A 239,458-nucleotide genomic window follows, 5' to 3' on the forward strand; every position below is an offset into this window, starting at 1 on the left:
CGCCACCAGGGAAGCCCAGTCCTGTTCTTAAGTAATCTTCAAAAAGACAGAAGCAGTGAGATGAAGTTGTAAAGTGCTTCTTTTACAGACTTCTAGAATTAATAGGGCAAAAGTGGGGGGGTGGGTAGAATTACTTAGCATCTGAGTAGGTGAGTTTCAGAAATAAATCTCCGCAATATGCATTCAGTAAACATATACTTTGATATCTGCTTTTGACTTTTAAAGTTCCATAACGTGTTACAAATTATATTACTCTTAAAATATGTTTACCTGAGAGCAGAAGCTTATCTGCCTGTAACTCCACGATCATCCTGCACAATGAGGAATTTACCCTGCTGCTTTTTCAAGGTAGATTGGAAATCAACCAATGCAAATCAAACCTTCTCATTTCATCAAATATTATTCACCCCACTGACTAAATTGAGAAAACAAAGACAAATACACTATGGAATGGTCAATTCATAACAGCAAGGATGGGGTTCTTCTGCCTTCAGCACACTATCTAACATATTAGCAATAATTAACATATATTAAAATAAGCTATCTCATCAAGCATATGCCCCAAATTAAGATGCTTATTACATAACACCTTCACACAAAGACACATTTTTCAGGGTTTGGCAAGTTGTTCTTTTTAAGTCATATGTGTTTAATGTAGAAAATAAGAAAAAAGAAATAGCAAGCATGGGACTTCCCTGGTGGTGCAGTGCTTAAGAATATTCCTGCCGTTGCAGGGGACACAGGATTGAGCCCTGGTCCATGAAGATCCCACACGCTGCAGAGCAACTAAGCCCATGCACCACAACTACTGAGCCTGTGCTCTAGAGCCCGCGAGCCACAACTACTAAGCCCATGCACCACAACTACTGAAGTCCGCATGCCTAGAGCCCATGCTCCGCAACAGGAGAAGCCACTGCAAGGAGAAGCCTGCACACTGCAGAGTACCCCTGCTCGCCACAACTAGAGAAAGCCTGCAAACAGCAGCAAAGACCCGACACAGCCAAAAAAAAAAAAAAAAAAAACTTCACAAAATTATTTTTTAAAAAGAAAAAGAAATAGCAAGCATGATCTAATGTACCATGATTGATATGCATGTATCATTAATTTTGGGTAGTCTTTTTTCTATGCTTAGTCTTTTTTCTATGCTTTTTTAGTCTTAGTCTTTTTTCTATGCTTTTTTTCTTTGGGGCCTCACAGCGTGGCTTGTGGCATCTTAGTTCCCCGACCAGAGGTTGAACCCAGGCCCTCAGCCATGAAAGCCTGGAGTCCTAACCGCTGGACCACCAGGGAATTCCCCTTTCTGAGCTTTTTAAAGAGGCATGTTAAGATTAGAATGTGTGTGGGGGGGGGGGGAGGGGTGTGTGTGTGTGTGTGTGTGTGTGTGTGTGTGTGTGTATCATCCTGCTGTTTTATTTTGCTTATCATTACAAATATTTTCCCATTGTTAAAATCTGGAAGAGTTCCCTCATAACCCATATTGCTTTAAGAAGACAAGCTGAGAAATTAATCTGTATTAATTTAGAAGTGAATGGAGATTTCCAGTTTGCAGTCCAACATTTAAAAGCTTAGAAGTCATCACAAGAAAAAAGCTGAACAAACTGATAATCAACAACCCTTCCTAGATCCATAGAGAATTAAGGTCACAGGGCAAACCCCAGCCCCCAAATTGGAAAAACGAACAAATATAGAGAATCACTGCTTACCAGGAACAGAAGACCAGGAACAGAAAGCCCACTGCTAGAGCCAGTACCAGTAAGAACACGTAAACTATAATCGATGAATTGCTGGAGTCTCATTGTACACAAACGTGAAAGTTAAAAACTCTGAGGGGTCATGTCTTAGGAAAGCTCCCATACTTTCATGAGTTTTACCTCTAAGAGCCCCACTAGGTTCTCAGTATGAAGACTGGAGGAAAATTCCCAAGTGCTTCCAGCAGGGGGAGGGGAAATATAATTATTTTGAAATACACACAGAGAATTCTGCTCTCCTTAACTAAAGCCTGCCCTCAAGGGAAACTGTTTTACCTTAACCTAACAAATTTGGGGTTTACAAAAGCCTAACCAATCTGGGAAAAGGAAAATACCCAATTTCAACCCCCTCTAGACTACCTGTCTCACCTGGGGTGGGGAGGTGGAGGCAGGAAAGAAAGCTGAGAAGCACTTGTGGAGGCCACAGCCCCGGGGCGCAGGCAGACTAACTATAGGACTGTAGAATGCCTCCCATCCCCATATCCCCACCTTACAACCACAAAACAGGGCCCCTGTGTAATAACAAGGGATTACAGCTTGAAAGAACTGCCAGCCTCAGACCCTATTTGAGTAGGAGTCTTTTAGGAAACCAAAAGACAAGGGAGACAAAGGCAGGCCATTAGAGGAAATTCTAGGCTCTACCACAGCTACAGCAAAAGGTAAACACAGCCTAACTCCCAGCCAGATAAACATACAACCTCACATTAAAATCCTATTAACCTCATTTCCCTTAATCCAATACATCATGTCCAGTTCTGAACAAATAATTACAAAACATGATAGAAAGCAAAAAAAAAAAAAAACAAAAGAGTCAAAGTAAGCATCAGGACATATGACAGAAATTTTGTAATTATCTGACAAGAAATTTTAGATAACTATGATCATATGCTAAGTGCTCTAATGGAAAAAATGGACAATATGCAAGAACAGATGGATAATGTAATCAGAGAGATGAAAACTCTAAGAAGCTATAAATCAAACACACTGTAAGAGAAGTGAAGAATGCCTTTGATGGGCCTCATCAACAGACTGCGCGTGGCTGAGGAAAGAATCATTGAGCTTGAAGACATCAATAGAAACCTCCCATACTGAAAATCAAAGAGAAAAAGGAAAGAAAAGTGGAACAAATTACCTAAGGACTGTGAGAAAATTACAAAAGGTATAACATTACATGTAATGAGAATACCAGAAGAGAAGGTAAATGAAATATTTGAATTAATAATGGCTGAGATGTTTTTCAAAACTGATGACACCAAACCCCAGATGCAAGATGCTCAGAGAACAATAGGATAAATACCAAAAGTCCTACACCTAGGCACATCACATCCAGACTACAGAAAATAAAGGACAAAGAGAAAATCTTGAAAGAAGCCAGTGAAAAAGAGCATCTTACCTATAGAGAAAAATAAGAATTATATCAGATATCTCTTCAGAAACCATGCAAGCAAAAAGAGAATGGAATGAAATATTTAAATTGTTGAAAGGAATGGAATGGGGACGTGTTTGGGGTTCCCTAAGACCACCTTCATGTTCCATGACTCACTAGAGGGACTCACAGGATTCAGAAAAGCCAAATCATAACCATACTCATGGTTATGATTTATTACAATGAAAGTATACAGATTAAAATCAGCAAAGGAAAAAGCACATAGGGCACAGTCCAAGAGAAACAAGATACAAGCTTCCAGTTGTCCTCCCCAGTGGAGTCACATAGACAGTGCTTAATTCTCTCAGAAATGAAGTGTGACATGCGTGAAGTGTTGCCTAGCAGGGAAGGCTCACCCAAGAGTTGATATCCAGGGTTTTTATAGAGTGCCCACATGACTGATATTAGCTATTTAGCCTTCAGTCCTCTCCAGAGGTCAAGCTGATACAGTGTGGCCCAGGGCCCCAGGGAAACAAAATCAGATGCTCACCATAAATCACATTGTTAGTGTAAACTATCTGACGTAGTCCAAGACACCAGATATACAGATACACTCTTATCAGGCAGGAGATTCCAAGGGCTTAGAAGTTATCACTCAGGTGATGGTCAAGGACCAGTCCTAAAGACCTTTCTTTGGAATGTATGGGATTTGGACAACACAGGCCTGATGAGTTGATCATTTACTACACGAGAAGCCATTAAGGACACAGTTGCCTAGATATGAAAAAGCTCACCAGATAGTAATGGAATTGGATGCAGAGCTCCTTGGTTCTGTGTGCCCCTTTCCCACACAGGCGTAGTGCACTCAGTAGAACATATACTAAAATATGGCTGTCAAACAGGAAGGGCAACAGTGTTCCTATGATCCTTGCTGAAGGATCCGTCAGTGGGAAGAGGACTTTGCAGAAGCTTCTGTTCGATAGAACATAGGATTACTGCTGTAGGAAGGCAGTGTGATGGAGAGAAAGGAATTGCAGGCTCAGAATGAGGACACCTTATCTAATTATGACATTTGTCTAATGGCTTCAGGGTCTTCATCTGTAACATTTTTCCTATGTAGAGACAGAAGGCATTATTGCACAGTAGGTAGGAATGCCAGCCAGGGCAGGCTTAATGGGCAAGCAACGTGTGTGGGCACACACAGCCCTACACTCAAAAGAGCCAAGAACTTCGTTTCATGCTCTGCTATTACCATCTTGAAATTCCTAACAATTTTTAAACAAGAAGCCCCACATTTTTGTTTTTCACAGGACCACACAAATTATGCAGCCTGTCCTGGTGTCAGGACTGGAGTGGGCCTATGGGTTCAAATCCCCACCTACACTTTTTTAGGAACATGACCTAGGACATATTATCGAACCCATTTTAATATTTTTTAAAATTAAATTTAATTTTACTTTATTTTTACTTATTTTTGGTTGCCTTGGGTCTTCACTGCTGTGCGCAGGCTTTCTCTAGTTGTGGCGAGTGGGGGCTACTCTTCGTTTCGGTGCATGGCCTTCTCATTGTGGTGGCTTCTCTTGTTGCGGGGCATGGGCTCTATGCGCACGGGCTTCAGTAGTTGCGACACATGGGCTCGGTAGTTGTGGCTCGCGACTCTAGAGTGCAGGCTCAGTAGCTGTGGCGAATGGGCTTAGTTGCTTCGCGGCATGTGGGATCTTCCTGGACCAGGGATTGAACCCATGTCCCTTGCATTGTCAAGCAGATTCTTAAGCACTGTGCAACCAGAGAAGTCCCTTGAACCCATTTTAAACCTATTTTCTTTTCTGTAAACTGAGGATAAAAACAGGTTGTTGTGACAATGAAAGGAGATAATATATGGAAAGAAACAGCATTGTACTACACATAGTCTACAAGTGGTAACTATTATTTGTTCTCAACAATGACAAAATGAGAATATATTAGCTGACCTCATTTTATATAGAGTTTATAGAGAGTATGTCCATTGCTGTGTAACAAATTACTTCAAAACTCAGTGGCTTAAAAGAACATTTATTATCTCACAGTTTCTATGGGTCAGAAATCTAGGTGCAGCTTAACTGGGCCCTTGACTTGGTCTCTTACCCATCAGGTGTCACCTGAGACTGCAGTCACCTCAAGACTCAAGAGGAAAAGAATATGCTTCCAATCTCACTCATGTGGCTATTGGCAGGATTCAGTTCTTACTGGGCTGTTGGACAGAGGGCCTCAGTTCCTTGGGGCTGCTGGCTGTAAGACCCTCTGTTCCTTGCCAAGTGGGCCTCTCCATAGGGCAACTCCCAACTTGGCAACTCACTTCCATCAGAACAAGCAAGCAAGAAGAACCAGAGAGCGAGACTGAACAAGACAGAAGTCACAATCTTTTAAGCCTAATATCAAAAATAACCTATCATCATTTTTGCCATACTTGAATCATTAGAAGCAAGTCACTAGGTCCATCCCACACTCAAGGGGAAGGGACTACACAAAGGCATTGTTAAAGACTGAACCGAGTCACCATAAAATCCATATGCTGAAGTCCTAACCCCCCAGTATCCTAGCATATGACTGCATTAGGAGACAGGGCCTTTAAAGAGGTAATAAGATTAAATGAGGTCATATGGGTGTGGCCCTAATCCAATATGACTGGTATCATTATGAGAAGAGGAAGTGATACCCCGGACGTGCAGGCAGAGGAAAGGCCCTGTGAAGACACAGTAAGAAGACAGCCATCTACAGGGCATGGAGAAAGCCCTACGAGAGATACCAACCCTGTCAAGACCTTGATCTTGGGCTTCCAGCCTCTAGAACTGCGAAAAAATACATTTCTGTGTTTAAGTTGCCCAGTCTGTGGTATTTTGTTATGGCAGTGCTAGCAAACTAACACAGGCATGAATACCAGGAGGCTGGGAAACACTGAAAGCCATTTTAGAAGCTGCCACAGAAGACCCTGGCCTAGCTTACTGTCAAGGCCCTTTTGTGCAACAATCTTTTAAGACGAACTTCTGCTTTTGCAGAAAAGAATACAGTTGGCATTCTCCTCCATGGCAAAGTAGCCTGACAGCCATTAAGCAATCTTCAATAAATCTGTATCCAGGAAATTTTAAGCTCTGTGATTTACAGTCACCTGCAAAGATGTCAATTGCTAGAATTAACATTCCTAAACCTTCAAAATTTAAGTAATCTCAGATTACAGAACATTAAAGATTTTCAGAATCACCCCGATGTGTCCTAGTTTGCTGTATTTCAAAAACTTGTTTTGAGATTAGACCTATTTCATTTGCCATCATTTTTATATCTATGCATACCCTAGGCATTTTCTGATCTAATCAGAAAGGAAAGCCAATAATATACTTTTTTCCAACCAAGTTCTTTAAAAAGGATTGACATATGCTGAATTTCCTACAGCTGCAGCCTTTCAGACAGCAATCTTGCTCTTTAAGAAAAAGAAAGTAAACTAATAGTTTTATGAAGACCTTTTCAATGTAAAATAACTCGTGGGAGTTTTCTTCAAAGCATTTGAAAATTCTAATAATCTAGCTACCCGCCCACATCAGTACTCTTAATTAGAGCCTCTTTTTACTTAAAAGGAAGTGTAACAACAACAACAAAAAAAAAGGCAAGAAAAAATAAGATTAAGCCAAGCATATATGCCAACTCCACCTCTCATTAACACTGTGTCAATTAAAAAAATAGTCTGGGACTTGCAGTTCCAGCCATGACAAAATAGCTGATATTAGACTTAGCCTTACTGACATATTCTGGGCAAAATACATAAAATAACAATTTGCAGAACTGGACACCAATCAAAACAGAACTATCATACTTGAAAGAAGGAAAGCAAAATGAGCTTCACATTTCACCCAGCTTGGGAAGTTGAGTCCAAGAAGAAGTTGCATTTCAAAGGACAAAGGAAACAAACTGGAGTTGGAGGTTGCCATGGTGGCAGGCATTCAGAGGTCAGGGGCTTAAGAGGAGGGAACTGCACAGGAGAGAATTTCAGGGAAAAGATCTCATGAAATTTTACAGAAATTCTTCCCATATCCTTGGCCCCAACCTCTCTGAGTACAGGGTGAGACTCCCAGAATCCTAGCAGAGAATAACTGCTAGGATACTGGAGAGCTGGGAAGAAATTTCAGAGGCAGCACAGTGCTGGGAGGATGGTGGAGTTCTAGCCATCTAACCAGCCAGAATGGTTAGTTAGATGGATATTGGATCCTAGACTTATTCATATGAGTCACAAAAAAAGGTCATGCTCTAGGTATAAGGACTATACCCTGGGAGAAAGGTCAAAACTGAAATAAACCCACCATAACAGTCGAAATCCAATCCTCATCAGAATTAAGGTGATTTGCCAGTAAATTAACTGGCAGCTAGAACAAAATTCAACACTTTTTAGAGGAAGATAATGCTATCCGAACTTCTAAAAGTATCATCTATAATATCTAGCTTGTGTTGACCTTAAAAAAAAAAAGACAGCCAGTTATTTTACCAGGAAAATGAGTTTATTCGGAAATGGCAAAGGAATTGTTGTTCAGGACATGCAAACTACGGCACGCCACAGGCAAGTCTGAGGACACAAGGAGAAGGTGGGCTTTTATTAGGTTTTTAGGACGTAACTGGAGAGGGCTATGGTGGGTCTTCATTGGCTGCAGGCGATGGGCAGCCTGTTGTTGATGGGTCAGAAGGAAATCTTTCCTCCGACTGCGGTCTGTAAGCTGTGGTGAGTGACATATGGGTGAGAGCGCCCCCTTCAGGGCTTCCTGATTCCATTTTAAATGAAGTTTCCTTTATTTTCTCACATGAAACAAAAATTTACCATATGAGAAGAATCAAAGTAAAGAGACTAATAGCCAAGAGTTAGAATATTGAGATGATCCACATATTGGAGTTAGCAGAGATGACTTCAAAATAACTATAATTAATACATTAAGTAAAACAAGTTGATTGACAGTGAAGATAACAAGAGGGAGTTCATCAACAGAGAATTAGGATCTTTTTAAAAAAGAAATCAAGTAGATATACAATAATTGCAAAATTCAATATCAGAAATTAAGAATTTATCAGATGGGTTAACAGCACAACAGAAAACACAATGAATTTGAAGACTGGCCAAGTAAATATATCCACACTGAAGCAAGGAAAGAGAAAAAATAATACAAAAAACAAGTCACCTAAAATCCATTTTTGGAAAGATACTCTCTTATATACCTTTCTTTTTCTTCTCCTTTTCCCCAAACAGGTTACTTTTGAGAGAAGTAAGGTAAGATTGAGATTTAAAAGAATACATACCAGGTGAGAAATATCTACATGATAAAGACAGTCTCTGACTTAACAATGTTTCAACTTATCAATTTTTTGACTTTACAATGGTGTGAAAGCAAGATGCATTCGGTAGAAACCATGTTTAGAATTTTGATCTTTTCTTGGGCTAGTGAAATGTGGTACGATAATCTCTCGTGATGCTGGACAGAGGCAGGAAGCTGCAGCTCCCAGTCAGCCACTCCATCATGAAGATAAACAGCTAGTACACTTAAAACCATTCTATACCCAAACAACCACTCTGTCTATCACTTTCAATACCATATTTAACAAATTAAATGAAATATTCAACACTTTATTATAAAATAGGCTTTGTGTTAGATAATTTTGCCCAACTGTAGGCTAGGCTAAACTATGATGTTCGGTAGGTTAGGTGTATTAAATGCATTTTTTAATTATTGTCAACTTACGATGGGTTTATTAGGGTGTGGAAGACAGTCTGCAATTAAGAATTAGGCTTGGCCACAAAAATTAAGCAGAAAGAATGCCTGGGCAATTCAAATCTCCCCCTTTCAAAGCCCCCACCCTCTCTACATCCAGAGTCCAAAAGCCAAACCATTGCACTCCTCTTCAACAAGTTCAGAACCTCTACTGGACTGCCCACTCTTCCAAAATTAGGTCTCAGACCCTACATTTTTTTTAACCTTAATGATTTTTTTAATATCTTTATTGGAGCATAATTGTTTTACAATGGTATGTTAGATTCTGCTTTATAATAAAGTGAATCAGCTATACATATACATATATCCCCATATTTCCTCCCTCTTGTGTCTCCCTCCCACCCTCCCTATCCCACCCCTCTAGGTGGTCACAAAGCACCGAGCTGATCTCCCTGTGCTATGCGGCTGCTTCCCACTAGCTATCTGTTTTACATTTGGTAGTATATATATGTCCATGCCACTCTCTCACTTTGTCCCAGCTTATGCATCTCTCCCCCCAAGTCCTCAAGTCCATTCTCTACATCTGCATCTTTATTCCTGTCCTGCTCCTAGGTTCTTCAGAATCTTTTTTTTAGATTCCATATATATGTGTTAGCATATGGTATTTGTTTTTCTCTTTCTGACTTACTTCACTCTGTATGTCAGACTCTAGGTCCATCCACCTCACTAGAAATAACTCAATTTCGTTTCTTTTTATGGCTGAGTAATATTCCATTGTATATATGTGCCACGTATTCTTTATCCATTCATCTGTCGATAGACACTTAGGTTGCTTCCATGTCCTGGCTATTGTACACAGAGCTGCAGTGAACATTGTGGTACATGACTCTTTTTGAGTTATGGTTTTCTCAGGGTATATGCTCAGTAGTGGGATTGCTGGGTCATATGGGAGTTCTATTTTTAGTTTTTTAAGGAACCTCCATAGTGTTCTCCATAGTGGCTGTATCAATTTACATTCCCACCAACAGTGCAAGAGGGTTCCCTTTTCTCCACACCTTCCCCAGCATTTATTGTTTGTAGATTTTTTGATGATGGCCATTCTGACCGGTGTAAGGTGATACCTCATTGTAGTTTTGATTTGCATTTCTCTAATGACTAGTGATGTTGAGCACGCTTTCATGTGTTTCTTGGCAATCTGTATATCTTCTTTGGAGAAATGTCTAGTTAGGTCTTCTGCCCATTTTTGGATTGGGTTGTTTGGTTTTTTGATATTGAGCTGCGTGAGCTGCTTGTAAATTATGGAGATTAATCTTTTGTCAGTTGCTTCATTTGCAAATATTTTCTCCCATTCTGAAGGTTGTCTTTTCGTCTTGTTTATGGTTTCCTTTGCTGTGCAAAAGCTTTTAAGTTTCATTAGGTCCCATTTGTTTATTTTTGTTTTTATTTCCATTTCTCTAGGAGGTGGGTCAAAAAGGATCTTACTGTGATTTATGTCATAGAGGGCTCTGCCTATGTTTTCCTCTAAGAGTTTTATAGTGTCTGACCTTACATTTAGGTCTTTAATCCATTTGGAGTTTATTTTTGTGTATGGTGTTAGGGAGTGTTCTAATTTCATTCTTTTACATGTAGCTGTCCAGTTTTCCCAGCACCACTTATTGAAGAGGCTGTCTTTTCTCCATTGTATGTTCTTGCCTCCTCTGTCATAAATTAGGTGCCCATATGTGTGTGGGTTTATCTCTGGGCATTCTATCCTGTACCATTGATCTATATTTCTGTTTTTGTACCAGTACCATACTGTCTTGATTACTGTAGCTTTGTAGTATAGTCTGAAGTCTGGGAGCCTGATTCCTCCAGCTCTGTTTTTCTTTCTCAAGATTGCTTTTGCTATTCGGGGTCTTTTGTGTTTCCATACATATTGTAAAATTTTTTGTTCTAGTTCTGTGAAAAATGCCATTGGTAGTTTGATAGGGATTGTACTGAATCTGTAGATTGCTTTGGGTGGTATAGTCATTTGCACAATGTTGATTCTTCCAATCCAAGAACATGGTATATCTCTCCATCTGTTTGTATCACCTTTACAGACCCTACACTGAAAAGGTGCTCACCCTGTGTCTCATTCCCTCAAGCTCTGGATATTGAGCAAATTGATATGCTAATTAACATAATGCAATTCACTTGTTAGCCCTTATAGATTACCATTCAACATAATAATCCTGGAAATACAATACATAATGCAGAGAAGTAAATTACTGAGGTTGAAATTTGGTACTCTAAGACATGCAAGTTAAATATGGCAGTACTTTAGATAGAGACACTTTATTTTAAATAACAGTAATGAGGAGGAAGAGAAGGATGATAACAAAAATGACAATACCTCTACTATTTGTTCTAATTGCATATAAACTCTTGATCCACATGGCATTTAAACAACTCGTCAATATCAGAAATAATGTGAATGCATAATCTTAGGTATTTTACTTACCTTCCTTCAATCTATTACTTAGAAGACTCAAAAAGTAAAAGAAAAAAATTAAATTGTGGAGAATGATCCTGTTAAAAGATATTCAGCATTAAATATATCACAGAGGAGGGAGTTCTTCAAGACAGTAAATACATAATGTTACAGAACTTATATACTTGTTGAACAAAGCATTTCATAAACTGTTTTATTCTAGTTCTTAAAATGCACTTGTAGCTCTTCTATAAAGTTTAGTTTTCAACTAAATAATAATAGCTCTCCACTGTCTATCAGAAGACATCTGAGCTCTTTCTTCTAACATAATAGACCCCCTATTATCTGCTTCTATCAAACTTATCCACCACATCTCTCTAACTACAGTCCCCATATACAGTTCTCCTCACATCAGAGCAGTGCCTGTTTCTTGCATATACCTCTCATTAAAAATGCATCCAGTGATGAATCTTTACAGAAACTCTTCCCAAATCTTTGGTCCTGAGCTGTATGAACACAGGGTGAGTGAGACTCCAGGAAACACAGCAGAGAACAGTTACTGGGAGACCAGAGAACTGAGCTGAGCAGAAAGACAGAGGTTGCACAAAAATTTACTTTTGGTAGGCAACTAACATTCTATGCCATTTCTACTTCTTTGCTTACCAAATATTGAGACCCCACTATGTGCCATGTTCTATTCTAGGTGCTAGGGATATAGCAGCAAACAAATCAACTAGGTCCTTCCCCTTACGGTAAGAAAGCCAGGAAAATGGGGAGGGTTAAAAGAGGGAGCAGGAATAGTGAGGGAGAATTAATTGGCATTTGTTGAGGTCCAAAGGCAAGAGAGGGTATGACTCTAAGAAACTAATGTGATCCTTTTGGAATTTATTACTAAAACCTCTTCTCATTTCACTTCACCTTCTCTAGTTGATCCTATCTATTCTAGATAAGATCTATTTGATCTTATCTCCTCCCTGGAACCTGAAGTCAGGGTAGTAAATAAGATAATTAAGAGAAGTTGTGGTGAAGTAAAACGAGAAACTATATTAGTTATAAATTACAAATGGAACAAAATATAAAACTGTAAACCAAAGTATACCAAAAGATAAAGAAGATGTGGTATATATACATATAAACATACACATACACACACACACACACACACACACACACACACACACACACACACACACACACAGGAATACTACTTGGCCATAAAAAAGAATGAAATTTTGCCATGTGCAGCAACATGAATAGACTTGGAGGGCATTATTCTAAGTCAAATAAGTCAGACAGAAAAAGACAAATACTATACGATATCACTTACAGGTGGAATCTAAAAAATACAACAAAATAATGAATATAACAAAAAAGCAGCAGACTCACAGATATAGAGAACAAACTAGGGGTTGCCAGTTGAGGGGAGGGGTAACATAGGGATGGGGGAGTGGGAAGTACAAATTATTGAGTATAAGATAGTCTACAAGGATGTATTGTACAACACAGGGAATATAGCCAATATTTTATAATAACTAAATGCAGTGTAACCTTTAAAATTGTATAAAAAATAATTAATTTTTTAAATTAAAAAATAAAAACTATGTTTTCTAACAAACAAATAAATAAATAAGGATAAAAACATATACCAAAGGAAACCTTAGGAAAATATTTTTTTCCAATCTCAAGACAGAAAAAGACTTTGTTAAGTATGAAATAAAACTCAAAAGGCATTTTTAAAAGTCAATGATTTGATTAATAAAATTCAAAACTTCTGCATGGCAAGGATGGTCATAAGCAAAGTCAAAAGACAAATGAAAACTCAGGGGAAAATATCTACAACTATTATCACAGATAAAATTTCCCTAAAATATAAAGTGCCTATAAATCAATGTGGAAAAGATCAATACTCCAACAGAAAAATGGGCTAAAGGAAACACAAATGGTTATTTAAAATATGAAAAGATGCTTTACCGCACTCATAAGAAAAATGCTAATTTAAAGAACAATACACGATATTTAAAGGACAATACACCATTATCTGTTTGGAAAGACGGAAAATTTGATAACACACAAGGCAGTGAAGCTGGGAGCAAACTGAGGCTTAGTCTTCAGAGACCTACTAGACTCCTAACAGCACACCACTCAACCATTCCTAGGGCATGGCCTTTATCTTCATGGTCCAGAACAGTTGTGATCCAGTTATTTCAGATCCAAGAAACGTATCGATACTTCCCTTTTAGCGAGACTTCCCAGAAGTACCACACAACACTTCTGCTTACATCTCAAATATCAAATTATTAGTCATAGAGCCACACCTAACTGCCAAGGAGTCTGGGAGCCTTTTAGCTTGATTACAATAGGAGCAGCTAAATAGCACAATTTGGGAAACAGAAAATGGATTTTTGATAGGCAACTAACATTCTCTGACATGTCTACTTTTTGCTGACCAAATATTCATACACACTAATTCTCAAGTCTCATCTAGATATTGCATCCAGGTCATAGTTCCGGAATTCTGGGAAATGTGCACCTCCCATTTGGACTGGATGGCTCTCCAGGGTCCAGCAATCTAAGAACTTAAAGACAAGTTAACCGCTCCCAATTTACCCAATATACAAAGGTAAAACAGGAGCAAGATAACCACATTTAACACTGCCATTCAGAAAAGGGGAGAGAGGAAAACCTGCAGTGGTCACTGGTCTATAGCAATACATATTTACATGGGGCAGAAACAGAGACTTACTTTCCTGGCAGTATCCGGTGCTTTCAGTTCTGCTTTCATGGAAACTCCTTCTGGGCCCTCTAATTTTGCTCTCTAGGAGTTTCTTTCTTGCCCATGGCCTCATCCTCAGTAGGCATTAGGGAACATCAGGGAGCTAGTGACATCTCTTAGCTCACTTCCTGTTAGTGGCACAGTTTTCTTCAGGAAAAAAATGTATTTCTCCCTCTCTGTCTCCATGCCCTTTTCCTTACTTCCTCTTCTGGACTGTCCTTGACATAAGAGGAAAGAAAATGCTGCAGTACCTTTTTTTCATCATTCCAGTTATTATTATTTAACTTTTATTATCTTTGCTTCTTACAGGAAAGAGAACATCAACTCAAATTTCCCAGTACAGTTTCTGTCAACCTCAAAAGTTTTTTACATTTAATTCAAAAGCATTTGTTGAACACCTACCATGTATGATGCACTAAGGATCCCAAGTTGGAGATCCTGGTCCCTATCTTGGCATGGTGGTTACAAGGCATAAACAACTGGCAGCACTCATCAAACTGTCTGCTTAAGATCTGCTCATTTTACTTTATATAAAATATACCTCGATAGAAACGTAGGCTATTCAAGATAAAAAAAAATGTTTAGTTTACTGTAGCTGGCATAATAATTTCAAGCAAGTTAAATTTACAATGTGAATTTGACTACTCTATGTGCTATTGTGTATAGAGCCCTGGATACTGGATAAAGTAGTTGGGCCCTCTCTATGGAACTTGAAATGTTAATATTTTGTAGTGTTGCAAACATCCATTATACCATTTCATTCGTTGTATAAATTACTTTTAAATGTGGCATGTATCAGTAATAACATCATATGCTTTTAGTTAGCAGACATGGTTCAAATCCAAGTTTTCTCTGTGATCTGGGGAAAATGACCCAAGCCTCTGTTTTATCTGTAAAATGGAGATAATGTCCTACTTCACAGCATCGTCGTGGTAACTAAATGAAAAAAGTGCCAAGTCAGGGCAAACATTCCCTTTCCCACATTATCTCCTCCCAACATCTTCTGATGTCATCTTTCGGCCAGGATTCATTTACCAATTATGACTAACACAGAAAAATACTGGCCCTTTACAATGACTCATGTTATAAAAGTTTACAGTTCTCAAAGCATTTCACACTTAACACATATAATCGTATAACTCACCCATTCATTCTTATTGAACATCTACTATGTCAGTACCTGTGCTAGCCTCTAAAAATACAGTCCTGTGTTTATGGAGCTTGCATTCTAAAGGTGAGATAAAATTATTTATATACATATAGAAAACCAGGTGGGTGAAAGTTTTTTGAAGAAAAGTAAGACAAGGTTAAAGGAGAGAATGGGCTGAAGAAGACATACAGATGTCCAACAGGCCCCATGAAAAGATACTCAACATCACTAATCATCAGGAAATGCAAATCAAAACTACAATGAGGTATCACCTCACACCAGTCAGAATGGCTATCATCAAAAAGTCTATAAATAATAAATGCTGGAGAGGGTGTGACGAAAAGGGAAGCCTCCTATGCTGCTGATGGGAATGTAAATTGGTGCAGCTACTATGGAGAACAGTATGGAGATTCCTTAAAAAAATAAAACTAGAGCTACCATATGATCCAGCACTCTCACTCCTGAGCATGTATCTGGGAAAGATGAAAACTCTAATTCAAAAAAATACATGCACCCCAATGTTCACAGCAGCACTATTTACATTAGCCAAGACATGGAAGTAACCTAAATGTCCATTGACAGATGAATGGATGAAGCAGATGTGGTATATATATACAATGGAATATTACTCAGCCATAAAAAAGAATGAAATTTTGCCATTTGCAGCAACATGGATGGACCTAGAGATTATCATACTAAGTGAAGTATGTCAGACAGAGAAAGACAACTATCATATGATACCAGTAACATGGGGAGTCTAAAAAGATGATACAAATGAACTTATTTACAAAACAGAAAAAGACTTTAAAAACAAACTTACGGTTGCCAAAGGGGAAAGGTGGTGGGATGAGGGATAAATTAGGAGTTTGGGATTAACAGATACATGCTACTATATATAAAATAAACAAGGACCTACTGTATAGCACAGAGAAACTATATTCAATATCTTGTTATAACCTATAATGGAAAAGAATTCAAAAAATATATATATGTATACTGAACCACTTTGCTGTATACCTGAAACTAACACAATATTGTAAATCAACTATACTTCAATTTTAAAAAAATAAAATTAAAAAAGAATGGAGATAAGACTGGTGTAGGGTTTGCTGTTTTACATAAGGATCAGAGAAGCCATCTCTATCAAGATGGCATTTGGGCAGAGAATAGAATAAAGTCATGCATATGGCTATCTGGGAAAAAGAGTTCCAGGAGAGAAAACAGCTAACTCAGACTCAAAAGTGAGAACATGCCTGGCCTTTCTGAAGGACAAGAGATCAAAACAGCAAGAGTGCAAGTGAACATGGATGAAGAATCCTAGGTGAGGAAGAGATCAAAGGCACATAAACCAGATTACAGTTCTGTAGGTCATAGAAAGGATTTGGGCATTTACCCTCAGTGAAATAGGAAACCACTGGAAAGTTTTGATTAGGGTGTAAGGAGATCTTGCTTTTAAAAGGATGTGGAAAAGACTTTAATGCATATGGGAAAGCAAGAGGGCTACTGCAAGTCTAGGACAGTATTCTCAAATCTGAGTTGTATCCGCCACATACAGGACTTTCTAAAACAGATTGATCACACAAAAAGAAGTTCACAAATGTTCACATGAGCTTTATTCATAACAGCTAAAAACTGGGAACAACTCAAATGTCCTCTAAGTACATCCATACCATGGACTACTCAGCAATAAAAAGGAATAAACTGGATAAACACACAACCTCCCAAAAGGTTACTCCCTGTATGATTCCATTTATATAACTTTTTAAAAATTAATTTATTTTTGGCTGTGTTGGGTTTTTTTCTGCTGCGCACCGGCCCTCTCTAGTTGTGTTGAGCGGGGTCCACTCCTCGTTGCGGTGTGCGGGCCTCTCATTGCGGTGGCCTCTCCCGTTGCGGAGCATGGGCCCCAGGCACGCGGACTTCAGCAGTCGTGTCTCCTGGGCTCCAGAGCACAGGCTCAGCAGCTGTGGCACACGGGCCCAGCTTTTCCGTGGCATGCAGGATCCTCCCAGACAAGGGATCGAAACCGCGTCCCCTACATCGGCAGGCGGACTCTCAACCGCTGTGCCACGAGGGAAGCCCTATATAACTTTCTTGAAATGAGAAAATCATAGATGGACAACAGATTACTAGTTGCCAGGGGTTAGGGACAGGGATGGGGTGTGAGGGAGGAAGGTTGGCTATTAAAAGGGCAACCTGAGGGATCCTTGAGGTGATGGAAAAGTTCTGACTGTATCAAGGTCAATATCCTGATATTGTATACAGACTTACAAGATGTTACCATTGGAGGAGACTAGGTAAAGTTTACAGGGATCTTTCTGTATGGGTTCTTACACTGCATTCAACTCTACAACTAACTCAAAACAACAAGTTTAATTCGAAACAATGGTTGAAGTAATTAAATCACACACACAGACCATTGGGGCTCATCCCCAGTTTCTGATTCAAGAAGACCTCAACACATGCATTGTTAACAAGCTTCTAGGTGATGCTAGTCTGGGATCAGCTATGACAGCCACTGGTTTAGTGAATAACACATTGGGGCAAATATTATTCCTATTTTGTGGAAGAAACTCAAGTCTATAGAGTAAGTGACTTCTTTACCAAGGGTAGTAGGAACTAAGTGGCAGGGCCAGGATTCAAATCAGGTCCTATCAGCTCAGTGTTTGCCTAAGCAAAATCAAGGTCAGAAATAATCTTATTTGTAAGGACTCTCTAGTACCTAGCACAGAACAGAGACCAATGCTTGCTAAACTGGATTGCACTGCCCTGAAATCTAAAATTCAATACAATGTAGGAGCTTAGTTATAAACATTTCACAAACCTTCAGAGATACAGACATTAAAATGGTACTAGTCTCAGCTCTTATCCTATGCCTTGAACAAATGCTTAAACTCTGTTCCTCAGCTTCCTCAGATGTGAGAAAAAGGAACTGGTCCCTTTCCACTTAATTCTAGATTTCTTCCTTTAAAATGTTCTGGGGTTTTATAAACAGCTACAAGTTAGCTCCTGAAAGAAAAAAAAAGTTACATTTCCTATCCATGTTAGTATTTTATCAAAGTGGACACTTGCCATAGCTTTATTTCAATTTCTGGAAACCCTAAATGAAAAAGAAAAATGTGCACCAAAATACTAACTAAACAAAAATTCACTGACAACACGTTTAGTAGAAAGGATGAGGGCGTGGGGGAAAAAGGCCACGATCTTAAAACAATTCTACGGGGATTTAAAAGCTACTCAGAGCTTTTAGCAAAATCATACCTGTACCAATTCACGGAAATGTTAAAGCAATTACATTAAGTGCATACCAAAAATGGTTTCCCTGCAGTTAGCTCTCCAGAATTCCACTTTAAAACCCCCTTATGCAATAAGCCTCCACAATAGTCTTGTCTCCTTGTCTCCTAAGCAAAGGTAACAAAACTTGAGGAAATAGTCTTAAATAGCTAGGACGGTTTTACATTAGAAATAAGGTATTTCTGGAATGATAGCTCCAGTTACCAGAGATTACATTCATGATCATTCTCTAACACTGGATGTTAGAAACATTCAATCCAATGGGCACCTCCCAAACCGTGTCATACCTTGTTTCAGGCCTACCTTCCTATAATTAATTACAATTCCCAAAACTAACTAAATAGATCTATTTTGTTAGAATTACAAAAAAAACTAAGTTTAAAGGGGGGGGGCCTTCAAATACAGATAAAGGTCCCAGGAAACCAGGATGCGGAACTGAAAACTAGTTCCATTAAATGCCTTTTCTTCTATCAGAAAATAGGTAGGGTTACTATTCTGTGTAGCTCACTATGGGCTCTTGCCCAGCCACCTCTAGCTTCCTAACAGTACTGAGGGAAATCTTAGACTCACGTTTAACTCACAAATCATACACACAACTCGCCAATGCCACGCCCATTCCCTACCAACACAGCCAAAGAACTCTATTTCTTTTAATGAGACTGTTACTCCAGTGCAGTACAGGAAGTAAGGACTCAGTTTGTCACAGAGAGCTGTCTCTACTTTTACTACTTCAGAACATCTCAGAAGGAGTTATTAATTCACAGCAAAGGGAAACTGGAATCCATTTGTTAAGTGAATGGACAGGAATTAACTTGGAAATTTTCTTATTTTTTTAAAGTAGCATCTAGGCACATACATAGATTCCCTGTTTTGAAAAAGTACCAAAAGGCTAAATTTTTACCTAACAGTCCTATCATGTTCAATTCAAGAAGGACTCAAGGCATAACATTGTTAAAAAAACATTTATTTTAATACAGTCTATCATAAATAAGTCAGTAGAGGTTCCACTCTGCCACAGACGCATCTGAGAAGAGCCCTGTGCCATCCAACTGGTGAACGTCTGAACGATGTCCCATCTCTTATCCCAGCCAGAGTGCACACCTTCCATGTTGTTCCTCTGCATTGATTGCTTCCAAAACCAGATGACCAAATAGTCCTTTATCCCCAAAGTAAGCTAAAATGTTTGTGAAGAGGAAAAATAAATTAAACCCCAAAGTAAAAACTTCTTAAACATAGCTTAAGAATTAGAAGATTTTATACATTTATGTTTGTGTTTACTCATCTATCAAATTCAGTTAGCAGAAGGATCAATCTCATTGGGCAAAAAAAAACAAACATAGAGACCTATTTAAAGAAACATAGTTTTATTACTTTTTATTGTAGTTACCTATTATAAACAAAAAGGAAAACATAAATTGAGGTCAATCAAAATATTGATATGAAGGACTGATGAACCCAGAAAATAAAGCTGTATCATTATTAGATCCAGGAAAGAGACAAGAGGTGTTTTACTTCTAAGTCCTGTTGATTAAAAATGTAGTTTCTAGTAGTATGTCAACTTAAATAAAATTGCATTACAAAATGACAATCTGAGCATTGTTAATTTTTAGAAATTATTTTCCCTCTGCATATAAAACAAACCAACATGCATCTATTCCCAGTTTTCAAAAGTGTATTAAAATCTCACAATAAACCCCAAGTATTTTTGCATACAGTTAAGCTATGAAAACAAATTATTCATTTATCGAAGTCTCTTCCTCACTGGTAATGAGCATCTAATAAGATAAAGAGAAAAGAAAATCTTCCTTGGCTTTATAAAGATAATGGGAACAATCATTCTCTCAGTTACTTAGTATTCATATATTTTGCCTAAATAATGTTTTACTAAGATATTGTCCCTTATTCATTAAATTCTGCATTTTAAATAAGGCATTCATATCAACCAACCACATACAATGCACCATCCTGAGTGAAAGAGGAGGACACTAAGACAAATGGGGACCTAATCCCAAGGAATCTAACAACTTAACAAGGGAAACAGACCAGTAAATCATGAACCATATTATCTCCACAAGTGTGATATATGTAAATTTAGATATAAACAATAAACTTTATATTGCTAAATAAGTTTTATATTAATAAAACATTTACATTACTGAAAAGCCTGGCAGATACAAGTCTATTCCTTTCAGGGTACAGACCAGGTAACCCAGGAAGACCACTTAGTCAAGTCTCTCCAGTGCAAGCAGCATAGTATATGAAATTCTGTAACAGGATAACTCTTAACAGCATTCCTCAATCCCTTCCTAAATCACAAATATCCCTGGAAAGAAATCAGAAAATGTCCCTAATGACAGAAAAGAATGATCATCAGCACCAGCAATGACAAGAGCACTGAGATGACAGTAATGTGAAGAAACAAAAAGCAGGGGGGTGGCTGCTTCATCCAGTCTGCAACTTTCAAGGGTCAACTCTTGGTGGGATAACTGAAGCCAGTACAACAAAAGGGTACATCTAGCACCACCTCTGGATCCTGGATCACCTGGGGCTCAAAAAACACTATTTCTCAGGATGCAGGTCTAGTCTAAAAACTGTACAGGAGGAAATGCTGTATCAGTTCCTGTTCCAAGACCACCAAGAGGTTAGGATCATTTAATTAAGTTAATTCAACATTTAAAAAGTGTTGCCAAAGTAGTTGGCAGCTAATTTAGGTACTTGCAGGACAACATAGAATGCAAATAAGCAACAAGCATAATACAAAGCAAAGAATGACAGACACAAAAGAATACTATAGGAACACAAAAAATGGTGCAATTTCAGTTAGGAGAAGGGGGAAAAGATTTAGGGAAGAGGTGACATTTGAGATTGGGCTTTTCTAGACAAGTGAAAACTGAATGGAAGAAGCATTCCAGGCTGAGGGAGAATAAGCATACAAAGGCATGAAAAAATACAGTTTATTCTGGGATTAGCATGCAGTGTCATGTAGCTAGAGCATAGTTCTCACAGGAGAAAAAAGTGGGGTAAATGAGGTGACATCGAAAAGATTAAAAATTATTATTAACAGTTTACTGCTCAAACATTACTTGTCAAGCACCGTTAATACTTTACACACAATATTCTTATTCAATCCTCATCGCAATCTTATAAAGTAGATAGTATGCCCAACTTATAAAAGAGAAAACTTATCTTAAAAAGGTTAATGGCCTCTTGGGAAGAAGTATTTGATGGTAACTTTCAGGGCTTGGAAAATGTTCACACAGCTTGACCAGGTAGTTCCATCTCTGATAATGTTTCCTAAGGTACTGTTTCCCTAAGGAAATAACTGGTCTGAGGTCTATCGGCTACTCAGTAGCAGATACATTACCTGAAACCCCATTTCATAAAAAAGAAAACTGATAGTTCAAAGAGTAAAGGCCAAAAAAAGGAGCTTGGTGGGGACCTTTGAAAGCAGTTTTAAGAAGCTCTACCATAAAAGGTTAAAGAAAGAGAAAAGTGAAGAAAGGAAGCAGTGAGTGAAGACCATTTACTGAAGAACTGTATCAGGGAAAAGAGAGTAACAGCACAAATGGACACAAAGAGGGCACACATGGCAATAACCCTTAAGAAGGAAAAACCCTGGCTTTGAGAAAGGAGAGACCGGCAAGTCAGAGAAGATGGAGGAAATTCATATCAGATGGCACTGTGCTAAGTAACAGGTCATATTACCTAGGGAGGCCACATGACCCAGTGGAAAGTGCGTAAGCCTTGGAGACAGACATACTCTACCACCTACTGACTGTGTGATCGGCTCTGAAGGACTGAAGTGACAATTAGAGATACTGCACATAAAGCACTTAAAACAGTGGCTGACACACTGTAAATGACTGTTAGTAACATGACTATTATTATTTCTGCTCATTCTAGAAAAGAGTGGCTTAGATTAGAAGTCTGAAGAAGCTGAAGACCTAGAATAGCCAGTGAAAAGTCTGCTAGGACAATCAATAAATGTCTTAAGACAGAGGGTAAAGCTGAAATCCCACAGCACCTGTGCAGGGGTCCTAGTCATCAAAGTGCCAGTCCTTTCTACAGAGCAATCCTGCCTGTTCCAGATTCTGCCTTCACACATACACATATACACACACACACGCATACATATGGCTTTCACAAGTATATACATACACACACACATACGTCTGAGTATATGAATATATATACTCCGTATATCTGTGTGTGTTGTGTGTGTGGAAGTTTTCACAAGTGCTTATCCAACAACTACAAGGTTGTTTCAGAGAAAGGAATTTGACAATGCATTTTCAGAGTCACAAATGTTCATACACTTTGATAAGGAAATAAATCAAAACCTATGCACGTAAAAATGTTTGTTATATTGTTATTTGAAATACTAAAAAACTGAAAAACCTAAGTGATCAACAACTAGAAAATATATGGGCTATCAACTCTAACATTGGGTGAAAAAAGCAAAATTCTCTGTACTCTTGTTAGAATGACATAAAAGGCCGTATTTATCTGAGTAAGGATAAGACAGGAATACAGGTATTAAAAACAGTTCAGCTTTTAAAGTGGTAGGATAAGTTAGTTCTTTTCCTTTTAAAATATGCTTCATTATGGTTGTAACACCAACGCAGTATATACCGGGCTAGCCAAAAAGTTCATCTGGCTTTATCCATTCTTACAAAAAACTCGAACGAACTTTTTGGCCAACCCAATAAAAATTAGGAAGGGGAGAGAAAGCAGTTATCTGATAACATAAGTTAGACTGGTCTGCAAACTGCTGCAGTTTTCCAACAGCCCAAAACTACACCTGACTGATAAAGCTCTGCTACAATACGTACCACTATTTCTCTTTTGCTTGCCATGACTTAATACTAATGTATGAATATTTGCCCTGCAATGCTTATTTGTAAGAGCAGTACCTCAAAACAGTTGGTTCAGGCATTCCAGGATCTGCACCCCTCTTAAATCCTGAGGGAGATGGGGAGGGAAGAAAGAGAAAGAGAATAAAAACTAATTAAAACCCTAGCAGACAAAAAATTTACAATCAAGACTTTTTCTTTTTAAATCAATCTAGGGTAGCTAGAATGATATCCAGATCTACCAGAATTACCTAGATTTACCTGCGCAACAGAACAGTCTTGAATTTTCACTAGAGTATGTGATTATGTGCAGAACTAATCAGTAGGGAAGACAAACTACCTTATTCCTATAATACACACAATTAGCACAGCAACCCTTAGCACACACTCTTTCATTATTAGTCATTACCCACAAAAAAGATATCACAACAACCAAATCACAGTGGATGAACTACAAAGAGCACAGGGATTTTTTTTAAACTATACTTTTTTAAAGAAACAATTGAAGATATCTTATTTTATCCCCTATGAACCACTCTTTTCATAAAGCAGCCAAAGATTGGTGATAGAAAGAGGGGGAAAAAATTTCAAGTTATTTTTAATTAAATCAACACTCATTACAATTACGATTAAATAAAACTTTTACCTTTTAAAATATATCAATTAACTAGACAACATATATACTAATTTGCTGAAATAACTGATTAAAATTAGACTTGGCATTGAGAACTGTGGAGTATGAAATTTTACCCCATTTTCAAGACAACAAACTGGCCCACCAGTTTCACAGATGCTGGTAGAAGATACAAGATTCCAAGTCAGAAACGACAGGATTTCCCTGGTGGCGCAGTGGTTAGGAATCTGCCTGCCAACGCAGGGGACACGGTTTCGATCCCTGGTCCTGGAAGATGCGACATGCCGCGGAGCAACTAAGCCCGTGAGCCACAACAAGAGAAGCCACGGCAATGAGAAGCCTGTGCACCGCAACAAAGAGTGTAGCCCCCGCTTCCCACAACTAGAGAAAGCCCGCACGCAGCAACGAAGACTCAACACAGCCAAAAGTAAGTAAATAAAATTTTTTTAAAAAAATGTTAAGGGGGCTTCCCTGGTGGCGCAGTGGTTGGGAGTCCGCCTGCCGGTGCGGGGGACGCGGGTTCGTGCCCCGGTCCGGGAGGATCCCACATGCCGCGGAGCGGCTGGGCCCGTGAGCCATGGCCGCTGGGCCTGTGTGTCCGGAGCCTGTGCTCTGCGGCGGGAGAGGCCACAACAGTGAGAGGCCCGCGTACCGCAAAAAAAAAAAAAAAAAAAAAAAAAAAAAAATGTTAAGGGAGAAAGTTTAGTTATTAAGAAAAAAAAGAGGAAAGAAACAAGGACACTTCATTACTCCCAGCAACAGCTACAGTCAGAGTATTACCATTTAGGAGATGAACCCTGAGATTGGGGAACCAGAATCTTTCATAATGGGCAGTGAGTATGTCTCCCCTTTGCCCTGGAACTATTTTCCAAGGCTGTTCACCCTACCAACATCCTTAAAGATATGGAACAAAGGGTGGTCACTGCCTCTGCTCACCAGATTTGTAGAAATTCAAGATACTATGGAGAATTGTCTTCCAACAGGTAATTCATTAAAATCCTTTTGTTGGTAACTGTCCAAACACATTCTTTATCATCATGTCACTATCTGTCCGATTTTATAGCACTATATTCCCACTATACTCCCTGAAGCCCTAAAAGGTATGTTTGAACCTAAATTACACAAGAAATTCAACCTGCAGTTGCAGCTTTTAGTGAGAGCTAAGGTGGAGAAGTAAAGCATGGGAAGTAGGTTAGACATGAAATTAAGTTTAGATACAGTATAAGGAAAAAGACAATGATTAACAAGGAAGAAGCACAAAAAGATAGCCTTAACATCAATCTCCACCTGAGTTGGACACTAGGGTACCAAAAATCACCATAATGGTAGTCCTAGTAAAGAGAATATAGCTGGTGTGCACAGAAAAGAAAATGAGGTGGAAAAGGAAAGCATTACCTACTCTTCCAACCAAAACCCCTGATACACAGATTGTAACAACCAGCTACACAGATGTCAGAACAAGCTACAGCTTTCTGGCAGTAGAAAAGCAATTTCAAAAAGGGGAGGAGGGAAAGGTACACGAAGACTTACAGAGCGACAAAGAAACCACAGGGACAAAGAAAGCAAGAGCAGACTAAAACCGAACCCGATATACACAATGGAAAAAGGAGATGGCACAAAGACGGGGAAGCATCAAAGCCCCCATACCTTCCTTAGCTAAAAGAAGAGTTCCTCCCAGTGCTTGACTAGCCAAACTGGGCCGTTCTACCATTAAGTGAAAGCTGAGGTGGGGATGAGTCTGGAAGAAAGAGGGGAATAACAGCCTGTAAGAGCAGGGTGTCCCAATTACTTGCCCTAACCTTTGATACCTATACAAAGTCACTAAAATCTGGCAAAGTAATGCTTCTTTTAAAAATGCGTTCAAAATCAGGGAGGGACTCCCCCGGCAGTCCGCTGGTAAAGAATCCACCCTACAATGAAGAGGACGCGATTCAATCCCTGGTCAGGGAACTAAGATCCCACATGCCACAGGGCAACTAAGCCCGAGTGCCACAACTACTGAGCTGGCTGGCCTCAAATTACAGAGCCCACACACTCTGGAACCCACGCGCCTACAGAGCCCATGTGCCCTGGGAGCCTGCGCACCACAACTAGAGAAGAGAAAACCTGCACGCCACAACTAGAGAGAAGCCTGCGCACCGCAACAAAAGATCCCACAGGCCGCAACTATGACCCAACGCAGCCAAAAATAAATTAAATAAATAAATAATAAATCTTTTTTTAAAAAAGATTTATTAAAACTCTCCAATTGGAGAATATTAGAAAAAATATTTTAGAAATAAGGGCGGAAAAGGATCTGTTTAAGTCCTGCATACTGAAGTATCTCCAAGTTATCAGTTGCCTTGCAACTCATGGGGAAATGGGAGCCAAAGCTACCTAGAGAATGTCCAGCACAGTCAAACACTCTGTCAAGACTGAGTGAATGTACTTTATCTTACACCAAAAAAAAAAAAGCCAAGAAAAACAAGAAGCAGCACCTAGTTAAAATCACAGGATTCTGAAATATGAACCTGGGTTTTAGAAGATGTCAAACTGACAGAGCTGAGACTCTTTCCTTTCCACAATACTGCCTGAATAGGGCAGATTAAAATTAAAAGACTATCCAAGGCTAGAAACAGGATAAATTACCAATGTGCAGCCCTAGGTGAAAATATTTGCCTGAGCACTTACAAATCTTTGCACTACAGCATAGTGGTGAAGAGTATGGGCCTTGATGCCCCAATGCTTGAGTTCATAACTCCCCCACGTGACAGCTGTGTGGCCTTCAGCAAGGAACAGAACTTTTCTACGCCTCGGTTTCCTCACCAGTAAACCTGTTACTCCTGGTGAGAACGCAGAGGCAACCAACAACTATTGTCTTAATCATGCATCAAAGCAATGGCATACCCACGAGGTTCACCGGTCTCTTTCCACTTAGGCCCACCTGGAAAGGTGAGGATTAACGCCCTGAAAACCTACCCAGTGCCAAAGAGTGAATTCGTCGTTTTCACATACGTCAGGTCGTCCTAACTCTGTCAGAAAAGTAGGTCACCTCTAGTTTACAGATGTAAAAACAGGACGGGAGACATTACGTGACATGTTAAAGACCCCCCCCCCAAGAAAAAAAAAAAGTAAAGGGCAGAACAAGAACTCGAACTCAGACCGACCCCACTCGACAAGACAGCCTCAAACGGCACGCGCGGCGTGGTCGCGTTTCTCTCTCCCGCCCCAAACCAAAAATGGAGTCTCGGCCTCCGCACCCGCTTCCCTCCCGACTCCTCCCAGATTCTTCTCATACTGACCCAGGTAAATCACGAGAGGAATAAAGCCCCAACGGATGGCAAACTGGCCTCCCTTGAAAAGCTGCTGCAGCCTCTGCTTGGCCTCTTTGCTCAGCTTCACCATGGCGACGGCCCGGGCAACACACTTAGGGAAACTACAGCAACCGCAGCAACCGCGTCAGGAATCCGAAAAAGAAAGGAGACGCGCATGCGCCACACACACAGCCTTTACGGCAGGAGACGTGAACGTCGCCAGCGGAGGTCGTAATTCGTCACCTTTCCACCTGCCTCTCCGCGGCCCCGCCTGTGGAAGGCGCAGGCGTGGTTCATTCTCCTCGTTCAAAGGCCCAAGTTCGCTTTCGTCTATTTAGGAATCGCCCAGTTTCGCTGATTGCGGGATTCCTGCGGGCACTGGTCTTGGGATTCCTTCTGCCCGGAACGCCCTCTCTCTGCCCACAGTCTTACCCATTTTTTAAAGTGTATCTCCAAGTGTTCTTTACCTAACATAGAAGGAACATTAAATTCAAAAGGACCGGGTTTTAGTCCCAACTCAGTTATTCTGACTCGCCGTTTAATCTTGGCCAAGTTATTTAACTTATCTCTGTATCAGTTTGCTTCTTCAAGCTGAAGGTTGAACTGCAAGGAAGGTTACAAACCGACGCCCAACAGAGCCCCTATCCATGTTTTCTTTGACTCCCAGGGTGTTTGTTTTTTTTATTTATTTAGTTTTTACATTTTAAATTACTTGCCATTTTAAAGTTTGGGAAAGTTCCCATGCAAATCTGGACTTTTTCAGAGAAGTTGGCAAATCTCATTGCCCTCGTTGGTTTAGAATTGCAGTGGTTCTCACCCCTGGCTGCACAATAGAATCAGTGAGGCGTTGTAAAGGCTTACTCCTTGCTGGACCTACTGCTGCTGGGTACCAACTCCTACAAATTATCATTAGTTTGGGGGTGGGGCCTGGGCTTTGGTTTACCATTGAAGTTCCCAACTTCTGATTCAGTAACTGCCTGGCCGCAGTTGGTGTTTGAGTTTTTGACCCCAGGTCGAGGACTTCTTTTTTTTTTTTTTTGCGGTATGCGGGCCTCTCATTGTTGGGGCCTCTCCCGTTGCGGGGCGCAGGCTCAGCGGCCATAGCTCGCGGGCCCAGCCGCTCCACGGCATGCGGGATCCTCCCGGACCGGGGCACGAACCCATGTCCCCTGCATCGGCAGGCGGGCTCCCAACCACTGCGCCACCAGGGAAGCCCGCGAGGGCTTCTTGATTTCTAAGGCTGTAAGAGATTTCTAAGGCTTTGACCTTGATGCCTTTCCTGGTTCACCCTCAAGATACATCATATTTTCTTTTAAATTCTTTTTTTTTTTTTTTAGTTTATTTGAGCAAAAATTTGTTTAAATCGAGCAGTTCCAAACCAGAAGTGCTCCGTCTTTTAAATTCTTAAGGTGCCCAATGGCACATAAAAATTTCCCCTAGCTTTCTGGATATTCCTGTGCTTAGCTCATCATCATGATAATAACAACCTGTCTACTCGGCCTGTGTTAAGTGTTTCAATACAAAAGTTACTGTATATGTAACACTTGTGGAATTGTTGAATGAATGTCATCAGGAACTAACAGCCTTGGTTAATTATGCTACTTAATCAGCCACAGAACAGGTATCTAAAATGCTTATTTGTAAATTTATGATTAGAGATATTCTTGGCAAAAGAACTGACATTCTCCTTCCAAGAGGGCAACTACACTCAGACAACCAATTAGAAACAAGTAATACTTACTGGGTGCTTACTATATGCATGCACTGTGCTTGCTCACATGCCTTAACTCGTTGAATCCTCTCAACTCTGTGAGATGGGGACTGTATTAACAATCTCATTTTGAGAAAACTGAGGCACAGGGAAGTGAAGTAAATTTGTCCAAGTTCATAGAATTGGTAAGTGGTGGAAGTAGTGTCTAAACCCAGACGCTTTTACTCCAGAGCTTGAATGTTAACCATGACACTAGACTGCGTGATAGAAGAGAAGTAAACACAGGACCAGAAGAAAAGAAATTGTATATTCTCAAAAATATTTTCCTCATGCTGTGATAGATAAAAGAATTCTTTCCATTGTACTGAAGCAACACATACGACTAGACCAAATGCTGGCCAGTGACCCAAAGGGATGCTGACTGGCTGAACCAACCAGACTCTCCCTAAATGAGTTTTGAACTCAAGATAGAAATAACAATTTGACCAAAGCTGGTAAGATAGAGAGAATAGAAGGCATGAAGCGGCAGAAGGTACAAGTAGGCAGAAACAGTGAAGTCGAGAATATTGAGTTATAATGATATTAAAGCCCTCAGGTAAAGAATAACATGCTTTCTGAGGCTTTTTGTTTTGTTTTGTTTTTGTTTGTTTTTTGGCCTTGCCGTGGGGCTTCTGGGATCTTAGTTCCCCGATCAGGGATCAAACCCATGCCCCCTGCAGTGGAAGCGAGAAGTCCTAACCACTGAACCACCAGGGAAGTCACACATGCTTTCTGGTGACAGCGCAATAAGATAGTCCCACCTGGGGTTTGCTGTAGGCTGAACAGCCTTCCATTCCCCAGCCTTATTCCAGAGTTGGTAAGCCTGGCCTTGCCATGGTTCCTGTTCTGTAACATAGAAGAAAGTGGAATTAATCAATTACATTATAACCCCCATGGTCTCAGCTAATTATAAAATAACAGAAGAGAAGTGAAGGCATGAAGGTGAAAAACTCAGGGGAAAAAATCAACTGTCAGGATTTCACCAGCAACATCCAGAGAAAAGATAATACTAACTCTGTCTTCTTAGGGAAAAAACCTCTAGAGAGGGTTAGATGGTTGAACGCTTTAAGTTGCTAAGAGGAAAGAAACCTACAGAAATATGGGTGATAGACATTTCTGACAGCACAGCCAGGCTTCACAGTAAAACAGGAACCACTCCTTTAAATGTCTATTTCCACATCTGTAAAATGGAAAGGGAATAACTACTTGTTATGGACTGAATTCTGTCCCCCTCCCCCCAGTTCATATGTTGAAGCCTCAACCCCCTGTGGAGGGATTTGGAGAAAGGGCCTTTAAGGAGGTAATTAAGATCAAATGAAGTCTTAAGAATGGACCCTAATCTGATAGGGCCTGTTCTTATAAGAAAAGAAAGAGACACCCTCGTGCACACAGAGGCCATGTGAGGACACAGTGAGAAGAGAGCACCTTGATCTAGGACTTTGAGCCTCTAGAAGTGTGAGAAAACAAACTTTGGTTGTTTAAGCCACCCAGTCTGTGGTGTTGTGTTATGGCAGTCTGAGCAGACTAATATACTACCTAACAGGGTTGTGTGTAAGGAAAATTAGATCGTGTTAATGTATTAATAAAAGTACCATGTATTGGGCACATCCCTGTGCCAGGCCCTTCATGGACATCATCTCCAGTCCTCCAAAACTTCATGTTCTTTGCACCTCTCACACTGCTTGGTGTGTAGTTGGTTTGTTGAATTTTGAATCTGAACATCATGGTCTTATTAACACAACATTTATAAGCCATAATTGTTTTTATGCATTCACTCATTCTGGAGTATTGAGTACTGACAATGTCCAGCTCCTTGTGCTATGGATAATTATGTGTGGAGACCCATAAGAAAATGAGGTACAGTCTTCTACTTAGAGACTCTGTGATCTAGTTAGAGAGAGTAAGACAAGTATATTAATAAGTTACTTGTCCATGTGACTAATCTTTGGAAAAACAATAACATCACATCAAGGTTAAACACAGGGACCCAGGGGCAGAAGCTCTGCATTTGAATCCTGGCTTTGTCACTTAGCTGTGTGATCATGGTCAAGTTATTTAACCTCTCTGAGTCTCTTTTCTCATCTGCAAAAGAAGATAACAATAATATCCACCTCAGTCAATTACTGTAAAGTTGAAGAGATAATATGCTTGAAATATGGGGCCTAACTAAAAGACTTAGGCAAAGGTAAGCTATTTCTATTATTGTTTGTTGTTTGCATCTTCGTTCTTACTGGTTTCTGTTTCAAAGATCAACCTTTTTCAGAGGTTTTTTCTCTAGTTCTAAGGCTACCTATCAACAGCCTTCCAGGAACTGGCTGCACCTACTACATACAGAGCTACAGAGTGCACAAAGACTAATACAACCTGCGACAGAATGTAAGCTCCCCAAGGAAGAGAGTTTATACTTTGTGCCCATTAAATCTGAAAACAGTGCTGTGCCACGGAGGGAGCCTGACATATATCCATTGCTATAAAGAAAAGAACACAGGGCTTCCCTGGTGGCGCAGTGGTTGAGAGTCCGCCTGCCAATGCAGGGGGACACGGGGTCGTGCCGCGGTCCGGGAAGATCCCACGTGCCGCAGAGCGGCTGGGCCCGTGAGCCATGGCCACTGAGCCTGCGCATCCGGAGCCCGTGCTCCGCAACAGGAGAGGCCACACAGTGAGAGGCCCGCGTACCGCAGAAAAAAAGAACAGAGTTAGAAGTCACGTGGATCTGACAGCAGACTTGTCAACCTTTGAATCCAACTCTGCCATTTCCCCAAAACAAGAACTGCAAGAACTAATTGATAATATATCAGAAAAACTAGTTAATTCACCATGGTTACCAGGAAAACAGGGCCTATTTTCCAAAATGCAGCCAAATATATGCACCAAAATGAAAAAGAGGAAAAAAATTCAGCATGCATCTGGTTTTCCAGAAATGGTATATTAAAAATATATCAGTATTCAAACACCATGTGCTTTCTTGAGTTTTTAACTCTTACTTTGTCCTCTTTTTTTTCTGCTAGGGTGTTTGGGTGGATAGATAATTTCTTAGCGCCATGATACAGCTTGGGATTCTTAAGCATATCAAGCGAGCATATGCATGGAATAAATTTCTGCAAAGAAGAGATTAGCCAAAAAGCATCACTGGGACATCTACCAAGTGTAGGGTTCTGCCAGGAAAAGGGAGTTTCAGAAAACTGTCCTTCTCAGCTCCTGCCCACAAGGATTTGGGAATCTTATTTGGGGACAGAGTACACATACCCTTGAAAGACAAGAGAGTATGGGATAAGAGCCAAATGTGTAGGGCAGACAGTATACTGTTACAGAAATCTGGATGAGAGACAAGCCACAGAGGGCTGGAGATTGTTCGGGGGGGAACGTCACAGAACTGAGCCTGAGCTAGTTTCTGATGGCTGAGGAAGAAGGAGACAAGAATAAAGAAATGCCAGAAGGTGCAGGATTTGGAAAGAGAAAGTAATAAAACGATTTAGGTGGAACAGAAGCTCCAGGCAGGAAATAATGAGACCAAGTTATAAAAAGAACGTAAATGTCATGTTAAGAAATTTGGATTTTAGCCAGAGAGTAGCTAGAAAGCTACTGAATATTTTAGAGGAAAAAAAAAATTACAAGGTAAAAGCAATTTATTTTTAGGGTTTAATTTTTTCAGTTTTCTTAATTTTGTTGAAAAGGAAATAAATTCACATCGTGTAAATTTAAAAGGTACAAAAGGTACTCAGTGAAAGGTCTCCCTCTGCTTCTGTCCCCTGCTGCCCATTTTTATCCCTGGAAGCAAATCAATGTTACCAATTTCCTATATATTCTTCCAAAGATATCTATGCATATGTTTTGCAAATGGAATACAGTCAGATTTACTTACCTTAAAAATGTAATTTAAAGATTATTTTATATGAACACATAAAAAGATTTCTCATTACCTTTTTAAAAAATAGATGGATTGGTACAAAAGAGCATAATTCTATTTCTTTTACACTCTGCTGCTCAGATCTTCTCCTTGGAGGCAACCCAGTGTCTCTAGTTTCATATACATCCTTCCAGAGATATTCTACGCATATGGAAACAAATAAACACAAACTCACACATCCTCCTCACCCCTTTAAAAATATACAAATAGGATGCATAATATACACTATCTCACCTTCTTTCTTTATTTTAAAATATTTCTTAGAAACCCAAATAAAGTATTTACTTAAATTAATGGTATTGTACCCATCTCAACTTTCTGGTTTTAACAATGGATTATGGTTATGTATATCTTATCACTGGGGGAAGCTGGGGGAAGAGAGAGTTCCTGACCCACGGGAACTCTCTGTACAATTTTTGGAACTTCTTGGAAGTCTTAAAATATGTCAAAATAAAAAGTATTACGAATATTTCTTAGCAATTATTTCAGATTAGTACATCAATAGCTTCCTTCTTTATAGATGCATAGTCATACTTCTCATGAATAAAATATTTAACTTGTCCCCTATGAAGCCAAATATCTCAGATTTCCTTTAAATTCCTGAAAATTAATAACCGTGTCCAACCGTGTGTACTCAGACTTTGACTTGTTGGTTAAGAGTGGGCTAGGTACCAAACTATGTAACCATAAAGACTGTAGTGGGAAATCAGGGGCTGGGAAATCAGGAGCACGCAGTTCTCATCCTAGTCTTCTGCTCACTAATGTTTGACTTGGAGTAGGTCACTTAACCCTCCTGTTTTGGCTCTCTCATCTGCAACACTGGGATTACCTGCCTTGGTTACCTTTCAATTATCTTGAGGGTTAGACAAGCTGATAAATGGAACATGACTTACTTAAGTTGAATCCACTATAAAAATAAAAGTTTGGCAAGTATGACTGTCACCTATATCAGAATCCTCTACCTACAATCAGAAATAGGAGTTATCTCCACAGACATAAAGAACAGATTTGTGGTTGTCGAGGGGAAGGGGGGTGGAGAAGGGATGGAGTGGGGGTTTGGGGTTAGCACATGCAAACTATTATATATAGAATGGATAAACAACAATGTATAGCACAGAGAACTATACTCAATATTTTGTAATAACCTATATGGGAAAAGAATCTGAAAAAGAATATATATGTATATATATACACACACATATATATATTATATATATAATACATAATATATATATAAAGCTGAATCCCTTTACTGTACACCTGAAACTAACACATTGTAAGTCAACTATACTTCAATAAAAGAAAAAGAAATAGGAGTTATCTCGTGGCAGATTTAGTCTCTTTGAATGCCAAAGAAAGGTGCGTCTTACCCCGTATTATTTTTGATTTAAAATAAAATTATTTCCTGAGCGCTTCTGTTTTCTAATCCAGTCACTAATGACTGTCAGAAGGGGTGCCACACAGTAATAATGATAAACAAAACATTTGCATTTAATAGCCATTCTGCCTCACTTCAATGCACAGTTTAATAACCCATCTAACAGGTTGACTCCTTGGTATTAGTACATTTTGCAGGTAAATCATCCTGTTGGACACATCAAGAAGCAATTTTAGTTAACACTCAGACATTCTAAAGGGGTTTCACTCAAGGGTGATATTCAAAGTATTGGCTTCCACCAATCAGAATAGCACCAAAAGACACACCCACACTGGCTCACCTGGGCTGGAAAGCAGAGTGCAGGTTTTATTTTTGTTTCTTGTTTTCCCTGAAAGGGAACTTCATGTTGAATTTCTCCAAGAACCAGACAATGTAGCCAACACCTATGTTTAAATTTTTCAAGCTAAACATTTTCTCCTCAGTATTCTATGGAGCAGAACTGGGAAAGACTCAATGCCTTTTTACTGAGGAAATGTGTGGCTCCTTGTGCAGAGTTGCTTGCTGCCTACAGCCTGCTCACAGTGGGTGCCTATTATCCCAGTGGCAACACCAGCTTATTTAAATTTCCATGGCCTGCTGTTCACTGGGACTGAACTGATGATACTAACCAGGTAAATGGTTATGCCCTGGGATCCAGGAGTTCTACTTCTCAGAATTTACCCTAAGGAAAGGATGGACGCATTAAGGGAGGTATCAGCTCACTACGGATCATCCTAGCTGCACTCCTCACCTATAGGGATGGGTCCCCAGCAGCCAGCAGCTCTATCCAGTCTGACCCACCACTGGTCCAGCTGATTGGACAAAGCATAGATTCCCAACACAAAAAGAGCCAGTCGGAGTCTTTCTCCCAGAATTTGGAATTGGGACAAAGAGATTCCACTTCAGTGAAAAATAGACTCTTGTAAGATAGAGATATAATGTTGAAAGAGCAAAGGGACCCATCTTCTCCTACCATGGGGCTTGAATAACAGAAGAAGTTGGGCAATGGGAGAAAAATGAAGCCCACCCAGAGGGAAGCACCCAGAAGAGGCCCACCTGGCTACAGAGTCCATTCCTTTCCCTGGGCCCCTCGCCTTTCCTCCCTCTCTGTGACACTCCCTCTATCATCATCAAAAGTCCATCAATTGACTGACTGACGATAGGGAATTCCCTGGCAGTCCAGTGGTTAAGATTCCGTGCTTTCACTACTGAGGGCCCGGGTTCAATCCCTGGTCAGGGAATCCCACAAGACACACCGTGCAGCGCGGCCAAGGGGGGAAAAGAAAAAATGGCTGACGATAACGTGAATTGGTCTCTTGCAACTAAAGAATTTAACTGGAAAATAGCTCACCAAAATACTCATTGCAGCATGATTTGAGACTTGGAAGCAACCTCAATGTTCATCAGCAGAAGAATCATTGTCAGTGCTGCCATACACAGGTGTGCAGCCTTTTAAAACACAGATTACATAGACCGTGTAGCAACAGGCTTAAAGAGTTGTTAACTGATACAAGGATAAAGCAAAATTTTATGAGCACCTGGGTTACAGCTATATACAAAATATGTCTAAAGATGGACAAAGGCTGGAAGAGAAGAGAAAACAGAGCAGAAAAAGTAGATGTGGAAATAAGAGGTGATAAATACATAAAACTGAACATGGCACTGGGAATGGAAATGAAAGTAAGGTTGTGAATGGCCTATTGAACGAAACATTGACTGGAAAGGCGGCAATTCAAATCAGCTATGAGATTTCAAGTTTGAGTGATGGTATTTGGTGATAGTAACACAAATAGCAAAGAAAGGGGAAGGAAGGGAAGGGAGGGAAAAACAAAAGAAAGGAAAGAGGGAAAAGCGGAATATAACAGTCCTGGAACAAGGGCTCTGCTATTGTGGGAAAGTTAACATGCTTTGTTAGACACAGAATCATATCTGAACACAAACCTGAAGATCTTCTGGTTTTCATTCTACAAATGGAAAACGCGAGGTCCCCAGAGGTGAAGGCCATCTAGCAAGACTTAACAGATCCAGGCTCTTAAAATTCAAGGCCAGTGAACTTCATATATACACCATACTGTCCATTGTTTCATAAAAATATACAAAAACTGGATTAAAGCCAAGATATAATAGGTTTGATTTGCAGACCTTTCCTCATTGACCTATTGATAAATTAAGTTCTCATTTCATTGTCAGATTCTTCCCTGAGAAACACTGCTATTTAAAAATATTGATTTCATAAAGTGATTATGGAGGTTGACAAGTTGTTCAGGTAACTGACCAAAGAGCATTTTAAAACGATTTCCTTTCTTTCTTACATTTTGCTGCGCCAGGTCTTAGCTGCAGCACACAGGATCGTTGTTGCAGCATGCACATGGGGTCTTCGTTGCGGCATGTACATGGGGTCTAGTTCCCTGACCACAGATTGAACCCAGGGCCTCTGCATTTGGAACACGGAGTCTTAGCCACTGTGCCACCAGGGAAGTCCCAAAATGGTTTCCTTTCTAATAAAGATAGGTCAAGAGTTAGAAATGAGGGCAAGACATAGGAATGAAAGTTCCTCCCAGCAGGAGGCACTATAGCACATGGAATCAGACTGCTGGGGCAAACCTTAGCTTTGCAGCTCTCACTAGCTACAAACTCTTGGATGAGTCTCAGGTGGTACGTAGTAGGTGCTCTATAAATGTCAGCTCTTATTATTAGCCAACTGAAAGGCAGGACTACTTGCCGTGACTGCTAGTTCCAGGTCAAGGCATTAGAGATGACTTAGGGACCTTTGGGCAAGCGTGGAAGAGTCCAGTTAGGCAGCCTAAGCCACACCAGGGCCTGGACATGCAGGCAGACAAGTAAACAGATCAGATGAAATCTGGGCAACAGCTCACACTGGGTTTCCTAGAGAATGTTCAAAGTTGAGTTTAAGGGGCAGGATGCCAGGACAGGAAATAATTGGAGAATACTCAGCTTAACCCTAGAAGAGAACTGAAGCAGGCCAACAATGGTGGTAGTTGCGGGGTGCGGGGGTGGGGGGAAGGATATAGTAGAAAAAAAAAAAGTGCTCAGCACCATTCAGGACATAGGAAGAAACCTGGTTACCTGGTGACATCAAATGATAGGTTAGAGTTAGAAGCTTAGATAACACTTGTTAAAAACTGTGCGGGGTCTAAAGTTTTACCCCATTTCTAAGCTTGCAAGTTACTCTTTCATGGACACTGGTAAGAGGCATGAGCCTCTTGACCAGAGACTGAGGATTTTATTACATGTGGCAAAAGAAGTAGCCAGAGCTTTGTGTTGGTTTGCAGTGGTTCCCTATGTCCCCCGAATCCCACAATGATGACACAAAGGACCCATCCAGGATGCCTGCACATGCAGAGGGTTGCCATGGGAGAGGAACACTGACCTGGAGGGATTCACTGTTTTCATAGTGAGCAGTAGCAAACCTTTGTCTGGGAGGAGGCATTGCCTCTTCCCTGAAGGTCGCTTGCTGCACACATAACCCTGAATAATGGCCTGGACGAAGAGCCATCGGGGCCTTGCCTTCTTGGCGTACTCAGAAAGAACAGACGGGGAGGCCCAATGCCCATGGCACATTCTCTCTTCCAACAACCCTTTTAAACCAGGATGGAAACTTCAGTCAGGGTGAATTCAAAAATGAGGTGGAATTAAGTCAAAAGAAAGGAGACTGTAGAAGTGCAAAAGTGAGGTGCTGGAGAGAGCAGGTGAGTCAGAGGCTGGCTCTGGAGATAAGGAGAGACCCCAGACAGGTACATGGGCCTCATCCAGCATAGAAGTCAAAAGAAAAGGTAAGATCTGCAAGGGACAGAAGGCAGAGAGAGAAGGACTCACATTAAATGCCCAACTGAATTAGCAGATGCAAACTATTATATATAGGAGGGACAAACAACAAGGTCCTCCTGTATAGCACAGGGAACTATATTCAATATCCTGTGATAAACCATAATGGAAAAGACTATGAAAAAGAATGTGTATGTATATGTGTAACTGAATCACTTTGCCATAGACCAGAAACTAACACAACATTGTAAGTCAACTATACTTGAATAAAATAATTCTTTTCAATGCCCAGTTGAGAGGCTAGGACAATGAGACAGAGGCAGCCAGGTGGAGTAGGAAGTTCGGGCAGGGGGAGAACCGGGGCTGTGTGAAATCAGTCAGAGCGAGGGTCTAGGGGTCTCCCTAGACCTCCGCAGCCCAGCCCCCCAGCCGGGCAAGGGGCCCCTTCCATGCACTGCCTCAGCACCTCCTGTCGACTCCACTGCCCCATGGCTGGCTGTGACCGCCCTGGGATTATAAGTCCTCCTGGAACGGGGACCGTGTAATTCACCTCCATACCCAGGGTCTGCAGCAGCGCCTCTCATGGCTGGCGTTCAATGTACACACTGTGAATTAACAAGTCAACCAGTTAGTCGGTGAGGCACTTTCCGGAAGCCTTACAGTGTCAGATTCTGCACGTGAATCATATGAGGACTGAGAACAAAGCGGCTGCTCGTGGAAGTTGGAAAGTCACAGGTCCCAATTCCAGAAGACAGTTTTGTCAGCGTGAAGGTACACACACCAGCCCTTCAGGCACTAAGGGTGGAGAGTGGGGTGAAAAGCCAAGGTGGCAACTCTTATTCCTTTTTTTCTTTTTTTTTGCAATACGCGGGCCTCTCACTGTTGTGGCCCCTCCCGTTGCGGAGCACAGGCTCCGGACGCGCAGGCTCAAAGGCCATGGCTCACGGGCCCAGCCGCTCCGCGGCATGTGGGATCTTCCCGGACCGGGGCACGAACCCACGTCCCCGGCATCGGCAGGCGGACTCTCAACCACTGCGCCACCAGGGAAGCCCCAACTCTTATTCTTTATGTCCACCTCCCACCCCTTGCCTTGTGGGTGTAGAGAATCACATCGCTTCAAAGAGAAGCACGATTGTTACGGCTGAAGCGAAAAGAAATGCCAACAGTTGACTTCAGGTATTTAGAAAAAATTTCCACGAGTGCTTTAGTGAAATCAGGTGTGGGGAGAAGAGGGGGACCAGGGTACAGAGCTAATACCAAAGCAGTGGAGTCTGGGAGAGAGAAGAAGAGGAAGAGGCCCTGCTTCCAGGAGACCCGGGCGAGGTCTGATGGGTGGGGAAGGAAGTCAGAGATGGGGGCCAGGAACCCTGACTTAGTGGAAAGAGGGCCTGCTCCGGGGCACCGGGTTGCAGGGATCCTATCAGGAGATCACCGTGCTCCTACCTTCCCAGCTCGGGGCCTTCGCACTCCTGTGCCCTCTCCCTGGAATGCTCTTCCCGCGGCTCAGCCCCTCATTGCCTTCAGGTCTCTTCAGAATTACAGTCTCTCAGAAGGGCATGCCCTGACCATCTGTCTAACACAGAACCCCCCTCCTCTATCTCTCTCGAGTCCATTTCCCTGATTTTATTTACTTTCCTAACATACACAGTACACGTCAGGGGATACATGGCTACCAGAGTTCCTAAGATCCTGTTTTCTGTTTCTAATAAAACTAAGGGAGATGAACAAAAGTATAAAAGGTTCTTCAACATCACTAATACATTTCTCTCTCTTCTACTGCATGTCTGCCACAGAGTAACATTTCTACTGGAAGTTCCCCTTTCAGGACGCCAAATGAAGAAAGCAACATTGAAATTAGAAGGCAACACAGTCAGCAGTTTTGGTTTTTAAAAGACAAGGTTGGGTCACCTCATCTGATGGGAAGCAGTGGCCATGTCACATCCACAGAGCTCCACCACAGAAGACCCTCTGTTTGCCCCTCCTAAGACAGGGAGATGGAGGGGCAGGGATTCTCCACCACTCAGACTTTTGAAACATAAGTGACCTCAGCAGAGAGCTAAGAAGCTGGCATGAGTAACGTCTTATTAAATAACCATTACTCCGTCTTCTAATGGAAATCTCTCCCAGTAGCAAGTATGCGCAATCCCTCAGAAGAGAAAAATGTTCTTTTAATGGCAGAAAATTTTATATATCTTTCTCCCAGAGAACCCCTCTCTCAATGCCTTAAAAAGAACCAATTAATTAACAATATAAAACCCTGGCAACGAGAAGAGGGGGGCCTCTCCAGCTCAGGCTACATGAACCTAAACAGCAGGCCAACATCTGCAAACCAGCCTACGCCCTTGGGAGCACGATGATGTAATCATTCCTTTTTTGCTGTAGGGTGAGGGCCTCTGTCAGCAGGGGCTTGCATCATGCCCGTGGTTTTTCCAGCAGAAGAAAACCCACTCATGCACCAAGACTTTGCTGAGCCTTTCCAAACTGTCATGTGTGAGCTCACCTTTGGTGTCCCAGGACACCCCTTAACAGAATTGGCACCCTTAATGCCCAAGAAGGTAGAGCCCTAATGCTTCGCTAGGGTGGGACCAGATGGTGGTCAAACCCTCCCCAACTACACGTGGGGCTCACTTCTATGCCCTGTGGGCTGATTACAAACTCCTAGTTTAAAAATTAAAGAGCCAAGTCATCTTGAACCCAGTCCTGCAAAGGGGTGTGTCTTGCCAAGGCAGAGAGAGGAAAGCCAGCAGAAAAGAGTGGTGAGAGTAGAATTCATCACAATTCACATTCAGTTGAATTCTGAGCCTCTTAACCAAAAAGGAAGCTCATTTCCATCAGCGGCAACTCCCACCACTAATGGAGTGACCTGGGGCTTACTTGAAATGAAAGCCTCCAGCTACTAACGCAGGACCTAAGGCATCAGGAGAGCTAAGTGGTTAATGCCACAGGACTCTGGGGAGAACCGGCTCCAATTCTCTCTCAAGCCAGGCAAGGTAAGGCCAGAAACTAGAAAGATACCATCACAGGAGGAAGAAGGAAGGCAGGGTGGGAAAATGGCTGCTTTTAAGCTGTGAGAGCTGCTCATTATCCTCTGCCTTCCCTCACTAACACACACACACGCACACACACACGCGCGCACACGCACACATGCGCACACGCACACACATGCAAGATGTGATAACTCTAAGTACCCCCTACTCCACCTGGAGCAGGAAAGAATAGTGTTAGTATCAATGTGAGGAAGTAGCCAAAACTTTGTGAAGAAAGAGGAGGAACCTCTGAGGATCAAGAGGGGAGACTTTCCCCAGGACCAGGTTATCCAACAAGATCAGAGGCCCTGGGCTTCCCTGGTGGTGCAGTGGTTGAGAGTCCGCCTGCCAATGCAGGGGACACGGGTTCGTGCCCCGGTCCGGGAAGATCCCACATGCCGCGGAGCGGCTGGGCCCGTGAGCCATGGCCGCTGAGCCTGCGCGTCCGGAGCCTGTGCTCCGCAACGGGAGAGGCCGCAACAGTAAGAGGCCCGTGTACCGCAAAAAAAAAAAATCAGAGGCCCTGGGATAAGGTAGTTTGGTGATAGAAAGTTCCATTAAAGACCAAAACCAAGGGAATTCCCTCGTGGCCCAGTGGTTAGGACTCTGCACTCTCACTGCTAAGGGCCTGGGTTTGATCCCTCGTCGGGAGACTAAAATCCCATAATCCACGTGGTACAGCCAAAAAAAAAAAAAGCTAAAACCTAGTTCTCAGCTTCCCAGAGGACAGGAGAACCCTAAAGAGGAGGAAGTCACCTTTCGAGGGACATCAACTTTTGATAGAGGGAGTGTGAAAGGATGGTAACAGTTTTTGAAATAGATTGTGTTGTTCTTTTTTGTTTCTCCATACATTCATTTATTCATTCTTCCAACAAATAGTTACTAAGTACCTGCTGTGGGTCAGGCATTGCCGAAGGACAAAGAGACATAACAGTAAAGAAGACAAAGTTTCTGCCTTCATGGACTTTATATTCTGCTGGGGAGGCAATCAATAATTTTTAAAAAGCATCACATACTTAGGTGGTGCTTTCCACGTGTCAGATCCATTTCTAAACCCTTTCCATATAGTAATTCATTTTATTTTTATCACAACCTATAGGGTAGGTGCTATTATTATCCCCATTTTACAAATAAGGAAACCAAGGCATAGGCAGGCTAAGTAACTTGTCCAAGTACACACAGCTAATAAGTAACAGAACAAGGATTTGAACCCAGGAAGTTGAATTTTAGAGTCCATATTTTTAATCGACATAGATTGGTACAGGTATGGGTATGGGTTTAGGTTTGGGTGTGGAGATGGAGAGGGAGATACAGACAGAGATAGAGAAGAGGACAGGAGACCTCTACGTAAATCATCTTGAAAGGGACTTAGAAGCCAGCTGAGAGAAAGATAGATGGATAGATAAATAGATACATGTTATCTATTTCTATTATAGATATATCTATTTCTATTTTATAGAAAGCGGTGTTTTTTTAAAAGAAAAAAAATAGAAAGCAGTGGGGGGAGGGGGCTGGGCTTGGAACAGGGTGGCCAGGGCAGGTGCCATTGGAGTTGACCAGGGCAGATTCCCAAGGCCTGGCCAAGCCACAAGCAAGTATGATCATGAGTGACCAGGTCCCAGGTCTTCAACAGCAAACCCCGGAGAAGACCAGGGCTAGAAATAGTCCCATTACAGTGGTCACTGTCCAAGCAAAGGCCAGCTGCAATGCAGAAGATCCATCTGTGTCATCTGCCTCCCTTCCTGGGCCATAAGCACCTCCCCACATGCATTCGCCAGGAGCCATGGAGAGAAGGGAAGGGGAGCAGAAACCAGAAAGACGGGGCCTTTCTACAAAAATAGACTCAACATTCCCCCTAAAAGCCTGTTTAAATGATTGAATCTGAGTAAATTTACTTGACTCGACTAAAATGTAAAGCCCCCTTGGCACCTCGAGCCCTGTCTAGCAGAACACAGGCTCGTAAGGGAATGCAGATCAGCAATGGAAAAAAATCTAGACTGACTCTGCTCTCGACTGAGCATTTGTGATGCTGCTGCCCGCCACTCGAAGGCTACTTTGGGAAGGAGAGGAGAGAGGACACAGGATGAACAGCAAGAGAAGCTAAAAGGATCTGTTGCTTTCCTTTAAGATGGTACGGTCATGGTTGCACAGATGTTTAGTCACAGCAACGGGTAGGAAGGAAACACATGTTTAAGTACATCGCTGGAGAGACCAAGAGGATTATGCACTGTTCCATTACCATTTTTCTAAAGCTTAAAGCATGATTTAGGAGAAGCTGTCTGTGGCATTGCTGCATTCAGTTACCCAGCACAGATTTGGATGGGCCTGGCAGCAATCTCCAGGCTTCCAAATGTGGGTCATAAATATGTGTTAATCAGAAAGGACATTGCAGTCAAGTGGCTTCACATATTTATCATCATTCGTACGAAAGGCATGTATTAGCAACCTCCTACCTGAGGTTCAGGCAGCCTGGAATTTATATGCAGAAATTAAGCAGTCATAATTTCTACCTCTTGAAACTTAAACTTGGCAATGTTGATTTGAACAATCCCATAAGTATACAACTACACAAAGCTCATCTGCAATTATTCTCTGTCCCATACTGTCTTCCAAAGTGGCTGTACCATGTTGCATTCCCACCAGCAACGCCTGAGAGCTCCTATTGTTCTACATCCTCACTACCATTTGGTGTTGTCAGTATTTTGGAATTCAGCTATTCTAATAGATATATAATGGTACCTCATTGCTGTTTTAATTTGCAATTCCCTAGTGATATAAAACAGGGAGCATCTTTTCATATGTCATCCCGTCATTTTTGCTGTATTCTATTCATTGGAAGAAATTCAACAGGTCCAGTCCACACTCAAGGGGAGGCAATTATACAAGGGCATGAAGAGCAGGAGGATGCGGCCATTGGGGACGATCTCAGAGGCTGCCCAACATAATTTGATTCAGAAAAGAATGGAGGAGAGGAATTTGAGACAAATAAAGACAGTGCTTTTGAGGAGTCTTTTTCAAGAGAAAAAGAAATGAAGGGTTAGTTGCAGAAGAATATGGAGTTAAAGGATGTTTTTATGTATTTGTTTTACAACTAGATCATGCTTATCAATAAAGGTGATATATTTGATATATTGAACATAAATACGAAATAGAAATGTATTTTATACCTTTATTCCTATATTTCCTAGAAGTCTTGTGAACAACAAGGCTCAGGTCTGTAGGCAACACCCCTGAGAGGGCATTTTTTTTTTTAACTTTTTATTCTATATTGGAGTACAATTGATTAACAATGTTGTGTTGGTTTCAGGTGCACAGCAAAGTGATTCAGTTATACATATACATGTATCTATTCTTTTTCAAATTCTTTTCCCATTTAGGTTGTTATGTAATATTGAACAGAGTTCCCTGTGCTGTACAGTAGATCCTTGTTGGCTATTCATTTTAAATATGGCAGTGAGTACATGGCAATCGAGAGGGCATTGTTTTAATAGTCTGTTTTGTACCGATGTAAGGGGTCAGAAACAAGCACACCTGTATCCCAGTGCTTCCAGGATGCTTACCTGTACACCCTCTGATTGCTAAAATCAGCCACATTTCAGCCATCACCCACTTCTATTTAGGCAAATGAAACCAATAGGCCTCCGCAAGAGCAGACATTCTCTCTTGGCTTGAAAACAAGCCTACAGCTGCTTGGAAAAGGCAGGCTGCTGGGCAGAGACCTGCATGTGGCAAATGGCCCAACGACGCCAATTAAAATGTTACCCAACTGGAACTGCCGTTTAAATCATAAATGATGTCTGCAGTTGCTTTATCTCCTGACTCTACAATGACACAATAAAATGCGCACTAAACACAGAGACAAAAGAAAATGGATGGGCCCATTAATCTGTGAGAGTGAATGTCCCAGCTGTGTGTGTGATGTTAGTCCATTGAGAACAAATGAGTCTTAGGACCTCCTGGGAATAAGGGTTGGGGGAGGGTGACAAATAACGTGCTTTCTTCCCTTTCCACCTTCAGAACCAACTCAAGATAAGATACAGAAGGGAAATGAAGGTGTTAGCTTTACTACTGACAAGATAGTGACTTCAGAGCTGAGTCTGCTCTACTCCCTTTCCCCGTCTGGACCGTGGGTCACCACTACCTTATACTGATCCTGGGCAGCGAGGGAAGAAAAAGAACACGAATCTTTGCAGCTCACAGCCTTCTGATGGACTGGCTCTTCTTTGAGAAAGATGAGCCATTGGATATCACCTGACGTAACATACGTGCGGGCCAAAAATTTTAAATGAGTAAAATGCATGACCATGTTATTGCAGGGTTAGTAAGAAATACTATCTTTTATTCAGTTTGGACTATTGAAAAAGCACAAAGTTTAAGGGAGTGACACTTAATGTTCCCGAGTGACTATACGCTGAACCAAGAAAACCCTCAGTGGATTCCAAATGGTCACTTCTTACCCCCGTCTCCCCCTCCCATCAGAGAACATTAGAATCTTGAAAACAGGAAACAGGTGGAGGACAGATGCCAACAAGCCTACCCCGGTTTGCATGCTCTCCAAATTCATGTTAGAACAGGATTTTATTGAAATGCCTTCCTCTGCTGGAAGGGAATGAGGAAAGGGTGGACAGAAGCTCAGGGCATTATCCCACAGATGTTCCTCCACAAAGAGACATGGCATGGGGAGCCGGGGTCGGGGGTGAGGCCTCCCCTCTAGCAGCAGCAAAACTAGCCAGAGAAGTGCCCAACACCTCCCGGGGGCTCGGGATGCCTGTTCTACAAGTAGTTCATCGCGTGTGTGAAAGGCAGGCCAAATACACACCAAGAAAGGAAATACAGCAGGTTTTATCAATTACTGACAGTGCACCAAGCTCTAGGCCATGTACCGGGAATACAGGGATAAATTCATACTCAAGGTGACCCAAAAAAGCTACATTCTGGGATAAGACCCCACCACTATCATCACTATGAGCCTTGAAGAGTTTTATAGTATGAATATTCAACTACTGCAGGGGCTCAGTGGCAAATCTCTTTCCCTGGAGTCATTTCCCACTTACCTGAATATGTTCCAGGCACTATGCTGAATTCAGAGGACCCAGGAAACTGGGAAAGCAAGTCTGCATGGAGCTTACATTCCATGATCAAGACAAGTCTGCTTTTGGAGAACACCCTAAGGTGGGCTCTACTCCACCAGAAGCTCTGTATGATCTAAAAGTCCCTCTACTCTATGATCCTTCTTTAACTCTCTTGGCTTCTATATTGTGAAGCCAACTTCCTGCTAGTAATGCTAGACTCAGCCTAGGTATACCCCTCCTCCAGGAAGCCTTCCCTGATCCCCTTAGCAGGCTGGGCTTCGTGGCTTTGTGCTAGGCCCTTGGCACGTTGCATAGGCTTTTATCACTTTATGTTTCTTGAGGGCAGGGGCAGTTTCTCATTCAACTTCGCAGCACGGATCACAGTGCCTACCGCTGAGTGGGCACTCAGTAAATATTTGTTGCCCTATACAGTCCCTCCAACCAAAAGTGCTCTCAAGTGCTCCAGTACCTAGCAAGCCTCAAATCTCAAAATTCCAGGGAAGGATTAAGGATAAAACCAAATATAAAAGCAAGGCTTGGGGTTTCCCTGGTAGCACAGTGGTTAGGAATCTGCCTGCCAATGCAAGGGGCACAGGTTCGAGCCCTGGTCTGGGAAGATCCCACCTGCTGTGGAGCAACGAAGTCCATGCGCCACAACTACTAAGCCTGCCCTCTAGAGCCCACGAGTCACAATTACTGAAGCCCGCGCGCCTAGAGCCCGAGCTCTGCAACAAGAGAAGCCACCGCAGTGAGAAGACCGCGCAAGGCAACGAAGAGTAGCCCCCGCGCCCCGCAACTAGAGAAAGCCCACCCCACGTGCAACAACGAAGACCCGACGCAGCCAAAAATAAATAAATTCATTTAAAAAAATAGTTTTTTTAAAAACAGCAAGGCTGGGGACTTCTAATGGCTTGCAGACCCCCCTGGGGGAGAACATGGGATACTTGAGGTGGGGAAAGGGGAGACGGGCATAAATATCTAACATTATTAGGGTGCCAGGAGCTCCGTCGAACCTGCCGCGAGGTAAACGGACACCACACTTAGGAAGGGCTCTGAGGCGAAATTTCGGTCGGTCGGCCCGAGGCCCGAGCTAGGGGAGACCCGGGCGGCCGCCGCCGCCTGCCCCGCTTGCCCCAGGCCGCCGGCAGGGGACGCGCGAGGGCCTCCGCGAGCCGCTGGCGGGGCGGGTGCTGGGCCTGGTGCTGGGCCGGGTCCCGAGCCGGGCGGGGCGCTGGGGCAACTTTTTGGTTGGCTGCCGCTGGGTGCTGACCGCCCAGGCCCCTCTTAAACTGGGTCTCTCCCTTCCCCTCCCTTTTCGGCCTCGGCGCACGACTCGGTAAGTGGTTTCCAACCAGCTCGACGTTAGAGCCCGCCACGTGGCCTGGGGGTCTCTCCAGTGGCACTTACCGGGCGCGCGCGCCCCTCCTGTCCCCGGGCCCGCTCCGTCGGGGCGGAGCTCGGCACCCCCTCGGGAGAGGCCTCCCAGCCCCCAGGGGAGCTCCTATGAGGGCCCCTCTGGGGCGGGGACGTCCTCAGTGTGCCGGGGACCCTTCCTCCCCGGGAATGACCCTCCTGGCGCCTAAAGACCCCCTTTTCCTCCCAAGGACCGAGGCGCCCGGCACCTTACAGTCTGTACCTGTGACCCCGACGCCCAAGGGATCCAGGCCACAGGGAGCTTTAAGCTCCTTTGCAATGAAAAAAGAAAACAACAAACAAACAAAACTTCGAGAATGAAACTGACCCAGGACGGAGGCGCAGAGCCCGGGACGGTGTCCGTGTTCTAGGCGCACGCGGGGCCCCCGGTGGCTCTGACGACCCCGGAACGGCCAGTTTAGGAAGCGGGTTAAGATCACGCGCCTGAAACACTTTTAAGCTTCAGAGCGGAGCAGTGTTAATTCCGGTGTTGGCGAGAAACGGAGGGAATTTCGCCCACACAGACTCCCCTGCCACAAGTGCCTTCCAGTTGCCACTTCTCCCGGCGGTTGGGCTCTTTAAAAGGTCTGGCGTTGAGTCTTGCGGAAGCGGTTAACTACTGTGAGCCTTAATGAGGGAGCAATTTTCTCCCCCAACTTTTCAGGACTGACAGTGCGTTATGCAGCATGGGACCCTCTTCCAACATTTTCAGGCTGTGAGGCTCATCATGGTTGTCTGTCCTGGGAAAAAGTCGGCACCGTTGGGGTTTTGTGTCCGCCAAGATAAACAGGAAAGGTTGCCCTAGAGAAAGTTTGTCTGAAAAAAGAGTTTCTAAGTTTCGGTGTGGCTCTCTTCGGCATCAGTGGGCATTTTTACTGTGTTTTACTGCTATACGTTCCTATAGAAAGGATTACTCTCTAAATTCCATAAAATTTGTAGAGATCTAAATTTAGAGTTGAGTGAATGAAATGAAGGAATCGTTCTAGGTATCATTGGTACCGCTTAGTAATCTTCTCTTGAAACGTGAGGCTTGTGGGGTGTTTTACATATTTGCCTCAGTGGTGAAAGACCCTTTTACTGATCAGAAAATAACTAATTTTACTAATTAGGAAACCAAATGGGACATCAATTTTATCCTGCTTTTAAAGAGGAAACAAGGAGCAGCGTTGCAAACTGTCCTAGGCACCCCCTTTCCAGCCATATATATGGGGTGGGAGCACACAGTTTTCCCTGCCCCGACTACCTGGATCTCTGGTGAATGGCACTACCACAGAGAGAAATGCAGTGCTCGGGCTTTGTTTTACAATTGGTTTAGATGTTGGGGATTCCTGCTGAGCCAAATGGTTGCCTCTGGGAGAGGGACATGGGCTGAGAGAGCCAGGCAGCAGGTCAAGGAAGCAGCAGCCTGAGCCAGTGTCTGTTTAAGGACTGGAAACTGAGCAAGTGCTGAGGACTGTTGTACACTCCCTGGGCTCTGCCTCTGGGTAAGCAAGTCTCAGGCTTCCTTTGGTTTTTTTTAATGTTAAAGTTTATTTCCCTCTTTCCTAGGTAAATACTGTTGCTAGTAATGTTTATTTTTTCCAAATTGATAATGTTCCATGCAACTGTAACAGGGAGATTAGAAGGTTGGTGACTGCTGGCTTTCTGTAAAATGGATTCCCAGAGTATTGGCACTTAGTTCACTACTTAATTTTACTCCTGGCTGGAAATTACAGGAGATTCCCAGTGTCAGGAAGTTTGGAGAATGTAGCTGTTTTAAAGGAACTCTACTTAAAGGTAGCTTTTTATTCATCAAAGGTAGCTGGTAGGTAGCCCAATAAAAGACTCTTTACCAAACACACACATATACACACACACAAAACCATAAAAAGTTAGCATATGATATTCTTAACATTGTTTTTCTCAATTTCCTACCAGGCTCAGTCCAGTTCAAGACGCTGGCAAACAGGTATGGACCAAATGGAAAGAATTTGGCTTGAGTTAATAAATACGAATAGAATTCTTGGCCAAGGATGAGAACTCTAATCTGATTGGATATCCTGCTCTGATGGGTTAAAGGATTTACCTGAGGCCAACTTGATAGGTAGAAATTTATTAAGTACAATCACACCCCTCCCCACCTTTAAAAAGTATGTTTTAAATAAAATGGTGGGGGGGGGGGCTCTAGTAAATAGGTAATACTTTATTATGCCCAGAAAAATGTTGTTGTGGGGGGGGGGGATTTTTAAGTGATTGGCATCTAATCTTTCAAGATGTTTATCTTTGGCAATGGTGGCCATTTTGAGTTAGAATCTTCCAGAGGCAGAGGGTGAATTGCTAGCATTAGTAAAATAGGATTTTGAGTTGAAAAAAATTGTTTTTCATTTTTATGTCAGAACATTACTATACCTGTGTTGACAATGTGTAGTACATTGGGGAATTCATTTTCCTTAACCTGCACTGCTTTTGTGAACATAGTCTAGACACTGTATTTTCTTAATAGCATCTTATTTAGTAATTGCTGCTCTCATTACCTACTGTGATACTTCTCTTACAGGGCTGCTGCTTGAAAGCTTTTCAAGGAGACGAGGTGTATTTGAACATGTGACAATTGATATATACAGAGTACAGGTTTTCGCTTACTGTCCCTTTCATGGTGGTAGCAGGGGAGGACTTTTGAAAAGGTGCCAAATATCTGCAAGAACATATATCTGCCCCATAGAGAATTTCTGTAGAATTTAACTCCATTTAAACTATTTAAAATCATTTTTCTGCCAGCCAGCCCCAGCCTGCAGCTCAACCTAGTAACTAGACTAGCTATTCTATCAATACAGCTATCTTAAGAAAACTGTCAGCTGCTTGAATTTACAAAGGTTAGTTCTAAATCCCCCACTTTTGACTATTCAAAACATTGTATGTTTCAAAGTATCCTTTTAAAAACTTGTTTTTTAGTGCTTACAGTTTTTCCTATAATAGATTATTATAGATTATTTTGATGATTAAGTTTGACCCCTTTGACAGATCAGTGGATTCCTAAGGATCAGGGAGGAGTTTGTTGCATAGGGTTTGGTCGGGGGTGGGTGTTGAAGAACTCTGCGCTTTGATTATGGTGCTGTTTGCCTTTGTCAAATTTTGGAGTGAGTTTTACTGAATGTAAATTCAACTTCAATAAACATGGCTTTAAAAACTTACCCTTTCTGGCATCTTAATGACATTTCCAATGAAATCTGTGGGAAGACAGTCTTAGGTCAGTAACTGAATGATTTACTGAGATTAGAGTGGCAAAAACATCAAAATTACCTTGGGGTCATGTAAGTGACTCGTGCACAAGTAAATACTCAAGAAACAATCTGTATATCCTCACCTATCAAGGGTGTACAGGTTCTCTTTATGGATGGTTCAGGCAACAGCACATACTCATTGTCTTAACAGCTGCATCTTCAATCCCATTTGGCAGGGTGTGAGCGGTCTGGTACTTTTCTCTGCATCTCTTGACAATGTATACTAGTGGCGACATGGTAGCAGAAAATGAAGTGAGAAAATTGTTACCCAACAAAATTTAGAATGGCTTTGGCCGATACTGGCTAAAACAGGGAATTAAGTGAGAGAATTAGGGAGTAAGTGAGGTTCTGGGTGCTGAGTAATTGGGTTTGGGTTAATCTCAAAGCTTGAAGCATAAGTCACATGGATTACTTTTTCTCTGGGGATATTCAAGGGTGTTTTTGAAAAGGGATGGGGACTTCCCTGGTGGTCCAGTGGTTGAGGCTCTGAGCTTCCACTGCAGGGGACACTGGTTCGATCCCTGGTTGGGGAAGTTCCACATACTGCGCAGTGTGGCCAGAAAAAAAAAAATTAAAGCAATAAACAGTTAAATAAGATGTTATTTCCTTAAAAAAAAAAAAAAAAGAACGATGGGCCACCCTTGGGCCATCTTGCCTGTAGGATGAAGCAGTGCCTTCAGATGCCTCCTTGTGCTTCCAGGTGTGGTACCTAACCTGCTCCACCTCCCCCCAACTCCCTTCCCTGTACCGTGGCAATACAGAGTTATCTAGCACCTTGATTAAGTACAGCCCAGGGTCACCAAAGTGAGTTGCAGCCAGTTCCAGGGCTGCAGTCAACTTGCCCTCCTTGGCATAGCACATGCCTGCATGTTGAGAAGAGCTAAAGCAAGAGTGAAAAGATGGCCAGCATGACTATTAAAATTACCAGGCCATTCTTTTGTGCTGAGGTGCAAAAGAGGAGAAGTGAAGCAAATCTGGAGCTGAATGAAATGTTTTCAGAGGATTTATTAGTTCCAAGGGAGGAGTTATGGTCATGAAGAGAATCTTTATGACTATAAAAGAAAATGTGATTGGAATATAATTCTATTCAATGGTCATGGTTTCACTGAAAATGTCAAATCTTATGTAAGAGCTCTAGTCACTAACCTCCCCAGATGTGACTTGCCTGGTATTGGCAGTAGTGCCATCACTATGTCAGTTCAGGTAGATTGAGTCATATAATTAGATTCAAGAATGTGCATACTCCGTTTTTAAAGACAAGTAGTTTTTGTTTCTTTTTTTTTTTTTTTTTTTTTGCGCTATGCGGGCCTCTCACTGCTGTGGCCTCTCCCGTTGCGGAGCACAGGCTCCGGACGCGCAGGCTCAGCAGCCATGGGTCACGGGCCAGCCACTCCGCGGCATGTGGGATCTTCCCGGACTGGGGCACGAACCCGCGTCCCCTGCATCGGCAGGCGGACTCTCAACCACTGCGCCACCAGGGAAGCCCAGTTTTTGTTTCTTAAAAGCAAGCAGGTCTTGGGACTTCCCTGCTGGTGCAGGGACACCCAGGTTCGATCCCTGGTCAGGGAATTAGATCCCACATGCATACTGCAACTAAGAGTTCACATGCCACAACTAAGACCCTGTGCAATTAAATAAATAAATATTTTTTTTTAAAAAAAACAGGTCTTTATAGTTCAAGTGAATATTCCAAACTAAGGTATGTATTTTTTTTTTAGGTTCCACAAACAAATGTTTATATAATTTGGTAAATATCTACTATGTTTCCCTTGTGTGTTAAGTCCTGTGATGGATGATTCCTGCCTTTATGGAACTTACACGGTGTGGTTTATCTGTGACACTTTGTAAGATGAAGCTGGTTAGAATGTGCCTCCCTCAACTTCTCTTTTAAGGAATAACTTCACTCAGTATCTGAGTCAATATCTGAAAGATTCAATTGTTAGGACAAACTATAAAGAGACTATTATATCTATGTATACCCCCACCACATTCCCAGAATGATTTGGGGTGGCTTATAAACAAATGGCAAACAGTACAATAATTAGAGGAGGGAATAAAAGCGCAGCAAGAACAGAGCAGGGTATAAAACCAAACCATTAGACCTCATGCTTTAGGCTCCCGCCAGTTTGGCTCTGAGCTTCCTAGGAGCCAGAGGAAATCCGGTTGGCAAATTTGTCATTTGGCACTTGAATATAAATTTTAAATGGACAAGGTGGAGGGGGCAGGGTCATTTACATTCTAGGCTCCCTGGAACCCAAGTGAGAAGATGCTTTTTCTCCCTCATGATCTGAAGTACCTTGAAGGAAGAAGGTGTCCAGGTAACGAAACAGGGGGATCTAGAGATAGTAAAGACTGAGGCATTTGACCAGGGTAGTAAGGTCAGTCAACCAGTGACCCCTCTGAGCCAAGGTCAGAGATAACACCTCAAGAGGAAAGCCATGTTGAGAACAAATAAACAGCCAGAGATGTGTATGAAAGGCTTATTTTAATTTTGTACTCATAAGGATTGCCTTTCCAAAATTTACCTTGTGTTCATAAACTGAAAAGTTCTGATTCTGATATTTTGTTATAAAATTGTGACTTATCTGGGACTATGCAACCATGGCTAGAAAGCCCCCTGCTTGAGTTTGTCTGTACGGCAAGGGCCAATTATCTTGAGGTACCCTCCCCAGTTGCCATCTGCATTTCCAGAACAGCTGCACATCAATCTGTTTCAGAGGTAAACAGACAAAATCCAGTCAGTTCAGGTTGATGTATGTCACCATGATTTGTTTCTGGAAAACAGATCAGAATGTTGTAGTTGATGGAATGATTTTCCAGTTGGACAAATGCTCTGGCATGTTACCCCCACTACCCGGCAGAAGAGAGCCCATTGTATCATTTATAGGCTTCCTATAGTGGAGAAATATGTGGAACTTTGGGAATCATCACAGATGATTCCCAAACTGTACTCCAGTACAGTAGCCACTAGCCACATGTGGCTATTGAGCGCTTGAAATGTATCTAGCGCAAACTGACATGCTGAGGTGTAAGAAACAGCAGCTTTGGAAGAATTAATATTTTTTAAAGATGCATCTACAATCATTTGTATTATTTTTTAGATTCCACAGATATAGAAAACAAAACTTGTGGTTACCAAAGGGGAGAAGGAAGTGGGAAGGGACAAATTAAGGGTATGGGATTCACAGATACAAGTTGCTATATGTAAAATAGATAAGCAACAAAGATATACTGTATAGCACAGGAAATTATACCCATTATCTTATAGTAACCTAGAGTGGAATAAAATCTGCAAAAATACCGAGTCACTATGTTATACACCTGGACCTAACACAATACTATAAATCAACTATACTTCAATAAAAAAGAATGTAAAATCTCAGTTTTATATTGATTACAAGTTAAATGATAATATTTTAGAAATATTAAAATTATATAAATTGATTTGCATTATATTTCTGTTGGGTAGTACTGGTCTAAAACACGAAATATTCATGGAAACATGGAGATAGTCATTCCACGATCCAATATAAACATGTTGCTGTCCTACTATACAAGGCCTGGAGGAAAAGCAAGAGTAAAATTTGTGCTTAAAATGCAGAATTTACAGGTAAGCAGCTAATTTTTCAAGGGCAGGAGGTGCAGGTGTAGGGAGCCAGTGGTACTTAGAAGACTTGACATAAATTCTACATAGAAGACTTGACGTAAATTCTACACTCAAGCCGCTAGCACTTCTGGAGGTTTTAAATAAAAGACTTCGGGATGGATTTATTAAACACTTGTTCTGAGACTCGCCTGTGCAAGTACTTGTGTGTTCATTGGTATAATCAAGGGCCAGGAGACGTGATGTGCTACCTCCTCAAAATACAGCCTCCTTAGTGAAGAATTCATGTGAGGAACAGTTCTGGTTTCCTGACCTAGTTGGGTGTGTGTGTGTGTGTGTGTGTAGTAACGTAGCCTTTCAGATTTTTTCTTGGAAAAGGAAAGATTGGGGGAGGTGGCACCATAAGTAGTACCAGAACTTATATACAGCACAATTTTTTTCAAAGTACCTTATGTTAAGCAAAATGTTCACAAAATTCTCTCCTTCCCTTGTTTTCACTCAACTCAGCTCTAAGAAGCATGTCTGTGTAAAATTCCCTTTTGTAATTTCCTTACTATGAATGACTTTTGGTCATTTTTGTCTTTTAACAATAGGTGGATTTTTTCCTTTAGGTTTCACATTTCCTTTAAGCAGTGGTTCTTAAGAGGGGGTATGGGGGGAGGAGTATTTTACCCTCCCTGGGGACATTGGGTAATGTCTGAAGACACCTTTGATTCTCACAAGTGTGTGGTTGGGGGCTGCTCCCTCCATCTAGTGGGTAGAGACCAGAGATGCTGCAGAGTGTCCTACAATGCACAGGACAGCCTCGACACCAAAGGAGTATCTAATCCAAAATGTCAACAGCGCCGAGCTTGAGAAACCCTGTCTTAGAAAATCATTCCCAACAGCACCAACCTGCTACGGTGGTACTGAGTGTGCTACAGGCTATTCCCCAAATGTGACTCCCCCACGACCCCCAGAAAGGTTCTCTGTACTTTGAGGCCTGAGGAGCCTTCATTGCTAGCCTCATTGTTCTCACTGCTAAGTGAATTTCTATTCCCACAGCATTTACAAAGAAGCAATTCATTATTTAAAGCAAAGAGCTATATGGGTTTTCTAGGCTCCCCAGAAGATTGTTTTAGTGTTGATTGATTGCTTCTAAGCAGCCAGAAACTCAAATTTTACTCATCACAAACTAGTGGTTTTCTTAATCAGAGATGGTCAAACTGGATGTCTTGGCTTGATTGCTGAGACGAAGCCTGCCCAAGTCAGCTGAGGGATCCTCAGATCCATGGCCTGACGCTAGACCCCAGAAACCACCCAAAGGTTGTTACCATGATTGAATTCAACAGATAGCTTCAGTCCTCGTGAGGGGCACACAGCCCATCAAAAGGACGTTCACAAACCAGCTGTAGAACAAAAACCCAAGGAACTGAGACCAAACGTCACTGACCGTGATCTAACTCTAATTTTAATACTGACCAGAAGATCCTGCCTAATTTTAGAACCCAAAGAACAATAAAAACCTGAAAACGTTGAATTGTGTTGGCAAAATTAAAACAAGCCCCTTCAAGTTGTCTGGAGTGGAATCTGAGTTGTTAATGGGCACGCCACGAGTCAGACCCCAGTCAAACTCTGGCTAGTAGCCATCGCCCCAAAGATGCACTTAAAGCAGTTGATGCTATTGCCAAAGGTGATGGTGACATAATTGCTCTCAAATGTAGCAGTGGAACAAGATAAGCACCCAGTAGCAACTCGGGGAAATCACCGGAAACAGTGAGATGGGGCCAGTGTTAGTAAGGCTCTGAGTGGTCAGAGGCGCTGCCTACCTCTCAGGTTGAAGTGCTCTTCTTCACTGTCTTCTGAGCATGGGCATTTGTAACCTTACACTTCCTTGCGTTAAAAAAATACAGCACAAACAGGATGGAGGTGAAGACCAGCATACCGAACACGCTGCGGGGCCGGCGTGGCCAGGACGAAGTGGATGAGGTCCGTGAGGTAGTTCAGGGAACACTGCACACCGTTCACAGCCCCTCGCTCTGTTTCCAGAATGTTCTCCTGAAGAAGCTGGGTCACAGTGAGGTCAAAGGACCAAAGACCTACAGGGCAGCAGTGTGGGGGGAGAAGAAATGGAAAGAGATATCAGAGACCTCGGGGAGGATTCTGGCTCTTGCACTGACTGGCACGGTCACGCTGGGTAAATGAAGCTTTCGGTGGCTCAGTTTCTCAGCCGTGAAATGGGACTCTTTAGATCCCATCTCACTGGAGGATTACATCAGACGGTCCTGTGAAGTGGGCAGCATCATGCCTGGCACGGTCAATAAGTTGTGGTAGTATAAATTGTATTTTTGAATCACCATCGCCACCATTATCACTAGGTAGCGATATAACTTCATTTTAGATGTATCTATTTATGTCTCCATTCCACTCCAAAAATAGTTCGGACAGAGAGCAAAGTCTTGAGCTTCACATCCTGCTCCAGTTCCACGTGTTTCCTCTTCCCTCCTGATCTGGCAGAGGAGGAATGAGCTTCCTCTCCCCTCCCCCACCTTTAACCACATTAAGAGGCTACATTTGATTACACTTCAGAAGCAGCCTCAGGACCTGCCATACAGGCACCACATAAGTCAGAAACCAGGTGGCAATGCTGTCCTTGAGGGCCAGTCCCGGGCTCTTGTGCCTGCTCCCAGCTTCTGCCTATAGTTGGTTTCCTTCTGGACTCTCCCTGAGATCCAGCGCTGGCCCTGCAGAGGCCTCTCGTTTGCCTCTGTCCTGATCTCTGGACTGAGCTCTGAACTCAAGAATTATTTGGGTTGAATATGCCATGTCCTCCAGTGTCTGCCTTTGCAGAGCGTTGGCCAGGCCTTCTGTCCTCCTAGGCTGCCCTTGTCACCCTGCAGTAGCCCGCACCTGGGACCCTGGCCCAGGCTCCCCACTCTTCTCGGCCGTCCCAACCACCCGGCATGGCCTCGAAGCCTCAGGGTTTGGTCTGCCAAAGGACTCTGACCTGGAGCTCACCTATAAAACCCACACGCCTGGCCCCTAACAAGCAGTGCGGACGGGTCAGAGGTATTTATAAAACGCTGCAGCTATACAACATGCAGCTCTGGAAGTGAGGGCTGATTCTGCACTGACAGAATTATTGGTAAATTGAGGGCATACGGAGTCGCAGTTCTTAGATTTTCAAAAGCAAAGTGACTTGGTAATACGTCAAATCCTGCTGTAGCCAGAGTTCTGTAACTTCCTTTCCACTAAGAATGGAAACAAGTATATACTGAGCCAATGTCTCGGGTGAGCTCTGTGTCTGGGGATCCGTGGTAGACAGCAAGGTGGTCACAGGCCATTGGTCCTGGTGAGACACACGTCATCACGGCCACCAGGCCTGACCATGCTAACCACACTAACACAGGGACGACACTATATCTTTGGGGGCACTGGTACTTTTTATCGGGTGCAGTTTTGACCACACCACCAACCCTGGAGTGATTTGTAATTCTGCTGGGAATAAATGTGAATGGCATTTGCTGGCAGTGGGTGTGCGGGATTCAGTCAGCCTCCGTTTCACTCGGCATTGTGGTTCTCGATCTCACTGTCCACATCACACTCCACGCTCACACAACAACGCTCGTGAAAGCACCACAATCACAGCCAAGATATAAAAATGATGATGACTGAAGATGAGAGTTAATATTCATTTTTAACAAATAGCTCCAATACCTGTGCCTTTGATCCTCTCCTTCCACCACCCGCCACGACACTCTCTCTGATGGGTAGGTACTATCATTACTATCCCGTCTTACAGACAAGGAAACAGGGACACAGGGAGCTTAGGTAACGTGTGAACATCATGGGCAGCCTGGCTCCACATCCTGAGCTATCTCCCTTGTGAGTGTCAAAGGTGTTGTGGTGTGTCTGGCATCCTTATCAAGGGTCAGCAAAAAGAACTGCTATTGCCATAGAGAAAAGCCCGAAGTTTCTCTCGTACTGAATGTTTCTCCAGACTGTAGGCATTGCCAATGAGATTTCACGTTCTCTAAATGTGATGTTTCCTTTGTGTCAGGAAGAGCCAGTTGGACTTCTTTTTTTTTCCCCCCCCTTAGAACTAGTTTATTATCATAATACTATGTGAATTGTGTAAATCTTAAATGGCCAACCTGCTCTCTGTCGTTCATGCAATTAAAGGCTGGGAAGTACAAGCCAAATAGCCTAATAAAAGATAATTCACCTGTCAGGTCCTTCACTTAAAATATTTTAGAGGTTGGGTCATCTCCAGATGAAAGAACAGGTTTCTAAATCAGCTATTTGGAATTAGGAACAGTTCCTTTCTCATACATGCACATTACATCAGAGGAAAGAGGTTCCCAAGCTAGTCTGTTGTTTTATAACCGCTGGAATTAGACTGACAAAACTCTCATTTCTCCTCTCCCAATATTCTCAAGATTCTGTGGACCAAGGGCTTCTGGGTCTCCTTGATAGAAAGCAGAAAGGTATCCCCAAATCCCATGCCCCCACCCCGCTGTGGGCCCAAGGGTGAGAAGGGGAAGCTCTGAGCCCCAGGAGGGCAGGGACCTTGCAGGAGCCCAACACCTGGAGTTGGGGCTGAGGTTCACAGCAGAGACAGGCAGGGAGATGCTGAACGAAGGGGGAAGAAGACGGTTCAGCCTTTGATCCTCTCCTTCCACCACCCGCCACGACACTCTCAGCTCCCTCATTTTTGCTCTGGGGATGGGGGATCCCCTGGCTCTGAGCTGTGGCCTTGAGGTTGGACTGAGGGGAGGGAGCAGGGCTTGGGCAAAGAAATGATGCTCCTGGGTGGAAACCGGATCACAGGGAGTCCGTGTCTAAGAGCAAGGCCCAGACTCTTCCCAGACTGGGCATCTGCAGGTCGAATCACTCGGGGCCAACATGCTGTTAATCCCCATCAGTGTTGATACCCAATATGTTGCTGCTGAATTCATCAGGCATAAAATGACCAAAACAATTTTTTAAACACCCTAACCAAATCATATATGTCCTCACTGCCAGGTATGAATGACATTTGGTTGGTGGCAGAGTTCCAAGACCAAGTTCTCAGGGGAGACAAGCTTGCAGATGTTCAGAGTCAGGCACCCTGTCTCTGGGAAAGGATTTCCCTCCCCTTCCCCAGGCAGCTAAGGAAAGCTCTGGCGCCACCAAGCTGTCTTCTTTCCCCTCTCCCCATCCCACTTCCGCGGGGAAAGGACCCAGGTCAAAATACTCCTTCAATGTGGATGCCATTTGTAGCATTTACATGCTTGACTCCTGGAAATAACTATTTTCACTTCCCCAGATCTCCACATCTCCACATTTCGGCTTTTGCACAACTTCCCATCCCGCCTAGAGCACTCTTTCCTCTTCATGTCACCTGCCGAGCTTGCCCTTCAGGGATCTCTTAATTGTGCCTCCTCCTGGAAAGGCTTCCCGGGCTCCCAAGACCAGATTTGGTATCCCTCCTATGTGTCTCCAATCCTCTGTCCTTCTCTAACATAGCTCCTGTCACTTTGTGTTGTTGGCCATTGCTATTTGCTCACTCTTTGGTCTCCCATCCAAACTGTACACTCAGTGGGGCTAAGACCTTGTCTGATTAAACCACTCATGTATCCCCAGTGTCTAGGACAGTTCTTGTCACATAGTGGGTTCTTAGTGAATGAATGATGAAGACTGACAATGACACAGTGGTGAGACCATGAAATGCTTCTACGATTACTTAGCAATATCACAGGCTGCAGAATCCTGTGCCACACATGACCCACCGCTCACAATTCCTGCCAGGATCACACCCAAGAAGAGCAAGGTGATGGAGATGTAAGGGAAGTCCCAGAATTGCTCTTGCAAGAACCCAGACTAAGGCAAACAGTAAATTCAGGAAGGTGGATGTTGACAGGAGAGGGAAGACACGGGAGAGAGTGAAAGACAAAATTGCACATGCTTGAGATGTGGTAATGAACTCTTGGAAAGAGTGGTGGATATTTCCTCTGGTTATTTTTCTGAAGAAGCAGATATTCATGAAAAGGAAATGACAAATACCTTTCCATCTTCCAGGACAGAATAGGCAATGATTGCAAACAGATTTTTAAAGTACATAACAAGTTGTAAGAAGTATTTAGCACAAATTAAGACAAACTCCAAAAAGGACTAGAAGAGCCAAATAAGGCCATGAAGGAAGGAGAGAGGGTCAGGTAGGCTAAATCCACTCTGGCCCAAGAACTGTGGGAAGGGTGAATTTGGTTATAGAAAAGAATTTATTGCCATAGCAGGGTTTTTTTTGTAAAGATAACAATGACAATGAAAAAAACAGCCAACATTGCCTTAAGTTCTACTCTATGCAGAAGGAAATAGGGTTTTATGTAGACTATCTTATCTAATCGCTTCCCTGCCATCAGTTCTGTTATTTTTATCCTTACTTTACAGATAGCGAGACACAGCGAGTTTGAATAAATTAGCCACACATGGTCACACAACTAAAAGTGATAGATGGGAAGATATAGCTCGCCCTATCTATCTGTCTATTTACCTATCTATCCATCCATCCATCACTTAAATATGTATATCTGTTTACCTATCTCTATAAATACTTATATTTTATCCATACAGTGAGATCTGGTGAGCTTTAATTGCAAAACAACTTGAGAGAAAATATAATTATAAGAAGTCCAGGACCTGCACAGCAGGGGGAAAGGCATCACAGCCTGAGGGGGGCCTCGGAGTGTGGAGTTCCGGAGTCTGGACAGTCGGAAAAAGAAGCCTACCCATCTTTCCTCAAGAAACTATACCAAACTGAATTAGAATTTCCTCTTCTTAATTCCAACTATCCAAAGTGATAATCTCACTTGTCCAGTTTAAGTCAGGTGTCAATACCAGGCTTACTCAATCACGCCTGACAGGAGACCATCAAGAAGGAGGATTTTTCTTGTCACTTAAGAGCACAATTTGGGGACCATGGATCAAGAATGTGGGAATAATGGGAAGCTATCTAAACTGGCCAAATTGGAAAAATCAACCCTAGCTTTCAGTTCAGTATTAGACATCACAACTGCAAGACCCTCATCTCTATCTGTTTTTAGGATTCTTGAGTTTATTGATTGAGATAAAAATATGATTTCATTTTCATTTGTCTTAAACTTAGCTTTTGTTTGAAACTGACTTTACCAACTCAACTTCTGTGCTTACCTGAAATGTCTGTGATTTGCAACTTAGTTTCACATAATCAACAATAAAGCAAAATTGCTTAAAGATACAATTTTTGAAAAATTATTAGTCGACTGGCTGTATTTTTTCCATGACTGTTCTCCCATTTGGTACTGTATTACATTTCTCTTTAAAATTCTTATGCTTAAAATAAAGTAATAGGTAAAAATAACCATAAATAAAGTGATCATCCATTTTTAGAGATATACCAATCCAAAAAAAAAAGAATTCCAGAAAGAGAAACTGAGGTCAGAAGCAATGCCTGGGCTGTGTTGCCCAGGCAGATGGGCAACATTGTCCATAGGCAGGTATAGCTCTTATCTTGAGAGAATGGGGTCATATTTACTGGCAGGTTTACTTTTCTGTCATCCTCATCCTGATGATAAGCAATTTCTGATTTAAAAAACACCGCTGATAGCAGGGATGGCCAATTTATCTATTGTCTTGACCAAAAAAAGCCCATATTCCCTGACATAGTTGTCTCTCTAGCTTAGCGTCCTTAGGAAAGAGACTTATGATAAAATAGGAAGGAGTATGCCCTAAGGACCATGGAATAGGTTTTGCAGGCTGTAAACTGCACGGTCCCCAGGGAGTGCTGCTCAGAGTGGAAACTCACTTAATGGAGCCCCTGGAGTTGTGTAGTGTACAATCTGTGTAACTGTACACGGCAGACCCCCCTGCTTCCACCAATGACACCAACCATATGAACTGAATAATAAGTGGCACTATTGGAGCCTTCTCACTTCTCACTGTTTGAGGCACATTTGCAGACAGAATATTAAGATTATAGTTAGACACAAGCTCTGAAAAGAAGAAATGAAGCATTGACATAAAGGAGGGGAAAAAAAAAAAGCAGGAGCTGTCTCTGAGTTTGCATTGCCTTGAATGTTCACAGCCTCCTGTCGCCTTTCTAGGAAGTGCCCCCGTTTGTCGCTGGGGTTTTACAGCCAATTGGGGAACTAGTTGAAAAACCCTGAATAGAAATAGAAACTCTACAAGAAGTGAAACCAAGCTCCATCCAAGAATGAAACCACAACCGATCACATGAGATGCCCATGTCATCACCTGGCCCATGAACAGGGGAGCAGATATATTGATGATCTGGTCCAGCCGCCAGACAGCTGCATTCATCCCTGTAAGTGACAGGACGGAAACACTGCAACTCAGTGCATGAGTCTCTCCTCCTGGTGAATTTAATGTCGTGTATTTGCTAGATTTGTGAGCCCGCACTGGGTGAATGGCAGTGAAAACAGGAAAGATCCCTTTTAGTCTGACTCTAGATTAATCATAGGATTTTCAACCTGGAAAAGACCTCTGAGATCAGTTCTGTTGGAATTTGAACAATTAACCAATGAGTACACTGAGGGCTAGAGAGATTAGGTAACTTGGAGTTATTCCAACTCCTGTCTCAGCACTCTTTCTATCACATCCCACTGTCCGAACAACAACAGTATTAATAGCCATTATTATGACTAACACGTTGACAGGGCAGAGAGGGAAAAAACAGGGGACAAAGGATAGAAATAGTTGAATACTCTTTGCCACACGCATAGTTCTAAGCCTTCTACACATATTCATCTCACTCAATCCTCGCAACAACTCTAAGGGGTCCGTAGTATCTCCCTTTTACAAATTAAGAAACTGAGACATAAAGAAGTGAAATTAATTAAGGTCACAGGGAAGGTAAATGGTGGAGCTCAGATTCAAACCTAGGCAGTCTGACCCTAAAGCTTATTCTCTTAACTATTCCACCATCATTAAAGAACATATTTACAAGATGATTTTTAAAATTAGAATAAACCTCAGATCTGAATCTGTGCTTTATTTTAGATTTCTTTAAAATTAATTAACAGCAAGCAGGAAGATTTTCTTTTACCCAGAGACAGGACACTTTCAACACCATGTCACCTGGCTTGTACCCACATAGCTGTTTTATTTTGGGTGTTGTTATTTAAGCCACAGTACATCCAAATAAGTGTAGTTTAGAAGAAAACATGATTATAAGGGGCTTCTACACTTTGTAAGGAGTATATTTTAATAGACTCCTCTGTAATAGCTTCCTTTATCTTGGCTATCAACTCTCATGAACGTTTTCTAGCCAAGAGTACCAACTGCACAAATATAGGGTAAGACAAGATCTCCTGCTTTAGTTTGGCAATTTGAATATCTCACAGTGAAAATGATCCAAGTTTTATAAATGGAAGAAAAAATTAAAAGATGCCAGATTCTTCCATTTAGCTCCATTATTGAAAAAAATGATTCTACCTCTCATTACTAGTGATTAGGTGATAATCAAGTCACACTTGGGGATGAATTTTCTGGAGAAAGTAGAAGCTTATCACAGACAAAAATTAAGAAATCTTTTAATTCACTTATTTTTCAAATCTAAAATGACCAAAGAACCTCTGTAATATATTCAGAGGGATTTCTCTCCCGAAAGTATGGTCTATATATCCTTTTGATAATAACAGTCTCATCCATTTCTTACATGCTTCCCATGTGCAGACATAATCCTTCCCAAAAATGAGCTGGCGGCAAGGTGGGGGGTTGTCCTAATTTCTCTCATTCTACAGATGAGGAAAGTAAAGTCTAGAGAAGTTAAGTAACTTGCAGCTGGTAAGAGCCATGGCTGGTTTTAGCTGCATTCAAATGCAGGTCTCTTTGACTCCAAATACCTTCTATTAAAGGCTACTTTCCTGCCTTTCTCGGAGCGCTAATTGTCTCATCAACTCTGTTCACTAAATCAGGCCTACCTCTCAGCAGATTAGAGAACCTGTGATGCCCTGTTATATCCACAGCTCACCAGCCAGCTGGCCTCTGTTGTCACCTGTGAGGCTTACAATCCAGTCCTTCTGAATGGTGTTGGTCAGTGCTGTGCTGGCCAGGTTCGCCAGGGCTGCCAGGGTGATCACAGCTGTGAAGCAGACCACTGAAGGAAGGAGGGTAAACGGAGTTTGGAACCCAGGGATAGACTTTCTCAGCCCATTGTAATACATACAGTTACTTACCTGACAGTTTGAAGAGCATCTAAATGAACCCAAAGACTTTTGAGAGAAAGAGGTTCAATGCAGGTTTGAAGCCAAATGTTGTTGTATTTATTCTCAGCGTTTTCTTCCCACCCCAGTAGCACCAGATCCGGTGCTAATTTGTACCTTGCAGACAGAGACTGCTGTTCTATTGCCTTCATGACTGTGAGATTTAGACTCTGATTAACAAATTAGGGGTAAGGAGAGCACTGGTGAAAGATTAGCCAGATCCCAGATCAGTGAGCAGGGCCATCCAGAGATGACTCACTGAAGGGCATTCTGGTCTTGCCTGTGACATTCACTCTCACAGCACAGGGGGGAGATGGCAGACACTCACAGTGAACCAGCCTTGCCATACTTGCTCCAGGTCCCTTCTGTATGAGAACACAAGCATCAGGACCGCACAGCCGGTGGTGATAGAGGCATTCTGAGTGAAGAGCAAGACATGACCAACTGCAAAGGGAAACAATATTTATTCTTGGTTTTAAGAGACAGGTTACAATTACATCATCATTTAATGCAGAGTAACTGCAGTTGACCAAACCCCTGTGCCAACCAGGGTTATCATTCCCATCAGCAATCATAGGCTAAGTAGGAAGCAAAGAGCAGGCTTGTGTGCTCACTAAAGGCAAAGCCTTTACAACCAGAAGAAGAAGAAGAAAAAAAAGCTGGGTTTTGCAAGCAAATGAAAGCATGCTTTGAGAGTAAGACGATATGAAAAGCAGGATATTAGATAAATCAAAGCACTTACGTTTTTCTACTGATATATCACACTCTTCTTTAATTTGTGACTGAAGTTATCAATATGGCCTAAGGACCAACAGTCCAGATTTTAAATAAGTTAGCCTTTTCAGTGCTGTGCTTTCAGAGAATGCCTTGCCCAACCTCCTAGGTGAAATGAAAACAATCAGGCTGACTGGTAATCAAAAGACTTGGAAAAACTTAGGAAATCCTACATTCTTCTTGGGTAAAGGAAGGTTAAAGAGATATTAGAGGGAAAAGCTAAAAATGGATTGACATTTGAACAAATAAGTCTCCAGATAGTAATTCCCAGTTTAGACAGATTACTTGGTATAAAGGTTATCTTTTACACATAGAAATTGTCTTTAATAGAAATTACATAAGTATATTATACATAGGTAATACCAGAGTATTAAAATGAAACATGTTTTTAGGAATTTAATATTAAAAATCTGTGATGGATAAATATCTAAAAACTACAATAAAATATTTTAAATCTAGTACCAGAGAATGACAGAAAGCTGGATACCGCTTTTTCTAGTTTTTAAAACTTATGCCCTGTCATTATTAAGTTCATATCTGTATTTTATTTCACTAAGTAAACCAAAAAAGCTAGTGAGGTCATAATTTACCATATCCTTATATATGTATTACCTTTTTTTCTTGGTTTCCTGTTGATCCAATCACCAATTAATACCCTAAATATTAATACAGATCCAGCTACCACTAAGCCAAACACTGCTATTAGTAGAAGATTGTATCCATATAATTTTATCAGGACCACAGAAATGGCAAAGTGCCACATTCATTCTCCCTGAAAGGCAGTAGAAGCAAAGCATGTTTTAATCATTGACCTAAAAGATGGAACTAAGTTAAACTCCAGAAAGATGCATTTCTCTCAAATGACATGTAATATGCAGAATTTAAAACCAGAATGTCCAAAGTTACACTTTTATGTAGTACAAGTATAACATTTTTTTTTTTTTTTTTTTTTTTGCGGTAGGCGGGCCTCTCACTGTTGTGGCCTCTCCCGTTGCGGAGCACAGGCTCCGGATGCGCAGGCTCAGCGGCCATGGCTCACGGGCCCAGCCGCTCCTCGGCATGTGGGATCTTCCTGGACCAGGGCATGAACCCGTGTCCCCTGCATCAGCAGGCGGATTCACAACCACTGCGCCACCAGAGAAGCCCATCATTTTTAATGCAATACAATTATACTTTAAAAAACTGAACAGAATGTTATTTTAAAATCTTAAAATACCAAAAAGTCAAGAAGCCCAGGAGAGAATGTCAGATGCACACTTGGAGAACATGAGAAGCCCAAGAATTAAGCCTAGGTTACCCTGAGGTATCTGCTGATTCAGAAGAAACAACTGTGAAACAGAACTGCAGTTTTAGCAGCCTCAGAAAGTCAGAAGATGGAAGTCTATGCTCACCAAAAACAAAGATAAAAATAGTTCTTACTTTAGGCTGAGCTATAACTCCACCCTTAGGGTAAGTCAGAGTAAACTACAAGTAAGCTAACCATTGCATGGACTTGTAGTCCAGGTTTACCTCATCTGATGACCCAGAAAACCTCAAGCCTTGAGCTTGAATTAAACTGGTTCCAAATGGCAACTGCTCACTATGCATCTGGGAGAAGCATTAAAATCCTCTCTAAAAGAAAATACTATCATCTTAGGCTTCAAAATACTTCTACAATAATTTTATTTTTATTTATTTGTTTTTTGGTATGTTTAATATTTATTATAATAATTTTTAAACACAATGCCCAGCACACAGTCAAAGATAACCAGTCATATAAGGAAATGAAACACTATGAGTAAAATCTACAATAAATAACATACAATAGAAACAGACCTATTGAGACTTCAGATATTTAAATTACCAGACACAGCCTGTAAAATAATAATGCTTACTCTATTTAAAGAAATAAATGCCAATTCCGACAATCTGAGCAGGGAATTGGAAACTGTAAAAAATGATGTGGTCAGTTTGAAAAAGAACTAAAGAGAAATTCTAGGACTGAAAAATATAGCAATAGAGATTAAAATGTAAAATTCAATTGATAGGTTCACCAGGACGTTACAATTAAAGAAAAATTAGTTAACTGTAGATATGTATGAAGAAAAACCCACAATAAAACACAGAAAGACAAACTGAGGGAAACATGGTAGGAACAAAAATGAAAAAGGAGAAAAAGAAACATATAACAGGCCAGACAAATAGAAAACACAAAATAACATGGTAGATTTAGTGTAAATATATCATAAGCTACCAATAAGTATAAATAAACTAAATGGGGGCTTCCCTGGTGGCGCAGTGGTTGAGAGTCCGCCTGCCGATGTAGGGGACACGGGTTCGTGCCCCGGTCCGGGAAGATCCCACATGCCGCGGAGCGGCTGGGCCCGTGAGCCATGGCTGCTGAGCCTGCGCGTCCGGAGCCTGTGCTCCGCAGCGGGAGAGGCCACAACAGTGAGAGGCCCGCGTACCCCAAAAAAAAAAAAAAAAAAAAAAAAAAAACTAAATGTTCAAATTAGAGGATAAAGAGTGACAAATTGGATTCAAAATTACAGCTAGATGCTATTTACAAGAGACACATTAAAACAAAAGAATAAGAAAGATTGAAGAAAATGACAGATAATTAACTGAAAAGAATCCATGTCACTGAATTGATACAAAAGTAGGCTTTAAGGCAAAAAAAGATTACTGGAAATGAAGAGAATCATTTCATAATGATAAAGCCTTAATTAATCAGGAAGATATAAAAATTCCAATTTTGTATGTACCTAACAAGGGCTCAAAATATATGACTCAAAAATCTGTAGAGTTAAAAGAGGAAATAGACAATCATTGTGGGAGATTTTAACTCACCATCTCCCTCTTGGTAATTGATAGAATAAACAAAAAATATAAATATATAGTAAGAATATACACTTATATATATCTTATATGTTATATATGTGTGTGTGTTCTACGTAAAGGTTATATAAAAAACAGTGTACTTGACAACTTTAGAATACACATGCTTTTTAAGCACATGAAACATTTGTACAAATCAACAAAATGACCAGATAATGGATCTTAGAGCAAATCTTATTTTCAAAATACTGAACCATACAGAGAATGTTCTCTGACTTCAAGGCAATTAAGCTAAAATCAATAAGAAAGAAAATCAGAAATTCCTCATATGTTTGTAAATTAAGGAATTCATTTCTAAATAATCCATAGGTCAAGCTGGCAATCAGAAAGGACATTATAAAATATTTCAAACAGAGTATATCAACTTGTCAGATGCTATTGATATACTGTTTAAAGAGAAATTTATAGTTTAAAATGCATATATTAGAAAAGAAAGGCTGAGTTTAATGAGCTAAGTATCTATATTAAAAAGTTAGAAAAGGAACAGCAAATTAAACCCAAAGAAAATAGAAGAAAAGCAATAATAAAGGTAAGAGAAGAAATCAATGAACTAGGAAAATGAACATACAATAGAAAAGCTTAATAAAGCCAAAATCTGGCTCTTTGGAAAAAGTAATAAAATAAACTGTGGTTTATTATGCAATGAAATACTACACAGCAATAAAAAGTAGCAACCCAGGGCTGTCTGCAAAAACATGGGATTACATACATAATGTTGAGCAAAAGAAGCAAGATAAAATAGAATATATATGGTAGAACTTCATTTATGGAAAGTTCAAACTAAACTTGAAATTAACTCAACTATATCATTTAGGGATGCCTACATCAGTGGTGAAACTATAAACAAAAGCAAGGAAGTAAATGCCAGAAAAGTGGGGCTCCTGGCTGCTTCCCTTTGTGAGGAAGGGGTATAATTGAGAAGGACCCTATGAGGGACTTCTTGGGTGCTGGCTACATCCTAGCTTTTGACTTGAGTGGTGGTTTCATGTATTCACTTTATAAGTATTTGTTATAATTGTTCCATATATATATGGATATATATACATGATGCACTTTCCTCTATTTGTGCTAGAGTTTGTAATTCAAAACATTTTTTAACAAAAATATACACACATTTTGCATCAGTTATTTCGAGACATTCTAATTGTCTATTACAGTTCTCTTAACCATTCAAAATATATTAATTTCATTTTGATTCATCTTACCCGTATCGATAAGGCACAGCTTACATAAATCAAAAATCTTGGACTGATGAGGTAGGTCAAAGTTGCTCCTAAAACACATATTTCCAAATGATAAACATTATGAAATAGTAAAAAAAAAAAAATTATATATATATGTATATTTTTTTACTATTTCATAATGTTTATCATTTGGAAATATGTGTTTATATTTCTTTAAAGCAAATTTTGCCTGTTAACTCAGAGAAAGTGAAATCCTGTTTGGCATGAGTTTGCTTTCAGACACTAGCCTGGTGCGAAATAAAAACACAGGCAACAGAAAAGCACATGGTTTTGTTCAACAAGTGAGAGGATTCTCAGGGCTTCTGCTTTGTTTTCCTTTGATTTATTTGCCATTGAGTGACCACTAGGGAAATATTTAACCACATCCCTTTTCTCGCGTCTAGAGATGGAGTCAGAGAAGTAAGCAAGCCATTGCACTGAGATATGTGCTTTAAAGGAAGTAGCCCAGAGTGTGATGAAGAACATAGAAATGGCAGCCACTCAACCTGGGAAGGCAGAGCAGGGACTTCAAGGGGACGTTACCCCTCAGCAAAATCTGAGGGCCAAGAGGGAGTCACTAGGAAGGAGGTTTGAGGGTGGAGCTAGCTTTCTAGGTCAGGAGAACCATGGGTACAAAGGTCTGGAGAAAAGAGAAAGCAAACTGCAAACAAGAAAATCCAGAGGCTGGGGTGTAAAGTACCAAGTCAGAGAGAGTAGGAAGTGGGGAGGATGAAGCAAGTGCAGGGGAGATCCCTTCTTTGCAGAAAGAATAGGAAAGAGAGGCCAATCATTAAAGCCACTGGGCTCCTCTGTGGATGCCCAGCTGCAGGGGTCTCATCTCTGCAGGGGCCTTTCAAACATACCCACTACACCTGCTGAGCTGTGGGTCTGTCTCAGCTCTTCACCCAGGAACCCTCTCCTGCTTCCCTCCTGCCCATCTTGACCATCACTCTTTATTCTCACCTTTCTGACACCCTCACCAAAATAGCACCTGATCCCCATCTGTGCCAGCCACTGACGTCCCAGTCTTTCTGGTCTCTCGCTGCAACCTCCAGTGTGTCTTCTTCATTTTAGAGAGCCCTGCTAAAGCCCTTTTCATCAGCTCCCACCACCCTCCACCTACCTGCATTGCTATAACTTCTATACAGGCTACCACCAATTTAAACAACCCTCCTCCAGAATAGCCCTGATATAGTAACAAGAATTCCTTGCTTCCTTCCTTCCGTCCTTCCTTCCTTCCTCCCTTCCTCCCTCCTCCGTTCCGTCCCTCCTTCCTGCCAGCCCTCGTTTATGTATTCACACATTCAAAATTTAATGAGCATCTACTATCTTTCAGGTATTCTGCCAGGCACTAGAGATAAAGTGGTAAAAAAAAGTTAGGGTTCTCACTCTTCTGTTATCCAGGGATAACAAACAACAGACAATGACTTATAACCTAGTGTGATGAGTTTCCTGTTAGATGGGGTTGGGTATCACCCAGTCACTCCACAAGCCAGTCATGGAGGAACTATGGCAGGTCACTTAGGAGGCTTTCTGGAACCCAAAGGGCAACAGAAGGCACTGAGGAAGGCTGTCAAAGTTGGACATACTATCTCCTGACATAGGAGCACCACCCAGCCACGCAGCTCAGTGCTGGAAAACTAGTGCCTTGGGTCCTTCACATGTACAGATATCACCAACCCTGTGGCCTTTCCCCAAGTGCACCTCCACTCTTCACCACCTCAGCAATGCCTGAGGCATCAGCACTTTGCTATCCACATCACAGCCCAGCAATGGACAAATCTTCCAGTGACGGTTACTGCACTGAAGAGCAGGGTCTTTGGCTGGTAGCCCAGTCTGCTCTAGGCCGGCCCTACTGGCCCCCAGCTACTAGCAAGAATTTGTTGCGAGCTGGCCCCTCACATCAGGAATTCTCTGGATTGTTATTCGATCTTCCATCTGGCCCAGTGAGAGGAGAGGTTCTGGCCGGGGGTACATTACTCGCCATTGGCTGATCTCCCTTCAAATACGTTATCACTAAACATAAGCGGGGCCTTAGGCTGCCCACCCTCACACTGTGTTTTTCTCGTCCATTTACTTTCCTACTTTCCTGATTTCTCTTCTCTCTTGGAACATTTCCCACCCTCACTCTGCGCTGATAGCCTGTTTGCTAAGCCACTAAAGATATAAAGGCAGTGGAAGAGGACTTCCTTCACTTCCCACCATTACACCTTCCCACCTGCCCACACCTGTGGCTCCACCTTTACCTCCTGTTTCTATGGGCGCCCAGCAAAGCCACTCCTCACCACACCTCTCTCTCCCATCCTCCAGGACACTGATCCTTTTTTTTTTTTTAAGTGATGTGCCCTTACTATATTTAAGTTAAAGAGAAATGTTTCAGACTTCCCTGGTGGCATGGTGGTTAAGAATCCGCCTGCCAATTTAGGGGACCCAGGTTCAATCCCTGGTCCAGGAAGATCCCACATGCCACGGAGCAGCTAAGCCCGTGTGCCACAACTACTAAGCCTGCGCTCTAGAGCCCGCGAGCCACAATTACTGAGCCCGCATGCTGCAACTACTGAAGCCTGTGCACTTAGAGCTCCACAACAAGAGAAGCCACCACAGTGAGAAGCTCGTGCACCACAACCAAGAGTAGCCCCCGCTCGCCACAACTAGAGAAAGCCTGTGCACAGCAATGAAGACCCAGTGCAGCCAAAAATAAATAAATAAGAATGCAAAAAAAGAGAGAAATGATTCATATAAAACACTGGAGAGAATCACTCAAAATATTTATCCTAAGTGTTAAATCTAAGTTTGGAGGTAGAATAGTCACGTGGCTTCTATCAGCAATGGGACGTCTCCCAGGGGTCACCGCAGGGAGACAGGCAAGCCATAGGCTACAGTGCAGCCCCAATAAGATACTTGAGTCAGGGACCCTGGGAGGGGGGATGGGGTTGGTGCTGGTTGACATAGTAGAGGAAAGGGGGCTCTTGGGCTGCTCCAAGCCAGCCCTGCCACAGAGCCCTGGTGTAGCAGTCAGTGTCACAGTCAGCCACATCCAGAAGGTACCCAGAAACAGGGGACAGCCAGCCATGATATACCTCAGCACAATGCCAGCCATTAACACCAAATGCTAAATCATCAGACAAATGTGCCATTGTGGTCTTGAGGGACATTTGGACATGCAAAGACCTTCTGGCCCAGGCCAGGCAAGGCTATGACTGCCTCCCAAGGACACATGACTACGGCTCCCAGTGATGGTTAGGCGGCTATTATTGGTCTGGGGATTCATTTTAATCCATCTACAATGAGTGTGCAGCCTTCTTTCTAAAAGAAAGCCTACTTTGGGGCCAAGGGCTAGGGAAGAGGACAGGAGGGAACTCTAGTTAGGACTATTACTTGCTCTGATCAGGACTTCCATTTAAACAGCCCAGATGTCGAGATTATCTTATATTGGCCTCACACAGGTTGGGGAGAAAGTAGAAGTTAGAACAATTGCTGAAAGCTTCTGGTTTTCTCTTTATTAAGGCTGATGACTCAGACTGAATTGGGGCTTTTTGCAAGAGGCAAGCACATCTTTCTTACACAAATGAGAGAACATGTAACTCACCTATCACATAGCCTTGCAAAGAGAGGACACTAGATCAACTGTGGCTAAAAATAGGATGAGCGGTAGTATATATTCTATCCTGCTGCCTAATGTCCATCACAATGAGGACAAGCTTTAAAAGCAAACTGTATATTGAAATGTATTATAAAACTTGAAAGTGAAACAAAAGATAGATTTCAAGGATGGTTAGAGTTTCTATTTCACTGGACTAAAGAGACCCTGTCCAGGAAGACAAGAAAGCTAAAGTCTCTTTGGGCACCATTTACTTTCCTGTTAAACAGCAACAGGATATAGTGAAGAATGAATTTTGGTTCTACTTTCATTTAAAATCATTTCTGTTACCTAGTAAAGCAGAACCATATCCTCTCTAGAGAAAAAGAGCATGTGTTTAACAAATGGGAAATAGCTGCCATTTCCCCTTTTTCTTGTTAACAGAACGTCAATCTTGCTCTGAGAGACAGTGTATCCCTAGCCCAGGGGATGAATCACAACTGATGTAAGTCACTTATTGTGATGGCATTTCCCAGACCCCCTGTAGCTAGGATTGGCCTCTGACTGTTCTAGCCACTAAGGTGGAAGGAGAAGTCTCCTGGGGGCTTCTGGGAAAGATTTTGCTTTCTTTTTCTTTTTTTGCCAACATCTATTATTTATTTTTTTAAATTATACACATACTAACAGGTGTGAGATGATACCTCTTTGTGGGTTTTCTTTTTTTGAAGTATAGTTGATTTACAATATTTCAGGTATACAGCAAAGTGATTCAGCTACATATATATATATGTGTATATATATTCTTTCTCAGATTCTTTTCCATTATAGCTTATTATAAGATACTGAATATAGTTCCCTGTGCTACTCAGTAGGTCCTTGCTGTTTATCTACCTTCTATTTAGTAGTGTGTATCTGTTTATCTCAAATTCCAAATTTATCCCTCCCCCCAACCCCAAGATTTTGCTTTCTGATAAAAGAAGCAAGTGCAAGAGGAGAGCTTGCTTTTGCTCTTCCCCACCCACTGCTTTGCCTTTGACTGTGGCTGTGATGCCTAGAGCATGTGGCCTCGCAGTCATAAACTGACACTGTCAGAAGCCAGTGGGCTGAGGGCGACAAGGCAGATGGGAAGAACAGCCGGGGCCTTGAAGGCATCACTCAATTGCTGAAACAACCCTGACTGGATAACTTGTACACTTCTTGTTTAGTAAGTAATGAAGGTTCTTTGAGATTCAGACCTTGCCAGTTGAGTTTTCTTTTGCTTGCAGCCAGAAACATTTCCAACTGATACACAGACCTCTAATGACTGGTTCAATGACTGCCCATATACCCAGTATCGAAATTTCACTATTGCTAATGTGTACCATATTTGCTTTATCTCTGTGTGTATGTGTATTTTCAATATATGTTGAAATTAAGTTGTCGATATCATAACTTACCCCTTCAGCACCTATCTCCTAAAAGTAATCACATTTCCTTTCATGACTACAAGGCCATTCTCTCTCCTAAAAATATTACTAATTCTCTGATAGTATCTGAGAGCTAGTCCATATTCAGTTTCCTTTATTATCCCCCAATCATCTTTTTGTAGTTGGCAAAAACTTCCACTTAAATGGTACAAATGGGACTTGGGGTTTTGTTTTACTTTTTCTTCTTCTTTGAATCAAAAAGAAAGATCGGGACTTCTCTCATGGCGCACTGGTTAACAATCTGCCTGCCAATGCAGGGGACACACATTCAAGCCCTGGTCCAGGAAGATACCACATGCCGCAGAGCAACTAAGCCCGTGTGCCACAATTACTGAAGCCTGTGCACCTAGAGTCTGTGCTCCGCAACAAGAAACAATGAGAAGCCCGCGCACCGCAACGAAGCATAGCCCCTGCTCATCTCAACTAGAGAAAGCCCGGGTGCAGCAATGAAGACCCAATGCAGCCAAAAATAAATAATTAATTTTTTTAAAAGATTAATTTAAAATATATATATAAAAAATAAATTAAAAAAAAAAAAGAAAGGTTCATCACCCCCTCCTCCTGCCACGACAGAGTTTCATTCTTCAGCCCATGATAGCTTCTGAGCTCAGGAGATCCTGGCAAGACTTGAATAAAGCTTTGGAATTAAGACTGTAACAAATCACCTCAGCCATACATCCTTAAAAAGCGTTGTAAGAATTCCCATTTGGAAACTTATTTGGGCTTGGGTTCCTGGTTCCTAATGTTCTTATCGATCAGACTTTGAGTCAAAAGACTATGGACACGAGTGTGGAGTCAAGCTCTCTGTGCGGCAGGCTGCTCTGATTTGGGGACCTAACTTTATTCCCCCTCCCCAAATGACCCTCCACATCCCACTCCATAATTTACATGTAACAGTGGGACAAAATGAACAGGGGATGGCATTTTTTACCCCTAGTTGTAGTAATTACAATACTAATTGTGTATTTGAACTAATCAACCTCCTTTATAGTCGACACTCCTTATAAACATAATTAGGAAAAAATTCAGATGCACCCACACTCTGAGAGAGATGGGTAAACAAAGCTAATTGTTTTGTGACATGTAAATTAATGAAATCAACAGTGGTTTTTGCAGAACATTGTTGCGTAAAGGACAAATGTTGCTTGATTATCTTTGTTTATTTTTTTTAACCTCCAATTTTACTTAATTAAAACCATTATGGGAGATTGGTTCAAGATGGCAGAGTAGAAGGACGTGCACTCACTCCCTCTTGCGAGAGCACCGGAATCACAACTAACTGCTGAACAATCATCAACAGGAAGACACTGGAACTCACCAAATAAGGTACCCCACATCCAAAGACAAAAGAGAAGCCACAATGAGATGGTAAGAGGGGCGCAATCACAATAAAATGGAATCCCATAATTGTTGGGTGGGTGATTCACAAACTGGAGAACACTTATACCACAGTAGTCCACCCACTAGAGTGAAGGCTCTGAGCCCCACATCAGGCTTCCTCGGGGAGCATGGGGGTCCGGCAATGGGAGAAGGAATTCCTAGAGAATCAGACTTTGAAGCCTAGTGGGATTTGATTGCAGAACTTCGACAGGACTGGGGGAAACAGAGATTCCACTCTTGGAGGGCACACGCAAAGTAGTGTGTGCATCGGGACCCAGGGGAAGGAGCATTGACCCCATAGGACACTGAACTAGACCTATCTGCTAGTGTTGGAGGGTCCCCTGCAGAGGTGGGGGGGGTGGCTGTGGCTCACTGTGAGGAAAAGGACACTGGCAGCAAAAGTTCTGGGAAGTACTCCTTGTTGTGAGCCCTCCCAGAGTCCGCCATTAGCCTCACCAAAGAGCCCAGGTAGGCTCCAGTGTTGGGTAGCCTCGGGTCAAACAACCAACAGGGAGGGAACCCAGCCCCACCCATGAGCAGTCAAGCAGATTAAAGTTTTACTGAGCTCTGCCCACCAGAGCAACACCCAGCTCTACCCACCACCAGTCCCCACATCAGGAAACTTGCACAAGCCTCTTAGATAGCCTCATCCACCAGAGGGCAGACAGCAGAAGCAAGAAGAACTACAGTCCTGCAACCTGTGGAACAAAAAACACATCCACAGAAAGAGAGACAAGATGAAAAGGCACTGGGCTATGTACCAGATAAAGGAACAAGGTAAAACCCCAGAAAAACAACTAAATGAAGCGGAGAGAAGCAACCTTCCAGAAAAAGAATTCAGAATAACGATAGCAAAGATGATCCAGGACCTCAGAAAAAGAATGGAGGCAAAGATCAAGAAGATGCAAGAAATGTTTAACAAAGACCTAGAAGAATTAAACAACAAACAAACAGAGATGAACAATACAATAATTGAAATGAAAAATACAATAGAAGGAATCAATAGCACAATAACTGGGGCAGAAGAACAGATAAGTGACCTGGAAGACTGAATGGTGGAATTCACTGCCATGGAACAGAATAAAGAAAAAAGAATGAAAAGAAATGTAGACAGCTTAAGAGACCTCTGGAACAACATTAAACACAACAACATTTGCATTATAGGAGTCCCAGAAGGAGAAGAGAGAGAGAAAGGACCCGAGAAAATATTTGAAGAGATTATAGTCAAAAACTTCCGTAACATGGGAAAGGAAATAGCCACCCAAGCCCAGGAAGTGCAGAGAGTCCCAGGCAGGATAAACCCAAGGAGAAACACACTGAGACACATAGTAATTAAATTGACAAAAATTAAAGACAAAGAAAAATTATTGAAAGCAACAAGGGAAAAATGACAAATAATATACAAGGGAACTCCCATAAGGTTAACAGCTGATTTCTCAGCTGAAACTCTACAAGCCAGAAGGGAGTGCCATGATATATTTAAAGTGATGAAAGGGAAGAACCTACAACCAAGATTACTCTACCGGCAAGGATCTCATTCAGATTCCACGGAGAAATCAAAAGCTTTACAGAGAAGCAAATGCTAAGAGAATTCAGCACCACCAAACCAGCTCTACAAGAAATGCTAAAGGAACTTCTCTAAGTGGGAAACACAAGAGAAGAAAAGCACCTATAAAAACAAGCCCATAACAATTAAGAAAATGGTCATAGGAACATACATATCGATAATTACCTTCAACATGAATGGATTAAATGCTCCAACCAAAAGATACAGGTTCGCTGAATGGATACAAAAACAAGACCCATATATATGCTGTCTACAAGACACCCACTTCAGACCTAGGGACACATACAGACTGAAAGTGAGGGGATGGAAAAAGATATTCCATGCAAATGGAAGTCAAAAAGAAAGCTGGAGTAGCAATACTCATATCAAATAAAATAGACTTTAAAATAAAGAATGTTACAAGAGACAAGGAAGGTCACTACATAATGATCAAGGGATCAATCCAAAAAGAAGATATAACAATTATAAATATATATGCACCCAACATAGGAGCACCTCAATACATAAGGCAACTGCTAACAGCTATAAAAGAGGAAATTGACAGTAACACAAAAATAGTGGGGGACCTTAACACCTCACTTGCACCAATGGACAGATCATCCAAAATGAAAATTAATAAGGAAACACAAGCTTTAAATGACACAATAGACCAGCTAGATTTAATTGATATTTATAGGACATTCCATCCAAAAACAGCAGATTACACTTTCTTCTCAAGTGCACATGGAATGTTCTCCAGGGTAGATCACATCTTGGGTCACAAATCAAACTTCAGTAAATTTAAGAAAATTGAAATCATATCAAGCATCTTTTCTGACCACAATGCTATGAGATTATAAATGAATTACAGGGAAAAAAGCATCACAAACACATGGAGGCTAAACAATACGTTACTAAATAACCAAGAGATCACTGAAGAAATCAAAGAGGAAATGAAAAACTACCTAGAGACAAATTACAATGAAAACATGATGATCCAAAACCTATGGGAGGCAGCAAAAGCAGTTCTAAGAGGGAAGTTCATAGCAACACAAGCCTACCTCAAGAAACAAGAAAAATCTCAAATAAACAATCTAACCTTACACCTAAAGGAACTAGAGAAAGAAGAACAAACAAAACCCAAAGTTAGCAGAAGGAAAGAAATCATAAAGATCAGAGCAGAAATAAATGAAATAGAAACAAAGAAAACAATACCAAAGATCAATAAAACTAAAAGCTTGTTCTTTGAGAAGATAAACAAAATTGATAAAACCATTAGCCAGACTCATTAAGAAAAAGAGGGAGAGGACTCAAATCAGTAAAATTAGAAACGAAAAAGGAGAGGTTACAACAGACACCACAGAATACAAACCATCCTGAGAGACTACTACAAGCAACTCTGTGCCAATAAATTGGACAGCCTGGAAGAAATGGACAAATTCTTAGAAAGGTATAACCTTCCAAGACTGAACCAGGAAGAAATAGAAAATATGAACAGACAAATCACAAGTAATAAAATTGCAACTGTGATTAAAAATCTTCCAACAAAAAAATGTCCAGGACCAGATGGCTTCACAAGTGAATTGTATCAAACATTTAGAGAAGACCTAACACCGATCCTTCTCAAATTCTTCCAAAAGATTACAGAGGAAGGAACACTCCCAGACTCATTCTATGAGGCCATCGTCACCCTGATACCAAAATCAGACAAAGACACTACAAAAAAGGAAAATTACAGACCAGTATCACTAATGAATAGAGATGCAAAAATACTAGCAAACAGAATCCAACAACACATTAAAAGGATCATACACCATGATCAAGTGGGATTTATCCCAGGGATGCAAGAATTCTTCAATATACGCAAATCAATCAATGTGATACACCATATTAACAAATTGAAGAAGAAAAACCATATGATCATCTCAATAGATGCAGAAAACGCTTTTCACAAATTTCAACACCGATTTATGATAAAAACTCTCCAGAAAGTGGGCATAGAGGGAACCTGCCTCAACATAATAAAGGCCATATATGACAAACCCACAGCAAACATCATTCTCAATGGTGAAAAACTGAAAGCATTTCCTCTAAGATCAGGAACAAGACAAGGATATCCACTCTCGCCATTATTATTCAACATAGTTTTGGAAGTCCTAGCCACGGCAATCAGAGAAGTAAAAGAAATAAAAAGAATACAAATTGGAAAAAAAGTAAAACTGTCACTGTTTGCAGATGACATGATACTATACATGGAGAAAGACACCACCAGAAAACTACTAGAGCTAATCAGTGAATTTGGTAAAGTTGCGGGAAACAAAATTAATGCCCAGAAACCTCTTGCATTCCTATACACTAATGATGAAAAATCTGAAAGAGAAATTAAGGAAATACTCCCATTTACCATTGCAACAAAAAGAATAAAATACCTAGGAATAAACCTACTTAGGGAGACAAAAGACCTGTATGCAGAAAACTATAAGACACTGATGAAAGAAATTAAAGATGATACAAACAGATGGAGAGATATACCATATTCTTGGATTGGAAGAATCAACATTGTGAAAATGACTATACTACCCAAAGCAATCTACAGATTCAATGCAATCCCTATCAAATTACCAATGGCATTTTTTACAGAACTAGAACAAAAAAATCTTAAAATATTTATGGAGACACAAAAGACCCCAAATAGCCAAAGCAGTCTTGAGGGAAAAAAAAGGAGATGGAGGAATCAGACTCCCTGACTTCAGACTATACTACAAAGCTACAGTAATCAAGACAATATGGTACTGGCACAAAAACAGAAATATAGATCAATGGAACAGGCTAGGAAACCCAGAGGTAAACCCACACACCTATGGTCAACTAATCTATGACAAAGGAGGCAAGGATATACAATGGAGAAAAGACAGTCTCTTCAGTAAGTGGTGCTGGGAGAACTGGACAGCTACATGTAAAAGAATGAAATTAGAACACTCCCTAACACCACACACAAAAATAAACTCAAAATGGATTAGAGACCTAAATGTAAGACCGGACACTATAAAACTCTTAGAGGAAAACATAAGAAGAACACTCTTTGACATAAATCACAGCAAGATCTTTTTTGATCCACCTCCTAGAGTAATGGAAATAAAAATAAACAAATGGGACCTAATGATACTTAAAAGCTTTTGCGCAGCAAAGGAAACCATAAACAAGACCAAAAGACAACCCTCAGAATGGGAGAAAATATTTGCAAACGAATCAATGGACAAAGGATGAATCTCCAAAATATATAAACAGCTCATGCAGCTCAATATTAAAAATATAAATAACCCAATCAAAAACTGGGCAGAAGACCTAAATAGACATTTCTCCAAAGAGTACATACAGTTGGCCAAGAAGCACATGAAAAAGCTGCTCAACATCACTAATTTTTAGAGAAATGCAAATGAGAACTACAGTGACGTATAACTTCACACCAGTTAGAATGGGCATCATGAGAAAATCTACAAACAACAAATGCTGGAGAGGGTGTGGAGAAAAGGGAACACTCTTGCACCATTGGTGGGAATGTAAATTGATACAACCACTACGGAGAACAGTATGGAGGTTTGTTAAAAAACTAAAAATAGAATTATCATATGACCCAGCAATCCCACTACTGGGCATATACCCAGAGGAAACTGTAATTCAAATACACACATGCACCCCAATGTTCATTGCAGCACTATTTACAATAGCCAGGTCATGGAAGCAACCTAAATGCCCATCGACAGACAAATGGATAAAGAAGATGTGGTACATATATACAATGCACTATTACTCAGCCATAAAAAGGAATGAAATTGGGTCTTTTGTAGAGATGTGGATGGATCTAGAGACTGTCATACAGAGTGAAGTAAGCCAGAAAGAGAAAAACAAATATCATATACTAACGCATATATATGGAACCTAGAAAAATGGTACAGATGAACCGGTTTGCAGGGCAGAAATAGAGACAAAGATGTAGAGAACAAACGTGTAAACACCAGTGGGGGGAAGTGGCAGGGCGGGGTGGTGGTGTGATGAATTGGGAGACTGGGATTGACATATATACACTAATATGTATAAAATGGATAACTAATAAGAACCTGCTGTATATATATTTTTAAAAAGCGATTATGCTCAGAAGAACTTGACAGCTTCATATCACTGATGTCAATGCGGCAGTATTGCCTCCGCAGGGGCAATGTGCCCCCTTTCTCAAGTAGAGCTTACTAGAATATGTGTAACTGGAGACTTACCTAAACGACTCTTCTCTCTCTTCATCTGCCTGGTGCTTGCGGTTCTAGTCCCTTTCTCCTCATTTCCAGAATTTTCGGTGTCATTTAATTCTCCCACCATTACTACATGTTGGGAGAAAACGATTTCAAATAATGAAAAATAATTTTAACTGGTCATAAAGTGGTAGAAGTCAATGTGTTTTAACTTAATGTCATTGGATTCCTCAAAAAACATTAATATTTCATTCATTTTAACTGCAGAAAGTTAATTGTATAATCGGTTAGAAGGGCCTTATTGCATATGAATAAAGTCATAGCAATTGCTTGTGAAAGTTAGAGGTTTATTATTAATGCTCAAAACCCATTATTCTGGGGGAAACATTCAGCCAGCTCTAATCAGAGACTCACAAACTTATCGCACTCAAAAAATGGTTAAAGATATGTTTTGACTAAATTATCTGTATCACCATTCAACCCAGGAACAATGGTGTAAGTAGTTCCTCCCTCTTTAACATGTTATTTTTCCAACTTTTTCAAAAGGGCACATTTCTTAAGCTTGAAATAACTAATGCAAGTCATAAATAAAAGCTTTGTTATGTTTTCACAAACATATCCCCAAGAAACAAATGCTTGCTTCTGCTAATGACTATTTTACCTCTAAAAGGAGTGAAAGCAAGGAATTTCTAAAATTTTAACATTCTGCTTACCGAACATAGACAACAGGAAGGTTTGGATGCCCCCACTGGACTCCCAGAGACCGTGTAGAAAGGATGAATCACAAAGCAGTGCCGTGAACAGCTTGGGAACCACATCCGGGCACTGCTACCATGGGCCACTTTGTGCAGAAAGTGTTAGACATGCAAATGTTTCCTGTGGGCTGTGGAAAGAGAGGCCAGCAGTTTCTGCCACCCGTGACCTCCCAGCACAGTGTGCTCTGACAAGGCCCTTCTGGGGCTGTAGGGTGCTGCACCTTGCCTCTCCTGCCTCAGCCTGGGCAAGGACAAGAGATGTCCAAAACACCCCTGTCGTAGAAAAACCTAGGACACACGCAGGAACATTCGTTAAGATTCTTTTTTGTTTTGATTTTTGTTTTGTTTTGATTTTGCTTTTGGTGGGGAGGGTTGGCCAAACCACGTGGCATATGGGATCTTAGTTCCCCAACCAGAGACGGAACCTGTGCCGCTGCAGTGGAAGCGTGGAGTCCTAACCACTGGACCGCCAAGGAATTCCATCGTTAAGATTCTTAAAGAAGAAAGTTTGATTTTGTGCTTGGAAATATATCAGAAATCACTTGGAGGCAAACAAGAGCTGGCCCTCTGCAGAGTTGAGCAGCCACCCGTCTCCAGATGCCTCCATGCTTAAAGTGCTCTCTTGGGGCTGGGGCTTTCCAGGTCTTTCCAGGCAAGGCTGCCCAGCATCTTTCTCTTTCTCCCTCCAGGCTTTGAACCAGTGATGCTCACCTGTGGTGTCTCATTCTCTCGGCAAACCGTGCTGGCTGGGCCCTGCACACATGAATCCTAGGAAAGGTTAATGGCAAGCCCAAGTTTGGGGATGGTCCTCTTGGATTGACTGACCCTCTTTCCAAGAGCGATGCCAACTTAACCAAAAGGATTCCATTTATAATGGGAATTTCAGGACTCAGTATTTTTTCTTGGGTTAAGGAGGGTGGGATCAGGGATGTTTCTTGTTCTTTGGTTCAGAATGGGTAACATTTAGTAGCAGCTGTGGCCCAGCAAAACCTCTTTTTTGTTATTTCTGTCCCAAGAACTTAGAGCAGGGTTCCCCAACCCCTGGACCATGGACCCGTACCGGTGCGCGGCCTTTTAGGAACTGGGCGGCACAGCAGGAGGTGAGCGGCGGGCCAGCAAGCAAAGCTTCACCTGCCGCTCCCCATTGCTCCCCATCGCTCGCATTACCGCCTGAACCATCCCCCACCCCCCACCCCCATCCATGGAAAACCTGTCTTCCACGAAACCGGTCTCTGGTGCCAAAAAGGTTGGGGACCTCTACCTTAGAGCACTGAGTAAAAACTCCTTCAGATCCTCCTGATTCACTTCAGTGATGACCTATAATACTTCTCTCAGACAAGCTCAGATTCTTGGGACCATCTCCCTGTTTAGTCCATACATCTTGCTTGCAGTGACTGGCAGAGAGTTAGTTGAGAAGTCTACGATAACAAAGCTTTTACTGTATAAATGTTCTACCAAAGAAAACCAGAAAGATATCATAAAGCATTCAATCTGACACATTCCAGATAAATTATTCAAATTTTGCTGCAATTGCTTCAGCCTAAAATAAATGGCTTTGTGTGCAGAACTGTGTATGATACCGCACATTTGTCAGAACTCCTTCCCTTCCAAAAGTGCTGTGCCCTGGTAACTGGGGAGCTTGGCAGAGCTAAGAGATCCTGCTGGCGGCAGGGGTAACATAAACCCCATGAGGGCAGGGTTCACGTCCGTTATATTCACCGCCCTCTCTCAGGTCCCAGATACAGGGCCAGGCACAGAGAGGGCACTCGAGACATGAGCCCACTTGCTGTATTTACAAGTGTAAGAATATGGCAATAGCATCAGGCCCTGAGCTTGTAGGGCAAAGAATAAAAAGGACAGGTCACCACTTCGTCTTTCATGTAAGCATGTGTGACATCACATGGATGAAAAACGAGCAGGAGGAGTTGTTCTTTTCAAAAGGAAAATATTCCCAAAATATATGGAAATAGTAACAGAACTTTGAGACCATAGGTGGCTTCTCTGAGCAAGATTTGGCAGGAATCAAAAAAGCCAATTTAGCGCTCTAGGCAGAAACTTGATGGTACTTGGGAATGCGAGGAGAATTTTACGGTACCTCATCAAGTGGCATACACACACACACACACATTATATTACAGATGTATATATACACATGAATAAACATACATAGTATATACATAAGTATATGTTTGTGTATTTCTATCAAAGATCCCTGTGCTCTACCTCAAACTTTCCATGATGAAATGAGATACTTTGGTCATCAACAGAGAAATAATAAAATAATTCCCAAAGTTTGGGGAGAAGGGGAGGCTGGGGAGAAAACTGTTCCATATTTAGAATAAGACGACCGGCTTCCTAAAAAGTATCTTTCTCTACATAAACTACAAAAATCATTTCAAAATTTACCACTTTATGCTTTCCACACCTTTAACAAAACTGACATATCCAAAGTCAATATTGGAAGAGAAAAGGGATTATTTACTCACCCCCAGAGGAGCAGCATTTCTCTCTTTTAAAAGATGTTTCTACTTGTTGGTGGTGGTTTAAGTAAGAGGAACGGGTAAGTGGGAATCATAGGGAGATGGGTTTTTACTCTCCAAAGGAGAATACTTTCTCCCTCACCGTACATTGCCAGTAGAATGATGCACTTGATTTAGTGCCCCAGCGGCAACTGAACCCTTAAATTAAAGGCTCAAAGGAGTTCAAGGAAGAAGCGACGGGGAACCAGATTAGACAGAAGGTCTCTCCAAAAACATACACATTTAGTTTAGACCAGTCGTATTTTCCAACCCAAAGCACTCTTCCTACAGACTCTGGCAGTCAGCATCCTTCCAAGCACAGGAAATGCTGACATCTGTGCGCAAGCACATCTGCAGGAGTCACACTGCCTGGGCTCAGACCCAGGCTCCACCCACCAGCCATGTGGCTGCAGTCAGGGTCACTGATTTCTTCAAGCCTCCGTTTCTCAGCTCTAACATGGGCATAACAATAGTATTTACCTCACAAAGTGGTTAGGAAGATGAAACAAGGATGATGACGCATGAAGGGTCTTAGGAGAGGGTCTGGGATGAAGTGAGTACTCAAAAAACACAGCTATTGTCATTCTGATTGGCAGTATTGCATATTCAGTTATTATTATTATCAGGAACAGCCGCATTGTTGTACTCAAGGAGTTTGGTCTGACTGAAGGTGAAGGTATGAAATGGTGATCAATATGAGGGAGAAGGTGTAACTGAACCAAAACCTGGGTCAGCTGGCCCGCGCATGCAGTAAAGTCAATCCACTGGCACCAGGTTGTGGTGAAGGAAAGGGCAGTGTTTATCGCAGGGCACCAAGCAAGGAGTCCAGGTAGCAAGTGCTCAAAAAGCCCAAACTCCGCCGGAAGGCTTTCAGGGAAAGTTTTTAAAAGACAGGAGAGGGAGAGGGTTTGCAGGGTGCGTGATCAGCTCGTGGACATTCTTCCGATTGGTTGGTGGTGAGGTAATGGGGAGTCAACACCATCAACCTTCTGGTTCCAACTGGTCTTGGCTCTTCGTGCTTGTGGGCAGCGTGCAGTTAATTTCTTCCACCTGGTGGGGGTTTCAGTATATGCAAAACAGCTCAAAGGATTTGGCTCAGAATATTATCTATAGCCTTTGAGGAGGAACTAAAGGTCCTCGACTTTGTTTAACGGCTAAATTATTATTTTGTCTTGCTTGAGTGTTTTCCTTTGCTTCTGCATTTTCTCACTTCTTTAATTAAATATATTCTTTGGAACTCTGGGACGGCCTAGGAGGCTAAAGTTTTTCTACAAACAAGAGGCAGGTAGAGGACATGTGCCAGGGGCGGGGCAGGGGTGGGATGGGGGTGGTGTCCGGCTGTCCCAAGGAGGCCCCATAGGGTCCTGCTGAGTTATAAAGGCAACAAGTACTTTGAAGATAAAAATTAAACCCACAAACACACTCTCACTCCTTTCCCTCTGTGCCAGACTGTCAGCCCCTACAGCTTTGCGATTAATCTAGGTATTGCCCTGAGATTAAGGTAACAAGCTGAGTTCCTCCATGCATGATCCATAGTGATAGACACAAAGCCATCAGAGTGACACAGAGCACAATAAAAAGGTAGTTTTACTCTTTTAAACTAATTCTTAAATAATTAATGCATAAGTAGATTCTCCTCATAAAAATACAAACAATACAGATAAGGACAAACTCTCCCTTGACCACTATCCCCAATTCTAGAGCCCTCCCCAGAGGTAAGCACTGTTATCAGGGTGGAATGCATCTCAGACTTTTGTCCAATAGAAAATGTACACTATTCATTTTGGTTCACATAAATGGACTCTCTGTACTACTGATTATTTGGCAACTGCTGTTTTAATTCATGAGTGTCTGGAATGTTGCCATATTTGTATATATAAACAGTTCTACCTTATTCATCCTTTTCAATGTGTGTCTATTCCCAGTAACTGAGTGGATAGCTTTCACAGGGCTGACGAGATTCCATCCCTTGCCCCCTTCTGTCTTTTGCAGAAGCAGTTACCTCCTGGTAGGAAATGTCACTGGCTTGAGAGTTTGGAGATGTGTTCTTTGGTTCTACCACTTCTGACTATAAGTAGACCTAGAGAACTCAGTTCCCTTATCTATTAAACAAGAGAACTGGATCACACAGTTCTGATACAGCTACAATAATCCATGTTTTGGGTATTGAAACAGAAAAGCTGTTCCTCAGAATGAGAAAAGTTGTGGGAGTGGGCAAAAGCTGATGATTTCTAAAGAAGTTCTTCCTGCAAAGAGGTGAATCCTTTCCACAAAGTTCAGCCCACTTACAAACTAAAGTCTGGTTTACCTCATTCTTTTTTTTTTTTTTTTTTTTTTTTTTAAATTAATTTATTTATTTTTGGCTGTGTCGGGTCTTCGTTTCTGTGCGAGGGCTTTCTCCAGTTGCGGCGAGCGGGGGCCACTCTTCATCATGGTGTGCAGTTCTGTCACTGCCGCGGCCTCTCCCATTGTGGAGCACAGGCTCCATACGCACAGGCTCAGTAGTTGTGGCTCACGGGCTTAGTTGCTCCGTGGCATGTGGGATCCTCCCAGACCAGGGCTTGAACCCGTGTCCCCTGCATTGGCAGGCAGATTCCCAACCACTGTGCCACTAGGGAAGCCCTACCTCATTCTTTTAATGTTCGCAAACTATTCAATAGTATGTGGGCTTTATTTGAAAATCACGAGAGTCGAGATATTTTTGAGTAGCCACAGATACAAAAATTCTTCTGGTGGAATTTAGTTGAAAATATTTGCATCTGGGCTGTTTACTGGGTAGGGAATTAGGATGTTAGAGGGCAGATTTGGATGAAAGCTAAAAGGGAGAGATTTCAGTGCCCTAAAAAGGTTCATTCAATTGAATGAACACCCACTGTGTCCAGTGGTGAGGACAGTAAAATAAAAACCAAGACCGTTAGATTTTGTACTTCCAAAATCTTCGCCATTGTCTGTTCTCTACCCAAAAGATGTCTGTATACTGGAGTAGTTCTCTTGTTCCCAGTCCATTACCCAGGTACTCTGCTACTGGAGATTTCAGACGAAACCTTGAAGAACTATTTGTCAGCATGGCTTTTTAACAAGCTTCCCTTCAACCCCACCATTAATGTTTTAATCAGTAAAAGAGAGAGAGGTAACATTTTCATGGCTCTTATTTATTACTCTTTATTATCTTATCTGGAATATATTTTAAATTACCATTACCGACACCAAAAAGAAATATTCTTTCACCAGAAAACAGGGAACTATTATGCTGTGGATGAGCAGTGATAAAATTTGGAGTGTGTGGGGAGGTTGAATGTGAAGTTTGCCATATGGGGTGAGGGGGAAGGGAAGACCCCAGCAAACCATCACCTACCTTCTTTCCTTTACAAACCATCACCTACTTTCTTTCCTTTACCCTCCGAACTGCAGTAGGTGGCAAAGACTTGGGGAGTCCATAGCATGACTGCCCACGCCCGCTGTTGCTGAGCCCTCAGGAAAGCTAGGTTCTGCCCCTTTGTCCCACACCACCACATTCTGTTGGACCAGTTCACACCCCCAACCACATTCCCACTCCCTAAATGTAGTCCCAGGGCTCCAAGGTTGAGGGGCTCCAGAACTGATTTCTTATTTCCCTCCCAGGATCAGCCTTGTCTATGGAGTTAGAGATACAAGCTCAGAACATCTCAACCCCAGCTGGCTCTCCAGTTGACTAAAGAGGTCAATTCTTAGCCTCCAGTGCTTAGACTCCCTGCCTGCCTGCGTCCAACACAGTTATGGTAAAGTGGGTATTGGAAAACCCTAGTTTTCTTTCATAGAGTGTTGAACATAAATCCATGAAAGGCTAAGCAAGTCTTCCCCTCCCCCAACTCCCAGCACCTTCCTCCAGCCTTTCTACATGAATCACATTTTAGAGCCTACAGAAATCAGGACTAGTGGTCCTAAGAACAAATGTAAGGTAGTCCCGTTGGTTTTTTTTGCAACCCCCTTTTCCCTTGTGGTGACTTTCCTCTGTGCCTTCCCACTGCCCCTGATGCCAAGGGTCCTGATTCTAGGGTTCCCCACAGCAGGAGAACCTTCTCAGTTTCACCACTTATCACAGTACCCCTTGCCAGGGTCCTTGTTCATGGTCTAGATCACAAAGAAAAGGATGGGGTAAACACATGCAACCTCATCTCTGAGCCCTGGAACCAGATGCCTGCCCTATACCTCCCAAGGAAGTGACGCTGTTTAAGAGGGTCCCTAGAGGCAACAATGTTTTTAAAATTTTGTTTTTAATGATAGATCTCAAGTACTATCAGGTCAAAGGAGGTTGGAGTTTTTTAAGTGATAAGTTTTTTCTGAAGCACCCCAAATCTCCCCACATTACCCTGCTAATACCATTATTCTATGAGTTTCTTTAATATCTCTTTTCATTCTCAACATCTGAGGGCTGAAATCAGGGAATGAAATTGCCATATGCCTCCAATTCAGTAAAATAGAACAGACTACAAGCTATAAGTTATCTTATATGTAAACCGAACACAAGTTAAATTATCAGTAAATTAAAGTTGGATTATATGGGCACTTTGGCAAAAACACTTGGGACTTTAAAAAAGCAGACATTAAAACTACTATATCTGTGTTAGGCTGAAATTCTCAAAAATATCCCATGTAGATTGTTTATGTACACATACACTCCTTTTGTTTCTTTTTCTTTTTCTTTCTTTTTTTCATTCAACAAACTTTTATTGAATGCTTACCCTAATCTAGGAGCATTCCAGGCACTGGGGATACAGCCTTGAACAAGAAAGCCCACTTCCTGCTCTCAGGTTGCTGGCATTATCTTTGAAGAGAGAGAAAGAATAGGTGATCAAATAAACAAGATGATTTCATATGGTGATGAGTGTCTCCAGACAAATAAAGCAGGTTACTATGATGGAGTGCCTGGGCAAGGGGTCTTTTTTGTTTTTGGTTTTTTAGGGATATAAAAGATTTTAATAAATGGAGAGTTATACTATTTTTGGATTAAAAAATTCAATTTGTAAGGATGCCAGTTCTCCTCATATTTATAATTTTAATGCTTTGCATCCGGGACCCCTCCTTTGCACACACTCTCCCCGCCTCCACTTGGGCCTAGGCAGCCGGTGCAGGACCACACTCCACAAGGAGGCATCACCTGGCAGCTTGGCCTCTGCCACTCTGCTGTGGAGGCACCCTCCTCCCATCCCACTGGTTCCCACAGTCCCTGTCAGGCTGCTCTCTGAGGGACATCCTCTTTTCCAGGTGGCCCATGCATTCCTTTTCTGACGAATCATTCCATATATACTAATTTGATGTCAGAAAAAGCCTGGACTAGAATCTTGAAACTTCCCTTTTAAGTGAAAATATATGAATTCTCAAAAACTTTGTTCTCAATTTCATTTTAGATAAAGAGATTAAAATGCACATGTATATTGTATATGGGTGCGAATTTAATAAAGTAATTTCTTTAGAATTATAATTCGTTTTCATTGTGACTAAGAGCCTTCTAGGTGTGGTGGAAAGATGAATATGTGAAATTGAACAGAAGGTCTAACATTCTTTCTTCCTCATTTTCATTCATTTGCAACCTTTTCCGGGAGCAGGCTCTGGAAAGGGTAGCTCTATTAGAGGCGTTTACATGTAAATGCTAGCTTGCCAAGAAGTCTCCAGAGACACTGGGACCAGCAAGTCAACACCAACAAGTGCTGAAAGTCACCAGGTCATTCCTCTGGGAGCCCAGACCCTGAATTCCGCAGGCAGGAGGGCCATCTCAAGTTAACGGCCTTTCTTCCATCCTTATCCCTACCTGTGAACTGCTTCCCCTTCCTTTTTGTCTTAATCACTATGTGAATTTCAGGCATTCTTATCATTTTTTTTGTTCTCACATAAGCCTTATTTTGCCCCCAACGTTGAGGCAAACAACCCTGAAAAGTTCTGGAAGCATCATTTCCACATTGTAAGTTATCATATCGTCATATTTCATCTGCTGAAATCCATTGATCACTACTTAGCTAGTCATCATGATTTAATTTTCCACCCTGCAGAGCTCTTTTGCACACTGCTATTTCTCTAAATAATAACACACAGGATATGGTGTAGGGCAAAGGTAGAACCAAACACCGGCAAGACAGAGAGGCTGTTTTTATTATTGTGATTTCCTTATGTTGAACACACTGTGATATCCAGCTAGCCGAGCTCTGCGGTTAATATTATATTCGAAATGAAAAAAGATTCCAAGTTCTTCAAAATTTGCATTCTCAAAGGCTGTCTTCTTGAATTTCTACACTTTAAAAACAATCTTCTGACAACTAAGATCGTACTTAAATCGGCTTTGCAAATTCCAGCAAGAAACTGAGTCCACATCACCTGAGGATCTATTCTGTCGACTTCCCTTGCTTCCCCCTAGCCAAAAAGATAAACCATTAAAAAATTTTATATAATTACTTTAAAACTATTTTAAGGATTCAACATACAGCTAGCTAGGCTCCCTGGGAGTTATGGTACAGAAGGAGAAAGTGACAAAAGCATACAATACCAAGAGCTGGAAGAGGAAAATTTCTCAGTTGAATATTATGCCTGTAAAGCAAAGGAACAAAGCAAGCATTAGCGGGCAGACTGCAGTTCTGGTTCAATGGTATGGTTCATGTGGCAGCACTCCTTTATAGAAGATGGCTGTCCAGAGAGTCCTGAACAAGTGTGTATTCATTTGAGTAGATTATGAACAAAAGTCAAACATAAAATTTTAAATGTGATCAAAGAAAGCTTGCAGCCACTCCCCCAAGAATATGGTCATGAAAGTAACCAAATTTGAGAAACACTGTGCTAAATGATTTTCTCTCTCCTTTATTTTTCTCTACTCTATGAAAACTTAACCCTTATTTGGAAGTTTGTTCTAGAATTGCAAGATGAAGTTCATTTCCTTCTGCAGTCTCTAGTGTGAATGGATAATTTATTTCCTAATTAAGAAGTACCCATAGATGACACAGTGATTTTCTCAAGATCTTAAGGAATGATATTAAATGCAAAATACACCAATTTATTCTTGTTTGTTCCCTGCCATTATAAATGAACAAACTAACCCTGAATTAATTTGTTCAAAATGACCCCTACAGAGCTATTTTAAGGTCCCATAGTTCAAGGTTGTATGAATTCCTTTCATATGAAAATTAAGTAGCAAGGTGAAAGCATGTAACCATCTGGCATAACTCTGTAGCCCAGGAAGAGAAGTGGGCTTTGGAGCCAGTTTACCTGCATACTCCTGACTTGAAATCTCTGAACATGTCTGTACCTTAGCTCTGCCTTTTGAACAATTCTCTTCGGTTATTGCATAGATTAAAAAAAAAAAAAAATTCCACTGAGCATTTCCTGGCAGAAAGGAGAAGAAAGGCCTTTCTTATTTCCATCTCCCATCCTAAGCTTCTCTGCCATCTGTACTTTTTTCTCCTTCCCAAAGTGGAGTCTACTCTGACAGTCTGGGAGTTCAAAGTACAAATCTACCATTTGTTAGCTCGGAACATTAGGCAAATGACTTAACTTCTCGACACCACATGTATTCAACAAATACTGAGTCAGTATGTGCCAAGCCATTTCCTAAGGGGTGAGGAAGACAAAGCCCTAACTCACTAAGCTCCCATTATTATCAAAGGAGAAATAATAAACAGATGGATAAAGAGGCATTTGATAATGTCAGGGGGCACTAAGTGCTGTGTAGAAAAGTAAGGCATGGGGCTTCCCTGGTGGCGCAGTGGTTAAGAATCCGCCTGCCAATGCAGGGGACATGGGTTCGAGCCCTGGTCCGGGAAGATCCCACATGCCACAGAGCAACTAAGCCCGTGCGCTACAACTACTGAGCCTGCGCTCCAGAGCCCATGCTCAGCAACGAGAGAAGCCGCTGCAATGCGAAGCCTGCGCACCGCAACAGAGAGTAGCCCCCGCTCTCTGCGACTAGAGAAAAGCCTGTGCACAGCAACAAAGACCCAACGCAGACAAAAATAAAATAAATAATAAAATAAATAAAACTTAAAAAAAATAAAAGTAAGGCATGGTGAAGTGAAAAGGGAGGAAGGGAAGTTATTTTAGATAGAGCCATCCGGAAGGGCTATCTGGAGTGTGAGGTTGGATCAGAGACTAAATGAAGTAAGGGAGTGAGTCCGATCTCGGGGAGAGAACAGTGACTGCAGATGGCAGCAAGCAAGGAGCCAGGGTGGCTGGAGTGATGCCCATGTGAGGTCAGGGAGGTACGTGGGGCCGGGTCATGTGTGCCCTGTGGCCACTGTGGGACTTCAGATTTTATTCAGTGCCAGGAAGTAGCTGGAGAGTTTTAGCAGAGGAGTGACGTGATCTGATTGCATGTCATAAAAATGGCTCAGGTTGGTTTCGAGAATGGACTATATGGGGGTAACCATGGAAGCAGAAAGACCAGAAAGGAAGTTATAGTAATGGCTGCAGCAAGGGATGATGGTAGCACACTAATCTGCACCATGAGGATAATGGTAGCGACAGCTGCATGGTGCTGCGGTGAGAATTAAATGGGACAATACATGTGGGTGGTTTGACCGAACGCCTAGTGCGGAGCGATAACTCGGTGTTACCATCGTCACTGTTATCATCATGATGATTTTGAGGTGATTCTTCTACCCCAACTGGTAGCTCCTTTTCTGAGCTTTGGCATTCCCCTTGCTCAGGGGTTCCACATACTCCTTTATCCCCTCTAAATATTTCTTCTTGTGTCCTAGAGCAGCCTCACATGTGAAAGTGTTTATGTGTTTGGTCAAAAACGTTCAAAAATGCTTTGTCGAGACTGTTTTTATTCTTTGTGCTTGTAAGTCCTGCTGTTTATGACCGCAGGGAGGCAGGCTGGTGGACAGCACTGGAAGAGTACCGCTTCCCAGGGGCATCTGGTAATGGGGCTTTCTGGATGTCACAATGACAGGGGGCCAGTACCCGTACTTAGTGGGTGAGGTCTGGGAATGCTAAATGGGACAGCCCTGAACAGTAAATGATTTCCTACCCAAACTGCCCACGCTGGACCCCTGGGAAATATTTAAGTGGCAGGAGAGTCTCCACGCGAGTTGTATACGGCCAACTCCAGGGAGGTAGTGCAGCCAGGGAGGGGAGACCTGGGGATGCTGGGGCAGAGGAAAGAGCACCAGGTTGAGGGCAGCTCTTCAGTCTCACTCTAACAGTACAAGTCATGTGAATTTAGATCTTTCATTCATTGTTGTTGAGCCTCAGCTTTCTTACCCATAAACTGGGGGGAATTTTGACTACCTCCTTGGAAAGTTAAGAAAATTCAATAAGATAATGTTGTGTATGCATTTATTAAATTGCACTCATCATGAGGCTAAACAACCTGTCTCTCTGCACACACAAGCTGCTAATACAGTCTCTGCCCTGGAGAATTTATAATCCAATCATCATTAATGGAGAGCTACTAGCTCCCATTAGAGAAGAAAGTAGGAAATGTGCTTTCAAAATCACAGGTCTAGTTTTCACAAGCCAAACATTTTAAATGTAATTAAAGTTTGCAAATGCCAATTATTTTTCCCCTAATTAAGCATATTTCCCAAGAATACCCATATTCTACTAAAACATATTAAGTAAGACATACTCAAATGCTACTTTGACTTTTTAAAACAAAATTATAAATAACAATTTTTTTATGACACTTACCTTCTTTTAAAAATGGAAAAGGAAACAACCCAATAGCACAAATTAAGCTTCTTTTTTCTGTTTTGCTTTGTTTTTTATTTTAATTAATGATTGTCTCTCTTTTCTAAAAAATTTTATTGCAGTATAGTTGATTTACAATGTTGTGTTATGATTGCCTCTTTTATGACAAAATAATCTCATTGGGAGAAATTTTTTTCTGCTAGAATAAAATTGAACTCTCCTTTTATCAAATTTCATTTTTTTAGTCAGAAAATAGTAACTTCTATGCATTCATTAATTATTCACTTACTCACTAACAGAATATAATTATTACCTACCATAGACTCATTTTGTACAAATCTGCAAAATTTATTTTAAAGGGCACTCCTAGCCCAAATAAATAATAAAATGGAAATAAGAGGTATAGGGCAACAAACACTAAAAGCTAGAGTTCATGTAATTGTTTGAAGGGGATAGTTTTCCTTAGTAAAATAAATTATGAATGACAAGAAACAAAACAAAACAAAAAAGAATTATGTTAAAGTGTACTGAGGTTAAAATTCTGGCAAAGTATGTTAGATAAGATTAATTACTGTGACAGACACTGATTCTTGTTTACCCCATATTCAAACCCCTTCTTTCCTGCTAACAAATACCAACTTACTTAGGTAGCAAGCAGAGCCCCTCTATTTCACTGTAGTTGGATTTCTCCTCTATTTCCAGAATATGAATCTCAATTTGTCTAACTCAGTCGCTACCTGTGGACAACAACTGCCATAAAGGTAGTGATGAGACCCAGTTTTGGCCAACAAGATGGTAATAAACATCTGCTAGGTGTGGTTCCAGGATAGCTTTTGATATACCGAATTAAAAAGACAAAACTCTGATCAGGAATGCATTTTGTAACTCCCAGAGTAACCACTAAAATAATAATAACACAAGAGGTGGCTAAAATGTCAACTCATAAATTAAAATGGAATAGTAAGAAAAAAATTTTTAAAGCAAAACAGTGGAACAGAAGAACGAAAAGCAGAAGGTACAAATGATGAGATAATGAAGTGGTAGACCTACATCTAACCATATAAATAATTACACCAGGTTAACGATCTAAACATATTATTTAAAAGGCAAAGATTGGGACTTCCCTGGTGGTCTAGTGGTTAAGAATCCACCTTCCAATGCAGGAGACACGGGTTCAATCCTTGTTTGGGGAACTAAGATCCCACATGCTGCAGGGCAACTAAGCCCACACACCGCAACTACTGAGCCCGTGCTCTGGAGCCTACATGCCACAACTAGAGAGCCTGTGCGCCACAACGAAGATCCCACATGCCACAGCCAAGACCCAACACTGCCAAATAAATAAATAAATATTTTTTTAAAGAGGCAAAGATTATCAGAGTGGATAAGAAGGCAAGACACAAATATATACTGCCGACAAAAGGCATATTTTATTTTATTTTTTTGGCTGTGCCTTGTGGCTTATGGGATCTTAGTTCCCCAGCCAGGGGTTGAACCCGGGACCTCAGCAGTGAAAGCACTGAGTTCTAACCAGTGGACCTCCAGGGAATTCCCCAAAAGGCATATTTTAAACTAAAAGACATAAACAGGTTTGAAAGAAAATGGAATGAAAAAATATGACATGAATTCTGAAACAATGTTTAAGCAAACTAAAGTCAGACAAAAGAAAATAAACAAACAAAAAAAAGCAGAGGGAACTAATAGAAAACACTGTCTACCCTAGATGCAGACCACTGGATAAAGGCCAGGAATGCTACTACACATCCTAGAATGAACAGGATAGCTCTCACCTATCCAACAAAGAATTATTGAGGCCAAAATTTCAATAGTGCTGAGGTTGAGAAGTCCTCAGCTACAGTAATCAAGACAGAATGGTATTGGCAAAAAGACAGACATATAAACAAATAGAAGAGAATACAGTCTAGAAAGAGATCCATACATATATGGTTAACTAATTTTTTTTAAGTCCCAAGGCAATTCAATGGGAAAAGAAAATTTTTTCAACAAATGATGCTGGAATAATTTATATCTATATGGGGAAAAATAAACACCAGCTCTTTCTTAAAATCATACACAAAAATTAAGTCAAACTGTATCACAGACTAAATGTAAAACCTAAAACTACAAAGCTTCTAGAAGAAAACAAAGGAGACAATCTTTGTAATCTTGGGGTAAAACAAAATTTCTTAGATAAGAACTCTAAAATGTGAATTGTAAAAGGAAAAAATGACAAATTGTGCTTCAATAACCAAAGATATATAAGTAGTCAATAAGCACATAAAAAAGATGCTCAATATCATTAGTCATTAGGGAAAGGCAAATAAAAACCATAATAAGATACCATTTCACACATACTAGAATGGCTGGAAGAACAAAAACAGACAATAACAAGTATTGGTAAGGAGGTAAAGAAATTGCAACCCTCATGGACTACTGGAGGGTGCATAAAAGTGCAGCCACTATGGAAAAGAGTTTGGTGATTTCTCAAAAGATTAAACATAGAGTTACCATACAACCCAACAATACCACTCTGCTATGGTCTGAATGTTTGTGTCCTCTCCTTCCCCAATTCATATGTTGAAACTTTAATGCCCATTGCGATGGTATTAGAAGGGAGAGGCTTTGGGAGGTTATTAGGTCATGAGGGTGGAGCCCTCGTGAATGAGATTAATGTTCTTATAAAAGAGAGCCCACAGAGCTCCCCAGCCCCTTCCATCATGTGAGGACACAAAGGGAAGTCTGAGACCCTGAAGAGGGTCCTCACCTGACCATGCCAGTGCACTGACTTCAGACTTCCAGCCTCCAGTACGGTAGGAAATAAATTTCTGTTTTTTACAAATTACCCAATCTGTAGTATTTTGTTATAGCAACACAAACAGACTGACACACTCCAAGGCGTATACTCAAGAGAAATGAAAACATATGTCCACATAAAAATTTGTACACAGATGTTCATATCAGCTTTATTTGTAATATCCCCAAACTGGAAACAACCCAAATGTCTATCAACAGGTGAATGGATAAACACATTGTGGTATGTCCATGCACTGGAATACTATTTAGCTATCTTAACTACAAAAAGGACAAACTATTGATTCACACCATAACATGGATAAATCTCAAAGTAATTATGCTGAATGAAAGATGCCAGGCCAAAAAAAAAAAAAGTATTACTTTATGATCTCATTTATATAATACTAGAAAACGGAAAAACTAATATTTAGTGACAGAAAGCAGATCATTGATTGCCTAAGAATGCAATTGGAGGGAAGAATAGGTTCTAAAGAGGCACAAGAAAATTTGTTTAGTTTTCTTTTAAGGAAAAGAAAAAGTATGACATCATAGCAACAATATTTAAGCTTATATACGCATGGAATAATGTGAATGCAGAAGAATTGATTAAAATACGAAATATGATTTGGCTAAATCTCCTTTTTTTTCTTTCTTTTTTTTTTTTTTTGCGGTACGCGGGCCTCTCACTGCTGTGGCCTGTCCCGTTGCAGAGCATAGGCTCCGGATGCGCAGGCTCAGCCGCCATGGCTCACGGGCCTAGCCGCTCTGCGGCATGTGGCATCTTCCCGCACCGAGGCACGAACCCATGTCCCCTGCATCGGCAGGCGGACTCCCAATCACGGCGCCACCAGGGAAGTCCCATAAACCTCCTTTAAAAAAAGATAAATATCTGGACTGAAAAAAAAATCCAACAAATCTGATGCTTTCAAGGAGCATCTTAAACACCAAAATACAAAGAAGAGCCAAAAAAAAAAAAATGGCAGAAAATTTTATTGTTCCAGAGATTTCTAGTACTAAGAAATAAAAAGAAACATCAACTGGGTTCCCACTTTAGTTTGAGAAAAAACTAACTAGCAAGCCAAGAGAAAGTAAGGAAAGGGAAATAATAAAATTAAGACTAATTAAAACTAAGCAGAAGAAAAAATAAAATTAATAACACCAATAGTTGATTCTGCAAAACAAAATTTTTAAATGAAAAAGCTATTAGCACAAGTAATGGAATGGGAAAAAGAAAATACGAATTACTAGAATTAACTGATGCATAATAGATATTTGTTGAAGAACAAATTAATGAAAAAAGAACAGAGAAAACAAATATAAAAGAGTTCAAAACAGAACTATAATTTAGATGTGTAATATACATAAAGTGAACATGGGAAAATATTAACAATTGTTAATTCTGCAAATCAACATTTCTGTTATATTTGAAATTTTTTATTTTAAAATCTTGGAAGAAAAATTAGGGGAATATGATTTTCTTCTATTCTAACAAATTTTATTATGACCTAGAAGGAGACAGCTATGAAAATACTAAAAATATAATATTAAAACTGATAAAACAAAGGCAAGAAAATAAATACTGATAATATAGTAAGACCAATAAGATACAAATGTAAAAATTATAAAATCCTAGAGAAAACTTAGCAATTGAAACTTTAAAAGAATTTGTCCTGGGCTTCCCTGGTGGCGCAGTCGTTGAGAGTCCGCCTGCCGATGCAGGGAACAAGGGTTCGTGCCCTGGTCCGGGAAGATCCCACGTGCAGCAGAGCGGCTGGGCCCGTGAGCCGTGGCCGCTGAGCCTAAGCGTTTGGAGCCTGTGCTCCGCGACGGGAGAGGCCACAGTGGTGAGAGGCCCGCGTACCACAAAAAAAAAAAAAAGAAGAATTTGTCTTTGGGACCCCATAGCGCTTATTGCTGGACTGCAGAGTAAAATAGGGCAAATTCATCATGTTTTCAAGAGGAAAAGGGAATAATCCACACCTTAAAAGAAAATCTTTTGTATAAGTCACCATCTTTAGTTTCTTCTCAAAAGAATTAAATAACACCTTTAAAGAAAATTTGCCAAAAAGGAAAAAAGTAATATAATCTCATGTCTTTATTTTATATAATTCTTTCTAATCTTTTCCCAGATGTAGACATATATTTTACATGGCATTATATATTCTGGTTTTTCACATAGGATATCAAATATGTTTCATTTCTACATGTTACTTAATAAAAATAAAAATCAGTTATGGAGAATTTCTTTAACATGACTAATAATTTCACCGCCTAATAGAAGAAATTTATTCATGGGGAAATTAAACTCTAATAGAGGGCGGAAATATACATTTATGAAGACATATACCTTGTTTCTGCCTGAGAAGACTTAAGTAAAACATTAACATGGTCACTAAGTTAGATGAAATTAAATACTAGTTAACAGTCTCCAGCCCACTCTCTTGATAAATTAATAGCAATATTTGGAAAGGTTAGTGAACAAGACTCGCATGCGGTGCCTTTGTTATTATTTGATTTTGATGATGATGACGATTAATAGTAGTAGCAATAGCAATATCATCATCATAATCTTAATGCTGCCACTGCTTTTTCCAGAATGACATTGATACTCACTGCCTCAGATCAATTAGTATTCCCATCTCCACTGACTCCTTATTCAGAAAGAGAAAGTTCACATACCAGTATAAACAAAGAAGCAGCGTGGGGCAGGAATAAATCAAGAGGAGGGATGGGAGATTTTTTAATACATCAGAATTTGATACATTAACTCTGAAAGTGCAGTTGACCCTTGAACAACGTGGAGGTTGAGGCGCCAACCCCTGCTAAGTTGAAAATCCAAGTATAATTTTACAGTCCACCTCATGTATCTGTGGTTCCACATCCACAGATTCAACCAACCTCAGATCATGTAGTACTGTAGTAGATATTTATTGAAAAAAATCTTCATGTAAGCGGACCCATGTTGTTCAAGGGTCAACTGTAATTCCAAATAAACATTGAACACTATTTTAAAATCTAGAAAAATATGTACTGGCATATTTATCTCAGCTATAGAATGATATATGACAAGATGGAGGCCATTTTCAGATACATATAAAATACAAAACTTTTGTAACTATATAAAATATTAAAAGAAAAGCAACCAAAGTGAGAAATATGTAATAAGCTATAAAAGTTTACTACCCAAATTATCAAACAACAATTTTAAAGGTATAAGATTAGTGCCTTATTCTACTTGATTTATAGTTAACATCGACAAACTATTTACACATGGAGACGTGCAGACATCAAATTACCAAAATGAAAACTGCACAGCCTTGCTGGCCTTCTTTAATAAGAAAATGGACATTCTGGGGCACAATTAAAATTTTTAAATAAGTTAAAACTCAAGATTGGAAGCACTGGTTGGTGGAAGTTGGTTGGAAGGCAGGGAGAGTCATGCATAGATGTAATGCATAACTTAACAGCAGTGCAAACTTTTTTCGTTGTTCAGAAAATCTACTTAGCAATGAGCCATAAAAGAATTAATGTCTTTAAAATGGTAATTCCACTTAGGGGACTATACAAGAAATAATTTGAACCAGTATGTTCAAAGTATTCATACTACCCCAGACGAATCATTTAACTGGTCTTGGTTTTGGTGCTCTAACTATGTGTGATGGTTGCGCTAAAGCAATGGTTCTCACATTCTGCGTGTAAGTAAATCACCTGAGAAAGGCTGGTTCAAGCTCCCAACAAAGAAGATGATGTTTGGACTTCCCTGGTGGCACAGTGGTTAAGAATCCGCCTGTGAATGCAGGCGACACAGGATCGAGCCCTGGTCCCGGAAGATCCCACGTGCTGTGGAGCAACTAAGCCCGTGTGCCGCAACTACTGAGCCTGCCCTCTAGAGCGTGCGAGCCACAACTACCGAGCCTGCGTGCTGCAACTACTGAAGCTGGTGCGCCTAGAGCCTATGCTCCGCAACAAGAGAAGCCGCCGCAATGAGTAGCTCACGCACCAGAGTGAAGAGTAGCCCCCGCTCGCGGCAACTAGAGAAAGCCCATGCGCAGCCATGATGACCCAACGCAGCCAAAAATAAATAAATAAATAGAATAAAGTGTTTAGGAGAGGTGAGGAAATTTTCCTTTTCTCCTTACTTAGTTCAGGTAAGATATGCTAGGATTTTTAAAAATTAATTAATTTTTTTTGCGGTACTGGGGCCTCTTACTGTTGTGGCCCCTCCCGTTGCGGAGTACAGGCTCCGGACGCGCAGGCTCAGCGGCCATGGCTCACAGGCCCAGCCGCTCCGCAGCCAAAGTGAGCTTCCCTGGTTGGCAATACTCTATGTGTGTTGTCCCACATCATCACTGGGAGAATTTAGTGCTATCCAGGACTCCACTGGGAGAGGACAACTGAAAATTCCACACGTGGAATTCTCCTGGACTCTGCCCCATGCAATTCTTCTACTGTCTGAAGTTAATCCGTTTCCTCTTGCTGTAATAAACTATAACCACGAGTTGAACAGCTTCTAGTGAGTCCTGTAAGTCTCTCTAATGAATCACTGAACCTATGAGTGGTCTGGGAACTCCTTAACTTTGCATGCCTGTACAGCTCTGAACACATTGAGGTCTCTAATTCTTCCCAGCCTTTCCTCCCACACTTCCCTCTATCTAATATTCCCTTCCCCATTACCCTCATCTTCCCTACTATCTGGCAAAATCTTGATATTTAGAATAATTAAATGGCATCTCTTTTGCTGAGTCCTCACCACATCAATCTTGCCCACAAAATCAGTCATCCCCCACCCCACGCTCATTGTGCTCCCCTAGATCGACCAGGACACCAAGCACAAATAACCATGTCTTTCTCATCTCTGCATTACCAGAACACAGCAGAGTGCCTGGTACATAGCAGGTCTTTAGTACATGTGTATGGATTGAATGAGCTACATATGGACATGAGTATTTGAAACAGGGGGGAAAAAAACAGACTAGAAAATATGCACAAATAAAGTACAATTCAGTGAAAAATATGTAAGGCCATTAATAAGCATAAGTGAGAAATGTCAAATAAAGTCTATTTAACATTTACTATTGAGGGACTTCCCTGGTAGCATAGTGGTTAAGAATCCACTGGTCAATGCAGGGGACATGGGTTCGAGCCCTGGTCCGGGAAGATCCCACATGCCGCGGAGCAACTAAGCCTGTGCACCACAACTACTGAGCCTGCACTCTAGAGCTCACGAGCCACAACTACTGAGCCCGTGTGCCACAAGTACTGAAGCCTGTGTGCCTAGAGCCCGTGCTCTGCAACAAGAGAAGCCACCACAATGAGAAGCCAGTGCACTGCAACGAAGAGTAGCCCCCGCTCTCTGCAACTAGAGAAAGCCTTCGCATAGCAATGAAGACCCAACACAGCCAAAATTAATTAATTAATTTTTAAAAATTTACTATTATCTTCATCACCCTGAAAAGGCTAGTTTTCTTTTAGTATGCAAAATGAGGGTGGGACTGCTATGATAAAAATTATTTAACAAAGAAGCACATATATAATTGCAGGATTAGGAGCTCTAAAATATGAAGTGTAAAATGTTACAAAAATGGATGCATTTTCATATTTTAAATTCATAAGCAGATTTGTTTTAGCAATCAAATTACTTTGGGAAATAAAATATATCATTACATTTTCCTGTTGCTTTCCTGGCCAACTAATTTTAGCTAACTTCTAGTGAGTTACTATAACAAAATATTTCGGGAATATGCTTATTCTCTCTGAAGTATGTTCACTCAGAAAATATCTGCAAAAATCCACAGAAATTATGTTGCTCTCGTTATTTCACATTAGTGTTTATGTTTTATTATGTTAAAGTAGCTACTCAGGGCTTACCTGTTTAGACGTCTACATTTTGAGTACTTGGGTTTTAGTTTAACCAAAGCCTACACCTGATAAAATTTCATAGAAAGGCTAAAATAGTAACCATGTAAAGTGCTCGTTTACATGGGTTTGGGCTTCAGAAACAGAGAGGAAGAATTTCATGACCTTTTGGCTTTTTAGGATGGCATCAGGGGACAATTACTGGAACTGGATCCTAGTGGTTGCCATCAATTTGGTGGCGGCTTAGAGACTCTTAACCCTAGAAGGTATCAGGTGAACAGGGTCCTTGTAAATGAGAGCAGCAGTATGTAGATTGGTTTGTTTTGTTTTTGTTTTTGTTTTCCTCCTTGGCTCACTTGTTAATTTTTAATCACAACCAATTGCCCTGGTACTAGAGTTCTGACTGGTTTTGTTTTTACACCAGATAATCTTTGATAATCAGTCTTGATGTTTGGAAAGAACACTTCAGCAATGTCTTTGGCAGTAAGATAATTTGCCCCTAAAATAGGCCCTAGAGAGAAATTATGTACTGTTTTCATATCTACATTGAAGTTCAACATTTTTGAAATGTTTCTAATCCTAGTATTATATCTTTGAAGTGTATTCTAACTAAATAGCCCCAACTTAGCAAAGCAAGATATCCATCCTTTTTTCAAAAGAAAAAAAGTGACATAAGAAAAGACAAATGTATTTAAAGATTGGGTGGTGATTTTATCATAAAAGTATAGTGACTGGCTTCATAGGAGAGTACAGAACATTTATAAGTTGATGGCAATGTTGCTGGCATTTTGCCATCTAAACTCAAGCGAAGGTTCCACTTCTGGGATGGTAGCATGAGGAGTTCTGAGGACCTACTCCCCAGTATACAAGCACAGCTGGTAAAAACTATTTCAACAAACAACCAGTTACAGTCTCTGGAAATTGCCCTAAGTGCATAGAGCAAGTGAAGAAATATTTGTTTAAGAAAATCTACTAAAACTCAGAAAAAACAGAGAAAGTACGTAGAATTTGAGTTAGGACACTCTCCCTCCCTTACACCTCCCAGATTAGCTTAATGGAAGCTCCATTCTAAGTGGATATGGACAAGAATATGGGGGCTCCTCTTTCCTAAGTTCCCAATCAAAGGTTAACTTATCTTACCAGGAGGACAGACCTCTAGCATTTCTCATCTCCTCCAACTCCAAGTCCAAGAGAAAAAATTCCTGGAGAGTGCAGCCAAGAGGATGGGGACTCCATTCCACCACTCAGCACACATCTATAGCAGAGAGACTCTACCCCAGATATGGCAGGCCAAGAACACTGGGACCCCAGTTACCCTTGTTCCAGCTCACTCAGAAGGCAGTGATTCCATGCCAGGACAGGCAAGTCAAGATCACAGGTTACTGCCCCACTCAGCACTCAGAGTAGTGCTTCAGAGATTTTCTTCTAGGGAGAGAAGTAATTCATATGGAAAGAGAGCTCCAAAGTTTTCCCCAAAGTAACTGAATTTATTTGAAAAAAGTTTGCAGGAAAGTTCAAGCCTAGGTGCTCTAGGAAACAACAGCTCTCTTAATTAAGAGCAATAGTTAAACCACTGGCCAGCTAGTTCATCAGAGAGAATTAAGGAAAATGACAGCTAAGAAGGGTACCCCTGGGGTCAGGAAAAATAAATCTGGCCTCAAAAACTGCTCCTGCCTGAATTTAAGTGGATCAGACTGAAGAACGATTGATGGCCAGGGCATTGTTGAAAACAATAGAGGAATTATCCAGTAACTCATGGAGGCTAACAGTTGGATGTGATATCAAGTAAGGCTGACAGTTTAACAGAGACCAGGGAAAAGACAGTCAAAGAAAGCCCTGTTAAAACCACTGTCATCCCAACGTGACCGTGTGCACGTCGAGGCAGTGCCTTCCAAGAATTGATACCACACAGTGGGAGAAAACAGACTTCATTAAAATAATTTAGCCAAGTTTCACACACACACCCAAATAACAACAAAAATAAGCCCCAGAGGAAGGGGAAGAGAATCGGTATTCATAGTACAATGTCCCAAATTCTTCAGGATAAAAGCAAATAAACCCAGATGAAAACTTGCATGCACATGAGAAAAACAAAGAGTGTATTGCAGTAAAAATGCATGTTTCCTCTTCTTTTTTCTCTGATTTGCAAAGCAATTATATAAAACAGTATGCATGTATGTAATTGTGTTTGGCTTATCACATATAGAAATACAATATATTTTGCAATAACAGTACAAAGGAGGTGGGTTGGATCATAGTATTGGAGTAAAGAAATGACTCCAGATGGTAAATCAAACCAACGGGAACTAATGAAGAATACCAAAATGGTAAACAAAAAGTTAAAAATAACAAATGCTATACATGGATACTTTCTCTCCTTCCTTTTCTCAGCTTTTTTAATAGACATACAATTATAAATAATAATTAAAACAATGTATTCTTGGGTTTGTAGCATATAAAGATTTAGTATGTATAACAATAATAGTACAAAAGAAGGGGGAAGGAGGAATGAAGTCACATTTCTATATCTCAATGGAATTAAGTTAGTATAAATCTGAAACTGATTTTGATATGTTAATATGTATACAGTGAGTTCTGGAGCAACCACTCAGAAAAACTCAAAGCCTATAGTGAAAAAAATAAGTAGGTTAAAATATTATGCTGGAAATGTTCACTTAGAATCAGCCAATACCTGCAGGTAAGTGGCCGCAATGCTGGGCTTGCCTCTCTAGATTTTCGTATTTTAAAAAGAATTCATTCAGATTATCTAGATTTCCATGGAAATCTTGATGTTATTACCCAGTCTGCCATTAATGGAAGTGCAATTCCCCCTCTATCTTGCTTCTTACACTATAAAGCAAGTTCCTTAGATGCAATATTTTGAGGAAAATCATGATGGTCAATAGGGCACTTAGTGTTGCACACAGAAGCATGACAGACAGGGAAGGCAAATCTAAATCCAGATTAACAGTGTCTACTCTATGAACAAATAGCTGCTTCTCCATGACAAAAGAGATTTGATATAATTGGTCTGCCACTAGGCAACTATTTGGTTGCCCTAGGGCATGAAATCTTAGGGTTTGTCACTCCTGCTGGCAGACTGAGCTCTTAGCAGTGGCAGTAATAAGGGTAGCCTTGACGAAAGGAGGGCCATATTGTTTGTCTGTTATTTTATACGTTTTTTAAAAAATAAATTTATTTATTTATTTTTGGCTGCACTGGGTCTTCGTTGCTGCGCGCAGGCTTTCTCTAGTTACAGCAAGTGAGGGGTACTCTTCGTTGCGGTGCACGGGCTTCTCATTGCGGTGGCTTCTCTTGTTGCGGAGCATAGGTTCTAGGCATGCGGGCTTCAGTAGTTGTGGCACGTGGGCTCAGTAGTTGCGGCTCGCGGGCTTAGTTGCTCCGCAGCATGTGGGATCTTACCGGACCAGGGATTGAACCCGTGTCCCCTGCATTGGCAGGTGGATTCTTTTTTTTTTTTTTAACATCTTTATTGGAGTGTAATTGCTTTACAATCGTGTGTTAGTTTCTGCTTTATAACAAAGTGAATCAGCTATACATATATCTCCATATCTCCTCCCTCTTGCGTCTCCCTCACACCCTCTCTATCCCACCCCTCTATGTGGCCACAAAACACTGAGCTGATCTCCCTGTGCTATGCGGCTGGCAGGCAGGTTCTTAACCACTGTGCCACCAGGAAAGTCCCAGGAGGGCCATACTGTTGAAGTCCATGTATAGCCCTTCTGCTTCCAGTATTGCCACTTTGCTCATTAGCTGATTGAACAAGGACTGAGATATGAAAGAAAGATCTACTGACATCCTCAGAATCACCCTGACCATCTGAGTACTTAGCATCTCCTTCAAATGGGGTCTTTGTTTAGTATTTATGTAGAAAACAATTATTCTTACAATCAGAGCCCATTTTGAGCAGTCCAACCATATATTTAGTGCCTGAATTTTATCACTCATCCTCCAACCTTGTTACTTCCATGTCCTCTACCACCTGGCCAACTATGACTCATAAAATGGGGCAGATCTGTACCTTGGGATATCTTTACCTTCTGTGCAGAGCAGACAAGAAATACTGCTCAGATTTATTCTCACTGTAAAGAGTTCCTCTCCTAAGTGTCCTCCACCACCACTGCTGAGTGGGGTTGTAGTGCCACAGTTTACCTCTAACTACTTGCTTGTATAAGACAGCTCAATTTTTTCCTGCTTGGCAAACTGTAATATTCTCTCCTATTATAAGTATAGTTCATGGGTTTGCTTGCTTGCTTGTTTTCTCCTTTCAAACATACCTTGCCTCATTAAATTCAACTTGGTGGATGTAAATGAATATTGAAATGAGATTCCACACTAGAGTAGAATTAGAATAGAAGAGGAAGTGGTGACATGTTGTTCCAGAGGGTTATATTTCAAGCAATTTGGAGAAGAAAATGTTAGTAAAAAATATATAGCACAGGGGGCAAGAAAGAAGTAGAAGCATCTTGGCTAAGTGAAGAGAACACAAGTTTTAAGATAAATGCACTATAGGCCTTCATTAGGTAGTAATGGACCTGGGATACAAAAGTTAAACATACTTGTAGCTTCTATAAAAGGAAGCAAGTGAAGCAAGAAGTGAAAATTTGTAGTGTTTAAGTTAAGTCTTTCCTACTCTATTTTCTAAAGAGTCTTGATATCACTTATGTGCACCACAGAAATATTGAAGAGAATATGATAGAAAAAGAAAGTCAAACATAAGCCCAGAAAAATCTTCATGCTATTCATTAGTTTAAGTAAAAAGAAACATGATGTATCATAATTTACTTCTCAAAAAACTTTTATGTAGATACTCGTTAAAGAACCAAAGTGGTAAAGTTTTACAACCTTCACCTTCATCTCTGTACAGATGTACATTAGAGAATCAAATGAGTTTCACAGACTTCTCTTGAATGGAAGAGGAGCAACACAGTGTTCCTACGTTGCCACTCATTTTCCTGGATTGGATTTACATTCTATCTAGTAAAACAAATCTTTATTCACTATCATGTATTCGGTATTATACTAAACTCCCAGAGGGCAATGGTCTAGTGCGGGAGACAGACACGTGAAAAGATAACCGCAGTACAATGTGACGAGGATTATTATATTACAGCACTTTACAAGTATAAATCCAGTGTGATAAGGGTCAAGAAGCTTCAGAAGAAATCTCTGAGATCTTCTGTAGAACCCTAAGAAGTCATTAACGATGTATCAATATGCTGTATTTATAGTATTGACTTACAATCTTTGAATGGGGAGAGATAAACAGACTTGAAACTATCAGTGTCAGTATGGCTTAGATAAAACTGTAGGCCCTCTATGTCAATATGAGATAGTTGTTCATTCCAGTAAACCTTTGCCCAGGAAAGATAAGATGGTAAACAAAACAAAACAAAACAAAAGACAAACAGGAACAATCTCTAATTTTTTGTTTGCATAAGGAAGTTCCTATAGGATGGAAACAATGACCTGCTGACCTGGGCAAACAGCTAGCTTATCAAACAACAGTTTACTTATCAAGATTCTTCAAGGTCCTTATTTGCTGTGTCCACCAATCCTAAACCATTTCTTAACTTTGCCAAATCCAATCAGTTCCCTGTCTTGACAGACATGTCTTAAACCACTTGGGCACAGGTCTCAAAACTCAACAAATAGCTAATTTTCTAGTTCTAAGAGACAGGTAAGCATATCAAGGTGGTGCACTGTCTTACTGCAGTTAACTTTTAGTACTTAATTTTGCTTTATTAGCAGGTCATCAGATGATATTTGAGAGAGTTAAACAACAGCAAAGGTTTTTTTTTTAAGGATTGCTTATTTAATTGGCATGTACTATAGAGTAGAATCATTTTTGTGTGTCAGGTCAATTTACCTTTCACTAACAGGTCTATGTTGATGATGTTAATCAATGTTAATTGGCTTTATCTTAGGGGGAGCCCCATTTAGAACACAAGATCTGGTCAAGAAATTTGTCCTTTCTGAAACAACATGAAGTGTCCATCAATAGATGAATGGATAAAGAAAATGTGGTACACACACACGGGAATATTATACAGCCATAAAAAGAAGAAAATCTTGCCATTTGTGATAACATGGATGGACGTTGGGGGCATTATGCTAAGTGAAATAAGTTAGAGGCAGGGGTGGAAAGGTGAGCAAAATAGGTGAAGGGAGTCAAAAGGTACAAACTTCCAGTCATAAAATACGTAAGTCATGAGGATGTAATGTACGGCATGATCACTACAGTTAATAATACTGTATTGCTTATCTGAAAATGGCTAAGAGAGTAAATCTTAAAAGTTCTCATCACAAAAGAAAAAACATTTTGTAACTCTGTATGGTGATGGATATTAACTAGACTTACTGTGGTGATCATTTTGCAATATATGCAAATATTGAACCATTATGTTGTACATCTGAAACTAATATAACATTATGTGTCAACTATACCTCAATTTAACAATTAATTTTAAAACACATTTGTCTTTCCTAACTATAAACCACTACCAGAGACATAAAGATAACCAATTCATTGTTGTCAGCTACTAAACCAAATGTTAAGTTTGTATAAGAATCAAATGAGAAACTTGTTAGAAATAAAGGTTTCCATGCTTCACTCAGTGATTCTGATTTAGAGGGATTAGCACAAGGCCTAGGAATCTCTATTTTAAAAAGCACCATTTTTTCCCTAATGCAGGCTGTCTTTAGATCATACTTAGAGAAATAATGCTTTCATCCCCGCATATCAGCAAACATACATGTGCTGAACATATGTACATATATGAATATATAAACATATATAAACACATATACACCCATATTAAATGTTCTACCCAAGTCTTATAAAAATGGGATTGCTCTATGACATGTTTTTTTCAGGGAACATTCTATTAAATAATCTCTCTGAATCACCACATACACATCTGCGTTGTTTTCCACAGCTACATCATATTCCACTATATGTGTGCACCATAATTCATCCAGTCCTCTATTAACGGTCATTTAGATTGCTGCTTTTTTTTTTTTTTTTTGCTATTGCAAGCAATGCTGCAATGAATACCTTTATACCTTATGCTAAAATTTCTGTAAAATATAGAGAGTGGAATAAACATGGAAGAGCAGGATTCTGCTAGGTCAGAAGGTGTATGCACTTTAAAGTTTGATAGATCCTGCTGAACTACTCATCAATTTAGTTGTACCAATTTAAGTCCTGCCAATGGCCTCTTAAACTAATGATTTCCCCACACCTATACTAATACTAGTATCAATCTTTTTAATCCTTATCTATCTGACAGGTAAAAAAATAAACAAAATCTTAATTTATATTTTACTATGCTTTTAATATCAGAATAACTAGCATTCAGTTTACCACTGAAACACAATTACCTAAAGCTCTACAAAACGTATCATATTTTATTTTTGGAAAACTTTTATTTTGACCTTAAAACTTAACTCTGTCATAAGACAGATGGAATGAGTGAATATCAAACACATGTCTGTTATGTAGTATTCACTTAGTATCTTCTTTTACCAAGTGATAGAAAAGTGAGAGTCACAGGACCTATGTTTAAGCTCTAGCTTTCCACCCAGCAGCTAAGTGACCTTGGGCAAGTCACCTGCCCTTTGGAGAGCTTCAGTTTCCTCTTTTGTAAAATGGGAATTCTAATCATTTTATAGGACTCTTTTGAAGATTAAATGAGATCATAATTTTAACTACAAATATTAGCTATCTACCACCACAATAACAATGCAAGGGAAATTACCAAGTGACTAGAATTATTTGTAAAAGCCTTTCTTAATAATTATAAAATAATTATATGCTGGTATTACAGATTCTGTGAACTGAATCAACTATTCATTGGGATTGCTAAAGTCACTAGAAGAGTTTGTATTCCATAGGGCTAACATACTGCCTACAAAATCGCTTCTCTTGTTTTCTATGATTGCTCCTCTAATAGCAGTCAGAAAATATTTCCTAAATTACTTACTTCCTTAGATGAAATGGAATTATCCAAATATATAATCAACTATACAACAGGATTTTTTTTCAAGCTTCTAAGAGGGTTTTGTTTCTAAGCACACACAGTAATCCTATTCAAGTAACGTCATGGAGATTTCCTAGAGTCAGTAAATGAAATTTAAAAATTTTACCGTAATACAATATGTTGAAGACCTTATCCTTGATTCTTTCCCAAAACTAACATCAACCTAACTCACACATTCATTGAATGTCTCAATACCTACCATGTACAAAGTCCTATGCTAGGAACTAGGGACATATAGTCTCTGCACTCAAGAGATAAAGACCCATATGAAAGATAAAAGGGCAAAGCACTGTTATCTAAATTTGCCTGTACTTCTGGTATGACAAATAATCAGTCACTGGTGCATGACCCATGGAGCTCATCTTCTTTTGGATGGATACTAATGAACTTGTCACACTTCTCAACCATAGCCATGTAAAATGTAAAGCCAGGAATGAGATGTCACTGTCCTATGGCTTACTCCCAAAAGCTCTCAATGGCTCAACTCACCTAAGTCTTCCTCCTTTAATTTCTTCCTTCACATCATGACTTTTGCAAAATTTTATGATGATTTTTTAATTAGTAAAGTGATCTGGAAAAAATATGTTTTCAGTTTTTATTTCATTAAAACAAGAGGCAACACTGCTCTATAAAGTATTGCATATGGAGAACATTTACACAAATATACAAAACTTCCAAAAACTAAACTCCAGTTTATTTCCATAGCCTTAAAAAGGTAGAGAGCACATAAAAATATCCAAAGTCGTAATTTATTCTTTAGGAATGTAAACTCTAGGAACACTATTAGAAACAACTCAATTTACTATGAAAAGATTAGTATCACTACGTGATTAGAAATAAAGATAAGAGGTACACAATAAACTCCACATAAGAGAAAATAACAGTATGTGAAATAGGACCTTCAGTTTACTAGTAGAAACTTCCTATCAAGACATAAGTACTTTAGAACTCTACTATTAAAAAACACAAAAGCATCTTCTAAAACGTTCACTGGTAATCTCTGTAGGTATGCACAAGTTACAAAATATAGAAGACAACATACTTCTGTTCTCTGATGAAGAATTTAACAATATTAAATATAAATGTGAATAACTCAAAGTATTGAGTATAATTTTACTAAGCAATTAATCTAAAAGTATAAATTCATGCTAATTAAATGACTGGAGAGTTTATTTTTTATCCAAAGATTGGGGAGACACTATTATACATTAACTTCTATCTACAATGATTAATTTAAGTACCCATCAAATTATTCTTTTTTTAAATGGCTTTTTAAAAAATATTTTTTCAGGGGCTTCCCTAGTGGCTCAGTGGTTGAGAGTGCGCCTGCCAATGCAGGGGACACGGGTTCGTGCCCCAGTCCGGGATGATCCCACATTCCACGGAGCAGCTGGGCCCGTGAGCCATGGCCACTGAGCCTGTGTGTCTGGAGCCTGTGCTCCGCAACAGGAGAGGCCACAACAGTGAGAGGCCCGCATACCGCAAAAAAAATAAAATTTCAGTTACCTTATTTAACAGATATATTTCCTCGATGTGCTTCCCTTTAATAAAGTGTAGACTTATTGTGCCTATAGACTCAAACGTTAAATAGCCTTACTTTAAATATCTGCTGAAAATTAGGTCTCAGGGTGTATTTTTCTTTACAATTTAAATTTAAAGGTTTCAACACTTTAATTTTATTCTTCCAAAACAGACAAAATCCCTTAAAAATGGGATCATTTTTTATCTATTTTGGTTTAAAAATTTTATTTCCCTTTATTTTAACTTTTTATCTTTAAAAGTTAATAACTTTTATAATTATTATTGAATAATGTTTGCTAAGTAGTTACTTCATAATTGAAAAGAGCAATGAAATATTGCTTTTCAAAACACACTGAAATCATTTAAGGACTGAGAATTTCTACTCTTCAAATCTACAGAGCTGCCTTCAAAAGTTCCATGGTGGTATAATAAGGGATTCCAGGGTGCTCACCTGCCCTGGGACACTCCCCTGAAGTCTTTGTTTCTCTCTCCTCTTGGATTCTAAAACGGAAAAGCTGGCACCCAGCTTCACTAGAATATCCCAGGTAGTCGGATATCTGAAGAGTGAGAGGTTGGGTAATTTCAAGAATCTTTTAGAGGTTTAAAATGTGGAATGGGACTACAATGTCTGCACAGATCCTCTGAGCTATGAGGTGCGAGGCTCCAGTTTTGTGCAGAATCCTTCTTGTGGTAAAAGGTATTACTCTGGATACACACAAGGTCTGTGACCAAATGGTCTCATCAGCATCTTCATAAGAAAATGACCTACAAAAGCCACTCCAACTTTGGAAAAGTGAGTGGGACAAGAAGAGCAGAGATAATTATCATTGTTACCACAGTTAGCATTACCCAGTATTAATAACTGCTATAAAAATTTTCAAATGTATAATCTTTATTTGAAATAGTATCAAAGGTACTACGAAAGAATTTTACTGTTACCATAACTCCACATTCCAGAAAATCAACTGGGACAAATTACTTGGAGCAAAAATTCAGAACCACTCCTTTGAGTAAGCCTTCAGGGTTTTTAAAAGAAAAAACACATGCAGATTTGTTGTGCATTGTGTAAAGGGGTGGTACCCCTTTCATACTTAAAATTGTAGGCATCTACAGCTCTGATTCCATTTTCAAATAACAGAAGAATATAAAATGTTAACATTTTTATTGTAAAAATCAATGAGATTCATTAAAAATTTAGAATTAGGGGACTTAAGTCAGTTGACACTTAAAAAATTAATTAGCTTTAAAAACAATGAAGATTATAATGATCTAGTATCCAATATATTTGATCTAGGGTTGTGAGACCGCTGAGAATTCTAAATATTAGATAAGTGATTTGTTTGCACTTTGATACTGTCTTCTCAAACTTTAATGTACATAATAATCACCTGAGATCTTATTAAAAGGCAGATTATGATTCAGTAGATCTAAGGTGGCTCTGAAATTCTGCATTTTTAACAAGATGGCAGGTAATGCCAATGTTCCTTACTGGTCCTCAGACCACAATGATTTATAATAGCAATGATCTAGAATAGTAACAAAATGAGGTTCCATTACAACAGCTGAACATTAAAATCTGATCTCTTATTTGTGCCAGCTAATGTTTCCTCAAACTTATTCTATAATGTTTCCTAAGCACCTTAACTTGCCTCCAATGCCAATCTTTGAAATTAGTTCTTAAGACTATTATTAATATTGTTAGTAGCTATGCCTAGGGGAAATTCTTTGTTAAATAATTACAAAAAGACAACAGGAAATTCACAGTAATTGTACACAGGATTTAAATTGTAGACAGGATTTCTATTAAATTAATATTTTATCAACTTTCACTGTCTGGTTGCTTTGCTTTTTTTTGTTTTTTCCTAAAATGTATGCCAATAGATCTCATTCCATTTCTATCGGTGGCACTAAAAAAATCAAATTCACTTACATTAAAAACCATATTTTATTCAGGGTTACTGAATAAAAACTAGTTCATGCTTTTTGAAGAACTGGATTTAAAACGATAGCCAAAGCAGTTATGGTCAAAACTGCATTCATAGTGAAAATGCTTTAGCAGTCTTCAAGACATAACAAATTTTTCACATATTTGAGCTCTGCATAAGCAGGTACAAGAGGAAAACTAGCATTTTCTCTGTGTGACCACAGCTGAAGACTGTGAATAAGGAAACTACTGTGTACTAACCATTAACAAGGGGACAGCTCCCTACATCTTCCTCCCCAGTCAACTTATTCTCTCATCCTCAACTCTGCTTTCTCTCTCTTACCCTAGATTATTACTTAAGTATACTTGATTTATAAGGAACCTCAACCACAGCTGAAATGACCACCACTAGCAAACATCAAATTTTTACATCCATCTGGACGTCACCTGACTCTCTATAGCTACATACAAGTTTGTTTAGCTTCTGCCATATTGCCTTTTTATTTTTATTTTTTGGTTGGGAGCAACTACATTGATTATTCTTTCTATCATAACAAGAACATTTCAAATAGGCCTGTTCACAAAACAAGAAACACATTTAATATTTTTCATACTTAAAATTTTAAAGAACACAAACATATATAACCCTTAATTAGTTAATATATAAATGTCCTTTGTCCATATTTCACTATTTTTATTTTCTTTCAATGATATTTTATAGATGAAAAATTTACCTAATTTCCTTCATTTGTAGACAAACAATTCAATATGGTAAACACTGGTATCTTGAGAGATGGGTTGCAAAATTCAGTCATTTCCAGGAAGTCTTCAATGATGTGTGCACTGAATTGTGGGAATCCAAGCTAAGTAGGTTTTCCGAAGTCCAGCAGCAGGGTAAGTCAGTTTTATGGCCTATTACATCTTAGGAACTGAAAGGGATCTTCACCTGCTAAATCCAGATCAAACACTTCAAAGCAACACATCTACTAGCAATCTGATTTCTGATATAAAAATGTTCCAAAGATAACAATGGAAACCCCTCTTCCCATCCCCTGGAATCATATCATATTTTAGGTTACAGAGTTACCAGGCATTTTCCAGTGCTTTATATAAATTGTTCTACTAATCTTAAAGATGATCTGGTTACAAACATTTTTAGCAGGCACTTTTCATACATGTCATTTTTGTTTTTTCACATGCCTGTTTTTCAGACTGGCTTGCTAAACAGCCAGCTGTAGAATTCCTGGAGTTGTACAGCAGCCTCATCCTTGAAACACTGTTCTCATGCAAGGAGATTCCCTTTTATACTGAAGGCCAAACATACAGCTACCAAAATAGAAGTTATTAAAGAAAAAGACTCATAACCTCTCATGAGCTGTGACCAATCTGATCAGACAACGTGCCAAAATGTATTGTCACACTGACAATCTTAGGGCAACAGAAACAAATAAGAAAGTAAGAAAAGAAAAAAAAGACTCAAGCCAAGGGGAAAACACACAACCAAGAAATAACAAAACCATATTTCAACTTACTGCAACCTAGACATTATTCCCTTCATAAAGTCAAGGTAGCCTTCAGAATTTAAGACATCAGGGCTCCTGTCAGGAACAGGGTTGAAAGACGACCCTGGGAACTTTCATGAAGAAGCAAAGTCGTATTTTCTGATTCACTGGTTACGTGAGAAAACTCTTACAAATTAATCTGTGGACAAAGTAATGCTAATACTAGGAGGTCTCTGCTGACCTGTTTGATGCTTCACTGGAAGTTCAGTCCTTTCAGAAACATAAATAAGCGTTTCTTCTTGCAGACTACAAGCAGAAAACCTATTGGTATCTGTCCCAGTCCCACAGCCAACAGCAGATGATGGGTTATATGGGACTGTGACACCACTAACTTGTTCAAAGGATTTACTGAATACGGTCGCAGCGGTCTTAGCCAAACCATGACTATTAGGTTTAGGCAGAGATTGGCTGGTTGTTAATGTAAGTCTCTTTAAGGAGACAAGCTCGAGATTCTCACTTTGGGCTCTCTGAGTTTGTTTTCGAGCAAAGTAATCTTTGCACGACTCCCCTGCAGTTTCTTTTTCTTTTCCTCCAGTTTTGTTTCCTCCTGACCGTCTCTGAGTCTTTCCTACACTTGCCTTGTTACTACAATTTTGACTACTGTTTGATAAACCCGACTGGCTAGTACTAGACGCAGCCCTGGAATAAAATCCCTCGTCAACTTCAGATATCTCCATCAGTTCTTCTTGACCTGTTAATTCTGTATTTCCTAAACAAAGAAATAACAAAGATTAATTAACATTAAGCATTTTAAGTAATTGTTTTTTCATGATTCATACCAAATCAAGTATACTTTAAATACATTAAATTTTAGCAAAATATGTAAAGCAACAGATTACAGACCAAAATCAAAGGATAATCAAAACATTCTATAAAATGTCAACAATAGCTCATTATAATTAAATAAGAGTAATTTAGAGTGTATTAAACGAAAAGCATGCCATAAACCACACCCCACTGTGTTTTTAGAAAAAGGTCTCTTACTATTCATGCAAAAGATCAGAAACAATTAGGAAAAATACCACACAGTAAAACTAGAGGTAAACTCTCCCCCAGTAGCAAAGCAGTGTAAAATCAAAGATCATACCAAGGAACTTTTTTAAAAATAGTATTAAAATATTTCAAAGATTTTTTTAAAGGTTGCACTACACATTCTAGATTATTTTACTAAGAGAAAAATATACAGACCATAAGCATCACAAGCTCAAACTTGTTAAAATTCTTTATACATTCTCCTTCATATCAAAGATGGCAAAAATACAAAGATAAGAAAGTAATTTTACATCTCAAAACATAAGCAGAAAATTATTTTGGAAGCAATTTTCTGCCTCATTTTCATAACTGTTTACTCAGAGAGCAGAGCTACGACCATTCCAAAGAGCATTAAGAGTCATTGAGAAACTGTGGTACATAATTCATGCATTTTGATTAGGTGACATGCAAAATTTTTGTGACTGTGCAACTGTTGCTTAAAACATGCAGCAGTGACCCTTTGCCATGAGGTACCTTGGAGTGCAGCTATAAAGTGCTCTGCTAAAACTGCACTCTGCCAGGTGAGTTTATTCCATCCTCCATCATTTTTCTTACAGATTTTTGCCTCCTGATCTCTGGCAAGCCTTTGCTCTCAGTTCTAGGATCTGTGGTTGTTTCCTGTACACCCTGTATATGCTGAGCATCAATCTCTCCTAGTGTTCTGCCTTTTTCCCCATTCCCGGTCCTCTCTCCGGCCACATTTGTGACACTAATCTCAGGAATGACAAGGATGCCCAATTCAGTAGTATCATTATTGTTGTCAGGTTGCTCTAGAATTGAAGATGATAAGACAAAATGATGGCTGAAAACAAAACAAAATAAAAATGCAAAACAAGAAAAGCAAAAAGATCCAAAACAAAAATTGGACGAGTGAATGTTAGGTGTTAAGCCAAATATTTGCACTGTAGAAATTCCCATAATTTACCATACTCTGACAGCACTGGAGACAATGGGGTCATGTTCTTTAATTTCAAATGACAATGACAAAACTCAGAGCATCAATTAATGTTCTGTATTTTTTCACACACATATTTGATGTGGACTATGAAACAGAAATTTTTTTATAGTTTAAAATAGAATTTCTATTATTTTTAAGAGAATATTGTGACCACTTGAACTTATGTCAAGCTTTAGGCAAATTTTCAAGGATTTATAGCCAAAACTTTAGCTCTTCTTAACATGAGGAACCAAGCCAGTTAGGAATTCTCCTTGCACAATTTTTTTATTAGATTACACTGAGACTGCCTTAATAAACCATGATAATGGAAAAATGCTTATGCACTTATATCATGGTTAGTAATGCTACAGGTATAGTTTTTGTTTCACATACCAACCATCTTGTATATTAGTAAATATTAATGTGGCTGTGACAAAATTAAACAGTCTATTCCTTCAGACTCATACTAATTCCATAAATTTAGGCTAATTTGTAACCGTTCATTACTAAACTGGAGAAAAATAAAAATGGATTTGGAAAAACAAATTGGCTATTGGTCCTTTATTCTGAAAATGGTCATTTGGAATCGAATGAAAAGGAATGAAAAGGAATGAAACTCCTAACGAGTTAATACTTGTAGACATTTTATTGTGTCTCAAATCACAAAGCCATGGTTTATTTAAAGTTGTCAAGGAAATGTCCATAACAGATGGGAAAAAATAACATGAATATGTCTACCATGGACCAGTAATGAAAGTTAAAGTTCAAAACACCATAAGACTATGTAAAAACAGTATATACTCTTTTAAAATGTAGAACACAAATCTGTGTGAGGGACATTACCCACTATTTTCAAATATTTTTCATTTCAAGGTCTCCTGAATGGTGCTACAACATGTGAAACAGTAACAGGCAAAAGTCTGGCGGCCAAAACCATATATTCCTGTGGGTGCCCACTTTGCTGTGCATCTTTAAGTATTACGAATGCCTGGCTCTCACCCTAGACATTCTGATTTAAATAGTATGAGGTATGACCTGGGCACTGGGATTTTTAAAACTTCCCACATGACCAATGTGCAGCAAAGTTTAGAACCACTGCTCTATTCTGATTCTTTCAAATTTTGAAAACTTAAAATGAAAGTTATTATGGATACCCTGGGTACTCCATACCCAGCAGGAATATGCACCTCCAAAGGTCCTCAAAGCTTCATATTGCCCTGCGCTGGTAGGCCAATGCGCTGGTATATTAATTTCCCAATTAGCTAGTGCTTCATAAACTTTTTTTTTAATTGGGGTATAGTTGCTTTACAATGTTGTGTTAGTTTCTGCTGTACAACAAAGTGAATCAGCTCTATGTATACATATATTCCTTCTCTCTTGTACCTCCCTCCCACCACACACCCCCCATCCCACCCACCTAGGTCAAAACAGAGCACTGAGCGGAGCTCCCTGCACTATACATCAGGTTCCCAGTAGCTATCTGTTTTACACATGGCAGTGTGTATATGTCAATCCCAATCCCCCAGTTCATCCCATACCCTCTCCCCCACCGCATGTCCACACGTCCATTCTCTACATCTGTGTCTCTATTCCTGCCTTGCAAATAGGTTCATCTGTACCAGTTTTCTAGATTCCACATATATGCATTAATATACAATATTTGTTTTTCTCTGACTTACTTCACTCTGTACGACAGACTCTAGGTCCATCCACGTCTTTTGACTGAATACACTCTAAATGAAATTTTTATTTCCTAGACAGACCAAAGCATGTTGGTGAGGTAGTATGACATTGCTACTTCTGCTTCCCTAATAGAGGTTTAATGAGACTAAGAAGTTCCAAACAAGCCCATTCCCCATTGCTAATAGTTGTCTTCAATGTGAGGGCAAGTGACACAACACTGTAAAGCAACTATACTCCAACAAAAATTAATTTTAAAAAAACAAAAACAAAGTAAGGGCAAGTAAAATCTAACTGAGGTAAATGCCAGAGGCCACTGCAACTGAGAGTAAAATCAGCATGGCACTGTTGGTGACAACCAAGAATTGTCCATTTACACTGCAGAAGCAGTTTCACAAAAGATCTATTAACGGGATCATTAGTCCAAAATAGTTATAAACTGTTGAAATTATCCAGACATAACAAAGTCAATGATTACTAAAATTTAACAAAATTTTAAAAGATAAGCATAAGTAGCCTAACAGAATAGAAAACAATCTACTAAACTGATTGGCACTAAATAGTTTTCTTGAGAGTGTTCACATATATTATTCAATTATATTCTTAGAATAATGTGTTGGTGCACCTCTGAAGCAGGCAATTTGACTCCCATTTACAGACAAGGAAACTGAAGTTCAGAAAGAGTTAAAACAACTATTGTATGGGGGATCTAAACAGTATAACATACTATAAATTCTAACTCTTCAACTCATTAAAGTCAATTTGAGTTAAATATTCTCTTATAGAGATTTTTCAATTACATTTAACTTACTGGCTTAGATTCCTGGCCATTTCATAGAAAGCAAATAAATTACTTGGCTGAACACAGAGCAAGAGCAAATAAATCTCTAAGAAAACCTAAATAAGTCATAACTCTCAAGGTTAATTTATTTTTTTAATTGAGTTTATTTTTTAAAAGATGTCAATGAAAATTAAAATGGTGCTGCAACGTGAAAATATAGAATTTTGCAGGAAAAACTAGAAAATGACAAGAATATTATATAAAATAGCAATAGGCAAATGGATTGCTAATCACATTCACTGGGATAATGGTAAAGATCTGCAACCCAAGAAAAAATAACATTAATTTTTTTTAATCATGAAATTAACTGGCATGTGGAAAAACAAGATATGTTTTTCCACAAGCAAAAATCTTTAATTCATTTATGTATGTTATCACTCAAAAATGGTAAAAACCACAAAACTTTTAAACTGCTTATTAAAGTAAATTCATAGAAAGAAAAACATGTAATTCTGCACAGAGCTAGAAAGAAAAGAAATATAATTCTCAGGAAAATTACAGGATAAAGAAAGATAATTACATAGCAAACATCTGTTATGTTATCTTGCTCCCTATTATTTCTCCAACTTCTTCCCCTATATAATTCTGTGATCCAACCCCCCTACACACAACTTCTTATTGGTCTTACTATTCTCTAGGCCTGGAATGCTCTTCCCCACATAGCTACGTGGCTCACCTCCTTACTTTCTTCAGGTCTTTTCTCAAAACCTTCTCAGTGAAGTCTTCCCTGATCATCCCATCAAGTTTCAATATTCCCCATATTTCATATGCCCTCTTCCCTACTTTGTTTCTTTTTCTTCTTAGCACTTCATTACTTTCTAACCTACAATTATTTATCTTGTCTACCAGATGTAAGTTCCATGAGGCCAGGGATTTTTATCTGGTTACTGCTGTATACCTAGCTCCTAGGAAAGTAGATTGCATTAAGTACGTGCCTAATAAACATTTGTTTGATAAATTGAACGAATCTCCAGTTATGAGGTGAAATTATTAAAATAAATAAAGTTGAAAGACCATAAAGAAGGAATGAGAAAGGTAAGCTGGGAATGTGTTACTTGACTTGATAAAATGAAAAAATAATGTATAGCGTAAAAGAATTTTTAGGGACTTCCCCGGTGGTCGAGTGGTTAAAACTCTGCACTTTCAGTGCAGGGGGTGCAGGTTCAACCCCTGGTCGGGAAACTAAGATCCTACATGACGGGTTGCATGGCCAAATAAAAAGAATTTTTAGATGGCAAAGAAAAGCAAAGGATTTTTGTTTTAGAAAAGTGTAGTAGCTGCCTCTAAATGTAGGTTTAGTAAAATGCTTATTAACATCAGAAAGACTTTTTATTTTTAAATCTATAGTTCTTTTATTATGTTATCCAGAGGATGAGAAGAGAAAGTTATTCTTTCTTTAAAAAGACCATAAAGGAGATGTTTTAAGGGAATATAAATGCATAAGAAAACAGAATCTGCTTAAAAGCCCAGAACTTAAAATTTTATGCAAAATGTGTCATGATTGTTCTATACCTATAAAAAAACAGTACTTACATTTGACTTTAAATAATTTGAAAAGTTCAAAAAAGATCCAAAGAGAAACTTCTCAGAGAATATTTTATTTGTATAACCTCTATAAATAGGTAATATGCTCTCCATGTACAGATATGAGGAGAGTTAAAGAATACTTTTAACAGACATTTCCAAATTGATTCTCAAAGCCACTCAAATCATTTCTCCCTAGAAAATTTCTTCTGGCTTTGAGGGAGAAAAAACAAGTGAAACAAATTGCAAATATCATTAAAACTGATCATGAAAAGTTGTGATTTCTCTCATATGTAACTTTATAATCCCAAATATCTATTCCATTATGTCAGTCATGTAACTCTTTATCCTAGCTTTAGCTTCTATTTTTTCACAGCTGCCCTACTTACTAAAAATGACAATTTAAATAAAGGAACAATTTATTATTCACAGAATTTACACAACTCTGTACTCAGACTGATTCATAAGTCTAAAGGAATCTGGAAAAAAAAAAAAAGACAATCAAGGTGAATCCAAAAAAACAACAAAAAAAGAAAGGAACCTGGTTATGACCTAAGACACTTGCAAATCCATTTGCAAAATCAATAAAATAAGCTGACATTAAAAGAAATTAATCTGTATCATACAATTTTGACATTAATTATGAAAAGTATTTTAGAGTAGACCCCAGAAGAAAGTCATACATATTCCTTTACAATTTATAAGATATATTTTAAATGTCATAAAATACCTGAACAATTTCATATTACCCAGTTTGATGTTTACAATTCATTCTATTCAATGGAAGACAAATGTTTTCTATATTCATTAAGCTATTCATTGCAGTGTTATCCATAATAGCAAAAAGTTAGAAACAAATTATTTAGCATATTAAGGAAATGGTTAAGTAAATGCTGGAATATAAACTCAATGTGGTGTTATGTAGCCATTAAAATAATGGGACTTACTAGAAGAACTTGGGAAAATGTTTGACAGTGTTAACAAAAGCACAGCATGTAAAAAAAAATTAATTAGACCGTAACTATGAAAAATACATATATGTATGGAAAAAAAAACTGTAAAATGGTAATTGTTTAAATACCGGGATTATAAGTGAATATTCCTCTACCCAGTTTACTATCATGTTGTTGCACTGTTTTTCAATAAAATAAGGAAAAAAGAAGTAAATTGCTCAGTCTATATTATAAATTTATCATTTATTCACTTATTCATGCATTCAACTATTTCTTGAGCACCTATTACGTGCTAGACATTGTTTTAGACTCTGGGGATACAATGGCCAACCAGACAGACAAAGACACTGCCCTCACAGAACTTACATTGTAGTATGGGAATTAAGTAAACAAGGGAATTTTAGATAGTGGAAAATGCAATGAAGAAAAGAATAATGGGAAAGAGTAAGCAGGGTAGTGGGGAGAAAGTCTACTTTAGACGGGTGGTCTGGGAAGACCTCTTTGAGGAAAGGATATTTGAACTGAGATCTGAATGATGAAAAAGCACTGGCTACACAACAATGTGGAGGAAGAGAGTTCAAGCTGGCACTTATTAATAATTCAAATCTTAGCTCAAATATCCCCAATTCCTAGTACAAAGACCCTAAGGCAGAAATGGCTTAGAACGTTGAAGGGTTAGAAGGAAAGATGAGAGTGGTCTTCAAATGAGGTCACGGTGGTAGGTAAGACATCACCAGGGCCACCTATGCCATAGTACAGAGCTCAGACTTTTTTCTGATTGCAATGGGCAGCCATTGACAAGTACACAGATAAATTATTCGGGTACTTTATTAGCATTCTTTATCAATAGAAGTCACATCTGTATAACACAAAATATTGAGCACGAAGTGTGCCCTGGGTTAGAAAGAATAGCACTGTAACAGTCCACAGCCTGGGCCAGTAATTTGCAAGGCAGATTAGAGTAAAGTAAAGCTGCCATAGAAACACAGAATAAGGTCCTGGCAGTTAAGGAGCTGCACTCTGAGCAAGAACATGAATTACTAAGATTTAGTAATATTAATCCTGAAGCCAGAAGCAGAATTTCCAGGTAAGAAAAGAGCAGCCTGGGTCACAAAGAAAAAACACAGTCTGGACAAGAACAATTTATTTACGGACACACTGGTTAGGAAATAGTACCAGATTCCTTAAGTAAGAACAGGCAAGTCTTTAACTTGTGTATATAGTAAATGACACAATTCTCCTTATCGAGGTAAATTCAATTACTTGCAATAACTTGTCATCTTTATTAATCTCAAGTATAAAAAAAAAATCTCTTTGAGAACTGCCAACACTGCTGCTGGATCAGGTGAATCCTCCATGATTAAAGATCCTCAAGACCAGAGAGACCAAAAACAGGTAAGCAACATCTACTAAAAAACTATCTATAAAAGCTTATTTCTTCCTCCGTGCGCATTGTACAAGAAATGCTCCTTAAAAGGTTGGGGGAAGGGTAAAGCTCAATAATAAATAACAATAATAATAAGTTCCTTAACTACAGCCAGAATTATATAAGGCATCCTTAGTAAAAAAAAAAAAAAAGTAGAACACAGTCATTTACAAACAACAGTTTTTGCCTCATAAAACAAATAATTTTAACTATCTTGCTTCTCTGTAGAAAAAATTACTTCATTTTATCTAGAAATAAACTAAGATTTTTTGTTTGCTTCTAAAGTTGGCCAGAATTCTTAAGACTACTGTCTTCCTCTTTAAGCCTTATGTTCACATGTGTCAATTGTATTTTAGCTCTCTGGTCAATATGTCCTTTTTCTTTGTGTCACCCAATATTTTCTAATATATTATTTTGTCTTCCATGAGTAAAAGGTCAATATCAAAAATGTCAGTTAAAATTCATGCAATGCTAAGTTTGGTCAGAAGGAAATGCTTATTTTTGGTTCTAATGTTTTATCATCTATATTGGGAAAAGAAAATTTGTTCCTCAAACAGCATTTTAGAATCTAAAAATAATGGAGCTTCTCAAAATGATTTTTTCTAAATTTCTTTAAAAAGTTTAAACAACTTTTAAAATAAAAACATAAGCATTATAAATTTCTAATTGTACATGTAGAATTCCAATAGTCAATTCTTTAAAGTTTGCTACTTTTGAGTTTAAAATTACCATTTCTTCATTTTTCAAAATGCTTTTATAACTATCAGCAATTTTGCTTTTCCTCAAATGCTTTACTTATAAAGTCATAAAATCTGATTAACAAAATAAATGTTCCGTGTCAAGATTTATGGCATTTACCTTCTGCAGTATCTAGAAAGACTAGGTTAAATGTTTTGAAATATTTACAAATAATCTTTTTTTTAAATATTTAACTAAAATATACCTCTTATAATTATTCCAATTTGCTCAACAGTTAGAAAGTTATTAATGTCCTATTTATCAATATGTTATTATATGATAGAAATTATTAACATTTTCTAAATCAATATCCATTTTTTAAAATAATCAGTTTTAAATTATTTCCCAACATGAATTGCATCTTTTTATTGTTCCATTTCTTATCTCATCTAATAAGTGAGTCCTAGCTCACTGGGAAAACTGAAACAAGTCACATTTTTTGTCATTTTTTAAAAATATAATCACAGGTATCTTTGAATTTTATTATAATCGTTTAAATTTATTTAACTACCTTGGCATCCTTTAAATAGGAACTTAATGCTGAAAATGCAATAAACAGCTGTAACAACATGAAACTTCACTTTCTTTAGATTCACTCTATGTAAACTATATTTTGTTTCATTTTTCACTTAAACATTCCATACAATTAATTAAATACTCTAAAATTCTCAGGGTACTGATTTGGTATTACTAAGTTAGAAGACTTAAAAATATATATAGTATTTATTTTCCATTCTTTTTTTTTTTTTTTTTTTTTTTTTTTTTAGATTTTTTTTTTTTTTTTTTTTTTTTTTTTTTTTTTTTAGATGTTGGGGGTAGGAGTTTATTAATTAATTTATTTTTGCTGGGTTGGGTCTTCGTTTCTGTGCGAGGGCTTTCTTTAGTCGTGGCAAGCGGGGGGCCACTCTTCATCACGGTGCGCAGGCCTCTCACTATCGCGGCCTCTCTTGCTGCGGAGCACAGGCTCCAGACGCGCAGGCTCAGCAGGTGTGGCTCACGGGCCCAGCCGCTCCGCGGCATGTGGGATCCTCCCGGACCGGGGCACGAACCCGCGTCCCCTGCATCGGCAGGCGGACTCTCAACCACTGCGCCACCAGGGAAGCCCTATTTTCCATTCTTTTTCACTGCTTAAAACTCTGTACTCTTGGATCTCCTAAGTCAAAATAATGATATGCAATATTATAAAAATAAACCATTTAACATATTCCAGGACCAAAAGCAGGGCAAAATTCAAAGAATCTAGATTACAAATATTGCTTTTATTGTTACACCTACCTGTTGCAAACAGTTGTAACCGTACATAAATGAGAATACAAGTTCAATCTATTCTATTTACCTGTCAATTTGGGACTGAGACAACAAGCATTAAAACAACTTTCTAAAAAATCCTGACTGTAATGGTGTTATACATGTCAGATAATAAAGTACTATACCTCAGGGCTTTAGAAATTACAAAAAAATCATTAAACTGATCGTTACTATTATATCACATATGTATACTTTTTTGTTTGATATTACACTCAAACTAAACATGTTTGTCTCAAATTGAGGAAAGCCAATGAAAGGGTTGATCAATCACAGGATGATCTGAATAGCAAGCTGGCTAAAAAAAGCTTATCAAGAATACAATTATTGAGCAGTTAATAAAACAAAGTAAATAGTTTTAAATTAATAAAAGTCAGCCTTTACAGAGTGCTTTAAAGCATACCAAAATGCTTTTCACTGACTTGTCTCATTATCTCACAAATACACAAGTGGAAAAAAGGTGGGCAGTAATAAAGAATTAGGATTTCACTAGATAAGACTTTTATCAGATAACTAGTTGGCAAAAATTATAAGCACTCATTATTTGCAACAATAACTTAATTAGAGGACGTTTATGGAATGGGTATTTCAACAACCATTTTAAAAGAAAGGAGGAAAGTTGTTACATTGTTCCAAGTATAGATAATTTTTTAAAAAGTGGAAGAGTGAGTCATAATGGTGGCGGTGGTGAGGAAAGAGACAAAGAAAAAAAATAGCAATTAAATTTGCTCTGGGAGAGGAGAAGGAATGGAAAAGTACAAGGAAATAAATAAGTATAGATTGTATAATAGAATCTTGTAGAGAATCATTCAGGGATTTAAGAAAAAGGGCTCTCATAGCTGAAATGGTAGATAATTAAAATAGCTTTAGAAGCAACATTTAAGAATAACTATAGAACAGAAGCATAATTATAAAGAAATACCTTCTGTTTTCCTTTCAGTTCTGTTTATTTTTTAAACGTAATAAATATTTAAGAAAATAAAACTGCATTTTTATTATTAATTTTAAAATTTGATTATTTCACTGTTTTATCTTATTTTTCTTATTGGAATTTTCATTTTGATTCTTGTGACGGTCATAATCTACTCACATTCTTCTCTTACCTTACTTAATGCTTTTTAAAATCTTTATTCAATTATTATCTTTCTCTAATTGCATTTTACTTTCAAATTATGACTTCTAAATAGCCCTCAATCTGTAGGTGGCTCAAAAATCTAGGTTTAAAAAATACATACTAAGTGAAACACAATATGCTTAAAATAATTAACAAATCTATATAAATATATATAAAGCTATTAATTCTGAAACTATGACCCTTGAAAGTCAAAAGCAGCAACTCTACATTGTAATTTTACTTTCCAAACATATGTATTGACATGGAATTATGAATTCATTAAACCTTTCTCAAAAATTTATACACAAAGTTTAAAAAGTCTGAAAACACAACATTAAGTTAAGCCATGCCAGTACAATATTAAAATAATTAAGTGAAAAGTGGGGAAAATCAGGCAAACACACTAGTTCTCAAACACGTCTCTCCAAAACAATACTTCAGCTGAAACCAACCTTTCTTTAAAAATCACCCTATTTAGTCACTGTCTGATCCGAATTAAAATTACAGGGCCTTGCGACATCTCCCTGGCTTGGGATGTTGATAGTCAGGGTGGATAAAGCATGCTGACAGAGGGCAGTGGTCAGAGGGTATATGGGAACTCTGTACTTTCCACTCAATTTTGTTGTGAGCCTAAAACTGCTCTTAAAAATAAAGTCTATTAATAATAATAATTTAAAAATTGAACCGTCCAAAGTATAATTCTAGATATTTGGGTTGTTATTTAACAATAATAAGATGATGGCAAGGGATATATGTTCTGAAATGTGTGGAAATGCTAAAGCTAAAGTAATTTTTTACCTTCCAAAAGGACATTTTCCATTAAAATATAAACTATAGATAAATTCTTAACTTTAAGAAAAGAATGGCAGATCTGTGAAGCTTCAGAGAATCCTGAAATATTGATACATTCTAAAAGAGCTCAGGAAAAAATTTTTGAATGCAAATGATTAAAATTGTTCCAAATTAATTTTCGAAAGACTAAACCATGAATTGGTTTTGGCTGTAAAGACAAAGAGATTTTTTCTGTTACAAATAATGAAAAGAATACATGTGATTAACTGCTCCAATTTAATGTACTTGTTTGCTTGTGCAATTTTTGGTGACTCAGATGTGCAAACACACTAATGGCTTAATTATGTATATTCCTTAATGAAAAAGGGAGATGGAAAGAAAAAAAGAAAGTTCTGCTTGGCTGCTTCTGTGGGACAACCTCATTTACTCCTGCCCCTCTTCTCCCCAGCTAGGATGGAAAATGGAGAAAAAAGGAGAGAGGCAATAAATAAAGACATAAATATGGAAGCAACCTAAATGTCCATCGACAAATGAATGAACAAGGAAAATGTGGTATATATACAATGGAATATTATTTATCCATAAAAGAAGGAACTCCTGTCACTTGTAGCAACATGGATGGACCTTGAGGGCATTATGCTAAGAAATAAGTCAGACAGAGAAAGACAAATACCATATGAGATTCCTTATATGTGGAATCTAAAAAAACTCCTAGATACAGAGATCAGAGGTGGGAAGAGGGAGTGGCTGAAATGGGTGAAAGTGATTAACAGGTACAAACTTCCAGTTATAAAAACATAAGTCTTGGGGATGTAATGTACAGCATGGTGACTATAGTTAATAATAAGACTGTATGGTGTATTTGAAAGTTGCTTAGAGAGAATATCTTACAAGTTTTCATCATGAGGGGAAAAAAGCATAACTATATGTGGAAATGCATGTTAACTAGACTTACTGTGATCACATTTCACAATATATCCATATATTGAATCATTATGTTGTAGACCTGAAACTAATGTTATATGTCAATTATATCTCAATTTTTTAAAAAGACACAAATAAAAGAAAAAAGAAGAAAAAGGGAAGAGATCCAAGAAAAGAAAAAAAAAAGGGCCAATTGCTTTCTTCTTTCCCAGCATTAGCAATAACAAGGAAAAAGACAAGGAGTAAAAAAAAAGAGTATTCCTTAAAGTTCATGTTTCTTGTCCCTTCTCCTTCCCCAGCCCTCATCATCACTGCCTTAAAGTTGCATATTCCATATTCCTACCGTATGATACAGTTCAGGGTCTGGGAAGAAATCCCTCCTCCTGGGAGGGTTGGTGTGGGAAGGGAATGGTAGGGATAGAGGTGGAACACGAAACACATTTAGCATTCCATGAAACAAAGAAACTCTAAATGTGTTTTCACACAGTCATAAACTAAGCTTACATGCTACAGTGCTGTGCTTCAGAAACATTATAAGATGATAAGGCTTTTGTGGATCACCCAGGAATCCACATGCCCTTTAACATTGTTTCTGCAAAAATTAATAAAATTAATTAATAAATAAAAATTAATAAATTAATTTTAAAATAAAATTGTTATAATTTATATATAAATTCATATGTGAATGTAATATAATAAACATAATTTATATAAACAAATATAATTTACAACTTGAGAATGATCTATATATTTAAGAACTATAGTAAAGATACCTATCTTCCCCACAAGAAGCCAGTGTCAGCTAGAGCCCAGGACAATGATAAGGTTTCAAATAGGAATCAGGACCATGGAGATGAAAAACAGAAAAGCTTTCGATTCAGCAAAACAGGGTAACAATGAAAAATACTGCTCTAGGAAGGAAAGCCAAGACTACTCTAAAAAGGGAGAATGCAACCTACCTGTAGAGATAAATAAGGACCTTGGACTAGGAATATTTTAGAGTCCACTGGATAAAGAGAATTCACACTGCAGAAGAGTGGTAAACAAGACTTAGCTACATTCTACATGCGCCTGATTTGCTTTTCACAGTTCGTTCTCTTTAAATCCTCATCCTTGACTTTTTTGTTTTCATAAACAGGAGTTGCCCAAGTAGTTGTTAAGACTGAATAAGTGTAGGGAGACAGATGACAAGTAAGGTTAAGGCTGTAGCCTTAAGACACTGTGCCAACCCTTCAAGTGGTAGCCAATATAAAATCTGGAAGATATGTAAGAATCTAGTATATACAATATATTCAAGTAGTCTTCTCTTGTTTTGGTAATTTACTGCTATGCAATATTTCTGGAAAATGATTTCTATTTTATTGCAAGGTACACATCTTATTCCATTAAATGCACTTATGGACACATACACAAATCTTCTTTCACACATACATACGTGCACATACAATTAAACTTCAATATTTCACATTTTTAACTGCAGGACCTATATTTTTCCCCTAGTTCCCAATATGTCCACCGAAATAGAAAGAAGGGAAGGTGAAAAAGGAATTAAAATTCATTCTTGCATTTCCTGTAGTGGTAATTTTGGAGCAATTACAGCCACAACGGACGCATACGATCTGGTTCATTGCCTCTGTGTATACTTTCACTTGCTAATGCTTAAACAGAAAACGGATCTCTAGGGGAACATGGTGATATCTAATTAAATGACTTTCTACCTGTAATCTAGTTCCAAACTGTAGCATAATTTTCACTAAAGAAACTGATGTATGTTTAGACGCTGACTATATGTTTTAAACAGTAGCATAATTTGCCTTGATAATGGCAAATATTTACCACCTCTTTTGTGCCTTCCTAAAGGACTTTCGAGAATTGGTCACATTACTTTAAAAAAGGAAAAGATAGAAAATGATCATTGGTTAAGCTGGAAAATTTCATCATCATTTTTTTTTGGACATACTTTCTCCTAGATTCCCTGAGTAGAAACAATGGCAGCTGTTCTCATCATCAACTTTCTATTTTGTAGTGAATAATCTCACTCTTCTCACTTTTGCATTTTCTCTATAGATATCACAGAGACAACTGGAACTATCAAATATACCAAAAGGAGCTACCATTTTCATTGCAGTTTGTAGCAAGGAGAAAACAATCGATTTTGTTTTACTCCAATATATATGTTTGCTTGGAGCAAAGAAATGGCTTTTTGCTTCCTATTCTATGGTTAACTTCTAGGAAGGTGACAGTAATCTCCTTACACTGATTCTTGCCCACTACAACAACTTCTAGGTAGGAGGCGAGTTATAAAAAGAACAAGAAATTAAATAAAAAATAATAAGTTATAAGAGAATGGAGAGAGATGGAAAGCATTAAGAAGGTCATGGTAAATAAAATTCACTTCCAGTAGAATTTTTAAATAAAATGAAGCAGTCAAGAAGGGATACTAAAACAAACAATCTTACAAGAAAATTAACTTCTAGAAAATAGAAATGCCTAGAGTTGTATCAATACCATGGGATTCTTTACCAAGACGTCCAGAAGAAAATGTTAAAGTCCCTATTGGTTGTTCCATTTCAATATGCAAGTTTACCTGCTAAAAAGTTGAAAAATCAGAAACATTAAGGAATATTTGCAAATAGTTGTGAATAGAAACCCAAAATGTATTAATAATTGAAAAATGCATTTCCTACTCTCCTACTGTGTTGAAATAAAATTTAAGAGCCAATACAACATTTAAATAAATTTTCATCCGTGTATGTAACACAAGGGGCTCTGTATTCTTATTGCCTGCCATTCATGGATAAGAAATGAAAAGTTAAAGGTGATCCAACAGCTCTTTATTCCATGCCACTATGATATTATTTACTAAATTTGGAAGTTACAGCACCTTAAGTACAGAGAAGAAGGGGACAGCAATAACAATCCTCTAATTTGAGGAGTGCTTTATTTCTTACCGTGTCTTTTCCACCTATGACCTCTTATTGACATGCTGGTTACTGCATTTCTCGATATTCTAGAGGAAGTTGGTGTGATTTCAACTTGAATACACCTTGTACCCTCCTTACTAGATTTCATGGCACCATGAGGCAATGAAGCCTGTATTGCATTGGCAACCTAAAAAGGAAAAATATAGTTCAAGATTGGCATTAAACAGATGTATTATTATACCCTTAGATAAAACAAGATGTTAAATTCTTTTTTCAATTTGTTTATTGAAGTAGAGCTGATTGACAATGTTGTGTCAACCTCTGCTGTGCAGCAAACTCGCTCAGTTATCCACAGACAGACACATTCTTTATTTATAGTCTCTTCCATTATGGTTTATCCCAGGATATTGAGTATAGTTCCCTGTGTAAGACATTAGGACCATGTTGTTTATCCCAAGATGCTAAATTTTAACAGATTTTTAAAAAGAATAATTCCTTCAAGATCTTTCATAAGATCCTCTAAAATGAGGAGTAAGAACGCAGAAGGAAACATGGTTAAAAATATATGTGATGAAATTTAAAATTCCAAAATACTAAACTATATTTCCAAATGCCTAATGCTAATTAATAAATGCAGCTTGAGCATGTTAATGAGAACATTCTTAGAAGCGAAAATGACTATTCATATCAGGCTAAGACGTTAGCCTAATGAAATTTTCAAATTATATATACCTTTTACGAGTAACAAATTTTTCTACTATAACAGGAACATGAATCACTGAGTACTAATAATGTATTAATGCACTACAAATGGCTACTTCTCAATTTATAGTTCTAAATTGAGAAATTTTAAATTACAAAATTTACATAAATAAGTGAGACACCTACCAGCAATGGCTCTGGATATAATTCTAGCTGGGCTCTGTATATAATATCATCCAATGCTTTTTGAGCTAGATCCCATTCTCCATTATAACTATAAAATTAAATGAAGTATAATTACTTTAAATTAATTCTATATAACTGAACAAGATATAATGAGAAACTGTTTATCTTTAATAAGGAAAATAATAGATCGTATTAGCACATTGCTTAGCATTCTACCCTCATTAAATATATATTTCTAAATCTTTGAATTCCTTTCAACTGTATCTGAAAGCCTATTAGTAGCAAAGAAAATTTTACAGATGTAATTTCTTCTCTAAAGAACATGTCTATTTATAGAACAGACAGCCAAAAAGCTAGGCAATCTCAAAGCACTTTACTCTTTCAAAACAAGTCAGAGCATAATAAATTATATACATTAGAATAATGTTCAGAACACTGTATGGTCAAACTACTCTGTAACTCGCATGGTTTTTAATGAAAATCTACAACTACTGTGGCTTGCAGCATCCTAAGTAGTTACTTCTTTGCATTCACATAGTCATTTAGAAGTGTACGTGACATATGCTGCAAATATCACAGAGATACTGGGAAAAAAGTGCACGTGTATATTAATTTTCAAAGATATGGCCAAACTCTTCCTAAAAATTGGCTAAATGATGGAACGGACAGAGAAATAATGGCTTGCTCATCTGACAACAAAATAAAGAAGTGTGAATTACATCAAGCGTGCAAGTGAGGCCTAAAAAATGGAAGCAGCATTGCTCTCACCCTAAAAACAAGATAAAGCCAGGTAATCTACAAAATCATAACTTCTCATGAATCCAACAAGGAGCTAAGGTCACAGGGCAACCAAGTAGCCTGAAACCCAATGGCAGCCAGGTGCCCCTGAAGAGAGTGAGGCCACAATGCAGGTGGGTAAAAAGAATTCAGCTAAACTTTTCAACAAATTTCTAAAAGCCAGGTGTGGGCCAGTACAAGAGTACAAAAACTCTGGAAGCAGATACAAGGGGACGTCACACCCACTCATAAGCTCTTCTCCACAAACCACCTTTAGGCACTCATAAGAAAAACTAAGCGCAAGGCAGGGGACCAGAGAAAGCTGCTCTTGGTAGTGCAGGCCTGAAGGAGAAGAGTGGCCACCAGAGCAGGAAAGACACCAGACAGATCCAGCCAGACACTTTCAGTGGAACAAAAATTTAAAGCCTTTGGGGAAAGAGCAGAAAAACCCTTTCACCCCGAGGGCGGAGGTGAAGACCAACTCACTCTCGCTGTGAGGGAGAGAAAAAGAAAAAAAGCCTCTACATGTAGGGGAGGATCAGGAAATCATCCTATGCTGAGAAGAAGGAAGGCCAGAGGTCTCCTACCACTGGAGGGGAGACAGAACCACTGAGGAACTCCCACCCAGATAAGCAGGGACATAGGGCCTGCTTAGAACTGAGGCTAGACGAGGACAACAGAAAACACCACTTCTCCTCCCCGCCACCCCCAACCAGGCTAGTATACATCTAGAAACATGGAGCAGCACTCTACTGCTGGAGGAGGGGCAAGAACACAGAGAGAGACCCTCTCTGAGGTACAGACACACCCAGAAAGCTAAAAGCTGAGGACGGAGCAAGAGTATTGAGGAAAAACTCTCCAGCAATAAGTAGCAGGTAACATAAAAGGAATTTGGAGTAGGTGGTGCAATACAGGTAATCATAGCAGCAACGAATCCAGTCCCAGCTCACTCCTGCCTACAAAAACTCTACCAACATCCTAGAAAAGAGGCATATCCATTTCTAGGCATAAATAATATTTATCTCAATCTTTACTGTCCTACCCATGAACAAAATAATGATCAATCAAATATTACAAAGCACACAAAAAGCAAGAAGAAAACAACCCACTATCAAGAGACAAAAACCAACCGAACCAAATTCAGAGATGACTCAGATGTTGTACTTACTTGGGAAATTAAAATAACTGAGATTAATATATTAAATGCTCTAGTGGAAAAGAGGGACAACATGTATGAACTGACGGGTAGTTTAGCAGAGAGATAGGAACTATAAGAAAAAGCCAAATGAAAAGGCTAGAAATAAACACAGTAACAGAGATGAAGAACCCCTCAGTGGGCTCATTAGTTGACTCAACATAGTCAAGGAAAGAATCAATGAACATGAAGATAGATCAACAGAACTTAATCAGAAACACAAAGCAAAAAGGAGAGAAAATAAAATATATCAGAGCATCTAAGAGCTGTGGGACAATACTAATGGTCTAACACAGGGGTCAAGAAACTTTTTTTTAAAGAGCCAGATAGTAAATATTTTGGGCTCGTGGGCCATACAGTCTCCACTGCAACTAGTCAACTCTGTCACTGTAGCACAAAAGCAACCACAGACAATACATAAACAAACAGATATCACTGCTTTTCAATAAAACTTTTTAAAAACCAGGGAGTATGCCAGATTTGGCCCAAAGATCATAAATTCTGCCTTCAGTTAAGAAGTTTATAATCTACCGGGGAAAATTAAGGTATCAAGTGAATATAATATAAAGTATAGTAAGATATGTGTAGTAAGAGAAGTAGAAAGTAGTAAAAGGGTGCAAAGAAAAATACTAATATCTCAAGTATCAAGTAAGACTGAGCATCAATATTAGAAATTAATAGCAAATTCATAATAAAATTTGATGAAAGAGGCTCTAAGATGTTTCTTAAGAATTAAAATTTCTGGAAATGGAAAAGAGATATTCATTAGGGGAAAAATGCTACTTGGAAATTACAGCAAAAAAAAAATTGAGTAATGAACAAAGAAACTGTAAGTGTATTTAGGTGTCACTAATTTTCATTCTGTCCCTGAATTAAAGAAAGACGATGAAGTGTTTTAGTTGGTTACAAATTCTTTGGGATATTAAAAGATATGTTTTAAATAATAAAACTATTATCAAGATATTGATTCATATTTTTTTCACAAAAATATGCTGATTGTTTATTGAGATTATAATATAGCAACAATAAAATAACAGACTATAATTTTCCAAAGAGATCAAAGATTAACTTTGTATATGAAATAAACTTACAAGGCAAAATAAATTCCTGTTAACATTTGCACCATGAATCCTGAAGAAACCGGTACCCTGCTACTTATACCTTTGTATTTTCTTACATGTTGTCGAGGATATCCACAAACACAGATTCTAGAAAGACCAAAATAAATATATTTGTAAAATTAGTAAAAATTAAGGTAATTTATTTTTTAACATTTATAAGCCAACAATGTACGAGGTATGCTCTCATACAAACCAAACAGCAATGAAACAAAGAATTTTTCAAAACAGAACGTTTGTCTGTAACATTTTACTGAGTAAGTTAGACTGGGAAAAAATGTAGAAAGCTGGGGATATGTTAATATAACATTCTCAGAGCTGGTTCACTAATTTTGATCAATCATTATTACTGACCAAATTATTAATGATGTTTGGTTACCATAAAACCATAAAACATGAAGCCCAGCACTATTCACCATGAATAGATCAGTGGTATGATCCTCTATTCCCGATAAAGTTCTTGACACAAACTGCAGGCTCCAAAAAAGTATTCTAAAATTAGACTCAAACTTCATACAGTATATCTTAATAAATTTCAGATAGATTGAAAATTTTTATGTTAAAATACCATAAGAGGGGACTTCTCTGGTGGTGCAGTGGTTAAGAATCCGCCTGCTAATGCAGGGGACGTGGGTTCGATCCCTGGTCCAGGAAGATCCCACATGCTGCGGAGCAACTAAGCCCATGCGCCACAACTACTGAGCCTGCGCTCTAAAGCGCATGATCCACAACTACTGAGCCCGTGTGCCACAACCACTGAAGCCCGCGCGCCTGGAGCCCGTGCTCTGCAATGAGAAGCCCACGCACTGCAACAAAGTGTAGCCCCCGCTCGCCACAACTAGAGAAAGCCCACATGCAGCAACAAAGACCCAATGCAGCCAAAAAAAAAAAAAAAAAAAGTAACATACTATCATCAGGGAGTGAAAAGGAAAGAATAAGAGGAATGTATAATTATCCCCACATTTATTGGGGGGTTTGGATAGCTGGCTGGCTGGTAGTGCCACTAAATCAATTAGGACAAGTAACACATACTGTTTTGGAAGGTGCTAAGCTTCAGATATGTTTATTTCTAGGTATACAATATAGGTATCAGTTTCATCTGTCATGTCCTCTCTCCCACCCCGAACGTCTTCCATTAATAGTACCTCTATCCCTCTTACCTTTAGGAAGTAGTCACCCCCTATAAAATTAAGTATAACCATGTGATTATGGTGAGGCTGACAATAAAACTGCCTGTGACAAGAGATCGCTACTCTGAGATCTATTTTTCCCTTCTTCCTTTTAATAACATATATAAAGGCACACTCCCCTCCACACTCCCCAACCAATTTTAACTAGAACTATGGTCACCTGCTAGAGACCATATTTCCTAGGCTTCCTTGCATCTAAGTGTGACCATGTGACTAGTTCTGGACAGTGGTCTGTTAACTGAAGTCGTATGACTTCTAGGCTGTACCCTTAAAAGGCAGCTGCTTGCCTTTTAGAAACAGAGCCAATCTGCCCTCAGACCATCTATCAGCTTGGACTTTTATGTGAAAGAAAAATAACCACTTTATTTTAGTTACCATTATTTCTGTTAAAACAGCCAAACCAAAATTTAACCTGATACAGTACTCTTCCAATAATACTACTATGCAACTTGGCCCTATAAGGGTTTGTATAAGCTTCAGACGGCACAATCGAAACTTTTGCTGGATTGTTTTTCATAGTGAACCTGGGAGAGATGTTCTTTTTCCTGCATTCACTAAAGGAAGACAATGTAAGCTTTTAGCTGCCTGTGGTCACTGCTCTTACCACATAGAAGAAGCCTATCTTCAGTAAAAAAAAAAAAGTACAATGCCAACAGATGAAAATGAGGTAAGAGAGAGAGGAGAGAATAGCCTGATAACAGTTGAGCCTCTGCATCTAGTTGACCCTGAGGCCAGTTCCATCCCTGCTCTTCCCAAGTACTAACAGCCAAAAACTTTCCCTTTGATAGTAGGTAGTTTTACGTAGGTATCAGTCAGTTGCAAGAGAAAGAGTTAGTTCTAACTCTTACAAAGTATCTATGCGACATCTTGATGAGGATGTTTACTGAACTGGATACACAGGTTTAGAAATCAGGAAAGAAGTATAGGGTTTAAGAAAGAGAATATGGTCAGAAAAATAAGTTATTGCTGTTATTACACAACTTTTAAAAAACAACATTGCCATAGCTCTAGGATGGTCAATCAACTTTTAAATTTACTTTATGTAAGAATTAGAGAGAGAGTTCTCTCAATTCACAAAAGAAATAGGATTGCAGGTTCTCTTGTTTTCTCTACTAGCTACCTATAAGGAAATAAGCAGTTATCTGTTAGAGGCTGTATTTACTTCTTTATTTAGAAGTGCAAAGGGTTAGTGTCTTAGTCCGTCTGGGCTGTTATAACAAAATACAACAGATGGAGTAGTTTATAAACAACAAAAATTTATTTCTCATAGTTCTAGAGGTTGGAATCACAAGATCAGGGTATCAGCATGGTGGGGTGAGGGCCCTCTTCAAGGTTGGAGAGTTCTTGTTATATCTTCACATGGCAGAAGGGGAGAGGGAGATCTGGCTAAGAACACTAATCCCATTCTCAAAGGCCCCACCTCCTAATACCATCACATTGGGCATTAAGATTTCAACATAAGAATCTGGGGATGGGGGGAACACAAACATTCAGATCATAGCAGTTAGGGGGTTTTGTTCGTTTGTTTGTTTTTTAGCAGTTAGTTTTTAATAACTACTAAAACTTTACCCAAACTGTAGCAAGTGACTTCAGGAATTTTTCATATATCAATGAAAGACTTTTAAAAAATAAAAACTGAATTATTTCCTTTAATCATAATTTTACTTAATGGATCACAGATCTGAAGTGGAAGAGATCATCTATCATTCGTTCACTGAACAAATAGTTACTAAGTTTTTACTGTATGCCAGGCATTTCTCTTGAACTCTAAGGAGACAGCAGTGAAAAAAACACCAAAGTTCCTGACCTCATGATATTCCAGCAGTTGACAGGCTATACCAAGTGAACAAACAAGGTAATAACAGTGTTATAAGTGCTAAAAGGAAATAAACTGGGCTGGGAAGGTGCTACTATAGAAAAGATGATAATGGAAGATCTCTCCAAGGAGGTAACATTGAGCTGAGACCCAAAATAATCTAGTGCTAGCCAGCTGCAGCATAACTCATAATGGCAACTCTTTACCCTCTTTTCTCCAGTCCTTTTTTTTTTTTTTTTAATAATTAATTTTTGGCTGCTTTGGTTCTTCGTTGCTGTGCGCGGCTTTCTCTAGTTGCGGTGAGCAGGGGCTATTCTTCGTTGCGGTGCACGGGCTTCTCATTGCGGTGGTTTCTCTTGTTGTGGAGCACAGGCTCTAGGCGCACGGGCTTCAGTAGTTGCGGCACGTGGGCTCAGTAGTTATGGCTCGCGGGCTCTAGAGCACAGGCTCAGTAGTTGTGGTGCACGGGCTTAGTTGCTCCGCAGCATGTGGGGTCTTCCCGGACCAGGGATCGAACCCGTGTCCCCTGCACTGGCGGGCAGATTCTTAACCACTGCGCCACCAGGGAAGCCCTCTCCAGTCCTTGCTTTTAATAATTAAGAATTCTGATTTACTCATCAGTACTCTGAATGCTCTCTTCAAAGATATTCTTTTCGCATAGATCCTTCACTGAATTTACATAAAACGCAGAACAAAGCAAAAACAATCAACAAAGCTACATGTCACATGAATGCCTGACTCCTCTGTTCATCAGAGGGTATCCTGAAGTTGCCTGACTTCCCTTTACAAATCCAAAACATAAGGACTCGACCTTACGAAAGAGCAGCTGAGTGGCCTAACCTCCACTGCTATATTAAACTTACTCTGCGGTCACATATAGGTATCTCCCAAATTCACAAACCATGATAAAATAAAATTCCTTTTAGAAGGCATATTTGTCAATACATTTCTGGAAGAAGTTCTAAGTATCAATTTGTAAGTGAGGGAAACTACTGCCATGATTCTCATTCTCTGTTGAGAGATACTATCTCTTTCTTAGACTGAGAGAAAACCTGTGAGATTGTTCTCAATATACTGAATTACAAACCACAAAATGATTAGAAAGCCCAATTCCAGTGGGGCTGAATGGAAAGAGTATTTATTTAGAACTTAAAGTAGAAAAGAAAACAGATTAACTACTATCATTAGATCATCAGACCAGTGAGTAGAAACTAGCTAGAAAAAAAGGGAAACAATGATTTTTCTATTTTTTAACTTGAGAAATATTTAAAATTTGGTCCAGTTCTATTTCCTATCCATCTGGATAAAATACATAGACTATGAAATAAAACTAACCAATTTCAAAACCTCTTCCTTTTCTGCTCTGCTTTTTAAATAGTGAGGAGAGGGGAGGTGAGGAGAAGGCCAGGAAAGCAGAAAAGTGGGGGAATAAGGGAGAAAAGAGAAAATGGAAGAAATTCCTATACAGTAATGAGCACTTTTCTGTTCTCATGCTTCTGCTCTTTGAAATTAGGAGCCTAATAAAGGCTGCATCTTCTATCACTTTCCTCAAAAGAATACCATATACAAAAATAGTGCTCAAGTTGCTGGAGAAGAGATTTATTTCCGATGGGTTGTAAAGGAAGGATGGAGAAGATTTACAATGGTGAAAAGGTGTACAAAGTAAATAATAAGCAATGAAAAGTCAACTGTAGGTTCTTTTCAACAAGGAATTTCCTAGTATAAGATATGCTCTAGAACGGCTGGCAACTGCAAACAGGTGGGAAAAAAGAAAGAGTGGCTGTGTATCTATAGTGAACATGTGTGTTCATCATTGGGGTGCTAGCTGTCATTTACTGAATGATAACAAAGTGACATACACTGTGCTAAGAGCTTGTTCTCTCTCTCTCTCTCTCTCTCTCTCTCTCTCTCTATCATTTTTCAGTCAGGAAAATTAATCCACAAGATGGTTTATTTGCACAAAGCTGTCCCTAATAGACAGAAAACAAGAAGAAATCTGTTCAGTGGTCAGGAAGGCTGATTTAGGAATCAAGAGCGGGTCAGTGTTTCATTACAGGTTCACAGGAACAAATATACTGATCAAGAATCCCTAGCAGTACACATTCAAGTCAGTCACCGAGGTGACTCACCAAGTGAACAAAATCAGGACAGTCTCTTAGACAATGGGGGAAAATTTAATTTACAGCTTAGTACAGTTTCATCTTTAATATTTATATTCTACATCAAAAGGCAAGATAAGCCATTTCTTAAACTCAATTGTATTAAAAGAGATGATCAAAAAAGAAAAAAAAAGAAAAAACTATTTCCCCAAATTTAGAGGACTTAGGAATATATTAATAAAACTTATTTGTAGTATTGGTGGGTATGTTGCTTTTAGGAGGGCCATATGTAATATTTAGTACTAGCAGAAAATAGAAACTTGTTGACTAAAACTCAGTCTACCTCTTGCCTCCTTTCAGATCTCTCTTCTAGTGGTCCATGCACATATGCAGGAGGGAAACACAGGCTATCAAGCTGGCCATCAGTCTGCTTACAGTTAACTGAAGCAAAGCTTATAGTTAACTGAACAGATTTTTGACCAGTAGAATAGATTTGTATGTATGCGTGGAGGGTGGGAAGTGTCCAGGATTGTTTTAATTCCATGATTCATTACAATCAGAAGGTTAAAAAAAGAACAGAACACATTTGTCACTGAACCTAGCTCAGGTATTCCACGAAATTTTTCTGGTTGTATTTATGTGTCCTTCCTCCTAGACAACCCAGTCTATCATTTTGGTATAATTATCATCAACAACCAAACTAATCAGCAGTCTGAAACTACTGCAACATGGCCAAAACAACTTGATTAGCCATAACACAGTGTGATCACTTTATTTTATTCTTCAGGAAAACCTGCACCAGGACTAAGATCTTCAGGAATCTCTTGTACTTTAACTATCATAATCATTTATAACTTACTTATCACCATAGTTCTGTAACTAATTTTCCTTCCATAGCTCTGGACTAGGCTTTGCTTGATTAGATACTAGTGCTTTCTAGTTCTTTGCTATACACCTTTAAAGTGTACACCTTAATTAGAATATTTGATAAATGATTAAGGGAATCCAGAGTTAAGAGAAATAAATAACTAGATTTTAAACTATCGAGAATACAGTAATAGGGAATCTAAAACAAAAATAAAAGCAAACTAAAAAAGATGGAAACGATAAATTTGATGGAGTTCCTATTACATCATGTTCTGTGGCTTAAGAGTTAGCATTATTAAATAGTTTAAGTCTTTTGAATTACATAGATCTCTTTCCTCCCTCATTTTCTTATAGCTAGTGAGTATACCAGAGTTTTTCTTGTGGCATAGAATTAATGTAATATGTTTCAACTAAAACCTTCCTTGGCCAAAATCCTATAGCTAGTTTTCAAGTAATCGGTGTTTCTATTTGCTTTCAAAACCAGCTCTTACTTGTGTAATCTAAGTCTCTGGTTAGTTAAATTGATATGTTAGCAATTTTCTACCCAGAACATAAAAGTAATTATACTGAAGATAGTGCATTGGAGTTACACAGGACAGAAACCAGTGACACAGGTTCTTTCCTAACTTTGCCATCAGTCATTTCAGGAAAACATCAACAGTGGTCCTTATTTAGGAGGTTGTGTTAGAACATTTGTATGTATTAGAACATTAGAGCTTCAAGCATATTAGAATATTCCTGGGTCCTACCATCTAAAATACTGCTTTAAAGTAGTGTGTTTTAAGCTCCACAGGTGAAAAGTTCCTGCATCGAACTACTCCATAAGCCATTGTTTCTGAAGTGTTGGTTCTTACACTCATTTTAGTGCATAACAACATTTTCACTGGACCATAATGAAATGAGAAACAAGGAATGCTAAACATCTCACTTTTGGCTTATAAACTGTTGTCCTTCCCTTCCATTCTACCCTTTTTGGGTGTTAAAATACTCTCCCCTTTCATTAAATAATGTTGATGGTAGATATTTATAATACAATGACTTGACAAAAGACAAAGTCGGCAACACCATGTAAATACCCACTTCAGCTTTCTTGAAATTTTACAGATCTCTGAAATTCAAAAACTCTGGGCACCTCTGCCTTTAAAATATTTAAAACAAGAAACATATTAGAAAGAGTAAGTGAGAGAGATGGCACACTGGTACCATCTTCTAAGGTGCAGCAAATGTACTTGTGCTCCAATTCAGGAAATATCTGAAAGACTCTCCACTTCTCTATCTTCTCTAATAAGCCCCCTGCCTTGTTACCTCCCTCTCCCTCTCCCTGGTCCTGTGTGGTTTTCTATCTTATTCAATAGAATCAATTTAGGTTTTTTGTTTGTTTTGTTTTGACTTCATTTCTAAGTATTGCTCTATGCACCCTCCCTCTTATTAACTTTCTAAAGCTACATTTTCTAAATAAGTTTCCCAAATCTAAATTCTTTTACAAGTTCCTTAATTCTATATTTTCCCTTATTTACTTGAGTTACCAAAGGCATTTTCTCAGCCTTGTTTTTTTTGTTTTCTTTTGTTTTTGTTTTTTTATAAAAAGGTAACAGGGACTTCCCTGGTGGTCCAGAGGTTAGGACTCCTCACTTTCACTGCTGAGGGTGCAGGTTCAGTCCCTGGTTGGGGAACTAAGATCCCGCAAGCCACGCAGTGCGGACAAAAAAAAAAAAGTAACATCTTCAACATACAAAATGTAGAGAATGACAGAAAAATCACACAGGAAAAAAATTAAAATAAACTATAATTCCACCAAGTAGATATAACTATTGTTAATATTCTGGTCATATTCAGTCAACACTGGAATCACACCATATACACTATCATTAAGTACTCTTTTAAATCAGAATTCTTAAATATTTGCATAGTATACACAAGGATTACCATAATTTACTTAACCAAGCTCTTGGCTAAATTTTTTTTAACATGAAAAGTTTAAAAACCAGTATCTCTTACTTCCTTCTTGGTACCAAATTAGAGCACAATGAAAATAACTACCTAGATAGATAGATAGATAGATAAACAGACAGATAAAAAAGCAAACAAAACAGAAACCAACCACATGCCAAAAACTGAAAGGTCATAATAGTTCCATTCTTTTAATTATACAGTATGATCCTTTTCTTTTTTTTTTTTTTGATCCTTTTCTAATTAAATATTCTATTGAAATGTTATTCAGCTTTACCCACTTCACTGTGTTTTTTGTGACTTCATTGTGTTTTTAGGGAGCTTTCTGTATGTCAACTACGTGGAGCTTTATATTAACCTATTTAGTGTTTCAAGCAAATGATTAAACAAAACAGAAATAACTTAGATATGTAACAAACTAGCAATCTTAGATTCATATATTTCAATACTAAAAACATTTGAATTTTAATTTACCTTGAACAAATTTGACACAGTGATTGAAGAGAAACACTGGGCATATAAGTTAGGGCAGCATTGTAACACAACAAAAGGAATGTCAACACTTCAAACCTAAAGATAAACCAAAAGAATATTTACAAATCTTGAGAATTCTTAGAAGTCAACTGTAATTAAGCAAGCATTGGGGAGGGATATTATGTTACAAAACAGACCTGTACAATATAATCACATCAATAAGAATACAAAACTGAAAGAAAAAAGTAACAGTCATATGAAAATTATCTTAAAAATTCAATGTTCCAGATGACATCTGAAGCAAAGTGTAAGTGACAAATCGGGAAGATGTGTTTTTCTCTTGTATAGAATGACTCAACATTTTAAAAATTGTTACATACAACTCATTAAACATTATTTATAAATCTACTGAAATAATTTCTTAAAAAATTAGCATGGTACAATAGCGGGTTATGTCTCCACAGTATACCTATTCTGTGCTGTCAGCATCTCCCTTTGGGGGTGAGGTCCGCTGTACACAACTTTTGACAAGCCATGCTGGGATAGGGCGCTCTCAGTCAGAGCCATGGACCCAATGCTGGAAGGCTAAAGAAAAGACATGTGAATAAAGAAAAAACCATTCTGTTGAAGATGTGGTATTTAGAATATATACACCAGTAAGAATGAATGCCATGAACATCATACATCTTGGAAATATTCAGACTGCCTACTAAGTATTCTGCTCAAAGATTTAACAAATAATTAAAAACAAACCACAAATAGAAATACAAAATAGTTTAACTTTAAAAATTCTACCCCAGAAATACATAATTGCCACACATAAAAAATCTAATCTTATCTGTCAGGAGAAGGGGAGAATATTTTAAAATGAATACTCTTAATAGATCTTTTAAAATCAGGTTTTAGTTTAATGATTTTGATTACCCATTTTTACTTTGGGAATAGCCAATACTTTGTGTGGTGTTTTATACTTTTTAAGGCACTAATAAACTGATAAAATTTTTTGTCTCAATAATCAGACCCTAATTTATAGCAACTTCAAATCTTAGGACCAATAAACTTACTTTGATAAAAATGTCACTTACCTCATGATATACAGATGGTTTGGATAAAGATGGAATCGTAAAACTCAATACTTTGCTATGTCCCTGTTTGTCAACTATTTCCTACAAAAGTGAAAGAAAATATCTTACAATATTTATTTTTTACACATAAATTTAAAAGCTGAATTTAAACTGTTAGTCTAAAAAAAAAAAGACCTGAGAAGAAAGGAATTTTAAATTCAGCTAAAATCTTAAACTATGATAATTGATTATTCACAAACACTAGGAGTTAATCTTCTCCTTAAAATGTAAGTAACATAGTTTTAAGGATGAAATACAGATGTAGTGTGGTAATAATCATTGATTTTTTCTCATGTAAAAAGTTCTACTTTCTAAATCAATTAACATAGTTATGAAATACATTATGAAATGACCCTTAAATTTTTTTTTCCACTTTAAAAAGTACAAACCTTAAGTATGTATCTAGAATATTGTACTATTTAATATACAAACACTATTAGTAATGCAAACTATGTATTTTAAATGAATGGTGTGAAGTCTGGAGACAGTCCAGATTTTACAGAATTATTATTGGTAGATATTAGACTAGATCTTTTCTCCCAAACTTTCTGTGAAGGTCACAATAGACAATTTATAGACAGTGGATTTTAAGTCTAAAAAACTGAAAACTCAACACTGGTATTTTCAGATACCTCCATAAAATCATTTAAATGGGCTGATTTTTAGTCTCCAATCAATCAAAAAATGTATATTTACATAATTGTATGTATGCCCATATAGCCTTCAACCTCCAGAAAGTTATTTTTGGGAGAATGAGCTACGAGTCATTTGATGTATTAAAAATAAATATTAGCTTTACTAAAATGAAAAATAGTTGCCATTATGTATTCATTTTTGTTGAAAGGGTTATATGCTTGGCTTCTGTCAGAAAACATTTTAACTATATTAAATACAAACCAAATTGTAAACCCCTAGGAGAAGAGCTTCGATGCATCCACTGCTATGCACATTTCTGCTGGCTGAGACGGCAAGGTAGCACCAAATCAGTTCTGGAAGAAACTGCAGTGTAAATCGAAGCAACTGCTCCTCTCCGCTGCGATAGAACTCAAAGAGCTGGTGACAGACAGGTTCTAGCAACTGCAAGAAAGACAAAATATTCATTCAAGGACTGGACTGTATTTGAATGACACTGATGTATTAAATATAAAAGGTTTTCCCTGATTGGTAATTACTGAAATATACAAATGTTTCCATTTTTTGGAAACACAAAACTATTCACAGCTAAGCTATTTAGTAATGAACTCTAGTGGAAGGCCAAACTGCAAACTAAGTGTATACTGAAGCACTTTATAAACTCTAAAACATTCTGTAACTCGAAGGTAGTATTGCTATTAAAACCATATCTTTTAAAATTCCTAATATAGATAGGTTGTGAGAAGTTTCTTCCTGAATATCCTTGCTTCCAGATAAAACATGTCAGTATAAATGATCGGCTACAGGGTTGGAGAAATTGATATGGGAGTCCTAGGGAGTTACTGTCTCATTGCCCTCCTGAGTTATAACTAGGCAGCATGGGACAGCAATGACCAGTATGTGGAGGGAGAAGCTGAATAATATAAAGCCCCTAGGTCCAGTTTCTTACTGTAACCATGGTTAATTCCCCTGGATGATCTAAACATTGCTATCATTTTATTTTAAACTTGATTTGGACTTACTGATAGCCTTTTTTTCCCCCCACCACACTCCCCCAGTTACCCAGTTAACAGAGCTGACTGTATCTTTATAACAGACATTTTTTTAAAAATCAGAAAGTCAAGATAAGAGACTTTTATAGGTATTATCTTAAAGCATATATAATCATCACACACAAGTCATTAACGAATATGTCAGGGCTACTTTTCAAACAAGCAGGCTACTATTATATTTTCAGCGAATGGGAGTTCATTCACTTCACTAACTTAGGCAATAGATTGATGTCAATTTACAAAACAGATTTTCTATTACCAATAATTGGAATGAACAGGAACTAAAGTGGATGTTTTGATTTCAAAAAAGTTCAATATGTAAAGCAAACCGGGTATAATTAAAGTCAGTATTATAGAAAAAGTTATACTTTAATAAATATTGACTAAATCAAACTGGTCTTTCCTATTGAAAAACTATCTTCTGACAGTTAAGGAACATTTTTCCACTCTCAGAATGGTCATCAGAATGCAACAGGTGTCCACTGTGGCATGGCAAAGGCAAAAGGAAACTGGAGGGTCAGAGGCAAAGTAACCCCATTCACAGATAGCAAGAAAAGTTTTTAGGGTAGGAATTTGGAAGAATGGAGAGGGGGATGGTGGAAGAAAGACTGGTAGGGGAATGTTTGGCTTTCAGGGTGGAGTTTTAAAATTTCTTTGTGGACCAGTGTCGATAATCTTATACTGTGGTGTAACATCGGTCTTCTCTAAATACCACGGAAAGCTTTGATTAAATCAATTAATATAATCTAAAAATTATTTGCAAACTTGTGAAACTATGCTGAAAATTTATTCAATAGGCTGCATGAACACATAATCAATTTTAATCAAAACACCCTAAAAGGCCTTTTAAACTGGTTTAAAATCTAAAATTAAATGGAGTTTTGGTTTATGAAAGCAGAACCAAATGAAGACAGATTCAAAAGGGATGCAGAAGTTATATACTGCAATGAGATTAGATGAAATTATGCATATCAAAACACTAGAGGTAAATACCAGTATCTGTGCAGGATTTTACAGCTTGCAAAGTACGTTCACATATATGAACCCATTTAATTCCCACAATATTATATGGTACAATGTCATTACCCTCATGTATACTTTCTATATAAGGAAATTGAGACAAAGAAGCTATCAACTGAAACCAAAAACATCACACAGCTCAGGAAGGTCTGACTGAAGGCAAGGCTTTCTAACTCCTTTATAAACATAATGGAAAATGTCGGAAAAGAATAAAACAATATACAATGTGGGAAACACAAGCAGTGTTTGACTTATCTAACCTGAATATATATATATATATATATATATATATATATATTTTTTTTTTTTTTTTTCCGATATGCGGCCTCTCACTGTTGCGGCCTCTCCCACTGCAAAGCACAGGCTCTGGACGCGCAGGCTCAGTGGCCATGGCTCACGGGCCTAGCTGCTCCGCAGCACGTGGGATCCTCCCGGACTGGAGCACGAACCCGCGTCCCCTGCATTGGCAGGCGGACTCTCAACCACTGTGCCACCAGGGAAGCCCTAACCTGAATGTATTTGAGACAAGCAATGGAGCATTACAACATGCTGTATTCCTAGTGTCTTGCTTGAACTTTTGAATTATTTTCTCATGAAAACATTGTTATACTTGGTGGGTAGGTTTCATAATACTGTTAAGAGAGAACTGCACCTTAAGTATATGTTGATGTGTTAAATGGCCTTTTTATGGTCTAATCATCATGTACCTTCTTTCCATTCTAAAATACATTCTGAATTCTGAAACAACTGAGTTACAAATGAAATTTTACAACAATCTATTCATAAGTAAGAAGCTGTATCTTAAGAGAGAATTTTAATGGTAACAGAAATGTATCATAAAAATGCCTTTAAGGGCTTCCCTGGTGGCGCAGTGGTTGAGAGTCCGCCTGCCGATGCAGGGGACACGGGTTCGTGCCCCGGTCCGGGAGGATCCCACATGCCGCGGAGCAACTAAGCCCGTGAGCCGTGGCCGCTGAGCCTGCGCGTCCGGAGCCTGTGCTCCGCAACGGGAGAGGCCACAACAGTGAGAGGCCCGCGTACCGCAAAAAAAAAAAAAAAAAAAAAAAAAAAAAAAATGCCTTTAAATGACTAAAGCAGGGATAGAAGATGGAAAAGAGCTAAGTCTGGGTAAATTCACAAGAGAATCTTCCAAACTTTTTTTGAATTGAACAGTTACTGAGAATACAGGTAGGAAACAGATACAGAAAAGTTGGAGGGCACTACTCTTCATGTGCCAGTAGCCAATGAACTGACCTCCTCTCACTCTGGGATTGCTATGCCTAGAAGATTTTATGCGGCTTTTTCAAAAAAAACAGCTGGTTTCATAACAGACTTGAGCATTGTTAGCCTCTAATCCTATGCCTATCTTAGTCAATTAAAAGCACTGGTTAAGGAAATTTCATTGTATCCATAAACTGCCTCTTTACAGTTTCTTGAGCCTGCCACACATACCTGCCTCAGGGCCTTTGCACTTACTATTCCCTCTCTGGAAAGCTCTTGCCCCAGTTTTATTTTCTTCCTCTAATTCATTCAGACCTTAATTCAACCATCACCTCCTCAGTCCCAACACATACTTCCCCTACTCTGCTTTATTTATCTTCACAGTTTTATCACTGACATCTTATTATACATTTAGGTATTTGTTTAATGTTTCTTTCACCTACCAGAATACAAGTTCTAATCTATAAGAAAAAGAATTTGTTCTGTTTTGTTCACTGCTACATTTCTAAGTGACTTCTGGCACACTATATGTGTTCAATAAATATTTATCAAATGAATTTAACTGAATAATGAAAAAGTACTACTTGTAAAATCCAAATACCAAATATCCCAGACTTCAAATAACAGCAGAATCAACGTTCCAAATTTCAAAAATGCCAAAAGACAATGACGTCAACTTTTTGGGAATATCTCCACTTTTAAGACACAAAATGTTCTAAAGAGTAAAAGGAAGGTTATGATGTTAAAGTAGACACTGCTATATTTTAGAAGCACTTCTAAGTACATTTTTAAAGACTGAGTTGTCTTTTTAAGAATACAGAATACACACTGCCTTTACCACATTCATCAGGCTAAAAACATAAAACAAACTTACATGCAAAACCTCCTAAACCAGTGCTTCTGAAAGTGTGGTCCATGGACTGAAGACCATCTACAAACTGTTACCAGTCCTCAACAATATAAATACAGAAATTGAGAGGAAATATTTAAAAACTTTTATAGCAACTTGATATGGCTGCAATAACCAAGAGGGTGATCAGCAGACTTATTGAACAGAGTATGGATCAGTTAGGGGTCATCAAATTTATGTCGTACCTCGCATGTGATGTGAGTTGCATACTTGTCATACACATTAGGTACACATATTGGTCTGTGAGAGACTGGAAAAAAAATATTAAACTGGTACTTCACCACAAATAGTTTGAGATATACTGCTCTGAGCCATCAGAGCTCACTGTCATCTGAATGAAAGAAATGTTATGAACCAAACTAGCCTATCAGAAATCTACCTCTATCCAAAGCAGCCTGGTTAAAACACACTTCATTAGAGAAATAATTTTTAAGTCTTTCAAAATACTGATCAGTAAATGATAAATAAGACTTAATTTGTTAAAAAAATAATAATAGGGCTTCCCTGGTGGCGCAGTGGTTGGGAGTCCGCCTGCCGATGCAGGGGACACGGGTTCGTGCCCCGGTCTGGGAGGATCCCACATGCCGCGGAGCGGCTGGGCCCGTGAGCCATGGCCGCTGAGCCTGCGCGTCCGGAGCCTGTCCTCCGCAACGGGAGAGGCCACAACAGTGAGAGGCCCGCGTAACGCATTAAAAAAAAACAAACAAACAAACAAAAAAAAAATAATAATAAAGCACACAGCTATACTTGATCCATTTGGTAAAATAATTCTCAAATAAACATGGAAAACTGTAAGACAGCTTCTACCCAAATACTTCAAAAACTAAAACCCTTCAAGAAAAGAAGCTACTATACAAATTAAGAAGCTTTGGGAAGGAGGAAGGTTGCTCTATTTAGTTATTCCAGTTAAAGTTTTTGTCTTGTCAATATAAACCCTAGTCTTTTTTTCAGCACCTAAAATTCATAATCTTTATAATCTTCTTTATGGAATAATCAGTAAAAGCTGGGTTATTCTAGACCCCCTCCAAAAGAGGTTACCTACTCAAATAACAAAAGACTCTAGTTTTGATAGTTTCATCCCAAAGGCATATAGGTCCACATAGGACTAGACACCAGGGTGTAAGTTGTTTTACCCCTAGATAATAGGACTAGTGGTCTTAGAGCCTATCGTTTCACTTACCAAACTCAAGTATAAAAAGAATGCATACCTCATACTCCTCCTCTCTACTCCACCTCTTTCCATTCCCACTGACACTGCCCTAGTTCAGGTTCTCAACAGCCCTCCTACACTGTTGTCATAGCCTCCTAGTCTTCTTCCTTTCATTTTTTCCATTCTCCAATCTGTCCTCCACATAGCCACCTTCCTAAAACAATCAACTGGTCAAGTCATCAGCGCAAAAAAAGTCTAACCTGCTTATAATGGAATTCTAGGCCCGCCATGGTTACAACCTAAACCTACCTTTCCAGCTTCAGTTCCCAACAGTCTTTAATCTCTTGTTAACTACTGCATTAGCCTATTTGCTTTTATCTGAATGCCATGCCTTTTGATTTTCCTCACTATTTCCAATCCTTACCTATTATATTTCTACTATGAATGGTGGGATTTATAAGCACCAGAATCTGGAGTATAGATCATTTTGTCACCTTCAAAGTAAACTTGCTATCTAAAAAAGAAAAGGAAATGTGGGGTGGGGTGGAGGGGCACACAGAGAAAAGAAGAAAGGACTGGGAAAAACACCAGCAGGACCAAACTACTTGCTACTCCTCAAATTCCGCATATTTTCTCAGGCCTCCATATACTATTCCTACAGCTTGGAATGTCCTTTTACTTTCCACACCTGGAAAACATGTGCAAATCCATCTAGACTCAGTTAGGCATTGCCTTGAAAGCATGTATTTACATATTTCCTCCCTTTCCTCTTACGGGATAAAGACCATGTGCTACTCATCTTTGATTTTCTGTTGCCTAGCACTGCAGCTGGCTCATAACGGGCACACAAATATTTGCTGAATGAATAAATGAATGCAGTGACCCAGACTTTCCAAGGCTATCTCCAGCGAGATAGATATATAGATAGATAGATAGACAGATACCTACATACATAATGCATAGGTAGATGAGCAGGAACATGTTCAGAGGTGGCTTTGGAATATGGTAATAATTCTATTTCTTGGTCTGGGTGATGGTACACTGGAGCTCATTTTATTATAATTTTTTTTATTCTGCCATTTTTCTGCACATAAAGTATTCTTCTCTTATCCCTCTATCTACTTCTCAAAAGTAATCAGCTAAACACTCCAGAATATATATTATAATTCTTTAAGCTATACTTTTCTTACCCTTTTTAATATATGTGTTATTTTTCACAGTAACAAATTAAAAAATCAATCAAATGAATACTACTAGCACAATAAACTGTTAGAGTACTTACCTCACTTTGTGGCTCCTGGATAACTTTATAGAGAGATGAAACTAAAGAACTCTTGTCTTTCAAATTTGTAGCATAATTTGGTAAAGATGTTTCTGGTAGTGTCTAAACAAATTTTAAAAAATACATTTTATTTTTATGAAATGTCCAGAACAGACAAATCCAAATACAGAAAGCAGATTAGTTGTTGCCAGAGATTGGGGGACAGGGAATTGGGAGAAGGAAGAATTGGGAGTGACTAACCAGGTATGGAGTTTCTTTTGGAGGTGATGGAAATGTCCTAGGATTAGATGCTTGTGTTAGTGGCACAACATTGTAAAGCCACTAAAAACCACTGTATTTTCATCTTAAAATAGTGAATTTTTCATTATGTGAATTATATCTCAACAAAAAAATTGTAAAAATAAAATAAAAGATATATTTAATCCTCAACATCAACAGGGACATAAATTAACATTCAGCACTTCATCTTTGATCACAGTTTGGGGTTAGAAATAAGAATACAAATCATTTGTAAAGCCAGAGATACATTTTTTGTAGCATTATACAGGTTATCAATCTATTAGCAGTATTTTATCCTGTTTCTTAATAAACATGTTATATAAGGATCTAATGTTTCAAACCTTAAAGCCACAGATCATCTATCAAAGTAACTCCTGAGTTACATGTTGTGACTGTTAAGTAAGACTGTTCTACTTTACAGAATTGGGGGGAAATTTTTTACTTCTCAGAACTGGAGAAGAAAGTCACACTACCAACAAACTAGTGTTCTTAATTCCATTTAAAATAGCAGCAACTAATCACAGAGCCACCCTTTCAGAAAGGACACTATGACCAGAGAGGAATGGGAAGAGATAAAACTCCAGTAGTAAGTCAGACGGTTTAGGATAAAAGTAGTAGGGAAATCTGAAGAAAAACAAAAACCCACTTCATCATAACAAATGATAAAAACCTATCCTTCTAGAGTATACCCCTTCCTTAACAACTTCTGTCTCCCAAGTCATTATTTTTTCCCATGAAAATTATTTCTATCAATCAACCAGTTAATCAACAATGTTAATCCTGCAGTAGATATAATGTCTCAAGATATTGCTAACAGTCATGCCAAGATATACACTATTTCTTACATGTCCCACATCCTAGTATTTCATGATTTAAAATGGGTTATGGTTAGTGTATATAGGTGGGTGTGTGCATAAATAGACATAGAAAATTAAACAGCATTAATTTTTATAATAAGGACATTTGGTTCATTTTTACCCTACTGTGAACTCCTTGAGGGCAAGAACTATCTTATCTCTCCATCCACAGCATTCAGCACAAAGCCTCGTATTCAAATCTTTGCTGAAGACATTTATATAGATGAACAAAATAAGAAATAAATACTGGCACTGTTTACTCTTCAGTAGATTCTTTAAAAATAGGTCACATTTCACCTTAGGATATATGAGTGAATAGCCTCTTTTTTTAATTTATTAAGATAGTTTTGTTTACCAGAATGGTAAGTAAATGTGAACTGTCTGGGAACCTTCCACAATTCTTCCGGGGTGGGGGGGCGGAAGCGGGGAGTTTCACTGCAGCTGCTTACACAAAGAGGAGATTAGGGCTTTCTTCAGTGTTTCAAAAGCATGTAGCAAAAGATCTCCAGGCAACATTCCATTTCCGCTATTTGATCAAGAGTAACCTAATATTGATGGAATTTATATAAAAGGGAATAATAGTCAAACAACAGATTTCCAATCACCTGAATGATAACGAACCTAAGTATACATGTAAAACACATTAATATATGTGTGTGTATGTGCACACGTGCACACGTGTGTCTAAACAAAATTTTAAACCAAGTGAATTGAAAAATAAATCTTAAAAAATGATTAGTGAATAGAAAGATTATTACATACACTATCTAGGCTAAAACTGGAAGAGTCATTAAAAATGTGAACTACAATTTTCAGTTTATGTACCAATTAACGCTCATGAGGTAAAATATTTTTTGTGAAACAGCCAAAAGCAAAAGGACAGCTCTTTTCTGAAAAGACAAGTTCTAGAAAATATCCTGGGCCTAGGCTACTACTGCTAAATGAGAGGAAGGATCTCCCAAAAATTAGTGTAGTGAACTATTATATTTTATCACAATTCTGCCATTATTTCATTTTGTGAATGTGGGAAAAGTTACTTTTGTCTATAGAAGGAGAGAAAATACAATTGCTGTGTTTATGAACAGTGCTTTGAAAACCTTAAGATCTAAATGGCCTATGGATTTAAATACTATGACAGCAAACCTTTAAATTTTCTTACACTGTACTAGTTCAAAGGTACTTGCCTTCTTAAATACCAGCTAAGCTTTCTCACTTTTCAGAAGGCAGAACTGGAGACAAAAGAAGTTATAATGGGACATTATGTTAGGAAATTAGTCTTGGCAAAATTTGAAGAAGACAGATGCTTCATACTAAAGTATCATTTGGCAGATGGCTTTTATAAAATGTAAGGAAGTGATATGGGTTGGGTGGAAGAGAATTAATGAAGATGGACAGATGGGTGGAGAACCAATAAATAAAACAATTCTGACCAACAACATTACACATAAGACTAGATTTTGAGTCACATATTGCGATTCAGTGACTACCAGAAAATCAAAAATTTGGTGGATAAATCTACATATAACATTAAGAAAAACACAATACAATCTGAAAGATAATATTTTACAAATAAATATTTGTAAAGACAGAGATTGAACTAACTATTTATGATGAAGTTTGAGTCTAATTCTCTTTGTTGGTATACTAAGAGAATATTAATGAGGGCCCATAGCTAGAGTAAATACTAGTTTTTCCAAAGGCAAAGAAGAAAAAAGAAATAAAAATTGCCCAAAGCAAACTGCATTGTCTTTGTGCATTTGAGAGAATGTTGAGTGACGTTATGAGGTTGGGGGTTCAGACTGTACCCATGGAACAGTGCACAGCTAAAATCATCTTCAAAGACCACCTATTTCACGTTTTCTGGTGAGGATACCGAGACCCAAAGAAGTTATGTGATTTGTCCAACATCGTAAAACCACCTAGAGGAAAAATTATGATTAGACCAAAGGGTGTCTGACTTCTCAGCCCCATGTACTCTGTACCACTTACTTTATTAATCATGATGACCTTGGCCTTATTAGCACCACGGTTATTAGATTAAACAACCAAGCAGAGGCATAGATAGATGACAGATAGATAGATAGATAGATAGATGATCCCTAAACTTTATTTCTTAAATATTTTCACCAAAATACATAATTAACATCACAAATCATTTCAAAAGACAAGATATTCAATTTTAAAAGTATACTTGGGAGATTTGTTCTCATGCACTTTCCTATCTTCTATCACTTTTACTATACTGCTGATTTTGTCTGGTAACCTTAATTTCTTCATCAAATATAAACAGAGCTGAATTCAACACACATTAACACAATTCAAAATAATTTTCAGAAATGCCTACCAAATTAACCAAGGAATAGGAAATATCTTCCCTTATACTTGACAATAATTTAAATCATTTGTTATGTCAGATTGATTGAAAATTGGGTATATTTAATTTTGGCGGGTTAGGGGAAAGTTAAATAACCTTTTATTTCATGGGGCCCAGGATCTTACTCCCCTCCTCTCAAGGAAAAGTTTCCTTCCCAGGAAGGGAAAGAAATAAACAAAAAGATGGGAAGGGAAGATAATTAGTCATGATTTTCAGTTATTTGCCTTAATAGCTGATCCTCCCCTAAGCCTCACCTCCTTTATCGAGCCCTCTTGACACAACTCCCATAGTAAAGAATGGCTAACTGGCTCTATTTGCTTTTGCAAATTTTACTTCATCATTAATATAAGAATGCCCTAGAAGTGGTATTCAACTGTTACACTTGACAATTTTAATCAACTTGCCAAAAAAAAAAAATCATGGTAATGAACCATATTAAACACTCTTGAAGCAGGAAAAAAGCTTAAAAACACAAAGACAACATATGTAAGAATAAAAGGCACACACCAGATTTAATCAAACTATTAAAATATGTATACTATATACAGTGCCCTTTTATAAGTGCATGTATAATTACATCACTTTATGATGAGTTACGGGATCCATAAAAAGATATTCAATTCATGACTATAAAAGCTGAGAAAATGAAAACCTTTGTCATTCATCAGGATGAGATAACGACCGGTAAGGCCAGCTACAAAATTAACAGGAAACATTGCTTCTCTCAAGGACATACTGCAGCTAAAAAGTGTCATAACCTCCATTTTTGAATGACTACTGTATTCTTACTCAGTGAGAAGCCTTGTAATCTAAAATCATAGATATCAAGAACTTTGTCATTTAAACATATATCGGTTAAGAATGAAACATCCCACTCTTGGCAGGAGGATCTAAGTCACCTAGACACAGAGAAGCAGGCTTCAGACAAGGGGTTTCTGAACCGAACATTCCACACAGATGTTAACTTTGTAGTTCCCAAGACAACATTACCCTGGGTCCACTTCACAGTCCAGGCCAGATTTTAACCCCATTACACATAGCTCTGCTTTGTTTTGAGTCTATCAAAATACTGCTTCGTTTAAATTTCACCTTTTCTGAAAATCCTATAACAATTTTACTTTTTCCTTTGTTTGGTGAGATGCCTACAGGGTACCTATTGTATAGTCTCCCTCACTGAAACAAGCCAATAAGTCTGACTTTTGTCCGAGGCCTTGGGCTAACTTGGCTGGACAAAAAATGACAATTTCAGCCCAAACCCTTCCTTCCTGTGGTTCATGATCAGGAAGCTCACATAATTATGTGTAACAACAAGACCCAGGGGACAAAAAGAAGTTAGCTAACTGGTTAAAGGAACACTATTTTAACTATCATAAAGAAGAGTTCATGAGACAAGAAAACAGAGTTTTATTTTTCTTCATCAACTAACCAAGAGTTATATACCGCTTATACAGGCACTGGGTTAGCCAACTAGAGAAAGATGCACTGATAGAAAGTTGGGCAAATATCTTCCCATCTCCTCTTCATCGTTGATCTGCCCACTCCCAGTGCCCCCCAAATTGGGAGAAACATTTCAACAGTGAATCTTTCATGCTGGTTGGAGAGAATGACATCAACTTTCAGAGACTTTAACCATTCTTTGTGGTGTTGCCATAAAAGGGAGAAAACAAACTACTTGGTGAAAAAAGGAGTCAATTTCCTAGGAAAGATTACTATGTGTAAATAATCCCCTAATAAGATTTTTTGGAACATTATTTTGCTTCCACAGATATTAAGCTTTTTAGCCATTAAAAAAAAAAGTCACTGGAATTTAAACCACAGACACAACTTCTTTGGAATAAAACTATTATATTAAAACAGTAAATATTACCTTAAACTCTGACAACCATTCCTCCACAACCCCTTTCTCTGAAGTGAACATCTTTCCACATCTGTTCTAAACCTTCAACCTGAAAATTAACATAGAAAAATGTTAAAATATTGAATATATTTTCTTTATAGTCAGATTACCAAGAATAGAAGTAATCCTATAAAATTTAGCTACTTTGTTACTTGTGAAATTAAAGCAGTTTCAAACATAAATTACTGGGTTCATTTCAAAACCAATGTACAAAAACAAGCATTAAAATGCAACAATTTGGGCTTCCCTGGTGGCGCAGTGGTTGAGAGTCCACCTGCCAATACAGGGGACACGGGTTCGTGCCCCAGTCCGGGAGGATCCCACATGCCGCGGAGTGGCTAGGTCCGTGAGCCATGGCCGCTAAGCCTGCGCGTCCAGAGCCTGTGCTCTGCAACGGGAGAGGCCACAACAGTGAGAGGCCCGCGTACCGCAAAAAAAAAAAAAAAGCAACAATTTTGACAAAAGTATAAATATCATAACATGATGAAATTGGCTCTGCAATTTTTCATTCAGCTTTTAGTAATACCAGCTGCAAAACATACTGGACATTTTCCCCTAGTTTCAATTAAATAATTCCAAGTAGATAATGCATCTTAAGAAAACTGTAGAGGGACTTCCCTTATGCTGCAGTGGTTAAGAATCTGCTTGCCAATGCAGGGGACACGGGTTCGATCCCTGACCCAGGAAGATCACACATACCGCGGAGCGACTAAGCCCTTGTGCCACAACTACTGCGTGCCCCAACTACTGAAGCCCCCGCGCCTAGAGTGCGCGCTCCGCAATGAGAGAAGCCACCGCAATGAGAGAAGCCACCGCAATGAGAAGCCCACGCACCGCAAGGAAGAGTAGCCCCCATTCGCCGCAACCAGAGAAAGCCTGCACACAGCAGCGAAGACCCAACGCAGCCAAAAATAAATAAGTTAATACATAAATTCATTAAAAAAAAGAAAACTGCAAAATACATTTTAAAACTGAAAATATAAAAAGACGTGCATCCAAAACTAACTTTATAGAAAGCATTAATTTAATTTGCTTATATTTCAGTTCTTTACTACAGTAACAATCTATCTAGGCAAGCCACTTGGTTCCCTGAAAGCTTAATATTCATAAAACAGAAGTAAAAGTGGTAATATCCAAGATACTGACCTTAGTCTTAACAATAGTTATTCATAAGATTGGAATTTACTTAAGTATAAATAAGAAAAAAGGAAGCTAAAGGAAATGCAAAACAAATTTATCTCAAGCAAAACTTTTGTCAAAGTACAATGTAGTTTTCTTCACCCATCCATCTATAGGAGAATGAACTTAAAATCTGTTTCTTGAGGAGAAACTTTATTAGCTCTAGCTGAATTTCCTAACCTCCTAAGTCAGGCACAAACCCTGCATTAGCCTTCTTAATTTTAATCAGCATTATCATGTAGTAGAAACCGGGACAGAATTGACAGAAACTGAATCCTGATTCTATTCTTACTTATAGTATAACCTTGGGCAGGTCATTTGCCTTACTTTTTTCATTCATGAAATAGGGCTAACCACAGTACCTACTTTCAATGGATTATTGTGAGAATTAAATGAAAAAATGTAAATAAAAGCACTTATTACAGTACCTTGCAATAAAAGTGTTATTACTATGCAATATTATTATCAAAGAATATCAACTTGTATAGCCTCCACTCAGCTGTCTATCAAAGTATACAGATACTTCATAATGAACAACACAGGTTCTTGCAAAGAATACATTCTAATGTTTCTGTCGTCTAATTTCCATTTAAAAAAATGATTAAGAAAAAAATATATATTCACTAATTCATTTATTCATACATGAAGAATTACTTGAGAGATATGCATTTTATTTTTTCAGGATAAAAAATAGCCCTTTTGGGGCTTCCCTGGTGGCACAGTGGTTGAGAGTCCGCCTGCCGATGCAGGGGACACGGGTTCGTGCCCCGGTCCGGGAAGATCCCACATGCCGCGGAGCCGCTGGGCCCGTGAGCCATGGTCGCTGAGCCTGCGCGTCCGGAGCCTGTGCTCTGCAACGGGAGAGGCCACAACAGTGAGAGGCCCACGTACCGCAAAAAAAAAAAAAAACCCTTTTTTATTCTAAATTTTATCCTTGGATCAAGCCAGACTATTAGAAAACCACATATTTGTACCATATTATTGATTTTATAGAACTGTCCATTCAAATAAACTGGGCTTTGGAATTATGTCCAAAATGTTACTGAAAACCCTGCTAGATCACGTTCTTCCCTTTAAAATCCGAAGGAGGAGAAAAATCACATCTTTCAATCACATTTTTCAATACCAGGAAAAACTCTCCTTTAGAGTAACTGGTTTACTTTTTCTTTTTTGTTTTTTTAATTGTAGTAACTGATTTTTTTTAATTTATTTATTTTTATTTTTATTTTTGGCTGCGTTGGGTCTTTGTTGCTGTGCACGGGTTTTCTCTAGTTGTGGTGAGCGGGGGCTGCTCTCGTTGCAGTGTGTGGGCTTCTCATGGCGGTGGCTTCTCTCGTTGCGGAGCACGGGCTCTAGGCGCGCAGGCTTCAGTAGTTGTGGCACGTGGGCTCTGTAGTTGTGGCTCACAGGCTCTAGAGCACAGGCTCAGTAGTTGTGGCGCACAGGCTCAGTTGCTCTGCGGCATGTGGGATCTTTCTGGACCAGGGGTCAAACCCATGTCCCCTGCATTGGCAGGTGGATTCTTAACCACTCTGCCACCAGGGAAGTCCTGGTTTGCTTTTATATTATGGATACTGTGAATCTTATTACAGATTCTCTTTGCTTTGATTTTAATAAAATGGGAGTCAAAGTTTCTGCCCTAACTCTATAAGCAGGCCAGGATTAATTTTATTTATCATTTTATATTATACACTTACCCTTATTTTCTTTCTACCTAGATCTACTTATTTTTATCCTGTTATACATGTTTGTGAAGCAAAATGAAGCAAGGTAAATAGAAATGCACATGAGTTTTCTTTTGTATTTATCCACTGTTTATCTAGTAAATTAGGACAGAAAGCAATCCCAAATAGAGTGACACTACATCAAGTTACAGAGAATTGGGGAGGTAAAATTTTTACAAAATTTCAAAATAATTCTCTACTTAAAATTAATTTTTAAAAGGTTAAAAGGAATCAAGAGGCATATGCAAATGGATCAAGAATAGTCAAAGCAATCTTGAAGAACAACAGAGTTGGAGGACTTGGATTTCTAAATATCAAGGCTTACTATAAAACTTACCAAAACCATAGTAATTAAGACAGTGTGGTATTACCATAAAGTATTATCATATTATCATCATATTATCATTACCAAAAAAGAAAATGGAACAATTTAGAGTGACCAGAAACAGACCTACACATATATTATCACCTGATTTATGACCAAAGTGACACTGTAATTCAGTAGGGAAAGAGTAGTCTTTATAAAAAAATGGAACTAGGTCAACTGGACAGCTACATGGGGTACGGGGTGGGGAGAGAACCATAACCTATAGCTCATGCCATATGGAAAAGTCAGTTGCAGCTGGATCACAGATCTAATTTTTAAAAAGTAAAACAAAAATTTGAGGAGAAAACGTAAGAGAATACCTTCATAACCTTGGGGTAGGCAAAAAATTTTTAAATAAGAGGCACAAAAGCACTAATCATAAAAGGGTTTTTATAAATTGGATTCATTAGAAGAACTGTCTGCCAACAAATGAATGGATAAGAAAATGTGATACACATACACACAAACACACACACAATGGAATATTATTCAGCCTTAAAAAGAAGAAAATCCTGCCATTTGCAACAACATGGATGAACCTGGGGGACCTTACGCTAAGTTAAATAAGCCAGACAAAAAAGACAAACACTGCAAGATCTCACTTGTACATGGAATCTAAAAAAGTCAAACTCATGGTAACAGAGAGTAAAATGGTGGTTTCTAGGGGGTTGGGGGAAATGGGGAGATGTTGGCCAAAGGGTACAAACTTTCAGTTATAAGATGATTAAGTTCTGGTAACCTAATGTGCAGCATGGTAACCATAGTTAGTAATAATGTATACTTGAAATTTGCTAAGAGAGTAGATCTTAAGTGTTCCCACCACACACACACACAAAAAAATGGTAACTATGTGATGTGATAGATTTGTTAATTAGCTTGATTGTTGTATATCAAAACACCACGTACACCTTAAATATATATAATTTTTATTTGCCAATCATACCTCAATAAAGCTGGGGGTGGGGGGGAAGAGAAAAACTTCTATTCATCAAAAGATACTACTGTGAGAATGAAAAGGCAAAACCAAAGCCTGGGAGAAGATACTTACAACTGACATACCTGACTAAAGTCCCATATCCAGAACATATAAAGAACTCATAAATTATTAAGAAAAAGGCAGAAAATTCAATAGGAAAAGCAAGCATGTCACTTATCCAAATGGAAACTTAATATAAAAGGTGCTTAAATTTGTTAGTCATCAGGGAAATATCACACACACACACACACACACACACACACACACACACTTACAAGTATGGCTAGAATGAAAGAGATAGTACCAAGTGCTGAAAAAGATATGAAGCAACCAGAATATTTATACACAGCTAGCATGGATGTAAATTACTACAGTATCTCGGAAAACACTTTGGCAATATCCTCTAATTGAACACATGCATACTCTAACAACGCCACACATAAAAATATACCTTACAAGGACTTCCCTGGTGGCCCGGTGGTTAAGAACCCGTCTGCCAATGTAGGGGACACGGGTTCGAGCCCTGGTCCAGGAAGATCCCACATGCCAAGGAACAATAAGCCCGTGCGCCACAACTACTGAGCCTGCAGTCTAAAGCCCGCGAGCCACAACTACAGAGCCCACGTGCCACAACTACTGATGCCCGTGAGCCTAGAGCCCATGCTCCGCAACAAAGAGAAGCCACTGCAATGAAAAGTAGCCCCCGCTTGCTGCAACTAGAGAAAACCCACGTGCAGCAACAAAGATCCAACACAGCCGAAAATAAATTAATTTTAAATATATATATATATCTTACAGAAATGTGAATATATGTCTCTGAAAGATATGTTCAGGAACATTCACAGCAGCAGTTTTTGTAAACAGTCAAAAACTAGAAAGAGACCAAGTGTCCATCAAGAGTAGGATGGATAAATTATAGTATATCATACATGGAGTTCTACACAACGACAATAAGCAAACTATAACTACATCAATGTCACAATATTGGGAAAAGGAAGGCAAACAAGAGTACTGCTACACAACTGCATTTATATAAACTTCCAGAACAGGCAAAATTAATCAATTTTGTTAAAAATCAGAAGAGTGGTTGCTCTTGAGGCAGTTAATTCTTGGGTTCTGGTAATATTATGTTTCTTGATCTAAGTGCTGGTTACACAGGTGTGTTCTTTTAGTGAAAATTCATCAAGCTGAACACTTATGTTTTGTGCAGTTTTCTGTGTATATATTATACATTAGTAACACCAGACAGCTCCAGGCCTCTTATCATTCACTTGATAGAGATCAAATGGAAGCCCTCAATTGCATAACTGAGTTCACATGAATACTCAGTAAAATTGTCCCTCTCCATACTTCTTTGCCTTCCTCTGCAGAGCTCAAAAGGGAGACCTCAAAACAGCACCCCCCAGAAACTTTCACAGCCTCACCACCACTACCTGCCTCCACCAGGACTAAAGTCATTTTCCCTTCCCCGCTGTTGATGTCAGGAACCACAAGAAACTACAGCTCCCAGGTTACACTCAGCCCTTGCACACTGATCTTCGTAACTCTTTGCAGGCCCTCTATTTTACCTTCATCTCCTATTCCACCCTAATACTGGAAGGAGGTTCTCTTTCACTGTGCCTTCTAGAATTCACTGTGCCTTCTGGAATTGACAATCTGTTACCAGCAAAATCCTCTATATCTTCAACAGTTCTCTCACTATCACTCTCTTCTTGTTCTAACAAGAAGCCTGACTCTTCTCTGAAGACACTGCTTTCCCTGCAATCTTCTCAAAGAGGACTGCTTTTCCTCTCATAGCCCTGGAAGAAACCACGGGCCCTAGAGGTAATATTACCATTTCAGATCATTCTCCCTCTCTCCCCTCGAACCATCCACCCAATGCTGTTCCGAAACTCATGAAGCTGTCATCTATCATTCAATTCCTCCCTTTCATTTCTACATGATTTTAGCTCTGGCTCACTGTCATGTTTTGAAACTACTCTTCCTTCTCACTCCCTGAACTCTGAATTCCTAAAAATCTCCTACAACAATACTGTCTTCTTCCCTGCCTCAGCAACTCAATCCTATTATTATGAACTAGACCAAACATTTACACTTTTAAATATTGAGTCAACCTGAAAGAACACCCAATGGTCAAAGTTGGAACAATTTGAGCAACAGAACAAATAACGTAGTAGTGAATTATTACCCAAAGTATAAAATAAATATACATGAGTCCATATTGATATAAATAAATGACTAAACAAATAAATAAATGTTAGAGAATAAGAGACAAATCTTTTTTTCAGAAGAATTCCAAATAATATATATAGGTATTTCCCCCTCTAGGAGGAGTTTAGTCTCTGCCGCCTCCCCAGTGAGAATGGGCTGGACATAGTGATTTCCTTCCTAAGAAGAGAGTATGGAAAGAGGAAAACAGTAACTTCATAGTGGAGAAATCTGATAAACACTGCCTTGATCAAGGTTAACATCACCCATGATGTCATGTGAATATCATGTGCCCTTGATATGATGACAAGGGCACCTTACCTCTAAAAAGCCATAAACCCAGTATAATCATGATACAAACATTAGAAGAAACTCAATTTGAGGAATGTTTTACAAAATATCTGACCTATATTCCTCAAAACTAAAAGGTCATGAAAAATTAAAAATGCTGAGAGACTCGCAGACCAGAGAGACTAAGGTGACATAACAACTAAATGCAATATGGTCTCCTGGATTGGATCCTAGAAAAGAAAAGAGATAGTAATAAAAACAAAGTCTGAAATTTAGTTAATAGCAAAGTAATAGTAATGACAAATGTACAATGGTAATATAAGATGACATTAGGAGAAACTGAAACTGGGTTTGGGGTATACAGGAATTCTTTGTACTATCTTTGAAATTTTTCTATAAATCTAAAATTGTTTAAAACATTATTGAGGCTCTGATGTATTTCTGTTCTAGGATCTAATCCAACTGACATTTACTGTATTCAAAAACAAAATTTAAAAGCGCAAGAACACATGAGCACATATTTCATTAGTCATCACTTATCCTGTAGCCACAGTCTACTCATATTTTCATTATTATGAAAATAGCTTTGAGCTTGCAGACACCATGAAAGGGTCTTCAGGACCCCGAGAGGTCTCAAGATGATACTTGGAGAACCATTACCCTAGTCCTTGTCATTACCCACTCTGATCGTTCCTCTTATCTTTTCGGCACACAATTTTATGTACTCAGACCCCAAAACGTTTTGACCATATATGAATCTAATGTCACCTTCCAACCTTCTCCTTTCTCTCCTTACCCATTTCAAATTCTTTAGTCAATTATAATCACCATTTTAAATGTGCTCCCTCAACTCCTTTGCTCTTACTAGTTTTACTCCTTTAGCAAAAATATAATTTTGGTAAAATCCAACTCTCCACCTAGTCCACGTAAGCACCCATGCAGCTGAACAAGGTGGAGAAAACAACTAAAACACCACCTAAAACTTATGACCAAGAACCTGACTCGAGCTCTTACTGCTGCCTGGTAATCATGCAGTGTCCTCCTCCCCATAGTCCATTCACTTTGCTACTGTCCTATTTAATTGTTTCGTGCATTCTACCTGATCCTCAAAACCCCAAAACCATCTCCCCATTCCTACTCTCAGCTGATGATTTTAATTCCTACTTCACTGACCAATCAGAAGAGAACTTCCACAAACTCCCAAATGTCTACCAATCTTAAAGCATCTGTATCTTTATACTCCATCTTCCCTTCTGTTAACTATAAATGAACTGTCCATGATCCTATCTGTGATCAATCCTTTGAATTACACACCACAACCATCCTTTCTTGTCTACCTAAAGAAATTGGTCCAACGAGCCTCCTTCTCTCCCTAATTAAATGTCTCCCTCTCTACTAACTCACTCCCCCTAAAAAACTCTCAACCTTATTTCCTCTTCAACTATTTCCACATTTCTCTGCTTTTGTTTTATACTCAAACTTCTCAAAAGAGTTGTATGCTTGTTTTTAATTCCTACCTCCCCTCATAACATTTTTTTTTTTTTAGTTTTTAGAAATCAACTTTGAGGTATAATTTATACACAATAAAATGTACACATTTTAAGTGTACAGTTCTACGCATACATCATTTTTTATGTTTTTTTCCCTGTAATTCATTTCTAATCTCATAGCACTGTGGTCAGAAAAGATGCTTGATCTGATTTCAATTTTCTTAAATTTACTGAGGCTTGATTTGTGACCCAAGATGTGATCTACCCTGGAGAATGTTCCCTGTGCACTTGAGAAGAAAGTGTAATCTACTGTTTTTGGATGGAATGTCCTATAAATATCAATTAAATCTAGCTGGTCTATTGTGTCATTTAAAGCTTCTGTTTCCTTATTTATTTTCATTTTGGATGATCTGTCCATTGGTGTAAGTGAGGTGTTAAAGTCCCCCACTATTATTGTGTTACTGTCAATTTCCTCTTTTATAGCTGTTAGCAGTTGCCCTATGTATTGAGGTGCTACTATGTTGGGTTCATATATATTTATAATTGTTATATCTTCTTCTTGGATTGATCCCTTGATCATTATGCAGTGTCCTTCCTTGTCTCTTGTAACATTCTTTATTTTAAAGTCTATTTTATCTGATATGAGTATTGCTACTCCAGCTTTCTTTTGATTTCCACTTGCATGGAATATCTTTTTCCAACCCCTCACTTTCAGTCTGTACGTGTCCCTAGGTCTGAAGTGGGTCACTTGTAGACAGCATGTATATGGGTCTTGTTTTTGTATCCATTCAGCCAGCCTGTGTCTTTTGGTTGGAGCATTTAATCCATTCACGTTTAAGGTAATTATCAATATGTATGTTCCTATGACCATTTTCTTAATTGTTTTGGGTTTGTTTTTGTAGGTCCTTTTCTTCCCTTGTGCTTCCCACTTAGAGAAGTTCCTTTAGCATTTGTTGTAGAGCTGGTTTGGTAGTGCTGAATTCTCTTAGCTTTTGTCTGTAAAGCTTTTGATTTCTACGCCTAATCTGAATGAGATCATTGCCAGGTACAGTAATCTTGGTCGTAGGTTCTTCCCTTTCAACACTTTAAGTAGATCATGCCACTCCCTTCTGGTTTGTAAAGTTTCTGCTGAGAAATCAGCTGTTAACCTTATGGGAGTTCCCTTGTATGTTATTTGTTGTTTTTCCCTTGCTGCTTTCAATAGTTTTTCTTTGTCTTTAATTTTTGCCAATTTGATTACTATGTGTCTCAGCGTGTTTCTCCTTGGGTTTATCCTGTCTGGGACTCTCTGCGCTTCCTGGACTTGGGTGGCTATTTCCTTTCCCATGTTAGGGAAGTTTTCGACTATAATCTCTTCAAATATTTTCTCTGGTCCTTTCTCTCTCTCTTCCCCTTCTGGGACTCCTATAATGCAAATGTTGTTGTGTTTAATGTTGTCCCAGAGGTCTCTTAGGCTGTCTACATTTCTTTTCATTCTTTTTTCTTCATTCTGTTTTGAAGCAGTGAATTCCACCATTCTGTCTTCCAGGTCACTTATCCATTCTTCTGCCTCAGTTATCCTGCTATTGATTCCTTCTAGTGTATTTTTCATTTCAGTTATTGTGTTGTTCATCTCTGTTTGTTTGTTCTTTAATTCTTCAAGGTCTTTGTCAAACAGTTCTTGCATCTTCTTGATCTTTGCCTCCATTCTTTTTCTGAGGTCCTGGATCATCTTCACTATCATTATTCTGAATTCTTTTTCTGGAAGGTTGCCTATCTCCACTTCATTTCGTTGTTTTTCTGGGGTTTAATCTTGTTCCTTCATCTGGTACATAGCCCTCTGCCTTTTCATCTTCTCTTTTTGTGAATGTGGTTTTTGTTCCACAGGTTGCAGGACTGTAGTTCTTCTTGCTTCTGCTGTCTGCGCTATGGTGGATGTGGCTATCTAAGAGGCTTGTGCAAGTTTCTTGATGCAAGGGACTGGTGGTGGGTAGAGCTGGGTGTTGCTCTGGTGGGCAGAGCTCAGTGAAACTTTAATCCGCTTAACTGCTCATGGGTGGGGCTGGGTTCCCTCCCTGTTGTTTGTTTGGCCTGAGGCAACCCAACACTGGAGCCTACCTGGGCTCTTTGGTGAGCCTAATGGCGGACTCTGGGAGGGCTCACAGCAAGGAGTACTTCCCAGAACTTCTGCTGCCAGTGTCTTTGTCCCACAGTTAGCCACAGCCACCTCCCGCCTCTGCAGGAGACCCTCCAACACTAGCAGGTAGGTCTGGTTCAGTGTCCTATGGGGTCACTGCTCCTTCCCCTGGGTCCCGATGCGCACACTACTTTGTGTGTGCCCTCCAAGAGTGGAATCTCTGTTTCCCCCAGTCCTGTCGACATCCTGCAATCAAATCCCACTAGGCTTCAAAGTCTGATTCTCTAGGAATTCCTTCTCCCATTGCTGAACCCCCAGGTTGGGAAGCCTGACGTGGGTCTCAGAACCTTCACTCCAGTGGGTGGACTTCTGTGGTGTAAGTGTTCTCCACTCTGTGAGTCACCAACCCAGCAGTTATGGGATTTGATTTTACTGTGATTGCACCCCTCCTACCATCTCACTGTGGATTCTCCTTTGTCTTTGGATGTGGGGTATCTTTTTTGGTGAGTTCCAATGTCCTCCTGTCGATGACTGTCCAGCAGCTAGCTGTGATTCTGGTGTTCTCGCAAGAGGGAGTGAGAGCACATCCTTCTACTCCACCATCTTGGTTCCTTAATGGTATTTTTTAAATAACAGAAGGTTTTAATTTTGATGAAGTCCAATTTACCATTTTTTCTTTCATGATTAGTATTTTCTGTGCCCCATTTAAGAAATGATTGCCTACCCAAAGAATTCAATTTCTCTAATAGATGTAGAGCTATTAAAATTCTTCTATTTCTTTTTATGTCAGCTTCAGTGAGTTGGTCAGCAATACTTTGCGTGTGTTGCTGCAGTTCACTTCAGGAGAAGAAGTGTGTCCCATGTGATCACTATGAGGGAGGACTTTGAAAGCTTGTGCCTGGTTTCCTCCTGACTCTACCTGATGCATCTTTTTCCTTTACTGATTCAGCTTTACATGCTTTCAGTGTAATAAAGCATTGTGAGTGTAATTGCCTGAATCCTGTGAGCTCTTCTAGTGAATCATCTAATGTATGCGTGCCATGAGGTATCTGAAATAAGCTTACATGAAGCCTAAATCTTCTTATAGGAAGCTTTCTCTTCATTTTTGGTTTTCAGCAGCCTATGATAAATCTAGGTGTGTTTTTCTTTGAATTTATCCTGCTTAGGGTTAGTTGAGTTTCTTGTATCAGTAAATCAAGTCTCACAGAAAGAGCTCTTATTACGCTTGGAGTCAGCTAAATCCAAAAACTTGTCTCATACAAATTGCTTCCAAACCAGGTTACTCCTATCTTGTACTTATTATCTAATCTATTCTTTAAAATCTAAGTTACAATTTCACCTTTTTAAATTGACTCACACTTAATAGATACATAAACATTTGCTCAGTGAATGAAAAAGTTAGCAAACCTTTGAACCTTTGCTAGCTTGGGCCCTGAATTCCATTCTCTGTGTTTAATATAACATTTACCTTGTTAATTAGCCCTCCATGGTAGCTGACATCATAGCATGCAATAAAAGTGATCCTGAAAGCAAGGAATTTTGTACTAGAGAAAAAGTAAGGAATCAGAGCTAGAGATATGTTGTAAAACTATCCATGAATAAGCAATAATGTAGAAAGACACCAGCCACTGTGGAGAGCAGATCTGCAATGAAAATTAGTACATTTCTAATTTTTAAAGGTAAATTTATTTTTCCGTATATAAAGTAATGTAGTATATTATCTGCCACAAGTGTAATCTGAAAGCACCTTCCAACAGTGGGATTAAGATCACTTCAAAGATATTCATGTCTTTTGATAACATTCTATACCATTCTTCATTAAAGCTTCGATTTCAGTAACTTTCATAATACTTGATTACACAAGGGCTTCTTAACCCTAAGGGGCAAATTCTTTTCCATTATAACTTATTCTCTGCACTAAACTGAGGTGACAAAGAGACTAATTTATAAAGAGATTTCTTATCTAGTTGTTGTAAGTTAAAAAAGGAAAATAATTACAGTACTGAATTATAAACATGAATGAAAATTCAAATCATTAGTTAACTTATCATTAGTTGTTTTCTTTAAGAACAGTAATATACTCAAGCATTTTAGTTGTCTTTACATGGAGTCAAAAATCTTCAATACAATGTAGAAATATTTTTAATTACATGTGTAATTTCACATAAATATTAAACTATACCATAAAACTACAAAAAGTGAAAATTTCAACTGGCATTCATGTAATTTTAAATTACCAAGTCAAGCCAGTTCAAAACAAATCTAAATATAGTAAAACTTAAAAATTCCCTCAGATGACAAGTTTTTATAAATTTCAAAAAAGGAAAAGTATCCTAAGAAAAATAGAAAATGTACAAAGATTAAAAATGAGACCTGAAATATTAATGCATTATATGAGAAAGAGGTTAATGGAATTTTATAAAATGTAGTATAAGTAGCTAGAGAAATAGAAGATGAAAAACCAATAGTGTGTGTCAGTTTACAGAAGTTTTTCTTTGTCCTTACCACACACTGTAACCCTGTAAAAAAATTTTCTTTCCATCAGACCTGGGTTACATGGTGAATAAGTTATGACTATAGGTACCACTAAAGACTAGGGAGGACAAGAAGCAAAATGACCACAAAATTGAAACCGTGATTTAAAACCTTTTTCTCTCCACCAGCGCTCAGCAAGAGACTCTCTACAGTAGCTATCCCACCCCCACATTTCATGTCTAATATGTAATCTGTTGACATTTATGGCAAAGTCTTGATTATATAACTTTAAAGCTTTATAAACCTAATTAGATCTCTCAAGCAATATTCAACATATACTCTCACATTAAAAAACTTTATTCTTCTCAAAGGCAAAAGGAACAAAATTAAAATAGGTATTTCCTGCTGTGTATCTAACTTCCTATTTTTCTCAAATATATCTTGGAACAGAGTACTTAAAATTATATTAGAAAGCTCTCTAGGATTCTACGCAGTATTTCACAAGCAGAGTTAGTAATGTGTGAAATTAATTTTTTATATTTTCAGTATGTCATAAAACCTTTCTAAATCTAATGTCTTTTTCTTCAGTCCCCCACATTATATTTTAATTTTAACCCTAATAATGATTCCTGAATTCCTCAAGGAGCTTTCCAGAAAGCATATCATAAAAATGCTGTCACAAAAAACATATAACTTATAAATGTTTTACTCTTATCCAATTAAGGAAGAACATAAAAAGAAATAAATGTACTTATAACTTTCACTGTAAAACTCTAAAAAATATTTTCACTATTATTTCACATCATCCCTTGCATCATGAAGTATTAACTATAAATTACTTCTGAATCTTTTAAAACCATTTGCTTTATACGTCATGAAAATCAAGTTTCTATAAATCTAAAGAACAAACAAATTTCTATAAATGGATTGTGATACATCACAAAGTTTTAAACTTCTGTCCTACAAAATGGGGCCATTGCAGTAAATTAAGTGCCACCAGAAGACTACCAAGATTCCTAGCTGAATTTCAGGAAAACAGAGCAGAAGGAAATGTTCAGATTATGTTACAGAATAAACTTAATTTAATCTTAGTGATTTTACTGCTTAGAAAATGACCACTCAACTGGAGAGCCCTATGAAACAGGAGGGTACCTGTGCTGGTGCTTGAAAAGAAGTGCTACTGATTGCCTCATTGCCTACTTGAGTCCTCAAATGAATGAAGTTTCCTCTCAGGGCACAGGGAGAAGGAATATAATTTATAGGCCAGTAGAAGAGGTGTCAGAAATCTTTCCGAAGACCCATAACTTAGGCCTACTTTCCCCATAAGTCACAAACAAGTGTCTGGTTATTAAAAATAGAGCAGAGATTTTTACTATGTGAAATGTTTTTTGCATTCAACATCTTTTGCCTACCCCAAGGACAAATAAAATCATGCTGGGATACCAATGTATTATGGCAACCAGGCCAGTGTGTTTCTTTTGGAAAAGGGAGGACAATTAGAAGAAAGGTAGCAATCTCTCTTCTCATTTCTCATTTCTATCTTTCTATTCTTTTCAAATCCTCCAGGACTTCAGAAGAACCTTTTGTCCAGGGAAAGGATATCTGATTTGAATTTAAATAATACAAGTGAGGAAAAAAACACTTTGATATCTGGACTAGCCCCAAGTGCTGCTTTCACCAAAAGAATGCAGTGAACACAATGCTGTGAAACTTCGGAGGCCAGGCCTTAGGATATCTGCAGCTTCCACTTTCATGTGTTTAGAATCCTAACACCATACTATAAGAAGCCCACACCATCATGAAAGGTGGCATGGAAAAGAACTGAGGGCCCTGCTGAGCTACCAGCTAAGAGTCAGTACCAAGTACCAGCCACAAGACTGAGCCATTTTGGATATTCCAACCAAGCCAAGCCTCCAGATGACTGTAGCTTCAGCTGACAACATGAAGTAGAAGATCTGCCATGCTAAATCTAGTCAGCCTCAGATTTGTGAGATCAAAAATATTTGCTGTTTGAAGCCACTAAGTTTGGGGATGGTTTGTTAGGCATCAACAGATAACCATAACACCTATCTTAATCAAACATGTAGGACATAACTTTTTAGTGCAAGGCAGTGTGCTAACTCCTATCAGAGAATATTAGATTTTTCAAGACATGATCCCTGCCATCAAGGAATTAGATTTTTCTCTGAAAACTTGTAGTTAAACCTATTATTAATAGGATATAATCTATGAATGTCTAATAAATGTGTTTACATTCTGCTGATATATATATTTTTTGCCTGATCCTACTGTTAATAATGGCACACATTGTGATACGGTTGGCTAGAATTCAAAGTTTGGAGAAGTCCATAGCCACAAAGCAAAACAAAACTCACTGACTAATAATCATCCTATCTTAAATGCTATGTTTAATCAACGGAGCCAACTTATCACAGTAACCTTCACAGTTCTCACTATATTATATAAAAGTTGCTTTTAATAGCACAGGGAGATCAGCTTGTGCTTTGTGACCACCTAGAGGGGTGGGATAGAGGGTGGGAGACACAAGAGGGAGGGGCTATGGGGATGTATGTATACATATAGCTGATTCACTTTGTTATATAGCAGCAACTAACACAACAATGTAAACAATTATACTCCAATAAAGATGTTTAAAAAAAAGGTTTTTATTCATTAGGTATAAACAATCTTAGTTTGTACATATCCTGAGGCCAGCACCTCAGAATTTTCCTGAGATGTCAAATGCTTTCATTTAAATTTTCAGTTTAAAAAAATGAAGTTTCACCTTGATATTCTTCTTTATAGTATAGATCTTTGCAATTTTGAAACTAATAAAAAATTTTAATTTAAATGATACAATAAGGGATTCAGGTTTGATAAAATAATTAATAACCCTTATTATTGGAAACCTCAATTAAAAAATAGGCTACTGAGAGAAAACATACAACTTCCAAACTTCTTTAAGATTATGATAGATTTTTCATCTGTCCAGGATTTTATAAGTAATATCTCATGAAAATTGATAGATAATCTAGAAAACTCTTAAAATCCCTGCTCATCCTACATCCATATATAAAAATTAATTATTCAAAAGAAAGTTTAGTAAACTGTTACAACAATGTACCATCTTAATGTTACAGAAAGGGATATATGCAGAAGACCACAAAAGCCGTATGTCCAATTCCCACATCTCAAAGCATAGGATGAATATAGGTTGCTTTCATAGTGTTGATGTTCCATTCTTCATTTGCTGAATGCCTTTCTAACTTACTCATCCTGCCTATGTCCCATTATGGTTATTCTAGTCCTAATTATCACGACCTTTCTGCTCCAGACACACACTCTCCTCTGCACCAAATCTGCATTTCTCAATTTCCCAAATCTAAATTCTTCAAATAAATCTGATTGTACCAGTTCCTTATTTTGATCATGACAACAACTCAACTAGCCACCCTGGAAATTGGCCAGCCTGAAGACTACCCATCCTTTGGACAGATATCTCCCCTTGGTCCTACAGTTGAAATCAAAGATACAGACGAATACAGATGCAGGTTTATTTCAAAGGGGCTTTGCATGAGCAGGAATGGTAAACATATCTAGTATCTACTATAGATATAATATCCCAGGAGAAATCTAACAAGCTGAATATAAGGACACAACATTTCAATCAGGGAAACCTAAATTTTTTTTTTACTTTCCTTTGTAATCAAGTCTCACAGAAAGAGATATTATGCTTGCAGTCAGGCTAAACCCCAAGACTTTTTTCATACAAACTGCTTCCCAACTAGGTCACTCCTATCTTATACTTATCCAATCAATTCTTAAAAATCTAAGTTACAATTTAGCCTTTTTAAACTGACTCACACTTAACAGATACATAAACATTTGCTCAGTGAATGAAAAAGTGAGCAAACCTTTGAACCTTTGCTAGCTTGGGCCCTGAATTCCATTCTGTGTGTTTAATATAACATATACCTTGTTAATTAGCCCTCCATGGTAGCTGACATCATAGCATGCAATAAAAGTGATCCTGAAAGCAAGAAATTTGGACTAGAGAAAAAGTAAGGAAACAAAGCCAGAGATGTGTCGTAAGCTATCCATGTATAAGCAATTATTAGTGCAATGACAATAAATGACTTTCCCCAAAGTGGACACAGGTTAAGTACAGGAGGCCCCAAACTAAGTAAATATCCATGATAATAATCCATTTTCAATGTTTATTTTTTTAACATCTTCATTGGAGTATAACGGCTTTACAATGTTGTGTTAGTTTCTGCTGTATAACAAAGTGAATCAGCTATATGTATACATATATCCCCATATCTCCTCCCTCTTGCATCTCCCTCCCACCCCTCTAGGTGGTCACAAAGCACTGAGCTGATCTCCCTGTGCTATGCAACTGCTTCCCACTAGCTATCTATTTTACATTTGGTAGTGTATATATGTCAGTGCCACTCTCTCACTTCGTCCCAGCTTACCCTTCCCCCTCCCTGTGTCCTCAAGTCCATTCTCTACGTCTGCGTCTTTATTCCTGTCCTGCCCCTAGGTTCTTCAGAACCATTTTTTTTTTAGATTCCATACATATGTGTTAGCATACGGTATTTGTTTTTCTCTTTCTGACTTACTTCACTCTGTATGACAGACTCCAGGTCCATCTACCTCACTACAAATAACTCAATTTCGTTTCTTTTTATGGCTGAGTAATATTCCATTGTATATATGTACCACATCTTCTTTATCCATTCATCTGTCAATGGACACTTAGGTTGCTTCCATGTCCTGGTTATTGTAAATAGTGCTGCAGTGCACATTGTGGTACACGTCTCTTTCTGAATTATGGTTTTCTCAGGGTATATGTCCAGTAGTGGTATTGCCGGGCATTTTCAATGTTTAGAATGAAGAAAGAATAGGGGCCTATGCTGAGGAAGGTTCCAGATCAGCCAATGAAATAGAAATCTTGGAAATAGATAACAGGAGAAATATAAAGGAAAAAATTAATAAAAGTATACAAGAATTACAACAATGAATCTTATGACTGTCCAGGAAGACAACACAGAAAGCAAAATATTAGTTCCAACAGAATGAAAGCATTAAAAGCCAGGGCTTTCATTGGGATCTAATAGGGAAAAAAAAACAGCAATGCTATAGGCAGTATATTTACAGTTATGACAGTAAGAAGAAAAAATTACTTTGCTTGTTGTCAATGAAGACAATACCATTAAAATTGAAATTTTCCAGTCTTTCTCATCAACACACTAAGGTATAAATTATTTATAACATGAAGATTTACCTCCGTTGCCTCACTCTGCCCTCATACTTATATTCCAATATGCAAACTATTATGTGTTATCAACATAATTTAAGGAAAATCTTTATCTTATAAGAATGATTAATGTGGCTCTTTTTTTTTTTTTTTTTTTAATGTGGCTCTTTGAGTGAATTCATACCTACTTTTGTCATTGGCTTTAACCAGAGAAAATGACCTCGAAATCAAAGTACTTTTCAGTTTGTTTTAAACCAACAACCTATTTTAAGCATTGCTTGATGCAGAAATCATACTAACAAGATGCTAAAAGTGATAGCTGGAAAAAAAAAAAAAAAGTGATAGCTGGCACTATAAGACTGCAATGAAAAGACTTTTTTATGCACTAGAACATTCTTTTTTTTTTTTTGGGTGAGGGGCGCACTGCTTGGCTTGTGGGATCTTAGTTCCCCAACCACTGAACCTCTTGAACCCGGGCCCTCAACAGTGAGAGCTCAGAGTCCTAACCACTGGACCACCAGGGAATTCCATGCACTAGAACATTCTTAATTGTTCACAAATATAAATGCAAGCTTTCTTAAAAAATAAAGCCCTCTGTTTAAGAACTTCCATTTGCTTGCCAGAGGATTTCTTATATGCATAATTAAGTAGCTGGTTTCAATTTGTTAATCAAATAAAGTACAAATTATTTTGGAAGATTAAGAAGTGTTTACTCTTCATTTTAGAAAGGTCTAGATTAACTATTTTTAAAATTACAAATCACCAGAAAAGAGAATAGTAAGAACTTCACCACCAGTATACATAATTTTAAAGCTTAAAATTGTATTGTAATTATAGGCAAAGTTCAGTCCAGATATTAGAAGCATAAATATATACAGTCAAGTATTTAATAAATATTTGTTGAGTAAAGGAATAAATTTCATTCTTCATAATGCCTGTCAAATTTGCCATCTGCTCTCCATCTCTATAGCTACACCCTCAGTCTGGGTCTTTATTGCCTCTGCAGGCTCAGTTCACACAGCCTTCCTGCTTCTGTTTCTTCTCCAGGACACCATATGCATTACTGCCTAACTAATCTTCCTGAAACACTGATTTTCTCCTGAAACATACTATGACACTTTTCCACATCATACCTATCAGATCTTCTACCTCAAGCTCCCCTTATAATACAGCCATAATTTACCTATCTAAATTTTACTTACTGCTATTCTCCAAAATGCATCATGCCACTCCAACCTCCAAGTCTGTATGCTTTTCTTCTCTACTATATCTTCCTTTTACTCCTGTTTTTTACAACCTACCCAGGAAAAACTCAAAGCCTAGGCTGATGAAGTATATGGGTAGCAAGGAAATCTGTCAGGAGAGAACTATGGCACTGCATCTATAAGCCACAACAGCATCGCCTGATTGATTGATTTAAAGATTGATTGATTGACCTTGACTTAGAAAATATTACTAGAATTTTACAAGAATTCTAAAGAGTCGACTAAGTTAAGTTATGCATTTCTTTAAAAACAGAAGTATCAGAAATTGAGTTATTTCAAATTTAATATTGGGTATAAATCTACAAGAGCAATTATTGTCTGAAATAAGATTTTCCAAAATGTTTGTAGCGTCTTCTATAAAATATAATTACAGTATATACTGAATGATTCAAGTATTACTTCAGTAAATCAAAGTCCATGAAACCATGATAACTAAGACACAAATTGTAAAGTTTATGTTGACAGATTATAAAAGTTTCAAACTACAAAAATTACCTCAATACCATTCATTGACATGATTATTGTATAAGTAATAAGTAAGTAGTATAGTGATCAGTACTGCTTTTTACATATTCACTAGACCAGGACCTCAAGTTGATACAAATTAGTTACACATCCCCTGTCTAGTTCATACAATTTACTCAGACTGTAGGGCAGGCAGGGTCAGAGTCGGAACAAAAAAGAACAAGACTAGGCAAAAACAGACATAGGATAAGAATCGATCATGTGTATAACTCACTTAATATTTTTATACATGCAAAAAATCAATATTACTATATATTCAAATTGCAACGTTAATAATTCAACAAGCCCTTGAGTGCCTACTGAGTATAATACAAAGTGTTTCTATTACTTTGAAAAGAACAGTAAAATATGATCTGTGTCCACAGGAGGCTGTAATCCAGATGACAAAGGAAGGGAGAAGCATAGCTGAGGGGGAAAATGAATCAAGACGGCACCCTATATTTTCTACAGGAATAATTACAAGTACTAGAATCATGATAAAAGTAGGCAAAATACACAAAATCAACAATGTAGAGTGTAAAACACGGTTCTGCTTATTACAAAACTATAAAAAATTACAAAATTTCCTTTAAGAAAACAAACCAAAAAAGTATAAACACTTTCATAGAACATTAATCTCCCATCTCCACTAATATTTTTCTTTACTGGAGTTTTCTTTCATTGCTACACTTAAATCTTTTCCACATAATTAAAAGAAATGCTCATACATCTCACTGTTGCTATCTCACTCTTCAAAGGAAAGCACTGTTGTACTATTTTGTATTATTTCAAATTTTTTTCTATGCATATACCATCAATATATAATCAGCAGTTCTCAAAACTCCTTACTCTTAAAAATTATTGAGAACCCCAAAGAGGTCTTGTTTATGGTGGATATATTTACTGACATTTCAATCATATTTGAAATTTTTAATGATAAAATTTTAAATTTTATTACAATAATAAACCTATTATATATCAACATATTTTTATTTTTAATAATCCCTAAACAAAAAAATTATTGAGAAGAGTGGTTCTGTTTCACATTTTTGCAAATTTCTTTAATGTCTTGGCTTAACAGAACATAATTGAATCTTTATAACTGCTTCTGCATTCCAACTGATATGATATGATGGTCAATTTGTGTTTTGATTTCCCCTCTCCCCCCTAAAATGCAATCACTCTACACAGAGACGTGATCTTTTTCCATCCACTATATCCTGGACATTTTTCTTCATGTGAGGTAGACTATTACTATTATATTTATGGCCTTCAACAAACAACCCTTCCTACCATTTACACCTTTGTGTAGTCCTCTCCCACACTGATGCTGGGCTTGGCAATGTGACCTGTTTTGACCAGTGGCCTTTACCAAACATGATGCCAGCAGAGGCTTAATAGAAGTTTGCATCTCAGGTATGTCCTCTTGAAATACCCTTTTAGAAGGTAGCCACCATGCTGTAAAAGCTCAGGGATAGACATGTGAATGAGAAGCCATGTGAAGAAAGGCCTTGGAGGATGAGAGGCCATCTTGGGGATTTCAGACACAGCCAAGCTCCCACATGAATGCAGCTGCACAGTGATTTCAGCTAGACTGCTTTTAGCCATGCAAAGGCAAAACTGCCAGCTGAACCCAGTCAACCCATAAAATCATGAGAAAAATACATCTTTGTTATTTTTAAGCCACTTGGTTTTGGGGTAATTTGTTACACAGTAACAGATAACTAAAACACCGTAGGACACATTCAGAGAAATCAGGTTTTTGTGGGGAAAAAAAAACCTGACTATTACAATTTTAGCTAAATCTATTAAGTTACAGGTATTTCCCTTTTTTGAAATTTTTCCAGCCCTTTAAAACGTTTTTTTCCAATTTTTCTATTTGAACAATGCTGTGACAAATTTCCTTGTATTTCTGCAAGTACTTCTATAGGACAGACTCAAGAAAGAGCATTGCTGGGTCTAAAGTTACTTGTGCATTTTGTTATCTAATAGGGTTTAATTTATACTGCTATTATAAATGAGCTCTTTTTATTACACTTTATGTTTTTTCTTTTTAATTGTAACTGCTTATTTCAAGTATTTAGGAAAGCCATTGTTTTCCTATGCATTTGGTTTATTTCATTTCTAATAATCCTACTGAAATATTTATCCAAAGTTCCAATAGTTCTTCAGTCTATTATCTGAAATGCTCTAGACAATCATATTAATTATAAATAACTGTCTCACATGACAGTTAATTTTTTTATTCTACCTCAACGTTAATCCCCAATTTAATTTTACCTATACGAATTTTGCCATTCAGTAGGCAAATCATATTTTACATTTCAAACATTTCAAACGTGCAAGTATTAAAGTTTGCTGCTATGGATACGATATGAAGAGATGTTGGCAATGCAGGTGAAATGAAAAAAGTTTCATAAAATGTTATTTTATGAAAAGATTCCCGAATGTTTCAAAAATAAATAATCCAATCAGAAAAATATTAACCTTTATAGCTAACAAAACCATTTGCTTGTTTAGTTCGTAATTAAATGAAAACTATCACTACCACAGACAACCTACACCAATTCCTTCTCAGCCCTCACATACTCACAAACAGGCACAAACATTTTAGTCATGCTAACACCTATACGAAGGACAGTCTTGTGACAGCTTGGTATCATGCATTTAATCTCAAAAGGTAAAGCTGAACGGAAATTAAATGAAGACCATATAGTTGAGTCTAAAAAATGAACTGGACAAACAAGAATGGGGGAAACATGACTATATACAGAAATTTAGTGCTTAAAAAAACAGTAAGAGGATTTTTAAAACACCAGGCTACATTAATAGGAAATATTTAGGACAAGGAATTTGAATGAGTGGCACAACAGAAGACAATATTCTAAGGATGCTGAAGAACAGCACAGGGAAAAATTAGAACAGCAGCTGGGGCCAGAGTTCTGTTTCCACCAACTACTCCAAGGTGACCAGGCAAACATGGAAACCAAGGCTCAGAAAGTTTATTTGACTGTTAAGTGACATTGAAATGCAAAAATTAATAGCTGCCCTACCTACCACACATAACAGAAAAATAAAGAAAATAAAGCATGTGAAAACACTCAATTACAGAATGATAAATGAATAAATGAATATAAGGTATCATTACTAGTACTGGTTTAGGGAAATGCTATTTGACAAATGATCTCTATTTTTTTTAGAGGGGTGTGTTTTTTTTTTTTAATTGAAGTACAGTTAATTTACAAGGTTGTGTTAGTTTCTGGTGTACAGCAAAGTGATTCAGTTATATATATATTCAGTTTTATATATATATTCAGTTATATATATATATATTTATATATATAAATGCTTTTTCATATTCTTTTCCATTACAGTTTATCACAGGATATTGACTACAGTTCCATGTGCTATACAGTAGGATCTTGACCTTGTTGTTTATCTATTTTATATATAGTAGTTTGTACCTGCTAATCCCAAACTCCTAATTCATCCCTCCCCTACCCCCTTTCCCATTTGGTAACCATAAGTTTGTTTCCTATGTCTGTGAGTCTGTTTCTGTTTTGTAAATAAGTTCATTTGTATCATTTGGTTCCACATATAAGCGATATCATAATGGTATCTGTCTTTCTCTTTCTGACTTACTTCACTTAGTATGATAATCTCTAGGTCCATCCATGTTTCTGCAAATGGCATTATTTCATTCTTTTTTATGGCTGAGTAGTATTCCATTGTATGTATGTACCACATCTTCTTTATCTATTCCTCTGTCGATGGACATTTAGCTTGCTTCCATGTCTTGGCTATTGTAAATATAGTGCTGCTATGAACAATGGGGTGCATGTATCTTTTTGAATTAGAGTTTTCTCCGAATACATGAGCAGGAGTGGGATTGCTGGATCATATGGCAATTCTTAGTTTTTTGAGGAACCTCCATACTATTTTCCATAGTGACTACACCCATTTACATTCCCACCAACAGTGTAGGAAGGTTTCGTTTTCCCCACACCCTCTCCAGCATTTACTACTTGCAGACTTTTTAATGATGGCCATTCTGACTGGTGTGATGTGATACCTCATTGTAGTTTTGATTTGCATTTCTCTAATAATTAGCGAAGCTGAACATCTTTTCATGTGCTTATTGGCCATCTGTATGTCTTATTTGGAGAAATGTCTACTTAGGTCTTCTGCCCATTTTTTGATTGGACTTGTTTTTTTGTTGTTGAGTTGTATGAACTGTCTGTATATTTTGGAAATTAAGCCCTTGTCAGTCGCATCATTTGCAAATATTTTCTCCCAGTCCGTAGGTTGTCTTTTCATTTTGTTTATGGTTTCCTTTGCTGTGCAAAAGCTTATAAGTTTGATTAGGTCCCATTTGTTTTTGCTTTTATTTCTATTGCCTTGGAGACTGACCTAAGAAAACACTGCTACAATTTATGTCAGAGAATATTTTGCCTATGTTCTCTTCTAGGAGTTTTATGGTGCTGTATCTTATATTTAAGTCTCTAAGCCATTTTGAGTTTATTTTTGTGTCTGGTGTGACGGTGTGTTCTAACTTTATTGATTGACATGCGGCTATCCAGCTTTCCCAAAACCACTTGCTGAAAAGACTGTCTTTTCTCCATCGTTTATCCTTGCCTACTTTGTTGAAGATTAATTGACCACAGGTGTGTGGGTTTATTTCCAGGCTCTCTATTCTATTTCATTAATCCATATGTCTGTTTTTGTGCCAATACCACGCTGTTTTGATTACTATAGATTTGTAGTATTGTCTGAAATCTGGAAGGGTTATGCCTTCATCTTTGTTTTCTTTCCTCAGGATTGCTTTGCCATTTTATGGTTCTATATCAATTTTAGGATATTTGTTCTAGTTTTGTGAAAAATGTCATGGTTAATTTGATAGAGATCATATTAAATCTGTAGTTTTCTTTGTATAGTATGGCCATTTTAACAATATTAATTCTTCCAATCCAAGAGCATGGGATAGCTTTTCATTTCTTTGAATCATCTTCAATTTCCCTTATCAATGTTTTATAGTTCTCATCATATAAATCTTTCACCTCCTTGGTCAGGTTTATTCCTAAGTTTTTGGGGGGTTTTTTGTGCAATTTTAAAATAAATTTTTTTTTAACTTTCCCTTTCTGATATTTCATTGTTAGTGTAAAGAAATGCAACAGATTTCTGTATGTTAAAAATGATCTCTATTTGAGGATAGATTTTATTATTTTTTATTTAAGTTAGGCTACAAACATCAGAATGTGACAAAGTAATCTAAATTAAGTATGTTTAAAAAAAAAGAAACCCAAACCTCAACTTCTTAACCATATACAGAATTTGAACTTGTCAAGGAATTATTTTTAACCAGATTTCTCAAAGCTTCTGTAGTTTTGTTAGTGACTATTTCTATAATGAATTTGATATCAGGGACTTGATCAGGAACATAGCTCCTATTCCTATAACTTATTTGCAAGGCTGGTTGTATGACAGTTGGTACTAAGGCTGAAAAAAAGTCAAATCTAACAGGCAAGTTATTTCAATGACAAATCTTTCATATAACCAGCTGTTTACAGTCATTTTCCTCATTTATTTTGTTACTTTTAAAAGGCACATATACAGGCTAAATACAAGATCATTCTCCTAGGTAGTTACAGAAATTCTACTAGAATCCCAAACTCCTGGCTCCTTCCAACTATACATCATATTGTTATTGTAGAGTACAAATAACTGGGGAAAATAAAAAGATCACTATCCTTATTAATTCACTAAACCAGGTAAACACAGTATAAATAGTTTAGGCAGTGCTTCCTAAACTATTGTTAGAACTGTTCTACGACTTCCCTGGTGGTGCAGTGGTTAAGAATCCACCTGCCAATGCAGGGGACACAGGTTCGATCCCTGGTCCAGGAAGATCCCACATGCAGTGGAGCCACTAAGCCAGTGCACCACAACTACTGAAGCCCATGCACCACAACTACTGAAGGCCGTGCACCTAAAGCCCATGCTCTGCAACAAAAGGCACCACAATGAGAAGCCCACGCACCTCAATGATGAGTAGCCCCCGCTCGCTGCAACTAGAGAAAGCTGCGTGCAGCAACGAAGACCCAACACAGCCAAAAAAAAAAAAACCAAACAAAAACAAACCGTTCTAAAAGATATTAACAGTTGCACCAAATAAGAAAATGCTTTCCCTATTAAAATTTAACTATTCAAGAAAGTTAGAGTTTTCTTTCTTTTTAATCAAAGGACTCGTCAGAGCTTTTTTTTTTTTTTTTTTTTTTTTTTTGCGACACATGGACCTCTCACCGTTGTGGCCTCTCCCGTTGAGGAGCACAGGCTCCAGACGCGCAGGCTCGGCGGCCATGGCTCACGGGCCCAGCCGCTCTGCCTGCAGCATTTGGGATCTTCCCGGACCAGGGCACGAACCCGTGTCGTCAGAGCCTTTTAATATGCTATATCTGTGTTAATGAGTCTCCAAGAAAGCTATTTAGAATGAAATATTTTCCCAAGTGTATTTGCCCATTAGATCCTTTATGGTCCAGACACAACTGGCATCACTGGGAATACAGTCTAGAAAACAGTGTGAGTCAAATGTGTCAACAATAGACGTCCAGGGATGATATTGTTATAACGATTAACATTTCTCAAGCACTTATGTGTCTGGCACTTTGTTAAGTGCTTTATGGGAATTTTCATTTAATCCTCACAGACTTCCTAAGTGGTAAATTAATATAATCTCCATTTCACAAAAAAAAGGAAGCTGAAGCTTAAAGAAATAACTTGTCCAATGTCACACACTAGCAAGTAAGTGAGTTAGATTTAGAATCCAAGCAGCCCCACTCTAGAGTCCCCATTCTCAATCACTCTTCATGCTATCAACAATCCCTACCCCCAGCACACAACAGTTCAAAGTTTATAGCATACTGTTTCATGAATAATTTACTTTTACTCTTTCCTTCTTAATATTTTCATTCTAAACAGAAAACTAGAATACTTTCATCTCAAAATAAATTGGTAGGGGAAAATAAATTACATGGGTGATTCTGTTTGGCAGCCAGGTTGAGAACTACAGGGCCATAGTAAAACATGGTAGGGTAACAGAGCAAAAGGCTTCAATTTACAATGAGACCCAGCTCTGCCACTTGTTAGCAAGCGACTTTGAGAAAATTCTTGGTTTCAGTATTTTTCTCAACAACTGGAATGAAGGGAAAGAAAGGGGATGAGAAAGTGTATCACTGGTATTTACCACAGTAACTACAGGCTGTTAACAAGGGTGCTCTAGACTGTGTGGATGTGACTGAAGCTTAAATGCCAAAATTAGGTTAAAATTCTTACTTGCCCATAAATTGGAGGGTTTTGTTGTTTGTTTTGTTTTGCTTTATGGCAAACAATTTTTTTTTAAACTCTAGGACTGAGAGCTTTATTCAGTTTGCTAGTTAATTTAGTTTACCCTATTCTCAGTACTCTGGTAAACTACTTCCAAATGATGATAGAGCAAGTGTTCTTGTTTTGTACACGTCCAAAATCTTCTCTTTCAACTAAGTGTCTCAAAACACTATAAAAGACACAATGCTCTGCCCTGTTGATTATAACACAGGCAAAGTAATGTCGCTGAGATTATGCGCAAGCAGTTAGTTCAAATTAACGTCACAATAACTATTTTATTCAGTCTTCCTCTTCCATCTCCACACTTTGGAAAAGCAACCAGGTTTCGAGGCAGCTCTTGAACACTTAAACACAAATAACTCATAAACACTTCCTCCGTGCCAAGCCAAACAAATTCAGTTGAACTAGAGAATGAGCTAGCTGCTTGCCATTGACTGTATGGGTAGGAAGGTGAAAGGAGACAAACAGTTATTGTTTATTTTTATTTATTTATTTATTTATTTGAGATGTATAGTTATTACTTTCTCCCTTAAGCCACACAAATGTCTCTTTCCCACGTCTTGCCTGGGGGAAGAGTAAAAAGTTCTAAGGTTTTGACATAGAGTGTAGCAAATTGTTCCTTGGAGATAGGCAAATTAAGGGTATCAAATTTTGCTACAGCCAAGCATACAAGTCAGCTGTATTAGTTTATTAGGGTTGCTGTAACAGAGTACCACAGAATGGGTGGCTTAAACAATAGACATTATTTTCTCACAGTTCCAGAGGTTAGAAGTCTAATAATCAAGGTGTCAGCAGGGTTGATTCCTGCTGAGAGCCGTTAAGGAAAGGTTCTGTTCCAGGCCTTTCTCCTTGGTTTGCAGCCATCTTCTCCTTGTGCCTTCACATTATCTTCCATCTGTAAAGTCATATCCAAATTTCCTCTTCTTGAAAGGACACAAGTCACGCTGGATTAGAAGCTACCCTAATTACTTCATTTTAACTTAATTTGTACCTCTATAAAGACCCTATCTCCAAATATGGTTACATTCTGAGGTACTGGGGATTAGGAACGGGGTGGGGGAACAGACACAACTCAGTCCATGAACGCCATCAAAGCTGCATGCAATTAACTAGGATTGCAGCGATTAACCTCTCTTCTCTTGTACTAGAGGTGCTTAAATATCATCCATTTATTTATGAACTATTAAATGTCTTCTATGTCCTAGGTGATAGATTTACAAAAATGAGTATGACATAGTCGCTGACTTGAGGGATTCACAGTCTATTAGGGGAAACAAGTAAACCTAAAACACAGCAGAAGTGAGTGTCCTTTAATCCCTTTTGAAACAAATCAAGGCAAATCAGGGTATAAGCAAATAAAAACAAATGCTATGAGGAAAATGAGGAGGAATGTTGAAGAAAGTCCAATGTAAATATTATCTTGCAAACATTTTGCTATCATTCACCTCTCTTTCCTCTCTCTTTCCCCAAAATGATAGCATATAGAAATACACTTTTTAAAGCACAGCTCTATTTTAATTCCTTTAAAGTTTTTTGCATTCTTAAGCAGCAGTTTTCCCTTCTCTAATGTTGGAGACAAAAGAAGAGAGAAATGTTAGGAGAACCAAATTCCAAGTGACTCATGGGTTGGGTTGATGTCTTAGGGTGAGTCACTGCCCTTTCAAAACTTGGAATGAGATGCTCAACCATTAATGACATCTGCCAACAGAAGTTCAGATGTTCAATTAGAAAATGTGCAGACAAAGGGAGGGTACAATGAAAAAATGCAAGTAAACAGTTAATGGTGGTAATGTAATAGAGCCAAAATAATACAGTCATAATAATAAAAGTAACAAATCTTAACTACACTACAAAATTCTACTTGGTTTGTCTCAATCAGAAACTCAGTGGATCTTATTAACACAGTTGTTTTTCTTGGTTTAAAAAATTATAGTAACCAAAGATGAAATAAATAGTTCCATATGATCATGATTTTTTTGTTTTGTTTTGTTTTTTTATTTATTTATTTTTGGCTGCACTGGGTCTTTGTTGCTGCGCGTGGGCTTGCGGAGAGCAGGGGCTACTCTCTGTTGCGGTGCGCAGGTTTCTCATTATGGTGGCTTCTCTTCCTGTGCAGCAAGGACTCTAGGCGTGCGGGCTTCAGTAATTGCAGCATATGGGCTCAGTAGTTGTAGCTCACGGGCTGTAGAGAGCAGGTTCAGTAGCTGTGGCGCACGGCCTTAGTTGCTCCGCGGCATGTGGGATCTTCCTGGACCGGGGCACGAACCCGTGTCCCCTGCATCGGCAGGCAGACTCTCAACCACTGCGCCACCAGGGAAGCCCTGGCAGGCAGATTCTTAACCACTGCGCCACCAGGGAGGTCCCAGTATGATCATGTTGATTCATACTAACTGGGGTCACAGTCAATTTGTTTTAGCAGAGGCTGAATTATAAAATTATTTTTTAAATAAAGTTTTGTTTTGTTTTTTTTGGCTGCGTTGGGTCTTCGTTGCTGCACGCAGGCTTTCTCTAGTTGTGGCAAACAGGGGTTACTCTTCGTTGCGGTGCTTGGGCTTCTCATTGTGGTGGCTTCTCTTGCTGTGGAGCACAGGCTCTAGGCACGCAGGCTTCAGTAGTTGTGGCTTACAGGCTCTAGAGCTCAGGCTCAGTAGTTGTGGTGCATGGGCTTAGCTGCTCCACAGCATGTGGGATCTTCCCGGACCAGGGATCGAACCTGTGTCCCCTGCATTGGCAGGTGGATTCTTAACCACTGTGCCACCAGAGAAATCCTCTAAATAAAGTTTTTAATAATATTAAGTCTTATACTAGTATAGCAAAATGTAACTTAGATGTTGCTTTGCAGCTGAATGTGAAACTAAAATTAGTACAGCAAAAATTTCTATGTTGGTTCCTCTCAAAGTACTTGAAAGTGCTGTGAGGATGTTTAATCCCTAAAGTAGTTTAAGTATTTCTTTTCAGTTATGCATTCCTTCCAAAGAAAGGGTTTATAACAGAAAATTAAACATCTGTTTGGACTCTGTCACCAATAACCTATTCCTGACTGATGGAATCCAAATTCAATAAATCACATTATACTACAATAAACTCTGAAGCTTTATAATCTGGTGTCATGAAAAATATCTGCCCTGATTATCATCTTGTGACAAGCTCAGTATGATTTCCATGAAGAAGCTAAACTTTCTGAGGTGCTACCGAAAATTGTATACCATACTTGTAGCTCTCAGAGTGAAAAGAACAATTCATACACTGCCTTTTTTTTTTTCTTTCTCCCTTTGGCTGCGCCGCGCAACTTGTGGGATCTTCGTTCCCCGACCAGAGACTGAACCTGCACCCTCGGCAGTGACAGAGTTGAGTCTTAACCTCTGGAATGCCAGGGAATTCCCATATCCTGACTTTTCTTGACATCATCTTTCTTGGATTGTACTTCCTTTCCCCTCAACCAATCATTATCATGGATAAAAAGAACATTTCATCTCTAGATAAAATTTTTTAAATTTAAGTATTATACATATGGTAGAGGAGCTTATTGAAAGGAATCTTTTTATAAAACATTTTAAATAGAAAATATAGTTAACACAAATCACAGCAAACATAACTAAAATTTCTCTTCCACTCCTTTCTATAAGGAGAGGAATCATACCTTATATTCCTTTTACAACCACTCCTTCCCCAAGTGTTTTTTTTTAATTAATTTTATAGGAATATAGTTGCTTTACAATGTTCCCAAGTGTTTTAACACAGCTCAATAAACAGAAGAAGAAGCATGGCATAATGAAGAGTCAAAAAAAACCATGCCCACTTTCCAGCAAATTACTTAAACTTTCTGTTTTGTCCACTGTGAAAAGTAGGTGATAACATCTGTATTACAGGAATGTTCTAGGGATTAAAAATAATACAACTAAAGCACTGCCACACCACAGATGCTCAATGATAGTTCAAATTATCACTAACAAAATATTTTCAATTGGACAATTTGCACTTCATTCAGTTGGACAAAATGCTTTTCAGGATCTGTGGGGAGGGGGTGGGGGAGGGATAGAACAGGGAGAGAAGCTTCATTAGCTTCTAATGCCCTCCAGTTACTTTCATCCTTATTTATTCTTCACTGATTAGCTTTCTGATTTAGTAGCCTTATCTACTGCCACTGCCTCCAATTATTTCACCACCAATTTATTCCTTAACCCCCTTTACAGTATACATTTGGTTCTCATCATATACTCTCCATGACCTCAAAAATGACAATTCTATTGGTTCTCGTTCAATACTCATTCCTTCTCTTTAACCTTGCCACAAGAATCTTCCTTTCTGAAACTCTACTGAGAAGACTTCACTGACTTCAATATTCTGCTTCTATCACCCATGTAACCCATTCTTCTGATTTTCCATACTTCTCTAACAGTCTATTCGATTTGCACATTTCTACCTTTCATACTTAGTTGATGCATCTCCCCCCACCCATTTCTAAAATACTTCCACCTTCCTCTACATTCCTTTATCCAGACCCACTCAAAGTTTCATAATTTCCCAAAACAGTCTCTCCCTCTTCTCAACTACTAAAGTGTGCACTGCTTTGAGGACTATGTTGTCACTCCGTCCACCACAATAATATCTATGGATTAACAAATCAACAGGAACTTTGACATTTAGATCCAAAGAGCATGTTATGTGCCAGGTCAGACTGGCAGCTTCTTCTGCCCCCCATCAGTGGAGGTGGGGAGTACAGTCTGTGTATGTTGATTAGAACCAATACCCTAATTGAATTAATTAAATGTTACTTACATCTAAAGGGGGAAAAAAAAAACAGAGGAGCTCAAAAAGATAGAAACAGAGTTTACAATTGCTTGCCCAACTTAAGCACTTTTAAGGCTTACATTATTCTCTTTAATTTCCAAGCCTGTAAGTTCCTCTACAGAAGAGGAATGTATATCTTCCAGTACCTGAAACCTCAAATAATTTTCATTGCACAGTTTAAGAGCTCACATATAATGTTTTCACTAGGTCTAGTGCAAATAACTGAATGAATGCTTATGCATTTATATGAGAAAGCAACTAATGTTCATCCTCTAATCAAAAGACTCTTTGTTCCAGAAAGCACACACCAAACAAATATCATTTAACATTTACTACTAAAAGGCTACCCTGATGCAAGCTTCAACAGTGACAAATGTTTAAACTAGAAAGGAAAAGTACTATTTCCAAAGTTCCTTGATGTGTTGCGCTTAACATTCCTTACAAGGTAAAACAGGATTCAGGAATGCAAGTTGATCTTGAACACCTGACAAATTAAAACAAGAATTATATAAAGTGCATTAAATAAATATCATCCCATTCCCATTCCAGTATCTTCTGTCATAACCATACTGGGCTGTATTTGTTAAAACAGCTGAAGATATGATTGCAAAACAGAACAAACCAGTAATAATTAAGATAGGGTTACCAAAAACTGAAATTAATTGGACAAAGAGGAAAACACTTAATAAGACACTCAAATAAAATAATTAAGTTTACTTCTCAGTAAGAGAGAATAAGGAAAGAGTCCTGATTAGGAAAAAATTAGGGTACTGATTAAAAATCATGAATCATGGCATCAGATAGGAATTGAGTTTAAACTCTCTCTACCACTAACTAGCTGTTGCTCTTGAACAAGTATCTTAATCTCTCTGAGTCTCAGTTTCTTTATCTGTAGAATAAGGATAATAATACTTAACTTGCAAAGCTGTGCGCAGTTAAATGAAATTAATTATGCAAAGTACTTAGAAAGTAGCAGGTATTAAAATCTCAACAAGTTGTATTTAATCCAAAAAGACCTAGACATTTTTATAGCTAAACTATTTCAGACCATCAAAGAAGAGATTGCCACAGCTTATAAAAAGATGGAACACTTCTCTCTCTCTCTCTCTCTCTCTCTCTCTCTCTCTCTCTATTTTACAAAGCTAGCATATTCAGAAACCAAAACCTCAAAAAGGTAATACAAAAAGAACACTAGAGATCTTACAGAGCAACCAAATGTAGCTTTAAAGAGGTATGCTATTATCAAGTTGCCTTTATTCCAAAGAGACAAAATTGGTGAAATCCACTAGGAAATCTTCTAATATAATTCATCAACCAATAGGTAAAAGAAGAAAAACCATATAATTATCTCAATGTACATTATGAGAGTATGTGATCAAATTTAATATATTTTTCCAATTTAACCTCAACTCCAAAAAAGGGGAATAGAAGACTATTTCCTTAACATACTAAAAAAAATTGTCAAAAAGAATACACAACTGTGAAACCGTAAAGGCAGTCATTCAAATGACAAATGAGCCAAAGATGCTCACTATTCACTACTATAATTTAACAGTCTTCTAGACATTCTGATCAGTGTAATTTTTTAAAAAAGAAAGGGTTAAATATTGGCAAGAAAACAAAATTATCATCATTTACAAAGTCTATAACTGCCTTATTACAAAATCCAATAAAAAACTATCAGAATTAAGAATTTTGTAAAATAACCAGTTAGAAAACAGTATACACAAGTCACCAACTTTTCTATGTTCCACGAGAAAGATGCAATCCTCTTTAAAATACACTGAAAAACTACTCCACTCACAATAGCAACAACAAGCTTTAAAATACCAAAAATCAACTTTAAAAATAGGCAGAACCACATGAAAACTACAAAGCACTGAGTCATAAAAGATGACTTGAAGAAATGATGAAAATATTGTAAAGATATCACAGCTATCTCTAAAAAATTAGTTTAGAAATTCCAATTGGGTTCTTTCAGGGTCTTAATAAATTGAATTAGAGACAATCTGAAAAAAATATATGAGAAATGCTGAAAATGTTTTGAAAAAGATAATAGGAATTCACACAACCTTATAGTAAGATACATTAAAAAGTTATTAATAATTAGAACTGTTTGGAGTTACTGGAGCAAAAAATATAGCCCAATGAAGCAGAATAGAAAACCTAGAAAAAAATCATGAATTGGTATATTAAAAAGACAGCATTTAAAACCTCTGGGGAAAGATAATTATTCAGTAAATAGTATTAAAATAATTGACTTGCCACTCTACCTCAAAATACATTCCAAATAGATTAAAGATGTAAATGTTTTTAAAAACTCTGAAAGTAATATAAGGAAATAGAGGTAATTACTTATATAATTTGGGAATGCAAGAAGGCTTTCCTAAGCAGGCAGATGCCATAAAAGAAAAATTTGACAGATTTAACTACACTAAATGTTAAAAATCTGTTTAAAAAGAAAAAATTCACACCAAAAACACAATTAGGATGCAAATGACAAACTGGAGAAATTATTTTCATTGTAATTTGACCAACGTCTAATAGTTTTATACACAAAGAGCTCTCATAACTCAGTTTTTAAAAGTCTCCATATCATATCTTTATATCATAATAAACAAAGTACAGTAATAGATAATTCACAAAAAATACAAACATTTTAAATAATAACCAATGAAACAAAAAAATTTATAGAAGATACAACTCTTCATATCAAAATGGTTGCTGGCATTCTCAAGCACAATTAACAAAAATGAATATTAATTAAAACTTTCTGGAAGGCAGTCTATTAATATCAAAAATAATTAAAATATGATACCTTTTGATTTCAGAATTTGTCTTAAGTAAATAAAGATATGGGCAATGATTAATCCATCAAGAAGCTAACTGCTACATGATTCATTCAAAATTATTGGAAAGAGTTTAAATTTTTAACAATTGAAATGCTGGTTAAATAAATAATGGTAAATCCATATGCTGGAATATTAGCCACACATTTAAAATGATGTTATGTTGTAAAAAAATAATGTTTTATTGACTCGGGTAAGTATTCATTCAATTATGTAAAAGTAAGCTAGAAACAGAACAGCATGAACAACAACAACAGAAAAAGAGTATTTACAACATGGGGGCATTTTTTGTTAAAAAAAAAAACAGTAAATCCCATTAAAAAGGACCTATAAGGATATTCACCAAAGTATTAATAATGATTATCAATGGGTGAAGGTATTATGTTATTTATCATTTATGCTTTCCTAAATTTTCCAAATTTCCTACAATTATTATGTATTACATTAGTAATTTAGAAAATACAGAATGTTTACAATATTGCTTTGAATATAGTAACGATAGTATCCAAAATCATGTTAACATTGATAGTCCCACTCTTTTAGGCTGCACCAAAACTAGGGATGCCTACCCTCTCTAGGTCTGATCATACTTTTATACTTTAATCACAATGAAAGAAATTTTCAGAACTCTAGGAAACAATCAGACAAAATTTTTCACCCCACCTTTATTTATGCTCAAGTGCAATGTCAAATAATATTTAGATATTAACCATTTGCTTGCAGCCCCCTGCCAAAGGTAAGAAACAAGAGTGAAGAACAAACCCTGGACCTCAGAACCAGTGGGGCTCAGCTTTTGCCTACATCCAAAACCTGAGCCAGAAATTTAAAAAAAAAGAAAAAGAAAAAGTGGAATGGGGGAGTGGGGTAGGATGGGGGGATAGAATTACCTTTCTCAGGATACAAAGTGTGGGCCTTTTTTTTTTTTTTTTTAATATTTATTTATTTGGTTGCACCAGGTCTTAGTTGTGGCAGATGGGCTCCTTAGCTGAGGCTCACCAGCTCCTTAGTTGCAGCACGTGGGCTCCTTAGTTGTGGCATGAGAACTCTGAGTTACGGCATGCATGTGGGATCTAGTTCCTTGACCAGGGATCAAACCCGGGCCCCCTGCATTGCGAGTGTGGAGTCTTATCCACTGTGCCACCAGGGAAGTCCCAAAGTGTGGGCCTTTGACAACTTCTAATCACAACTCTTCTCTGTCTCATTTGGGAGGCAGAAGAAGGATTTTCTTCTCCAATGTATTTAAAAGGCATATGTCCAAAGGGCAAGCAAGCAAGATTTCTTCTGAACAAAAATACTAAACAGGAGATTTGTAAATGTTAAATGTTTTCTTTCCACAGTGCAGATATGCAGCCTAACTCTGAGAGGGCCAAAAAGATTCTAGTAGTACTTGGCTCTTAACAATAAGCAATAGTCAAACTGTTAATTCCATCTGCTCCCCTCCAAAAAAATGACAAAGCATTACATGGTGGTGCCAGGGGTCTCAGGCTGCATTTAAGGGGTTTTTCTGAGGGGCATTCATTTTCATAATATTAAGATGCTAATTGTTTTTGAGTACTTCAGAGAACTAATCTTCATATTACGTGATGACAACTTTGATGCTGATAACAACAACAAAAAAAAATACTATCTTTAATATCATATTCTTTGTTAGAGATGTTGCTTCCAGAATTGTCTTCCTTTCTTACCAGTCAAAGCTCTAAATTCCATCGACTTCTACCTCCTCAGGGACTTAGTTCCAATAGATATCTTTCCTAATCTCTTCTCACTTTCCTTACGCATATAAAAAATCAAGCATAATATCTCTTCAACCCATATCCCTCCGCAGCAGTTTCAACTATGGCTATAGAATTACCTAGGGAGCTTTAAAATATCTATGCAACTAATCTATAGTAACAAAAAGTGTATCAGTGGTTTCAGGGGATGAGAGAGAGAGATTACAAAGGGGCACTAGGAAACTTTTGGAGGTGATTTTGATTGTGGTGATGGTTTAATGAGTATAAACACGTTAAACACTGAACTGCACACTTTAACTATGTGTAGTTTATTATTTGCCAATTATACTTCAATAAAGCTATTGAAATAAATACGGATGTCTGGGTCCTGTCCCACTCCCCAAATTGGTACAAGAGTTCCCCCTTGAAATCGGGATTCTTAAAAGCTCCCCCAGAAGATTGTAAATGTGTAGGTAAGATTGAGAACCACTGCTTTAAAGCTGTCTTTCTCTCCCTTCCTCAGTTTTTTAAAATGCCTCAGGCAAGCATGTCTACTTTATCATCATCCATTCTTTCTCAATCTTCTGAAGACTAGTTTCTGAACCACCACTCAGCTAAATCTGTACTTGTCAAAGTCACCTATGGACTCCTGACAAATTTACTGTTCCCTGAAGTCTCTCCTTATTTGACCCCTCTTTAAAGAATTTGAAATTGTTGACCCATTCCCTCTCTATTTGAAAATTTCTCCTCCCTTGGCATCCCTCTTGACGTTCTTCCTACCTTTCTAACTACTACTCTTCTCTCTTTCACACTATGCTTCCACCTATCTGCTTTTTATTTGTCTGTTCACTGACTGCTGCTTTCATTATGCTAAAGACTCCCAATCTGAGTCATTCCAACATACCCAAGTCAACGCAGCTTCTTCAATTCAACCTCCACTCTTCCCTCTATTCCTGATTTCCTTTACAAGTTTCACATCCTAGATCCAAACATCTATCTACAGCTTCACCTGAACATTCCACAGCTTTCTCAAATTCAAAAATATCCAAAATAGAATTTATCATCTTCCCTCCATCTATGTGTTCCTCATTTCCAATCAATGGAACCAAATCAAATCCTCAGTCTTGATTCCTCCTCCTTTCTTTCCCGAGGTGACAGCATCTATCAAATTCTACCTCACTCTGCCAGAGTAAGGATCCAAAACACAGATCCATTAAGTGGTTTCTTACCCATCACTTTCAACGCAACCCCCTTAGCCAAGGATACAAGGCCCTGGTCTGGCCCTCTACCACTCTCGCTGTTCTCATCTTCCACCATTTCCCCATCTCACCCCTGCATTCAAGTCACATCAACATTGCTGACTTCGTAATTGTCACTGACAATGACTTCTCTAAACTACCAGGGTTTCTCATGCCTCCTTGCTTTCTCACTGACTATATTTATATTCTCTTCTTGGAAAGTTATTCACTTACATCCTGCACTTGGCAAAATTATGTCACACTTTAAAACTCTACTGTGTGCCCCCGACTTCATATACATCCAAGCTGAGTTAGCCATCTCCTACTCTGTTCCCTTACTATACTAGGCATATCTCTATTCACACTTAACAGAGGGTATTATAATTGTTACTTTACTTATCTGTCTTGTATATTACACAGTAAATTCCTTGATGACAAGAGTTATGATATTCATTTCTGTATCCCTAGCACCTATTCAGCCTAGGATAGTGCAAACTTTATGTTTGACATAATTTCCATTATTTACAAAATGTAAACTTGATACCCCCCAAAATGGTCTTGATACTAACATTTTTTAAAGAGTTCTTAATATTCATTATAAAATAAATATCAGGCAACAGGATCCTGAGTAAAATAGTTGACTACGAGATATATTTAAACTCTGACTGTCAAAACAACACCACTCTAAAAATGCAACCAAGAGCAGATTTCATAAAATAGGAATACAACAAAGAAAGGAAGCATAGCAGGTGACCTAGCCAATGCCTCATCTGGCTATCCATATCCTGTTAATGCTGATAACTAAGAGGGTTTATAATCCCTCTATGCTTATAACTATAGTAAATCAAAAAAGGATAAATACACCAAATCCAGAGTTTATTTTCTAAAACAGGTGATGATTTTCTCCCTTGCCACTTTGTTGAAATGAATTATTAGAATAACTGACTGACTTTGAAGCTACTATTGGCCAACCAAGCATATCCTACAGATTTTTTTCTTCCTTTCTTGCCTGCACTTCAAAAATATGGTGCTTTGGACTTAAAATGTATTAACCTAAAGAAAAAAATGCTTAGAAATTGGGGGCCGGCGGCGGGGCGGTGATCTATGGATGTTAGGAGAATATCCTTACGGAAAACAAGCCTCCCAGGACTATCACATTGACTCAAGGTTAGACCAATATTTATGACTTTATGCAGATAAGATTTTAAAAGCTGAAAATTTCAAACTGTAAAATGATACACGAACCAAAGAGGTGTCATACCTGCCCCCCAAACTACTGGGTGACCCAAAGGACAAATAATTTGCCAAAGGACAGCCTGGCCCGACTGCCGGTAGTACGTCTCTGAGATAAGTAGAAGCTGGCAGCGGAATAAACTACCCCTACCTGAAGAGCCGAGCGGCTGCCAGGCGTGTGATAGTGTATTTATCAGAGAACCGATTCTGCAGAGTACGAAAGCACCAGGGCAAAATTAAAAATTATCAGGACTGTCTAAACTCTGAGGGTACAACGCACACATGTGCACACCGAAGGGCGGATACCCAGTTTTGCCAAAGCGTGCAAACTTCGACGGGTCTTTCAATGCAACAATTTTCAGACAAAACCCTGACGATTCTCGAGTATGTCAGAATCATCCTAAGGAGAGGGCTAACTCTTAGTAAGAAGAGGGCAAGGGCTGAAGAAGAGATCTCCGGTGTAAATAACCAAGGAAGGAATCGTGGCTGCTTTGTGAATCTGTCCGACCTGGGTGGGGCAGGGGGGAACCGAGGCGAATGCAGCTTTCAAAGACGAGGCGGGCGACAGTGACCGTTTTGGCCATTAGACTGAACGGATACCGGCAGCCTCGCTGAAGTGGCAAGCCGGAGTAGGAGGGTTGGGAGGGGTAGGAGAGGTCAGGCCGGAGCATCAGTCTTGGCGGGGGTGGCGGGGTCCCACCCCAGGCCAACCGCGCCGAGGGGCGGCGGGTCGGGCCGAGGCGGCTACACCCCGGTCACGCCCGAAGGTCGGAGGGCTCCTGGCCGGGGAAGGAGAAAGAGCCGAGTCCGCGCGCACAAAGCTGCCGCCGCCGCCCTGGCAGCAGGCGGGCTGCGCCCAACTTCTGGGCGAGAAGCCGCCGGTCGCAGCCCACCATCCGGTCCCGCTCCCCAGACCTCCGGACGCCCCAGGCGCCCAGCACCGTCTCGCGCCCAACCGCGGCGCCTCGCGCGGGAGCCGTTACCTCCAACGAAGCCGCCGCTCCGGGGACAAAGTCCCGGTGCCCTCCCCGCCGCCGCCTCGCCCCGGCTCCTCCCTGACAAAAAAGTTATCGGTCGCCGGCCGCCCTGGGGGCCCGGCGCGGTTCGCTCGGCCGGACTCACCAGAGCGGCTCTCCAAGCTCCACCTCCAGAATCTCGACTTGTCTGGCTCGCAGCGACAGCGACGGCGGCTGCTCTGCTTTCTCCCGAGTAAGTAGCACCACCTGCCCACCTTCTTCTTAGCAGAACGGGTCCCCGCGAGCCATCTTCCCCCTCCGCTCACTGACTGACAACCCACCCCCGAGAGCCGCCACTGCCGCCAGCTACCCTGACGGGCAACACCAGGGACCCGTCCCCAGGCAGCCAACCGCCACCGCCCCACGCCAGCTCGGCCTATCGCCGCCCGCCGGGCGGGACCAGAGCAACTTCTCCACCAGTGAGAATCTTCCTTTGCTAGGCCTGGGGCGGAGCCATGAGGTGGGAGGGAGGACTATTTGGTGGGCGAGGTCTGAGCAATAGGCGTGGTCGGGGCACCCAAGGGGAGATGATTGACTGTTAAGATTGCGGCAACAGCTAGGCGATAGTGATCAGAGAAGGTCTCTTGGACTCAGCCATTAGGATTTACAGCCCTCCCAGAAGAAAATAAGCCTTTCGGAATGCTGTTAACCGTAATCACAGAAGAGAAACTAATTGATATCTTAATTTCTTGGTCAGGAGGATTTACTTCCCAGTAATTCGAGTCACCAGAATTTATCAAAATTTTATCAAATCCTCGGAGAGGAGAAAAAAATGTACGTTTTGCAAAATGGTAATAAAAACTCTTCTCACCTTATATCATTGCTTTTGGCCTTAGTCGGGAAAAAGTCAAACAATTCCACAATATCCGTTCCATGAGCTGTTTCGTTTTGTTTTGTTTTTCTTCATCTTCCCTCCCTACTCTTCTCCCAAATACACACTAAATATTTTATGTAACGACTGGAACCTGAGCACATCTGAACTATTTCCTACATATAGTTCCTCTGTTTCGACCTTGTTGATTCCTCCTACCACATCCCTCGCAAGTCCAATCAGAATTGATTAGACGAAAAATGAACCTTCAACCTGGAAGACAGGAAGCCACTTTCGTTTTATAAGAAAGGGGAAGGACTTCTCCTAAAGCCCCAAGATCTTTTCAAACATAGCACACACATAAATAACAAGCAAAAAGTAACGAAATATATTACTTGATATTGAAAGGGAATCAAGCAAACAACTTCAGGTAATCATTAGGGTAGATCTATAGAACAATCAGAATCCCCCATCCAAGAGCATAGACCGATTTATAAGTAAATAATAACAAAATATGGTGATAAGGGCAACAGAGCTAGGTTCAATGAGCCAGAGGAACACAGAAGAAGAAATTATTGTGTTTAGGAGAGTCAAGGAACTTCACAAGGAAGGTGATATTTGAGTTCGATCTTAAAATGTAGATGGGAGTTTGCCAGAGAAGGAAGTCAAAGGGCATTTCAGGAAGCGGGAACAGCAAGTTCAAAGGCGTGAAGTGTGAAAGGGCACTGATTGGCTGCAGAACACTGAGAAAGTTGGTGGGGCTGAAAGGTATGTAGCAGCCAAAAACTAAGCTAGAGCAAAACACTGAGATGAGATTATAAAGGCCATATGAACTACACTAAGGTATGTAGGATGAGCACTGTCCAACAGCGCTTTCTTCAAAGATGAAAATGTTCTATATTTGCGTTGTCCAATATGATAGCCACTAGCCACAAGTGGCTATCCAGCACTTGAAATATGGCATAGTGGAGGAACTCAATTTTTTATTTGAATTTTAATAGCTCCCATATTGGACAGCTCAGGTTTAGATGTTATTCTACAGGCAATGAGGGACTCATAGAAGCTTTTAATCATGTGGACAATCTTAAAGACAGTGTAGAGAGTGCCTGTTCTGTTTGATGAGAATCTTGACAGATCAGACCAGGGTACTGGTGGAGGACTGCAGGATAACTTAGGTCAGCTGGGCCAGAGCCTGGCCAGGGGAAGTGTTTACCTGAAGGAATAGAAACAGGAAGATCCAGAGAGTGTGTTGTACTCTAACATTTCAAAAAATGCAAGCAGTCAAAACCCAAGAAATTGAATTCTGCCATCAAGTCCTGACAGAATAGGGAGTAGGAGAGTGAGGGGTCAGAGAGGGAAAGAAAGCCAAAAGGTCAGCTGATCATAAAACAGGGAGAGAGCAAGTGTGAGCAGAGGAGTATACACACAATCAGTTTTACTGACAATTAGCCATGTGGGCCACTGATGTGTTGGCCTGATTTAAAGAGCCAGAGATTCTGTTGGCAAGAAGGTCCACTAGGACCAGGGCAAGACCCCAGCAGACATGAAGGGCCAAACTACACCTTCGGAAATGGGAGAAAGGGGCAAATACTTATTGACTTCCTGCACTACACAGGGCACTTAGCTTGTCAAGGATACAAAAGCACACCAGAAGCTCACAGTATGGGTCCCTGGGTAACAGGTGAAAAGTAAAGCAAAGTTTAATCATTTATCACAACAATAGAAGAGATAACATAAAGCAGTACATGATTGATTCATTGTTCAGATGATTTTCTAGGCAATAACTGCTGTGTGAGTTCAGAAGAGAGAGCAAGGCCTCCAGTCAAGGACGGTCAGGGAAGGCATCATGGGAGAGGTAAAAATTGAGCCAAGTCTTGAAAAATGGGCAGAAATTTGAATCCGAAAAAAAACATGTGAGAAGGAAACTCTTGGTATGCCTGGAAAAGAAACAGAAGAGGGGGGCTTCCCTGGTGGTGCACTGGTTAAGAGTCCGCCTGCCGATGCAGGGGGCACGGGTTCGTGCCCTGGTCCAGGAAGATCCCACATGCCGCGGGGTGGCTGGGCCCGTGAGCCATGGCCGCTGAGCCTGCGAGTCTGGAGCCTGTGCTCCGCAATGGGAGAGGCCACAGCAGTGAGAGGCCTGCGTACCACAAAAAAAAAAAAAAGAAAGAAAGAAAGAAACAGAAGAGGGGAAGTATAAGCAATGTACAGAGGACATGGGGAGCCATATGAGCTGGCCAGACCCTGCCAAGCTAGGTTGGAGATGGATAATAGAGTGCCTTAAAAGCAAACTCAAATGTTCAGGTTCTGTCTGCTTGCCAGTAGCTTCCTGTCTGTTCCTTAGACTTACTTGGGATGACTTTCAAAAATATAAATGCCAAAAGCATACCCACGTCAAATAAATCAGAAAATTGGGGGATGGATATAGGGTTTATTTCACAAGCTTCCCAAGTGAACCTAACACACACTCAGGGTTGAGACCAGGGGAATTACATCGTAACATTTTACTAATGCTAAATCAAGACCGTACATAGGATGGATTGAGTGGGAGAGACTGAAGCCTGTCTATTTATATTCGTATATTTGTTTCCTTTCTGCAAGAAGACAGAAAGCAATTTATTGCCTGACCACTTTCTGTTTTGAAGTGGTGAGATGATATAGAAGGCAATTTAAGTCATCTTCCCTCTAAGTCAGAGTAAAACCAAAACACAAATTTATGTCCGCGGTCCACTCTCCTTTCTATCACAATTTGTGCATATAAAAATATTTTCCAATAACAGCCTGCAGTTAACAGTTACACATAACCATTTGTGTCTGAGCAGCAAAGCACCAGGAAAATGCCTGACAACATTGTTTCAAAAGGGAAATGCTTTTAACCTACTTTATGAAAGTCAGCATACTCCAGACCTTAACTACCCAACTTTGCCAGTCTCCAATATCTGTATGCATAATTCTACATTAACTACTAAAATGCATTTACCTTCTTGCAAATAAGTTGAACATTTTAAAGCGTGAACATTTTCCCTATGATATTAAATTTCAGAAACCTAAGAAACATTTAACTCAAATATATTTCTATTAAATTAACCGTAAAACAACTAGGTAACATGACTATTTTCTTCCAGGTTTATTGAGATAAAATTGACATATAGCATTGTGTAAGTTTAAGGTATAAGTTTAAGTTTAAGGTATCAAATTTGACAATTTGATATACAGACTGTGAAATAATTACCACAGTAAGATTAGTTAACACATCCATCACTTCACATGGTTAACTTTTTTCTTTCTTTCTTTCTTTTTTGGCTATTGTTGTGAGAACGTCTAGGATCTACTCTCTTAGCAACTTTCAAGTATACAATACAGTATTGTTAACTGCAGTCAGCACGCCGTACATTACATCCCTAGAACTTATTCATTTTATAACAGGAAATCTGTACCAACATCTCCCCATTTCCCTCCACCTGCAACCCTTGGCAACCACCAATATATTCTTTGTTTCTATGTACCATGACTATTTTAAATGACAGAGTCAGGAGAATTTTATCTTGAAAAAAACATGAAGAATATGTTACTTTAGTGGCAAGGATGTTAAAACGTACTTTTTTTAAAAAAATTAAAACAAAAAGAGTGTGCCTAAGAGGTCATTCTGTCTTGCTGTGCCAGATTCCCCTTCTAAGAGAGCCACTCCAGCCAGTGCCCACAGCAGAGGCAATAGCCATGATCTGTGCCATACAACCCCCTTCCTAGAACCATATAGGCCAAGGGAAGCCAGGCCTAATGATGTGAACGCTCCATCCAAACAGGGATGGTGGTAATTACCTAAACCCATTCTCTTTCAAGAATGTGAACTGGAAATGGGAAGATAAAATCACTCACATGGTGGGTGCAGAAGCTAAAAAGTCAGGCAATAGAAGGAAGCCCTGAGAAGCCCCAAGAGGGGCAAGTTATGAGGAAACTGAAGCCATTAGGCAGTGAACAGAGATAAAAAGTAGAGGATGAAGTAACTGATAACAAAGGACAGAGTAGAATGAGTCACCGTAATAAAGATGGGGATCAACGAAATCCTGCTGTTGAGGGGACAATGAAATAATCCATCTCCTACAGCTGCACTGAATCACACCAGTTTCCAGTGTTTGCATTCAACATCTGTGAGATCTAACTGCAATTGTTTCCAGAGTCCTATAAGATTCCCATCTGCATCACCTAAAATATTCTAAGTAAATTGTTTACCTTTCATGCCTGTATGAAACAATAAGTAGACTCCCAGAATCATGCACCAAGTGAAAGAAGCTGGATCAATTGCATTTTGCAAATTGAATTTTATCCTTCAAGGTTGGTTGCAGGTTTTTCTAGGAATAACATCCTAGAAAGAAGACAACGTTCTCTATAGCTTAAAAAAAAAATTCATAAGTTAAAATTTCAATATCCTTATAACAGATGTTTTAAGGGAAAAAAACTTTTTTTCTCTTAACTTTTAACAGTGGAGCCAATCTTGTTCATATTTATAAAAAGCCATATAGATAGGGGTGGAAAGCCTAATGACTAACTGCTACCCTCATTAGAAAAGAAAAATAGCAACATATATCTTCTAAGACATTTTATTAACCAGTGTTTCCTAGAAGAATTATTGTTGGGAGAGTCTTGTTTTGCACGTTTTGTAAATCATGTTTTTGAAAAATATTTTATGACATGGGAAAAAGATGAAAAATGGGTACAAAACTGTATACATGGGACTTCCCTGATGGCTCAGTGGTTAAGAATCTTCCTGCCAATGCAGGGGACACAGGTTCAAGCCCTGGTCCAGGGAGATCCCACATGCAGCAGAGCAACTAAGGCCGTGTGCCACAACAAGAGAAGCCACCGCAATGAGAAGCCCGTGCACCGCAATGAAGAGTAGCCCCCGCTCGCCGCAACTAGAGAAAGCCCGTGCAGCAACGAAGACCCAACACAGCCAAAAATAAAATACATTAAAAAAAATACATTTTTTTAAAAAGCAGTAATCTTAAAAAAAAAAAAAGAGAGAGAGAGAGAGAGGCAGGGAGAGGCACACCCGCAAGAAGTTTTGCCAACCCATTCACTCTGGTTTGTTACTCTTGGGTTAAGAGAGTCCAATGTATGAATAATACTATTTTTCAATTTTGTTCTCATCTACTTAGTCACCATCACCACACCCTGATATTTATGCAAAAAAGAAAAAAGTTCCAGTGAGCAAATTCAACATCATCACCAATGTTCAGTAAGGACAAGCCCGTCACCCATTTCCTCCATCACCATGTTGAAATGACTCAGTCTTCCATTAAGCTGGTCTTTCTTGATACCCATTATGTCAGCAGAACCAAAGAACACCTTCTGTAGACTTCTCTGTTTACCTGAGGCAAGTCCTCAGCACAGGCATGGGACACATGTCCAGGCTCAGCTCCCCTGTGTCCTTTAAAGGGTGTCATTTCCCAAAAGACCACTACCTCTATGGGCTGAACCATGGTACTAATCTTTAAAGTCATTCTCGAAGATTTTTTTCAAATTTGAATTACACCAGGAAGAAAAGAAGTCACATTGGTCATCAAAAAATTAGCAGAGATCGAGAATTCCCTGGCGGTCCAGTAGTTAGGACTCTGCTTGCTCACTGTCAGTGGTCTGGGTTCCATCCCTGGTCAGGGAACTAAGATCCCGAAAGCCTCAGAGCTTGGCCAAAAAAAAAAAAGAATCAGCAGAGATTAATTGATCATATTTCTAAGACAGAGCAGGGCTTTAGGAAAGACAATGGGGAGGATGGATACAAGGAATGTAGATATTTGAGCCTGTGACAGTAACTAGGGAGCTCTTTCCCTCTGGAGACCATGGGCAGTAAGATGCTATGGGGAGCTGAGAAGAATCAGGGGGACCCTTGAAGGAAATAAGATATGCTGAAGGGGTCAAGGAGGGGCAGGCTATTTTGACTTGGACCAGTCCTGCCAGCTCTGCAATTGTAATTTTGTTTTAACAGAGGTATAACATACATATAGAAAAAGAGAGAAAACAAAAATACGATGACCTCAGTGGATTGTCACAGGTGAACACTGTAACCACTGATCCATGTCAAGAAAAAAAAAATTGACAGCAATTCAGAAGCTCCCTTGGGCCTGCTGCCAATCACCACTTGCTCCTTCCTTCCCAAAGATAACCTCTGTTTTGACTCCTATTGCTCTAATGTAGCTATACTTATGAAATTTGATGTAAGTGGAATCATACAGAATATATATTCTTGAGTCATTTTTTCCTCTACATATTGTTTGTATTCCATCCATGTTTCTTGTACTTATAGTTTATTCATTCTCATTGTTATATGGTATTCTACTATATGAATATGTTACAATGTATCTGACAATACTACAGCTGATGGACATTTGGGTAGTTGTCAGAGGAAGACTATTACAAACAATGCTGCTGCGATCATTCTTGTACTACATGGCTCTCAGTGTACATGTATATGTACTTCTGTGGTATATATCCAGGAGTGGAATTTCTGGTTATAGGGTCAGCTTATGCTCTCCTTTACATGATACTGTCAAGTCATTTTCCTAAGTAATTGTATCATTTACGTAGCTATCAGTGGAATATGAGAGTTCCAGTTGCTCCACATCCTTGTCAATATTTGTATTACCAGCCCTTTAAATTCTAGCTGTTCTAGTGGATAGGTAATGGTATCACACTGTGGTTTTAATTTGCATTTTCCAGATGACTAATGCAGACCTTTCCATGTTCAGCAATTTTAAAGGATCTCTGCATGTCTGTTTCATTGCAAATCACTGTTAAGTCACATTTTGATTCAGAATCAACAGTCTTTTTTTAATTGAAATATATTTGACATATAACGTAAATTTAAGGTGTATAACATGTTGATTTGATACATTTTTATATTATAATATGATTACCATCGTAGCTATAGTTAGCACTCCTATCATGTCGCATAATTATCATTTCTTTTTTGTGGTTGGAATAATTAAGATCTAGACTTAGCAAGTTGGATGATTATAATGCAACATTATTGTCTATATTCACCATACTGTGCATCAGATCTCCAGGACCTATTTGCCTATTAGTTGCAAGATCAACAATCATTCATTAAATCCCTGCTGTGAATCTGAGACTACATGTGTTAATTGCCTCCAATTACATGGCCTGAAGATGGTGGTGAGAGATTTTTCTGGACTAGGTGATTTCTGGTCAGACCTGCTGGTTTAGCTCCAGTATATTTTCACTGACATTGCAGGGAGGACACTACTGGGAGAAGAATATGCCAGCAGGGCAGGGAAAGAGGAAAGGAGTTGAGTATAAAGAGTGAAAACCAGCTGCATTTCCAAACTTTACAGCTTGAAAATAGTTGGTGACAGTTTCCACAAGGAAATAATTTAAACTGTCAGCCATAAAATAGGATGATTATTAATACTGATACAGATAATACTAATCCTTGTAAGCAAGGGAAAAGTGACCTCCGACAGGTGTTTGACGGTATTGTGAAATAAAAATCTCCTAGACAGATCTTTCTTGGAATGACTCATAGCACAGCTTCTCTAAAAATGTGGGTAAACCTCTGGGAACATGAGGTTCTTTGAAGGCCAAAGAAGAGTTTACTTGGCCTCAAATCCTACCTGGCAGTGTTTTCCAGAGCTGGCAATAGGGGCTGATGAGAAGCTCTTTTCTGTTCCAGAAAAAGAGGCTGCAAATTATCTTCCTCTGCACCTCAATCAAGAGGTGGTGCTAGATGACCTTCCCCCCTGCTACCTGTCACAGGTTGACTGGAGTGTATGAATATTCCACCATAGGGTCTATTTGTCAGACTGAGGTGCTGTCACTGTGCAGACAGTGGAGAGGAACGTGGGGAGAGTATTTGGGAAGGGTAACACCTTAACGGGCTACTTAACAACCTCGACCAGTTAGACACACCTTTGTTTAGCATATCCGCTGAAGTCTCACTGAAAAGGAAACCCTAAAGGACAGTAGGCCTTGACTGAGGAGAGGGCCAAGACAGTCTGAACTCTGGGCACGTTCAAGGTGATAGGAAGACCAGCTCCTGCCTAAGGCGGGAACTAGCTCTTGGTGACCGGGCGTGAAGGGGAGGAAGAAACCTGGGAAGGAGTGAGCATAAGGCAACTGAAGGCAAAGGTCAACCATTTCCCAATTTTCCCTAAGGCTGACCCTGAAGTATTGAAACCTAAGTGACCTGAATTCCCTGCAGTGAACCTAATAACAGATCCAGCATTTTGGCCACCTTAATTACCCATTCAGATCTCCCCAGAACACACCTGTGGTGCATTTGGAAGGACAAGTTGACCACTCCTGGTGAGCCAGGTCTTTCTTGTCCACCCAGCTTGCCCAAAGGGCTGTAGTTGAGCTTTCATATAATCACATTTTCATTTGAAATGAAATTCAGATGAACAGTCTACTGTTGGTGGCATATGTCTGCCCAGAGAGGAAATCTTCATCTCTCTTTTCCATGTCTAGAAGACACAGGAGAGCTGAGAAACTGAATTTTGAGGGAGAAATAAGGCAATGAATAGACCCAGAGTGTCTAAAAGATGAAGAGTGGCCGCGTGGAAAAGACACATTGTGGAACTAGAAGGCAGGATTGGGCTGACACCTCACATTGACCTTGTGTGACTTTAAACAAGCTCTGTGGATCTGTTTTCTCATCTGTAAGATGAGTGGAGTAAAATGTTCTGAGCTGAAAGTAAAATGTTCGTTTATTTGACATACTGGAGTTTTGCTCAAAGTTTTTACCCAGAAGGTAGATTGTGGGGAGAGAGGCCTAATTATTCTCCATTTTCTCCCCAGAGCCTTGTGTGCTCTGGCACCAGAGAGGCTCTCACTTACTCACATTGCATCTCCTGGGCTCTTTTGCTCTCTGGTTCTATCTGAGTTTGGCTAGTAGGAGATACCTGTAGGAGAACTGAGAACTGAATGAGAGAAAGAGAGAGATTTCTTTCCTGCTTCCTTCCTGCTTTGATGTGCTGCGTCCATAAGTCCAGCTTTTATGGGATGGCCCTTCCTCCAGCTGGTAACACCTTTACTCTCTTTGCCCCCTCAGACCTACTAGCGGTAATAGCTTCCCACTGTCGACAGTCCCTGGGTACCTTAACATCTTTGCTGGCTCCCTTGACCTTGCCCTCATCTCTGTAAATAGTCCCTTTACTAAAACCTCTTCCACTGAACTATTTTGAGTGGAGAATTCAGTTTCCTACCAGGATCCTGGTTAATACAAAAATTTTCTCTTCAAAGAGAAAACTATGAATTACAGAACTTCCTGAGTCCCCCTCTCCCCACTTGATGCTAGCTATTACTCTTTTTCCCATTTCCGGAGAATGATGAGGTCTGATGGGTGTATTTACTTGGAGGAGGGAAAGGAACACAGAGTTAAGAGGTCTCCTTCTTTTTATTACTTACACTATTGTTTTCCTTTTTTTATTGAACGGTGGTTGATTACAATACTGTGTTAGTTTCAGGTGTACAGCAAAGTGATTCAGTTATACGTACATATATATATTCTTTTTCAGATTCTTTTCCATTATAGGTTATTACTAACACTATTGTTTTTCAAGTGGACTTCATCAGTGCAGCAACTCACAACAAAGTGCAGGTACAGGGGCTTCCCTGGTGGCGCAGTGGTTGAGAGTCCGCCTGCCGATGCAGGGGACACGGGTTCGTGCCCCGGTCCGGGAAGATCCCACATGCCGCGGAGCGGCTGGGCCCATGAGCCATGGCCGCCGAGCCTGCGCGTCCGGAGCCTGTGCTCCGCAACGGGAGAGGCCACAACAGTGAGAGGCCCGTGTACCGCAAAAAAAAAAAAAAAAAAAAAACAAAGTGCAGGTACACACTTCACATGAAAGAAATCCAGGTTGGGAAATGGTTAAGTTATTTGGCTAACACAAATGCCGAATTACATGATCCAAGCTCCAAAGACCATTTCCTCCCTCTCCACACCTCCTCCAACAAGAATTATTGGACTTGGCTTTGAAACATGACGAGGTTAAGCAGGCGGTTTCCAAGTTTTCCCTTTCACTTTGCATCCAGGATAAACATAATCCATGACTTTGATTTTTACACATTTTCATTTCAGTCAGGAGTTGGCAGTTTTTCAGCAGGGCTGCACCAAGTTTCATCTGTTTACTGAAATTTACATTTTTTACCCTTTCTGGTTATAACCTTTCTGCCTATGTCCTCTTCTTCCCTCTTTCCCCAGTCGTTGTGGATCAAGGACACTATATCATCCAGGGATGAAGGGATTTGAGAGGCTAAATGTTATAGACATATCCAACTTGACTAGAAGTTTCTGTGAGGTCTGAAAACTAGACATGTTGAAGACACGTAAGATTGTCAGGGAGGTGGGGAGTTTGCAGTTGTGGAGAATAAAACCCGGAGCTTTTAGAGCATTAGAGAGATTTGAAGTAAAAGGAGGAAATGAAAAAACTTTTAAAAGCAAAAATAGCTTGGATAAGTCTCTCCTGAAGTGTGTGCCATGGAGCCCTAACACCGTACCTCCTGTGCAGGGTGCAAATTGGGGGGAGATTAAGATCAAATACGTTTGGGAAATAATACAAAATGTGGCACCTCCTTGGAGAGCCCCAAAGCCTACTAAAGGTACTGAGAACTCTTGTAGTAAAGAATTCCGTTTAATGGTTGAGTCACCAAGTTTCCCCGCAAAATTCTTAGTCATGGAACTTTTAAAATAACATCTATTTTTATTCTCTTGTGGAAACATCAAGGAACAAACTTTGAAAAACATAGTCTGTCATACTGGGAGGAGAAACTCAAGGAATAAAAACAGAAAAACCTGGGCTTCTGTGGTGGCGCAGTGGTTGAGAGTCCGCCTGCCAATGTAGGGGACACGGGTTTGTGCCCCGGTCCGGGAAGATCCCACATGCCACGGAGCGGCTGGGCCCATGAGCCATGGCCGCTGAGCCTGCGCATCTGGAGCCTGTGCTCTGCATCGGGAGAGGCCACAACAGTGAGGGGTCCGCGTACCGCAAAAAAAAAAACCCAGAAAAACCTGATTTGTATCTTCTCTATCTCTTTCTTACTTCCTGGGCAATAGGGCTCTTGCACTAGGATCCAAAGTCAGACTGCTGCTCTTTTCCACCCTGATGAATATTCTAGTTGAAAACGGTCTATATAGTATATAATACCAGACTGGCAAATGTTAAGTGTTCTGCAAATGTCTGTTGAATGAATTTATGATTGAATAAAATGAGTTAGTCCCTGTAAACCATGCACAATGCCTGACACAAAATAAATAGCAACAAATGCTATTATTACTATTCATCATGATCTCTGGTTTAGAGGAAACAGAAAAACTCAAAACTTGTTACTGTCCCCCCCTTCAAAATAACTTAGACATCGATGGGCTCTGTCATCAGGTAACATACATTTTCTGAAGGAGAACCAAATGATTAAGCCACAATAAAATGACCTTTCACACAGAGAAGTCTTACATGGAAATATATCAGAATCACGAACAAAAAATTGTTTGCTTAGAGACACAGACAATGAATGGCATGTTTCTACAAGGAAGAAATGAACTGGGTAAAATAAATATATACATACATACATACATATATATATTATATTCCAATTCTGTGATGCCAGAAGGAAAGCTAATTTGTTGAGAGTTTTGCTTTATATTTTTAATATCCTTACCATAGTTGCCATTACTTACAATAACAACATAAAACGTGAAGGAAGGGGCTTCCCTGGTGGCGCAGTGGTTGAGAGTCCGCCTGCCGATACAGGGGACACGGGTTTGTGCCCCGGTCCGGGAGGATCCCGCATGCCGCGGAGCGGCTGGGCCCGTGAGCCATGGCCGCTGAGCTTGCGCGTCCGGAGCCTGTGCTCTGCAACGGGAGAGGCCACAACGGTGAGAGGCCCGCGTACAGCAAAAAAAAAAAAAAAAAAAACATGAAGGAGGTGAAGTAACTTATTTCACTTCTGCTCCTACATCGACTTATAAACAGAATGGAGGCTCTAACAAACTGCAATTGTTAAGATTATGTGGATCAGCTTCCTTAGAAGGAATTTATCTTGTCTAAGAATCTCAAGCATTTCCTGAGTTAGTAATGTACCAGAGTTTGTTTCTTGCTGACAACTATTAACTAATCACATCAAATCTTTTGAAAGAGAACTGTCTTTCCTGCCCACAGTATATCGTGCTTTTATTGAGCACTTTCTGTGATTCTAAACCATAGAAATAGATTTGTATTTATATATGTATTATCTCATTAATGAAAGATAAAGTTGTCAGTTATTTGGAAGAGGAAAACCTCCAATAAATAAAAATATTACTTATTTCAAATGCATTTATTTTCATTTTATTGAGTTTTAGGAATTTATGTAACATTAAGGGTTACAGTTCAGCATGGCCAAAGTAAAAGAAGCTCTGATTTGAAAGTAAGGAAATTTGCATAACCTCACATACCAGGAGGTACAGCAGAAGATCAAGTCTCTGGCTTGAGTGATTCAGTGTCTCAATGATTTCATCAAAGGCTTGGGCCCTGTGCCTCCCTCTGCTCTGCCATCTGCCCCACTGGCTGCTTACTGAGGCTGGTTCTCTCCTCATGATAAAATGGGTGCCAGCAACAAATAATCATTCATTATTCATCTACAACAGGAGAGAGTAAATCTTCCAACCAACGAATATGCGCCTTTGCCTTTAGTCTCATTGTGTCAAGTTATTACACTTGTCCATTCCCAGAACAGAGGAATGCCATTGATTGTCCTAAACCAATGATTCTCAAAGTACAGTCCCCGGATCAGGGGCTTATGCTGCTGGGAACCTGAAAACCTATTAGAAATGCAAATTCTCGGGCCTCACTCTAGCTCTACTGAATCAGAAATGTTGGGGTTAGGGTCCAGCAATCTGAGTTGTAACAAATATGCCATGTATTCTGAAGTCTGAGGATCACTGCTTTAGACTAAACAGAATCTACTCCTGGTGCGGGTGGAAGGGGTGGAGACCTTGACCAAACTGGGGTTATGTCAGGAGGAGGAAGTTATGCCTGTTGAACTACTAACAGTGTCCACGTCCTGGATTTCTCAAAAACAACACTGGTTTCAAATATTCTGTTCCATGGGGTTTGCAAAACATGGTCCGCATTAAGATGACTATTTCAAAAACTCTTTCGAAATCCTCTGGTGAATGTACTGTGTCCTGGAAAGACAGTGAGAATATATCAAGAATCAAAAGATCTAAGGTCTAAGTCTAGCTGTGTCACTGTTCAAGCCAATGTCCTTGAGAAATTCACTTAGACGCTCTAAACCCCAGCTTTTACTCCTGTAAGGATGTTGAAACAGAGAGTCTTTAAATTCTTGAAAACAAAAACAATTGTAGCCAGCATTTACTGAGCACTTACTCTACGTCATACATTGCCAAGGATTTTATTTAGCATGCTATCATTGAATACTTAGAATAGTCCCTATGAATGATGGCTGGATGGATGGATAGATGGGCAGGCGGGTGGGTGGAGGGATGGATTGATGGATGGGTACATGGGTGGATGAATAAATGAATAAATTTTTTAAAAAAGAGAATAGCCCCTATGAAGCATGTAACTTGCCCCAACTCAGTTGGCTGCTGAGTGAAGAATCTGAGATTCAGGTCTATCTGACCCACGGCCCATTTGCTAAGCCACTATCCCACATATAGTGGCCCACTCTCCCTAACCTCCATCAAACTAACTCTGTGTGATTCTGCAATTCATTTGGTTTCTTATGGTTTAACTCATTATGCTTTTTAGGAAACATGCTTTTTAGTATAATGGAAAGAATGTGGGCTTTTAAATTCAAGCTATATTGGAATCTTGGCTTCACCACTCTCTTGATCTATGACTTTAGGAAAGTTATTTAACTTCTCTGAAACTTTAATTTTCATTCTGTAAAATAACATTTTGCATAGCATTTGTAAGGATTAAAGGAGATAATACATCTAAAGTGCTTGGCACAGTGCCCGGACTATAATAAATATTCAATAAATGTTCATTTCCTCCCCTGCCTATTGCCTCATGGGAAATGTTATTTGCTGAATGAGTAGGAAATACTTTAGAACATTTATTTATTCATTTTCCCCAATATTTCCATTCATAAGTGCCCTTATTAAGTTGTACCAGGAATGGAAAAATTCTGCCTGTGCCTTCTTGGCTAAAACCTTTCTAGGTATAAGAACCCAGAGGGAAGACCACGTCCAGGAAAAGAACAGTCCTAGACTTTCTATCAGTTCCCCCATATTCACACTCTCTTAACAATCTCTTCCCAGAGTTTTTTCAAGTGGGCTATGTGGGTCTACATTTGAACTTGAAAGATTATTTCCAAATTTGAGAGGTAGTCCTCTTTACCTGTGTTAATCTCAAAATAGAACACTCTGTGTGGGGTAAGGAGTCCACGCTGTCCTTTCACAGGCCTCCCTGTAATGGAGGGGTAACAGCACCCACACACAGAGTTTGGGGTAAGTTATTTGGCTCATGACAAGAAAGGCCATGGCTCCCAAGGAAAGACTGCTCCCTTTGAAGCAGCTACATCAAGGAAAGAAGAATTTTACTCTCCGAGCTCCGAAGGGTGTGTGTAGTTAATAATTCATGATGCACTCCCATGGGGTTTAAATAATTGTTTAATTGACAAATTTTTTGTGGCTCTATCATCACACCATTTTTAATGGTGAAAAGTCATACAATTAGAAAACGTAGCCCATTCAAATACTTGAAAAATAAGAAGTTCTGATGTTTGCTTAAAATTTTAATGTTACTGTTAATGGTGGGCTGTTTAATTTTGCTGTCTTGAAGAATAACAAACTTCTGGATTTTTTTTTTTTTTTTTGGCTGCACTGCATGCAGCTTGTGGGATCTTAGTTCCCTGACCAGGGATTGAACCCGGGCTCTCGGCAGTGACAGCATGGAGTCCTAACCACTGGACCACAAGGGAATTCCCAATAATAACAAACTTTTGGAATAAATTGACAATAAATGGCTTCTGAAGTTATTTAATGCTTATACTTTCTTGCAACACGATTTAAGCAGAGTGGACAAGTATGGCCTGTGTTTTCCAAGGCCATGACCAATACCCCTTATAGTTACATTTTGAAGCAAGTGTTTGATATCAGATAATTCATCCAGAAAATAACTCTCTAAAATTTCCTTTATTGTAACCAGGAGGCAGTAATAGATCATGAAGATGAATGTATGTTATTATCCCTCTGGTTGATATAGAAAACACAAAGTGATAAAAGCTGTTTTATGGCCTCTCTTTAACACAATGCTAGGAAATCTTATGGCAGTTTATCTTGCATCTTCATGAGCAGAAAAGAACATAAAATTGAAAAAATATCCAAAAATGTCATTACTGGTAGTCATTCTTAATAAATCTACCCTATAATTATACCAGGTTTCCTTATAAAATTTTTATATATAACACACATTTTACGTATATGCATATTTCTATAGTACATAAGTGCTTTAAAGTTACATAAAGGATACAAGTTTTTAATTATTAGACACCAGAGCTGGGTTAACAAACAAGCATCTTGAGAGTCTATGGGGTAAAACCAGGCACTATTATTTTTTTTTTAAACCCCCCCAGGTGATGACAATGTGCAAGCAGAGTTAAGAAACACCACCCAAAATATTCTACCAACCACACATGAACATGAACACATATATTTTCTTAACTTCACTGGGAACACCTACTACTAGCAATATAGGCTCATAGAACAGACAAGTTCAAGGGCATGCCTGCTCCCTTTCCCCATTATCCTTCATTAACTTCTCCCTGAGCAAAATATCCAAGAGATTTGTTTGCCCGTTTGTGTGTGTGTGTGTGTGTGTGTGTGTGTATAGTAGCATCAGTAGTAGTAGAAGTAGCAAAGTTCTTTGTTCTTTTTCCAAATGATTTTTCCTGCAGACTCAGCAAATAAGACTGAATAAAGCACAATGTACAGAACGAAAGTGGAATGCCTCAAGAATCTTCTGCCCTCCTGCCCCTTTCTCCATCATCATCAGAACCCCAGGGGTCCCCAGAGCACCATTCTAAAATCTGCCTCTCAGACCCTAGAGAACTTGGCTATCTCACTTAGCGGCTGCTGGAAGAAGACTCATCTCTAGTGTGACAGGAAGGGCCCCAGGACAATCTGCTGAATTGTACAATAAGCAACTCCACCCAGGCAGTCCTGGATCAACCTCTGCTTGCCCTTGGCCATGCTATGAAACACCAATAACTGGATATTTAGAAGGTTGTTCTCCTCCAGTTCCTGGTATGAATAGTTCTAGGCAGGGCCCTTACTCATGGTGGTGAAATGAAGCAAACAATACCGTGTGCTCCCCTCCCGGCTCTCCCCCTTCCTCCAAATCAGAGAACGTCCCAAGGGACCCAAAAAAGGACTGCCAGTCATGAAAAGTAAATATATAGCCTAAAAGGGGGGTGTAGAGTTAGGAAAGGCAGTTTTGCCCACTCTGTTTTGATGATTTGGGGAAGTAGTAGTGGGCAGTTGGCATATGAGTTTGGTCTTTGTTAAAAACAAAATAAAACAAAATACAGAAAGCCTGGTTGACAGCATATTCTTTATCTGGCCACCTCTGAGTCTCTACCACTAGTCTTTGTATCCACTGAGCCCCTGTCCGGGGCCTGGGGCCTGGGACCTGTACTTATCTTTTTAATTCATCACACGAAAGAGAGCTTGGTTGAAGACGCTACCTGAAAGTTATAGGGTGCAAAAATGTTTTGTGCCTGCCGATAACCCAGTGGTTAATCTTAAAACCAATGCTTAGAGAAGTTAGCCAACTTGGCCAAGGTCACAGAGTGGTGGAGATGGGATTCCACTCCATGTCTGCCTGATTCCAAAGCCCACAGTCTTTCTACTACATTTGCTTGTCCTTGAGGAAAGGGGTTTTGATTGGAGGATGAGGTAAAAGATGGGTAATTTTAGACACCAGGTGAAATTGGGTTCAGACCAGGACTAAGTAAGTGCTTTATTAAGGGTCTCTAGGAAGACACAGGAAACATAGACCCACAAGGGAGTTGGGGAAGAAAGACAAAGAAAGGGAGGGCACTAGAGACAAACATCGCCTAATCCAAAAACTTGAACACTGTGAAGCAAATCCTGATACCTGGGCATTACTAGATGTGTAGAAACTAAATCTGTACAGCTCTTAAATTTTTTATTGTGTGACATTTTAATCTGATAGAAGATACACATTCAAATTCTGTACTAATTTAATTCTTCATCTTGTTTCTGAGGCAGTTAACAAAGGAATACAAGATACTCTGATTTGTCCTAGGCAGTCAAACACTGTGAAACTTTTTACATTGGTTAAGGTGCCAAAGTGATGATTCATTTCACACAGATCACCAATGGGATTGACTTCCAATCATGTCTATCTTGGTCTATATCAGAAACAGGTAAAGGGGGTCAAAAGGTACAAACTTCCAGTTATAAAATAAGCAAGTCCTGGGGGTGTAATATACAGCATGGTGACTATTGTTGATAATACTGTATTGTATATTTGAAAGTTGCTAAGAAAGTAGATATCAAAAGTTCTCATCACAAGAAAAACAAATTTTAACCATATGTAGTGACGGGTGTTAACTAGACTTATTGTGGTGATCACTTTGCAATATATACAAATATAAAACCATTGTACACTTGAAGCTAATATGTCAATTATATCTCAATATAAAGAAGAGAGAGAGAGAGAGAGAGAGAGAGAGAGTGACCCACAGGTCACTCACTGACTCAGTAGTTCATTTACAATTTGCCATGAGGTTACTCCTAGCTCCCATGTATGTGGATGTGATGATAGATTGGCCAAAATGAGGTGGTATTTTGACTAGTTTAAACAATGAACCTCAAGTAAAATTTAGCTCCAATCATCCTAATTCAAACAACCAACTGTTAAAAAGCAATATATAAGACAATCGGCGAAATATGAACACTGACTATATATTTGATGATGTTAAGGAATTTAATGCCTACTTCTTTTGGTGTAATGATGATATTGTGGTTAGTTTTCATTGTTGTTGTTGTTTAGAATATTTCTCTTTTAAAGCTACATATAAAAATATTTACAGGGCTTCCCTGGTGGCGCAGTGGTTGAGAGTCCGCCTGTCGATTCAGGGGACACGGGTGCGTGCCCCGGTCCGGGAAGATCCCACATGCCGCGGAGCGGCTGGGCCCGTGAGCCACGGCCGCTGAGCCTGCGCGTCCGGAGCCTGTGCTCCGCAGCGGGAGAGGCCACAGCAGTGAGAGGCCCGCCTACCGCAAAAAAAAAAAAAAAAAAAAAAAAAAAAATATTTACAGATGAAATGATATGATTCCTGGCATTTGCTACAAAACAATTCAGTGGTAGAGGGAGGGAGTGAAGGAAAAGTAGATGGGTAAAGATGAAACAATATTGGCTATAAATTAATAATTGGAGAAGCTGGGTGAAGAGTAAATGGAAGTTCATTATACTATCCCCTATCCTTTTGTTTATGTTTAAAATTTTCCATTAAAAAGTTTTGCTTTTCTATATATAGACCTAATCGGTGTGACATAATGGAAATTTCAAAGGATTTGGAGCCAGGTAAACCAGAATGCAAATACTGGTTCTTTTCACTAACAAGTTAGTGGAAAGATTGTTAAACTTATGGAGCTTCTTTTTCATCTTTAAAGTAATTAATTTGTACCTTATAAGAATATTGAGAATTAAAAGAAATAATATCTCTAATGCACCTCACACAGTGCCTGACACATAGTAGACACTCAGTAACTATTGTTATAATTGTACAAGATATTGAAGACGTAGACATTTCAAAGAAACTTGGAACATGTTTTGAGATTTCAATGGAAATCTCAAAGCAGAATGAAGTGAACTAACAAAACAAAAGGTGGTACCCTTTCACAGAGAGCCAGAGATCAGAACTTCTCCTAGGCAAGAAGACAATTATCCAAAGCACAAAAGGAAACAACTTTCCATTTATCTCATTCCTAAGGTAACCATTGTATCACTAGTAAAATAGTCCAGGAATAAATTGGACATGATTTCTAAGGTCAGGTCTTAAATTCCATTCTGCTTCAGTATTTGAATGAGAAGGGGCAAAGAAAAATGTCCTTGGCTGGGAATAGGGGAATAGGATCCAGAATTTTTTTTATTGACATCTTTCTCTAGTTTAAATTTGTACTTTAATTTATTAAAATATGTGTATTTACTTATGTGTATTCAACTCACTTAGATCTCCTATGTGAAAAAATGATTCTCATTAGACAATTATGTTTATAACTTGCTCCTTCTTCTATAACAACCCAGTTAATGGCTTCAGCATTCAGCTACTCAAACCAGAACACTGGTAGATATACTTAATTCCCTTTTCTCCCTCACCACTTCTCTTCCCATACACTTTCAAGTGATTCCCAAGCCCATCAGTTTTATCTCTCAGATGCCTTAGGCCAAGTCCTCAGCATCCCACAATTAATTTCTGCAGCAATTGTAAAACTGTTTTCTTTATCTCTAGTTTCTTCTTTATTCAAATTATATTTCAAAATACTGCAAAGTGGCCTTCTAGCACTCAAATCTGATCATTTCATTACTCTGGGTAAAATATTTCAGTAGCTCTCAACTGTCTACAGAAGACGTTCAAATGCCTTAGCTTGGCAATGACCCTTGTCCACGTTTCTAACCACATCAGCTCTTCATCTAGACATTCAAATGCACCCTGTCCCTTGCTCTCTAGCCTTACTAAATGACCTGCCATTTTCTCCAAGTACCATGTTCTCTTCAGCTGCTGTGTTTTTGCACATGCTATTCCCTCTGCCTTGCAATATATTCGTTCTGTCTCGTTGACAAACCTTGCTCATACTTCAACTCTCAGCTTGCATATTCTTTTGGTTGTTTACTCTTTCACTGCCAGTTGCTCACAGCCACCATGTTGAGTTAGACCCTCTATTCTCTGAGCAACTTGCACATGCATGCACATATCCCTATTTAAGAATCTTACACTAGTAAGTTGTGTGTGTGTGCCCATGAGCTCCTAGAGAACAGAAATCTCAGCTTATTTATCTTTAACTCCTTAAAGGTTACCTAGTATCTGGCACAAAGTAGGTGCTCAGGAATATGTGGAATAAGTGAAGGGAACAAATTAAGCAAGAGAAAAGTTTAAAAATGCAGTACAATGAATAACTGTTCTTCAATCTTTCAAAATCATAATACCTATCTTTCCTAGAATACACCTTACCCCCTCAAGTCTTAGTTCATTAGATTGTTCTTTCTGTCTAGAATGCTTTTCTCTTCAATTTTATCCTTGGCTCATCCTTCAAGAAGCTACTTAAGAGGTGACATCATTATCTCTACTAGGCTTGTCCTGAGCCTCTAGGGAGAGTTACCGACCTCCTCCCTTGTATGGTCACAAGTCTCTTATGTGAAAAATAGATTCTTGTACTTTATAGTACATACCAGAGCCCCTTGATACTTGTAAGGTATATGTCCTGAGACTTCACAGATCCAAAAGTTTGACTATGGAAATGTTTATATGGGTTTCTGGATTTCTTCTAAATTAAATTTCTAGCTTGCTGCACTCTAGAGCCTGCAAGCCACAACTACTGAGCCCACATGCCACAACTACTGAAGCCCGCACGCCTAGAGCCTGTGCTCCACAACAAGAGAAGCCACCGCAGTGAGAACCCCGTGCACTGCAACAAAGAGTAGTCCCCGCTCGCTGCAACTAGAAAAAGACCTTGTGCAGCAACGAAGACCCAACGCAGCCATAAATAAATAAAAAAATAAGAATTGGTGTTAAATTTCTAGCTTGAATCCTGGATTTCCTCCCAGCACAAGACAGTCAGCTTTTTGACCTTCACTCAAAATCATTCTTTCACTTGATGGCCATTTTGAAAAGTCATATTTATTGGAATATGATTTACGGAGAGTAAAATTCACTTTTTTTTTTTTGGCCACTCCCTGCAGCTGAAAGAACAGAGTCCTAACCATTGGACCACAAGGAAATACCCAAAATTCACCTTTTCAGATGTGTGATTTTATGAATTCTGACAAATACATCCAGGCACATAACCACCACCACAATTTTAGATAGTGTACATTTCTACCACCCCAAAAAGTTCCCTGGTGCCCCTTTGTGATCGCTCCCCAGCCTATAGCTGTGCCTATGGTTTTAACTTTTCCAGAGTGTCATACAGATTGAAACAAATAGCATATGGCCTTATAAGTTTGACTTCTTTTGGTTAGCATAACGCATTTGAGATCTGTCCCTTTTGTTGCTGAGTAGTATTCCATAGTATGGAATTCCACTGTATGGAATGTATCACAGTACGTGTGTACACATCGTGGATGTTCTGTAGTTTACTCATCCCTTCTCATGTAATGAACATCTGTGTTGTTTGCATTTCTTTTGATAGTTATGAATAAGGCTTCTATAAACATTTATGTCTTTTGTAAACATATATTTTTATTTCTTTTGGGTAAAAACCTAGAAGATGAGTTAGGTCACGTAGTAAGTACGTGTTTAACTTCATAAAAAACTGCCACGCTGTTTTTTCAAAGTGGCTGCACCATTTTTCATCTTACCTGCAACGTATGAGAGTTCCGGTGGCGCAGCATCCTCGCTGACACTAAGAGACATGTGATGATATCTCATTGTAGTTTTAATTTGCATTTCCCTAATGGCTAATGATCTTTTCAGTGTTTATTAGCCCTCTGTATCTCTTGTTGTATGAAATGTCTGTTCAAATGTTTTGTCCATTTTTTTTTTTTAATGAGATTGTCTGCTTGTAAATTATTGAGTTGTCAGGGTTCTTTACACATTAATGAAATCAGTCTTTTATTAGATAGTGTTTTGTAAATATTTATTTCCAGTCTGTGGCTTCTCTTTCATTCTCTCAACATTGTTTCTTTGTTTTTTTTCTGTTTTTTTCATTTTTATTTTTGGCTGCATTTGGTCTTCATTGTTGCGTGGACTTTTCTCTAGTTGCAGTGAACGGGGCCTACTCTTTGTTGCAGTGCCTGGGCTTCTTAGTGTGGTGGCTTCTCTTGTTGCAGAGCATGGGCTCTAGATGCGCGGGCTTCAGTAGTTGTGGAGCATGGGCTTAGATGCTCCGTGGCATGTGAAATCTTCCCGGAACAGGACTCAAACCCATGTCCCCTGCATTGGCAGGTGGACTCTTAACCACTGTGCCACCAAGAGAGTCCTTAACATTGCTTTTTGAAGACTGGTTGTTTTTAATTTTGATCAAGCCCAATTTATCAACATTTTCTTTTCTGGTTTGCATTTTTTGGATGCTCTTTACAAAACTTTTGCCTAACCCACGTTCACAAAGATTTTCACCAATTTTCTTCTAGAAATGTTATACTTTAGGTTTTACACTTAGGTCTGTGATCTATTTTAATTTTTTTTTTTTTTTTTTTTTTTTTGTGGTACACGGGCCTCTCACTGTTGTGGCCTCTCCCGTTGGGGAGCACAGGCTCCAGACGCGTAGGCTCAGCGGCCATGGCTCACAGGCCCAGCCGCTCCACAGCATGTGGGGTCCTCCCGGACCAGGACACGAACCCGTGTCCCCCGCATCGGCAGGCGGACTCTCAACCACTGTACCACCAGGGAAGCCCTTGAGTTAAATTTTTAATACTGTGTGAGGTATAAGTCAAGGTTCACATTTTTGCACATATACGTCCAGCATCTCTTGTTGCAACAGCACATATTGAAAGTCTATCCTTTCTCCATTGCACGTCTGCACGTTCTCCTCAGCATGTTTGTCAAAAATCAATTGACCATATATGAGTTGTTTTATGCCTGGATTCTATTCTAAGAGTTGGCCAACTTTTTCTGTAAAGGGAAGGATAAGAAAGATTTTAGGCTCAAAGGCCCTACAGTTTCTGCTGTAACTAATCAACTCTGGCATTACAGCATAGTAGCAGCTGTAATAGACAATATGTAAATAAATAAGCCTGGCTATTTTTTTGTATCAACAAAACTTAATTTACAAAACAGACAGCAGGCCAGATTGGGCTTTTAGGTTGTAGTTTGACAACACTTGCTCTAGTCTGTTTCAGTGTTTTGTGTCTATCCTTTTGCCAGTACCACCCTGTCTTGATTACTCTTGCAAGTTCTGAAATCAGGTAGTACTGTGATTCTTCCAACTTTTATCTTTTTTTCAAAATTGTTTAACCATTCGTTTAGCCATTCTTCTGCAGAATTGTTTTGACTATACTTTTTGCTTTCCTATTTAAGTTTAGGATATGCTTGCCAGTTTCTAGAAAAGAAAAAAATCTGCTGGAATTTTTATTAGGATCACACTGAATCTATAACAATTAGGGAATAATAGGAATTTTAACAATATTGAGTCTTCCAATCCATGAACTCAGATACTTCATTCTTTAGAGATATATATTTTATAGTTCTCAGCATACAAAACTTACACATATTTTGCTAGGTTTATACATAAGCATTTAATGGTTTTAGTCCTATTGTTCAGTGAAATTTTTTATTTCACCTTCCAACTTTTGCATATATATATATATAAATGATTTTTGTGTATTGAGCATGTATCCTGCAAACTTGCTAAATTCACATATTAATTACCGTAGCTATTTTGTTAATTCTTTGAGATCTCTTATATAGACAGTGATGTCACCTGTAAATACAAACAGTTTTATTTCTTCCTCTTCAATTTCTTTGCATTTTTTTCTTTCTTTGTTGCACTGGCTACAACCTCCAGTAAGACGGTGAATAGCAATGGTAAGACTATACAATCCTCCCTTGTTCCTGATCACAGGGGAAAGCATTCGGTCTTTCACCATTAAGTATAATGTTAGCTCTAAGTTTTTCATAGATGTCCTTTATTAAGTTGAGGAAGTTTCTTTCTATTTCTAGTATTCTTAGAGTTTATATCATGAATGGATATTGAATTTTGTTTAATGCTTTTTCTGCATCCATTGAGATGATCATATAATTTTTCTTCTTTAGTCTATTGATATGGTGAATTACATTGATTTTGTTTCAATATTATGCCAGCTTGCCATCCTGAGATGAAGTCCCTTGATCATGATGTACTACCCTTTTTATATATTGTTGGATTTGATTTGACAATACTCTGTTGGGAATTTGGGGGTCTATGTTTATGCAGGTTTTCTTTTCTTATAATGGTTTTGTCTGGTTTCAGTATCAGGATAATGCTGGCCTCATCAGATGAGTTTCCTGGGACTTTCCTGGTGGCACAGTGCTTAAGACTCCATGCTCCCAACGCAGGGGGCCCGGATTCGATCCCTGGTCGGGAAACTAGATCCCACATGCATGCCGCAACTAGGAGTTTGCATGCCACAACTAAGACCCAACACAACCAAATAAATAAATAAATATTTTTTAAAACATAATGAGTTTCTTATGTCAACCCTCTCAGTACAATTTTCACCCACTTACTTGATGAACAAAAGAGCCACTTCAAAATGACTCTCTATGTGAAAAATAGTGTGCATCAACAAAGCCTCTTTAGGATATGGATGACAAGCAGTAAGGTAGACATACTCATTGGTTCAGTAACTGAATCCAGAACCCCAGCCCCTTAGTATTAAAGAAAAGACTCTAAGCCTTGGCACAGTTATATATTAGTGTACCTCATTGGGCTCTTCCTGGCTTGGGACTGGCCAAAAAACACATGTTAATTCCAGCTGAGTCTTCGTCTATGCAATTGCTACCCTAATTTTTGTTTTAAAAAAACAAAAGAAAATCCAAATTCTATCTCACTAGAATATAATCTCCTTATGGACAGAGCATATAATTTTTTTATTTTTGTATTTCCAATACTAGTACAAGGCTTGGAAATTCTTGGGCATTAGCATAATTTATTTCATGAATGAATGAGCACTTTAAAAAGCTACACTTTGTACAGCTTTTCCTTGTACAAAATTCTTATTTCCTAACAGAATAATGCTCTCTGAAACAACATATGTCATAAACTCTAAAATTTAAATCTTTCGCTGCTACTGTATTCACTGTATTCAATCTGTCTGTGGGTTTTACAGGAGAAAAGCAAGATGGTATTAAGTATAAGTAATGGTCATTGTTGCTTGTTTAAATGTAAGCCTTAATAAATCTCAAGATCATGTTGAAAGCTTAATAGTCTCAAGTTGCAAGCTACATTATATATTAAGACTTATAACGTTACTGGTTATGTATATTCTTTTTGCAGAAATATTTTTTACTTAGGCTTCAAAATCTCCTTTAACTTTCAAAATAACCACAGTTTTATACTTATGGTGGCTCTATGTCTTTGTCAATAAGAGAAAAAAAATCTACATGATGTCTTTTTAACATGTATGTGCATCATGCATCAAGGGGTAAAAAAGACATTTCTGAATTCCTTGTCTTTGGGGGTAGCTGATCAGTTAGCTGGCCTACACTACAATGACATCTACTGGCACAAGCAGGCCTGAGCATCCAGAGGTAATTGTGAATGCTAAGACACAGCAGTCTTTGAGGCTTCCTTTATGATTACTGCCTGATAATATGAGTTGCATCAGCCAAAATTTCTTAAGAACAGAGATCATGTTTTTTGTTTTGTTTTGTTTTTTAATATTTATTTATTTCGCTGTGCCCGGTCTTAGATGTGGCATGCGGGATCTTCCTTGCAGCATGGGGGATCTTTTAGTTGCAGCACACATGCGGGATCTAGTTCCCTGACCAGGGATCAAATCTGGGCCCCTTGCATTGGGAGCGTAGAGCCTTAACCACTGGACCACCAGGGAAGTCCCAGAGATCACGTGTTTTTGAGCTTTGACTCTGTGGTGCCTAATACTATGCTTGTCACATTAAAGATGTTCTACAAATGTATTGGACGATCATGAACGTAATTGCCTGTAGTCTAACCTTTTAAAAAGCATAGGACTTTCCTGGTGATGCAGTTGTTGAGAATCCGCCTGTCAATGCAGGGGACACGGGTTCCAGCCCTGTTCGTGGAAGATCCCACATGCCGTGGCAACTAAGCCAGTGTGCCACAACTGCTGAGTCTGCACTCTAGAGCCGCGAGCCACAACTACTGAAGCCCGCGTGCCTAGAGCCCGTGCTATGCAACAAGAGAAGCCACCGCAGTGAGAAGCCTGTGCACCGCAACGAAGAGTAGCCCCCACTCGCTGCAACTAGAGAAAGCCCGCGTGCAGCAACAGAGACCCAACATAGACAAAAATAAATAAATAAATATATTTTAAAAGCGTGGAATATGATAATATTGTAACAGTGATTTACATTTTCTAAAAAATGATAAAATACTCTAAAATGATGGCTCTTCATCTTTGTGATTGAGAAATCTCTTCCAGAAAAATCACACACAATTTTACACACCATTTCACAAAGGGCCTAAATCCCATCTCTCAACTCCAGGTTAAGAACCCCAGGTCAGGGCTTCCCTGGTGGCACAGTGGTTGAGAATCTGCCTGCCAATGCAGGGGACACGGGTTCGAGCCCTGGTCTGGGAAGATCCCACATGCCGCGGAGCAACTGGGCTCGTGAGCCTGCGCGACTGGAGCCTGCTCTCCGCAGAGAACAAGAGAGGCAGCGATAGTGAGAGGCCCGCACACCGCAATGAAGAGTGGCCCCCGCTTGCCACAACTAGAGAAAGCCCTCACACAGAAACGAAGACCCAACACAGCCATAAATAAATAAATTAAAAAAAAAAAAAAAAAAAAAAAGAACCCCAGGTCAGGAGGGAGCAATATGCTTTGAGACATTTCAAAATGCATGTGGACAAATTAAAACAACAGTGAAATATCATTCTATACCTATTAGAAAGGCTAAAATCCAAAACATTGGCAACACCAAATGCTAGCAAATATGTGAAGCAGCAGGAATTCTCATTCATTGTTGGTAGGAATGTAAAATGTTACGGTCACTCTGGAGGACAGTTTTGCAGTTCCTTATAAAACTAAACATACCTTTATGTATGAACAAGCACTCATGCTCCTTGGTATTTACCCAACTGGGTTAAAAACTTATGTTCACACAAAAATCTGCATACAAATTTTTAGAACAAATTGATTCATAACTGCCAAAAGCAACAAAGATGTCCTTTAGTAAGTGAATGGATAAACAAATTGTTGTAATCCATGCAATGAAATATTATTTAGCAATAAAAATGAATAAACTGTTAAGTTACGCAAAGACTTAGATGAACCTTAAGAAGGAAGAAATTTTCCTCTACTCTTCTAGGTTCTTCTGGCTGGTCTAAGAATTAAATTGACATGAGACAGATTAATAGGAGAGAATTATACAAAAGTTTAATAACATGTGTACATGGGAGAGACCCAGGAAAACTGAGTAACCCACCAAAATGGCTGAAACCCTCACCTTAAATGCCCTCTTCAGCTAAAGACAAAAGAGGATGTTTAAAGTAGTAGTTTGGGACTTCAAAGCAGAGGAAGGCAATTCACATGAAGTTGGAAAAGCAAATGTTTGGTAAACAAATGTTTTCTGGGCCACTCAAAGGCAATGGGACACCCAGTGGACTCTGATCTCCAGGCCCTGCCAGGTTTCCCCTACCACACCTACCCCATATTCTTTCCATATATCCCTGGTGACAGCTCTATTCTGGAAACAGGGCCTTTAAATGCTTTAGGCAGCTAAGAGAGAGGTCAAAGTTTCTTCCTGAGTCTTTCAGGCCTTGATTGTTTTCAGTTCAAAATAAACCACAAGCCAAAGAGACATTTTGGGATGGCCAATTTTGCTCTCCTACAAATGCATATGGCTAAGTGAAAGAAACCAGTGTGAAGAGGCTACATACTATACAATGCCAACTATATGACATTCTGGAAAAGAAAAAACTATGGAGATAGAAAAAGTTCAGTGGTTGCCAGGGGTCGGGGGAGGAAAGGAATAAATAGATGGAGAACAGGGATCTTTGGGACAGTGAAACTATTCTGTATTATACTGTAATGGTGGATACGACATACATTATACATTTGTTTAAACCCAGAGAATGGACAACAGAGAGAGTGAACCCTACTGTAAACTAAGTACTTTAGTCAATAATAATGGATCAGTATAGGCTCAATTGCAACAAGTGTACTACACTAATGCAAGATGTTATTAATAGGAGAAACTCTGGGGCGGGGGTGGGGGAGGCAGTGGAGGAAGTGGGTAGGAACTCTGTACTTCCTAATCAATTTTTCTATAAACCTAAAATTACTCTAAAAAAGAGTCTATTCATTTAAAAAATGAAAAGAAATAAACTTCTATCATATTGATATATTATAGGATCTATTTGTTATGGTAAAAAAAATGCATGTGGTCTTATAAGGAATGAATTGAACAAGTTTACCTTCTAATGTTATTCTCTGCTACAATTTTAAATGACACATAATCTATGCCAGGAGTTTATTTCATAAGGGCTCATGTAATCAAGTCTCTCTAACAGAAGGCTTCTTTGCGATTATAAACCCTACAGAGAAAAAGACTTTTTACTTAATTCTTGGGTTGATGAAATTAAATACTTCATTTGGTGTGCTTTTCATTTTGATGTCCCTTAGGGCTGAGAATTGCCTTTCTCAGAAAGCACTACAAATCATCTGTGAATGGCTGGTGTGATAGAGGGAAGAAGGACGAGTTTATTATAGCTTCTGCCGAGAGCTCTAGGCACATCTAGCAAGCGGCTGCCAAGAAATGTTTATTGGTGTGGTAGGGAGCTCTACTCCCTGGATCCTTGTGAAAAACTGAAAATTGCTTTTGGCCTGTCAGTTGCATTGTAAAAAGTCTTCGGCTTAAAAATTGATTACCATTTTATCTCAGAAAGCAGAATGGCAGTCCAGCAAATCATGGTTCCCATAAGTACTCATCTGAACCCCTGGTGCTTACCAAAGTGGAAATATTTTTAGCCCATCTCCATAAAGTTTAAAGGTAGGTGGACATTTGGGCCATAGCTTGAGCGATTTCAGGACAGCAGTTTGTCTTCTGGCCTGAGTTATTTGGAGTTTGGGTCTCTCATGATAAAAAATTTACAAAATAACAATTTCACTACAGAGCAGGCTTAACCTTAGGTAACAGAAAAAAGAATAATTGTAAGATAAAATTATAGCTATAACTGTTCATATTATTCAGGCTAAAAGATATTTTGGTGTGACTAAATGTGCTTGGCTTATGTCCAGGGAAAAGACCCTGCCCCAAATGAAGAGATAAAACCAAAGGAAGTGAATCTCTACAGCCCCACTGGAGTCCTACCTTCCTCTTAGCTTGCTTGGGGTGTAAACTGGTACATATACTGAAGTCTAGTACACCGGGGCCAATGTAAGCTTTCTGATGGAAAGCAGACCACGTGAGACGGGAGGAGCCTTAGAGAGTCTCCAACTCTAACATCTCTACCCACCCAGACTCTTGTTAGAAATTCATGTATCTAATTTTGTAAGTTGCAGTTCTTTCTGGTCACTTACTGTAAGCTGCAGTTATACCGGTCACTAACACCCTTGAGTGAATTCATTTGTCAGATTTCACTCTTAGGTAGCATCTGGCCCAAAACAGGGCTCTAAAGAAACCATATACTCTAAAAAGATCTATTTAAGATAGGGAGGAGGAATGATTTTGGAAGAAGAAAGTATTGGGACAGTTGGGGGACTGCCCAAAACTGTAGCAGTAGCAGCACTTCTGCTTAAAGATATTTATTACAAGCAGCAAAAGCAACTAGGCACATATGTTTGCCTCCTACTCAGTATCCAGATTCCTTTGCTGAGAGATTCAGAGGATGAAATACCTGGTGGATAACTGTTACCACCTTTACTAACATTTCCCCCTCCTTTCAGTACTAAATGTTTCACTTGTGAAAATCCTTTAGCCAGACATTAATTGAGATAATATACTGAGGTCTACTTATCTTTAAGGTAGTGGAATCTGAGCCGCTATACTCAAAGCAGCAACAACCTGATTTTAATAAGTCACTTCTTATCAATCAGACCTATCAAAATAGGAAGAAATGATTGTAGGGGAAGGGGTAATGTTGTAGTGCTAAAACAGGTCATATTCTTAAAACCTGTTTGTTAATGCAAGCCATACATTAGGTACACAAAGTCTAACATTTTGGTCCAGGTCACACGGTAGCTAAGTAGCTGAGTCAGGATTTAAACCCAAGCTCATCTGACTCACATTATTTCCCCTATTATTTCAACATCCTGTCAATGACATAAAATTTCAGCCACTGTTTTAAGTGCTTTATATCCATTAACTCATTTAATCTTCCCTGTAGTTCTATGCGGTAGGGACTATTATTATCTCTATTTACACATGAAGACCCGGAGACAGTGACAGCAGAAATAATCTGTCCCGGGCTATGCAGCTAGAAAATGGTAAAGCTTGGATTTGACCCCAGATAGTCTTGACAATACAATAATGTTTCTCTAAAACTCTAACTTGAGATTTGTCTTCTTACAAATGAACTTTGAAATCCTCCCGCATGGTGATCAGTTTCAGCCTTTAGAAGACATCTCTCTTCCCACTCCCTTTCCACACCCTTGTTCTTCATCTGTAGCAGGTGAGGTCATGAGCCCAGTGAGAGCAGCACACCACAGACATTCAGCAGGCTTGCTCTGAATCAGTGGACAGGATTCAAAGCTTAACTCCCAGCTGTGTAAAATTGGGCAAGTCCCATAACCTCCCCCTTAGTTCTCTTGCGTATAAAATGGGGATATTCAACCCTATCTCATGTCATTGTTATGAGGCTTAAAAAGGTATGTGTGGGGACTTCCCGGGGGGCGCAGTGGTTAAAAATCCCCCTGCCAATGCGGGGGACACGGGTTCAAGCCCTGGTTGGGGAAGATCCCACATGCCGCGGAGCAGCTAAGCCCGTGCACCACAACTACTGAGCCTGCGTGCCACAACTAGTGAAGCCTGTGCACCTAGAACCCATGCTCCACAACAAGAGAAGCCACCGCAGCGAGAAGCCCGAGCACCGCAATGAGAAGTAGCCCCTGCTCAACGCAACTAGAGAAAACCCGCACCCAGCAACGAAGACCCAACACAGCCAAAAATAAAATATTAAATAAATAATTAAAAAAAAAATATGTGTGGCTCTTTTCATGCCTAGCGCAGCCATGGCTCGTGGTCCCAAGAAGCAACTGAAGCGCATAGCAGCTCCAGAGCATTGGATGCTGGATAAACTGGCTGGTGAGTTTGTTCCTTGTCCATCTAGAGGACCCCACAAGCTGAGGGGATGTCTCCCCCTAATCATTTTCCTAAGGAACAGACTTAAGTATGCCCTAACAGGAGATGAAGTAAAGAAGATCTGCATGCAACGTTTCATTTAGATTGATGACAATATCCACACTGATATAACCTACCCTACTGGTTTTATATATGTCATCAGCGTTGACAAGACTGGAGAGAATTTTCATCTGACCTATGAAACCAAGGGTCATTTTGCTGTTCATCATATTACACCAGAGGAGGCCAAATATAAGTTGTGCAAAGTGAGAAAGATCTTTGTGGGGACAAAAGGAATCCCTCATCTGGTGACCCACTATGCTCACACCGTCCGCTACCCTGGTCCCCTCATCAAGATGAATGACACTATTCAAATTGATTTGGAGACTGGCAGGATTACTGACTTCATCAAATCTGACACTGGGCAACAAACCATGGATCTCTCTTCCCCGTGGAAACTGTATCCACCTTACCATTGCTGAGGAGAGAGGCAAGAGACTGGCGGCCAAACAGAGCAGTGGATAAAATGATCTCTAAGTGACATGACTTGTACTTAAAGATAACACTACATTAAAAAAGAAATGTATGTGTGTATGCACCCCAGTGTTCACAGCAGCACTATTTATACTAGCCAAGACATGGAAGCAACCTAAGTAAGTATCCATCAATAGATGAATGGATAAAGAAGATGTGGTACATATATACAATGGAATACTACTCAGCCATAAGAAAGAATGAAATGATGCCATTTGCAGCAACACAGATGGACCTAGAAAATATCATAATACTAAGTGAAATTATTCAGACAGAGAAGACAAATACCATATGATGTCACTTATACGTGGAATCTAAAAAATAATACAAATGAATTTATTTACAAAACAGAAACAGTCTCACAGACATAGAAAACAAACTTATGGTTACCAAGGGGGAAAGGGCAGGGGGGAGGAGTACGGGATTAACAGAAACACACCACTATATATAAAACAGATAAGCAACAAGGATTTACTGAATAGCACAGAGAACTGTATTCAATATCTTATAATAATCTAAATGGAAAATAACCTGAAAAAAATATATATGTATAACTAAATCACTTTGCTGTACATCTGAAACTAACACAGTATTGTAAATCAACTCTACTTCAATTAAAAAAAAGAAAAGAAAAAAATATGTGTGTGTATAAATATTCTAAGCCCAGTGGTTGGCACCATTCAATAAATGGTAGCTATTGTTATTATTAACCATTACTATTATGATTATATTAATGTGTTACTGTTATACCAGGAACACAAATTGATAATGAGAGTGCTTGCCATTTTCAGTTACATATTTGTGTGCTGTTTCCAAAGGGAGGTAGTCACATTTCCAGTCCTGGGAAAGATGACTCGTATTGTTCTTTCTCCAAAAATATTTGAAGCAAAGTAGTAAGAATTTGGAACAATAATATGCTTTATGGAAAACACCATGTACCAAAGAATGACGGTTATTTATCACAAGTGTAAAGTCAGAAGCTTGAACCTAACTTTTTGCATTAAGCCACCTGGAAGGGATGACAGAGAGGCGGTAGTTATTAAGGAGTGTCCCCTCCAACCCATAAGAAGCAGTGACTCAGCACAGTGACCCTGCCCATGCAGGTCCATTGTTATGAGGCTTTCACTGTTATAAGTCTTTGGCATAGAACCGTGTAGCAGACACTGTGGATCCAACTACATTTCTTCCTTTCTCCATCACTACTAGAATGCCAAACTCGTTCAAGCATCAGGCAGCAAAATGCTCCGGGAAGGTCAATTCTGCCTCTGGGAATAAATCATAATTGGCCTAAGCCAGTCCTGGTAATCTCATTTCACTTTATTTCATTGGCTTAAGTAGAAAAGTGTGATATGTTGGGGGTCAATTAATTATAAGGGAAAATCAGCTGAAGGTTTTTTTTTTTTTTTTTTTTTGCGGTACACGGGCCCCTCACTGTTGTGGCCTCTCCCGTTGCGGAGTACAGGCTCTGGACGCGCAGGCTCAGTGGCCATGGCTCACAGGCCCAGCCGCTCCGCGGCATGTGGGATCTTCCCGGACCGGGGCACGAACCCACATCCCCTGGATCGGCAGGCGGACTCTCAACCACTGCACCACCAGGGAAGCCCCGAAGGTTATTTTTTAAATTCCCTGATGAAAGAGAGTCATATGAGAAGAAAATCCTTTCCTATTGCTGATATTGTCTGATGAGGGCATAATGTTTACAATGGTAGCAATTATTTTGTGACCATGAGGAGAAAAACAATAAAATTGCAGTCTAGCTGACCAAGAGCTCAAGCATCATTAAACATTCTGGAACTTCTCACATCTAGACTTCTTTTTACATAAGATAATAGACTCCCATTGTTTAGCCGTGTTTAGGCAGATATTCTGTTACTTGCAACCAAAAGCCTCCTAATTAATTCAAACCATAATTCACTTGGTTCTAAACTAAACTAAACTAAACTAAAATGTGTGAAGTTAGGCGAGTTCCTAAAGCTCTCTGTAAAAGGGATATATTATGGGAAAATAAGCAGTACACAATTCAACTTGGCTTATAGTAAATATCCCAAACATCCCTCGTACATTAGGATGAAAAAAGAATGAAAAGAAGACAAGTTTTAAGATGAGACAGGTATGGACTTGAATCTTGGTGCTGCCACTTAACAGCGGTGTGATCTTAAACAAATTATTTAACATCTCTGAGCCTCACTTTTGAAATTTGTCAAGTGGGAAGAACAATATTTACCTGATAGCGTTTGTGATAAGGATCATATAGAAACACATAGAAAGCTTTGTCTTAGTCTCTCTTTTGACTATGCAGATCCTGACACATAGGAGGGCCTTAATTTGGTGATTGTATAATTTGTTGTTTAAACTGACACTGATCCACGCAACCAAGACATATGGTCATCTTAGGCTTAATAGGTGCCTTAATAAATGCCTTAATAAATGCCTTCCCTGCCCCCAACTCTCCCTTCCCTCTCTCTCTCTCTCTCCCTCTTCCTCTTCCCCTCCCTCCCTCCCCAATTTAGGGATATCTTATTTAAAATACTCATTTCAAATCTTGACCATACCCAACATCCAAGTCCTCAGCAGGACTTACCTTCTCTCTCAAATGTGGCAGACACAATCTCTAGGATGCCCTCATGAACCCTAATTCCCATCATTCATGCCCTTGTATAATTCCCTCCTGTTGAGTGTGGACAAGACCTGTGACATGTTTCTAATCAATAGAATGAGGCCAAAGTGATGGGATGTCACTTCTGTGTTCATGTTACCTTATATAAGACCCTGGCTTGCTAGCACCTCCCTCTAGAGACTTTGCTTGCTGTCTTGATGAAGTAAGCAGCCGTATCATGAGGTCCACAGGCAAGGAACTGTGGGAAGCTTCTATGGACTGTGTGGTCTCTAGGAGTTGAAGACAGCTTCTAGATGTAGCAAGAAGCTGGGACCCTCAGTACTACCACTAAAAGGAAATGAATTCTGCTAACAATCTAATTGAGCTTGGAAGCAGTTCTTCCCCCACTCAATCCTCCAGATGAGACCACATCTTGTTTGTGGTTGGGTGAAACCCTCATCAGAGGACCCAGCTAAGCTGTACCCAAACTCCTGACCCACAGAAATTGTGAGACAATAAATGTTGTATTTTTATTTTAAGCTGCTAAGTTTGTAGTGATTTTAAGCTGCGAAGTTTGTAGTGATTTTCTACACAGCAATAGACAATACACCAACTATCTAGCACGGTGTTCTTCCAAGACAAGATGGTTCTCTCCTGAGAGAAATTTTGCTTAAAACCTGTTATAATATTAAAATAATAAAAAGTTCCCTACATTATGATTTTCAAATTGAGAAACAGGCTCAGAAGGATTTACTGACTATATTAAGAGGGGTAATTAAGGAGAATTTAATAAAGGGTCTGTTTATAATAAAGCTGTGGCCAGGTCTTAGGAAAAGCAACAGAGCCAGAATCAGTGGGGAAGTTTTACCGTCATGTCTGAAGGAGAAAGAAGCAGTTACTAAAACCAGGGGCGCTGTAATGGGAAGGGATCTGGGTAGGTGGGGGCTAGAGGACTAAATACCCTGACCTCACTCTCCTCCCTCATACTCCAGCCAGTGCACTACTTTTGCTGAATTCAACCAAAGCCAGAAGGAAAGAGGCCCCACTGATGCAGTTCATCCAGGCTAGCCTCCAAGGACAAGGAGCAAGGTGGAAGAGAGTGAAAAGTAAATCTGTAGGGGACATTCAAAGAAATCTGGTACAGGGGCTTACCCAAGATCTCACAGGGAGTTGGTGACAGACATGGAACCAGGACCTATGCCTCTGACCTCCAGACCTATCTTCTCTGGCCCGAAGTAGGTCAGAGACAATGGGGATGATGGGGTGTCCAGAGGAAGAAAAATTCGCCATTTGTAGAAGGTTTTCCTTCTCCTAAGTAGTGTCTGGTATACAGTACATCTTCAATACAATTTTACCCAATGAAGAATATAAGTGATTAATGAAAGAAGTATGACCAACTCACCTTCTACAGGGATTCAGCCGGGCATGCTCACAGACCCCTCTGTTCTCCATAGGCATGAGCTTCCCTAACACCATTCCACCCACCCTGAGTGAGCCAAGCACCTTTGGGTGAAGTCAGGTCACTAAGTCCCAGGCTGCTTCAGTTCTCTCTCTCCACCTGGCAGTACTTGACAGATGACCCCAGCATCTACCAAACCATGTTTGTCCTCAGGTATCATATGGCCCTAAAACAACCTTCTGGTCACCAGAAATGCAGAAGAACATTAAGGGCTCCAGCCAGATCCTCTTCTACATAAATTCTATATAAGTTGTGTGTCCAGACACTGGTGAGCAGGAAGAACACTGGACTAGAAGTAGGCTGAGCTGGGACCCAGTGCCCTCTCTGTCCATAGTTTATACATTCGTTTATTCATTCAACAAACCTCTATTGAGAACCTCTCCTGTATCAAGCACTGTGGCATGTGCTGGAATTACAATTTATTATTATTATTATTATTTTTTTTTTTTTTGCGGTACACGGACCTCTCACTCTTGTGGCCTCTCCCATTGCGGAGCCCAGGCTCCGGACGCGCAGGCTCAGCGGCCATGGCTCACGGTCCCAGCCACTCCGCGGCATGTGGGATCTTCCCAGACCGGGGCACGAACCCGGGTCTCCTGCATCAGCAGGCGGACTCTCAACCACTGAGCCACCAGGGAAGCCCTACAATGATTTTTAAGACCCCGTATCTACCTTCAAGGAGTTTATACTAACCAGCTGGTCAATTCGGGACAACTCACCTGACTTTAGCTTTCTCATCTGAAAAATATGGATAATAACACCCACTATACTTCACTTCCTTTTTAATAGCATCTGTTTATAGATGGATTTCACATAGTTGTTAGGGAGCAAAATAAAATGACTTATAGGAAAGTGTTCTGAAGAGAAGATTAAATTCTATGCAAACACACTCTTCCATGCAGAGAATTAAAAGACGGCCCTTTCCGGGACTTCCCTTGTGGCCCAGTGGTAAAGAATCCACCCTGAAATGCAGGGTAAGTGGGTTTGATCCCTAGTCGGGGAATTAAGATCCCACATGCCACAGGGCAACTAAGCCTGCGTGCCGCAACTGCTGAACCCACACACCTCAACGAGAGAGCCCACCTGCTGCAAACTACAGAGCCCATGTGCTCTGGAGCCCGTGCACCATGAGAGAGAAAACCTGCATGCCACAACTAGACAGAAGCCCGCGTGACACAATGAAGATCCCTCATTCCACGACAAAGATCCCATGTGCTGCAACTAAGAGCTGACACAGCCAAAATTAAATAATAAAATAAACAAACAAAAACAAAATGCTTAAAAAAAAAAAGACAGTCCTTTCCTTTGAGCACCTGCCTAAATGGGAAACATTCTTTGACTTGAGATAAAAGGCAAAAAATTTATACCTATATTACCATTATCATTACTATTATTATTATCATTATTCTTTATTCTTCTCTATCCCCAGATTATCATTATCATCCCCAAATACCAGCAGCTTAGAGTGAATTATTTTTTGTTTGTTTGAAACATATGACCACTCCAGAGTATACCCAGAAAAAATAAAAACACTAATTCTAAAAGATACATGCACCCCAACGTTCATAGCAGCACTATTTACAATAGCCAAGACATGGAAGCAATCCAAGCGCCCATCAACAGACGAATGGATAAAGAAGATGTGGTGTATATATACAATGGAGTATTACTCAACCATAAAAAAGAATTTCTGCCATTTGCAGCAACATGGATGGACCTAGAGAATATTATGCTTAGTGAAATGTCAAAGACAAATACTATACATACATGGAATCTAGAAAATAATACAAATGAATGTATATGCAGAACAGAAACAGATTCACAGATACAGAAAACCAACTTGCGGTACCAAAGGGGAGAGGGAAGACGGGAGGGACAAATTAGGAGTATGGGATTAACAGATATAAACTACTATGTATAAAATAGTTAAGGGACAAAGATATATAGTATAGCACAGGGAATATTATATATTTGTGTTACATATTCTCTATATAAGGAGGGTGTTTAGTGGTTCACTATATCACACCCCCTTTAATATACATAAGTATCTCAACCCTTTCTGTAGTTTGTTTTAGAAAAAATATATAAAAATTTTAAATTATAACCAGTGTATTGAATAATCCAGACTCCACAGGGTGCAAGCAAAAAACAATGTAGTTTCTTCTCCCCACTTCCCTTGCAAATCCTCTCTGATTGTTCTTTTCTGTCCCTTGGATGAAACCTTTGGCAGATCGCATAGCTTTCCTTGCCATTCTTGGTAATAAAAGAATGTTCTCCTGTTTTCACGTCTTAAATAACCCAGTTCATTGAAACACCAAAACCCTATACTCTCATGTGATTGAAAACATCTCTCCTCCCTCCTTTCTGCTCAGATGAAATCAAGACCTGCAGGGGTGATGCCTCAGTTTCTTCTCTCTGTCTCATGTTATCCTTCCTCCCACCTGCTGGCTGCAGTTTAGAAGCCTTCATAGGTTTGGAGCAGGGGTGAAGGAGAAGCATAACGGGCAGGAACAGTCCTTGATGAGTACAGTTTTAATCTGGGTGTGCCCCTTTCCAAATGCATCCTCTTTCCTTCTGGGGAACCATTTTGGGTTCTCTGGTGAAGCCCCACCCTAACCCCCTCTGTAACCTCCTGCCTCTGCGATCAGCTGTCTCCACTTCCTTTGATGTAGGTGATGCCTCCTTAGGGGACACGGACTCTGCTTCCGCATCTGAAGGTTCATCTGTAGCTTCTTCCCGCTGTGGTTCCCTCACCCTTATCAGAAGGCCCTCTTGGACATGGCCAATTTCAAGACAACAACCCATGCCCAGGTTTAATCTGCAGGGTCCACTCTAGCCCAGGAGAAATACGCTTGTGTTCTTCACCTGCTGAACATTTTCTACCCTGTCAAGTCCAGGTGCAACCCCTCAACTTCAGACTTTTCAGGTGTGAGTTCAGTGTCAAGCTCTGTGTAGCCCCAACTCCAGGGATGTATGTCAAGTTCTCCAAGTGGTTCCATTGAAGCCTATTGCACCTGGCTTCAGATGAAGCTACAGTCTCTCCCTTCCACATCTCTCCTTCTTGGAGGCAAGAAGAAGAAATGCACAGCACCCTGCCCCCCTCCCAAGTCTCTTTCAAACTTGAATGCCCCCTATTTTCTCAGATAGTCTGGAAGTGCGTCATGGGCGATGGCAGCAGGATGGGGCCATCCTGAGGTAGCCTTACCTTTTCTTTAGGGTGTGAGAGTTATTAGTACTTTTGTATTATTTTGGGACTTTGAAACTGAAGGGATTTAGAACAAGCTTCCCCAAAATGTGCCAGTTTGGTCAATGGATTATTTTGAGTTGAAGACAACAGAGGCTCGAAAGACTTAGGAAGAGCTTTTCTCCTCCCCCTCAACTGCCTAAAAGAATTTATTTTTTAAATTAATTTTTATCGGAGTATAGTTCCATTACAATGTTGTATTAGTTTCTACTGTACAGTAAAATGAATCAGCTATACATACATATACATCCCTTCTTTTTTGGATTTCCTTCCCATTTAGGTCACCACACTGCATTAAGTAGAGTTCCCTGTGCTAGGCAGTATGTTCTCATTAGTTACTTATTTTATACATAGTATCGATAATGTATATGTGTCAATCCCAATTTCCCAGTTCCTCCCACCTTTCCCCCTTGTCCCCACTGATACCCACACATTTGTTCTCTACATCTGTGTCTCTATTTCTGCTCTGCAAATAAGATCATCTATACTATTTTTCTGGATTCCATACATATGTGTTAATATACGATATTTGTTTTTCTCTTTCTGACTTACTTCACTCTGTATGACACTGTCTAGGTCCATCCATGTCTCTACACATGACCCAATTTCGTTCCTTTTTATGGCTGAATAATATTCCATTGTATATATGTACTACATCTTCTTTTTTTTTTTTTTTTTTTTGCGGTACGCAGGCCTCTCACTGTTGCGGCCTCTCCCATTGCAGAGCAATGGCTC

General features: G+C 39.1%; 2 protein-coding genes, 1 long non-coding RNA gene, 1 other non-coding gene and 1 pseudogene across 20 annotated transcripts; 3 read left to right on the forward strand and 2 right to left on the reverse strand.

Moving 5' to 3' along the window:
* Positions 1-19,446: 19,446 nt before the first annotated feature.
* TOMM7 (translocase of outer mitochondrial membrane 7) lies at positions 19,447-27,469 on the reverse strand. Of its 3 annotated transcripts, none has more exons than XM_032643591.1 (3): positions 27,272-27,456; positions 23,417-23,465; positions 19,447-19,677 (listed from the first exon to the last, which is right to left on the reverse strand). In XM_032643591.1, exons 1-3 carry the CDS (start codon positions 27,372-27,374, stop codon positions 19,662-19,664), a joined length of 168 nt encoding a protein of 55 aa, XP_032499482.1. In that variant the 5' UTR covers positions 27,375-27,456; the 3' UTR covers positions 19,447-19,661. The 3 variants fall into 3 exon arrangements, with proteins under 3 accessions (XP_032499482.1, XP_032499483.1, XP_032499481.1); XM_032643592.1 differs by having other exon boundaries at positions 19,450-21,813; positions 27,272-27,468; XM_032643590.1 differs by having other exon boundaries at positions 19,450-23,465; positions 27,272-27,469.
* On the reverse strand, positions 19,447-199,262 carry FAM126A (family with sequence similarity 126 member A). Of its 15 annotated transcripts, XR_004351499.1 has the most exons (27): positions 199,022-199,238; positions 158,809-158,887; positions 153,432-153,533; positions 147,061-147,240; positions 146,125-146,205; positions 145,509-145,624; positions 145,040-145,135; positions 136,617-136,733; positions 133,554-133,641; positions 132,693-132,852; positions 115,648-117,184; positions 113,441-113,772; positions 111,958-112,039; positions 91,620-91,660; positions 89,824-89,906; positions 83,845-84,001; positions 82,542-82,711; positions 81,856-81,957; positions 65,481-65,617; positions 65,067-65,182; positions 56,443-56,596; positions 50,998-51,137; positions 50,826-50,860; positions 32,954-33,081; positions 29,795-29,879; positions 23,417-23,465; positions 19,447-19,677 (listed from the first exon to the last, which is right to left on the reverse strand). XR_004351499.1 is itself a non-coding variant. In XM_032643588.1 (12 exons), exons 2-11 carry the CDS (start codon positions 158,857-158,859, stop codon positions 118,009-118,011), a joined length of 1,260 nt encoding a protein of 419 aa, XP_032499479.1. In that variant the 5' UTR covers positions 158,860-158,887; positions 199,022-199,262; the 3' UTR covers positions 112,050-117,184; positions 117,982-118,008. The 15 variants fall into 15 exon arrangements, 3 of the variants coding, with proteins under 3 accessions (XP_032499479.1, XP_032499477.1, XP_032499478.1); XR_004351500.1 differs by lacking the exon at positions 113,441-113,772; XR_004351493.1 differs by lacking the exon at positions 83,845-84,001 and having other exon boundaries at positions 113,441-117,184.
* LOC116759615 lies at positions 48,470-50,822 on the forward strand. Its single transcript, XR_004351505.1, has 2 exons — positions 48,470-49,602; positions 50,191-50,822. It is a non-coding gene; the product is annotated as an uncharacterized LOC116759615 (long non-coding RNA).
* LOC116759908 lies at positions 49,658-49,728 on the forward strand. The gene has a single exon (XR_004351575.1). It is a non-coding gene; the product is annotated as a small nucleolar RNA SNORD93 (small nucleolar RNA).
* Positions 199,263-230,781: 31,519 nt separating the features above from the next.
* Positions 230,782-231,415, forward strand: LOC116759504 (annotated as a pseudogene).
* The last annotated feature ends 8,043 nt before the right edge of the window (positions 231,416-239,458 follow it).

The sequence above is a fragment of the Phocoena sinus genome, chromosome 9, assembly GCF_008692025.1.
Source record: "Phocoena sinus isolate mPhoSin1 chromosome 9, mPhoSin1.pri, whole genome shotgun sequence".
Taxonomy (NCBI): domain Eukaryota; kingdom Metazoa; phylum Chordata; class Mammalia; order Artiodactyla; family Phocoenidae; genus Phocoena; species Phocoena sinus.

What these genes read in the sequence shown, in the direction of transcription:
- TOMM7 (XM_032643590.1), bottom strand. Translation starts at nt 27,374, where the DNA reads ATGGTGAAGCTGAGCAAAGAGGCCAAGCAGAGGCTGCAGCAGCTTTTC. An exon ending in TCCTCTCGTGATTTACCTGG is followed by an intron (nt 23,466 to 27,271) that starts GTCAGTATGAGA and finishes CATCTCCCTCAG; the next exon opens with GATTTAAGAGGGGTGCAGAT.
- FAM126A (XM_032643586.1), bottom strand. Translation starts at nt 158,859, where the DNA reads ATGTTCACTTCAGAGAAAGGGGTTGTGGAGGAATGGTTGTCAGAGTTT. An exon ending in TCCAGGAGCCACAAAGTGAG is followed by an intron (nt 147,241 to 153,431) that starts GTAAGTACTCTA and finishes TCTTTCTTGCAG; the next exon opens with TTGCTAGAACCTGTCTGTCA. An exon ending in AACCATCTGTATATCATGAG is followed by an intron (nt 145,625 to 146,124) that starts GTAAGTGACATT and finishes TCTTTTCTTTAG; the next exon opens with CCTTCCAGCATTGGGTCCAT.